Consider the following 263808-nt stretch of genomic DNA (forward strand, 5'->3'; position numbering starts at 1 on the left):
ATCATCAGATCATGCCTACATGGGCTTTATCATTCCGTTTGTAACACATCGATATCCCATCAAACAAAATGGAAGTACTTCTACAGGCCCAACTTTAAAAGCACTTCCAAAAATGACCTCCCAAAAATTTTATTTATTTTAACTACTAAGGAAGTTCTTTTAATTCAATTTTCTATACCTCGATTTTTTCATATTTTAAAACGGTAAGTTTAACTTTTTTTCAAATAGATTAAAAACAGAGTCGAACAAATGCTAAATTCATTCATTGCGATTTTTTGAAAATAATTGGGGTCAAGCGTTTCAGACAAGCGTTAAAATCACAAAAAACAATTTAAAATTATTTATTTGGCAAAATATCACAATATTTTTCAATTCACATCCAAAATACTGAAAGCGGAATACACCTGAAAAGTGATAGAAATTCAGTGCAACGGCTGTTGAAATAGTGGACATCCATCTTATGACAAGCTAATGTTAAATTCATCGCTTCTGCGCCAATTATACACCACTTCCGGATTCAAAAAGAACATTTTCACAACTTTTTTAATGACGCCTTTTGCTGGGATATTGGTCTAAGACTCCATAAAGTTTATATATATTCTTGGTTGTGGTGAAATTCAGAGTCGATCTAAGCTGTCAGTCTGAAATCACTCTGACTTCCGAACGTCACAAGCTATCGACTTGAAACTTGGCACAAGTAGTTGTTATTGATAGAGGTCGTATGGTATTGCAATTCGGCTATATCGTACTAGTTTTACGTATAGCCCCCATTTCTTTGGACCTCGATTTCAGTTTCGCAAATATAAAGTGTGTAGCATTTCTATGGTTTTCGTAAACATTTTGGTAACATAAAAAATGTATGTCATATAAATGCAATACAAAACAAGTAAGGAAAGTCTAAAGTCGGTCGGGGCCGACTATATTATACCCACTTTGTAGATCCATCATATCAAATCCGTCAAATGTGTTGGGTGCTATAACAGGTTGGCTGATAAGTCCCCGGTCTGACACATAGATGGCGTCGCTAGTATTAAATGCATATTATTTTTATATAGTACCAACCTTCAAATGATTCATGTCAAAATTTGACGTCTGTAAGTCAATTTGTTTGTGAAGCAACTTTTGTTATTGTGAAAAAAATTGAAAAAAAGGAATTTCGTGTACTGTTTTCTGAAGGGAAAAATACGGTGGAAAACTTGGCTTGATAATGAGTTTCCGGACTCTGCCCCAGAGAAATCAACAATAATTGATTGGTATGCAAAATTCAAGCGTGGTGAAATGAGCACGGTAACCACCTCTTTAGGCGTCCACTGCGTTCACCGTCGCAGTGGACGCCTAAAGAGGTGGTTACCGACGAAAACATCAAAAAAAATCCACAAAATGATTTTGAATGACCGTAAAATGAAGTTGATCGAGATAACAGAGGCCTTAAAGATATCAAAGGAACGTGTTGGTCATATCATTCACCAATATTGGATATGCGGAAGCTCTGTGCCAAATGGGTGCCGCGCGAGCTCACATTTGACCAAAAACAACAACGTGTTGATGATTCTGAGCGGTGTTTGCAGCTGTTAACTCGTAATACACCCGAGTTTTTCTGTCTATATGTGATAATGGATGAAACATGACTCCATCACTACACTCCTGAGTCCAATCGACAGTCGGCTGAGTGGACAGCGACCGGTGAACCGTCTCCGAAGTGTGGAAAGACTCAAAAGTCCGCTGACAAAGTAATGGCCTCTGTTTTTTGGGATGCGCATGGAATAATTTTTATCGATTATCTTTAGAAGGGAAAAACCATCAACAGTGACTATTATATGGCGTTATCGAAATCACGGCAAAACGGCCACAATTGAAGAAGAAAAAAGTGCTGTTCCACCAAGACAACGTACCGTGTCACAAGTCATTGAGAACAATGGCAAAAATTCATGAATTGGGCTTCGAATTGCTTCCCCACCCACCGTATTCTCCAGATCTGGCCCCAGCGACTTTTTCTTGTTCTCAGACCTCAAAAGCATGCTTGCGGGGAAGAAATTTGGCTGCAATGAAGAGGTGATCGCCGAAACTGAGGCCTATTTTGAGGCAAAACCGAAGGAGTACTACCAAAATGGTATCAAAAAATTGGAAAGTCGTTATAATCGTTGTATCGCTCTTGAAGAGAACTATGTTGAATAATAAAAACAAATTTTGACCAACCTGTTATAATACCCTGTTCCACAGTGTGGTGCAGAGTATAAACATTGCCTTAAGACTATCTACCCTAATCTGTGTATATTTTTAAATATATTCCCTTAAAAATAAAATATTCTTAGTCTTTTGTTATTTTGTTTACTTTTTGCAGTAATTGCTTTATTCAAAAAAGAATGACAAGAATGCGATCACATTATGACGGAGGAAATAGAAGTCATGGAGATGAAAGGAAGATAAATTAAATCTAAAATAATAGAAACAATTTGCAATATGGTGAAGGACAAATTGCATAATATTAAATAGTACCCTCAATAAAAATACAAAAAAAAACATTATATGTCAACTAATCCCATTTCTTTATCGATATGATCACAACAGTCTAATGAGTTCCGGGAGCAGGAGCCAAATTTACATTAGCCACTGAGTTTACATGGCCAGCCAAAGGGGCAGTGTGTACAGCACCACGAGTTTGGGCCACATAAGAGCCTTGAACAGCAGGAACAACTACGGGGGCTGGAGCGGCAACTGCTACAGGAGCATGAACTGCAACACTAGGTGCGGCAGCATGAACAGCTACAGCAGCATGAGGCCAGGCAGCCCAAGGTGAGGCTAGGACTGGAGAAGCAACGGCAGTGTATGATAGACCTCCACCGGCAACTTCTGTGAATACGGGCACCACCGAAGATTGTACTCCCAAAGCCAAGGCCAAAGTGGAAAAGATAGCAGTAAAGACCTAGAATTGCAAAGAACCAATAAAAGACGGAATAGCTTTAAACGATTTAAGGTAAAAAAACTCACTTTCATTTTATAAATGGTTGATGGGAGATCACAGAAAACTAAACTGTGTTGTTTATTCGAACGCAGATTCTATTCTGACCCATTAATAAGCCATTACCCTTGAATTTATAGGGAAGTTAGAATACTCTATTACATCATCCATTGGTATGTGAATCGAAATAGGACCATTTCATTCTTGTTTCTTCCACACACCAAGGAGTATGGAGTTGTAACATAAGTCTACCCCTCCACAAAATATAAAATAGGTTAAGTCGATTTATCTCTATACACAATTTCTAGTCATCTATGGTCTTAATTTCTGGTAATCAATCATTCCAGTCAAAACAAAGATGAATAGCAAAGTAAACAGATTAATAGAATTTGTATAAAAATTTGTTCACTTCTTATCATATGTTATCATAGAAGTTTTTTCCCCCAAACTCTTTTTTTATCGACTAAGTATTGTCTACGATCAACATGTCATACAACTTCTGGTCGGTAACTAATGAAAGTGCAAGTCTGCTGCTTGTGGCTATTTACTTGCGGTTTTTGTCATAAAGTTGTGTTTTGTATTGATCGTGAATGTCTGCAATATGATATAGAAAAACCATAGTGGTGTGGCCAAAGGCATTTCGGATAAGAAGCTTGTTTGCGCAAATAATAGATGACAGATAAACATAGTACAATCAATTCTGCTAACGTAAATCATACTCCAATCAAGAATTTGTTTTTCCAGAAGCAAGATCCGAACATACGATATTCTTAGTTAGCTACACACAAAAATTTTTTTTTCTGATTCAATCACGAAATTAATTGATCCAATTAATTTTTAATTGAAATGTCTTCAATTACAGAAATGATAGTATCAATTAAAAAATTAATTGAAGGTCAATTAAAAAGTTAATTGATCCAATTAAAAAATTAATTGATACTATTATTTTTGTGATTGATTTTTGTTTCAATTAAAAAATTTGTTGAATCAATTAAATTTTTAATTGAATATTTTTTAAAACTCAATTAAAATTTTAATTGGAAAAATTTTCGTGAAATTTTTTTGTGTGTACCAATGACGTGAATAGTCGTGAACTCTGCAATAGTTTAAGTTTTAAATGTAACTAGTGTAAAGTTATTCATAAAAAATACACTGCATATTTTTAGGAGCTACAGAAACAATGAATTTAATTCAGCTAAAATAACAGCATTAGAATAATATTATGGATTGCAAATATTTTAGTTCTACCAAAGGCGTACCTTCAAATTAGGAATTTAAACAGTCGATTTGTGGTTTGATACCACCCGGAAGGTGGATAGTATGAAAGAAGGACCAGTAAATTCTAAACCCCATTTTCATGAAGCTCCGTTAGTGCGACGTTAGCTAACGAACTTTTAAATGATAAAATATGAACATAACATTTATTCCTTCCACCATAGGATGGGGGGTATATTAATTTTGTCATTCCATTTGTAACACATCGAAATATTGTTCTAAGACCCCATAAAGTATATATGTTCTGGGTCGTGGTGAAATTCTGAGTCGATCTAACCATGTCAGTGCGTCCATCCGTCTGTTGAAATCACGCTAACTTCCGAACGAAACAAACTACTTGACTTGAAACTTCGCACAAGTAGTTATTATTGATGTAGGTCGGACGGTATTGCAAATGGGCCATATCGGTCCACTTTTACGCATAGTCCCATATAAACGGAACCCCAGATTTGGCTTGCGGATCATCTAAGAGAGGCAAATTTCATCCGATCGGGCTGAAATTTGGTATATGGTGTAATTATGTGGTCTCTAACAATCATGCAAAAAATGGTCCATATCGGTCTATATCTATATATCGCCCCCATATAAACCGATCCCCAGATTTGAGTTGCGGAGCCTCTAAGAGAAAAAATTTCATCCGATCCGGCTTGAATTTCGTACATGGTGGTGGAATATGGTCTCTAACAACCATGCAAAAATTGATCCGATCCCCAGATTTGAACTACGGAGCCTCGTGGAAGAGCAAAATTCAACCGATCCGGCTGAAATTTGGTACATAGTGTTAGTATATGGTATCTAACAACCATGCAAAAATTGGTCCATATCGGTCCATAACTATATATAGCCCACATATAAACCGATCCCCAGATTTGACCTCCGGAGCCTCGTGGAAGAGTAAAATTCGTCCGATTCGATTGAAACTTGGTACGTGGTGTTAGTATATGGTTTCTAACAACCATGCAGAAATTGATCCATATCGGTCCATAATTATATGTAGCCCCCATATAAACCGATCGCCAAATTTGATCTCCGGATCCTCTTAGAAGACCAAAATTCATCTGATTCAGTTGAAATTTGGTACGTGGTGTTAATATATAGCGTCAAACACCCATGCAAAAATAGGTCGAAATCGGTCTATAATTATATATAGCCCCCATATAAACCGGTCCCCAGATTTGACCTCCGGAGCCCCTTGGAAGAGCAAAATTCATCCGATTAGGTTGAAATTTGGTACGTGTTATTAGTATATGGTCTCTAACAATCATGCAGGAATTGGTCCATATCGGTCCATAATTATATATAGCCCCCACATAAACCGATCCCCAGATTTGACCTCCGGTGCCTTTTGGAGAAGCAAAATGCATCCAATCTGATTGAAATTTAGTACGTAGCTTTTGTATATGGTCTCTAACAACCATGCCAGAATTGGTCCATATCAGTCCATAATTATGGTGGTGGATGACAGTCTTTCGTAGAAGTTTCTAAGCAATCCATGGTGGAGGGTACATAAGATTCGGCCTGGCCGAACTTACGTCCGTATATACATGTTTTTTTTTTTATACCAACCACCATAGAATGGTGACGGGGGTATAATAAGTTTGTTATTCCGTTTGTAACACATAGAAATATCAATTTTCGACTATATAAAGTATATATATTCTTGATCAGGGAGAAATTCTAAGACGATATAACGATGTCCGTCTGTCTGTCTGTCTATTGTAATCACGCTACAGTCTTCAATAATGAAGCAATCGTGATGAAATTTTGCACAAACTCGTCTTTTGTCTGCAGGCAGGTCAAGTTCGAAGATGGGCTATATCGGTCCAGGTTTTGATATAGTCCCCATATAAACCGACCTCCCGATTTGGGGTCTTTGGCTTATAGAAATCGTAGTTTTTATTCAATTTACCTGAAATTTTAAATCTATAGGTACTTTAGATCCGTAAAGAGGTGTGCCAAAAATGGTGAGTATCGGTCCATGTTTTGGTATAGCCCCCATATAGACCGATCTCCCGAGTTTACTTCTTGGGCTTATAGAAACTGCAGTTTTTATTCAATTTACCTGAAATTTTAAATCTATAGGTACTTTAGAACCGTAAAGAGGTGTGCCAAAAATGGTGAGCATCGGTCCATGTTTTGGTATGGTCCCCATATAAACCGACCTCCCGATTTGGGGTCTTGGACTTATAGAAACCGTCGTTTTTATCCAATTTGCCTGAAATTGAAAATCTAGAGGTACTTGAGGACCGTCAAAAGGTGTGCCGAAAATGGTCCCTATCGTTCCATGTTTTGGTATAGCCCCCATATAAACCGATCTCCCGATTTTACATCTTAGGTTTATAGAATCTGTAGTTTATATACAATTTGCTGAAATTGGAAATTTATAGGTATTTTAGAACCATAATGAGATGTGCCACAAATGGTGAGTATCGGTCCATGTTTTGGTATAGCCCACATATAAACCGATATCCCGATTTTACTTCTTGGACTTCTAGAAGCCGAAGTTTTTATCCAATTTGGAAATCTAGAGGTATTTTCGGACCATAAAGAGGTGTGCCGAAAACGGTGAGTATCGGTCCATATTTTAGTATAGCCCCCATAAGAACGATCTACCGATTTAACTCCTTGGGTTTCTAGTAACCGTAGTTTTTATCCGATTTGCCTGAAATTGTAAATATTCTAGTATTTTAGGCTCACGAAAACGTGTATCGGATTAAGTTTTTATCTGTCCATTTGGAAATGCCTCCATATAGACCGATTTCACTTCTTGAGGGTATAGAAGTCGCACTGATCATGAAAATTGTTTGAAACTCAATGTAAAATTTCCAGATTTTACTTCTCGTTTGAAAATCTACAGATTTAAGATTTCAAATCAAGACGGTATTTTATAATTTTCTTGCACACTTACAAGATATGTTAATGATTCCTCTAAAATTCAAACAAAAATGGTTCTTATAAATCAAGAATCTGATATAGTCCTCATAGGTGAAATCTTTAAATTTATCTTCTCCTGAAATTTCAAAGGAAACCCTAATATTTGGTTCATGGTGGTGGGTATTTAAGATTCGGCCCGGCCGAACTTACAGCTGTATATACTAGTTTTTTTTTTTTTTTTTTTGAATTATTACAAATTTTTTACTAATTTGGATTTTTAAACTAGAATTTTTTTGAAAATGAAAATTCAAAAAATTAAATCTCTATCCTAAAAAATATCTTTATTTTAAAGAAGCCGCATTTTTGGCTCGGAATCAATACCACAATCCTTAAGGGATCTTTGGATCCAAGCAAACTTTGTTTTGGGTGCGACTATTGAATATTTGTTATTCCCGATATCTAAATCTGGAATACCTTGAATAATTAATTGGAATAATTTGGTGATGTTGAATCAAAGATAAAACAAATTTTCACAAAAGGTTTTCAGTCTAAAATGTTTGCATATGTAAAAAAAACATCCATTCATCGGTATATATGAAACTTTGGCAAATCTTCTATTTTTATACCCTCCACCATAGGATGGGGGTATATTAACTTTGTCATTCCGTTTGTAACACATCGAAATATTGCTCTAAGACCCCATAAAGTATATATATTATGGGTCGTGGTGAAATTCTGAGTCGATCTAAGCATGTCCGTCCGTCCGTCCGTCTGTCCGTCTGTCCGTCTGTCCGGCTGTCCGTCCGTCTGTGGAAATCACGCTAACTTCCGAACGAAACAAGCTATCGACTTGAAACTTGGCACACGTAGTTGTTATTGATGTAGGTCGGATGGTATTGAAAATCGGCCATATCGGACCACGTTTACGTATAGCCCCCATATAAACCGATCCCCAAATTTGGCTTGGGGAGCCTCCCGGAGCAGCAAAATTCATCCGATCCGGTTGAAATTTATTACCTGATGTTAGTATACGGCCTCTAACAACCATGCAAAAATTGGTCCATATCGGTCCATAATTATATATAGCTCCCATATAAACCGATCCCCAGATTTGACCTCCGGAGCCTCTTGGAGGAGCAAAATTCATCCGATCCGGTTGAAATTTAGTACGTGGTCTTAGTATACGGTCTCTAACACCCGTGCAAAAATTGGTCCATGTCGGTCCATAATTATATAGCCCCCATATAAACCGATCCCCAGATTTGACCTCCGGAGCCTCTTGGAGGGGAAAAATTCATCCGATCCGGTTGAAATGTGGTAACTGATGTTAGTATACGGTCTCTAACAACCATGCAAAAATTGGTCCATATCGGTCCATAATTATATATAGCCCCCATATAAACCGATCCCCAGATTTGACCTCCGGAGCCTCTTGGAGGGGCAAAATTCATCCGATCCTGTTGAAATTTGGTACCTGATGTTAGTATACGGCCTCTAACAACCATACAAAAATTGGTCCATATCGGTTCATAATTATATATAGCTCCCATATAAACCGATCCCCAGATTTGAACTCCGGAGCCTCTTGGAGGAGCAAAATTCATCCGATCCAATTGAAATTTAGTACTTGGTGTTAGTATATAGTCTCTAACAACCATTCAAAAATTGGTCCATATCGGTTCATAATTATATATCGCTCCCATATAAATCGATCCCCAGATTTGACCTCAGGAGCCTCTTGGAGGAGCGAAATTCATCCGATCCAGTTGAAATTTGGTACATGGTGTTAGTATATGGTATCTAACAACCCTGCAAAAATTGGTCCATATCGGTCCATAATTATATATAGCAAAAGTCATCCGATGCGGTTGAAATTTGGTACATTTTGTCAATATATGGCCTCTAACAGCCATGTAAAAATTGGTCAATATCGGTCTTTAGTTATATATAGCCGATGACTTATTACACAAAAATTGGTCCATATCGCCAAAAATAATCTACCAAAACTTTATTTCCATAGAAAATTTTGTCAAATTTTATTATTATAGAAAGTTGTGTCAAAATTTCGTTTCTATAGAAAGTTTTGTCAAACGTTTATTTCTATAGAAATGTTTGTCATAATTTTATTTCCATAGAAAGTTTTGTCAAAATTTTATTTTTATAGAAAATTTTGTAAAAAATTTATTTCTGTAGAAAATTTTGTCAACATTTTATTTCTATACAAAATTTTGTCAACATTTTACTTCCATAGAAAATTTTGTCAACATTTTATTTCTATAGAAAATTTTGTCAAGTTTTTATTTCTACAGAAAATTTTGTCAAAATTTTATTTATATAGAAAATTTTGTCAAGTTTTCATTTGTATAGAAAATTTTGTCAAACTATATTATATACGTATTTAATCGGCCTTTTTTTGTTTAATATATACCCCGTATGGGCTAACTTACAATTTAGAAGACAGTGTTAAAAAGTTTTACGATACCTTGCCATCGGCAAGTGTTATCGCAACCCAAGTAATTCGATTGTGGATGACCGCCTTTAGTAGAAGTTACTACGCAATCCATGGTGGAGGGTACATAAGATTCGGCCTGGCCGAACTTACGGCCGTATATACTTGTTTGCTTTAAAGTTTACCCGCAACCTCAATGATGAATCAAAAGTCAAACCTATTTATGTACAGATCACCCCGCAAAGACATTGACACCTTATATTATCAGCACTTACATTCTCAAAAAAAGAAAAATATTAAATAAATTAAATAAAAAACTAAAATTTTGTCAAAGCTTCCCTCGAAATCTGCCAGCGATTTTTAAAACATCATTAAAACTCACTTTAACTACGTCAGTTCAGATGTAAATTACGTTCAATGGACTTTGTTCGAATGGGCACAATGAATACACTTCTCATTGATAGAGCATTACGCTCACTCTCACTCTCTACATAGCTCACCGAGTAATTAAAATTCCCTGCCAATCGCAAAACGATCAAAATATAATTGACAAACACCAAATATGTCATTAAAAACTGATTATGGTAATAATAACAATGATAACGACTACATTGTGGTTTCCCATCGTCAGCGTCGCTGCTAACATTGTCATCTGTGAGACTGAGTACTACGAAACCAGATTTTCCACTTTGTAAGGGGATACGTGCACATTATCTTGATATAACTTCATTGGCAGCAGTTGCACATGCCCATAACTTGAATTCCATTTTCGTGGGTTCGCCGACGACGCAACGACAACGACAATCATTTGCCACTTAAACGACGTTGATGGCTACATTCGTCAGACATCATTTGTTTATGGTGAGCACGAACGACATGAGAAATTGTGCACAAACAAAGGCAAATGTAAAATAAAAATAATTGATAAATTTGTTGTTTGTATGAGAATGGGTTTGTTGTCTTCTGTTAACGCTCTGTTGGCAACAGACCATATCACTGTTAAGTAATCAATCATTCGATTACAATTCCCCAAGGGATATCTGCTCTCCCCACTTCATGTTAAAACTTGTTTATTAGCAAACGCTAGACATAGTTGACTTTGCCAAGTGTTGGCAAAAATATATTCAACTTCTAAATGGTACCAAAAAATGTACTCTATCTATTGCAGTTATTTATTAAAGATAATAATTTTTGTTCTGTTGTTTAAGAAAATTTCATATGTTGAAAGAAAAAAAAATGGATTTAAAAATTGTTAAAATGTCTTTAGCGCTTTACGAAGTTGAAAACAGGTACAATTTTAGTTAAATGTACGCATTTGAGATACCCATGAACTCAATTTTTTAGCGCCCCTTTTTTGAGTGCATAACCCGATTTTCCATTTTTTGAGGCATACAGAAAAAAAGTCGGGATCGATTTTTACATATCCCGGGATTCAGGATTTTAAAATATATAATCCCGGGTTTTTTCGCGATCCCGAAATTTTCGTACATTTGTGTTAATCCTTTTGTACTTCATGGTTTTAAGTAACTTCTTAAAAATATCAAGGCATCCAAATTTTTATCTGATCTGAACGCGATCTTGTCATATTGCCGACTGACTTTTTATCATTGCTTGAGAACCTTATCGTTTACTTCGATTTTTGATAAAATTGTGCTTTTTATAGTATAACCCATGTATTATAAATATTTACTCAAGGGGTACTATAAATGTTTATTAAATTAATTTGTCTAATGCTAAAAAGCCACAAATTTTAATAAGTTTTTCGGGATGCCGAAAAATCCCGGGAAATCCCGATTTTCGGGGCGGGATTTATCCCGTGTGACGGCCCTAATTCTCACACACTGAAAACAAAGATTTCCCGTCCTTAAAAAGACAAATACAAATTTTACCTATTCCGAAAAAATATTTACGTCATATTAAGGATTACGCATCCAAAATTTTAGGATGCACAATTAACACAGTATTAGGGACAAATTTCTTTAAAATAATGACATTTTAATTATAATAATTGCTTCAAAAAAGTTGTACCATTAAATTTAGGACATCCACTTTTGAAAACTTGCGTCTCTCTGTAAAAGTCGTATGTCTTTGAACTAAGACAAATTTAAAGTAAAACAAGTATATACGGCCGTAAGTTCGCCCAGGCCGAATCTTATGTGCCCTCCACCATGGATTGCGTAGAAACTTCTACGAAAGACTGTCATCCACAATCGAATTACTAGGGTTGTGGTATCTTAAAACTTCTTAACATCGCTTTCTAAATTGTGAGTTAGTCCATACGTGGTATATATTAGACAAAAAAGTTATGTATAGCTAAGTCTAATAATTATTACGAATGGAAATTGAAAAATGGGGGTCGCCTATATGGGGGCAATATAGAATTATGAATTTGATATGGACCAATTTTTGTGTGTTTGGGGATCGATTCATTTGAGGGCTATATATAACTATAGACCGATATGGACCTAATTAGGCGTGGTTGTTAACGGCCATATACACAATGTACCAAATTTCAACTGACTCGGATGAAATTTGCACCTCCAAGAGGCTCCAAAACCAAATCTCGGGATCGGTTTATATGGGGATATATATAAAGGGTGATTTGTTAAGAGCTTGATAACTTTAAAAAAAAAAAACGCATAAAATTTGCAAAATCTCATCGGTTCTTTATTTGAAACGTTAGATTGGTCCATGACATTTACTTTTTGAAGATAATTTCATTTAAATGTTGACCGCGGCTGCGTCTTAGGTGGTCCATTCGGAAAGTCCAATTTTGGGCAACTTTTTCGAGCATTTCGGCCGGAATAGCCCGAATTTCTTCGGAAATGTTGTCTTCCAAAGCTGGAATAGTTGCTGGCTTATTTCTGTAGACTTTAGACTTGACGTAGCCCCACAAAAAATAGTCTAAAGGCGTCAAATCGCATGATCTTGGTGGCCAACTTACCGGTCCATTTCTTGAGATGAATTGTTCTCCGAAGTTTTCCCTCAAAATGGCCATAGAATCGCGAGCTGTGTGGCATGTAGCGCCATCTTGTTGAAACCACATGTCAACCAAGTTCAGTTCTTCCATTTTTGGCAACAAAAAGTTTGTTAGCATCGAACGATAGCGATCGCCATTCACCGTAACGTTGCGTCCAACAGCATCTTTGAAAAAATACGGTCCAATGATTCCACCAGCGTACAAACCACACCAAACAGTGCATTTTTCGGGATGCATGGGCAGTTCTTGAACGGCTTCTGGTTGCTCTTCACTCCAAATGCGGCAATTTTGCTTATTTACGTAGCCATTCAACCAGAAATGAGCCTCATCGCTGAACAAAATTTGTCGATAAAAAAGCGGATTTTCTGCCACTGATTTTGGTAATAAAATTCAATGATTTGCAAGCGTTGCTCGTTAGTAAGTCTATTCATGATGAAATGTCAAAGCATACTGAGCATCTTTCTCTTTGACACCATGTCTGAAATCCCACGTGATCTGTCAAATACTAATGCATGAAAATCCTAACCTCAAAAGAATCACCCTTTATATATGATTATGGACTGATCTGGACCACTTTTGGCATGGTTGTTAAATATCATATACTACCACCACGTACAAAATTTCAACCAGATCGGATGCATTTTGCTTCTCCAAAAGGCACCGGAGGTCAAATCTGGGGATCGGTTTATATGGGGGCTATATATAATTATGGACTGATATGAATCAATTCCTGCATGGTTGGTGGATACCACATACTAACACCACGTATCAAATTTCAAGTGAATCAGCTGAATTTTGGCCTTCCAAGAGGCTCCGGAGGTCAAATCTGTTGATCGGTTTATATGGGGGCTATATATAATTATGGACCGATGTGGACCAATTTTTGCATGGTCATTAGAGACCATATACTTACACCATATACCAAATTTCAGCCGGATCGGATGAAATTTGCTTCCCTTAGAGGCTCCGCAAGCCAAATCGGAGGATCGGTTTATATGGGGGCGATATGGCCCATTTGCAATACCATCCGACCTACATCAATAGCAACTACTTGTGCCAAGTTTCAAGTCGATAGCTTGTTTCGTTCGGAAGTTAGCGTGACGGACGGACAGCCATGCTCAGATCGACTCAGAATTTCACCACGACCCAGAATATATATACTTTATGGGGTCTTAAAGCAATATTTCGATGTGTTACAAACGGAATGACAAAGTTAATATACCCCCATCCTATGGTGGAGGGTATAAAAACATATTTTTGATTTAAAGTAATCGTCCTTAAATTAACTGAAATATTGAATATTTAGATTTAAGATAAAAACGCTTCATATAGTATGAGACTTATTTTGAGGATTTGCCATCTTTGGTTTAAAGTTTTTTCTGGAAGTATGAAAACATTTTTTACTTTGAATTATCCGTTATAATTTGGATTTTTAAACTGGCATTTGTTTGTACGTGAATATCTTGGTTAATATATCGCGAAAAGAGAATGAAGATTCCAAATATGTATCCTAATTTATTTTATATTTTAGTGATCCTAGATTTAAGGCCAGGTAGCTTGATAAAAAATTAATTATTTTAAAGAAGCCGCATCTTTGGCTCGTAATCAATACCAAAGTCCTTAAGGGAAGGAAAACATTTTTGGATACATGTAAACTTTTTTTTAGAGTGTAGCATGGAAGACACATTCCATGGAATTTCCTTCTCCAAAAGTCGATCAACTTTTCATAAAGTCGTTTTGTCCTTGTAGTTACGTGATTCGTCATAAAAATAGGTATTTTAAGATTAAAGGAAATTTTGTTGAAGGTCTACATGGCTTTAATAATTATGAAAAATTCTTCAAAATGAGTGAAATCGTCTTTGAATTTGTTGACGTTTTGTATCTTTACTACAAAGCAAAAAGCGTTCAAAAATAGGAGACGTATTTCAAAACTTTATTGTATTTACTTGAAACATAGCATAATTTGTACTTGAATTCGGAATTTGTAAATTGAAGTGGTCATTGAGACGTTTTTGGAGTACTTTGATGGTACATAAAGAAAAAAACCAATAAATTCAAATTTGTTTCCCGCAAAACTTAAATTTAAACGAGAATTTCATCAACCACATTCAATCATCTACTAACGGAAATGTTTGAATTCTCATTATATTCACACTTCTCTTTGCAGAGTTCTTGGCTTGTCGATCAAAAGGCTCCAATTTAATTCAAGGATTTTTTTATCATTCCATGATAATAAGCTTTTGTCAACACTTTCTTGATAAGTCAAAAACTGTGGTAACATTCAAACTTGTTCAATCCCTTCAAGTTAGCAAATCAAATAAAGCTTGCTTCATTTCTACGTAGTCTTGATTTCTATGTAGTTTAAATTTTGCTTCAATTGCCAAATGTACCAACTACAATGTAATTTTCCATCTCTCTATTTAGTTCTCCTATGAGTAATCTAGACGTTCGTTAGTGTCAATGTAATTTCAAATGAAACCGAAATTGAATTTTCTTATTCGTTTTTGACGACATCCGATAAGAGAGAAAGGTGATGATGACGTCTTTATTAAGGTGACCAGTTGGCATAGTCATGAAAATTACCAGAGACAGAGTAGAACCAAGAAAATAATTTTAAATATCGAGTTAAATTTCAGGCGGAACTGTTCGTAATAATTGTATCTATGCTTCCTAGTGACGGGAACATGTGACAATGCTCAAAATCGTTTGCTTTTTGCTTCAAGCACCCAAATTATGATATACATGACAACTGCAATTGATTAAACTGAAAAATGGTCACCCAAAAGTTTAGCACATTTCTACAACCATTTTACATTGGGATAAATGTTATCGATGTGGTAACTTATGTTTTTGTTGTGATAATTGCACATACAATAAACCGCCTCCCACCTTCTGTTGTTTGCATTAGTGAGCGGAATCGTATTTTTCATTCGTTCTGTGAGGTTAATTTTTATATTTCATCTGATCCGGTATTTCAACCGGTACGTGATGTCAGTATATGCCTTCCAACAACCATGAAACAATTTGTTCACATCGGTCTATAATTATAGTCCCCAAATAAACCGATCTCCACCGATTTGGCATTGAAGCACGGTTTGCCACAGTAGGTAGAACTCTACCATAAATTGTAAATTTTTTACTGTTTGCTAGAATTCTTGATCTTTTGGTAGATTTTGGAAGTTATTCCTCTTCAACTTAACAAATTTTTATAGAAATAAAATTTTGACAAAATTTTCTTTAGAAATAAAATTTTGATAAAGTCTTGAGAAAATTATCTATAGATGAAATAATACGAAACAACTAAAAAATCAATCACAGTATTGTTTTGTGTGTATGTTTGTAGCGATTATGATTATAAAAATATAATTTTGACAAATTTTTCTATAGGTTAGGTTTAGGTTAGGTTAGGTGGCAGCCCGATATTTCAGGTTCACTTAGACTATTCAGTCCATTGTGATACCACATTGGTGAACTTCTCTCTTATCACTGAGCGCTGCCCGATTCCATGTTAAGCTCAATGACAAGGGACCTCCTTTTTATAGCCGAGTCCGAACGACGTTCCACATTGCAGTGAAACCACTTAGAGAAGCTTTGAAACCCTCAGAAATGTCACCAGCATTACTGAGGTGGGATAATCCACCGCTGAAAAACGTTTTGGTGTTCGGTCGAAGCCGGAATCGAACACACGACCTTGTGTATGTAAGGCGGGCATGCTAACCATTGCACCACGGTGGCTCCCAAAAAATTTTCTATAGAAATACAAATTTTGACAAAATTTTCTATAGAAATACAATTTTGAGAAAATTTTCTATACACTGAAAAAACGCATGCCCGGTTCCAAAGATTTTGTCTTTACTTTAAAAATTCTGGTATTGATTCCGAGCCAAAGAAGCGGAGAATACAAGTGAGGATACTTTTAAGACAAAATAGTCTTTTAAATTTGGGTTTTGTGTACTTGCTTTTAGGAAGCAAATCCCACTTTTTTGTTTTTTTTTTTCAGCTTTTCTTTCTTCATATGCTATCAAAGTCTTTTCATAACGAGTTAACGACAATTTTTTTTCCAAATTCAGACTCGACTTCCAGTAAAAATTATGCTATGTTTCCAGTAAAAAACGTCTTTAAAAAAGTAATGAAAAACATGTCCTATTTTTTAACAATTTTTGATTTGTAGTCAAGATGCAAATAGACAACAAATTTAAAGACAATTCCATTAATTAACCCATTTTTAAGTCAAATCACTTAATTATAAGGACAAAACAACTTCATTGAAAAGTTTATCGACTTTTGGACAAGGAAAAAACTTTATATTACAGAAATGTGTCTCTACGCTAAGCAAAATTTGCATTTGTATTTTAAAGACATAAAATCTTTGACCTCACGACGATATTTTTTTCAGTGTAGAAATAAAATTTTGACAAAATACGATTTTTTTTTTGTTTTTTTGGTAAAATTTTCTTCAAATTTAGTAGATTATTTTGGGCTCACATGGCAACCGCCCATCGGAGCCTCAAATTTCATATCGATGTCTCCATTCCAAGGTACGCTTAGTCTAAAAAGTGAATTTTACAGGAAACAAGTTCAAAGATTTTTTTGTGAATTTCTCGAAAACCGCATAAAATATAAATTAATTTTTTTCGGTCTTAAAGGGTGATACGGTCAAAATTTGGTCAATATAAACTTGACGTATTTCTTTCAATTTTGCATTTAAAAAACCTGAACACCCCTCATTTTGAAGGTGTGTGTGTGTGTAGAATGTTGTTCCTATTTTGATTTTGGAATTCACTCTTCAGTTGTCAAAATGCCGTCCAAGCAAGAAGAACAGCGTATCAAAATTTTGCTCGCGCATCGCGAAAATCCGAGCTACTCGCACGCAAAGCTGGCAAAATCGCTAAAAGTTGCCAAATCAATCATTACAAATGTAATTAAAGTGTTTGGAGAACGTTTGTCGACAGCCAAGAAGTCTGGATCGGGGGGAAATCGAAAACCGGAAGCCGCGGAAGCGAAACCCTAACCTCTCTCTCCGAGATGCCGCAAATAAGCTGGGTGTATCGTCTACAACCGTGCATCGAGCCAAAAAACGAGCCGGACTATCGACTTACAAGAAGGTAGTGACTCCAAATCGCGATGATAAACAAAATACGACGGCCAAAGCGCAATCCCGGAGGCTGTACACGACGATGCTGACGAAGTTTGACTGCGTGGTAATGGACGACGAAACCTACGTCAAAGCCGACTACAAGCAGCTTCCGGGACAGGAGTTTTATACGGCAAAAGGAAGGGGAAAGGTAGCAGATATTTTCAAGCACATAAAACTGTCAAAGTTCGCAAAGAAATATCTGGTTTGGCAAGCCATCTGTACCTGTGGCTTGAAAAGCAGCATTTTCATAGCTTCCGGGACTGTCAACCAAGAAGTTTACGTGAAAGAGTGTTTGAATAAACGCCTGCTGCCTTTCCTGAAGAAACACGGTTGTTCCGTACTGTTTTGGTCGGATTTGGCATCTTGCTATTACGGTAAAAAGGCCATGGAGTGGTACGCCGCCAACAACGTGCAGGTGGTTCCCAAGGACAAGAACCCTCCCAACACGCCAGAGCTCCGCCCAATTGAGAAATACTGGGCTATTGTCAAGCGGAACCTAAAGAAGACCAAAAAAACTTCTGAGGACGAGCAGCAGTTCAAGGCAAACTGGCTTCTGCGGCGAAGAAGCGTGAGGCCCGGCAATTCGGATGTGGAAAAGCGAAAACCTAACTGAATATTTTTCCTGAATTTGATTTTTTAAATAAACGATTTCACCGATTTACACGCGTTTTCCCCTGACCAAATTTTGACCGTATCCCCCTTTAAATTCATGTTTATTGTAGATTTTTTAGTATGTACGAATTCAAAATAGTGATAATAGAATATGGCTAAAATGACCTAGACCACATTAGACCGAACAAAGCTGTTTGCCCGTTTTGGATTGGAAATTTTTAAAACTTCAGTCACAGGCTGCGTACAATATTAACCATAACTTTTGATAGAAATGTCCAAAAAATTCGAACTTTTGAAAGGATGCAATTTACATCAATCCGAATAACAAACAACGAACTCCACCAAAATATGCTATGTCGACTTAGTGTACTCTGGAATAAGGAAACTTCTTAGCCTAGTACAAAAAGCGCGGTATAAACAGAAAAAAGTTAAGTGTTTTGGAAACTTCCATCTCTGCTATGAACACATGTTATATATTGTTTCGATCTGGCAACTCCTTCATATAGAAACAGATGTTCAAAAAAGACGCATCTGCAATTTTTTTACAATGGAAAAAATTAGAAATGCGTGATGTCATTAAATATTTGCATAAAAAAGGTTTATCGGGACAAGAAATTCATAATGATGTGGTCAATGTGCTAGGTGAAAGTGCTCATTCATATGCAACAGTAAAAAATTGGGTTGCTGAATTTAAACGTGGTCGTACAAGTATTGAAGATGAACCACGTAGTGGACGTCCAAAAACAGCAACAACAACAGAAATTGTAGCCAAAATGCATGATATGGTATTAAATGATCGGCGAATAAAAGTGCGTGAAATTGCTAATATCATGGGCATATAAAATGATCGAGTACATTTAATTTTGCATGAAGATGGGTGCCGCTTTTGTTAACAGTCGATCAAAAGCGCATAAGAATGAACATTTCTCAAGCTTGTTTGGAAGTTTTAAGCGAAATAAAATTGATTTTAAGCGTCGTTTCATAACTGTTGATGAGATATGGATCCCCCACTATACTCCAGAGACTAAAGAACAATCCAAACAATGGATTGAAGCTGGAGGAAGTGCTCCAAAGAAGGCAAAAACAATTCAATCGGCTGGTAAGATTGAGGCAACGGTTTTTTGGGACTTCAAAGGCAGTCCCTATGCAAAAGGGTAAAACAATAAATTCAGAGTACTATTGCAACCTTTTGGATCAATTAAATGTACACGGACGAAAAAGACTGGTTTTCATATGTTTGGTTGTAAAAATTATATGTTTGGAACCCAAATTTTTTAACACAATATTTTTAAGTGCAAGCATATAATGTTCATAAACTAGCATAACATGTTTGGGACATATATGTTAATATGTTAGAACATATTATGTTTGGCACATAAAATGTTTGTAAAAATAATATAAGTAGATGCAAACATATATTAATTTGGAAATAGCCTATTAACATATATGTGTTTACAAAGAGAGTCCTAGAGTAGGCTGCAAGTAAAATAATGGAAGTAACCAATAGGCGCCTTAAAAATATATCCACACAAAGAAACTTTCATTAACATTTTTTTCTACGAGTGTATGCCCTAAGGTGAAACATAATATGTTTGAATAATACAAACAATATTTTGTTTGCACCAATCCTGAAAATATATATGCTTGAAGAAAAATGTGTTTGGGGTATATGTTACAGAAGCGATTTTTTTTTTTTTGTTTGAGGGTGTACAAAGTCGAGAAAAACGTCCTGGCTTACAACACAAAAAAATAATTTTTCATCAAGACAACGCACCAGCGCACAAGAGCGTTTTAACAATGGCTAAAATCAACGAATTAAAGTACGAGTTGCTTGACCACCCACCTTATTCTCCTGATTTAGCTCCCAGTGACTTTTACTTGTTCCCAAATCTAAAAAAATTCCTTGCTGCCAAGCGTTTTACCTCAAATGAAGATGCAATTACAGTTGTAAACCACTATTTTGAAGACCTTGAGGAAAACTATTTTAATCAAGGGATTGCTAGAAAAGCGTTGGACTAAGTGTATTGAAGTTTCAGGAGATTATATTGAAAAATAAAAATATTTTTTAAAAACTAACTATTCTCTTTCATTGATAGGTTAAGAAGTTTCCGAACCGCCTCACAGTGGGTTAGAGTAGCATGTTTTCTTGGATCAAATCAGGGAAGCTATGTTAGGATAATTTTTCTTTATTTTTCAGTTAATACCATGCAAATAAGTTAAAAAAATGTTTTCTAAATATATTTGAGTATAATTTTATTAAGTAATCCCAAATATCAGTGTAGGTATATAGTGCAAGGAGTACAGTATGAGAACTTAAACATTGTATTTTATACATCTTAAAGTTAATCATCCACATCATCATCATTATCATCATCATTATCGTGATCATCATTATCATCATCCGCAGCATCAGCAACTTCAACATCACTGAAATAGTTCTTGTTCGGAGCTGCAGGTACAATTAAATCAATTGCCTCCTCTGGCAATCACTATTTGTCAAAACAAAGATTATTATTAAAATAAACAAAAACAAAATATTATTGTAATAAAGAATATTATTAAAAGAAACAAAAATAACAACATTAATATACGGAAAAGAAGAGCACAAATAAATAGAAAAAGTAACATGAAAAACAACAAAACACAACAACAGCACCAGTCGCGATATCAAGTGACTTTTAGATAATTTGACTCCTGCAACACTTGTATTAAACAATGCATGGCTTCTAAAAAGCACAAAAGGGCAGCGTAAAATTTTGCAATATAACACAGATTTATGTCCTCTTTAATATAAACTACAAATTATGACACGAATGTGGACGAATAATAACTATATATCCATTTAAAATATAAAAATATTTACTTTTTTGGCATTTTCAATATAAATAACTACATCTAAATCACTTCCACAAATAATTTGATACACAAATGTTAACGACGTATTTGCAAAATAACCTGAACTTGATGGTTCCATTGAAAAATGTTTAACTTTTACAATACCTTTTAAAATAAATAAAATTTTCAACGGGAACGTTTTCACTTTTTTCAGCCTTTTTTGCACACAAATGTCTATGAAGTTTGACTTTGAAGTTTCACTACAAAACACCAGACCACTTGTGATATTTATTTTAACGACAAGTGATGTAGAATTTTATATACTGTAACCGTGTGCAAACAATTTTAACGATACTTAATTTTTGTTTTTTTAATTAATCCAAGAAAACAGGCTATTCTATCCCTGTGTGTGCCCTCATAATTTCCGAAATTCTAATATAGTCATCATAACAAAAAGTTCCCATCGCATTGATGGCGTGTGTAATGTCAGCATATTTTGCGTGAGGCCATATAATATGTCTCTCGTTATTTATGTACACTCGTCAGATAATAGTTGAGTACACCACACTCGATGAGCAATTGTATGTATGCGTTGTTGTTGTTGTTGTTCTTGCTGCCACAAGCATACACACTTAAGTACATCGTAACTACAATGAGAAAAAAACAAGTATAAACGGCCGTAAGTTCGGCCAGGCCGAACCTTATGTACCCTCCACCATGGATTGCGTAGAAACTTCTACGAAAGACTGTCAGCCACAATCGAATTACTTGGGTTGTGATAGCTTAAATAGTTTCTAAATTGTGTGTTAGTCCATACGTGGTATACATTAGACAAAAAAAAGTATGTGTAGGTAAGTCTACAAATAATTACGAATCGATATGGACTTTTGCATGGTACGTAGGGAGCCAGAATTGAAATATCGGGGTCGCTTATATGGGGGCTATATACAAATATTGATATGGGCCAATTTTTGTGTGATTGGGGATCGATTTATCTGAGGGCTATATATAACTATAGACCGATATGGATCTAGTTAGGCATGGTTGTTAACGGCCATATACTAGCACAATGTACTAAATTTCAACTGACTCGGACGAAATTTGCTCCTCCAAGAGGCTCCAAAACCAAATCTCGGGATCGGTTTATATGGGGGCTATATATGATTATGGACTGATATGGACCACTTTTAACATGGTTGTTAAATATAATATACTAACCACGTACAAAATTTCAACCAGATCGGATGAATTTTGCTTCTCCAAAAGGCACCGGAGGTCAATTCTGGGGAACGGTTTATATGGGTGCTATATATAATTATGGACTGATATGAACCAATTCCTGCATGATTGTTGGATACCATATACTAACATCACGTACCAAATTTCAACCGAATCGGATGAATTTTGCTCTTCCAAGGGGCTCCGAAGGTCAAATCTGGGGATCGGTTTATATGGGGGCTATATATAACTATGGACCGATTTCGACCAATTTTTGCATGGGAGTTTGAGGCCATATATTAACACCACGTACCAAATTTCAACTGAATCAGATGAATTTTGGTCTTCCAAGAGGCTCCGGAGGTCAAATCTGGTGATCGGTTTATATGGGGGCTATATATAATTATGGACCGATGTGGACCAACTTTTGCATGGTTGTTAGAGACCATATACTAACACCATGTACCAAATTTCAGCCGGATCGGATGAAGTTTGCATCTCTTAGAGGCCTCGCAAGCCAAATCGGGGGATCGGTTTATATGGGGGCTATATATAATTATGGACCGATGTGGACCAATTTTTGCACGGTTCTTAGAAATCATATACTAACACCATGTACCAAATTTCAGCCGGATCGGATGAAATTTGCTTCTCTTAGAGGCTTCGCAAACCAAATCGTGGGATCGGTTTATATGGGGGCTATATATAATTATGGACCGATCTGGACCAATTGTTGCATGGTTGTTAGAGACCATATACTAACACCATGTACCAAATTTCAGCCGGATTGGATGAAATTTGCTTCTCTCAGAGGCCTTGCAAGCCAAATCGGGGGATCGGTTTATATGGGGGCTATATATAATTATGGACCAATGTGGACCAATTTTTGCATGGTTGTTAGAGACCATATACTAACACCATGTACCAAATTTCAGCCAGATCGGATGAAATTTGCTTCTCTTAGAGGCCTCGCAAGCCAAATTTGGGGGTCCGTTTATATGGGAGCTATACGTAAAAGTGGACCGATATGGCCCATTTGCAATACCATCCGACCTACATCAATAACAACTACTTGTGCCAAGTTTCAAGTCGATAGCTTGTTTCGTTCGGAAGTTAGCGTGATTTCAACAGACGGACGGACGGACGGACGGACATGCTCAGATCGACTCAGAATTTCACCACGACCCAGAATATATATACTTTATGGGGTCTTAGAGCAATATTTCGATGTGTTACAAACGGAATGACAAAGTTAATATACCCCCATCCTATGGTGGAGGGTATAACAAAACGAGCAAGAGCTTAACAAACGAAGATATCACGGAGCACCCCGACAAAGAAGAAACGAAAACAAAAAAAACAATTCAAATAACAACAAAACCCCCCAAATCAGTTTGCTGCTGTTATTGTGGCTGACTGTTTGCATTCAATGCAGCAATAACAACGACGTGCAACAAGTGAATTCTTTTCATTTTCAAACGTCAGGGAATAGTCGCAGAATACGCGTCGCGATACTTCAATACGCATGAAAAAAAGAACACATACAACGGCTGATCAATAGTCATAGTGAATGATTTTAACACACGGTGACATTGAATTCTAGTGCGATAAAAACAAAAACAGACCAGAACAAAGAAAAACAAAATTTCAGTAAGGATAGCAAACGAAAATTATTAAAATAGTTGGTTTGTTAACAAAGAAAAGTGCAGTATTGTAGTGAATCAAAAAGGAAATCCCCACAGTAATAATTAACTAAAAGTGGGCGGAAATTAAATTAATCCCATAAATTAATTAAAATCGAATAGTTAGTTTTATGGTTAGATAACCCGTAAAATAACTTCACTTCTTCATTGATAAGACAATTTTGGTGGTATCATATTCAAGTAACCGAAAAAATACCCACAGATAGCAATGAAACCCAAACAAAAACAAATGATATGGAAATTAAAACCAACAACAACTGGCTACCAAAACAAACCAGAAATGTAAACAAAGGCGTAAACAAAACCGCAAACCATTCTCATTTTGTGAGGTTGTAGGGTTGACTATGCAGAAACATGTTTTTTGTATTGACGGCTTGTTGTGAGAATATTCTGAACCGGTTGATTATCCCCGACTTCATTGCATGGATAAAGTTTAATTCAAATGCAACAACAACTACAATAAAACATTTTCGTCAGTTTATCAAATAATACGAAACAGCTAAAAATAATCGCTTACAGCATTGTTTTGTGTGAAAGTTTATGACGATTATGATTATATCAAAATGTTTTATACAATTTTTGGAATTTTGTGACGATTGCGTGAATGATTAGAGGAATATTCAGTAAATAATTGTATTTTATATGGTATACATGTACATATCTAGATTGCCATAAAATTTTACAACAAAGAAATATATATAATTTATTGGCCCCTTTATTAAGGTAGCTGCAAAAAAACACAACACTACCTCATTACATAGTTCTGATGCTATCTGAAACATTTGCCTTTGAGTTTATTTAAAAAGAAAGTTATTCTTATGGGGATTAGGCGTACTAGTGAGAATGCGTTGTTGGCTGGAAAACATAACTTCTTGCGAGCTTAACATTGGCCAAAAACTTGATTTTGACAAAAAAAACAAGTAAGTAAAGTAGAAAGTCGGGCGGGGCCGACTATATCATACCCTAAACCACCATTAAAGAATTAGTAATCATAAGCATTTGTGGGGTAACATATAGGACTGGGAGATAAACCGCAGTTGCATATATAAGAAAATTAAGATGTCTATGGGTGCTTTGTGTCAATCTGACTATAGCTCATAGTCAATGTTGCCAGGGAAAATGTTCGGTTTACCCTACAAGGACAAAAAAAGTTCCCTTCTTTCCTATATATTCCCAAACAATTTTCCCTACTATATTTTTCGTTAAATTTAAAAAATTTTACGGCTCAACTGCAGTTTATGGGCCCCTCACCGAATTGCTTAAAATTAATATATGTTGTGTCATTCGGTGAGCTGATTCCAACAAAGTGACCCATACCCGGGGGAAGTACCCGGGTCTTGAGATATAGCCCTCCAAAGGGTCAATAAAAACTTGATATATCTCTTTTGTTTTTTGCCCAATCTAGACAAACTTGGTATCATATGAAAGCTTATTCAATGCACTTTTATACGCAAGAAAATATCTTTTTAATATTTAATTTAGTTTGGGAGATATAAATAAAAAAAGAAAATTTTTACCCTATTTTTTTGTTATTTTCATTATATCTCAAAAAGTCTTCGATGATACCCTAATATTTTTTATACATAGCTTGAAAGCCTAGTTTCTGGCCATTTGATTGATGTACTACATGTCTTTATAGGTCCATTTTTAGCAAAGTTATTGAGCTTTTATTCTGAGTAGAAAAAAAATTGTTTTATTACTGAAATAATTTTTGTATGTTGTAAGTATTAACCCAAGGGGGAAAAGTGGCCGGCCGGACAGAGTCCAAAGTGGGCTAACGTGGACCCAAGGGGGGAGAGTAAATATGTTCTCCCCTTGTGTTTGCGTTAGCCCATTTTGGACTCTGTCCATAGGAGAAAGTCTTAAACCCCGGCCGAAGGCCGGCTACTCTCCCCCCTTGGGACCACGTTAGCCCACTTTGGACTCTGTCCGGCCGGCTACATTTCCCCCCCTTGGGCCTGCGTTAGCCCACTTTGGACTCTGTCCATAGGAGAAAGTCTTAAACCCCGGCCGAAGGCCGGCTACTTTCCCCCCTTGGGTCTGCGTTAGCCCACTTTGGACTCTGTCCATAGGAGAAAGCCTTAAACCCCGGCCGAAGGCCGGCTACTCTCCCCCCTTGGGTCCACGTTAGCCCACTTTGGACTCTGTCCATAGGAGAAAGTCGTAAACCCCGGCCGAAGGCCGGCTACTTTCCCCCCTTGGGTCTGCGTTAGCCCACTTTGGACTCTGTCCATAGGAGAAAGTCTTAAACCCCGGCCGAAGGCCGGCTACTCTCCCCCCTTGGGACCACGTTAGCCCACTTTGGACTCTGTCCGGCCGGCTACATTTCCCCCCCTTGGGCCTGCGTTAGCCCACTTTGGACTCTGTCCATAGGAGAAAGTCTTAAACCCCGGCCGAAGGCCGGCTACTTTCCCCCCTTGGGTCTGCGTTAGCCCACTTTGGACTCTGTCCATAGGAGAAAGCCTTAAACCCCGGCCGAAGGCCGGCTACTCTCCCCCCTTGGGTCCACGTTAGCCCACTTTGGACTCTGTCCATAGGAGAAAGTCTTAAACCCCGGCCGAAGGCCGGCTACTTTCCCCCCTTGGGTCTGCGTTAGCCCACTTTGGACTCTGTCCATAGGAGAAAGTCTTAAACCCCGGCCGAAGGCCGGCTACTCTCCCCCCTTGGGACCACGTTAGCCCACTTTGGACTCTGTCCGGCCGGCTACATTTCCCCCCCTTGGGCCTGCGTTAGCCCACTTTGGACTCTGTCCATAGGAGAAAGTCTTAAACCCCGGCCGAAGGCCGGCTACTTTTCCCCCTTGGGTCTGCGTTAGCCCACTTTGGACTCTGTCCATAGGAGAAAGTCTTAAACCCCGGCCGAAGGCCGGCTACTCTCCCCCCTTGGGTCCACGTTAGCCCACTTTGGACTCTGTCCGGCCGGCCACTTTTCCCCCTTGGGTTAATACTTACAACATACAAAAATTATTTCAGTAATAAAACAATTTTTTTTCTACTCAGAATAAAAGCTCAATAACTTTGCTAAAAATGGACCTATAAAGACATGTAGTACATCAATCAAAAGGCCAGAAACTAGGCTTTCAAGCTATGTATAAAAAATATTAGGGTATCATCGAAGACTTTTTGAGATATAATGAAAATAACAAAAAAATAGGGTAAAAATTTTCTTTTTTTATTTATATCTCCCAAACTAAATTAAATATTAAAAAGATATTTTCTTGCGTATAAAAGTGCATTGAATAAGCTTTCATATGATACCAAGTTTGTCTAGATTGGGCAAAAAACAAAAGAGATATATCAAGTTTTTATTGACCCTTTGGAGGGCTATATCTCAAGACCCGGGTACTTCCCCCGGGTATGGGTCACTTTGTTGGAATCAGCTCACCGAATGACACAACATATATTAATTTTAAGTAATTCGGTGAGGGGCCCATAAACTGCAGTTGCTCCTATAAATTTGTATTACGACCACGGTTGCCACAGTTGCTAGAATTCTACCCAAATTAGTAATCTTTTTTGTTAAATCTTTATAAAAATAAAATTTTGGAAAAAGTTTCTATAAACAAATTTTTGTGAGAAATTTTTCTATAGAAATAAAATGTTGACAATAAATTCTATAGAAATAAAACTTTGAGACAAAATTCCACAGAAATAAAATTTTGAGAAAAATTTTTATAGATATAATATTTTGAAAAAAATTTCTATAGAAATACAATTTGACAAAATGTTCTATAGAAATAAAATGTTGACAAAATTTTCTACAGGAATAAAGTTTACCACACATTGTTAAAGATCAAGACTTGCCGGCTTCTAATTTCTTCCTTTAGAGCCACCAAAATGTAAAAATTATTGCAAATTGTGTTGAGTGAAAATGTCCTACATTGTGGCCCTAGGGACGTTAAATATTAGAAAAATCCTACATATAGGGATTTTCCCCTACTTCTAGCAACACTGGCTGTGTTGATATTGCGCCTACGGAGATACTATGAAACTAATATTGAGCCCATTATTAAACAAGTATATACGGCCGTAAGTTCGGCCAGGCCGAAGCTTATGTACCCTCCATCATGGATTGCGTAGAATCTTCTTCTAAACACTGCCATCCACAATCGAATTACTTAAGTTGCGGTAACGCTTGCCGATGGCAAGGTATCTTGAAACCTCCTAACACCATCTTCTAAATTGTATGTAAGTCCATACGTGGTATATATTAAATCAAAAAAGATCGATCCAATACGTATATAATTAAGTTTGACAAAGTAGACATACAATTTTGACAAAATTTTCTACAGAAATAAAATTTTCTATAGAAATAAAATTTTCACAAAATTTTCTACAGAAATAAAATTTTAACAAAATTTTCTATAGAAATAAAATTTTCACAAAATTTTCTATAGAAATAAAAAATTTGACAAAATATTCTATAGAAAGAAAATTTTGACAAAAATTTCTAAAGAAATAAAATTTTAACAAAATTTTCTATAGAAATAAAATCTTGGTAGATTATTTGTGGCTCGAGTGGCAACCATGATTATGAACCGAATAAAACTTGAACAAAATTTTCTATAGAAATAAAATTTTGACAAAATTTTCTATAGAAATAAAATTTTGAAAATGATGAAAATTTTATTATGAACCGAATAAAATTTCAACAAAATTTTCTCTAGAAATAAAATTTTTACAGAATTTTCTATAGAAATAAAATTTTGACAAAATTTTCTATAGAAATAAAATTTTGGTAGATTATTTTTGGCTCTAGTGGCAACCATGATCATGAACCGATATGGACCAATTTTTATGTGATTGGACCAATTTTGGTATGGTTGTTAGCGACCATATACTAACACCACGTTCCTAATTTGAACCGGATTGGATGAATTTTGCTCCTCCAAGAGGCTCCGGAGGTCAAATCTGGAGAACGTTTTATATGGGGGCTATATATAATTATGGACCGATATGGACCAATTCTGGCACGGTTGTTAAAAATCATATACTAACACCATGTTCCAAATTACAACCTGCTTGGATGAAATTTGCTTCTCTTGGAGACTTCGCAAGCCAAATCTGGGGATCGGTTTATATGGGGGCTATATATAATTATGAACCGACGTAGACCAATTTTTGCATGGTTGTTAGAGACCATATACCAACATCATGTACCAAATTTCAGCCGGATCGGATGAAATATGCTTCTGTTAGAGGCTCCACAAGCCAAATCTGGGGATCTGTTTATATGGGGGTTATATATAATTATGGATCGATGTGGACCAATTTTTTCATGATTGTTAGAGACCATCTACCAACACCATGTACCAAATTTCAGCCGGATCGGATAAAATATGCTTCTCTTAGAGGCTCCACAAGCCAAATCTGGGGATCGGTTTATATGGGGGCTATATATAATTAAGGACCGATATGGACCAATTTTTGCATGGTTGTTAAAGACCATATACCAAAATCATGTACCAAATTTCAGCCGGATCGGATGAAATTTTCTTCTCTGTGAGGCTCCGCAAGCCAAATCTGGGGATCGGTTTATATGGGGGCTATATATAATTATGGACCGATGTGGACCAATTTTTGCGTGGTTGTTAGAGACCATATACCAACACCATGTACCAAATTTCAGCAGGATCGGATGAAATTTGCTTCTCTGTTAGGCTCCGCAAGCCAAATCTGGGGATCGGTTTATATGGGGGCTATATATAATTATAGACCGATGTGAACCAATTTTTGCATGGTTGTTAGGGACCATATACCAACACTACGTACCAAATTTCAGCAGGATCGGATGAAATTTGCTTCTCTTTTAGGCTCCGCAAGCCAAATCTGGGGATCGGTTTATATGGGGGCTATATATAATTATGGACCGATGTGGACCAATTTTTACATGGTTGTTAGAGACCATATACCAACACCATGGACCAAATTTCAGCCGGATCGGATGAAATATGCTTCTGTTAGAGGCTCCACAAGCCAAATCTGAGGGTCCCTTTATATGGGGGCTATACGTAAAAGTGGACCGATATGGCCCATTTTCAATACCGTCCGACCTACATCGATAACAACTACTTGTGCCAAGTTTCAAGTCGATAGCTTGTTTCGTTCGGAAGTTAGCGTGATTTCAACAGACGGACGGACGGACGGACATGCTTAGATCGACTCAGAATTTCACCACGACCCAGAATATATATACTTTATGGGGTCTTAGAGCAATATTTCGATGTGTTACAAACGGAATGACAAAGTTAATATACCCCCATCCTATGATGGAGGGTATAAAAAGAGAAAATCGTTAAATTAGTGTGGGTAATAAATACAAATTTGTAAAAATCGAGCAATATTGTTATGTAAGAGGTACAAATACGTATAAGTACGATCGGCTAGTACATCAAAATTTGGAATTTGAGTAACATTGGTTAATAAATAAGAGTACTATGGCCAAATTTGGGAAAATCGAGCGATGCATATATATGGAAGCTATATCTAAATCTGAACCAATTTGCATAATATTTTGCGGGTTTGATTAATACCACAAAAGGTTACCTTGTGCAAGATTTGAGTAAGATCAGTTAAGGAATGAGGCCTGTATGGTCAAACATAAGGTTAGTAGGGGCGAATTTTCAAAATCAGGTGATACATATATGGGAGCTATATCTACATCTGAACCGATTTCGATGAAATTTTGCACATATAGTTAGTACTATAGATGACTGGATCTAGCCAACTTTTAGTAAGATCGGTTAATAAATAAGGGCTCTATGGCCAAATTTGGGAAAATCGGGCTATACATATATATGGGAGATATATCTAAATCTGAACCGATTTCGATGATTTTTTGCACATATAGTTAGTGCTATAGAAGACTACATTTGGCCAAAGTTGAGTAGGATCGGTTGATAAATAAGGGTTTTATGGCCAAATTTAGAAAAATCGGGCGGTACATATATATGGGAGCTATAGCTAAATCTGAACCGATTTCGATGATTTTTTGCACATATAGTTAGTGCTATAGGAGACTACATTTAGCAAAATTTGAGTAAGATCGGTTCATAAATAAGGGTTTGATGGCCAAATTTAGAAAAATCGGGCGATACATATATATGAGAGCTATATCTAAATCTGAACCGATTTGGATGAAATTTTGCGGACTTGAAGGGCGATGGAAAAGATTACCTTTTGCCAAATTTGGTGACGATCCGTTTGAAAAAACGCGCAACGTGACCCCATTTGTCGAAATCGGGCGATACATATATATGGGAGCTATATCTAAATTTGATCCGATTTCTTCCAAATTCAATAGCGTTTGTCCTTGTGCCCAAAAAACTCCCTGTACCAAATTTCATCAAAATCGGTTAATAATTGCGACCGGAATCCTGTGAACAACAAATACATGGACAGACGGACACCAAGCGCTAGATCGACTCAGGAGGTGATTCTGAGTCGATCGGTATATATTTTAAGGGGTCTAAAATCAATATTTCTGGTAGGCACATTTTTTGGCCGATCAAACTTATACCCTGACCACTATGTGGTTTAGGGTATAAAAAACAAACAGAATTAATTAAAATGTATTCTTACTAATAGTTCAGGAGGCTAATCACGGCATTCGATATCGAATTCATAATCGTATCGAAAAAATTGTCGATACGATTAAAAGTTTGGATCACGGCCAGAGAATGAAGCCGACCCATTTTTGTCGGCGGCGGCTGACATTAAATTTTTGCATCCGGCGGCGGCGGCTTGACGGCTAAGCCGATATAAATAAGTCTCTTCGGCGGCGGACAATTATCCATTATAAAATCAATTTGAAGTTATTCGAATGGTAATGAGATTAGTTGTACAACCAATCTTACAATCAAATTTACATTTCATTCAAATTTTCTGAGGTAAATTTTTGCAAAATTATTATAACACTTTTAAATAGATTAATTGGAGTTGAAAGGCTCAAAATTTTGACTAAAATTACTACAATTATTAATAAAGTTTTTTGATTTAATTATTTTTGATTAATTGGCGGCTAAATTTGAGTCGAGATGAGCCGACATATTCGGCGGCGGCGTCGACTGGCAAAAAATGGCCGGCGGCGACTGAAATCGGCGGCGCGATTCGGCGACTTCATTCTCTGATCACGGCATTCGATCGAAATTTGATGACATTTCTCTAGCATTGCCAACAGCAAAAAACCAAGAAGAACAAAAAGAATTTGACAAAATTAATAGAAACAAAATAGAACGTAGAAAAACACATGTTTTTGAAGATTTCAAAGTAAAAAGTAAATTGTATTGCATTATATCTTATGGACCCATATCTCTTTTTACACTCCTCCGAATTCCTTCCTAATTGGAGGATGAGATAAATATAAAATAATTCGGCGACAAATAAGGAATAAAAGTGCACGTTGTTTTACATGGGTTTGAAATGGTGAGCACTGTTGGAAAGTCGTATTTTGCAGGCTCAATGGACGATTTCGGCTGACGAAGGAGGCATTCAAATGGAAAATAATTTTTGGTGGCATGTCAACGTCAATTCAATCGCTTTACAATTGTCTGCCTTAAAGGTTTTTGCCAGTGGAAGCCTTCATCATTCACTATTCTTACAAGGTAGTCCAGAAGCGTTATGTTGTCACGGAATGGTACGGTAATTGGTTGATCACAACCTCTTGGATATCGATCTAACATGTGCACTTTATATATGGTTCTTTGCCAAGCTAGGATGCTCGCAGCAGAACTCGACTATGACCAATTTTTGTTTAACTGGAGTTGCATTAGTCCTAAATATAAAAATATGTTCATTATATGTAAATTTACTACAAATTAGCAACAATTCGAACTAAAATTAATATATTTACTATTCTTATATGGCGAATACAATGTAAAAAATATTTTACAATTGCAATTTACCAATCGAAAAAATTGTCGATCAAAGAAACTCGATATCTACTCCCGTGATCCGAAAAATTTAGATTTCGATCAAAAGTTCTCGATATCGAATGCCGTGATTAGCTCCAGCTTTTATTATATCAAAGGTCATTCTATTGGTCTGACTGAATCATTAATGGACTGAATAGTCTAAGTGAGCCTGAATCTTAATCGGGCTGCCACTTTAACCTAACATTCTATTCCTATCTTTGGAATATAATAAATTATAAATTATTGGGATAGAAAACACAAATGAGATACACATCTAAAGATAGCTATTTTTTAAAATTATAATGGCACAGGAAAAAATATGTATCATATTAGTCCTTATAAATACAACTATAGTTTTGTTGGTAGTAAAATTATGCTCGATGTGTTTTTTAGAAATAGAAACTTCATTTACATATATAGCTAAAATAAATCAGAGACAAAAAAATTAACTTACAAAACACTTGACAAATCAAATATGACACAATTAAAAAACTTGACAATCAAGCCCGTCTGGCAGCCCTAGATATAGAGGAACGTTCTTTGTCTCGGCCAGGATAAAAAAAGGAAAATTTCTATCCAAGACCAAAACCTTTTTCACCAGAGTTTACATCAGTTACTAGTGTTTACACCAGCTACTGTTGTAATTATTTTGTACTTTAACATTGAATAACGTTTCTATAGAATTGTAACAATAATGCATAATATTAATCTTTTTGTTGTTGATAGATTGAGGTTAAGATATCATTTCCTATAATTATTTATTGGAGGCAATTAAAATAACATTTTGAAACATTTAGTGATTAGCAAAACTTATTGATTGTTTCAATAATATTGAAAGCAAATAATATATTTATTTTATTGGTGAATAACTTAAGTAGAAACACAGAACAATTACATAAAGATCTACTGGTTTCCTTTACTCTACTCTATACACAGAAAAAAAGTAAAGTGTTTTATAGCAAGAATGAACTACATCGAAAATTGAACGCAATTATAATACACATTTTGTGATATCCACAAAGCGTTATTAAAACCGAGCAAATTTAATTCCCTGGTTTATTTTTTACAATTTACAGTAATTGAACTTTATACTCACTTTAGTTCATAAAATGTTTCATTTGGGCTGTGGAAAATTTCAAAAAAATAATAAAATTAAACTACAAACAAATATTTTTTTTCAATATAAATATGTTAAATGTAGCGTTAGTTTAACTTCGGATTTTTCCAGTGTACATATTAATTTTTGTAGTAGGTTCAAGGTTTTGAGAGTATTGCAAATATATTTGATCAACGTATATGAACATTGAACTAAATATTTTTCAGGTTGCTCCGCTTTACCTATAATGATTTCTTTTATACTGCATAATTTTTTGGTACATTTTGATCCCAAATTACGTTGAGATCAGTTTTAAGCTTCGAATATTTAAACCGCATAATGTTGTTACTACTTTCCTGAAGTGCTAACAACATTATTACTCCTGAAGTCTAGCAGTGATTTTTGACGAAATGCATATAAAATTACTGTTAGGTTAGTTTAGATCTAAGTTTTAAAAGACACTTTATAAAAAATTTAATACAAGTTCATAATTCATATTTTTTATTTCGAATTTTTTTGCACTTTTTTTAAGGAGTGTGCTACCTTTTATTGCGTGTAAAAAATTATTTGCACTAGAACAATCCGCATTTTATTTTGAATTAAAATCCCAGAAAACGAGTTTAAATAAAAGTAGTTTAGATTCTCAATCTATGATCCGGAAGTAGTGCAAACTTGGATCATCTCTAATGAATTGTACGGAGATTTATCATAGGACGGAAATACTCCGTTTTTAAATCCTTTGCACTCCCAGCAAAAAAAGCGTTGCCAAAAAAGTAGTGAAAATGTTCTTTTTGGATCCGGAAGTGGTGCCAAATTGACGCAGAAGCGATGAATTTAATATGGGCTTGTCATAGAACGGATGTCCACCATTTCAACAGCCGCTGCACTGAATTTGCATCACTTCTTAAGGTGTGAGGCGAATTCAGTGTTTTGGATGTTAATTAAAAAATTTTGTGATATTTTGACAAACAAATAATTTTTAAAATTTTTTATGATTGTTAATACAAGAAGTTTCCGAACTGCCCTCATATAACGCTTGTCTGGAACTTTTGTGATCAAATATTTTCAAAACTTCGAAATTTTTCGACAAAGGATTTAGTATTTTTTCCTACTAAATTTAAATAATTTGTACCATTTTATTAATTCTTAATCTGTTTTTAACCTATTGGAACAAAAAAAAAAAAAATACATTTCCCATTAAAAATATGAAAAAAGCGAGTTATAAAGAAATTGACTCAAATGAACTTCCTGTACAGTTAAAATAAAGAACATCTTTGGGAGAACATATTCTGAAGTTTTTTTAAAGTTGTGCCCTGAGAAGAACTTCCAAATTTTTTGCTGGGCTGCTTTAGAAGTGGTGCCTTGAAAAAATTAAAAAAAAAATGTAAAAAACAAAAAATTTTCACAAATTTAACTTTTTATTCTTTCTTATAACACTTTTATTTTCTTATTATCTAATTTATATAATTTGAACAAGTAAGGAAAGTCTAAACTCGGGCGGGGCCGACAATATTATACCCTGCACCACTTTGTAGATCTAAATTTTCGATACTATATCACATCCGTCAAATGTGTTGGGTGCTATATATAAAGGTTTGTCCCAAATACATACATTTAAATATAACTCGATTTGGACAGAATTTTATAGACTTTTACAAAATCTATCGACTCAAAATTTAAGTCGGCTAATGCACTAGGGTGGAACACAATGTTAGTAAAAAAAATATGGGAAACATTTAAATCTGAAGAAATGTTAAGGAAACTTCGCAAAAGTTTATTTATGATTTATCGCTCGATGTATATGTATTAGAAGTTTAGGAAAATTAAAGTCATTTTTACAACTTTTCGACTAAGCAGTGGCGATTTTACAAGGAAAATTTTGGTATTTTGACCATTTTTGTCGAAATCAGAAAAACATATATATGGGAGATGTATCTAAATCTGAACCGATCTCAACCAAATTTGGCACGCATAGCTACAATGCTAATTCTACTCCCTGTGTAAAATTTCAACTAAATCGCACCAAAAAAATTGGCCTCTGTGGTCATATGAGTGTAAATCGGCCGAAAGCTATATATGGGAGCTATATCTAAATCTGAACCGATTTCAACCAAATTTAGCACGCATAGCTACAATGCTAATTCTACTCCCTGTGCAAAATTTCAACCAAATTGGGGTAAAACTCTGGCTTCTGGGACCGTATTACTCCTTCTCGGGCGAAAGATATATATGGGAGCTATATCTAAATCTGAACCGATTTCAACCAAATTTGGCACACTTGACTATAGTACTAATTGTTCTTCTTGTGCAAAATTTTAAGCAAATTACGGTAAAACTCTGGCTTCTGGGGCCATATAAGTCCGTATCAGGCGAAATATATATATGGGAGCTATATCTAAATCTGAACCGATTTCTTCCAAAATCAATAGGGAACTATTGTGAGCCAAAATACATACTTGTGCAAATTTGAAGTCGATTGGACTAAAACTGCGACCTCGACTTTGATTACAAAAATGTGTTCACGGACAGACGGACATCGCTATATCGACTCAAGAGCCCACCCTGAGCATTTTTGCCAAAGACACCATGTGTCTATCTCGTCTCCTTCTGGGTGTTGCAAACATATGCACTAACTTATAATACCCTGTTCCACAGTGTGGAGCAGGGTATAAAAACTTTCGCACCCACCAGGATTTGAACCTGTGCATCATAACAGAACGCTTTAATACACTCAGCCACAAATGCCATTGAAAACGAAGCGTCAAAATGTCAATTCAAATGACACCAAAGCATAGCATTTTAACTACTTCTCGATATGTTTTTTATTAGTATGAATAAAAAATAAAGAATGCAGGTTCAAATCACACCAGCGGTGAATTTTTTATACAATATTTTTCTAAGATATTATTTTTATTTAACATTATACATAATTTTTATTTTATTAGTTTAGGTAAATAAAATTCTCGTAATTTGCAAAACCTTATCAAAAGAACTTCCTTGGATGTGAAAAATTTTTACTTTAAAGGCTCAAATAAGGCATTTTCTAAAACTAATGCAAAATAACTTCATCGGAAGTGGGGAAAAAATTATGGAGGATCGCGGAAAGCTCTTAAAAAGAAATATTCGTGGAACAACTTCCTATTTAGCATAAAATATATATAACATATTTACGCACATTTTTATTTAATTTACAAAATTGATTCATTCGATCAATTTGTGTGACCAGTCTATAAATATAACATAATTTCCTATAATTATGACAGTGTCACCTCACCCATTTCCATTTTGGAATCCCTATTTACTGAGCAAAAAATATTGGTTACATTATTCTTGTAGTATCTATCACAGTTATATATCTATGGCGCCAGTATTTTTGTTATTGTCTAGTTTTTTACAGTTCTATCGAACATTTTTATTTGTACTTGGTGGTTGGTTGCTTGGACCATTCGTTCGTTCATATTGCAATCAAATGCTGCATTGTTTGACAATCTTCTGTGGTTGCCTTTGTTTATCGACCATTAGAGTTCAGTTGTTGGCCATGGGGCGCAGGGGAAGATAGAGGATTGTAGTCATAGACAGACGACGAGCAGACTCTATGCAAATACAATAAAGACCAACGCTATGCGGCAGCAGCAACAGCAGTATCAAAGTCGCCAACGCCTACACCTTGTTTGGGGGTCTTTGTTTTTTTGTGCAAAGACCCCCCAATCGATGATGACTGAAGCATAACAATGTGAAATATCGAGGAGGATCCTACTTAACACTCGATACAAAACATCATCCATATTGCCAGGTGTAACCATATGTGTGTGTGTTCGTGTGTTTAAAACGCCCCTTAATAGAATTGGAAAAACGCCCAAAATTTTATTATTATTTTTTTTAAGAATATACAAATTTGTCGCTGCGGAAGAGATAAGTGGAAAGAGGAAAACATTATAGGCAATAAATATGTGTGTGTCCATTATAAGAGATATTAAATGCTAAGTAGTTGCCACCAAATTCTTTTAATTCAAGTTCTGTCAGCCGGAGAAGAATACAGAGAATACACATTTTTTTCCTACATGAAATGTTAGGATGTAGAATGATATGGTTGGTAAATTGATATCAATATGCACTTATTTCATTTTTAAATCGTAAAAATTTTTCGGCATTTAAACATTTGTTTACGTATGTATTATTCATTGCATATTTATTATGGCAAATTATATAGTATTGCCAACGATTATTAATTTTTTAATCTCATCACTGGGCATCGTTTTGGATGTGATTCTTCAAATAAAACTAAATCAATAAACGTGAATGTACAAAGGAAAAAGTCCTTCGGTAAACTGAAATGAACTTAAATTGTTTATATTTAACCAACCGAAACGATGTTTTTCACATAATTCTCAAAAATAGTAAGAACTAACTATGGTCTGATTATTATGTGGCTACAATATTTTTTTATACCCTCCACTATAGGATGGGGGTATATTAACTTCGTCATTCCGTTTGCAACACATCGAAATATTGCTCTAAGACCCCATAAAGTATATATATTCTGGGTCGTGGTGAAATTCTGAGTCGATCTAGGCATTTCCGTCCGTCCGTCTGTTGAAATCACGCTAACTTCCGAGCTAAACAAGCTATCGACTTGAAACTTGGTACAAGTAGTTGTTATTGATGTAGGTCGGATGGTATTGCAAATGGGCCAAGAGAAGCAAATTTCATCCGATCCAGCTGAAAGTTGGTACATGGTGTTGGTATATGGTCTCTAACAACCATGCTTAAATTGGTCCACATCGGTCCATAATTATATATAGCCCCCATATAAACCCATCCCCAGATTTGACATGCGGAGCCTCTAAGAAAAGCAAATTTCATCCGATCCAGCTGAAATTTGGTACATGGTGTTGGTATATGATCTCTAACAACCATGCTAAAATTGGTCCACATCGGTGCATAATTATATACAGCCCCCATATAAACCGATCTCCCGATTTGGCTTGCGGAGCCTCTAAGAGAAGCAAACTTCATCCGATCCAGCTGAAATTTGGTACATGGTGTTGGTATATGGTCTCTAACAACCATGCTAAAATTGGTCCACATCGGTGCATAATTATATATAGCCCCCATATAAACCCATCCCCAGATTTGACATGCGGAGCCTCTAAGAAAAGCAAATTTCATCCGATCCGGCTGAAATTTGGTACATGGTGTTAGTATATGGTCTCTAACAACCGTGAAAAAATTGGTCCATATCGGTCTATAATTATATATAGCCCCCATATAAACCGATCACCAGATTTGAACTCCGGAGCCTCTTGGAAGACCAAAAATCATCTGATTCAGTTGAAATTTGGTACGTGGTGTTAATATATGGCCTCAAACACCCATTCACAAATTGGTCGAAAACGGTCCATAATTATATAGCCCCCATAAAAACCGATCCCCAGATTTGACCTCCGGAGCCCCTTGGAAGAGCAAAATTCATCCGAATCGGTTGAAATTTGGTACGTGATGTTAGTATATTGTATCCAACAACCATGCAGGAATTGGTTCATATCAGTCCATAATTATATATAGCCCCCAAATTAACCTCCGGTGCCTTTTGGAGAAGCAAAATTCATCCGAGTCAGTTGAAATATGGTACATTGTGCTAGTATATGGCCGTTAACAACCATGCCTAACTAGGTCCATATCGGTATATAGTTATAGTCAGATAAATCGATCCCCAATCACACAAAAATTGGTCCATATCAAATTCATAATTGTACATAGCCCTCATATAAGCGACCCCCATATTTCAATTCTGGCTCTCTACGTACCGTGCAAATTCCATATCTATTCGTAATTATTTGTAGACTTACCTATACATACTTTTTTTGTCTAATATATACCACGTATGGACTAACTCACAATTTAGAAAACGATGTTAAGAAGTTTTAAGATACCACAACCCAAGTAATTCGATTGTGGATGAACTTACGGCCGTATATACTTGTTCTTTTTATACCCTCCACCATAGAATGCGGGATATACTAACTTTGTCACTCCGTGTGTAACACATCGAAATATTGGTCCCAGACCCAATAAAGTATACATATTGTGGGTCGTGGTGAATTTTTGAACCGATCTAGCAATGACCGTCCGCCCGTCCGCTCGTCTGTTTAAATCACACTAACTTCCGAACAAAATAAGTTTTGGACGACAAGTAATTGCTATTGATGTAGGTCGGACGGTATTCCAAACAGGCCATAGCAGGTTTAGGTATAGCCCCCATAAAAAACCTCCTACTCCGGAACCTCTTGTACGAGCAAATATAATTCAATCCGGTTGAAATTTCGTACGTGGTGTTAGTATATGCCCCCTAATTAGGGTTTTTTCCCGGGAACGGAAAACGTAGTTTAAACAGTTCAAGAGTATAAATTTATGTTGTTTAATTTTCTTGCTTTTGTGTCGTTAACATTGAAAATTTAATCAGGTTACAAAAAAAAAAGTGGGACCATTTTGGTTTTACTAAGGTCAATTTGGCTTCAATAAATTTGAAAAAAAATCAAAATTAATGAAATCGTCTTTATCTTAACGCCAATGCTAAAAACATTCAAAAATAGGAGATGCTTTAAGCAATTTAGTTTAAAAACAATTTTTGCCTGAAACATAACTTAATTCCTACTAGAGGTGTGCACGTGACAAGAAATTTTCTTGACTCACGCGTGAGTCGTTTTATTATACGTGAGTCACGGTATTTTTCGTGACTCAGTTGCGTGAGTAAGATTTTTCCGTCGTGGATGTGCGTGAGTAAAATATTACGTGCACACCTCTAATTTCTACTTGAAGTTGAGTCAAAATTTTGACATTTAAGTGGTCACGTTAACACGTTTATAAAGGTCTTTGATAGCACATGAAGGAAACGACAGAAAAAAGAACAAATTCAAAAAATCCTTACTTCATTCATTTCTTTGGATCGCAACCAATACCAAAATCTTTAGTGTAAAGACAAAATCATTGGAACCGAGTGAGCATTTTTGTTCTCAGTGTATATAATATCTCTCATAAAAATCCCTTAAATTGAAAATGATGTAGGGTATTCAAAAATTTTGCAAGTTCATCTGATTGAAGTTTGTATGGGTCTAATGAACATTTAATTAAAATTTGTGAAAGTAGTTATTAGCCTTCTCAACATTCCCCACTGTGTAAATTAGTTTGCGTGATTTATAGGACAATAATATTCACTTTTATTAGCATTTTTATAGCTAATTATTTAGATATTTAGTTATTGTAAATATGAGTCAAAAGCCGCCACAGGTTTTTAAAACAACGAAAATTAAAACAATAAATTTTGTTTCCATTTCAAGCAAGAAAAACAAGCTATCGACAAGCAAAACACATAATTCTTTCCTCCCAAACAAAATTTTAGACAAGCAATATCGTTTCCCATTTGCTTTTCGCTATAAGGAAGTTTGTTTGCAAGAAAAGTATATACATAATTTTTGTGATAAATGTTGATAATTTTACAGGATATAAAACAATCTCATAACGACTAACTCAAAAATATTTTTTTTTAATTTTCTAGCTAATTGCATCTTCTGCCACATTTATCTCACTTGCAAATTTTTTTAGTTCCTACAAATTTGATTTTCTATTTTGTGTGTGTGTGTGTGTGTGTTTTTTTTTAATTTTACCTTTCTCCGACGGAAAATCGAACCGTGGACCATACAGTTTGTCAGCCAACAGTAAGCTGTTATAACATATTTATATAGCACAGTTTTGGGCGCCCACAAGTCGATGTAGAGAAACTTTATTTAACAGAAACATACCCTTTAGTTGGCCAATTCCTTAAAAATACAATATTCCGAAAGGACAATAATGTAATTTTACACGTATTCTAAACATGTAAGCTAGATTTAAAAAATATTTACGACATTACATACTACTATATTACATTTTTACTATGAAACTTCAACATGTGTATTATTATAGACTTCAAGTTAGTAAAGAACAGTGCTTGAAATAAACGAAATGGAGTGTGATTTTTAAATAAAAATTATTATTTTTTTAACAATTCTTTTTTTTTGTGGTGATAAAAGTTTGAAATTTTCGTAGAAATTAAAAAAAAAAACTGTAACAAAAAAAAACGTTCTCGATATACGTTTTCAAAAGGTTTTTGTGTTCTTTGCGTGTATCCCTGTATTTCTATCGCCACTACCGCGTGAGAGTTTAACATTCGAATTCCAATTATTTTGGGTTTGTACGTGAGTACATTTTTATTTGGACAGTTTTAATAAAATGGCATTGTTTCATTGGATTTTTTTTTTTTTTTTGATTGTGAGACATTGTGGCGATTCCGTTCATATCAGAATATCTGGTATAATGCCGACGAAATGGTTTTTCAAGGTAGATGCGTTTATTATACCCTCCACCATAGGATGAGGGTATATTAACTTTGTCATTTCGTTTGTAACACATCGAAATATTGCTCTAAGACCCCAGAAAGTGTATATATTCTGGATCGTAGTGAAATTCTGAGTCGATCTGAGCATGTCCGTCCGTTGAAATCACGCTAACTTCCGAACGAAACAAGCTATCGACTTGAAACTTGGCACAAGTAGTTGTTTTTGATGTAGGTCGGATGGTAATGCAAATGGGCCATATCGGTCCACTTTTACGTATAGCCCCCATATAAACGGACCCCCAAATTTGGCTTGCATACCCTCTATAAGAAGCAAATTTCATCCGATCCGGCAGAAATTTGGTACATGGTGTTAGTATATGGTCTCTAATGACCATGCATAATTATATATAGCCCCCATATAAACCGATCATCAGATTTGACGTCCAGAGCCTCTTGGAAGACCAAAATGCATCTGATTCAGTTGATATTTGGTACGTGATGTTAGTATATGGTATGCAACAACTATGCAGGAATTGGTTTATATCAGTCCATAAATATATATATAACCCCCATATAAACCGATCCCCAGATTTGACTTCCGGTGCCTCACACAAAAATTGGTCTATATCAAGTTCATAATTGTATATAGCCCCCATATAAGCGACCCCCATATTTCAATTCAGACTCCCTACGTACCGTGCAAAAGTCCATATTAATTCGTAATTATTTGTAGACTTACCTAGTCCACGTATGGACTAACTCACAATTTCGAAAACGATTTAAGATACCACAACCCAAGTAATTCGATTGTGGATGACAGTCTTTCGTAGAAGTTTCTACGCCATCCATGGTGGGGGGTTTATAAGATTTGGCCGAACTTACGGTCATATATACTTGTTTAAAATTATTCCCCAATCCATTTTGAGTTCATCTTGATTATCATTGTTCCATTTTTCTGACGTTAATCTCTTTAAATTATCACATTGACTGTCTATATATTTTGTGCATTTTGTGTTTTTATGACCGGCCAATGCCTCTTTGTTTGCAAAAAAATTTTCCATGGCCCACCACACCAAATATCACACCTCCAATTGGCACCCTCATACATTTTCCGCCATACGACATTGACTGCTTGAAATTTATTCAAAATGAGTTGTTTACATATTTTTTTTTTTTATTTTTTAAGTTGATATGCAATAAATTAAAATGCAAAAAATAAGAATAATAACAAAAATATAGATAATAATAAAGTGAGTGCAATAAATGCATACCCGCAATTACTTTTATAATACGTTATAGTTTTTGTTTTTATAATTTATCAATGGAAATCCTTCAGATATGACAAATAAATTACTCGTATATCACGGATGCAATTTTTATAATGATATGAATACAATTTATTGAAATGTTGTTTAGCCAGTGCTTTGGGCTACTAAATCAATATGAGAATTATTCCGGATAATAGCACAGTCGAAAAGTTACTTCGAAAAACTAGATCCAGAATCGGTGTGGTCGAAAAAGCAAGGCCACAGTGTGGTTCACAAGTGCCATATGCAATGGATTACACTCTGCGAAACCCTTTTTCAAAAAACAAGAGACCACAAGAGTGGTCCAAACGGACATCGCTAAATCGACTCACAATTTAATTCTAAGACGATCGGTATACTAAACGGTGGGTCTGGGACTGGTCCTTCTTGGCGTTAAATACAAATGTACAAATTTATTATACCCTGTAACACATAGTGGTGAAGGGTATACAAAATTAGGTACCCTATTCACTACATGAAAACCTTCTACGTTCTCTGAAATGTTGAAGTAAATCGGTTCAGCTGTTTCCGAACTTACCCGGAACATACAAGATATAAACAACATCAACATATACATTTCTGTTATTTCGATATGCGTATTTATTATCAGTGTAAAGGAAGTAATCGAGTATTGGGGAAGCTAGCAAGATCATTATAGTTGGAAATTTTGAGATTTCTATTTATTTCATTTCAATAGAATTGAAATAGCTGAAAATACCTACATAACATATACCCTTTGACTGAAATTATCTGATCTAAATAAATGAAATATTTTCGTGACATTTATTTCATTGTTCTATTTTACTAAGAAAAGAAAAAAAAGATGCCACCACATTTGAATAGAATTATTTTAATGTTCATAGATTTCGGTGCTTATCAACAGAACAATGCTTGTGTGCGCTACCCTTTAGATGAACTAATCACTTCTAAAGATTATGCGTACGTTAATTGTGTCCACAATGAAATTATCAGTCAACAATGAAATGCCTTCAGAAGCGGACAGAAGACCGAAGCCTATCTATCACATTTAGAAGGAAATACACTTATAATTGCTCGATGTGGTTATAAATTATGAAAGTGTTGACATTTTCTTATTACGTGCCAATGGCGGGGATTCAGTGGCACGCGGTGATTTTTTTAACAGTATTATACTAAGACAAGTAAATACGGCTGAAATTTCGGCCAGGCCGAATCTTACTCTCGTACTCTCCACCATGGAGTGCGTACAAAATGCTACCAAAGACTATCATCCACAATCGAACTTCTTAGTTTGTGGGCACACTTACCGATGTCAAGGTTTATTAAACCTTCTTAGCATTGTCGTCTATATTGTATGTTAGTCCATATGTACTCTATTTTAGATAAAAAAGGCAGAATAAATACCTTTAAATAACTCTTTAGTTATTGATCTTTTTATATAGAGGAAATATATAATTATGAACCGATATTTCCGCATGGTAATTAGAAAGACATATTTCAAACGGATCTGATGAAATGTTTTCCTTAATGAGGCTTCCTTAGTTAATTCTTATGGGATTGGTTTATATGTTATAGGAGCTATATAAAATTATGGACCGATATGGACACGGGGGCTCTATGTAGTTATAAGGGAGCCACCGTGGTGCAATGGTTAGCATGCCCGCCTCGCATACATAAGATCGTGGGTTCGATTCCTGCTTCGACCGAACACCAAAAAGTTTTTCAGCGGTGAATTACCCACCTCAGTAATGCTGGTGACATTTCTGAGGGTTTCAAAGCTTCTCTAAGTGGTTTCACTGCAATGTGGAAAGCCGTTCGGACTCGGCTATAAAAAGGAGGTCCCTTGTCATTGAGCTTAACATGGAATCGGGCAGCACTCAGTGATAAGAGAGAAGTTCACGACTGTGGTATCACAATGGACTGAATAGTCTAAGTGAGCCTGATACATCGGGCTGCCACCTAACCTAACCTAACCTAACATGTAGTTATAAAGAGATATGTACCACGGAATTACAAATTCAATATACTCTCATCCTATGGTGGAGCCAATCTTGTGATGTCCGTCCGTCTGTCCGTTGAAAATCACGACAAATTTCGAACGAAGCAATTATTAAGATGTTATTGAAGTAGGTTGGATGTTATTGCAAATGGGCCATTTTATAGCCCCCATATTAACCAACCCCAGGTTTGGTTTGCGTTTCCCCACTGGAGGAGCAAATTTCATCCGAATCCGATGTTAGTATATGCTCTATAACACCTATGCAAAAATTTTTCCATATCGGTTCACAGTTGTATATATAGATATAGACAATTTGGTAACTTTTTTTCTATAGGAAATTTTGTCAAAATTTTATTTATTTAGAAATTTTTGTCAAAATTTTATTTCCATTGAAAAATGTTGTCAAGATTTTATTCTCATTGAAAATGTTGTCAAACTTTTATTTCCCTACAAAAATTAGTCAAAATTTTATTTCAATACTCGTATATGCTTTATAACACGCATGTACAAATTTGTCCACATCGGTCCATAATTGTATATACAGATGTAGATAATTTGGTAAATTTTTGTTTCTATAGGAAATTTTGTCAACATTTTATTTCTTTAGAAAATTTTGTCAAAATTTGTTTCCCATTGAAAATTTTGTCATAATTTTTTCCACTGAAAATTTTGTCAAAATTTTATTTCAATATTTTATTTTATAGATATACCGGTATGAAGTGAGCGACAAGATAAAAGTGTTTCAATAACGAACATTTGTTGTGAAGAAGCCTTTATTTTTTTGTTTCGTATGACATCTATGAAAAATATTTACTATACAACAAACCATCGATCATATTTTTAAAAATGTCGAATTTTGTACCAGAAGTGATGAATTTTGTACCAGAAAGTGTTGATATGCGGAAAGCATACATTTTTATACCCCCCACCATAGGAAGGGGGGGGGGGGGGTATATTAACTTTGTCATTCCGTTTGTAACACATCGAAATACTGCTCTAAGACCCCATAAAGTATATATATTCTGGGTCGTGGTGAAATTCTGAGTCGATCTGAGCATGTCCGCCCGTCCTTCTGTTGAAATCACGCTAACTTCCGAACGAAACAAGCTATTGACTTGAAACTTGGCACAAGTCGTTGTTATTGATGTAGGTCGGATGGTATTGCCAATGGGCCATATCGGTCTCTAATGACTATGCAAAAATTGGCCAACATCGGTCCATAATTATATATAGGTCCCATATAAACCAATCTCTATATTTGACCTCCGGAGCCCCTTGGAAGAGCCACATTCATCCGATTCGGTTGAAATTTGGTACGTGATGTTAGTATATTGTATCCAACAACCATGCAGGAATTGATTCATATCAGTCCATAATTATATATAGCTCCCATATAAACCGATCCCCAGATTTGACCTCCGGTTAGAGGTGTGCGCGTGACACGAAATTATCGTGACACGCGTGATTCACGCGTGAATCACGTGAGTCGTGAATAAAATCTGAAGCAACTCTCGTGAATGTGCGTGAATGGGACTAAAACAAATATGTCGTGCGTGAGTGTGCGTGAGTAATAAAATCGGTTCGTGAATGTGCGTGAATAAAATTTCTGCAAAATCACGCTTACGAAAAAAAATCAAGATTTAATTCTTACTCGTATGTTAACTGAAATTGATTTAGTTGTCGAACTATATTTTATTTATGAATTGTATTACCCTTGCTCATTCCCGATGGGAAAATGCCATGAGTCTCGTGAATTTGTCGTGGATCACGTGAATTGTCGTGAATCGTGCGTGAGCGTGAGTCTGTAAAAGTACTTCGTGCGTGAACGTGCGTGATTACTGCTTTTCATTTCGTGAATGTGCGTGACTGGGAGTGGCTACGACATTTATCGTGCGTGAGCGTGCGTGAATAAATATTTGACTTCGTGAATGTGCGTGAGTGTGAGTGAAATTGCACTCACGCTCACGCTCACACCTCTACCTCCGGTGCCTTATGGAGAAGCAAAATTCATCCGATCTGGTTGAAATTTGGTACGTGGTGGTAGTATATGATATTTAACAACCATGCCAAAAGTGCTCCATATCAGTCCATAATCATATATCGGTCTATAGTTATATATAGCCCTCAGATAAATCGATCCCCAATCACACAAAAATTGGTCCATATCACGTTCATAGTTGTATATAGCCCCACATAAGCTACACCCATATTTCAATTCTGGCTCTCTACGTATCGTGCAAAAAGTCCATATCGATTCGTAATTATTTGTAGACTTACCTATACATTACTTTTTTGTCTAATTCCATTGTGGATGACATTCTTTCGTAGAAGTTTCTACGCAATCCATGGTGGAGGGTACATAAAATTCGGTCTGGCCGAATTTACGGCCGTATATACTTGTTTTGTTTGAATATGCCGAATGTCTTTGATATACCGATATTTTATTTCTATAGAAAATTATTCAAGTACATACCTCTTTTCAAAATCAACCAAAACATCAAGAATTCTACTAATCTACCAGTAAAGAAGCTACCATTTTTGGTAGAATTCCACAAACTATGGCATGCGTGATGTCAATCCGATCAAACCTCAGTTGGTCTTAGTTTGGTGTAAATTTTAAAATTTTAAAAATTTACAATTTTTTTATTTTTTGTGTTTGTTTATTCTTATCTCGTGATGAAAAACATTCCAATAAATTTAGTCTATGGCCCGCCAGTTTTGATTTGCAGCTAGGGCCAACTCTGTACTCAGATGCGATCCAAATAGTTACTGTACTTGGGAATTATCATCTATTTGTCATGATGTACTTCGTATGTCGTATTCTGTGGGCTATTATTGTTGTGTATTTGATATTCATTTTCACTTTTCCAGTATTTAATTAAATTGTCTCTTTCTCTATTATAAAGCAATGATCCCTTGTTTGTTTGTTTGTATGTAAATGCTAAATGATCTACATAGAGTATAGACAGAGACATGCCCCATACTCTTACGTATGTATGTCTTCATGTCTCTATGAATGGACACTTTTGTCATATAATAGCCAAACAATTTTGTTTATTCTACAGTTTTTTTTAATTTTAGTCTTAAACGCGATACTCACCGTGATAGTTCTTACTAAACGTACACCGATTTGTCCGTCATATTGCCCTCCAAACATTTCATTTTTTTTTTGTCGTGGTTGCATCTTCCATTTGTGTGTGAAAAAGTAATTTACGTGTAATTGTGACAAACTAATTTATAAATTAATTTAAAACAAATTGCATTTAAAAACTAAAGTGTTAACAAATATTGTGTGTCTACTTATATGGTTTATAGTTGTTGATTATGCTGGGTAGCTGAAACGAAATGTTATAAATTCTAATGACCATAGTTTTGGTGAAAATCTTTTTTATTGATTCGAATGACACAAATTTGTGGGAGTAAAATACGTTTCAGACTCCGTTAACATTTTCTTAATATTTTCATCTGTTGCCTTGACAATTGCTACACGAATTGTTTCTGTCAGTCGTGTACAATGCCTTCACAGAATAAAATATAAACAGTTTTGTGGGCAAAAGTAACTACATCGTGCGAAAATGTATCCATTTCCTCGATAGATTGTTAAAATAAGAAAAAATTACCTGCACTAATAGGAAAAAAATCGTTCACAAACCGTGAGCGGATGGTAAAGAAATGAAACAGAAGCGTTAACGAAAAATCAAAACGGAACATTAAACAAGTGAATACGGTCTTAAATTCGGACGGGTCGATTTGATAACAGATACCCTGCTAAGCAAACATATAACTTACATTGAAATCGGGAGATTTAATACATGGGGGTTACACCAAAACATGGACCGAGTGGGGAACATGGTGTGGATATTCCCCACTCTTAATTACGGATCTAAACTACCTTTAGATTTTGAATTTCAAGCAAATCGGAAAATAGGGCATTGTCTAGAAACCCTAGGAGTCAAAACGGGAGATTGGTCTTTATAGGAGATATATCAAAATATGTGTGGACCCAAACTACCTCTAGATTTTGAATTTCAGACAAATTGGATAAAAATTGGGATGTCTAGACGCTGATGTGGTGAAATCGGAAGATCGATCGTGTATCGGTACATGACAAAACATGTACCGATACACGTCGTCGCACGTTGAACCCCGTGTCAGGCACAGTATTTTTCCCTAAAAGTGTGTACTAAGTTCTGGTTTAGCCGTTAAAATTAACAAGTATATACGGCCGCAAGTTCGGCCAGGCCGAATCTTATGTACCCACCACCATGGATTGCGTAGAAACTTCTACGAAAGACTATCATCCACAATCGAATTACTTGGGTTGTGGTATCTTAAAACTTCTTAACATCGTTTTCTAAATTGTGATTTAGTCCATACATGGTATATATTAGACAAAAAAGTTATGTATATTTAAGTCTACAAATAATTACGAATCGATATGGACTTTTTGTACGTAGAGAGCCAGAATTGAAATATGGGGGTCGCTTATATGGGGGCTATATACAATTATGAACTTGATATGGACCAATTTTTGTGTGATTGGGGATCGATTTATCTGAGGGCCATATATAACTATAGGCCGATATGGACCTAGTTAGGCATGGTTGTTAACGACCATATACTAGCACAATGTACCAAATTTCAACTCACTCGGATGAAATTTGCTCCTCCAAGAGGTTCCAAAACGAAATCTCGGGATCGGTTTATATGGGGCTATGTACGATTATGGACTGATATGGACCACTTTTGGCATGGTTGTTAAATACCATATACTACCACCACGTACCAAATTTCAAGCAGATCGGATGAATTTTGCTTCTCCAAAAGGCACCGGAGGTCAAATCTGGGGTTCGGTTTATATGGGAGCTATATATAATTATGGACTGATAGGAACCAATTCCTGCATGGTTGGTGGATACCATATACTAACATTACGTACCAAATTCCAACCGAATGGGAAGAATTTTGCTCTTCCAAGGGGCTCTGGAGGTCAAATCTGGGGATCGGTTTATATGGGGCCTATATATAATTATGGACCGATATCGACCAATTTTTGCATGGGAGTTTGAGGCAATATATTAACACCACGTACCAAATTTCAACTGAATCAGATGAATTTTGGTCTTCCAAGAGGTTCCGGAGGTCAAATCTGGTGATCGGTTTATATGGGGGCTATATGTAATTATGGACCGATGTGGACCAATTTTTGCATGGTTGTTAGAGACCATATACCAACACCATGTACCAAATTTCAGCCGGATCGGATGAAATTTGCTTCTCTTAGAGGCCTCGCAAGCCAAATTTTGGGGTCCGTTTATATGGGGGCTATACGTAAAAGTGGACCGATATGGCCCATTTGCAATACCATCCGACCTACATCAATAACAACTACTTGTGCCAAGTTTCAAGTCGATAGCTTGTTTCGTTCGGAAGTTAGCGTGATTTCAACAGACGGACGGACGGACGGACGGACGGACGGACATGCTCAGATCGACTCAGAATTTCACCACGACCCAGAATATATATACTTTATGGGGTCTTAGAGCAATATTTCGATGTGTTACAAACGGAATGACAAAGTTAATATACCCCCCATCCTATGGTGGTGGGTATAAAAATGAATCAGTAAAAGCAGAGTAAACTTATATATTTGGGCGCATATAAGGGGGAATGATCCACAGTACACTCAAAACCAGTGAACCAATGAGAAAAGAGAATTTTGGTTAATTTTCGAAAATTTAGTTCAAAATTAAAAAAAATGTCATTAGTGCCACACGAACTTCAAGAAGCTCCCAGTTTTGGTAAAATTTACAAATTTTAAGAAATTCTGAACTATTTTGTCGAAGACACGAATTTAGTAAATCTTTATGATTCATTTGTGCATATTTTTTTTTCATTTATTTAGTTAATTTAACTAGCGTACGTAAAAAATATTTGTCAAACTTTTTAGAGTTTTTGAGTAAGGTCTAAAAGTGAACTCTCTATTTCACTAAAGCCAATTTTACTCTATTTTAGTTCATGGAATTATTATGTTTAGAGAAGGTTTCTTTTGCTCTATTAATTTTTGGTACGTTAGTTAAATGAACTAGTAAACGGGAAAACATTATACACAAATGAAACATAATGATTTACTAAATTCGTATTTTTCACAAAATAGTTCATTATTATTTTAAATTTGTAAATTTTACTGAAAAAGCGCCCATTTTGAACTTCGTATGACAATTTTGAACTCCAACCTTTTCCTTCAATCTATGAAATTTTCTTTAACAAGTGAAAAACTTAATTATGTCTTATACACTTTCTTGAATTTGTTGAAAAATATTTACTTATTTTTGTGATATTGGCGTGATGACAGCGTTTGTAATACTATTTTCTAAAAATAATCTAATTTTTCTAAAATTAACCAAAATTATGCTTCTTGGTGGGTTCACTGTTTTTTAGTGTATACAACCAAGGAAAAAAGAGTAAAATGCTATTTTTGGATGGGAAACATGCAACATCTTTGACGCAACCATGTTATTTTCTGGAAATCATGTATCTGATTTCGGAAACCAAAAAACATCATTTTTGCGTACAACAATAACATTTTGTTCATGAAACATGTTTCTTGTGATCATATTTCTTCTCTGTGTGTACAGTGTATATTAGTCCATTTATGTATGACCCTAATGAATACAACATTCAAATTTAATTTTTGATCATCTTGATTGGCCTGGTGCCCTTTAAGCTACATAGACATTTTGACAGTTCTCGACAGATAATATCGGGATTTTATTTCGACTCACAAACTTATCTATCTTGGATTTTACGATTTTTTATATAAAGGTAATAAATTTTACCGATAAATAGTCTGAGAGAGCTATAAATTTTCTGGGGGCTTAGCAATCCCCTAGCTATGTCAATGCACCCATCCTATGGTGGAGGGTATAATAATTATGTCTAATAATTTTTATACTCTAAACCACATGGTGGTCAGGTTATAATAGCTTTGATCTGCCAAAAAAAATGTACCTACCAGAAATATTAGACCCCATGGAATATATACCGATTGACTCAGAATCACCTCCTGAGTCGATCTAGCGCTTGGTGTCTGTCCGTCTGTCCATGTATTTGTTGTTCGCAGGATTCCGGTTGCAATTATTAACCGATTTTGATGAAATTTGGTACAGGGTGTTTTTTGGGTACAAGGACGAATGCTGTTGAATTTGGAAGAAATCGGATCAAATTTAGATATAGCTCCCATATATATGTATCGCCCGATTTCGACAAATGGGGTTACGTTGAGCTTTTTTACTAACCGATTATCGTCAAATTTAGCACAAAGTAATTTTTTTGCATTACCCTTCGAAATCGGTTCAGATTTAGATATAGCTCCCATATAAATGTATAGCCCGATTTTCGCAAATTTGGCCACAAAACCCTTATTTATTACCCGATCTCAAATTTAGCTAAAGGTAACCTTCTGTGGTATCAACCAAACCTGCCAAATATCATCTAAATCGGTACAGGTTTAGATATAGCTCCCATATATATGTATAGCCCGATTTTAACAAATTTGCCCTAAAACCCCAATTTTTTATCAAAATAGCCTTAATTACTACACGATCTTACTCAAATTTAGCACAAGGTAAACTTCTATGGTATCAATCAAACTTGCCAAATATTATCCAAATTGGTTCAGATTTAGATTCAGCTCCCATATATATACATCGCTCGATTTGCCATAATACTCTTATTTATTAACCAACGTTACTTAAATTTCAAATTTTGATGTATTAGACGATCTATTTAGCCATACATATAGCTTGTACATAAATATATTGACCGATTTACACAAATTTGGATTTATTACCCAAACTAATTGAGCGATTTCCTCTTTTGTTTTAATAATGGAAGCAATATTAGTGGCATATAAACTCTGTAGGTTCAGAATCAACTATAGCTCCTAATATCAGATATTTCTGGTGGGACTACATATATACCCCTTAATGTACAAATGTTTACTAATTCAGTAGGGGTGGTTTAGGGTATGATATAGTCGGCCCCGCCCGACTTTCTACTTTACTCACTTGTTTATTTTATACCCTCCACCATAGGATGGAGGTATATTAACTTTGTCATTCCGTTTGTAACACATCGAAATATTGCTCTAAGACCCCATAAATTATATATATTCTGGGTCGTGGTGAAATTCTGAGTCGATCTGAGCATGTCCGTCCGTCTGTTGAAATCACGCTAACTTCCAAACGAAACAAGCTATCGACTTGAAACTTGGCACAAGTAGTTGTTATTGATGTAGGTCGGATGGTATTGCAAATGGGCCATGTCGGTCCACTTTTACGTATAACCCCCATATAAACGGACCCCAGATTTGGCTTGCGAAGCCTCTAAGAGAAGCAAATTTCATCCGATCCGGCTGAAATTTGGTACATGGTGTAAGTATATGGTCTCTAACAACCATGCAAAAATTGGTCCATACCGGTCTTAATTATATATAGCCCCTATATAAACCGATCTATAGTTATACATAGCCGATCCCCAAAAAAATCTACCAAAATTTTATTTGTATAGAAAATTTTGTCAAAATTTTATTTCTATAGAAAATTTTGTCATGATTTTATTTCTATAGAAAATTTTGTCAAAATGTTATTTCTGTAGAAAATTTTGTCAAAATTTTATTTCAGCAGAAAATGTTGTCAAAATTTTATTTCTATAGAAAATGTTGTAAACATTTTATTTTAATTTTGTCAAACTTAATTATATACGTATTTAATCGGCCTTTTTATACCCTCCATCATAGGATGGGGGTATATTAACTTTGTCATTCCATTTGTAACACATCGAAATATTGCTCTAAGACCCCATAAAGTATATATATTCTGGGTCGTGGTGAAATTCTGAGTCGATCTAAGCATGTCCGTCCGTCTGTTGAAATCACGCTAACTTCCGAACGAAACAAGCTATCGACTTGAAACTTGGCACAAGTAGTTGTTATCGATGTAGGTCGGACGGTATTGAAAATGGGCCATATCGGTCCACTTTTACGTATAGCCCCCATATAAAGGGGCCCTCAGATTTGGCTTGCGGAGCCTAAAAGAGAAGCAAATTTCATCCAATCCGGCTGAAATTTGGTACATGGTGTTGGTATATGGTCTGTAACAACCATGCAAAAATTGGTCCATATCGGTCCATAATTATATATAGCTCCCATATAAACCGATCCCCAGATTTGGCTTGTGGAGCCTCTAAGAGAAGAAAATTTCATCCGATCCGGCTGAAATTTGGTACATGGTGTTGGTATATGGTCTCTAACAATCATGCAAAAATTGGTCCACATCGGTCAATAATTATATATAGACCCCATATAAACCGATCTTCAGATTTGGTTTGCGAAGCCTCAAAGAGAAGCAAATTGCATCCGATCCGGCTGAAATTTGGTACATGGTATTGGTATATGGTCTCTAACAACCGTGCAAAAATTGGTCCACATCGGTCCATAATTATATATAGCGCCCATATAAACCGATCCCCAGATTTGGGTTGCGGAGCTTCAAAGAGAAGCAAATTTCATCCAATCCGGTTGTAATTTGGAACATGGTGTTAGTATATGATCTTTAACAACCGTGCCAGAATTGGTCCATATCGGTCCATAATTATATATAGCCCCCATATAAAACGTTCTCCAGATTTGACCTCCGGAGCCTCTTGGAGGAGCAAAATTCATCCGATCCGGTTCAAATTATGAACGTGGTGTTAGTATATGGTCGCTAACAACCATACCAAAATTGGTCCAATCACACAAAAATTGGTCCATATCGGTTCATAATCATGGTTGCCACTAGAGCCAAAAATAATCTACCAAAATTTTATTTCTAGAGAAAATTTTGTTAAAATTTTATTCGTTTCATAATAAAATTTTCATCATTGTCAACATTTTATTTCTATAAAAAATTTTGTCAAATTTTTTTTTTTTGGAAAATTTTGTTCAAATTTTATTCGGTTCATAATCATGGTTGCCACTCGAGCCAAAAATAATCTACCAAGATTTTATTTCTATAGAAAATTTTGTCAAAAGTTTATTTCTATAGAAAATTTTGTTAAAATTTTATTTCTGTAGAAATTTTTGTCAAAATTTTATGTCTACATTGTCAAACTGAATTATATACGTATTGGATCGATCTTTTTTGATTTAATATATACCACGTATGGACTTACATACAATTTAGAAGATGGTGTTAGGAGGTTTTAAGATTCCTTGCCATCGGCAAGCGTTACCGCAACTTAAGTAATTCGATTCTGGATGACAGTGTTTAGAAGAAGTTTCTACGCAATCCATGATGGAGGGTACATAAGCTTCGGCCTGGCCGAACTTACGGCCGTATATACTTGTTTTGTTTAATATATACCCCGTATGGACTAACTTACAATTGAGAAGACGATGTTAAGAAGTTCTAAGATACCTTGCCATCGGCAAGTGTTACCGCAACCCAAGTATGTTAATTCGATTGTGGATGACAGTCTTTAGTACAAGTTTTTAGGCAATCCATGGTGGAGGGTACATAAGATTCGGCCTGGCCGAACATACGGCCGTATATAAATACTTCTTTTTGTTTTTTTAATTTGTCGATAAATATATGTGTGATATACACATTTAATCATTTGTCCGGATCCTGGGCCATCCAAATTCCAACCGGAACGCATGAACTCTGCTCCATCGGGATGATCCGAAAATTAACTCTGGGTTCTAATATGGATCAATAGGAGTAATTTGTGAATGATTGTTATCTGTGGTCGGTTTATATGGGAATTATATAAAATTATGTAATGATCCAATATTTGACAATTATTAGAGGGCACATACTGACATCACATACACAGAAAATTTTGTTTTAAAAAATTTTCCCCAAGCCAATGAATTTTTCTTTACCTCAAGTATATCTCAAAAATTTTACGAACTAAACGTTGTTATAGATTTCAATGACCTTAAAGAACATAATGAACTATCAATGAAAAATATAACGTATATGTAAGATACATTTTGACAAATATATTGAAATGAGTTTGGTAATACTTGGTGTCAGATACACTGTAAATAGCAATGTAAACATGATTAAAAATTTACTTACGCTCACTTCTAATCCCATATGTTCACGTGCGATATTTGTTTTATATAAAGTATCACTTGTCCTCAAGTGCTTTACCTACAATGTTATTGTCTTTATCATGTAATAAAAAGAAATTTTTATCATTAGAACATTTGTATGCGATCAAGTTAATTTTCGAATCAATTTTTCCATTCCAATTGAGCTATCTGCACAACATTGTATTGAAATACTTTAGAAAATTTTTGAGTTCTCAAATGGAGGGTTGCCAATAAAATGTCAAGAAAAATTGACACTGTTTGTACGCACCACCATAGGATGGGGGGTATATTAACTTTGTTATTCCGTATCGAAAAAAAAATTCAATTTCAATTTTTATTTTTACACTTTTATTTTCTTATTATCTAATTTATACAAATTGAAAAACATCTTCGCTTCCACCCGGGGATTGAACCTGGGTCTATTGGCACCATAACAGAACGCCTTAACACACCCAGCACACAACGACATTGAACACGATACATCAAAACGGATATTCAAAATGTTTGGGACATGAACCAAATTTGGCACCACAGGATGACATTCTAACTACTTCCTGAGATGTTCTTTATTATTATGAATGCAAAAATAAAGAAAGCTGGCTCAAATCTCACTAGCGGATATTTTTTATTAAATATTTTTCTAAAAAAAAAATATTTTTAATGTTATACATCGTTTTTTTTTTGTGCATATATTTTTGTTTAAATATATATTTTTTTCATTATACATTTTTCCATTAAAATTAAAAATGATCGTAATTTGCAAAACGTTCTCAAAAAAACTTCCATGGAAGTGAAAAACTCAAAGGACACAGGTTCAAATTCCAGCGGGGATGATTTTTTATTGTTCTTTTTTTTAGTTTTTTATTGATTTTCTATTCTTTTTTGCGAAATTTAATTGTCAAAAATTTTAATTTTCACTTAAAACGTCCTAATTCCGTACTTTGTAAGACTTGCCCAAAAGAACTGCATCGGAAGTGGAAAAATATCTATAAGGGATCCCGGGATAGGTTAGGTTAGGTTACGTTAGGTTAGGTGGCAGCCCGATGTATCAGGCTCACTTAGACTATTCAGTCCATTGTGATACCACATTGGTGAACTTCTCTCTTATCACTGAGTGCTGCCCGATTCCATGTTAAGGGACCTCCTTTTTATAACCGAGTCCGAAAGGCGTTCCACATTGCAGTGAAACGACTTAGAGAAGCTTTGAAACCCTCTGAAATGTCAGCAGCAGGGATCCCGGAATGCGCTTTAAAAAAAATGTTTGTGGACTTGTCCAAAAGCACTGCATCGGAAGTGGAAAAATTGATGGGGGATTCCGGGATGCGCTTTAAAAAAATGTTTGTGGAAACTTTTTCTGAGTATGAGAGTAAGTGCACTCCGAAAATTCCAAATTCGGCATTCCTCAAAGTGCATAAAGAGAGCGATCATATGTTATGGGCATGAACACAAACACAAATTTGAGAAATTTTTATCTGATTTGGCTAAAATTTGAAATTTTGACTTATTTTAGTTCCAACAATACATACATATGGTGAGAAGAAAAATAATCGAGAAGGTTCAGCGGTTAAAACTAGAAGTGTCCATATGTAATAGGTACTTTTAGTTAATGTGGTATCACAATGAACTGAATAGTCTAAGTGAGCCTGAATCTTAATCGGGCTGCGACTTTAACCTAACCTACATATGGTGAACTTGGTCTATGGTTTTCTGAATATTTCTTACATCCACACTGAAACAAAAGCTTGGTCCTGTTGCAAAGATATTATCTGTACACTAAAGATTATGGTATTGATTCCGATACAAAGAAGTGGAAAATTGAAGTAAATTCTCTTTTAAGACGCAAGTCTTAAATTCACTTAATTCTAAGTTCAAAGGTTAGGTTAGGTACAGTGGCAGCCCGATATTACAAGCTCACTTAGACTATTCAGTCCATTGTAATACCACAAAACAACTTCATTGCAAAGTTGATCCATTTTTGGACAAGGAAAAAACTTTATATCAAAGAAATACGTCTTCTATGCTAAGCAATCCTCGTATCTCAAAGACATGAAATCTTTTACCTCACGGCAATATTTCAGTACATAAATGGACATTTTAGCGATATAAGTCAATGTATGAAAAAGATATATTTCGAAATTATTTAATCCAATTAACTTTTGATTCATTAAATTGATTTGTTTACCCAGCAAAAAAGCGTCGCCAAAAAAGTAGTGATAATGTTCTTTTTGGATACGGAAGTGGTGCAGAATTGGCGCAGAAGCGATGTATTTAACATCGGCTTGTCATAGGACGGATGTCCACCATTTTAACAGCCGAGGCATTGAATTTGCATCACTTCTTAAGGTATGATGCGAATTCAGTGTTTTGGATGTGAATTAAGAAATTTTGTCATATTTTGACATACAAATAATTTTTAAAAATTTTTATGAGTTTTAATGCATTCTTACGCTTGTGTGGAACGTTTGACATCAAATATTTTCAAAAAATCTAAATTTTTCTAGAATGGATTTGGCATTTTTTTCGGCAAAATTTAAATAAATTTTACCATTTTATTAATTCTTAATCTATTTTGAACCTATTTGAAACAAAAAATTTAAAATTGTCCATTAAAAATACGACAAAAAACGAGTTATAAAAAATTGACTCAAATGAACTTCCTGTGCAGCTAAAATAAAGTACTTCTTTGGGAGGACATTTTTGGAAGTGCTTTTAAAGTTGTTCCTTTAGAAGTACTTCCATTTTTTTTTGCTGGCTATTTGAGGTATGATTGAATCTAATTCATTTACTTAATCGTTTAATAATTTTAATTGGAAAAAAAATATGGTAATACTTCTTCTGTGTAGGCCACATCAAATTATGTCTACACTTATAAAAATTCCAAGAATTTTCGATTGCGAGTGTAGAATTGATTTATCAACCAACTATGTTACAATGTTTCCAAATGAACAACCAATAGGCAACTTGTCTACAGACAATATAAATTCCATCATACTAGAAATGATTACTTTTGTAATTTGTAGCAAAGTGGGGATTTCAATTACACTTGAAGATTTAAATAACCAACAATAAAAAATTTTAAAATCAGACAATAACAACAATACCATCCAAAAATAAATTATATTCGATTGTATTTCTTGAAATTTCAACAGAATCTACTACAAAACCAATCACCAGAAGATTACAATAGGCAAGTTCCCGTCTACAAGTGCAACACTTAGACATATATTATCTGTGACAAATACAATATAAATTAAAGCTGAAAAGATCTTCTTGTGACTTCCTAATCAACAATAGTTTGCTGTAACCAACATTCCTCCTCAATGATCATCAGATAACAAAACATTCACGAAAAGGCAGGGTAGAGTGCAAATGCAATGAAATCTTTCTACACCGAAGCCAAGAATCATTTAAGCAACTGCACTCGCATCATTTCCAACGGCTCCTCGGCATCATCACCCGGATCCACTTCTCATTCACACAGCAAACATGAACTTGACGATGATGACTATGACGAGTACGAAGATGTCACATCTACAGAGGCGACAATGTCATCACCGTATGCGGAACACAATGAAAACGGCGGTCATGGTCTATCACACTCCTCCACACATTCTGCTCTAGGCCTCAATAATAATTTCATCACGTCGACATCAACGGCATATGACACTCACCAGCGACCTTTCAAATACGACAAATTGAGAGGTCGTTGGTCGACAGCAGCTGACTTCTATTTTGCCTGCATAAGCCATGCCTTTGGCTCGGTGGTCTTTTCGGAATTGGCTCTATATGTGTCCATGTGCGCGGGAGGTAAGTGAAATTTGTTAATATCATTGGCTAGTTAGGTACATTGCATTCATTACACTCTGAAGCTCATTGTATAAAGTGCATTTTAATAAATGCAGACAAATTGGCATAATAAAACTGTTAAGAATAGAGCTATACTGATTGCTTTAATTGAATCAAGTAAAAGGGAGGGATACTGGTATGAACATCCATAAATATTCAACAGTTAAATATATTAAGTGCTTTCTCTCTCCAAGACTTTGTTCTGTGTAAATAAATCAAGTCTGACTAATTGAGACTCGCTTTTAGAGGAAGTGGATTTATTTGTTGGCCTAGGTATTTTAATGGATCGGAAATTGAATTTTAATAGTTTCATTATTACATTGAAAGAATTGTCTTCGTTCCCATTACGAAATATTTTACATTAAATATTCTTCGTAAATTCTTCAAAACAACGGAATTTTCATTAATTTTCTTTTGAAATAAAATGTTGTATAAAAAAAAAAAAAAATCGACAAAAGTTTCTATAGAAATAAAATTTTGACAAAATTTTCTATAGAAATAAAATTTTGACAAAATTTTTTATAGAAATAAAATTTTGACAAAATTTTTTATAGAAATAAAGTTTTGACAACATTTTTTATAGAAATAAAATTTCGACAAAATTTTCTTTAGAAATAAAAATTCGACAAAATTTTCTATAGAAATAAAATTTTGACAAAATTTTCTATAGAAATAAAATTTTTACAAAATTTTCTATAGAAATAAAATTTTGACAAAATTTTTTATAGAAGTAAAATTTTGAAAAAATTTTCTATAGAAATAAAATTTTGAAAAAAAATTTCTATATAAATAAAACTTTTGGCAAAATTTTTTATAGAAATACAATTTTGACTAAATTTTCTATAGAAATAAAATTTTGACAAAATTTTTTATAGAAATAAAATTTTGACAAAATTTTCTATAGAAATAAAATTTTGAAAAAAAAAATTCTATAGAAATAAAACTTTTGGCAAAATTTTTTATAGAAATACAATTTTGACTAAATTTTCTATAGAAATAAAATTTTGACAAAATCTTTTATAGAAATAAAATTTTGACAAAATTTTCTATAGAAATAAAATGTTGACAATATTGATCTATAGAAATAAAATTTTACCAAAATTTTTTATAGAAATAAAATTTTGAAAAAAAACATCTACAGAAATAAAAATTTGATAAAATTTTCTATCGAAATAAAATTTTTACAAAATTTTCTATAGAAATAAAATTTTGAAAAAATTTCTATAGAAATAAAATTTTGAAAAAATTTTTATATAAATAACATTTTGAAAAAAAATTTTATATAGAAATAAAATGTTGACAAAATTTTCTATCGAAATAAAATGTTGATAAAATTCTCTATAGTGATTATTTTGTTAAAATTTTATTTCTATAGAAAATTTTGCAATTTAATTTTTAGTTTTTGGCGCTAACCGAAATATTGGATATAAGTATTAGAACAAATAAATAATTATTTATTTGTTTTAATATAAATAAATAATTATTTATTTGTTTTAATATTTATTATTATAATCGATTGAGCTCAAGCCGAACAAAATGAATAATCAGAACAATTTTATTTCTATAGAAAATTTATTTTACAGAAAACTTTGTCAGAATTCTTTCCTAGAGAAAACGTTGGCCATATTTTATGGTTTTCTAAAGAAAATTTTGTCAAAATTTTATTTCCATAGGTTAGGTTAGCTATAGTGGCTGCCCTATATTTAATGTTCACTTCGACCATTCCACTGTGATACCACAGTGGTGAACTTCTCTCTTATCACCGAGTGCTGCCCGATTCTATGTTAAGACCAATGACAAGGGATCTTTTTTTTTATAGCTGAGTCCGAACGGCGTTCCACATTGCAGTGAAATCTCTTAGAGAAGCTTTGAAACACTCAGAAATGTCACCACCATTATTGAAGTGGGATAATCCACCGCTGAAAAATCTTTTGGTGTTTGGTCGAAACTGGGTTTGAACCCACGACCCTGTGTATGCAAGCTAACCATTGCACCATTTTTATAGCAAATTTAAAAAATTTTCTCAAAAATTTATTTCTATAGAGATCTTTATCAAAACTTTATTTTTATAGAAAATTTTCTCAATATTTTATTTCTTTAGAAAATGTTGTCAAAATTTTATTTCAATAGAAAATTTTGTCAACATTTTATTTCCATAAAAAATTTTATTTTTATAAAAAATTTTCTTTAAATTTTATTTTTATAGAAAATTTTCTAAAAATGTTATTTCTGTAGAAAATTTTGTCAAAATTTTATATCTACAGAAAATTTTCTCAAAATTTTATATCTACAGAAAATTTTCTCAAAATTTTTTTCTATAGAAAAATTTCTCAAAATTTTATTTTTATAGAATTTTTTTTTCAAAATTTTATTGCTATAGAAAATTTTCTCAAAACTTTATTTCTTTAGAAAATTTTCTCAAATTTTTATAGAAAAACTTGCCAAAATTTAGAAAACATTGCCAAAATTTCATTTCTTCAGAAAATTGTGTCAAAATTTTATTTCTATAGAAAATAAAATCTCGGCTCAAATTTATTTTGAATTTAGCTCCCATATATATCCCACCCATTTTCCTATATTAAGACGCTATGGCGCCCTCAATTGTTTTTAATTTCCGCCTTCAACACTCAAAAAAAAGTGAACTCTCTATTTCACTAAAGCCATATTAACTTTATATTAGTTCATAGAATCATTATGTTTGGAAAAAGTTTATTTTAGTCAAATAATTTTTTGCGTATGTTAGTTAAATGAACTAAAAAACGGGAAAAAGTTATACACAAATAAAGCATAAAGATTTCCTAATTTCGTATTTCTTACAAAATAGTTCATTATTTCTTTAAATTTGCAAATTTTACCAAAAATGTGTCCATCATGAACTTCGTATGTCACTAAAGACATTCTTGCAATTTTGAACTCCAAGATTTCTCTTAAAACTACAAAATTTTCTACTGAAAAAATTTAGTTATGTCTAATAAATTTTCTTGAATTTGTCGAAAAATATTTACTTATTTTTGTCATATCGGAGTGATGCCAGCGCTTGTAATACCGTTTAGTTAAAATTTTCTAAAAAAGTTCCAAATTTTCTAAAATTAATCGAAAGTTATCTTTCCTGGTAGGTTCACTGTTTTTTCAGTGAAAACCCATCACTCATTAGAAATACGAATGTATAAAATCAAATTGACATAGTCCTAAAATTCTTTTTATAATGCCGACACTTTACACGCTTATTCATTTTTAAGTGCTAATCATATGGTAGTTTTGTCGACAGTGCCTTCTGCCCCTCTATCTGGTCTATGACGATGTAAATGGTAAACTGTTATTTCTACAGAAAATGTTATTTTGATAGAATTTTTTTTTTCAAAATTTTATTTCTTTTGGTGTTTGGTCGAAACTGGGTTTGAACTCACGACCCTGTGTATGCAAGCTAACCATTGCACCATTTCTATAGAAAATTAAAAAATGTTCTCAAAAATTTATTTTTATAGAGGATTTTATCAAAACTTTATTTTTATTGAAAATTTTCTCAATATTTTATTTCAATAGAACATTTTGTCAACATTTTATTTCCAAACAAAAATTTTCTTAAAATTTGTTTTGTTTTGTTATTGTTGGTTTTGTTCTTTAAGCATTGTTGTCGTTTTTTTATTTCAGCTTAAAACCATACATTGACTAAACTACAAGAGTAGCTTAACCAACAGAGGAAAAGAATGTTTGTCAAATTTATTTGGGCAAAGCCCTATAGACTGCAAGATGGTTGGATGGACGCACGTTTCGGAATTACCACATTCCTCATCAGCATCCTCTACTTGCAGCAAAACTATCAACCAATTATCAGAATAAATTCAGGCAGTTTATTAAACCCAACAAAAACCACACTTGAACCCTCCGAAAAAAGGTTTTACATTGATAGCCGGCTTATGCCAAATAAATTCGAAACAAACATATCTCTTTTCCTATGCCACTGTCAAATCATCGATTTGAATTCACATGGCTGGGTTTATTTTGAGCGTGCCTCCTCTTCTTTTTCTATTTGTTTTTATAGAAAATTTTATTTTTATAGAAAATTTTCTTTAAATTTTATTTTTATAGAAAATTTTCTCAAAATTTTATATCTACAGAAAATTTTCTCAAAATTTTATTTCTATAGAAAAATTTCTCAAAATTTTATTTCTATAGAAAAATTTCTCAAAATTTTATTTCTATAGAAAACTTTCTCCAAATTTTATTTCTACAGAAAATTTTCTCAAAATTTTATTTTTATAGAATTTTTTTTCAAAATTTTATTGCTATAGAAAATTTTCTCAAAATTTTATTTCTTTAGAAAATTTTCTCAAATTTTTATAGAAAAACTTGCCAAAATTTAGAAAACTGCCAAAATGTCATTTCTTCAGAAAATTGTATATCTACAGAAAATTTTCTCAAAATTTTATTTCTATAGAAAACTTTCTCAAAATTTTATTTCTACAGCAAATTTTCTCAAAATTTTATTTTTATAGATTTTTTTTTCAAAATTTTATTTCTATAGAAAATAAAATTTCGGCTCAAATTTATTTTGAATTTAGTTCCCATATATATCCCACCTATTTTCCTATATTAAGACGTTATGGCGCCCTCAATTGTTTTTAATTTCCGCCTTCAAAAGTTAAACCCATTACTCATTAGAAATACGAATGTATAAAATCAAATTGACATAGTCCTAAAATTCTTTTTATAATGCCGACACTTTACACGCTTATTCATTTTTAAGTGCTAAATCATATGGTAGTTTTGTCGACAGTGCCTTCTGCCCCTCTATCTGGTCTATGACGGTGTAAATGGCAAAGCGTTTGTATTTTATTAGACAAATCGTCGTCACTGCCGCTATTTTCAATTATGCCCATTTGATTACATAGCTCATTGAAATGTTATCACAAATTTAATTTATTGTAGATACTCTGATTATTTATTTGCCCTGCCATTGACCTTATTTATATAATTGTGAACGAGTTTTCTTTTGAGTAATTATTTATAATTATTTATATTGTTTATTTTTTTAAACAGCGTACGCCTTGGTGCCATATCTGTTCGGTGTACTTCTCTATGCCATACCCATATTTGGTATTCAAACTTTTCTGGGACAATTCTCATCATCGGGTACCATTTCGGTATTTCGTGTGGCACCTATATTCAAAGGTAAGAGTGAAAGGTGAAAAAAGTGTGTAATTTCGAAATGACAAAAAATTTTTGTATATAAATATTTTAAAAAAATTTCTTTAAAGACAAAAGTACTAAAAGTTTCGAAGAATATTTCTCTAAACACAAATTTTCGAAGAAATGATCTCTAAAGTGACAATTTCCAAGAAAAACAAAATTTACAAGAAATTCTCGTTACAAACAAAATTGCTACAAATTTTTCTTTAAAGATTTTTAAATTTCGAATGATTTTTCTGTAACGACGAAGTTTTCTATGAAATTTTCTCTTAAGTCAAAATTTCCTAAAAAATTTCTTTATAGCCAAATTTCTAAGAAATTTTCTCTAAACCAAAATTTCTAAGAAATTTTTTCTAATGTCAAAATTTTTAAGAAATTTTTTGTAAAGACAAACCTTCTAAGAATTTTTCTTTGGTGACAACATTTGTAAGAAATTTTCTCTAAAGAATTCTTTCTAACAACAACATTCCTACGAATTTTCTCTAAATTCAAAATTTCTTAGAAATTTCGCTTGACGACAAAATTTCCCCTAAAAGCAAAATTTTATTTCAAAATTTAAAGTTTTGTCTAAATTTTATTTCTATCGAAAATTTTGTCAACATTTGATTTTTATAGAAATTTTTCTCAAAATTTTATTCCTATAGAAAATTTCCTCAACATTTTATTTCTATAGAAAATTTCCTCAAAATTTTATTTCTATAGAAAATTTTCCCACTATTTTATTTCTATAGAAAATTTTCCTACTATTTTATTTCTATAGAAAGTTTCAAATTTTCTAAAAAATTTTCTTAAAGATAAAATTGTTAAGAATTTTTCTCTACATACAATGTTTTCAAGAAATTTCCTCTAAAGACAAAATTTCTAAGAATTTTTCACAAAAGTTTGAAAATAAAATTTATAAAAAATTTCCTCTAAAAACAAAATTCTTTTCTCTACAGACAAAATTTCAAAGAATTTTGCTCTATCAACATTTTTTCTGTGTAATTTTCTCTAAAGTCAAAATTTCTTAAACATTTTATTTATAGACAAAATTTCTTAGAAGTTTTCTATAAACGCAAAATTTCTATGAAATTTTTTGGAAAGACAAAATTTTTAAGAATTTTTTTTCAAAAGAAAAAATTTATAAGAAATTTTTCTAACGACAAAAAATTCTTTCTAACTACAAAATTTCTACGAATTTTCTCTAAAGTCAAAATTTCTAAAAAAATCCTCTAAAGACAAAATTTTATTTCTATGAAAATTTTATTTCTATAGAAAATTTTGTCTAAGTTCAATTCTATATAACATGTCGTCTAAGTTTTATTTCTATAGAAAATTTTCTCAAAATATTATTTCCATAGAAAATTTCCTCAAAATTTTATTTCGATATTTTCTCAAAATTTTATTTCTATAGAAAATGTTTCCAAAATTTTGTTTCTATAGACAATTTCCTCTTAAGACACCAAATAACAAAAATATTCTAAGGAATTTTCTTAAAAACATAACAATTTTTTTGAAGACAAACTTTTGTTTTGTTGCCTAATACATAAAATATTTTCAAGAAATTTCCTCTAAAGACAAAATTTTTAAGAAATTTTCGCTAAAGACAATGCTTCTAACAATTTAAAAATGTAAAACGAAATTTTCCAAGAAATTTTCTTAAAGATAAATCTGTTAAGAATTTTTTTCTACATACAATGTTTTCAAGAAATTTCCTCTAAAGATAAAATTTCTAAGAATTTTTCACAAAAGACTGAAAATAAAATTTATAAAAATTTCTCTAAGGACAAAATTCTTTCCTCTACAAACAAAATTTCAAAGAATTTTGCTCTATCAACATTTTTTTTTTTTTAATTTTCTCTATAGTCGAAATTTCTTAAACATTTTATTTATAGACAAAATTTCTTAGAAGTTTTCTATTAACGCAAAATTTCTATGAAATTTTTTCTAATGGCAAAATTTTTAAGAAAATGTTTGTAAAGACAACATTTTTAAGAATTTGTTCCAAAAGGAAAAATTTATATGAAATTTTTTTAACGACAATAAAAAAATTATTTCTAACTACAAAATTTCTACGAATTTTCTCTAAAGTCAAAATTTCTAAAAAATTTCCTATAGAGACAAAATTTTATTTCTATGAAAATTCTATTAAAATTTTATTTCAAAAAATTTTTTGTCAAAATTTTATTTCTTTTAATTTTGTCAAAATTTTATTTCTATAAAAATTTTTATCAAAATTTTATTTCTAAAGAAAATTTTGTCTAAATTTAATTTTATATAAAATGGCGTCTTAGTTTTATTTCTCAAAATATTATATCCATAGAAAATTTCCTCAATATCGTATTTCATAAAAAATTTTATTTCTATAGAAAAATTTTCCAATTTTTTTCTATAGAAAATTTCCTCTAAAGACACAAAATAAAAAAAAATATTCTAAGGAATTTTCTTAAAAAAATAAAATTTGTTTGTTGCCTAATATGAAAAATTTTGTTTTTTTTTTTGTTTGTTTGTTTTTTTTTTTTTGTCTTCATTACAGGTGTTGGTTATTCCATTTTACTGCACAATTTAGTTTCATTATCCTACTATGCAGTTATTGCTTCCGTTCCTCTAGTTTATGCTGCCAATTCTTTTAATTCTGTGATACCATGGATGAGTTGTAATAACTCATGGAATACTCCAAACTGTTCAACCCATAGCACTTACGATGATTATGATGTGAGTTATTGTTATAGCCAAAACAATTTTTTCATTTCGGTAAATTTTTCTAAACTAATTTTTCTTTAGGAAGAAGAAATACATCCTCATGCATCTGAAGAATATTTCCGGCAAGTATAATTTTCCTACAATTTCCTTAAAATTTTTTTAGAGCGATTTGAAAATATAAAATATTTCAATAGATCTTTCCCCAAGTACTTGGAATACCAATAAAATTATAAAGCATACTTTTAGGAGTGATATAAAATTGGTTGACTTAATAACAGGGTGACACAAGAATTTTCAGATGCTATCGTAACAGCTTTACTTTATATATCGATCTAAATTTTAACTCTTCGTTAAAGTGACGAAGTCCGAATAAATTTCCTTTTGGAGTCTAAGTAATATAAAAGGAAAGAGTAAATACTTATATAAACCACATTAGTTCTTTATATAGGTTTACATACAGGAGTCTATATTTAATTGTGTACCGATAAGAACAATGTTTTTGAATGGTTATTGATTCACATATCAAATTTCAGCTGGATCGGATGAAATGGACCGATATAACACATCTTTGGCTCTACCCATAGTACAATAGACAGACAGACGGACAGCTACCGATCAGCATCGCGTTTTTACTTGACCAAGAATATGATTTTTTTATATGATGAAAGGGAAAGGAAAATTTCGATGTGTTACAAACGGAAATGACATATGCGATCGATTGAACGTCTACCTCGCTAATCTTACCACTGCAAGAAATTTGAGGATATCTCCCACCAAATCCTCAGCCATACTATTCACTACATGGACGTCGGAAGTACGCAGGCAGTTGGATGTCAGAGTCGACGGCGAAATAATTCCGACCACAAATTACCCCAAGATTCTCAGGGTCACATTCGACAGCCTTTTTAAGTCGTCCGCCCATGCCACGGCAATTTGTAATAAGCTCCACGGTAGAAACAAGGTCCTCAAGTCGCTTGCCGGCAGCACTTTGGGTGCGGACAAAGAAACCTTGTTGATTACATATAAAGCAATTGGCCGGTCAGTGGTAAACTATGCAGCGCCAGTGTGGACACCACAAACAAGCGACACGCAGTGGAATAACATACAGACCTGTTAGAACGCTGCCCTCAGAACTGCAACAGGATGTCTCCGCAGTACACCCCTGGATCACCTTTATGCGGAGACCAAGATCATCCCTGTGCACATTGGCGTAGCTAGACAATTTTCCTAGGGGGGGCTATAGCCCCCCTAGATAAAAATCAATAGACTGAAGTTATAGGTTCAATTAATGTTTTATTTTATAAAAAATCAGAGCTTAACAAAACTAGACAATTAATTTATAATAAAGCAACTAAAAGTAGTACCACACTTTTTCCCAGAAAAAAATTGTTGCGTAGGTAGGCCTCCCCAGAGGCCTTCCTCCTCCTTCTATGATCTAAATAATTCCTAATTGGATATTTAATTAAAATTTTAATTAAATATTTTTAGTAATATTGATTATGGTTAAAACAAACAATTTTTTGAAACTATATTTTTTATACCCTCCACCATAGGGTGATGAAATTCTGAGTCGATCTAAGAACGTCCGTCCGTCTGTCCGTTCGTCTGTGGAAATCACGCTAACTTCCGAACGAAACAAGCTATCGACTTGAAACTTGGCACAAGTAGTTGTTATTGATGTAGGTCGGATGGTATTGCAAATGGGCCATATCGGACAACGTTTACGTATAGTACCCATCCGATCCGGTTAAAATTTGGTACGTGGTGTTAGTATATGACCTCTAACACCCATGAAAAAATTGGTCCATATCGATCCATAGTTATATATAGCCCCCATACAAACCGATCCCCAGATTTTGATTGCGGATCCTCTTGGAGGAGCAAATTTCATCCAACCCGGTTGAAATTTGGTACGTGGTGTTAGTATATGGTCTCTAACATTCATGCTAAAATTGGTTCCGGGGAGCCTCTTGGAAAAGCAAATTTCTTGGAGGCGCTAATTTCCTCCGATTCGGCTGAAATTTGGTACGTTGTGTTAGTATATGGTAGCTAACAATCATGTCCATATCGGTCCATAGTTATATATAGCCCCCAGATACACCGATCCCCAGATTTCACTTCTGACTTTTTTTACGGCGTAAAAATTCATACCGGTTAAGACCTGAAGTATGTAGGTTTCCAATTTGCCGTTTTATACCCTCCATCATAGGATGGGGGGTATATTAACTTTGTCATTCCGTTTGTAATACATCGAAATATTGCTCTAAGACCCCATAAAGTATATATTCTGGGTAGTGGTGAAATTCTGAGTCGATCTGAGCATGCCCGTCCGTCCGTCCGTCCGTCTGTTGAAATCACGCTAACTTCGGAACGAAACAAGCTATCGACTTGAAACTTGGCACAAGTAGTTGTTATTGATGTAGGTCGGATGGTATTGCAAATGGGCCATATCGGTCCACTTTTACGTATAGCCCCCATATAAACGGACCCCCAAATTTGCCTTGCGGCTCCTCTAAGAGAAGCAATTTTCATCCCATCCGGCTGAAATTTGGTACATGGTGTACGTATATGATCTCTAACAACCATGCAAAAATTGGTCCACATAGGTCTATAATTATATATAGCCCTCATATAAACCGATCCCCCGATTTAGTTTGCGGAGCCTCTAAGAGAAACAAATTTCATCCGATCTGGCTGAAATTCGGTACATGGTGTTAGTATATGGTCTCTAACAACCATGGAAAAAATGGTCCACATCGGTCCATAATTATATATAGCCCCCATATAAACCGATCACCAGATTTGAACTCCGGAACCTCTTGGAAGACCAAAATTCATCTGTTTCAGTTGAAATTTGGTACGTAGTGTTAATATATGGCCTCAAATACCCTTGCAAAAATTGGTCTTAATCGGTCCATAATTATATATAGGCCCCATATAAACCGATCCCCATATTTGACCTCCGGAGCCCCTTGCAAGAGCAAAATTCATCCGATTCGGTTGAAATGTTAGTATATGGTAACCAAAAACCATGCAGCAATTGGTTCATACACCCTCAAAAAAAATCGCCTCTCTAACATATGTTCCAAACATATTTTGCAGGAAGCACATATATTATTGGATACTGCCGAAACATTAATATGTTTGTTATATGAGAAAATATTATATGTTAGGAAGCATTTTGAGCCCAAAAATATTATATGCTTGGAAGAATTTTCCCCAAAGAAGATTGTGCTCATTCCACGAAATTTTTTAGTTCTTGGCACCTTTTTCTGTAATACAAATAATTTTGAAGAAATTATTCAATTTTATAATTTTTTTAAATTTTACCTTTCGCCTGGACGGAGAATCGAACCGAGGACCATACAGTTTGTAAGCCAACACACTACCACTGAGCTACGTAGCTGTTATAGTCACCAGAAGACAATTATCGTTATAAGTTACATTTATATAGCATAGTTTGCAGCGCCCACGAGCCCATGCAAACATAACATTATTTAACAGAAACATACATGTGTTGGCAACGTGGAGCAGTGGTTAGCATGTCTGCCGTACATGCAAAGGGTCGTGGGTTCAATCCCTGCTCCGACCAAACACCAATTGTTTTTTTTTTTTAATTTACATATTTATATTTATACTATAAATTTTTATAAAGAAACTTCGAAATGTGGGTTATTAAAGATTGAGCTTTTGGATAAAATATAATTTTTTTATTGCAAAAATAACAATTTTGTAATAAAAAACGGTTTTTGGTATAAAAGTTTGATATTTTGGAAGGAATTCAAAAACTCTAACAAAGGAAGAACGTGGGGTCGAGTATAAACATTCATAAATAATTTTATAATATACACAAATTAAATAATATTTAGACTTAAATTAAATAATATTTAGACTTAAGCGTATACAATGGCCTTATCATAAAGCAGTTTCCGAAACAACATATAAGCGGTTTCACAGAAATTGCTCTCTTTCGATTCTCTCGCTGTGTTAATTTGATATCTTTCGTCAACCCTCCCGGTTTTTATCTCTATTTCTTTCTCTATACTCTCTCTCTCTCTCTCTCTGTCGCTCTCTGAATAAAATATCACAACATATATATGTTTACTCGAAATTTGTAAATTTATATATGTTTACATTCACACATATAATTTTTATGAAACATGCATGCCCCAAACATAATATATTCTAACATATTAACATATGTGTTCCAAACATTTAGTGTTAGTTTGAGAACATTACATGTTTGCACTTAAATATATTGTGTTTAAAAATTGTGCCCGAAACACATTTTGTTTATATCGAAACATATGAAAAACATATTTTTCTAACAGTGTATCAGTCCATAATTATATATAGCTCCCATATAAACCGATCCCCAGATTTGACCTCCGGTGCCTTTTGGAGAAGCAAAATTCATCCGATCTGGTTGAAATTTGGTACGTGGTGGTAGTATATGATATTTAACAACCATGCCAAAAGTGGTCCATATCAGTTCATAATCATATATAGCACCCATATAAACCGATTCCGAGATTTGGTTTTGGAGCCTCTTGAAGGAGCAAATTTCATCCGAGTCAGTTGAAATTTGGTACATTGTGCTAGTAACATATATGGCCGTTAACAACCATGCCTAACTAGGTCCATATCGGTCTATAGTTATATATAGCCCTCAGATAAATCGATCCCCAATCACACAAAAATTTGTCAATATCAATAATTGTATATAGCCCCCATATAAGACCACGTATGGACTAACTCACAATTTAGAAAACGATTTAAGATACCACAACCCAAGTAATTCGATTGTGGATGACAGTCTTTCATAGAAGTTTCTACGCAATCCATGGTGGAGGGTACATAAGATTCGGCCTGGCCGAACTTACGGCCGTATATACTTGTTTCTGAATAACATATGTACCCCGTATGGACTAACTTCCAATTTAGAAGACAATGTTAAGGAGTTTTAAGATACAAGTATTACCACAATCCAAGTAATTCCATTGTAGATGACAGTCTTTAGTAGAAGTTTTCTACCAGGGCTGTGGAGTCGGAGCCGGAGTCGGAGCCGGAGTCGGAGTCTTGGAGTCGGAGTCTGAAGATTTTGCTGGAGTCGGAGTCGGAGCCGGAGTCGTATAAATTTTGCTCGACTCCGACTCCGGCGAAACAAAATTTGCAAAATACTTCATATCAATAAAATTGTAACAAAAGAAATATTTTGACAAATTAGATTCGATTGGTGTTTTTAATCGAACAACGAAAAACAAAGTACTGAATTTCAGGCCATTCAAATTGTATTTATACGGGAGAAATTTCACGGTGATTAATTTTTAACCCTATATATACTCTTGATAAAGGCACAATTTAAGGCAATTGTAGAACCTAACGTTCTGAATTTTTGGCAGGCATGTTGAGTTCAAAGATTGGTCATACTGAACAATTTTGTGATATAGCACCTACATAAAAACCCATCTCCGATTTGCTTTAAGAAATCTGATTAGCCCGACATTTTGATTTTTGTATATTTTTATACCCACCACCATAGAATGGTGACGGGGGTATAATAAGTTAGTCATTCCGTGTGTGACACATTGAAATATCGATTTCCGACTATATAAAGTATATATATTCTTGATCAGGGAGAAATTCTAAGACGATATAACCAAGTCCGTCTGTCTATTGTAATCACGCTACAGCCTTCTATAATGAAGCAATCGTGCTGAAATTTTGCATAAACTCGTCTTTTCTCTGCAGCCAGGTCAAGTCCGAAGATGGGATATATCGGTCCAGGTTTTGATATAGTCCCCATATAAACCGACCTCCCGATTTGGGGTCTTGGGCTTATAAAAACCGTAGCTTTTATCCAATTTGCCTGAAATTTGAAATTTAGAGGTATTTTAGAACCATAAAGAGGTGCGCCAAAAATGGTGAGTATCGGTCCATGTTTTCGTATAGCCCCCATATAGACCGATCTCTAGATTTTATTACATGGTCTTTAGAATCCGTAGTTTTTATCCAATTTGAAATCTAGAGGTATTTTAGGACCATAAAGAGGTATACCAAAAATGGTGAGTATCGGTTCATGTTTTGGTATGGCACCCATATAGACCGATCTCCCGGTTTCACTTCTCGGGCTTCTAGAATCCGTAGTTTTTATCCAATTTGCACTAAATTTGAAATCTAGAATTATTTTACGAAGAGGTGCGCCGAAAATGGAGAGTATCGGTCAATGTTTTAGTATAGGCCCATATAGACCGATCTCCCGATTTTACTTTTTGGACTTGTCCAATTTGCCTGAAATTTTATTTTGCCGTAGTTTTTATCCAATTGTCCTGAAATTTTAAATCTAAAAATGTTTTAGGACCGTAAATAGGTGTGCTAAAAATGGTAATTATCGGTCCATGTTTTAGTATAGCACCCTTAAGACCGATCTATCGATTTAACTCCGTGGGTTTCTAGAAACCGTAGTTTTTATCGGATTTGCCTGAAATTGTATTGTAGACTCACAAAAACGTGTATCGGATATAGTTTTTATCGGCCCGTATGGTAATACCTCCATATAGACCAATTTCACTTCTTGAGTGTATAAAAGGCGCACTGATCATGAAAATTGCTTGAAACTAAATGTAAAATTTCCAGATTTTACTTCTCGTAATCATTTAAATAATGGGGGTGAAAATCTATAGATTTTAGATCTCCAATCAAGACGTTATTTCATCATTTGCTTGCACACTTACAAGATATGTTAATGATTCCTCTAAAACTCAAACAAAAATGATTCTTATAAATCTAAAATCTGATATAGTCTTCAAAGGTAAAATCTTTAAATTTACTTTCGGGAAGTGTACTAATTGAACGGTTCTGCTTGGGAGAATATCTGTCATCAAACCCCCCTGAAATTTTAAAGGAAACTATAATATTTGATTCATGGTGGTGGGTATTTAAGATTCGGCCCGGCCGAACTTACTGCTGTAAATACTTGTTCTTTTTTATATAGATTTATTTTTTTATAAAATGCCTACATAGACCAATACCAAGATTTTTACTTCTTAAACATCTGGAAGCTTAAATATTTTTTTGAAATTTTGTGTTTTTATAAATTCATATTCTGCACTCAAAAAAAGTGAACTCTCTATTTCACTAAAGCCAATTTAACTTTGTTTTAGTTCATGGAATTATTATATATGGAGAAAGTTTCGTTTACAATAATAATTTTTTGCGTACGTTAGTTAAATGAACTAAAAAACGGAAAAAATTATACACAAATGAAGTAAAAAGTTTAACTAAATTCGAACTTCTCACCAAATAGTTCATTATTTCTTAAAATTTGTAAATTTTACTACAAATTCGTTCCTCATGAACTTCGTATGTCATTAACGACATTCTTGCAATTTTGAACTCCATTTTTTTTTTCAAACTACAAAATTTTCTTTAACAAGTGGAAAAAAATAATTATGTCTAATAAATTTTCTTGAATTTGTCGAAAAATATTGACTTATTTTTTTGATATCGGCGTGATGTCAGCGTTTGTAATACTGTTTAGTTAAAATTTTCTAAAAATATTAAAAAATTTCTAAAATTAACTAAACGTTTTCTTCCTGGTGGGTTCACTGTTTTTTTCAGTGTGGAGATTGTTGTTATCTACCCATACTTTGATGTGGTCTCTATATAGTCTTGTGTCGTATTTTAATTTATTGTCCTGAAATTAAAATTTAGAGTTCTTTACATTCCTAAAATGCTGAGATTTGTCGTCGAGTCATATCAAAAATTAAAATTAGAGTTCTTTTGGACATATAAACACATAGGGCAACATAGAATACTTATATTGGTCTATTTTTGGAACACTACACCTTAAAATTACAATACTGTTAAAATGATATTTAGGTACACCACCTGGAGTCGACTCCGGAGTCGGAGTCGGAGTCGAGGCTTATAAGAAATGCTGGAGTCGGAGTCGGAGCCGGAGTCGAGCAAAATTGACTCGACTCCACAGCCCTGTTTTCTACGCAATCCATGGTGGAGGGTAAATATGATTCGGTCTGGCCGAACTTACATCCGTATAGACTTGTTTTAGTGTATCAAAGTATTTTATTTGATACTTGCATAGAAAAATATCTCCCATTGTTAAAAAACTTGTTCTTAATATTCTCCCAAAAACTTTTATTTTTCGCAGATATATCATACGTTCAGATGACAGCTCCACAAATCCATTATCGATCTCATGGCCAATTCTAGGTGGCATCATTGGAGTATGGTTACTAACATTAGCAATAATTTTAAAACGAGTAACATTCGTAAGTTTCCTCTTTGGACTCTCAACAAAACGACAATCATACTCACCATTTTCCCATTCTCTCCCCTTTTAAGATAGGAAAATTTTTACGATGTACAAGTTTGCTATTGATGACACTCTTTGTTGCGATATTTGTGCATTTATTGCTGTACGTTCAGATTTCATGGGTAACAATGGTGGATTATATGGAGCCCATGTTACCAAATAGACATGAAGCCATTATGGCTGGTATTAAGGCAGCTGTTCTAATGCCAATCTGGCTATTGGGACCAGGATGTGGTAGTGTTCTAACATTGGCCAGTCATAATCGTTTTCGTCAGGATACCGAGAAACAAATGTACTGGGTTGCCATCACGTTCATGATTATAACACAAATGGGTTCGTTATGCACCCGCATAGCTTTGGATCATTTTGAAGGTAATTCTATATAACTATAGATGGTTATTTTTGTAACATTTTTTTTTTTCGTTTATTTTCAGATCATGTAGCTCTTCTACATGTAGATGTCGACGAGGAACACAATATGAGATTTATTTATATTTGTTTTGCCTATCTATTTAGCAGCTTTAATAGTCTACCAAATTTTTGGACATTTTTATTTTTCTTTATGCTCTTCTTAGCAGAGCTTTCAGCTGTGGTAAGTTATACAGAGCTTCCTATTCTATGTTTTGTTGAAACTATTTCAGTAATTTTTTCACTTTACAGATTGTTCAAATGATGACCGTGTTGCGAGCTCTTTTCGATGAGTTCGAATCTTTGCGCAGAATGAAGTCACGAGTTACAATTGCTCTCAGTATAATAATGTTGCTGCTGTCCGTATATTTCTGTACAAAGGTAAGATTATACATGATGAAAAAATTAACAAATATTTTTGAAAATTTAAAGAACAACTTTTGTAAAAATCAACTGTAAAAAATAGCAAGCAATGTACACGCAAAGAATTTTATTAGTAGAAACAACAGAAAAGTCTGCTAAAACAGTAAAAGGTTTGCTGAAAGAAGTCACTGTTGTCTGCCATTTTTTAACCCAGTTTTTTGCTAAAACCTGTAGTAGAACAACAAACAAATCAAACAAAATTTATTAAGAAAATGTTTTGTACTTGCTGAAAACTCAGAAGTTTTCTTAAATTAAGACATACACATCAAGAAGAGATTTATTTTCTGATGTATGAAATTTTAGAAAAAAAAAACGAAGTTTTCTTTAAAGGCAACTAAAATATATTAAAAATAATTCTACCAACGTTTGTCATAAATTCATTAAAGAAAATACTTTATAATATAGAAAATAGATTTCTTTGGTCATAATTTCGTTCCGGAGGAAAGTAGTTTTTCTTTGGGTGTAACAACAAAAGTATTTTCTTGGGATTTGGATGGAATTAAGCTTCTAATCGATCAACGACGCATAGTTTACACTGAAAGAAATATTGACCTAATATGGAAGAATATGCCATCTAAATTTCAGTACACGAAATCTAAGTACAAATAATCTTTGTTTGTTTTTTTTTATACCCTCCATCATAGGATGGGGGTATATTAACTTTGTCATTCCGTTTGTAACACATCGAAATATTGCTCTAAGACGCCATAAAGTATATATATTCTGGGTCGTGGTGAAATTCTGAGTCGATCTAAGCCTGTCCGTCCGTCCGTCTGTTGAAATCACGCTAACTTCCGAACGAAACAAGCTATCGACTTGAAACTTGGTACAAGTAGTTGTTATCGATGTAGGTCGGATGGTATTGAAAATGGGCCATATCGGTCCACCTTTACGTATAGCCCCCATATAAAGGGACCCTCAGATTTGGCTTGTGGAGCCTCTAACAGAAGCATATTTCATCCGATCCGGATGAAATTTGGTATATGATGTTTGTATATGGTCTCTAACAACCATGCAAAAATTGGTCCACATCGGTCCATAATTATATATAGCCCCCATATAAACCGATCCCCAGATTTGGCTTGCGGAGCCTAAAAGAGAAGCAAATTTCATCCGATCCGCCTGAAATTTGGTATATGGTGTTTGTATATGGTCTTTAACAACCATGCAAAAATTGGTCCACATCGGTATATAATTATATATAGACCCCATATAAACCGATCTCCAGATTTGGCTTGCGAAGCCTCAAAGAGAAGCAAATTGCATCCGATCTGGTTGTAATTTGGAACATGGTGTTAGTATATGATCTTTAACAACCGTGCCACAATTGTTCCATATCGGTCCATAATTATATATAGCCCCCATATAAAACGTTCTCCAGATTTGACCTCCGGAGCCTCTTGGAGGAGCAAAATTCATCCGATCCGGTTAAAATTAGGAACGTGGTGTTAGTATTTATATGGTTTATATGGGGTCTATACGGACCAATTTTTGCATGGCCATTAGAGATCATATACTAACATCATGCACCAAATTTCAGCCGGATCGGATGAAATTTGTTTCTCTTAGAGGCTCTGCAAGCCAAATCGGGGGATCGGTTTATATGGGGGCTATATATAATTATGGACCGATGTGGACCAATTTTTGCATGGTTGTTAGAAACCATATACTAAACCATGTACCAAATTTCAGCCGGATCGGATGAAATTTATTTCTCTTAGAGGCTCCCCAAGCCAAATCGGGGGATCGGTTTATATGGGGGCTATATATAATAATCAACCGATATGAACCAATTTTTGCATGGTTGTTAGAGACCATATACTAACACCATGTACCAAATTTTAGCCGGATCGGAAATTTGCTTCTCTTAGAGGCAACGCAAGCCAAATTTTGGGGTCCGTTTATATGGGGGCTATATGCAATACCATCCGACCTACATGAATAACAACTACTTGTTCCAAGTTTCAAGTCGAGAGCGGATTTCGTTCGGAAGTTAGCGTGATTTCAACAGACGGACGGACGGACATGCTCTGAATTTCACCACGACCCAGAATATACATATATATATATACTTTATGGGATCTTAGAGCAATATTTCGATGTGTTACATGACAAAGTTATTATACCTCCCATCCTATGGTGGAGGGTATAAAAATCTGTTAAAATCGTAGGTCTTCCATGTAAGGCAATTTTACTTTAAAGTGAAGAAAAACACATTTAAAGAAATCGTCTTCAAATCAATTAATTTATTGAATCTCTTGATTAAAGGTAAAAAAGCTTCAAATATAGGCTAAGACTTATTTGGAGGTTTTCCATCTTTGGTTTAAAGTGTTTTTGAAATCTAGAGAACGATTTGTTACTTTCATTGCTTTTCTTTACTAATATATTGCAAAAAGTGAATGAAAATTCGAAAAATATGATCTGTATCCTATTTTTAATTTTATTGCTCATAGATTTAAAGCTAGATAGATACCTAAAAAATATCGTTATTTTAAAGAAGCCGCATCGTTTGCTCGGAATTAATACAAAAATCCTTAAGGATGGTTAAAAAACTTTTGATACAAGTAAACTTTTTTGAGTTTATATAATGCGTACCAATTTTCAACCTGATCGGATAAAATTTGCTCCTCCAAGAGGCTTCGAAAATCAAAGCTATACGTAAAGTGGTGCGATATGGTCCATTTGCAATACCATCCGAACAAACAGACGGACATCGCTCGATCGACTCAGATTTTACCACGACCCAGAATATACATACTTTATGGGGTTCCGATGTGTTCGGAATGATAAAGTTAGTATACCCCCATCCTATGGTGAAATGCCTTATAAAAGGATCTATACTTGATTTTGGACCTATAGAGTTAGTATGACTTTAATATTGAGTCCATTACTAAACAAGTAAGTAAAGTAGAACGTCGAGCGGGGCCGACTATATCATACCCTAAATCACCCTTACTGAATTAGTAATCATAAGCATTTGTGGGGTAACATTGATATAGGTATGGGAAATAAACCGCAGTTGCATATTTAAGAAAATTAAGAGGTACATGTTTATGGGTGCTTTGTCTCAAACTGACTACACGCAAAAAAATAATTCTTTCCTCCCAAACGAAATTTTAGACAAACAAAGTTCGTTTCTCATTTGCTTTTCGTTGAAAGGAAGTGCATTTGGAAGAAAAGTATATACTTTTTGTGATAAACGTTTATTCTTTTCCAGGATGTAAAAACAATTTCATAAAGACTAACTCAAAAAAATTTTTTTCTGGCTAATTGCATTTTCCCTCACATCTTTCTTACTTCCACGAAGTTTTTTAGTTCTTAGCACCTTTTTCTGTAATACCAACAATGTAGAAGAAATTATACGATTTTATAAATTTTTAAAATTTTTTTACCTTTTGCCTGGACGGAGAATCGAACCGCGGACCATGCACTTTGTAAGCCAACACACTAATGTACCTGTTATGGTCATCAATAGATAAATATCCATATAAGTTATATTTATATAGCATAGCTTGCGGCGCCCACGAACCGAATAAACAAAGTTTATTTAACAGAAACAAACATTTAGTTTGGCACCGTGGAGCAATGGTTGCTACGTCCGACTTGCATGCCAAGGGTCGTGGGTTCGATCCCCGCTTCGACCAAAGTTTTTGTTTGTTTTTTTTTTTACATATATTCCAGATATGTTCGGAAGATTCCGAAAAAATGTTCAACATTACATTGTAGTATATTAAATTTTGAACTGTAAACTGTGTCTTATTAAAGACCTAAAGTCGGAAAAGAACAGTGTTTGATATAAACGAAATGGACTGTGTTGTTGTTTCAAAAATAACTTTTTTTATTGAAAAAATAAAAATTTTGTAACAAACAAATTTTTTTGGTGAAAAAAGTTTAAAATTTTCGAAGCAATTCAAAAAACTCTAACAAAACAAAAACGTTTTCGGTACACGTTTTCCAAACGTTTTTTTTTTCTTTGCGTGTATAGCTCATAGTCAGTGTTGCCAGGGAAAATGTTCGGTTTACTCTACAAGGAAAAAAAAAGTTCCCTACTTTCCCATACATTCCCAAACAATTTTTCCTACAATATTTTCGTTAAATTAAAAAAAAATAACAAAACTAAAATGGTTCTAAGTACTTTATTATCTTAAAACATGAAAATGCGACGTATAAAACCAAGAAAATAAATTTGTATTACCACCACGGTTGCCACGGTAGAATTCTACCAAAAATAGTATTTTTTGTTTTGTTAAATCTCTATAGAAATAAAATTTTGGAAAAAGTTTCTATAAAAAAATTTTTTTGAGAAATTTTTTTATAGAAATAAAATTTTGAGAAAAAATTCCATAGAAATAAAATTATGAGAAAATTTTTTATAGAAATAATATTTTGAAAAAAAAATTCTATAGAAATACAATTTGGACAAAAATTTCTATAGAAATAAAATGTTGACAAAATTTTATACAGGAATAAAGTTTTGACAACAATTTCTATAGAAATATTAGTTTGGTAGATTTGTAGCAATTTGAGGTAATCTTCAAATTTTGTTAGATTTTTTTTGGCACGAGTAGTAACTGTTGTTACCACACATTGTTAAAAATCAAGCCCTGCCGGCTTCTAATTTCCTCCTCTAGAGCCACAAAAATGTAAAAATTATTACAAATTGTGTTGAGTGAAAATTTCCTTACATTGTGGCCCTACGTCCCTACAAGCGCTAAATATTAGAAAACCCCTACATATAGGGAATTTCACCTACTTCTAGCAACACTGGCTGTAGTTGATATTGCACCTACGGGGTTAGTATGCCACTAATATTAAGCCCATTATTAAAAAAGAGAAAATCGCTCAATTAGTGTGGGTAATAATTCCAAATTTTTAAAAATCGAGCAATATTCTTATGGAAGAGCTACAAGTACGTATAAATACGATCAGCTAGTACATCAAAATTTTAAATTTGAGTAACATTGGTTAATAAATAAAAGTACTATGGCCAAATTTGGGAAAATCGAGCGATGCATATATATGGAAGCTATATGTAAATCTGAACCAATTTGCATAATATTTTGCGGGTTTGATTAATACCACAAAAGGTTACCTTGAGCAAAATTTGAGTAAAATCCTTTATGAAATGAGGCCTCTATGGTCAAACATAAGGTTATTAGGGTCAAATTTTTCAAAATCGGGCGTTACATATATGGGAGCTATATCTACATCTGAACCGATTTCGATGAAATGTTGCACATACCGTTAATACTATAGAGGACTGGATCGAGTCAACTTTGAGTAAGATCGGATAATAAATAAGGGTTCTATGGCCAAATCGGGCTATATATGGGAGCTATATCTCAATCTGAACCGATTTCGATGATTTTTTACACATATAGTTAGTGCTATAAAAGATTACATTTAGCCAACTTTGAGTAAGATCGGTTGATAAATAAGGGTTTTATGGCTAAATTAAGAAAATCGGGCGGTACATATATATATGTGAGCTATAGCTAAATCTGAACCGATTTCGATGATTTTTGCACATATAGTTAGTGCTATAGAAGATTACATTTAGCTAACTTTGAGTAAGATCGATTGATGTGAGCTATATCTAAAACTGAACCGATTTCGATGAAATTTTGCAGAATTGAACGATGGTGAAATAGATTACTTTCTGTCAAATTTGACGACGATTGTTTTGTAAAGAAGCGCAACCCAATTTGTCGTACTCGGGCCACATATACATATATACGTGAGTTATATCTCAAATTTATCCGTTTTTTTTCTAACTTCAATACTTAATCTAGTAATAATTGCGACCGGAATCTTGCGAACAACAAATACATGGACAGACGGACGGACACCAAGGGCTAGATCGACTCGAGAACACGGTTCACAAAGTTGGTAGATAATGGTAGATTTGTTACTGTTGGTAGACTGGTAGAATTCTTGATGTTTTGGTAGATTTTGCAAAATATTCCTCTCCAACTAAGAGGTACTTCACAAACTTTTATATAAAAAATTTTCTACATAAATAAAATTTTGACAAAAATGTCTATAGAAATAAAACTTTGACAAAATTTTCTATAGAAATTAAATTTTGACAAAATTTTCTATATAAATAACATTTTGATGAAAATTTTCCACAGAAATACAATTTTGACAATATTTTCTATAGAAATAAAATTTTTACCAAATTTTCTATAAAAATAATATTTTGAAAAAATTTTCTATAGAAATAAAGATTTCTTAGAAATATTATTTTAAAAAATATGTTTTTGGTAAAAATGTTCTATAGGAATACAATTAAAAAAAAAAAAACATTCTATGGAAATAAAACTTTGACAAAACTTTCTATAGAAATAAAATTTTGTATAAAAATAAATTTTTGATAAAATATTCTATAGAAATAAAATTTTGACAAAATTGTCTATAGAAATAATATTTTGACAAAATTTTCTATGGCAATAAAATTTTAACAAAATTGTTGTATAACAATAAAATTTTTGACAACATTTTCTATAAAAATAAATTTTTTACAACATTTTCTATAAAAATAAATTTTTTGCAACATCTTCTATAGATATAAAATATTTACAAAAATTTCTATATAAATAAACAAATGTTGACAAAATTTTTTATAAAAATAAAAGCCTGAGAAAAATTTATAGAAATAAAATTTTTCAAAATAAGATTTTTTTTATTTAGTAGTTTTTTAGTAAAATTTTCTACAAATTTTGGTAGATTAGAAATAAAATTTTCTATAGAAATAAATTTTTGATAAAATCTTCTTTAGAAATTAAATTTTGAGAAAACTGTATAAAAATAATATTTTGACAAAATTTTCTATAGAAATAAAGATTTCTTAGAAAGAAAAGTTTAACAAAATAATTTTTTGGTAAAAATGTTCTATAGGAATAAAATTAAAAAAAAATTCTTTGGAAATAAAATGTTGACAAAATTTTGTATAGAAATAAAATTTTGACAAAATTTTGTATAAAAATAAATTTTTAATAAAATCTTCTATAGAAATAATATTTTGACAAAATTTTCAATGAAAATAAAATTTTAACACAATTTTTGTGTAGAAACAAAATTTTGACAACATTTTCTATAAAAATAAAATTTTTGACATTTTCAAACAAAAAATTCTATAGAAATAAAAAAATTTTGACAAAATTTTTTATAGAAATAAAAGGTTGAAAAAAATGTATAGAAATAAAATTTTGCAAAATAATTTTTTTTTATTTAGTAGTTTTTTTGGTAAAATTTAGTAATAAAATTTTCTATAGAAATACATTTTTGATAAAATGTTCTTTAGAAATAAAATTTTGAGAAAACTGTCTATAAAAATAATATTTTGACAAAATTTTCTACAGAAATAAAAATTTCTTAGAAATAAAAGTTTTACAAAATATTTTTTTTGGTAAAAATGTTCTATAGGAATAAAATTAAAAAAAAATCTATGGAAATAAAATATTGACAAAACTTTCTATAGAAATAAAATTTTGTATAAAAATAAATTTTTGACAACATAATCTATAGAAATAAAATTTTGACCAAATTGTCTATAGAAATAATTTTTTGACAAAATTTTTGTATAAAAATAAAATATTGACAACATTTTCTATAGAAATAAAATTTTTGACAACATTTTCTATAAAAATAAATTTTTTACAACATCTTGTATAGGTATAAAATATTGAAAAATTTTATATAGAAATAAAATGTTGACAAAATTTTATATAAAAGTAAAATGTTTACAAAATTTTTCATATAAATAAAAGATTGAAAAAAATTTAAAGGAATAAAATTTTGCAAAATAATATTTTTTTATTTAGTAGTTTTTTTTTTTGGTAAAATTTTCTCCAAATTTTGGTAGATTAGAAATAAAATGTTCTATAGAAAAAAAGTTTTGATAAAATCTTCTTTAGAAATAAAATTTTGAGAACATAAAAATATATTTTGACAAAAAAATAATATTTTGACAAAATTTTCTATAGAAATAAAAATTTCTTAGAAATAAAAGATTTACAAAATATTTTTTTGGTAAAAATGGTCTATAGGTATAAAATTAAAAAAAGTCTATGGAAATAAAACTTTGACAAAACTTTCTATAGAAATAAAATTTTGTATAAATAAATTTTTGATAAAATCTTCTATAGAAATAAAATTTTTACAAAATTTTCTATAGAAATAATATTTTGACAAAATTTTCAATGAAAATAAAATTTTAACAAAATTTTTGTATAGAAATAAAATTTTGACAACATTTTCTATAAAAATAAAATTTTTGACATTTTCAAACAAAAATTTCTATAGAAATAAAAAAATGTTGACAAAATTTTTTATATAAATAAAAGGTTGACAAAAATTTATAGAAATAAAATTTAGCAAAATAATTTTTTTTTATTTAGTAGGTTTTTGATAAAATTTTCTCCAAATTTTGGTAGATTAGAAATAAAATTTTCTATAGAAATACATTATTGGAAAAATCTTCTTTAGAAATAAAAACTGTCTATAAAAATAATATTTTGACAAAATTTTCTACAGAAATAAAGATTTCTTAGAAATAAAAAAAAAATAAAAATGTTCTATAGGAATAAAATTTAAAAAAATCTATGGAAATAAAATTTTGACAGAACTTTCTATAGAAATAAAATTTTGACAAAATTTTGTATAAGAATAAATTTTTGATAAAATCTTCTATAGAAATGAAATTTTGACAAAATTTTCTATAGAAATAATATTTTGACAAAATCTTCAATGGAAATAAAATTTTAACAATATTTTTGTATAGAAATAAAATTTTGACAACATCTTCTATAAAAGAAAAATTTTTGACAAAATTTTCTATAAAAATAAATTTTTTGACAAAATTTTCTTTAAAAATAATTTTTTATAACATCTTCTATTGAAATAAAATATTGACAAAATTTTCTATGGAAATAAAATGTTGACAAAATTTTCTATAGAAATAAAATGTCGACAAAATTTTTTATAGAAATAAAAGGTTGATAAAAATTTCCACAGAAATAAAATTTTGCAAAATAAGATTTTTTTGTTTAGTAGTTTTTTTTTTGGTAAAATCTACTCCAAATTTTAGTAAATTATTTTTGGTTCAAGTGGCAACCGTGCTTAGGTGGTGATTCTGAGTCGATCGGTATATATTTTATATGGTCTAAAATCAATATATGGTCTAAAATCAATATAGAAAGTTTCATTTAATTTTATTACTTTAATATATATGTATTAAAGCATAATTCTGTACGAGTATTTATGTTGCGCTCAAAAATGTATCTGATTGTTCTTATAACCAGAATTTCACTTTCAATTTGAATATGAAAACATATTTTCACTGTTAACATCTGGCTTTCGACCTAATACAAAAAAAAATCTGGCATATTTTATTTTATGGCAATGAAATAAATTTTGAATAATGTTTTATCTTTTTTATTTTTTGCTTTTGTTTTTTTTTACAGCAAGGCTTTCAACATCTGCATGTATTGCCCGAGGTCGTCACGGTCACACATCTGACTATCTCAATATTGGTACTGTTCATTTGTACATGGATCTATGGGCGGGAACGTTTTCAATGTGATTTGCAATTTATGCTTGGCAAAACGATATCAAATTTTAAAATATTTCTATTGCGGTTTTTGACACCATTCTTTTTGGGATTCTGCATTGTAAGTGAACTTGCTTAGGATTTTTCCCCAGTGACTTAAACGCCTCCCAAATTTGTTGCTCTACATATTTCTAGCACTTAATTCTTATCATTTAATATTTTATCTTTAAACCAAAAACTAGGGTGAAGTCATCTATTCAACATTTACCACCGAGGACGGTGGCAATCCGCCCACTGTGCTGAATATGATAATCCAGAGTGTGGTGTTTGCTGCCATTCCCCTGTATATTGCCTACAAAATAAGTCAATCGACGGGTTCACTGCGGCAGCGTATCAAACAATGTTTTGCCCCACACGATTGGCATCCTGTAGATGCGGATAATCGCCGTTACTATGAAGAGATAATGGGCACCTCAGAAATGTTGGTCATTCTAAACAATGAACATGAAAATTGTTAATGTTCCTGATATGAAATTAGAAAACGAAAAAAATCTAAAATATTCAAAATAACAGCAATACTGTGACAAAAGACTTTGTGTTGGTTTAATTTTCTTTTTTTTTTTATTTTTATTAATTAAATGTAGACACACAAAACAGAAACAAACAACTTTTAAATATTGTATAATAGATAAAAAAAAAAAAAAAAACATTATCATGGTGGAATACTCTGTCAAAATTAAAATACAGCTGATCCAAACAAAATATTTCGTAATTTAGTTATTAAAATTAATTATGACAAATATACGTTGATGTCCATTTATATATGAGTATGGAATTATTCAAAGATAATTACGGTTATACAAATAGTTTAATTTTTTTATATATATGTATATTACTTATGTATGTAAATATATTCGTTAGTTATAATTTATTGAATATTAAAAGCTAAGATATATAATAGTATAAATAATATTAATAAAAAAAATGTTACAAATAAATTTCAAGAGACGAAGTTTGTATGTTTTTATTACACCCTAAGAATTTTTTTAGTAGACACAGCATAAAAGTCTGCCGGGCCAAACCTTCAATACCCACCACCATGATTCTTTCTGAAAATTTCATTTAAAATCCTTAAAATCGAACGAGTACGAAAAGTAAAATCTGGAAAAACAACACTAAAAGTTTTCCATAGAAATTTTGACAAAATTTTCAATAGGAAAAAAATTTTGAAATATTTTTTTAAAGAAATAATGTTTTGATACAATTTTCTATAGAAATAAAATTTTGACAAAATTTTCTATAAGAATAAAATTTTTACAAAATATTCTACATATGTTAAATTTTGACAAAATTTTCTACAGAAGTGAAATTTTGATATAATTTCCTATAGACATAAAGTTTTGACAAAATTTTCTATAGAAATAAAATTTTGATAAAATTTTTTATAGAAATAAAATTTTGACAAAATTTTCAATAGAAATAAAATGTTGTTAAAATTTTCGATAGAAATAAAATTTTGACAAAATTTTTTATAGAAATAAAATTTTGACAAAATTTTTTATAGAAATAAAATTTTGATAAAATTTTCTATAGATATAAAATTTTTTATATGAATAAAATTTTGACAAAATATTCTACATAAATTGACCAAATTTTGTATAGGAATAAACTTTTGACAAAAGTTTCTATAGAAATAAAATTTTGCCAAAATTTTCTACAGAAGTAAAATTTCCTATAGAAATAAAATTTTGACAAAATTTTCGACAGAAGAAAAATGTTCACAAAATTTTCTATAGAAATAAAATGTTGACAAAATTTTCTATAGAAATAAAAATAAACCAGTATATACGGCAGTAAGTTCGGCCAGGCCGAATCTTATGTACCCTCCACCATAGGTTTAAAGTTCAAAGTGGCAGCCCGATTAAATTTCAGGCTCACTTGGACTATTCAGTCCATTGTGACCCTCCACCATGGATTGCGTAGAAACTTCTACGAAAGACTGTCATCCACAATCGAATTACTTGGGTTGTGGCATCTTAAAACTTCTTAACATCGTTTTCTAAATTGTGAGTTAGCCCATACGTGACATATATTAGACAAAAAAATATGAATAGGTACGTCTACAGATATTTACGAATCGATATGGACTTTAGCACGGTACGTAGAGAACCAGAATTGAAATTATGAACTTGATATGAACAAATTTTTGTGTGATTGGGGATCGATTTATCTGAGGGCTATACATAACTATAAACCGATATGGACCTAGGTAGACATGGTTGTTAGCGGCCATATACTAGCACAATGTACCTAATTTCAACTGACTCGGATGAAATTTGCTCCTCCAAGAGGCTCCAAAACCAAACCTCGGGATCGGTTTATATGGGGTCTATATATGATTATGGACTGATATGGACCACTTTTGGCATGGTGGTTAAATATCATATACGACCACCACGTACCAAATTTCAACCAGATCGGATGAATTTTGCTTCTCCAAAAGGCACTGGATGTCAAATCAGGGATCGGTTTATATGGGCACTATATATAATTATGGATTGATATGAATCAATTCGTGCATGGTTGTTGGATATCATATACTAGCATCACGTACCGAATTTCAACCGAATCGGATGAATTCTGCTCTTCCAAGGGGCTCCGGAGGTCAAATCTGGGGATCGGTTTATATGGAGGTTATATATAATTATGGACCGATTTGACCAATTTTTGCATGGGTGTTTGAGGCCATATATTAACACCATGTACCAAATTTCAACTGAATCAGGTTAGGTTAGGTTAGGCATGGTGTAAGACTATATACTTACACCATGTACCAAATTTCACCCGGATCGGATGAAATTTGCTTCTCTTAGAGTCTCCGCAAGCCAAATCGGGGGATCGGTTTATATGGGGCTATATATAATTATTCACCGATGTGGACCAATTTTTGCATGGTTGTGAAAGACCATATACTAACACCTTGTACCAAATTTCAACGGGATCGGAAGAAATTTGCTTCTCTTAGAGGATCTGCAAGCTAAATATGGGAGCTATATCTATATCTAAACCGATTTCTTCCAATATCAATGGAATTCTATTCTGAACCAAAACACATACTTGTGCCAAATTTGTCGTCGATTGAACAATAATTGCGACCCACACGTTGATCACAAAAAAGTGGTCACAGATGGACGGACAGTCGGACATGGCTAGATCGACTCAGGGCCCGGTCCTGGGCAATATTGCCAAAGACACTATGTATCTATCTCGTCTCCTTCTGTGTGTTGCAAACATATGCACTAACTTATAATACCCTGCTCAACAGTGTGGCGCAAAATAATGATCACAGGTTTCAATCTGAAGCGATTTGCATCAAATTTGATTAGTTATAAATTGGCTCAGTGTAGTGGTGTGCACGTGAGTAATATTTTTCTCACACACACTCACGACGGAGCAATCTTATTCACGCACACTCACGCACGATATTTTTTGGTAGGACTCACGCTCACGAAAAGAAAATTTGAACTCACGAACACTCTTTGAAATGTCGTGAGTCACGAAAAATATCGTGACTCACGAATAATTTTATGAGTAATTACCTATAGATCCTGACTGAAAACATTAAAATCGAGAGCGTTTTATAAACTCTTAACATCTAGGATGCCATTAAAATTATAAATGAATTCAACTCGTAAGCATTTTATCTTCGTAAGCGGGATTATTTTCGTGAGCGTGTTTTTCCGAAATTCGTTACTCACGCACACTCACGAAGATATTATTTTCGTGACTCACGCACCACATTTGATTGGTTAATCGCGCTCACGCATACTTATGCCGTTGCCGTCACGAGTCACGAAAATTTCGTGTCACGTGCACACCTCTAGCTCAGTGTTAATTATAACTTCTATAGCCAAGCCACATTTGGGAAACATAGTAAGAAATCTAACATTTTACTGCAGTTTGTAATTTGACTCCGATTTCTCGACATTTTGCACCAAATGTAGAATTGATATTTTATCCTCATGTGCCGGCTTTTGTTCAAATTGGCTCAGACTTAAATAAAGCTCACAAATAAAAGTTTGCAAGCGTGTCTTTATATAATCCCTAAAACAAAGTGGAAAAAGAATTGTAAAATAATTATAATTATCGATCACTTTATAGTTATTTCAATATCTCAATACTTTTATTTTATATCGTGCTTAAGGTGCTGAATCAAACGTATGATGCTCGTAGGTCTATGTATCTCGTTGCTTAGAATATTGGCACAAATAAATGCTGACACAATATTTTCCTATATATATGAACTTATACGAACTCAGAGGACCATTTTCATAAAATTGGGTACATTTACTACACGTAAAAAAAAAAACTTTTACCGAAAAGTTTTTCTTTTGTTAGAGTTCCTTGAATTGCTTGGAAATTTTAACCTTTTATCACCAAAAAAATTCGTTTGTTACAAAATGTTTATTTACAAAAAAAAAAAAAAATGTTTTTGAACCAACAACACAGTCCATTTCGTTTATATCAAGCACTGTTCTTTTCTGACTTTAAGTTTTTAATAAGACTCATTTTACAGTTCATAGTAAAAATTTAATATAGTAGTATGAAATGTTGAACATATTTTTGGAATCTTCCGAACATATCTGGAATATATGTAAACAAACGAACAAGTATATACAGCAGTAAGTTCGGCCAGGCCGAATCTTAAATACCCACCACCATGAATAAAATATAATAGTTGCCTTTGAAAATTGCAGGGGGGTTTGATATTTTCCCAAGCAGATCAGTTCAACCAGTACGCTTCCCACAGATAAATGTAAAGATTTTACCTATGAAGACTAGATCAGATTCTGAATTTATAAAAACCATTTTTTGTTTGAGTTTTAGAGGAACAATAACCATCTCTTGTAAGTGGAAGAAAATGATGAAATAACGCCTTGTTTTGAAATCTAAAATCTATGTTTTTTAATCCCAATTATTTAAATGACTACGAAAAGTAAAATCTGGAAATTTTGCATTCTGTTTCAAGCAATTTTCATGATCAATAAATGAAATCGGTCTATATGGAGGCCCTACCAAGTGGACCGATAGAACTAAATCATATACACTTTGTTATGGGTCTAAAATGCCAGTATTTTTCAATTTGTGGCAAATCGGATAAAAACTACAATTTCTAGAAACCCTAGGAGTTAAATCGGGAGTTCGGTGTAATGGGGGCTATACCACAAAATGGAATGATACACACAGTATTCAGCACATTTAATTGTAGTTCTATAATCTAGACCCCCAAATCGGAGGGCCAGTTTATAAGGGGTCTATATCAACCCCTTTATGGTCCTAGAATACCTCTAGATTTCAAATTTCAGACAAATTGGACAAAAACTACGGATTCTAGAAGCCCAAGAAGTAAAATCGGGAGATCGGTGTATGTGGGGGCTATATCAAAACATGGACCCATACTCACCATTTTTGGCACACCTTTTTAAGGTTCTAGAATACCTCTAGATTTCCGATTTGAGGCAAATTGGGTAAAAATTACGGATTCTGGAAGACCAAGAAATAAAATCAGGAGATCGGTCTATATGGTGGCTATATCAAAACATGGACCGGTACTCACCATTTACGGTACACGTCTTTAGAGTTCTAGAGTACCTATAGATTTCAAATTTCAGGTAAATTGGATTAAAACTACGGATTATAGAAGACCAAGAAGTAAAATCGGGAGATCGGTCTTTGTAGGGGCTATATCAAAACATGGACCGATATTCACCATTTGCGGCACATCTCTTTATTTTCCTAGAATACCTCTAGATCTCAAATTTCAGGCAAATTGGACAAAAACTACGGATTCTAGAAGCCCAAGAAGTAAAATTGGGAGATCGGTCTATGTGGGGGCTATATCAAAACAGGGACCGATACTCACCATCTTCGACACACATCTTTATGGTCCTAGAATACCTCTAGATTTCAAATTTCAGGCAAATTGGACAAAAACTACGGATTCTAGAAGCCCAAAAAGTAAAATCGGGAGATCGGTCTATGTGGGGGCTATATCAAAACAGGGACCGATACTCACCATTTTCGCCACGCCTTTTCAAGGTTCTAAAATACCTCTAGATTTCCAATTTCTGGCAATTCGGATAGAAAATACACTTTCTAGACGTAAAAGAAACAAAATCGGGAAATCAGTCCATATGGGCGCTATACCAAAACATGGACCGATAGGCACCATTTTCGGTACACCATCAAACGTCCTAAAATTCCTCTAGATTTCCAATTTCAGGCAAATTGGATAAAAACTACAGTTTTTTAAGCCCAAGACCCCAAATCGGGAGGTCGGTTTATATGGAGACTATATCAAAACTTGGACCGATATAGCCCATCTGCGAACTTGACCTGCCTGCAAATAAAAGATGAATCTGTACCAAATTTCAGGACGATAGTGCCATTATTGAAGACTGTAGCGTGATTACAACAGACAGACAGATGGACAGATGGACAGACGGACATGGTTATATCGTCTTAGAATTTCTCCCTGATCAAGAATATACTTTATATAGTCGGAAATCGATATTTCGATGTGTTACAAACGGAATGACAAACTTATTATACCCCCGTCACCATTCTATGGTGGTGGGTATAAAAAAAAAAACTTTTTGGTGTTCGATCGATGCAGGGATCGAACCCAGGACCCCTGGCATGCAAGGCGGACGTAGCAACCACTGCTCTACGGTGTCCAAATAAATGCATATTTCTGTTAACCCTTTCGACCCTAAAGTGGCCTGTGGGCAACTTTTTGTGTTTTGAGACTCACTGTCAGCGTTGTTTTTGTTTTTGTTCATAAAACTGTAACGGTATCGAAAGCTACACGTGTTTTCTTCAAGTTGAATGAAAAATCAGCTAATTTGGTTGTCAATTAGCAAAAAATTTTTCATTAATACGTACGTACCTCAAGAAAAAAATATTTGCGAATTTAAAAAGAGGTTTTTATACATGTGACTTTTTTCAAAAATTACAACTAAAATGTTGAAAGTTTTTATTAAATCTATTGTAGTACATGTCAAATAAAATATTTCTGGAAGTCAAATCTTAGAATTGCAAAAAAACAACTGATGGGAAATTTTTAAAATTGAAAAGTTGCCTGTGGGCAACTTTGGGCAATTGTGGTAGTAAAATTACATATTTTTGAACATAAGACCTGGAGAAAAAAGGTTTGAAAAACAATGATTTTGAAAAAAATTTGAACTTCAATTGGGATGTCCCAGTGACGAGAAATGCGGCGATGATGTGGAAAACATATCTGCAGTGCAGTGGGGAATTTGGAAGGAATCGTAAAAAGGGAGGAAGCCACTTCTTGGCAACATACTAGTGGATTAGCACGAATATTGACGCTTTATAATACTTTGGTTTTTTACACCGCCAGTTAAATTGACATGGGTTAAGAACAAAAAAAAAACAAAACATTTTCGTGATTCACGCGAAGCCGTGAATGAAATTTAAACGAAACCTCGTGAATGTGCGTGAACGGGATTAAAGAAAAATGTGTGGCTCGTAAGCGTGAGTGAAAATCAAATTGTGTTCGTGATTGTGAGTGAGTAAACTTTCTCCGAAATCACGCTCCCGATAAAAATTTACTTTCACGATCCAACTCACGCTCAAGATAAAATTCACGTTAACAATAAAATTCATATTCACGATAAAATTCGCACTCACGGTAAAACAGACACAAAAAGTCACAATCACGAACAAATTCACGTTCACGATTAAATTCAAGCTCAACAATTTTAATCACCTTTACATATTTAATCACGCTTAAGATTTCAATAGCGTGAGTCACGAGAAATTTCGTTAATTACCAGAATTTTATTGAGCCACGAAAATTGTCGTGTTCCGAAAATATTCGTGACTTACGAGATTTGTCGTGAATTACGAAAATTGTCGTGAATCGTGCGAAAGCGTGAGACAAAAACATTGTTCATGTGTGAGCGTGTGCGAGTATGACTTTTCATTTCGTGACCGTGAATTCCTACCAGGGATCCGGAGCGGTCCATTTTTTTCGCTCCGCTCCGCTCCCGCTCCGGAGAAAAAAAAACCGCTCCGCTCCGAGAAAAAAAAATCGCTCCGCTCCGCTCCACGCTCCGCTCCGCTCCTCTTCGAGAAAATTATAGTATAAACATTGTATTATTTGTTCAATTGAGTTTTATTTCATTTAGAAAAATCGGGCGGTACATATATGGGAGCTATAGCTAAATCTGAACCGATTTCGATGATTTTTTTGCACATATTATATAGAAGATTACATTTCGCCAACTTTGAGTAAGATCGGTTGATAAATAAGGGTTTTATGACCTAATTTGACAAAATCGGGCGATACATATATATGGGACCTATATCTAAATCTGAACCGATTTCGATGAAATTTTCAGACTTAAAGGGTGATACAGAAGATTATTTTGTGCTAAATTTGACGACGATCGGTTAGTAAAAAAAGTGCAACGTGACCCCATTTGTCGAAATCGGGCAATACATATATATGGGAGCTATATCTAAATTTGATCCGATTTCTTCCAAATTCAGTAACGTTCGTCCCTGTGCCCAAAAAAACTCCCTGTACCAAATTTCATCAAAATCGGTTAATAATTGCGACCTAAATCCTGTGAACAACAAATACATGGACAGACGGACGGATGGACGGACGGACGCCAAGCGCTAGATCGACTCAGGAGGTGATTCTGAGTCGATCGGTATATATTTTATGGGGTCTAAAATAAATATTTCTTGTAGGCACATTTTTTGGCAGATCAAACTTATTATACCCTAACCACTATGTGGTTTAGGGTATAATGACTTTAAAACAATGTGTTGAAATATTTTATTAATTTTGAAGATTTTTTCAGAAATATTAAATCCATTTTGACTTCATTAAAACGAAATTTGCATTCATGTTAGGATACACATTTTTATGTCGAATCACTTAGCTATAAGGACAAACAGACTTCATTGAAAAGTTTATAGACTTTTAGACAAGGAAAAACTTTTTTTCAGAGAAATACGTCTTCTATTCTAAGCAAAATTCGTATTCGTATTTTAAGCATGTGAAATATTTGGCCTCCCGACAATATTCTTTGCGGTGCACCATCTACTATTTAATATGTGATAGAAACCAAATTTATGAAAATGGACCAAAATGGACCAAATTCTGTTCGGACCAAATTTAAAAATTAGAAATCTTTTGGACCAATTTTGGTCCGATCGGACCAAAAAGGCAACGCTGATTGGAATTGAAAGTGTATACACAGAGTAACTACTCTCCGAAAGTTTTTTTTTGTTTTGCAACAGACGTAGAGAAGAGGTTTTGTTATATTTGTAATGTGTGTGTATATGTTTATGTTTGCAACAACCTCCATCGACATCAGTCCGTGGTATACCTACGAATATTCTTACTCAGATCTAGTGTTACCTAATTTCGCTTTTTTCCCCTTTATTGTATAATAAATGTATATGCGCACATTTTCCAACCAAAATTGAAACTATCCATAATTTTAATTAAATTTTCGAGAACTAATATCAGAAATAAGAGAATGCTAGGATATAGTACAATAGTAAAGCAAATGTGAATGAAAAAAAGCATGCCCGGTTCCAAAGATTTTGTCTACTTTAACAGTTTGGGTATTAATTCCGAGCCAAAGAAGCGGAGAATATAAGTAAGGATACTTTAAAAACGTAATTCTCTTTTAAATTTGGGGGTTATGTACTTGCTTCTAGGAAGCAAATGTTAATTTTTAATTTTTTTAGATTTTTTTCGTCAGTTGTTATCAAAATCCTTTAAAAACGAGTTAACGAGTTATTTTTTTCCATATTAAGACTCGACTTCCAGTAGAAATTATGCTATGTTTCAAGTAAAAAGCGTCTTTAAAATAAAGTGTTGAAAAACATGTCTTATTTTTTAACGATTTTTTGCTTTGTAGGCAAGATGCAAAAAGGAAACAAATTTAAAGACAATTTTATTAATTTTAAAGAATTTTTCTTAATTATTAAAGTCACGTTGACCTTACCTCAAAAATTTTATCTTTCATGTTATGATACACATTTTTAAGTAAAATCACTTAATTATAAAGACATTACAACTTCATTCAAAAGTTTATTGCCTTTTGGGCAAGAAAAAAACTTTATTTTAGAGAAATGCGTCTTCCATGTTAAGCAAAATTTGCATTCTTATTCTAAGGACATGGAATCTTTGACTTCACGACAATATTTTTTTCAGTGTAGAAAACTAAAAAATTAAATATAAATAAGATCGTTTAATTTCATTTATTTGACGTTCATTACAAACATCTTTGTAGTAAATAATACGGGATGAAATTGATCGAAAGTACTGTTGATACTTTTACAACACATACTAGATATATATTTTGACATTTGCCGTTTTTGAAAACAATTACTAAAAAACACGTTGTGTTTTCCCCAATGTACGTAGGTACAAAAATACTTATCGTACATTTTAAACGTTTACTCACACTACGCTAAGTACTAGCTAAATTTGAAATTACCTACACAGTGTAATTTCAAAGTTACACATTTCATTCAAGTAATATTTTATTCGGAGCGGAGCGGTTTTTCATTTGGAAACCGCTCCGCTCCCGCTCCGCTCCGGATTTTAGAAATGCCGCTCCCGCTCCGGCAAAAAAAGGGCTTGCTCCGCTCCGCTCCACGCTCCGCTCCGCTCCGCTCCGGATCCCTGATTCCTACCTACATGGCATGCGTGAGTACAAATATTACTTCGTGAATGTGTTTCAGCGTGATTGAAATTCCACTCACGAGCGCATCTAAGTATATATTTACTGTAAAATAACAAAAAACTTAACAAAAATCCAATAAAACGTAATAGGTCTATCATTACAAAACAAAATAGTTTGTAGTCACAATTGCCCAAAGTTGCCCACAGGCAACATTCTCTACCGCCTAAACGAATGGGCATGGCGAAATTTTGGCTAGACGCTTTTTAAATGACTTCAACATGATTAAAAGTAAAAAAAAATTAGCGATACCTATAAAAATTCGGGGTCGAAAGGGTTAAATAAAATTTGTTTAATGGGCTCGTGGGCGCCGCAAGCTAAGCTATATGAATATAACTTATATGGATAATTGTCTATTGATGACAATAACAGCTACATAGCTCAGTTGATAGTGTGTGCGCTTGCAAATTGCATGGTCCGCGGTTCGATTCTCCGTCGTGGAATAATTTCTTCTACATTGTTTGTATCACAGCAAAAGGTGATAAAAACTAAAAAACCTCGTGGAAGTGAGAAAGATGTGAGGGAAAATGCAATTAGCCAGAAAAGATTGTTTTTATACCCTCCACCATAGGATATTAACTTTGTCATTCCGTTTGTAACACATCGAAATATTGCTCTAAGACCCCATAAAGTATATATATTCTGGGTCGTGGTGAAATTCTGAGTCGATCTAAGCATGTCCGTCCGTCCGTCCGTCTGTTGAAATCACGCTAACTTCCGAACGAAACAAGCTATCGACTTGAAATTTGGCACAAGTAGTTCTTATTGATGTATATTGGGTTGGTTGGGTTGGGTAGGTCGGATGGTATTGAAAATGGGCCATATCGGTCCACTTTTACGTATAGCCCCCATATAAACCGACGTTCAGATTTGCCTTGCATAGCCTTTTGGAGAAGCAAATTTCATCCGATCCGGCTGAAATTTGGTACATGGTGTTTGTACATGGTCTCTCACAACCATGCGAATATTGGTCCAAATCGGTCCATAATTATATATAGTTCCCATATAAACCGATTCCCAGATTTGGCTTGTGGAGCCTCTAAGAGAAGCAAATTTTATCTGATCCGGCTGAAATTTGGTACATGGTGTAGGTATAGGGTCTCTAACAAACATGCAAAAATTGGTCCACATCGGTCCACAATTATATATAGCCTCCATATAAACCGATCGCCAGATTTGTCCTCCGGAGCCTTTTGGAGGAGCAAAATTCATCCGATCCGGTTAAAATTTGGTACGTGGAGTTAGTATATCGCCGCTTATTTCTATAGAAAATTATGTCAAAATTATATTTCCATAGAAAATTTTGTCAAAATTTTATTTCTATAGAAAATTTTGTCAAAATTTTATTTCTATAGAAAATTTTTTCCAATTTTATTTCTATAGAAAATTTTGTCAAAATTTTATTTCTATAGAAAATTTTGTCAAAATTTTATTTCTGTAGAAAATTTTGTAAAAATTTTTTTCTATAGAAAATTTTGTCAAATCTTATTTCTATAGAAAATTTTGTCAAATTTTATTTCTATGAAAAATTTTGTCAACATTTTATTTATATAGAAAATGTTGTCCAAATTTTACTTCTATAGAAAATGTTGCAAAAATTTTAATTTGTCAAAATTTTATTTCTATAGAAACTTTTGTCAAAATTTTATTTCTATAAAAAAAAATTTGTCACACTTAATTATATACGTATTTAGTAGGCCACGTATGGACTACCTTGTACTTTAGAAGACGGTGTTAGGAAGTTTTAAGATACCTCGCCATCGGCAAGTGGTACACGCAAAAAAATAATTCTTTCCTCCCAAACGAAATTTTAGACAAACAAAGTTCGTTTCTCATTTGTTTTCGTTGAAAGGAAGTGTATTTGGAAGAAAAGTATATACTTTTTGTGATAAACGTTTATTCTTTCCAGGATGTAACAACAATTTCATAAAGACTAACTCAAAAAAAATTTTTTTCTGGCTAATTGCATTTTCCCTCCCATCTTTCTCACTTCCACGATTTTTTTAGTTCTTAGCACCTTTTTCTGTACTACAAACAATGTAGAAGAAATTATACAATTTTATAAATTTTTAAAATTTTTTTACCTTTCGCCTGGACGGAGAATCGAACCGCGGACCATGCAATTTGTAAGCCAACACACTAACCACTGAGCTATGTACCTGTTATGGTCATCAATAGATAAATATCCACATAAGTTATATTTATATAGCATACCTTGCGGCGCCCACGAACCGAATAAACAAAGTTTATTTAACAGAAACAAACATTTAGTTTGGCACCGTGGTGCAGTGGTTGCTACGTCCGACTTGCATGCCAAGGGTCGTGGGTTCGATCCCTGCTTCGACCAAAGTTTTTTTTTGTTTTTTTTTTTTTACATATATTCCCGATATGTTCGGAAGATTCCGAAAAAATGTTCAACATTACATTGTAGTATATTAAATTTTGAACTGTAAAATGTGTCTTATTAAAGACCTAAAGTCAGAAAAGAACAGTGTTTGATATAAACGAAATGGACTGCGTTGTTGTTTCAAAACTAACTTTTTTTATTGAAAAAATAAAAATTTTGTAACAAACGAATTTTTTTGGTGATAAAAGTTTGAAATTTTCGAAGCAATTCAAAAAACTCTAACAAAAGAAAAACGTTTTCGGTACACGTTTTCCAAACGTTTTTTTTCTTTGCGTGTAGGGTCTCTAACAAACATGCAAAAATTGGTCCACATCGGTCCACAATTATATATAGCCCCCATATAAACCGATCGCCAGATTTGTCCTCCGGAGCCTTTTGGAGGAGCAAAATTCATCCGATCCGGTTAAAATTTGGTACGTGGAGTTAGTATATGGCCGCTTATTTCTATAGAAAATTATGTCAAAATTTTATTTACATAGAAAATTTTGTCAAAATTTTATTTCTATAGAAAATTTTGTCAAAATTTTATTTCTATAGAAATTTTTTTCCAATTTTATTTCTATAGAAAATTTTGTCAAAATTTTATTTCTATAGAAAATTTTGTCAAAATTTTTTTCTATAGAAAATTTTGTCAAATTTTATTTCTATAGGAAATTTTGTCAAATTTTATTTCTATGAAAAATTTTGTCAACATTTTATTTATATAGAAAATGTTGTCCAAATTTTACTTCTATAGAAAATGTTGCAAAAATTTTAATTTGTCAAAATTTTATTTCTATAGAAACTTTTGTAAAAATTTTATTTCTATAAAAAAAATTTGTCAAACTTAATTATGGCCACGTATGGACTACCTTGTAATTTAGAAGACGGTGTTAGGAAGTTTTAAGATACCTCGCCATCGGCAAGTGGTACCGCAACCCAAGCAATTCGATTGTGGATGACAGTTTTGAGTAGAAGTTTCTACGCAATCCATGGTGGAGGGTACATAAGCTTCGGCATGGCCGAACTTACGGCCGTATATACTTGTTTGAGTTAGTCTTTATGAAATTGTTTTTACATCCTGGATAAGAATAAACATTTATCACAAAAATTATATACTTTTCTTCCAAATAAACTTCCTTACAGCTAAAATCAAATGAGAAACGATCTTTGTTTGTCTAAAATTTCGTTTGGGAGGAAAGAATTTGTTTTTTTGCGTGTAGCTATATGTGCTCAATTTTGCTGAAATATGCTCCGATATAGATATACCTTGTGGCAATTTGAACATTTTTGGATTGGGGCGAATGTGCTGGCGTACAATATTTTGAAGAGTACAATATCCTAGTCGCGGATGGAAAAGATTTATAGAGGATGCGGGGATACACTTAAAATTATATGATTGTGGAATAATTTCCATTTTTTGCTAACATAATTGCATGTTTTTTGTAGATTGCAAATCATCCCAATGTGCATAAGTTAAGGTTTTTTTTTTCATTAGATAAATCTTAAATTAGGTCAAGATCATATTAGGGTGGGTCGTATATGCCAATACAAATATTCACATATCAAGGTTCCCATTTGCAAGTTTCGCCCAATAACACAGAAAACTACGATAGTATTCAACTTTTGCTTGTCATGGGGGATTCATGCAAATGGAAGGTAACGCGACAAATATCAATTTCATTTTGTGGTTAATAATGTATGGTTCTGATGGATTTTATATATAACATAGTATGAGAACAAAAGTGAAGTACTATGTTAAAAATATGAAAAATATATTATTTTTTTTTAAATTCAAAACGACATACATTAATTATAAGAAAAATATATTTTTACAAGGCTCTCAAATTTTAATAATTATTGAATTAATTTTCTTATACTCTATATTTAAATCTTACTTTTGGAATTCTATTCTTTTATGTTATCAACATAAGCTCTTTTTGAAAATGACGATCTAGAATCAGAATTAAAATAACTGCATTCATTCACTTTCTTTCGTATTAATTCCTATAAAGAAAATTTCTTTCGTCATATCGTAGATGGATTTTGTTGAAATAACATCAAGAAACAACGTCGGCTTGTCGCGGTAGTCATTGTGAGAAGAAATTCGAAAATAATAAATTTAAGATAATGAATTATGAGTCATCGTATGAAACGGGCCATCGTCCGTTTGTAAGTGATCTGAAACGTGGATATTGGTCAAAGGCTAGTGATTTTATATATGCTGGATTAAGTTTTGGATTTCGTTTAGATGTTTTTGCATTATCATGGATTGCAAAGGTGGAATCTGGAGGTAAATTTGATTTCAAATAAGATGTTGTCTGCAAAAGTGTTGAAATCTTATCACCAATCATAAACTTTATGCATATTTTGGATCAATATTGCTTCGAGTTGAAATTATGTGAAAAGATCAAAAAACTCATTTTCTAAAGTTTACAAACATTTTGATGAAAAATAAGGAACTGATTGCTGATAAGAGAAAATAACAAAACATAAAGACATCGAAAATATATTAAATTTAAGTACACGGTCAAAAAATTATTCTTTCGTATATTTATATTTGAGTGTACACGTAAAAGAATACACGCAAAAAATACAACGTTTTCAAAATGGGTATCGTCGTTGTTGTTTTGTCATAGTTTAGTTTCTCTGGGAAAAGATCAAAAACATGATTTATTAAAACCAGTGATTAAATTTTTATACTAAAACCACTATCGATTTCGTTTAAATCAAGTATTGTTTACACGCCAGTAGCTAGTCATGTACGGGTTTTACGGAAGATTTATTTCATGTAGGGTATGTAGTATCGCTAATTCACGGTAGTGACACTTCATTGCCGCCATTTAGCGTGTATTTTATTTCTTTAGATTTTTTTGAAAGACTAGCGTAACCCGGCCCAATTCGCTGAACTAACCTAATCTTCGAGCTGAAAATAAATTCGAATAGAGGGTAGGGAGTGTGGCACAAAAACTGAGGTGTTTCCCATATTGTTATACCCTCCACCATAGGGGGGGGGGCTTATTAACTTTGTCATTCCGTTTGCAACACATCGAAATATTGCTCTAAGACCCCAAAAAGTATATATATTCTGGGTCGTGGTGAAATTCTGAGTCGATCTGAGCATGTCCGTCCATCTGTTGAAATCACGCTAACTTCCGAACGGAACAAGCTATCGACTTGAAACTTGGCACAAGTAGTTGTTATTGATGTAGATCGGAGAGTATTGCAAATGGGCCATATCGGTCCACTTTTACGTATAGCCCCCCGAATCCTCTACGAGAAACAAATTTCATCCGATCCGGCTGAAATTTGGTACATGGTGTTAGCATATGGTCTCTAACAACCATGCAAAAATTGGTCCACATCGGTCCATAATTATATATAGCCCCCATATAAACCGATCCCCAGATTTGGCTTGCGGAGCCTCTAAGAGAAGCAAATTTCATCCGATCCGGCTGAAATTTGGTACATAGTGTAAGTATATGGTCTCTAACAACCATGCAAAAATTGGTCCACATCGGTCCATAATTATATATAGCCCCCATATAAACCTATCCCCCGATTTGGCTTCTGGAGCCTCTAAGCGAAGCAAATTTCATCCGATCCGGCTGAAATTTGGTACATGGTGTAAGTATAAGGTCTGTAATGACCATGCAAAAATTGGTCAACATCGGGCCATAATTATATATAGCCGCCATATAAGCCGATCACCAGATTTGACCTCCGGAGCCTCTTGGAATGCCAAAATTTAATTTGGTACGTGGTGTTAATATATGGCCTCAAACACCCATGTAAAAATTGGTCGAAATCGGTCCATAATTATATATAGGCCCCATATAAACCGTTCCCCATATTTGACCTCCGGAGCCTCTTGGAGGAGCAAATTTCATCCGAGTCAGTTGAAATTTGGTACATTGTGCTAGTATATGGCCGTGCCTAACTAGGACCATATCGGTCTAAAGTTATATATAGCCCTCAGATAAATCGACCCCCAATCACACAAAAATTGGTCCATATCAAGTTCATAATTGTATATAGCCCCCACATATTACAATTCTGGTAGGAGTTTCTACGCAATCGATGGTGGAGGGTACATAAGATTCGGCCTGGCCGAACTTACGGCCGTATATACTTGTTTCCTATTGCCTTTTTGCACGAGTACAAAGCTGCCGTGGCTTTTCTCGCTCTTTCTTCAATATTTAGCGTAAAGTTCAGTTTCCTGTCCACAATAACGCCAAGTTATTTTGCACACTCACCAAAGGGAATTTCAATACCCCCTAAGGATATGGATATCGCAAATCTTTGCAGTACATGACTAATTCTGTCTTTGCAGAATTTACTCCAAGACCGTTCTCTTTCGCCCACTTCTCAGTCATCCGGAGGGCTCTCTGTATAACATCTCTGATTGTGGATGGGAATTTTCCCCTGACTGCTAGAGCCACATCGTCTGTGTATGCCACCACTTTTATTCCAAAGAAGAGGAAATAGAACTCCTCCTTGAGAAGTGCCTCTGTTCACACACCTTTGTATGTTTGCTTGTCCTAGTGTGGCCGAAATACGTCTCCTCATTAGCAGTTCGTCTAGCAGCCTAAGTATACCTGGATCAACATTCAGACTTGCCAGTCCATTTAATAGAGATCGGATTGACGTTATTGAATGCCCCCTCGATGTCTAGAAACGATACTACTAATTGTACTCCTCGTGCAAAATTTCAAGCAAATCAGGCTAAAACTCTGGCTTCTGGGGCCATATAAATCTATATCGGGCGAAAGATATGTATGGGGGTTATATCTAAATCTAAACCGATTCCAATCAAATTTAGCACACTTGACGATAATACTAATTGTACTGCTTGTGCAAAATTTCAAGCAAATCAGACTAAAACTTTGGCTTCTGGGGCCATATAAGTCCATATCGGGCGATCTGTAAGGGAGCTATATCTAAATCTGAACGGATTTCTTCCAAAATAGGAACTTGTGCTAAATTTGAAGTTGATTGGACTGAATCTGCGACTTACAAAAATGTGTTCACATCCAGACGCACGGACGGACGGACAGACGGACATATATCGACTCAGGGACGAATCCTGAGTATCGTAATATTGTCAAAGACACCCTGTGTCTATCTCGTCTCCTTCTTGGTGTGGCAAACATATTTGCTAACTTATAATCCCTGTTTCACAGTGTGGCACAGGGTTTAAAAATTATGTATCCCATAGTAATTTAATAACATCGCCGCATGTTCTCTGTAAATCTCAAGTATATCATAGAATTTTAATTTTTTACCTGTACTAAGTCGGGCGAAAGAGAGGTCCCCTCGCCAACGAAATACCAAAAAGTAAAGTAACGGATCTTTGTATAGACATCACCTCTAATCTTTTACCCATTAGCGTAGCTAGACAATATTCCTAGGGGGGGGGGGGCTAGCTAAAAATTTATAGACTGAATTTATAGGTTCAATTAATGTTTTATTTACAAAAATGAATAACAAATTAGACATCAAAATAACTCGACAATTAATTTATAATGAAGCACCTAAAAGTAGTTCCACACTTTTCCCAGCAAAAATATTGGGAGTTGTTTTAAAGGCTAAAGTTGTGCCTGTACATCCAAGCACATCCACGGAATTTTTTTTACTTCATTTTTTTTTTTTAATTGTTTTTAAATTTTTGTTTTCTTTTTTCAAATAGTTAAAAAAAAGAGTAAGAATAAATAAAATGGTATAAATTATTCAAATTTTGCCCCAAAAATGCTAAATCCATTATAGAGAAATCGATAATTTTGGAAAATATTCTAAGGAAAACGTTCCAAACAAGAGTTAGAATACATTAAAAATCATAAAAAATATATAAAAATTATTTATTTGGGAAAATATCACAAAATTTTGTAATTCACATTCAAAACACTGAATTCGGATAATTCGGAAGTGATTCAAATTCATTGCAACGGCTGTTGAAATGGTGAACATCCCTCCTATAACAAATTCATATTAATTTCATCGCTTTTCCACCAATTTTGCATCACTTCCGGACTCAAAAAGAACATTTTCACTTCTTTTTTGGCGACGCTTTTTTGCAGCATTATTAAGATATAAATTTATGAAAGAATAGTTTTAATTACTACTATTTTTAAATAAATTGAATAAACCAGACTAAACAAAATAATAAAGGAGCTTTAGTTATTAAAGTAAACATAAATTTAGGAACCTAAATCATAAGTTCAACCACAGCTTTATTTCATAAATATCAGATTTCAAACATTGCCATCGGCAACTGCTACCACAACCCAAGTAATTCGATTGTGCATGAAAGTCTTTAGCGGATATACTTGTTTAATTTTTATACAAATGGAAAATCGTAAATAGGTTTTCAAATTCTGGGGGGCTAAAAATTTTCTGGGGGTCTAAACCCCCTCCCCAGAGGCCTTCCTACGCTTATGCTTTTACCAAAATTTCACACAAATCGGAGAACTTTGGTTCTCCAATTTAAAAAAAGTCGGGTAAGGATGTGGTCCCTCCCCCACCAGATATAAAAACTAGGGTAACCTATTTTCACCACATGATCACCCTCTACGTTCTCCGAAAATTTAAAGCAAATCGTATTAGCCGTTTCCGAGCTTACCCGGAACATTCAAAGAAATATACAAATATACTTTGAATTTTATATATAAATGATGTTGAGACCTTTCTTTGAGTGTATAGCAACTTTTAATATGTGAATATTGTACATCTTTTCAATATCTTGTATTACATTAAAGTTTTTTTTTTTGTAATATTATTATTGAAATAAATTTAATTTCAGTGAGTGGTTTCCTACCAACCTATTTAATCAGTTTGGCATTCTATGTAGTTCCATTGCTGGTCGTAAAATCATTTATGGGTCAATTTTCCAGTAGTGGATTCATCTCGGCCATAAGACTTTGCCCTCTTTTCAAAGGTAAGCTATAGGAATTAATTTAAATGTGCATTAATTAATTAATTAACCGATTCGAATAATTTCCAGGTGTTGGATATATAACGCTATTCTTGAACATATGTGTGGTCATCTATTATAGTGTATTTGCTATGATACCCTTAATGTATTTCTTTGCTTCATTTAATCCCACATTGCCGTGGAGCTGTGATGGTATACGTGAGTGGACACAAGAGGATGTTCTTGTAAGTTGTGGTATGGATTGTATGACTATATCATATAGAATTTTATTTCTCAATATTATTTTCGCATTTAAATTTTTTTTAGCTATGCCCATCGGTGGATAATGAAACCTGTGAAGGACGTAAGTAGATTGGGAAAAACTACGTTAATTATAGACAAATGGCAAAAATGGGGAAAACACGTATCTTATTGCGCAATTTAAAGTATACAAGTTTAGACTTAAGGACATCTCATTTTTGGGAGAACCTCGTTAACGTATGCTAAAAAAATACGTGGTATTAAAGATTACGCAACCTAAGGATGCGATGTTAAGAACAAATTTCTTAAAAAAAAAACTGAAATTTGAATTAATTGGGAAGTTTATTATCAAATGTTGGAAATTTGCGTCCCTACGTTAAAGTCGGATTATTTGAACTGAGACAGATATTCTTCAAAGAAAAGAAAAACATTTTCATTAAATTAACTTAAATATTGAATGCAAGTTTGTTGTTTGACCTTTTTGTTTATTACCTTCTGTTTTCTTTTTGTAAATTCAAGCTCGAAGTCAGAGTTTTATTTTCTGTTTTATTATACCCTTCACTACTACTGTGTTACAGGGTATAATAAGTTTGTGCATTTGTATGTACCGCCAAGAAGGAAAAGTCTGAGACCCATCGTTTAGTATACCGATCGTCTTAGAATTAAATTCTGAGTCGATTTAGCGATGTCTGTATGTCTGTCTGTCTGTCCGTCCGTCTGTCCGTCCGTCCGTCTGTCTGTCCGTCTGTCTGTTCATGTATTTTTGTGCGCAAAGTACAGGTCGCAGTTTAAGTCCGATCGTCGTTTTGTGGAACAAAGACAATCGCTATTGATTTTGGAAAAAATCGGTTCAGATTTAGATATAGCTGTCATATATATTTATCCCCGATCTGGTCATAATTGGCGTGTTTATCAACCGATGTTCTTCAAATTCAGTACATCCGAATATTTTATGAGTCCCGAAAAACTTGCAAAATATCTGCTAAATCGGTTCAGATTTAGATATAGCTCCCATATATATCTCTCGTCCGATTTAGACTCATATGACAACAGAAGCCAAAGTTTACTACCGATTTACGTGAAATTTTGCATAAAGAGTAGAATTGACATTCTACCAATGCTTGGTAAATTTGATTGAAATCGGTTCAGATTTAGATATAGCTCCCTTATATATCTTTCGTCCGATAAAGCACTTATATGGTCTCAAAAGTCAGAGTTTTGCCGTGATTTAGTTCAAATTTTGCACAAGGAGTACGTTTAACAGTATCGGTAAGTGTGCCAAATTTGGTTGAAATCGGTTCAGATTAAGATATAGCTCCCATATATATCTTTCGTCCGATTTGAACTTATATGACCTCAAAAGCCAGAGTTTTGCCGTGATTTAGTTCAAATTTTCGTCACTGCTGAATAGCAAAACTTGTAAATGTTCCTCAAATTGTCCTATATCTCGAATACATAAGTATCGCCTGGTAAACCATAAATGCTCTTTCGTACAATTGCATTAAAATTTCTCTCGCTTCATATTTCCCATATTTTTATACCCTCCATCATAGGATGGGGGTATATTAACTTTGTCATTCCGTTTGTAACACATCGAAATATTGCTCTAAGACACCATAAAGTATATATATTCTGGGTCGTGGTGAAATTCTGAGTCGATCTAAGCATGTCCGTCCGTCTGTTGAAATCACGCTAACTTCCGAACGAAACAAGCTATCGACTTGAAACTTGGCACATGTAGTTGTTATCGATGTAGGTCGGATGGTATTGAAAATGGGCCATATCGGTCCACTTTTACGTCCCATATAAAGGGACCCTCAGATTTGGCTTGTGGAGCCTCTAAAAGAAGCATATTTCATCCGATCCGGCTGAAATTTGGTATATGGTGTTGGTATATGGTCTCTAACAACCATGCAAAAATTGGTCCACATCGGTCCATAATTATATATAGCCCCCATATAAACCGATCCCCAGATTTGGCTTGTGGAGCCTCTAACAGAAGCCTATTTCATCCGATCCGGCTGAAATTTGGTATATGGTGTTGGTATATGGTCTCTAAAAACCATACAAAAATTGGTTCACATCGGTCCATAATTATATATAGCCCCCATATAAACCGATCCCCAGATTTGGCTTGCGGAGCCTCAAAGAGAAGCAAATTTCATCCGATCCGGCTGAAATTTGGTACATGATGTTGGTATATGGTCTCTAACAACCATGCAAAAATTGGTTCCCATCGGTCCATAATTATATATAGCCCCCATATAAACCGATCCCCAGATTTGGCTAGTGGAGCCTCTAAGAGAAGCATATTTCATCCGATCCGGCAGAAATTTGGTACATGGTGTTGGTATATGGTCTCTAACAATCATGCAAAAATTGGTCCACATTGGTCCATAATTATATATAGCCCCCATATAAACCGATCCCCAGATTTTGGCTTGCGGAGCCTCAAAGAGAAGCAAATTTCATCCGATCCGGCTGAAATTTGGTACATGATGTTGGTATATGGTCTCTAACAGCCGTGCAAAAATTGGTCCACATCGGTCCGTAATTATATATAGCGCCCATATAAACCGATCCCCAGATTTGGGTTGCGGAGCCTCAAAGAGAAGCAAATTTTATCCGATCCGCCTGAAATTTGGTACATGATATTGGTATATGGTCTCTAACAACCGTGCAAAAAATGGTCCACATCGGTTCATAATTATATATAGCCCCCATATAAACCGATCCCCAGATTTGGCATTCGAAGTCTCCAAGAGAAGCAAATTTCATCCAATCCGGTTGTAATTTGGAACATGGTCGATATCGGTCCATAAATATAGAACAATTCATCTCAAGAAATGGACCGGTAAGTTGGCCACCAAGATCATGCGATTTGACGCCTTTAGACTATTTTTTATGGGGCTACGTCAAGTCTAAAGTATACAGAAATAAGCCAGCAACTATTCCAGCTTTGGAAGACAACATTTCCGAAGAAATTCGGGCTATTCCGGCCGAAATGCTCGAAAAAGTTGCCCAAAATTGGACTTTCCGAATGGACCACCTAAGACGCAGCCGCGGTCAACATTTAAATGAAATTATCTTCAAAAAGTAAATGTCATGGACCAATCTAACGTTTCAAATAAAGAACCGATGAGATTTTGCAAATTTTATGCGTTTTTTTTTTTAAAAAGTTATCAAGCTCTTAACAAATCACCCTTTATATAGCCCCCATACAAAATATTCTCCAGATTTGACCTCCGGAGCCTCTTGGAGGAGCAAAATTCATCCGATTCGGTTCAAAGTAGGAACGTGGTGTTAGTATATGGTCGCTAACAACCATACCAAAATTGGTCCAATCACACACAAATTGGTCCATATCGGTTCATAATCATGGTTGCCACTAGAGCCAAAAATAATCTATCAAATTTTATTTCTATAGAAAATGTTGTCAAAATTTTATTTCTAGAGAAAATTTTGTTAAAATTTTATTCAGTTCATAATAAAATTTTCATCATTGTCAAAATTTTATTTCTATAGAAAATTTTGTCAAAATTTTATTGCTATAGAAAATTTTGTTCAAATTTTATTAAGTTCATAATCATAGTTGCCACTCAAGCCAAAAATAATCGACCAAGATTTTATTTCTATAGAAAATTTTGTCAAAAGTTTATTTCTATAGAAAATTTTGTTAAAATTTTATTTCTGTAGAAATTTTTGTCAAAATTTTCTTTCTATAGAAAATGTTGTCAAAATTTTTATTTCTATAGAAAATTTTGTGAAAATTTTATTTCCATAGAAAATTTTTTAATATTTTCTTTCTGTAGAAAATTTTGTCAAAATTTTATGTCTACTTTGCCAAACTGAATTATATACGTATTGGATCGATCTTTTTTGATTTAATATATACCACGTATGGACATACCATTTAGAAGATGGTGTTAGGAGGTTTTAAGATACCTTGCTATCGGCAAGCGTTACCGCAACTTAAGTAATTCGATTATGGATGGCAGTGTTTAGAAGAAGTTTCTACGCAATCCATGATGGAGGGTACATAAGCTTCGGCCTGGCCGAACTTACGGCCGTATATACTTGTTAAGATATTAATTTATGAAAGAATAGTTTTAATATCAATTACTATTTTTATACCCTCCATCATAGGATGGGGGTATATTAACTTTGTCATTCCGTTTGTAACACATCGAAATATTGCTCTAAGACCCCATAAAGTATATATATTCTGGGTCGTGGTGAAATTCTGAGTCGATCTAAGCATGTCCGTCCGTCCGTCCGTCCGTCCGTCTGTTGAAATCACGCTAACTTCCGAACGAAACAAGCTATCGACTTGAAACTTGGCACAAGTAGTTGTTATCGATGTAGGTCGGATGGTATTGAAAATGGGCCATATCGGTCCACTTTTACGTATAGCCCCCATATAAAGGGACCCTCAGATTTGGCTTGTGGAGCCTCTAACGGAAGCATATTTCATCCGATCCGGCTGAAATTTGGTATATGGTGTTTGTATATGGTCTCTAACAATCGTGCAAAATTTGGTCCACATCGGTCCATAATTATATATAGCCCCCATATAAACCGACCCCCAGATTTGGCTTGCGGAGCCTCAAAGAGAAGCAAATTTCATCCGATCCATCTGAAATTTGGTACATGATGTTGGTATATGATCTCTAACAACCATGCAAAAATTGGTCCACATCGGTCCATAATTATATATAGACCCCATATAAACCGATCTCCAGATTTGGCTTGCGAAGCCTCAAAGAGAAGCAAACTGCATCCGATCCGGCTGAAATTTGGTACATGGTATTGGTATATAGTCTCTAACAACCGTGCAAAAATTTGTCCACATCGGTCCATAATTATATATAGCGCCCATATAAACCGATCCCCAGATTTGGGTTGCGGAGCCTCAAAGAGAAACAAATTTCATCCGATCCGCCTGAAATTTCGTACATGATGTTGGTATATGGTCTCTAACAACCATGCAAAAATTGGTCCACATCGGTTCATAATTATATATAGTCCTCATATAAACAGATCCCCAGATTTGGCTTGCAAAGTCTCCAAGAGAAGCAAATTTCATCCAATCCGGTTGTAATTTGGAACATGGTGTTAGTATATTTTCTTTAACAACCGTGCCAGAATTGGTCCATATCGGTCCATAATTATATATAGCCCCCATATAAAACGTTCTCCAGATTTGACCTCCGGAGCCTCTTGGAGGAGCAAAATTCATCCGATTCGGTTCAAAGTAGGAACGTGGTGTTAGTATATGGTCGCTAACAACCATACCAAAATTGGTCCAATCACACACAAATTGGTCCATATCGGTTCATAATCATGGTTGCCACTAGAGCCAAAAATAATCTATCAAATTTTATTTCTATAGAAAATGTTGTCAAAATTTTATTTCTAGAGAAAATTTTGTTAAAATTTTATTCAGTTCATAATAAAATTTTCATCATTGTCAAAATTTTATTTCTATAGAAAATTTTGTCAAAATTTTATTGCTATAGAAAATTTTGTTCAAATTTTATTAAGTTCATAATCATAGTTGCCACTCAAGCCAAAAATAATCGACCAAGATTTTATTTCTATAGAAAATTTTGTCAAAAGTTTATTTCTATAGAAAATTTTGTTAAAATTTTATTTCTGTAGAAATTTTTGTCAAAATTTTCTTTCTATAGAAAATGTTGTCAAAATTTTTATTTCTATAGAAAATTTTGTGAAAATTTTATTTCCATAGAAAATTTTTTAATATTTTCTTTCTGTAGAAAATTTTGTCAAAATTTTATGTCTACTTTGCCAAACTGAATTATATACGTATTGGATCGATCTTTTTTGATTTAATATATACCACGTATGGACATACCATTTAGAAGATGGTGTTAGGAGGTTTTAAGATACCTTGCTATCGGCAAGCGTTACCGCAACTTAAGTAATTCGATTATGGATGGCAGTGTTTAGAAGAAGTTTCTACGCAATCCATGATGGAGGGTACATAAGCTTCGGCCTGGCCGAACTTACGGCCGTATATACTTGTTTTATTATTATACCCTCCATCATAGGATGGGGGTATATTAACTTTGTCATTCCGTTTGTAACACATCGAAATATTGCTCTAAGACCCCATAAAGTATATATATTCTGGGTCGTGCTGAAATTCTGAGTCGATCTAAGCATGTCCGTCCGTTTATCTGTTGAAATCACGCTAACTTCCGAACGAAACAAGCTATCTACTTGAAACTTGGCACAAGTCGTTGTTATCGATGTAGGTTGGATGTTATTGAAAATGGGCCATATCGGTCCACTTTTACGTATAGCCCCCATATAAAGGGACCCTCAGATTTGGCTTGTGGAGCCTCTAACAGAAGCATATTTCATCCCATCCGGCTGAAATTTGGTACATTATGTTGGTATATGGTCTCTAACAACCATGCAAAAATTGGTCTACATCGGTCCATAATTATATATAGCCCCCATATAAACCTATCCCCAGATTTGGCTTGCGGAGCCTAAAAGAGAAGCAAATTTCATCCGATCCAGCTGAAATTTGGAACATGGTGTTAGTATATGGTCTCTAACAACCATGCAAAAATTGGTCCATATCGTTCCATAATTATATATAGCCCCCATATAAACCGATCCCAAGATTTGGCTTGCGGAGCCTCAAAGAGAAGAAAATTTCATCCGATCCGTCTGAAATTTTGTACATGATGTTGGTATATGGTCTCTAACAACCACGCAAAAATTGGTCCATATCGGACCTTAATTATATATAGCCCCCATATAAACCGATCCCCAGATTTGGCTTGTGGAGCCTCTAAGAGAAGCAAATTTCATCCAATCCGGTTGTAATTTGGAACATGGTGTTAGTATATGATCTTTAACAAGCGTTCCAGAATTGGTCAATATCGGTCCATAGTTATATATAGCCCCCATATAAAACGTTCTCCAGATTTGACCTCCGGAGCCTCTTGGAAGAGCAAAATTCATCCGATCCGGTTCAAATTAGGAACGTGGTGTTAGTATATGGTCGCTAACAACCATACCAAAATTGGTCCAATCACACAAAAATTGGTCCATATCGGTTCCTAATCATGGTTGCCACTAGAGCCAAAAATAGTCTACCAAAATTTTATTTCTATAGAAAATGTTATCAACATTTTATTTCTATAGAAAATTTTGTCAAAATTTTATTTCTAGAGAAAATTTTGTTAAAATTTTATTCGGTTCATAATAAAATTTTCATCATTGTCAAAATTTTATTTCTATAGAAAATTTTGTTCAAATTTTATTCGGTTCATAATCATGGTTGCCACTCGACCCAAAATAATCTACCAAGATTTTATTTCTATAGAAAATTTTGTCAAAAGTTTATTTCTATAGAAAATTTTGTGAAAATTTTATTTCTGTAGAAAATTTTGTCAAAATTTTATGTCTACTTTGTCAAACTGAATTATATACGTATTGGATCGATTTTTTTTTGATTTAATATATACCACGTATGGACTTACATACAATTTAGAAGATGGTGTTAGGAGGTTTTAAGATACCTTGCCATCGGCAAGCGTTACCGCAACTTAAGTAATTCGATTGTGGATGGCAGTGTTTAGAAGAAGTTTCTACGCACTCCATGATGGAGGGTACATAAGCTTCGGCCTGGCCGAACTTACGGCTGTATATACTTGTTTTTTATTAACATTGTGTTTCATTCCAGGGCGTTAGCCGATTTCAATTTTAATTCTAGAGATTTTGTAGAAGTACAAAAAATTGTCTCCATTATAAGTATTTGTATCTGGAAATGCAAACCTTTATGTAGCCCTCCCAGCAAATTTGAAGTAGTTGAGATGGTAACACAAATGTTGGTCTACATGGTGGTAAAGGGTATAATATAGTCGGCCCCGCCCGACTTTAGACTTTACTTACTTGTGTTTTTATATATATCGAATTATAAAAAAAATTAAAACAGAAAATAAAACTCTAACTTCGATCTTGAATTTACAAAAAGAAAACAGAAGGTATTAAATATTGAATCTTATGATTAAAAAAAACTCTTCCAAGAGAGAGAGAGTCTAGGCTAAGGCTTTTTTGAGGATTTTGTATATTTGGTTTAAGGTTTTTTATTTATTTTTTTTTTTAAGTAAGAAAAAATTTTTTACTTGGAAGTATCTTTCACAATTTGGATTTTTTAACGGGAATTAGTTTCCACGTGAATTTCTCTATTAAACATTATATATTTTTGATTACGAGGTCGGAAAACTTCGGAAACTTCTTAGCCTATCAATGAAAGAGAATAGTTAGTTTTTCAAAAATATTTATATTTTTCAATATAATCTCCTGAAACTTCAATACACTTAGTCCAACGCTTTTCTAGCAATCCCTTGATTAAAATAGTTTTCCTCAAGGTATTCAAAATAGTGGTTTACAACTTTAATTGCATCTTCATTTGAGGTAAAACGCTTGCCAGCAAGGATTTTTTTAGATTTGAGAACAAGTAAAAGTCACTGGGAGCTAAATCAGGAGAATAAGGTGGATGGTCAAGCAACTCGTACTTTAATTCGTTGATTTTAGCCATTGTTATAACACTCTTGTGCGCTGGTGCGTTGTCTTGATGAAAAATTATTTTTCTGTGTTGTAAGCCTGGACGGTTTTCTCGAATTTGTACATTTAATTGATCCAAAAGGTTGCAATAATACTCTGAATTTATTGTTTACCCTTTTGTTTTACCTTTGAAGTCTCAAAAAACCGTTGCCATAACCTTACCAGCCGATTCAATTGTTTTGCCTTCTTTGGGGCACTTCCTCCAGTTTCAGTCCAGTAATTTTTCCATTGTAAAAAATTGCGTATGCGTCTTTTTTGAACACCTGTTTCTACATGAAGGATTTGCCAGATCGAAACAACATTTAGCAGGTGTTCATAACAGAGATGGAAGTTTCCAAAACATTTAACTTTTTTCTGTTTATACCGCTCTTTTTGTGCTAGGCTAAGAAGTTTCCGTACTGCTTTCGTATCGCAAATGAAGAAATGAACATATCCTTGATGAGATATGTATCCTAATTTTGATTTTATTTATTCTGGATTTAAGACTACCAAGGTCCCTAAAAAGTCCTTATTTTAAAAAAGCCGCATCTTTGGCTCGGAATCCATCCCGAAATCCTTTAGGGAAAATCCATATCCTTGGATGCAAGTAAACTTTTTTTGAGTATACCTATTGCATTACCAACATAAATTTACTTATACACTGAAAAAATTATATTCGTGAGGCCATATATATCATGTCCTTAAAATGCGAATGCGAATTTTGCTTAGCATAGAAAACGCATTTAGCTGATCTAAAGTTTTTATACCCTCCACCATAGGATGGGGGGTATATTAACTTTGTCATTCCGTTTGTAACACATCGAAATATTGCTCTAAGACCCCATAAAGTATATATATTCTGGGTCGTGGTGAAATTCTGAGTCGATCTAAGCATGTCCGTCCGTCCGTCCGTCCGTCCGTCCGTCTGTTGAAATCACGCTAACTTCCGAACGAAACAAGCTATCGACTTGAAACTTGGCACAAGTAGTTGTTATTGATGTAGGTCAGATGGTATTGCAAATGGGCCATATCGGTCCACTTTTACGTATAGCCCCCATATAAACGGACCCCCAAATTTGGCTTGCGAGGCCTCTAAGAGAAGCAAATTTCATCCGATCCGGCTGAAATTTGGTACATGGTGTTAGTATATGGTCTCTAACAACCACACAAAAATTGGTCTACATCGGTCCATACTTATATATATCCCTCATATAAACCGATCCGCCGATTTGGATTGCAGAGCCTCTAAGAGAAACAATTTTCATCCGATCCGGCTGAAATTTGGTACATGGTGTTAGTATATGGTCTCTAACAACCATGCAAAAATTGGTCCATATCGGTCCATAATTATATATAGCCCCCATATAAACCGATCCCCCGATTTGGCTTGCGGAGCCTCTAAGAGAAGCAAATTTCCTCCGATCCGGCTGAAATTTGGTACATGGTGTTAGTATATGGTCTCTAACAACCATGCAAAAATTGGTCCATATCGGTCCATAATTTGACCTCCGGAGCCTCTTAGAAGACCAAAATTCATCTGATTCAGTTGAAATTTGGTACGTGATGTTAATATATGGCCTCAAACACCCATGCAAAAATTGGTTCATATCGGTCCATAATTATATATAGGCCCCATATAAACCGATCCCCAGATTTGACCTCCGGAGCACCTTGGAAGAGTATCCAACAACCATGCAGGAATTGGTTCCTATCAGTCCATAATAATATATAGCTCCCATATAAACCGATCCCCAGATTTGACCTCGGTGCCTTTTGGAGAAGCAAAATTCATTCGATCTGGTTGAAATTTGGTACGTGGTGGTAGCATATGATATTTAACAACCATGTGAGTTGAAATTTGTGGATGACAGTCTTTCGTAGAAGTTTCTACGCAATCCATGGTGGAGGGTACATAAGATTCGGCCTGGCCGAACTTACGGCCGTATATACTTGTTTCTTTGTCAGAAAATCGATAACCTTTTTAGTCGTTTTGTCCTTGTAGTTAAGTGATTTGGCTTAAAACATGGTATCAATAATTTTCAAAAATTCTTCATAATGAATGGTATTTCTAAATTAGTTTTTTGGTACATTTAGTACTTGTTGGGCATTGCTTTTTAGTTGATAACTGAATCAAACTGTCTAGACATTGAACGGACTCATTTTGTAGTATCTGTACCTATATTCCGCTGAACAACAAATACTTGGACAGACGGACGGACACCATGGGCTAAACTGACTAGGGAGGTGATGCTGAGTCGATCGGTATTAGTTTTATTGTGCTTAAAGTCGATATTTCTGGTAGGCACATTTTTTGTGTATACCCCGACCACTTTAACCATTTTAAGATCCTGTGCCAATACTTATGTGTGGCACTGAATATGTATATACAGACTTTCCCCAATTTGGCCATAGTACTCTTATTAATGAACCAATTCGAATTTACAAACTTTGTGTCCTAAATTTAATGAAAAAAATTTTTGAAGCAAAGATTATAAACTTTATTTTAATTAAAATTTCATTATTTTAAAGAAAGTTGTCCTTAATATTTTGTAAATTTCGCATCCTAAAATTTAAGGTGTGTAATCTTTAATATCACGTAAATATTTTTTTCAGTGTAGGTGTAAAATGAAGTATAGCTCCTAATATCAGGCATTTCTGTTCAGATAAAGCTTCTGTTCTGATTGAGATAAAGCTAAAAGTCAAGGCTCTATATGTTAAATTGCATCGTGACCAAAAATGATAAATAAAATTTAGTTTACTTCGTTAATCAGTTAATTATACCCTCCACCATAGGATAACTTTGCCATTCCGTTTGTAACACATCGAAATATTGGTCTAAGACCCCATAATCCTGAGTCGTTCTAGCTATGTTCGTCCGTCCGTCTGTGGATATCACAACAAGCTATCGACTTGAAACTTGGCACAAGTAGTTGTTATTGATGTAGGTCGGCTGGTATTGCAAATGGGCCATATCGGACTACGTCTACGTGTGGCCCTCATAAAAACCGATCCCCAGATTTGACTACCGAAGCCTCTTGGAGGAGCAAATTTCATCCGATCCGGTGGAAATTTGGTCCCATATGAACCGATCCCCAGATTTGATCTCCGGAGCCTATTGGAAGAGCAAAATTCATTCGATCCGGTTGAAATTTGGTATGTGGTGTTAGTATATGGTCACTAACAACCATGAAAAAATTGGTCTATATTGGTTAGTATATGGTCTCTAACAACCATGCAAAAATTGGTTTATATCGGTCCATAAATATATAGCCCCCATATAAGCCGATCAAAAGGTTTGACCTCCGGAGCCTCTTGGAGGAGTAAAATACATCCGACCCGGTTGAAATTTGGCACGTGTTGTTAGTATAAGATCTCTAACAACCATGCAAAAATTTTATCCATATCGGTCCTTAATTATATAGAGTCCCCATATAGTCGGATCCCCAGATTTGATCTACGCAGCCTCTTTTAGGAGCAAATTTTATCCGATCCGGTTGAAATTTGGTATGTGGTGTTAGTATATGGTCTCTAAAAACTATGAAAAAATTATTCCATATTCCATATTCCCCAATATAAACCAATCCCCAGATTTGACCTCCGGTGCCTTTTGGAGAAGCAAAATTCATCCGATCTGTTTGAAATTTAGTACGTGGTGGTAGTATATGGTATTTAACAGCCATGCCAAAAGTGGTCCATATCAGTCCATAATCAGAGAGTTAAGAAAATATCAGAGTTAAGAAAATATCTTTTGTATATACATTTAAAATTTTCCAAAATTTAATAAATAATATTTTACATTTTAATAAAATTACTCTTTTATTTTTCAGGTTGCTATGGAACGGTAGCATCTTCCCTGTACTTCTAGTAAGTGAATTAAATGAAAAAAAAAAAACAGGTATATACGGCCGTAAGTTCGGCCAGGCCGAATCTTATGTACCCTCCACCATGGATTGCGTAGAAACTTCTACGAAAGACTGTCATGGACAATCGAATTACATGGGTTGTGGTATCTTAAAACTTCTTAACATCGTTTTCTAAATTGTGAGTTATTCCATATGTGGTATATATTAGACAATACGTAGAGAGCCAGAATTGATATATGGGAGTCGCTTATATGGGAGCTATATACAATTATGAACTTGATATGGACCAATTTTTGTGTGATTGGGGATCGATTTATCTGAGGGCTATATATAACTATAGACCGATATGGACCTAGTTAGGCATGGTTGTTAACGGCCATATACTAACACAATGTACCAAATTTCAACTGACTCATATGAAATTTGCTCCTCCAAGAGGCTACAAAACCAAATCTCGGGATCGGCTTATATGGGGGCTATATATGATTATGGACTGATATGGACCACTTTTGGCATGGTTGTTAATTATGATATAAAAACATCACGTACCAAATTTCAACCGAATCGGATGAATTTTGCTCATCCAAGGGGCTCCGGAGGTCAAATCTGGGGATCGGTTTATATGGGAGCTATATATAATTATGGACTGATATGAACCAATTCCTGAATTGTTGTTGGATACCATATACTAACTTCAGGTACCAAATTTCAACCGAATCGGATGAATTTTGCTCTTCCAAGAGGCTCCGGAGGTCAAATCTGGGGATCGGTTTATATGGGGGCTATATAATTATGGACCGGTGTGGACCAATTTTTGCATGTTCATTAGAGACCATATGTTAACCCCATGTACCAAAATTCAGCCCGATCGGATGAAATTTGCTTCTCTTAGAGGCTCTGCAAGCCAAATCGGGGGATCGGTTTATATGGAGGCTATATATAATTATGGACCGATGTGGAACAATTTTTGCATGGTTTTTAGAGACCATATACTAACACCATGTACCAAATTTCAGCCGGATCGGATGAAATTTGCTTCTCTTAGAGGATTCGCATCCCAAATTTAGGGGTCCGTTTATATGGGGGCTATACGTAAAAGTGGACCCATGTGGACCAATTTTTGCGTGGTTGTTAGAGACCATATACTAATACCATGTACCAAATTTCAGCCGAATCGGATGAAATTTGCTTCTCTTAGAGGATTCGCAAGCCAAATTTGGGGTTCCGTTTATATGGGGGCTATACGTAAAAGTGGACCGATATGGCCCATTTGCAACACCGTCTGACCTACATCAATAACAACTACTTGTGCAAAGTTTCAAGTCGATAGCTTGTTTCTTTCGGAAGTTAGCGGGATTTCAATAGACGGACGGACGGACGGACATGCTCAGATCGACTCAGAATTTCACCACGACCCAGAATATATATACTTTATGGGGTCTTAGAGCAATATTTCGATGTGTTACAAACGGAATGACAAAGTTAATATACCCCCATCCTATGGTGGAGGGTATAAAAACTCATAAAATTTAATTGGTTTCAGAGTTTTCACAGACTCTTTGAATATCTTTTTTGAATAACTTTTTTCTTGAATACTCAATAGATTTTGGACCAATGTGAAAAAAAAACTTATTCAATTATTTTATTTTCCAGCAAACTCTTCCGAGTATACAACATTATGGGTTACTCATTTCACATCTCATGGCAATTGGTATTAAGCTCATTGGGGGTTTGGACCCTCTTAACTCTTGTCATATATAAACTATCAACAACTGAAAAGGTGAGGTGATTTTGTAATAAACTTAATTTGGTTAATGTCCAGGATAACATATTTTCTTTCCAGATTGGTCAATTAGTTCGATATATAATGCAATGTATCATGGTGTTGCTGATTGTATTTATTATTCGTTTTAGTCTTCTTCCCGGTACTATAAAGCATTATCAGCGTCTTTTTACTCCAAATTGGGATGATTTTATCGTTGAATTGTCTAAGCTACCGGCCTATGGCATATCTGCATTTGGTCCCGGATGGGGCCTCTTCATATCCTTGGCGAGTTTTAATCATTTCAAAACGAATATTTCACGAGCAAGTTGGCTAATTGGTATTGGTCAAATGTTTATAATATTCGGTTTGGATATGTTGGATGCCTTTATTAATCTTAATTTGCTTTGTAAGTATTCAATGTAGATATACCCCACAATGAAAACATATAAACTTCAACTATGGAATGATCAACTTCAAATTTGGAATGTTTCGAAGTTATCATATTCTTTCTCTGTGTGGGCACTACAAACCCTGATATGCTTCTCTGTGCCCATTGAAGCTGTTCCATTTTATTGCAGGGGGGTTTATAAGGCTCACAATTTTGTTTATTTTCAGCAAGAACTGATGATTATTACAATGAACAAAATACGCACTATGGAACATTCTTCCTTATTAGTGGTAGCTCAATAGCAACGATGGCAATGCCTAACTTTTGGTGTCTACTATTTTATGCAATGCTGTTTGCTTCGTCCTTAGTTATAATGGTATATTGAACCCTACAGCATTTCCTTTTTTATAAAATCCACATTTTCTCTTCATTTCAGATTCTTCAAATGCATTCCATACTTTCAAGTATTTTCGATGAATTTATTTCTTTAAGGGTAGATAAACTGCGCTATAGTTTATATCTGTTGGTATCTATGGCATTTGCTTCACTATATTTTGCATCATTGGTAAAATAGGAAGAATCTATGTTGGCATCGTAGTCATTTAGAAGTAATCGGCTTTTCTTTCAGAGTGGCTATGAGTCGAGTGTGACTTTAATGTGGGAAACTTTTATCAGTCAATCGCTTATCAATTTGCTATTGATCATCATTGTGACATGGATCTATGGACGTGAACGCTTCCAGCGAGATATGTTCTTTATGACCAATGAACGTTTTAGTACTTGGAAGGTTTATATTTTAAGATTTTTTGCACCATTGTGTATTTTGGCCGTACTGGTAAGTAAAAGTGAATATAAATAAGTGCTAGAATGGTATTTATTATACCCTAAACCACATAGTGGTATTGACCAATCCACCGTATCCTCTGAAATTGGCTACGCATATCTTTGTTTTGTTTCCGAATACAGAAAAAACAAGTACATACGGCCGCAAGTTCGGCCAGGCCGAATCTTATGTACCCACCACCATGGATTGCGTAGAAACTTGTACGAAAGACTATCATCCACAATCGAATTACTTGGGTTGTGGTATCTTAAAACTTCTTAACATCGTTTTCTAAATTGTGATTTAGTCCATACATGGTATATATTAGACAAAAAGTTATGTATAGTTAAGTCTACAAATAATTACGAATCGATATGGACTTTTTGTACGTAGAGAGCCAGAATTGAAATATGGGGGTCGCTTATATGGGGGCTATATACAATTATGAACTTGATATGGACCAATTTTTGTGTGATTGGGGATCGATTTATCTGAGTGCCATATATAACTATAGACCGATATGGACCTAGTTAAGCATGGTTGTTAACGACCATATAAAGGGTGATTCTTTTGAGGTTAGGATTTTCATGCATTAGTATTTGACAGATCACGTGGGATTTCAGACATGGTGTCAAAGAGAAAGATGCTCAGTATGCTTTGACATTTCATCATGAATAGCCGAACGATCTGCCACAACGTCGAATTTTCAGTGAATGGGCCCTAGAAAAGTTGGCAGAAAATCCGCTTTTTTATCGACAAATTTTGTTCAGCGATGAGGCTCATTTCTGGTTGAATGGCTACGTAAATAAGCAAAATTGCCGCATTTGGAGTGAAGAGCAACCAGAAGCCGTTCAAGAACTGCCCATGCATCCCGAAAAATGCACTGTTTGGTGTGGTTTGTACGCTGGTGGAATCATTGGACCGTATTTTTTCAAAGATGCTGTTGGACGCAACGTTACGGTGAATGGCGATCGCTATCGTTCGATGCTAACAAACTTTTTGTTGCCAAAAATGGAAGAACTGAACTTGGTTGACATGTGGTTTCAACAAGATGGCGCTACATGCCACACAGCTCGCGATTCTATGGCCATTTTGAGGGAAAACTTCGGAGAACAATTCATCTCAAGAAATGGACCGGTAAGTTGGCCACCAAGACCATGCGATTTGACGCCTTTAGACTATTTTTTGTGGGGCTACGTCAAGTCTAAAGTCTACAGAAATAAGCCAGCAACTATTCCAGCTTTGGAAGACAACATTTCCGAAGAAATTCGGGCTATTCCGGCCGAAATGCTCGAAAAAGTTGCCCAAAATTGGACTTTCCGAATGGACCACCTAAGACGCAGCCGCGGTCAACATTTAAATGAAATTATCTTAAAAAAGTAAATGTGATGGACCAATCTAACGTTTCAAATAAAGAACCGATGAGATTTTGCAAATTTTATGCGTTTTTTTTTAAAAAAAATTATCAAGCTCTTAACAAATCACCCTTTACTAGCACAATGTACCAAATTTCAACTCACTCGGATGAAATTTGCTCCTCCAAAAGGTTCCAAAACCAAATCTCGGGATCGGTTTATATGGGGCTATGTACGATTATGGACTGATATGGACCACTTTTGGTATGATTGTTAAATATCATATACTACCACCACGTACCAAATTTCAAGCAGATCGGATGAATTTTGCTTCTCCAAAAGGCACCGGAGGTCAAATCTGGGGATCGGTTTATATGGGAGCTATATATAATTATGGACTGATAGGAACCAATTCCTGAATGGTTGTTGGATACCATATACTAACATCACGTACCAAATTCCAACAGAATGGGAAGAATTTTGCTCTTCCAAGGGGCTCTGGAGGTCAAATCTGGGGATCGGTTTATATGGGGCCTATATATAATTATGGACCGATATCGACCAATTTGTGCATGGGAGTTTGAGGCCATATATTAACACCACTTACCAAATTTCAACTGAATCAGATGAATTTTGGTCTTCCAAGAGGTTCCGGAGGTCAAATCTGGTGATCGGTTTATATGGGGACTATATATAATTATGAACCGATGTAGACCAATTTTTGCTTGGTTGTCAGAGACCATATACTAACATCACGTACCAAATTTCAGCCGTATCGGATGAAATTTGCTTCTCTTAGAGGCCTCGCAAGCCAAATCGGGGGATCGGTTTATATGGGGGCTATATATAATTATGGACCGATGTGGACCAATTTTTGCATGGTTATTGGAGACCATATACTTACACCATGTACCAAATTTCAGCCGGATCGGATGAAATTTGCTTCTCTTAGAGGCCTCGCAAGCCAAATCGGGGGATCGGTTTATATGGGGGCTATATATAATTATGGACCGATGTCCACCAGTTTTTGCATGGTTGTTAGAGACTATATACTAGCACCATGTACCAAATTTCAGCCGGATCGGATGAAATTTGCTTCTCGTAGAGGACTCGCAAGCCAAATTTTGGGGCCCGTTTATATGGGGGCTACACGTAAAAGTGGACCGATATGGCCCATTTGCAATACCATCCGACCTACATCAATAACAACTACTTGTGCCAAGTTTCAAGTCGATAGCTTGTTTCGTTCGGAAGTTAGCGTGATTTCAACAGACGGACGGACGGACGGACGGACGGACATGCTCAGATCGACTAAGAATTTCACCACGACCCAGAATATATATACTTTATGGGGTCTTAGAGCAATACTTCGATGTGTTACAAACGGAATGACAAAGTTAATATACCCCCCATCCTATGGTGGTGGGTATAAAAATCACGAACATTTTTTCAATTAAAGTCTTAATTCAGTTTTAAACAAGTATATATGGTCGTAAGTTCGGCCAGGCCGAATCTTTTGTACCCTCCACCATGGATTGCGTAGAAACTTCTACGAAAGACCGTTATCCACAATTAAATTACTTGGGTTGCGGCCGATGGCAAGGCATCTTAAAACTTCTTAACGTCATCTTCTAAATTGTAAGTTAGTCCATGCGGGATATATAGTAGACAAAAGAAAGGTCGATTAAATACGTATATATTCAATTCTTGACCGGTATATATAGGGAAGAAATAATTACGAACCGATATGAAATTTTGTGCGGTAATTATATAACCAGAATTGAAATGTAGGGGTCGCTTTATATGGGGGCTATATACAATTATGAACATGAATCTACCAAAAATGGCAGATTTGTTACTGTTTGGTAGATTGCACTATGGGGCCAACGACCGGGGTTTGAGGCAAAATGACTACAAAAATTCACTTATCGGTTTAAAATTTGGAACACATGTTGTGCATAACATCAGAAGAGCTCATAGAAATTTTCAGATCGATCCGCCTACTGACACCCCCACTGAAACCTTTAATATTTATACCCTGCACTAGGGAGCCACCGTGGTGCAATGGTTAGCGTGCCCGCCTTGCATGCACAAGGTCGTGGGTTCGATTCCTGCTTCGACCGAACACCAAAAATTTTTCAGCAGTGGATTATCCCACCTCAGTAATGCTGATGATATTTCTGAGGGTTTCACAGCTTCTCTAAGTGGTTTCACTGCAATGTGGAACGCCGTTCGGACTCGGCTATAAAAAGGAGGTCCCTTGTCATTGAGCTTAACATGGAATCGGGCAGCACTCAGTGATAAGAGAGAAGTTCACCAATGTGGTATCACAAAGGACTGAATAGTCTAAGTGATCCTGATACATCGGGCTGCCACCTAACCTAACCTAACCTATACCCTGCACTAGACTGTGGTTTTGTATTCAATGTCTAGGTCGCAATTTTAGACCAATTGACTTTAAATTTTGCACACGTATGTGTATTGGGTCAGAATGGAGCCCTTTTGATTTTGGTGGAAATCGGTTAAGATTTAGATATAGCTCCCATATATATCTTACGCCCGATACGTAAATATAAGGCCCAAGAAGCCATAGTTTCACCCCGATTTTCTTCAAATTTTGCACAAAGGGTAAAATTAATAGTATTTCCAAGCTAAATTTGGTTGATATCAGTTCCGATTTAGATATAGCTCCCATATATATGCTTCGTTCGATTTGCACAAATGTGACCACAGAGACCAAAGTTTTACTCCGATTTGCGTGAAATTTTGCACAGGGAGCAGAATTATCATTCTAGCAATACATGCTAAATTTGTTCGTTCTAGCAATACATGCCAAATTTATTCGTCCCGGAGGCCAGAGTTTCCTTAATTAGCTTCAAATTACACACAAAGAAGGCTCTATTGCAAAGACCTCTTATTCTGTGAATCCTCGAGTCCTTCGTTGCATGATCAAGTCTTTATTATAACATTTATTTCTATTTAAAATAGTGAAGCATTTCCGGCAAACTGCCAATGAGACGAATCTGTTTTTTGTGTTTCTTCCATTTTTGTTTGGCTCGAGCGAAAATATTATATGTTTTCTTAATTATTGATGCCATGCTAGCTTATTTTGCATTCCTTGAAAATTTTGAACTAAAGGAATTCCGACCTTTTTGCAGTCAAAATGTTACGAGTTCAATTTTTTTTATTTTTAGAAACACTGAATTTTTTGAATTTTTAAAATTTTTTCATTATAAGCCGGACTCTGCCGGAAAAAACTTAGAACCACATGAGAGTACACACAATAACCTTTCTTCCCATACCAAAATGTCGGTGAATACACGTGAATACAGAATGTACCATTCCACGAAACACAAACATTACATAAAAATTATAAAACAAATGTCTGAAATAGAATGATGTTATCAGTTTTTCCTATTTAAGCTAACGAAAAACTGACTTTTTGCCGCAGAATCCGGTCATTTGCCCCATAGTGGATTGGTAGAATTCTTGATGTTTTAGAAGATTTTGCAAAATATTTCTCTCCAACTATGAAATGCTTCATAAATTTTCTACAGAAATAACACTTTGACAAAATCTTCTACAGAAATAAAATTCTGACAAAATTTTCTATAGAAAAAAAATGTTGACAAAATTTTCCATAGAAGTAAATTTTTGACAAAATTTTGTATAGAAATTACATTTTGACAAAATTTCCTAAAGATATAAAATGGTGGCAAAATTTTCTATAGAATTACAATTTTGACAAAATTTTCTATAGAAATAAAAAATTTTGACAACATTTTGTATGGCAATAATATTTTGGTAGATTATTTTTGGCTCTAGTGGCAATTGTGATTTTTCTGTGATTGGGGATCGGTTTATTTGGGGGCTATATATAATAAAGATCGATACGAAATGTACAAAATTTCAACCGTATCTGATGAATTTTAGAGTCTCTGCAAGCCAAATCTGGGGTTTATATGGGAGCTATATATAATTATGGACCGATTTCGGCCAATTTTTGCATGGTTGTTAGAGACTATATACCAACACCATGTTCCAAATTTCAGCCGGATCGGATGAAATTTGCTTGTCTTTGAGGCTCCGCAAGCCAAATCTGGGGATCGGTTTATATGGGGGCTATATATAATTATGCACCGATGTAGACCAATTTTTGAATGGCTGTTAGAGAATATATATCAACACCATGTTCCAAATTTAAGCCGGATCGGATGAAATTTGCTTCTCTTAGAGGCTCCGCAAGCCAAATCTGGGGATCGTTTATATGGGGGCTATATAGTTATGGACCGATGTGGACCAATTTTTGAATGGCTATTAGATACTATATATCAACACCATGTTCCAAATTTCAGCCGGATCAGATGAAATTTGCTTCTTTTTGAGGCTCCGCAAGCCAAATCTGGGGATCGTTTTATATGGGGGCTATATATAATTATGGACCGATGTGGACCAATTTGTACACGGTTGTTAGAGACCATATACCAACATCATGTTTATATGAGGGCTATATATAATCTTGGGGTCCGTTTATATGGGGGCTACACGTAAAAGTGAACCGATATGGCCCATTTGCAATACCATCTGACATACATCAATAACAACTACTTGTGCCAAGTTTCAAGTCGATAGCTTGTTTCGTTCGGAAGTTACCGTGACTTCAACAGACGGACGAACGATCATGCTTAGATCGACTCAGAATTTCACCACGACCAAGAATATATATACTTTATGGGGTCTTAGACCAATATATCGATGTGTTATCCTATGGTGGAGGGTATAATTAATTGGATCAATTAATTTCGTGATTGAAGATAAAAATATTTTTTGTGTGAATGTTCGCTGAGCCAAATATCAGTCGAAGGAGAAAATATTTCCTACTTTTCTAAACTATTTGTTTGTAAGCCTAGTACTTACCGAAACACTTTCGTCTTGTACAATATTAAGTGCTTAGAAATTGTTTACAAAAGTTTTGTAATTAAATCTTTATGCTTTGAAAATTGATAGTTTTCTGTAAAATTACAAAATTGTCTCTTTCATTTTTTTTGTTTTTCCCTAATTAAACTCACTCATTATCTTTCCAGATAGCGGCTACGATCATATCACTGTTCCATATGGCTTTTAGCGGTCAATCAATGAATGCTTTCGATTTCTTCATTAAGGCTCTGCCCTGGTGGTCCATTCCCGTTTATTGCATGTATTGCCTATACAGATCACAGGGTACACTAAAAGAACGATTTGTTAAATGTTGTCGTCCAACCGATTGGTATCCAGTTGAGGCCACAGAACGTCAACGTTATGAAGAAACATTGAATACCTCCAATATGACACATCCTTTGGCTGAATTGAGATGGGATGATGATGCATTTGATGTGGAAGTAACATAAAAGCAAATGGATAAGATAATTGTGGTGAAATGTTACTTAAAATAAACATTTTGTTATTGCTTAAAATAATTTTTGTAAAAAAGGTTTGAAAAGTAACAAACTCAGGATACAAATATATAAGTCAGCCAACAAAACCGAATAAAATATAACCTTAAAAATTTAAGTTTTGTTTTTTCTTATTATTTAAAAATTCTAAAGGGTGATACGGTCAAAATTTGGTCAATATAAACTTGACGTATTTCTTTAATTTCTTATTTAAAAAACCTGAACATCCCTCATTTTGAAGGTGTGTGTGTGTAGAATGTTGCTCCTATTTTTATTTTGGAATTCACTCTTCAGTTGTCAAAATGCCGTCCAAGCAAGGAGAGCAGCGTATCAAAATTTTGCTCGCGCATCGGGAAAATCCGAGATACTCGCACGCAAAGCTGACAAAATCGCTAAAAGTTGCCAAATCAATCGTTACAAATGTAATTAAAGTGTTTGGGGAACGTTTGTCGACAGCCAGGAAGTCTGGATCGGGGGGAAATCGAAAACCGGAAGCCGCTGAGACGACAAAGAGAATTGCCGGTAGTTTCAAGCGAAACCCTAACCTCTCTCTCCGAGATGCCGCAAATAACCTGGGTGTATCGTCTACAACCGTGCATCGAGCCAAAAAACGAGCCGTACTATCAACTTACAAGAAGGTAGTGACTCCAAATCCCGATGATAAACAAAATACGACGGCCAAAGCGCGATCCCGGAGGCTGTACACGACGATGCTGACGAAGTTTGACTGCGTGGTAATGGACGACGAAACCTACGTCAAAGCCGACTACAAGCAGCTTCCGGGACAGGAGTTTTATACGGCAAAAGGAAGGGGAAAGGTAGCAGATATTTTCAAGCACATAAAACTGTCAAAGTTCGCAAAGAAATATCTGGTTTAGCAAGCCATCTGTACCTGTGGCTTGAAAAGCAGCATTTTCATAGCTTCCGGGACTATCAACCAAGAAATTTACGTGAAAGAGTGTTTGAATCAACGCCTGCTGCCTTTCCTGAAGAAACACGGTTGTTCCGTACTGTTTTGGCCGGATTTGGCATCTTGCCATTACGGTAAAAAGGCCATGGAGTGGTACGCCGCCAACAACGTGCAGGTGGTTCCCAAGGACAAGAACCCACCCAACACGCCAGAGTTCCGCCCAATTGAGAAATACTGGGCTATTGTCAAGCGGAACCTAAAGAAGACCAAAAAAACTGCTAAGGACGAGCAGCAGTTCAAGGCAAACTGGCTTTCTGCGGCGAAGAAGGTGGACCAGGTGGCTGTACAAAATCTGATGGCAGGTGTCAAGCGTGAGGCCCTGCAATTCGGATTTGGAAAAGCGAAAGCCTAACTGTATATTTTTGTATATGTATATTTTTCCTGAATTTTATACTAATTGAACTTGAAAAAGAAATTTAATTTGATTTTTAAATAAATCACCCGTATCACCCTTTAATATTAATGAAAATTAATTCATTATTTTAATGTAAAAGTGTAAGCCTAACTGGGTGATCTGAGAAATCCACCACTACTCGTATGTGCTTCCTGCAAAATATGTTTGAAACATATGTTAGAGAAGCATTTGTTTAGGGTGCAGACTTTAGTAGAACATTCTACGTAATTCATGGTGGAGGGTACATAAGATTCGGCCTAGCTGAACTTACGGCCGTATATACTTGGTTTAGTGTAAAATTAGTTAGAACTTCGCCTTTCAGTATTGAAATTAATGTAACATTGGATCGATTAGCCAGTATCCCAAAAAGGTATATGGATATGATTACAAAACATTGGACTGTCCAAGAGCACTTTCTTCTTTGAAGAGTATAAAAGATTTTTTTTTATTATTTTTTATTTTTTGTTGCTTGCAAAAAATCGAATTTACTCTATATATTTTATAACATATAAGCCTGTTATCATCAAAATGCTCAATTCCCAGAAGACAATCGGTGACCGTCATTCTACGATATTCTCATCCCAATAATCAAAATGATAATTAAAGCCTTCATATGTTTACGATGATTTCCAGTATTAGAGAAAAATTCGTTGTCGTGTTTGATAATTGCTCCACAGTTTTTCAATTTAATTTGTCGACACTATGCGCTTAGAAAAATCTGTTCATTAGTCTCTTGCCATCACTTGAAAGTCATTTATCGCACGGAACTAACTTAATTTGTTATTATTTTTGTTTAGTCTGCGAACAAAACAAATGGAATCAATTAAATATATTACGAGCAATTAAATTATTTTTGAAATTCGTGAAGTGAAAACATTATGAAATATAATTAAAAAAAATTTTTTGAATATTGTTACACTTTAGAGTGAAATCAAAAGTGAATTTGCTTGCTGTTAACGCCAACGTCAATAAAAACCATTATGACTTACGAGTCATCATATGAAAATGGTCGAAGTCCTTATCTGCCCGATAGTAAAAGGGGCAGTTGGCTTAATCCAAATGATTTCGTCTATGCTTGCATTAGTTTAATGTTTCACATGGATTTACTATCAAGATCCTTTTTATCAGCTTTGGATTCAGGTGGTAAGTTACAATTTCTCAGATGGGAGAGTTGAATTTCTCAGATGGGAGACTTTGAATTATACATGGTGGGAAATAATTGATATTAAACATCCCAGCACAAAAGTTTTTCCAAAGGCACAACTTTAAAAGTACTTCCAAAAATGTCCTCCCAAAAAAGTTCTTTGTTTTAACTACACAGGAAGTTCTTTTAGTTCAAGTTTTAATAGCTCGCTTTTTCACATTTTTAATGCGTAATTTTAACTTTTTTGTCTCACATAGGTTAAAAATAGAGTAAGAATTAATAAAATGGTACAAACTATTACATTTTATAGAAAAAACAGCAAAATTGCGATATTTGATTGAATATTTGAGGTCAAACGTTTCAGACAAGCATTGGAATGTATTAAAAAACTATAAAAATTATTTATTTAATTACATCCAAAACACTGAATTCGAATTTTTGAAAATATTTGAGGTCAAACGTTTCAGACAAGCATTAGAATGCATTAAAAAATTATAAAAATAATTTATTTAATTACATCCAAAACACTGAATTCGAATGCAAATTCAGTGCAACCGCTATTGAAATGGTGGTCATCCGTCCTATGACAAGCCCATCTTAAATTCATCGCTTCTGCGGCAATTTTGAACCACTTCCGGATGCAAAAAGAACATTTTCGCTACTTTTTGTGGCGACACGTTTTTGCTAGGATATTGCTTTAAAGGTACACCTAAAAACCAAGAAGACACACACAAACATAGGCAAGAATACACTCAAAAACCAGTAAGGAAAGTCTAAAGTCGGGCGGGGCCGACTATATTATACCCTGCACCACTTTGTAGATCAAAATGTTCGATACCATATCACATCCGTCAAATGTGTTGGGAGCTATATATAAAGGTTTGTCCCAAATACATACATTTAAATATCACTCGATCTGGAGAGAATTTGAAAGACTTCTACAAAATCTATAGACTCAAAATTTAAGTCGGCTAATGCACTAGGGTGGAACACAATGTTAGTAAAAAAATATGGGAAACATTTAAATTTGAAGCAATTTTAAGGAAACTTCGCAAAAGTTTATTTATCATTTATCGCTCGATATATATGTATTAGAAGTTTAGGAAAATTAGAGTCATTTTTACAACTTTTCGACTAAGCAGTGGCGATTTAACAAGGAAAATGTTGGTATTTTGCCCATTTTTGTCGAAATCAGAAAAACATATATATGGGAGCTATATCTAAATCTGAACCGATTTCAACCAAATTTTGCGCGCATAGCTACAATGCTAATTCTGCTCCCTGTGCAAAATTTCAACTAAATCGGAGTAAAAAATTGACCTCTGTGCTCATGTGAGTGTAAATGGGAGATATATCTAAATTAGAGGTGTGCACGTGAGTAATAGTTTCCTCACGCTCACGCACACTCACGACAGAAAAATCATACTCACGCACACTCACGCACGATATTTTTTGGTAGGACTCACGCTCACGCACACTCACGAAAAGAAAATTTGTATTCACGCACACTCACGCACGAAAACGTCGTGACTCACAAAAAATACCGTGAATCACGAAAAATATCGTGACTCACGAATAATTTTATAATTAATTTACCTTACCGAAGTGTCTGAAAACATGAGCATTATTAAAATCGAGTGTTATTAAACTCTTAACATCTCAGATGTCACTAGAATTGTAATTGAATTTAAGTCTTAAGCGTTTTATGTTGGTGAGCAGGAATATTGTCGTGAGTGTAATTCGTTACTCACACACACTCACGAATATATTATTTTCGTGACTCACGCTCACGCACGACATTTTGGTTTGTTAATCACGCTCACGCACACTCACGCTGTTGTCATGAGCGTGACTCACGACTCACGCACGAATCACGAAAATTTTCGTGAGTCACGACAATTTCGTGTCACGTGCACACCTCTAATCTAAATCTGAACCGATTTGAACCAAATTAGGTACAGACAGTTGGAATGTTAATTCTACTTCATGTGCAAAATTTCAAGTAAATCGGAGTAAAAGATTGATCGAACGATATATACGGGAGCTATATCTAAATTTGAACCGATTTCAATAAAATTTGGCACACTTGACTATAGTACTAATTTTTCTTCTTGAGCAAAATTTTAAGCAAATCAGGGTAAAACTCTGACTTCTGGCGAAAGATATATATGGGAGCTATATCTAAATCTGAACCGATTTCTTCCAAAACCAATAGGGTTCTATTCTGAGCCAAAATACATACTTATGCCAAATTTGAAGTCGATTGGACTAAAACTGCGACCTAGACTTTGATTACAAAAATGTGTTCACAGACAGACGGACGGACATGGCTATTTCGACTCAAGAGCCCACCCTGAGCATTCTTGCCAAAGACACCATGTGTCTATCTAGTCTCCTTCTGGGTGTGGCGCAGGGTATAAAGATAACCAAAGATTAAATCAGGATACAGATTTCATTTACAGAATTTTCAATCTCTTTTTGCGATATATTAATAAAGCTATTTACTTACAAACAAATGCCAGTTTTAAAATTAAAATTATAACACACACTTCAAAGTAAAAAATGTTTTCTTATTTGCAAAAAACTTTACACTAAAGATACTATATTCTCAGAATAAGTATTAGCTTAGCTGATTCAATATTTCAGTTAATTTAAAACAGGCTTTTTGGGGCCCAAAAGCCAAATTTTTGCCTTTATTTGCTTCAAATGTTGGACAAAGAGAATAATTGAGTATGATTGATTGAGTATTCCAAATTTCGTTGAAATCGGTTCAGATTTAGATATAGCTCCTACATATTTTTCTATACCCTCCACCATAGAATGGGGGGTATATTAACTTTTTCATTCCGCTTGTAACACATCGAAATATTGCTCTAAGACCCCATAAAGTATATATATTCTGGGTCGTGTTGAAATTCTGAGTCGATCTAAGCATGTCCGTCCGTCTGTTGAAATCCCGCTAACTTCCGAACTAAACAAGCTATTGACTTGAAATTTTGCACAAGTAGTTGTTATTGATGTAGGTCGGCTGGTATTGCAAATGGGCCATATCGGTCCATATTTACGTATAGCCCCCATTTAAACGGACCCTCAGATTTGGTTTACGGAGCCTCTAAAAGAAGCAAATTTCATCCCATCCGGCTGAAATTTGGAACATGTTGTTGGTATATAGTCTCTAATAACCACGCAAAAATTGGTCGACATCGGTTCATAATTATATATAGTCCCCATCATAAGCGTAGGAAGGCCTATGGGGAGGGGGCTTAGACCCCCCCCCCCGAAAAATTTTAGCCCCCCCCAGAATTTGAAAACCTATTTACGATTTTCCATTTTTATAAAAAATAAACAAGCCCAGCCAAAAAAGTAATGAAAATGATCTTTTTGGATCCGGAAGTGGTGCAAAATTGGCGAAGAAGCGATGAATTTAACATGGGCTTGTCATAGGACGGAAGTCCTCCATTTCAGCAGCCGTTGCACTGAATTTGCATCACTTCTTTAGGTGTGATCCGAATTCAATATTTTGAATGTAAATTAAAAAATTCTGTTATATTTTGTCAAATAAATAATTTTTATAATTTTTAATGGATTCTCATGCTTGTCGGAAACGTTTGACCTCAAATATTTTCAAAAATTCACAAGTTTTTCAGATTATATTTAGAAGTTTTTCGACAAAATTCAAGTTATTTGTACCATTTTATGAATTCTTAATTCGTTTTTAAGGTATTTGAAACAAAAAAGTTAAAATTTCCCATTAAAAGTAAGAAAAAACCAAGTTATAAAAAATTGAATTTAAATAACTTCCTGAATAGTTAAAATAAAGAACATCATTGGGAGTACATCTTCTGGAAGTGCTTTTAAAGTTGTGTCTTTGGAAGAACTTCCAAATTTTTTTGCTGGGAAATGTGTGGAACTACTTTTACTTGCTTTATTATAAATTAATTTTCGAGTTATTTTGATGTCTAATTTTTTTTATTCATTTTTATGAAATAAAACATTAATTGAAATATAAATAAATGAAATATAAATTTTTAGCTAGGGGGGCTATAGCCCCCCCTAGGAAAATTGTCTAGCTACGCTAATGGTCCCCATATAAACCGATCCCCATATTTGGCTTGCGGAGCCTCAAAGAGAAGCAAATTTCATCCGATCTAACTGAAATGTTGTACATGATGTTGGTATATGGTCTCAAACATCCATGCAAAAATTGGTCCACATCAGTTCACAATTATATATAGCCCCCATATAAACCGATCCACAGATTTGACCTCCGGAGCCTCTTGGAGGAGCAAAATTCATCCGATCCGGTTCAAATTTGGAACGTGGTGTTAGTATATGGCCGCTAACAACCATACCAAAATTGGTCCATATCGGTCCATAGTTATATATAGCCGATCTCAAATCACACAAAAATTGGTCCATATCGGCTCATAATCATGGTTGCCACTCGAGCCAAAAATAATCTACCAAAATTTTATTTCTATAGAAACTTTTGTCAAAATTTTATTGCTATAGAAATTTTTGTAAAGATTTTATTTCTATAGAAAATTTTGTTAAAATTTCATTTCTATAGAAAATTTTTTGAAATTTTATTTCTATACGAAATTTTGTTAAAATTTTATTTCCATAGAAAATTTTGTCAAAATTTTATTTCTATAGAAAACTTTGTCTAACTGAATTATATACGTATTAAAACCGGTATTTTTTTTATTTAATATATACCACGTAGGGACTTACTTACAATTTAAAAGACGGTGTTATGAGGTTTTAAGATACCTTGCCATCGGCAAGCGTTACCGCAACTCAAGTAATTCGATTGTGTATACATACTTGTTTTGTCCTATATAGATTCATAGGGCCACCGGAGGCCAAAGTTTCATTTTTAATCAATTGAAATTTTGAACTGAGAGTAGAATTAACATTTTACCTCAGTAATGCTGGTGACATTTCTGAGTGTTTCTAAGCTTCTCTAAGAGGTTTTACTGCAACGTGCAACGCCATTCGGACTCAGCTTTAAAAAGATAGTCCCTTGTCATTGAACTTAACATATAATCGGGCAGCACTCAGTGATAAGAGAGAAGTTTGCCACTGTTGTATCACAATGAAATGAATAGTCTATGTGAGTCTGAAATATCGGGCTATCAGTATACCTAACCTAACCTACTCCAATTGATTTTAATTTACTCAGGGGAAAGATTATTTTTCTATCCAACTGAATTTGATAGAAAAATGACACGCCGTCAGCGATGATTTTCTTGGACTTTCCACAGGTTAAAATTTAGATAAGAGCCTGGTTTGTATTAATATCGCTCGATGTGGCCAAGCCCCACAATTTAACACATATTTTTCTGAGGATTTGGGCGATCCAATCGGAACGGCTACGTAACAAAATTGTAAAAATTTCGCAAATTTACCTATACCTCTAATACATCTGTATCGCCCGACAAATCATAAAAGGACTTTTGTGTAGCTGCGTGAAAATGGCTCTAGCTTTATATTTCTCATATTTTTTACATTACGAAACATTAAGTTTCGTCCCATGGTGTTACCAGATTTAAATTCTATGTCTAAAGATTTTGTAAAAGTATAACAAATATTCTCCAAATCACTTCGTATTTAAATATTTTCATAGGGAAATATAAACCTTTATATAGTTCCAAACAAATTTTAAGGAGTTAAGGTGGTATACAAAATTTTTGTATACATAGTCGACCCAGCCCGATTTTAAACTTTTCTTAATTGGTTTTTATTAATATTGTGCTCCGCCCCAGGTATTAGCCGATTCAAATTTGAAGTCTAAAGATTTTTTAAGAAGTCTTAAAAATTTTGTCAAAATCGGTTAAGATTTAAATAAATGTATATGGTAACATAGATCTTTATAAATAGAACCATGTAACGACATGTTTTCAATACTATTAGCCAGGATAGACTCAGCGGGATCCAGGTTCGTTACAAATCATTTATTTTTCTTAGACTTCCAGAGAGAGAAACACTGCGAAATTCTTTCTAACACAGACACGACTATTTATTTACAAACGGTTTATATCACACACTAATAACAAATATACAATCTCTTTACCAGTTGACACATGGAATCACTCTCCATAGGGCTGGGGATGGACGGCCGGAACTCAGGATATTTCAGGAACACAGGATATCGGAAACACAGGACGACTAAAGACGATTTCACATCACAAGAGAGGGGAATGGATTTCGTCTTACGAAGATTATACTTCGCATACGTGCAGGAATGAGTATGTTTCACGAAAATTATACTTCGCAGAGAGGAGTGTGTCAGACGAACACCAGAAGGGGGTGGAGCGGGATGACAGACGAAGATTATACTTCGCTGCACATGAAGGAGAAATAGGGGTGACAGACGAAGATTATACTCCGCTGCACAGGGAGGGGTGAAAGACGAAGATTATACTTCGCTGCAAAAAGGGGATGAGGAATGGGGTGACAGACGAAGATTATACTTCGCTGCACAAGAAGGGGAGGATAGGGGTGACAGACGAAGATTATACTCCGCTGCTCTTGGAGGGGGAGGAGAGGGGTGACAGACGAAGATTATACTTCGCTGCACAAGGAGGGGGAAAGGGTGGTCAGACGAAGATTATACTTCGCTGAGAAAGGGGTGAGGAGAGGGGTGGTCAGAAAATTATACTTCGCTGCCATAGCTGCGCTGGGTGGAAGATCCTCTTTTGAGGTTGGGATTAATTTTATTTGAAGCTGAGATTTACTCCGCAACAACTAAAATTAGTTCTTACCTCTTTGGCAATCGCCAACCAACTGCCTAGTTTCTTGTCTCGCTACTCCTTTTATAGGGAGCCACCGTGGTGCAATGGTTAGCATGCCCGCCTTGCATACACAAGGTTGTGGGTTCGATTCCTGCTTCGACCGAACGCCAAAAAGTTTTTCAGCGGTGGATTATCCCACCTCAGTAATGCTGGTGACATTTCTGAGGGTTTTGAAAGCTTCTCTAAGTGGTTTAACTGCAATGTGGAACGCCGTTCGGACTCGGCTATAAAAAGGAAGTCCCTTGTCATTGAGCATAACATGGAATCGGGCATCACTCAGCGATAAGAGAGAAGTTCACCAATGTGGTATCACAATGGACTGAATAGTCTAAGTGAGCCTAATACATCGGGCTGCCACCTAACCACTCCTTTTATAGCCGCAGTCGGTCGCCACGCACTCAACACACAGCTGTTGCCACAAACAGCTGACTACCTAAATGCTTGCTGCTTTCTAAATCCCACAGATGGCGATATCCTATCCTCTTTTCAAACATCTAACTTCAAAGAAAATGTTATTCTTTCTTTTAATTTAAATAAGAGAAAACAATAATTAAATAGGATAACATACATACATTATTCTTCACTTATATTATAAACAACAATATTAGAAAGACAATAATGACTTTTGTGGGTAAAAACGAACCAGCGACTTTTGCCCTTAAAACCAAACAAATTTGAAGGATTTGAGATAGTATCGGAAATGTAAATCTAAAAGTGGTGCAGGGTATAATATAGTCGGCCCCACCCGACTTTAGACTTTAGGTTAAAGGTTAAAGTGGCAGCCCGATTAAATTTCAGGCTCAGACTATTCAGTCCAGACTTTAGACTTTCCTTGCTTGTCAATTATGGACGGATATGTACCAGTTTTTGCGTGGGTGTTAGAATACGTATACTGGCATCACTTACCATTCTTCCAGAAAGCTCCAGAATCCAAAGCTGGCGGTTGGTTTATATGGAGGCTATAGCTAAACGTCCATTTGCATAACATCCGACGTACAACAACTTCATATACCAAGTCTCAAGTCGATAGTTTGTTTCGTTCAGAATTTAGCATAATTTTCTCAGACGGACGGGCGGAGATCGCTAAATCGACACACCACGACCCAGAAAATATGTACTGTATGGGGTCGAGACCAAGGGAGCCACCGTGGTGCAATGGTTAGCATTCCCGCCTTGCATACATAAGGTCGTGGGTTCGATTCCTGCTTCGACCGAACACCAAAAAGTTCTCAGCGGTGGATTATCCCACCTCAGTAATGCTGGTGACATTTCTGAGGGTTTCAAAGCTTCTCTAAAGTGGTTTCACTGCAATGTGGAACGCCGTTCGGACTCGGCTATAAAAAGGAGGTCCCTTGTCATTGATCTTAACATGGAATCTGTCAGCACTCAGTGATAAGAGAGAAGTTCACCAATGTGGTATCACAATGGACTGAATAGGCTAAGTGAGCCTGATACATCGGGCTGCCACATAACCTAACCTAACCTAATATTTCGATGTATTAAACACGGAATGACAAGGTTAGTATACCTCCATCCTATGATGTAAATGTTCCTTTTGGATCCGGAAGTGGTGCAAATTTGGCTCAGATTCAATGATATTGCTTTAGAAGTAGTTCTTCAAGTTTGATGATATTTAAGTATTTCGGATTTCATTAAAAAAAGTAAAATATTTAAAAACAAATATGTACGGCCGTAAGTTCGGCCAGGCCGAATCTTATGTACCCTCCACCATGGATTGCGTAGAAACTTCTACGAAAGACTGTCATCCACAATCGAATTAATAAGATTGTGGTATCTTAAAACTTCTTAACATCGTTTTCTAAATTGTTAGTTAGTCCATACGTGGTATATATTAGACAAAAAAGGTATGTATAGGTAAGTCTACAAATAATTACGAATTGATATGGACTTTTGCACGGTACGTAGAGAGCCAGAATTGAAATATGGTGGTCGCTTATATGGGGGCTATATACAATTATGAAGTTGATATGGACCAATTTTTGTGTGATTGGGGATCGATTTATCTGTGGGCTATACATAACTATAGACCGATATGGACCTAGTAAGGCATGGTTGTTGACGGCCATATACTAGCACAATGTACCAGATTTCAACTGACTCGGATGAAATTTGCTCTTCCAAGAGGCTCCAAAACCAAATCTCGGGATCGGTTTATATGGGGGCTATATATGATTATGGACTGATATGGGCCACTTTTGGCATGGTTGTTAAATATCATATACTACCACCACGTACTACCATAACAAGTATATACGGCCGTAAGTTCGGCCAGACCGAATCTTATGTACCCTCCACCATGGATTGCGTAGAAACTTCTACGAAAGACTGTCATCGACAATCGAATTACTTGGGTTGTGGTATCTTAAAACTTCTTAACATCGTTTTCTAAATTGTGAGTTAGTCCGTACGTGGTATGTATTAGACAATACGTAGAGAGCCAGAATTGAAATATGGGGGTCGCCTATATGGGGGCTATATACAATTATGAACTTGATATGGATGATTGGGGATCGATTTATCTGATGGCTATATATAACTATAGGCCGATATGGACCTAGTTAGGCATGGTTGTTAACGGCCATATACTAGCACAATGTACCAAATTTCAACTGACTCGTATGAAATTTGCTCCTCCAAGAGGCTCCAAAACTAAATCTCGGGATCGGTTTATATGGGGGCTATATATGATTATGGACTGATATGGACCACTTTTGGCATGGTTGTTAAATATCATATACTACCATCACGTACTAAATTTCAACCAGATCGGATGAATTTTGTTTCTCCAAAAGGCACCGGAGGTCAAATCTGGGGATCGGTTTATATGGACAGATATGAACCAATTCCTGCATGGTTGTTGGATACCATATACTAACATCACGTACCAAATTTCAACTGAATCAGATGAATTTTGCCGGATCGGATGAAATTTGCTTCTTTTAGAGGCTCCGTAAGCCAAATCGGGAGATCGATTTTTACGGGGGCTATATATAATAATGTACCGATGTGGACCAATTTTTGCATGGTTGTTAGAGACCATATACCAACACCATGTACCAAATTTCAGCCGGATCGGATGAAATATGCTTTTCTTTGCAAGTCTAGGGATCGGTTTATATGGGGGCTATACGTAAAAGTGGATCGATATGGCCCATTTGCAATACCATCCGACCTACATCAATAACAACTACTTGTGCCAAGTTTCAAGTCGATAACTTGTTTCGTTCGGATGTTAGCGTGATTTCAACAGACGGACGGACGGACATGCTCAGATCGACTCAGAATTTCACCACGACCCAGAATACTCGTATATATACTTTATGGGGTCTTAGAGCAATATTTCGATGTGTTACAAACGGAATGACAAAGTTAATATACCCCCATCCTATGGTGAAGGGTATAAAAAAATGTCCTAACATCCCTACGTGTATCTCTACGTAAAGGTGTTTCGAATAATACTAGCAAATATTTGATTGCGAATTCCACGTATGTCGAGAAATAGATCAGTACACTTTTCAGACTGAGTAAAACAAAGATTTTAGAAGAGCCTTTTTGGATGTACATTACAATGATGTATGATGGGAGAACTTAATTTTTTTTTTTTGTTGGGATGTAATTGCTTTAACTTCAAGCTCTTCTGTAATATGAACTGCTTTCCAGTATATACAATTTTTTATTCCAATTTTAGTTTTTATCTTCATTCCTGTATATCTTGTGAGTGCGGCAATATACATCGTTCCTTTGATGGTGCTCAAATCATACATGGGTCAATTTTCCAGCAGTGGTTTTATATCCGCATTTCGATTATCGCCCATGTTTAAAGGTAAGACATAGTCTCTTTTTACCATAGTTAAAAACTCGTAGAATTATTGATCCACTCAAAATAAAATAAAAACTACTTTAGGTATCGGATACATATCACTAATAACTAATATCTGTATTCTGGCTTATGAAAGTATATTTGCTATGGTTCCACTTCTCTATATGTTGGCTTCAATGAATCCAACATTACCTTGGAGTTGCGATGCATTTCAAACTTGGGCTCGTAACCTGACAAATGACGAAGAAACAAATGTAGGTATTCAATTCAATTCTAATGAAAAATCTAAAAGTCCTAATTGTAGTCGAACTTTCAAATATCTTTTAGCTCTGCAATGTAACATATAATGCAAGCATATATATCGAGTGGAAAGATGAGGAGTCAAATTCAACATATAACTATACGTCTTATTTAAGCCACCATGTACCATCCGTTTTATATTTTAAGTAAGTACTTGTAATTAAAATAGATTTTAGAAACTATGAAATCTAAATAACCAGGCGAGCGAAAATTTGCATATAAATTCCAAAATTTCGTAATATCTGAGAAAATTATGAAAATAAAATGAAACAAGTATATACGGCCGTAAGCTCGGCCAGGCCGAATCTTATGTACCCTCCACCATGGATTGCGTAGAAACTTCTACTAAAGACGGTCATACACAATTGAATTACTTGGGTTGCGGCCGAAGGCAAGGCATCTTAAAATTTCTCAACATTATATTTTAAATTGTGAGTTAGTCCATGCGGGATATATATTAGGCAAAACAAAGGCCGAATAAATACGTATATATTCAGTTCTTGACCGGTATATATAAGGAAGAAATTATTGCGAACCGATATGAACACTTGTGCGGTAATTATAAAGCCAGAATTGAAATATGGCGGTCGCTTTATATGGGGGCTATATACAATTATGAACACGATACTACCACAAATGACAGATTTTTTACTGATTGGTAGAATTCTTGATGTTTTGGATGATTTTGCAAAATATTCCTCTCTAACTAAGAGGTGCTTCATAAATTTTCTAAAGAAATAAATGTTGACAAAATTTTCCACAGAAATAAAATTAAAAAAAAATCTATAGAAATAAATTTTTAACAAAATTTTCTATAGAGTTTATGTTTTGACAAAAAATTCTAAAGAAATAAAATGTTGACAAAATTTCTATAGAAATAAAATTTTGATAAAATTTTCTATGGCAATAAAATTTTGGTAGAATATTTTTGGCTCTCAGAGGCTCCAAAAGCCAAATCTGGGGATCGGTTTATATATGGACCGATGTAGACCAATTTTTGCATGGTTGTTAGAGACCATATACTTACACCATGTACCAAATTTCAGCCGGATCGGATAAAATTTGCTTCTCTTAGAGGCTCCGCAATCCAAATCTGGGGATCGATTTATATAGGGGCTATATATAATTATGGACCGATGTAGACCAATTTTTGCATGGTTATTAACGACCATATACTAACACCATGTACCAAATTTCGTCCGGATCGGATGAAATTTTCTTCTCTTTGAGGCTCCGCAAGCCAAATCTGGGGATCGGTTTATATGGGGGCTATATATAATTATGCACCGATGTGGACCAATTTTTGCATGTCTGTTAGAAACCATATACTAACACCATGTACCAAATTTCAGCCGGATCGGATGAAATTTGCTTCTCTTAGAGTCTCCGCAAGCCAACTCTGGGGATCGGTTTATATGGGGGCTATATATAATTGTGGACCGATGTGGACCAATTTTTGCATGGTTGTTAGAGACCATATACTAACACCATGTACCAAATTTCAACCGGATCGGATGAATTTGGTTCCTCCAAGAGGCTCTGCAAGCCAAATCTGAGCGTCGGTTTATATGGGGGCCATACGTAAAAGTGGACCGATATGGTCCATTTGCAATACCATCCGACCTACATCAATAACAACTACTTGTGCCAAGTTTCAAGTGGATAGCTTGTTTCGTTCGGAAGTTAGCATGATTTCAATAGACGGACGGACGGACATGCTCTGATCGACTCAGAATTTCACCACGACCCAGAATATATATACTTTATGGGGTCTTAGAGCAATATTTCGATGTGTTAAAAACGGAATGGCAAAGTTAATATACACCCATTCTATGATGGAGGGTATAAAAAAACTATAAACTATAGCGAGGGTTGCTCCGAACATCAGTAGCAAGGTTTTGATTATCTATCATTAACTTCACGACCCATGACCGAAGTGTCTGGGATTCCCCAAGATCGAAATTTCCCTTTAACAGTTCGCTCACTCTCGTCCCGAGATAGCAGGACCATGGTTTTATTAGGTCTCATCTCTAAGCGTACCGATTTCTTTCACGCTACATCAATTGCGATTTGAACTCATCAAAACCTCCTTCTTCTGCAATTAATTCTGATTTGTTTTGCTTAGATGAAATCAGATATATAACGGGATAAACTCGCAGATAAATATAAATTAATATGTCTGATTTGAGCCTGGATATTTCTGATTTGAGCCTGGATAGCTTTAGAAGGTGTAACACTGCCACTTCATCCCTAAGCTCTGCATTTCCTGCAGTGCTCGGTTCTGAGCGTCACCTGGCTCTTTCGACGGTACCTCCAATGTGGAGATACGCCTTATTTCTATCTTTCTAAAAGACGATCGACATCTTAATAAACTCAGTCGGATTTCGTAAGTTAAGAAACTCATGTTTATGCTCGGCCATAGGAGAGATTAGGTTAGGTTAGGTTAGGTTAGTTCGATGTATCAGGTTCACTTAGACTATCCAGTCCATTGTCATACCACAGTGGTGAACATTTCTCTTATCACTGAGTGCTGTCCGATTCCATGTTAGGCTCAATGACAAGGGACCTCCTTTTTATAGCCTAGTACCAAAGGCATTCCACATTGCAGTGAAACCACTTAAAGAAGCTTGGAAACACTCAGAAATATCACCAGCATTACTGAGGTGGGATAAACCACCGCTGAAAAACTTTTTGGTGTTCGGACGAAGCAGGAATCGAACTCACGACCTTGTGTGTGCAAGGCGAGCATACTAACCATTGCACCAGTTGTGTCACAATGGACTAAATAGTCTAAGTGAGCCTGATACATCGGGCTGCCACCTAAACCTAACCTAACCATTGCACCACGGTGGCTCTCATAAGGACTTGATATGTCTTTGCATTTCCTACATATAGTGGTCGCCTCCGAAAATCTCCAGACTCCTTCAAACGCACCTCAATTGTGGAGATACAGCCTAGCTTCATGTTCGAAAAGAGAATTGCTCAGATTAAAGCAGAAAAATACCATCGATGTGTTGACAAACTCGGTTGGTTTAGTAAGGAAAAGCCCGATCAGCAGCCATCAGTTTCGGATTGGACAATATTTGTATACCCACCACCATAAAATGGTGACGGGGGTATAATAAGTTTGTCATTCCGTTTGTAACACATCGAAATATCGATTTCCGACTATATAAATTATATATATTCTTGATCAGGGAGAAATTCTAAGACGATATAAGCATGTCCGTCTGTCCGTCTGTCTGTCTGTCTGTTGTAATCACGCTACAGCCTTCAATAATGGCGCTATCGTCTCGAAATTTGGCACAGATTAGTTTTTTGTTTGCAGGCAGGTCAAGTTCGAAGATGGACTATATCGGTCTAAGTTTTGATATAGTCCCCATATAAACCGACCTCCCGATTTGGGGTCTAGGGCCTATAAAAACCGTAGTTTTTATCAGATTTGCCTGAAATTGGAAATCTAGAGGTATTGTGGGACTATAAAGAGGAATGCTGAAAATGATCCATATCGGTCCATGTTTTGGTATAGCCCCCATATAGACCGATCTCCCGATTTTGCTTCTTACGCGTCTAGAAACAGTATTTTCTATCCGATTTGTATGAAATTGAAAATCTAAAGGTATTTTGGGACCATAAAGAGGTGTGTCGAAAATGGTCCGCATCGGTCCATGTTTTGATATTGCCCCCATATAAACCAACCTCCCGATTTGGAGTCTTGGACCTATAAAAACCGTAGTTTTTATCCAATTTGCTTGAAATTGGAAATATAGAGGTATTTGAGGACCATAAAAAGGTGTGCCGAAAATGGTGCTCATCGGTCCATGTTTTGATATAGCCCCCATAGAGACTGATTTCCCGATTTTGCTTCTTGGGCTTCTAGAAACTATATTTACCATCCGCTTTGCCTGAAATTCTTGAGCTATAATAAACTGTATTTATTACATGATTTGCCTGAAATTCGAAATCTAGAGGTATTTTTAGATTACAAATAAGAGTGCCGAAATTGAGGTATATCGGTCCATATTTTGGTATAACCCCCATATAGACTGATCTCTCGATTTTTACTTCTTGGATGTCTAGAGACTATATTTTCTGGCCGATTTGTTTGAAATTGAAAATCTGGAGATATTTTAAGATCACAAATATGTGAGTAGCAAATGGTGCCTATCGGTCCATGTTTTGGTATAGCCCCCATATACACCGATCTCCCGGCTTTATTTCTTGGACTTCTAGAATCCGTAGTTTTTATCCGATTTGCTGGAAATTAGTAATCTATAATAAAATTTTAGACAAACGAAATTTCTTTTTCTTATTAAGTGTTTTCGTTTATTCAACGATTGTCTCTAAAATTTGTGTCAAAAGAAAACTTTGCTTGTCTAAAATTACGTTTCTTAAAAACGAATACACTTCTTTCAGGGTATAGCAGGCGCACTGATCATGAAAATTGCTTCAAACTGAAAGTAAAAGTTCCAGATTTTACTCATCGTATTTAAATAAATGCGCAAAAATCTACAGATTTAAGATTTTAAATCAAGGCGTAATTTCAACATATACACGATATGTTTATATTTTCTCTAAAACTCTAACAAAATTGGTTCTCATAAATCCAGAATCTTATCTGGTCTTCATAGGTAGAATCTTTAAAGTTTGTCTTCGGGAGCTGGCTCGTTTGGAGAAGACTTGTCATCAAACCCCCTACAATTCTATATATTATCAAGAAACCCACTACGACGAAGAGTTTTCATAGTAAACTATTATACTTGATTCAGGGTGGTGGGTATTTAAAATTCGGCCCGGCCGAATTTACTGCTGTATATACTTGTTTGTGCTTACTTGGACTACTATACATGCAATCAGTGTAATGAGTGATAACTGTCATGAGGAACTGTTCTGAAACTTAGACCATGACATGGTTTTTTAAGACACGGTGCCTGTGATTTCCACAGTGTTTCCCAAATAATGCGTCGTGGACCTGCTCTTTGATGAATTTATGGGATATTCAAAAATATCTGCATTTCCTATATACAGAGCTCGCTTCCGAATATCTCCAGACTCCTTCAAAGGCAACTCCAATGTGGAGATAGGGTCTGGCTCCGTCCAAAAACGGTTTGCTAAGATTAAAGTAGAAACTTACCATCGACCTGTCAACAAACTCGGTTGGTTTATTTAGTTAAGAAACGCAGGTTCCTGCTCGGGTGGCACTAAGCGATGGCCTTGCTTCCCAGAGCAAGTTATTTTGTGGTTACCAGACTATATCACGTTCGGATAAGATTTTTAAGCTCATGTAGATTATTACACATACAACCAGTATAATGAGAGATAACTGCCATGAAGAACTGTTCTGGAACTAAGACAGTGGTATGACTTCTTACCTGCACTTTAATGGAGTCCTGGAGAGAACATAGTCTCTTCGGTGGGGTGAGGCATAAACAATGGGCTTGATCTACGTAAAAAATGTGCTATCAAGATCTATCTGTGCAACAGTTAGATAAGGTTAGCTATACTGATAACCCGCTATTTTAGACTTACTTAGACTCTACAGTCTATTGTGATAGCACAATTGTTGAACTTTTCTCCTATCAATGAGGGCTGTCTCCTTCCTTGGTTAGCTCAATGAGAAGGTACCTCCTTTTTTGTACCCGTGTACGAACGGCGTTTACCATTGCGAACTATTAAAGAGAAACTTCGAAATACTCACAAATGTCACCAGCATTACTGAGAGGGTATAATCCATTGTTGAAATGTTTTTTGGTATTTGGTCGAAACTGGGATAGAACCCATAACCCTCATCTATATCTAAAAGATTGAGACATAGTTTTAGTAAGATGGTTTGATAACTTAGGATAGTAAATCAATTATTTTGTATTTTTTTTTTTTTAATTTCAGATATTTGTTTCACGATGCGCAATTATTCAAACACGGTGACATGGAATTCTCCATGTCGTGGCAACTGATTATCTGCGCCTTGTTGGTTTGGACCATTATGGCAGTGATTGTTTTCAAATTTTTCCAAATAGAGACGGTATATCTAATTATAATAATCATCCTTTTAACCTTTATAGAAATTACCAAATTCGTTTCGCGATAAAGAAGTTTGTTTAAAGCAATCATATATTATTTTTGTTGTTGTTGTAAAAGTTTTTTGTGATTTCATCCATTTTTTGTGGTATAGCTGATAGTCGAACTCCTAGAACTGGATTAACCTTGTAACATCTCACAGCTTCAGCTACAGTATCCTCATGAATCCTGTTCAGACCTGACTGCTATGCTGCCTGATCTAGAGGCTGTCTTTTGTAACAGTGGATCTCGCGATTTAGATGTTTAATCGATCGCATATGTCATCAACAATGGGACCGGATGCCAAGATTGTACAGTCGTTAAGAACTCAACATTTGGTCGATGCCGGTAGGGATATATTCTCGATTTCCTGGAATAAACTAGCATGGTTGGCTATATCGAATGCCTTTGATAGGTCAAGCGGCGGGAGGACCCTAGTATCACACGGTTTGAAATCGTGTGTAAAGCTGTTGCAGTTTTATGCACCTTACAGAATCCATGTTAATGGTTGGCAGCTGGAAAAATCTCGACAAAGCTCTTCTCTCAGCTTTGGTGTCTCGGCTACTGGTGAGAAAAGGGGGATCGGTGTGTACGAACCCCCTTGCTCGAGTCATTGCCTGGCTCCAGTAGTGGAATCACCCACTCATTTTCCAGACATCTGGTATAATGAGTTCAAATGGAAGAGTCTGGTCAAGCATTCAACTCAAAGTATTCCCTGATGCTTCAGCATTAAGATAGAAATTTCGCCTTGGATGGTTTTGCGCTATTGATGACATTGCTAACTTTGGCTGGGGTAAATTGTGGTGTGTTCCTGAGTCAGAGACCACGGATGGAACGAATGGCTCTCCTTTTCGCTATAACACACTCGGGATCCTCAATAAAATGTCGGTTAAAAATCTCGCGCATCTCTTTGGATAAGTCACCACCATGTTGCCAAAGCTCCAAAGCTGTCTGAGATCCTATCATCCTTGTAGCGGGGTTCGAGAGGGCTCTACTGTTGACCACAACTTACCTGTGCCTGTTGCTCTAACCGTATATTCCCCGTGTGCTCATTGAATATCTTATTAGTCTCTAGATTCGGTTTCCTGATTCTGGAATCAGCAGGTTTAGCACGAAATTTCGCCTTGGATGGTTTTGCGCTATTGATGACATTGCTAACTTCGGCTGGGGTAAATTGTGGCGTGTTCCTGCCTCAGAGACCACGGATGCAACGAATGGCTCTCCTTTTCGCTATAACACAATCGGGATCCTCAATAAAATGTCGGTTAAAAATCTCGCGCATCTCTTTGGATCAGTCACCACCATGTTGCCAAAGCTGTCTGAGATCCCATCATCCTTGTAGCGGGGTTCGAGAGGGCTCTACTATTGACCACAACTTACCTGTACCTGTATGTTCCCCGTGTGCTCATTGAATATCTTATTAGTCTCTAGATTCAGTTCCCTGATTCTGGAATCAGCAGGTTTAGCACGACGGCGTTGACTACGCCGTCTGCGCGATATTTTCGGACTTGGGCCTCAACTGGGCACTTCGACCAGTAGATGTCCCGGGCAACATGTACATGGAAGGGGGACGGGAGCTTACTGAAGCGGCGATCACTGAATTCTCTTAAACCGTCAAGCGTCTAGAGTTTATGAAATCGGACAGCCGGTCAATGTTGAGTTTTGTGGGGAGATGGTCTGATCTAAGTGAAACTACTGTTTTCCAAGACAAGTTATTTATTAATCCAAGCGACGCTAAGGAAATGTCCGGCGTAATAACCCACAATCCTAGTGGGGGTCTCTTCAATCACTATGGAAAATGTGGAATCATCCATTTGCATTGCCAAAACTATGCATATCTGGTTATTACCTACTACTCTCAATAACTCCATTACTAAACGTGCTGTTTAACAATGGCACTGCAAATCATGCAAGTTAAGTTGTATATGATCTTACGGTAGTGCTCACTTTGAAGAAGTACTGTGACTGTTTGTAGATGCATTGGCAGCTGTTGCAACGAGCAAAAATGAGCTTCGTAGCTGAACACATTTTTTCAATAAAAAGTAGATCTTTGGCCAACTTTCATTATTCATCAAAAATTCTGCGTTGTGGTAGGTCTTTCGTATGCAATTCTTGCACCATCTGTATTTTGAAAGGCTTCACGCTACATTTCGACGTTGTTGATTAACAAAGGCTCAATTGCTGCGAACAGCGACGTATCGATGATTGATGGTCATCATTAACATTGGCCCATATAGCTCCGATATTTTCTTCCGTTCACACTCTACCTAAGCGTGTTGGTGGTTTAAGATCCAACAATGTAAATTTAGAGCGAAATTTAATCACAATAGCCTTTTCAGTGAATCGATTAAACTGACCATAAAATGGAAGAAGATCGCGATTAACTTTCTTTACAGAGCACGTAATTTTGTTAGTTTGCAAGCGCTGTTCGTTTGTAAGACAACTCATGCTTAAATTGTAGGTGAAACTGAAGATGGTTGGTAGTGAAACCAAACACGAAACGTCCGTTAGGTGTTTAAACCAGTGTTGCCAAAAAGATGATATATAAACCTATAAAGACCTAAAGTGCATTATATAGGTTTTAAGATATCTGGCCATCGGCAACTATTACCACAACCCAAGTAATTCAATTAATGATGACAGTCTTGGCCGAACTTTCGGCTTAGTTATATACTTGTTTTCTTTAATATCCTGGCTAATTGCATATCGCTCATATCTCTCTCACTTTCACAAGGTTTATTTAGTAGTTACCACATTCTCTTCTCTAAAATAAAGATTTTGGAAGCAAATATCAGATTTCATAAATTAGTTTTAAATTTTCCATTTTGTTAGGACGGAGAATCGAACCTCGGACCATTCGTTTATAAGCCAACACTCTGTCCACAGAGTTTAAACTTCGTTTAAAGAAACCAAATAACTTTAGATGCAAAGGTCTGATTATATTTCCGATACAATTTCGGGTTGGAACAAAATCAGAAAATAATCTCTTTTTATACCCTCCACCATAGGATGGGGGGTATATTAACTTTGTCATTTCGTTTGTAACACATCGAAATATTGCTCTTAGACCCCATAAAGTATATATATTCTGGGTCGTGGTGAAATTCTCAGTCGATCTAAGCATGTCCGTCCGTCCGTCTGTTGAAATCACGCTAACTTCCGAACGAAACAAGCTATCAACTTGAAATTTGGCACAAGTAGTTGTTATTGATGTAGGTCGGATGGTATTGCAAATGGGCCATATCGGTCCACTTTTGCGTATAGCCCCCATATAAAGCGACGCTCAGATTTGGCTTGCAGAGCCTCTTGGAGGAGCAAAATTCATCCGATCCGGTTGAAATTTGATACATGGTGTCAGTATATGGTCTCTAATAACCATGCAAAAACTGGTCCATATCGGTCTATAATTATATATAGCCCCCATATAAACCGATCCCCAGATTTGGCTTGCGGAGCCTCTAAGAGAAGCAAATTTCATCCGATCCAGCTGAAATTTGGTACATGGTGTAGGTATATGTGCTCTAATGACCATGCAAAATTTGGTCCACATCGGTCCATAATTATATAAGCCCCCATATAAATGGATCACCAGATTTGACCTCCGGAGCCTCTTGGAAGACCAAAATTCATCTGACTCAGTTGAAATTTGGTACGTGGTGTTAGTATATGCGCTCTAACATCCATCCAAAAATTGGTTCACATCGGTCTATAATTATATAGCCCCCATATAAACCGATCCCCCGATTTGGATTGCGGGGCCTCTAAGAGAAGAAAATTTCATCCGATCCGGCTGAAAATTGGTACATAGTGTAAGTATATGATCTCTAACAACCATGCAGGAATTGGTCCATATCGGTCCATGACTATATGTAGCCCCCATATAAACCGATCCCTAGATTTGACCTCCGGAGCCCCTTGGAAGAGCAAAACTCACCCGATCTGTTTGAAATTTGGTACGTGGTGTTAGTATATGGTCTCTAACAACCATGCAATATTGGTCCATATCGGTCTTAATTATATATAACCCCCATTTAAACCGATCCCCAGATTTGACCTCCGGAGCTCTTGGAGGAGCAAAATTCATCCGATCCGGTTGAAATTTGGTACGTGGTAAAATTTAGTACATTGGGCTAGTACATGGCCGCTAACAACCATGCCAAAATTGGTCCGTATAGGTCTATAGTCATATATAACCGATCCCCAAAAATAATCTACAAAAATTTTATTTCTATAGAAAATTTTGTCAAAATGTTATTATTATAGAAAATTTTGTCAACATTTTATTACTAAACAAAATTTTGTCAACATTTTATTTCTATAGAAAATTTTGTCAAAATTTTATTGCTATAGAAAATTTTGTCAAAATTTTATTTCTATAGAAAATTTTGTCAAAATTTTTTTACTATACAAAATGTTGTCAAGATTTTATTTCTGTAGATTTAAAATTAAAATTAAATTTTATTACTATAGAAAGTTTTGTCAAAATTTTATTTCTATAGAAAAAGAAAGAAGTTTTAAGATACCTTGCCATCAGCAAGTGTTACCGCAACCCAATTTCTTCGATTGTGGATGACAGTCTTTAGTACAAGTTTCTATGCAATCCATGGTGGAGGGTACATAAGATTCGGCCTGGCCGAACTTACGGCCTTATATACTTGTTTTAATACATTCCAAAGTTTGTCATAAATGTAGGGCTTTAAATGAAACCATCCCATATGCTTACTTGTATTTCATTCCAGATTGGCCTTATCATACGGTACTCTCTTTGGATCGTTTTGGGTCTTATGTCACTTTTCATAGTTGCCTTTAGCTTTTTACCGGGCGCTGCTAATGTCTACAGCAATATGTTCCAGCTACCAAACCACCATGTTGTCAGTATGGTTGTAGCCATACCAATACTTGGTATATCGGCCCTTGGTCCAGGCTGGGGAATGGTTATATCGCTATCCAGCTTCAATAAATTCAATACAAACATCATCAAATCTAGTTGCTTAATTGTTTTGGGACAATTTGCCATAACATTTGGCTTGGATTTATTGGCAAAGCTATCAGAAGCATTTTTCTATGGTAAGTAATGAAAAATCTATTTAATAAACAGCCACAAATAATTCAAATTCAAATTTTGCAGAAAAGACAGATGGAGGCTATTTTGGAGATGAAGAAATTTTTTGGACTATCTATTTATCAAGCGCCAGTGTAATTGAGCATATGCCTTGGGCCAACCTATGGTCGATATTGTTTTATTTCATGTTATTCTTGTCCAGTATGATTGTGATGGTAAGAATCGTTATGAAGCATATAAATTTACAAATATTCATAGATCATCGCAAAAACATATAGAAATGTATAAAGTATTAACCTCCAGCTTAGAATGGGAGAATTCTCGGGATTTTACTATATTTTCGATCCCACTTACCAGGATTTTTTATACCCACCACCATAGAATGGTGACGGAGGTATAATAAGTTTGTCATTCCGTTTGTAACACATCGAAATATCTATTTTCGACTACATAAAGTATATATATTCTTGATCAGGGAGAAACTCTAAGACGATATAAGCTTGTCCGTCTGTCTGTTGTAATCACGCTACAGCCTTCAATAATGGCACTATCGTCCTGAAATTTGGCACAGAGTCGTCTTTTGTTTGCAGGCAGGTCAAGTTCGAAGATGGACTATATCGGTCCAAGTTTTGATATAGTCTCCCCATAAACCGACCTCCCGATTTGGGGTCTTGGGCTTAAAAAACTGTAGTTTTTATCCAATTTTCCTGAAATTGGAAATCTAGAGGTATTTTAGGACCATCAAAAAGTGTACCGAAAATGGTGCCTATCAGTCCATGTTTTGGTATAGCCCCCATATGGACCGATTTCCCAAATTTTGTTTCTTGGTCGTCTATCCGATTTGCCTGACACTTGAAATCTAGAGGTACTCTAGGACCCTAAAGACATGTGCCGAAAATGGTGAGTACCGGTCCTTGTTTTGATATAGCCACCATATAGACCGATCCCCGATTTTACTTCTTGGTCTTCTAAAATCCGTAATTTTTATCCAATTTGCCTCAAATCGGAAATCTAGGGGTACTCTAGGACCCTAAAGACATGTGCCGAAAAAGGTGAGTACCGGTCCATGTTTTGATATTGCCATCATACAGACCGATCTCCCGATTTTACTTCTTGGTCTTCTAGAATCCGTATTTTTTACCCAATTTGCCTCAAATCGGAAATCTAGAGGTATTCTAGGACCTTATAGAGATGTGGCGAAAATGGTGAGTATCGGTCCATGTTTTGATATAGCCCCCATATAGAACGATCTCCCGATTTTATTTCTTGGGCTTCTAGAATCCGTAGTTTTTACCCAATTTGCCTGAAATTTAAAATCTAGAGGTATTCTAAGAAAATAAAGAGATGTGCCGAAAATGGTGATTGTCGGACCATGTTTCGATATAGCCCCCATATGGACCGATCTCTCGATTTTTCATCTTGGGCTTCCAGAATCCGTAGTTTTTACCCAATTCGCCTGAAATTGGAAATCTAGAGGTATTCTAGGAAAATAGATGTGCCGAAAATGGTGAGTACCGGTCCATGTTTTGATATAGCCCCCATATAGACCGATCTCCAGATTTACTTCTTGGGCTTCTAGAATCCGTAGGTTTTATCCAATTTGCCTGATATTGGAAATCTAGAGGTATTCTAGGACCATAAAGAGGTGTGCCGAATATATTGAGTATCGGTACAGTTCTTTATATAGCCCCCTTATAAACCGGCCCTCCGTCCATGTTTTGGTATAAAGGGTGATACGGTCAAAATTTAGTCAATATAAACTTGAAGTATTTCTTTAAATTTTGCATTTAAAAAACCTGAACACCCCTTATTTTGAAGGTGTGTGTGTGTAGAATGTTGCTCCTATTTTGATTGTGGAATTCACTCTTCAGTTGTCAAAATGCTGTCCAAGCAAGAAGAGCAGCGTATCAAAATTTTGCTCGCGCATCGCGAAAATCCGAGCTATTCGCACGCAAAGCTGGCAAAATCGCTAAAAGTTGCCAAATCAACCGTTACAAATGTAATTAAAGTGTTTGGGAAACGTTCGTCGACAGCCAGGAAGTCTGGATCGGGAGGAAATCGAAAACCGGAAGCCGCTGAGACGACAAAGAGAGTTGCCGGTAGTTTCAAACGAAACCCTAACCTCTCTCTCCGAGATGCCGCAAATAAGCTGGGTGTATCGTCTACAACCGTGCATCGAGCCAAAAAACGAGCCGGACTATCGACTTACAAGAAGGTAGTGACTCCAAATCGCGATGATAAACAATATACGACGGCCAAAGCGCGATCCCGGAGGCTGTACACGACGATGCTGACGAAGTTTGACTGCGTGGTAATGGACGACGAAACCTACGCCAAAGCCGACTACAAGCAGCTTCCTGGACAGGGGAAAGGTAGCAGATATTTTCAAGCACATAAAACTGTCAAAGTTCGCAAAGAAATATCTGGTTTGGTAAGCCATCTGTACCTGTGGCTTGAAAAGCAGCATCTTCATAGCTTCCGGGACTGTCAACCAAGAAATTTATGTGAAAGAGTGTTTGAATAAACGTCTGCTGCCTTTCCTGAAGAAACACGATTTGGCATCTTTCCATTACGGTAAAAAGGCCATGGAGTGGTACACCGCCAACAACGTGCAGGTGGTTCCCAAGGACAAGAACCCTCCCAACACGCCAGAGCTCCGCCCAATTGAGAAATACTGGGCTATTGTCAAGCCGAACCTAAAGAAGACCAAAAAAACTGCTAAGGACGAGCAGCAGTTCAAGGCAAACTGGCTTTCTGCGGCGAAGAAGGTGGACAAGGTGGCTGTACAAAATCTGATGGCAGGTGTCAAGCGTGAGGCCCGGCAATTCGGATTTGGAAAAGCGAAAGCCTAACTGAATATTTTTCCTGAATTTTATACTAATTAGACTTGAAAAAGAAATTTAATTTGATTTTTTTAATAAATGATTTCACCGATTTACACGCGTTTCCCTTGACCAAATTTTGACCGTATCACCCTTTAGCCCCCATCACACCGAACTCCCGATTTAACTCCTAGGGTTTCTCGAAATTGTAGTTTTTATCCGATTTGCCACAAATTGAAATTTTAGACCCATAACAAAGTGTATACGAGTATGAATTAGTTTTATCAGTCCATTTGGTAAGGCCTCCATATAGACCGATTTCACTTATTGAGGGTATAGAAGGCGCACTGATCATGAAAATTGCTTGAAATTGAATGCAAAATTTACAGATTTTATTCTCGTAGTCATTTAAATAATTGGGATGAAAATGCACAGATTTTAGATTTCAAATCAAGGCGTTATTTCATAATTTTCTTGCACACTTACAAGAGATGTTTATGATTCCTCTAAAACTCAAACAAAAAATGGTTCTTATAGATTCAGAATCTGATCTAGTCTCATAGGTAAAATCTTTACATTTATCTGTGGGAAGCGTACTGGTTGAACTGATCTGCTTGGGAAAATATCTGTCATCAAACCCCCCTGAAATGTTCAAAGGAAAATATTAAATTTGATTCATGGTGGTGGGTATTTAAGATTCGGCCCGGCCGAACTTACTACTGTATATACTTGTTGTTTTTCACTTAACGACTAGGTTAGGTTATGTTAGGTGGCAGCGGTCGAAGTGGGAATCGAACCCACGACCTCGTGTATGCAAGGCGGGCATGCTAACCATTGCACCACGGTGGCTGTTATCATAATTTCTAAATTTTCATTTTCGTACAAGCATTTACTTATTTATGTATATATTTAATTATTTGTTATTTATTTTCAGGTTCTTCAACTTTTTTCGATTCTAACGTCCTTTTTCGATGAGTTTGCTATTTTTAGAGAGAAAAGAACAGATATCACAATTGGTCTTATGTTCTTTCTAACAGCCTTATCAATATTCTTCAGTTCAAATGTATTATTTCAAATTAGAATTAAGAGAATCTTAATTTAAATAACTTTTTGATTTCAGGATGGTTTGACATATTTCACTACAATTGCCATAGATACCGTAATAACACAATCCGCTTTATACCTAATTCTGATAGTGATAGTACTCTGGATTTATGGAAGGGAACGTTTCCAACGTGATTTTCACTTTATGACAGAATATCGCTTTTCCACATGGGGTATTAATATTTTGAGATTTGTAGCACCGATTGGCTTGTTTTTTTCCATCGTGAGTACTTTCTATTAAAATACGTATTATTCGGAAATAAACAAAATCACTTCAAATTTATTAAAATTTAATTTGTAAATTTCAGATTGCAGGATTCTTTGTATCATCCTATGAGCATGATGTTGTACCTGCTGCGTTCGATTTGTTGGCGATAGTTTTCATTGTCATTCCATGGCTGAGTATACCAGGTTTCGCAATTTATCAAATGTCTCAATCCATGGGTACTATGAAAACTAGATTCTTCAGATGCTGTCGTCCCACCGACTGGTTCCCCATAGAGGGCGAATATAAAGAAAAATATGAGGCAACAATTGGAAGTGTGGATACCACTCATACACTTAGTGAAGTCAAAGATGAAGCATAAACCCAAAATTATAGCTCACGAATCAATTAATAAATGTAAACATATGCAATTATTTGTTTCAATCTCGATTTTTCTTATATATTTGCGTTTAAGGGTCTCTAAACAGGGTACTATGAGTTAGTGCAGGGAGCCACCGTGGTGCAATGGTTAGCATGCCCACCTTGCATACACAAGGTCGTGGGTTCGATTCCTGCTACGACCGAATACCAAAAAGTTTTTCAGCGGTGGATTATCCCACCTCAGTAATGCTGGTGACATTTCTGAGGGTTTCAAAGCTTCTCTAAGTGGTTTCACTGCAATGTGGAACGCCGTTCGGACTCGGCTATAAAAAGGAGGTCCCTTGTCATTGAGCTTAACATGGAATCGGGCAGCACTCAGTGATAAGAGAGAAGTTCACCACTGTGGTATCACAATGGACTGAATAGTCTAAGTGAGCCTGATACATCGGGCTGCCACATAACCTAACCTAACCTAGTGCATATGTTATGTTTGCAACACCCAGAAGGAGACGATTTTGCCTACGAGTTTATCTTGGGTTTCGGTTTTAATTTTAGAATTGTACTAGAATTTCTACACAGCAAAACAAATTGGAAGTTTTTCCACAAATATTTCTTTTAAAGCGCATCCTGGAATCCCCCATTATAAAAAAGTAAAAACATAATTAAATAATATAAAAAATTTCATCCCCGCTGAGATTTGAACCTGTGGCGTTTGATTTTTTTTCATTTCCATGGAAGTTCCTTTGAGAAGGTTTTGCAAATTATGACAATTTTTAATTTTTTGTTGATTTTTAATGGAAAAATATAAAAATGTAATTATATTTATACAACAAGTAAGGAAAGTCTAAAGTCGGGCGGGGGCCGACTATATTATACCCTGCACCACTTTGTAGATACACATTTTCGATACCATATCAAATCCGTCAAATGTTTTGGGTGCTATATATAAATGTTTTTGTTCCCATATACGAGTACATACATCTGACTCGATCTGAACAAAATTTGTTCGACTTCTACCAAATCTATAGACTTAAAATTTAAGTCGGCTAATGCCCCGGGGTGGAAAACTATGTGAGTAAAAATATATAGGAAATATTTAAATCTGAAGCAATTTTTTTAGGCAACATGGCAAAATTGTTTTTATGATTTATCGTTCGATAGATATGTATTCGAAATATAGGAAAATTTAAGTCATTTTTATACACTCCACCATAGGATGGGGGTATATTAACTTTGTCATTCCGTTTGTAACACATCGAAATATTGCTCTAAGACCCCATAAAGTATATATATTCTGGGTCGTGGTGAAATTCTGAGTCGATATGAGCATGTCCGTCCGTCCGTCCGTCTGTTGAAATCACGCTAACTTCCGAACGAAACAAGCTATCGACTTGAAACTTGGCACAAGTAGTAATTGTTGATGTAGGTCGGATGGTATTGCAAATGGGCCATATCGCTCCACTTTTACGTATAGCCCCCATATAAACGGGCTTGCGATTGCTCTAAGCCACTGCTCTAAATTTGGCTTGCGATTGCTCTAAGAGAAGCAAATTTCATCCAATCCGGCTGAAATTTGGTACATGGTGTTAGTATATGGTCTCTAACAACCACGCAAAAATTGGTCACTATCGGTCCACTTTTACGTATAGCCCCCATATAAACGGACCTCCAAATTTGGCTTGCGAGGCCTCTAAGAGAAGCAAATTTCATCCGATCCGGCTGAAATTTGGTACACGGTGTTAGTATATGGTCTCTAACAACCATGCCCACATCGGTCCATAATTATATATAGCCCCCATATAAACCGATCCCACGATTTGGCTTGCGAGGCCTCTAAGAGAAGCAAATTTCATCCGATCCGGCTGAAATTTGGTACGTGGTGTTAGTATATGGTCTCTAACGACCATGCAAAAATTGCTCCATATCGGTCCATAATTATATATAGCCTCCATATAAACCGATCCCCCTATTTGGCTTCGGAGCCTCTAAGACAAGCAAATTTCATCCGATCCGGCTGAAATTTGGTACATGCACACAAAAAAATTTTTTTCTGAATCAATCACCAAATTAATTGATCCAATTAATTTTTTAATTGAAATGTCTTCAATCACGAAAATGATAGTATCAATCACAGTTTTAATTGGGCATAGAAAAAATTCTTGATTAAAAAATTAATTGATTTTTTAGCAAATTTCAATTAATTTTTTAATTGATTCAATTAAAAATTTAATTGATGTTGATTGCAAAACTCAATTAATTTATTTTAAAAAAGGTAACTATTTTTAATTACTTTCTGAAGTGGCTTAGAGTTTTTATTTGGATTAACAAATGTTTGTTTGAAATACATTTTTAATTAAAAAAAAAATCAGCACTTTTTAACTGAATTAGTCTTCCGAATTTGATTAAAAAGTTAATTGTATCAATTAATTTTTTAATTAAAATTTTTAAAATTTTCAATCATTGACTTAATTAACTTAATGTTTCTATCATGATTAAAAAGTTAATTGTATCAATTAATTTATTAATTAAAAAAATTTTCAACTTCAATTAACTTTTTAATTGGAAATATTTTGGTGATATTTTTTTCTGTGTGGTATATGTTCTCTAATGACCATGCAAAAATTGGTCCACATTGGCCCATAATTATTTATAGCCCCCATACAAACCGATCACCAGATTTGACCTCCGGAGCCTCTTAGAGGAGCAAAAGTCATCCGATCCGATTGAAATTTGGTACGTGGTGTTAGTATATTGTCTCTAACAACCACGCCAAAATTGGTCCATATCGGTCCATAATTATATAGCCCCATACAAGCCGATCCCCAGATTCGACCTCCGGAGCCTCTTAGAGGAGCAAAATTCATCCGATCCGGTTGAAATTTGGTACGTGGTGTTAGTATGTGGTATCCAACAACCATGCAGGAATTGGTCCATATCGGTCCATAATTATACATAGCCCCATATAAACCGATCCCCAGATTTGGCTTGCGGAGCCTCTAAGAGAAGCAAATTTCATCCGATCCGGCTGAAATTTGGTACATGGTGTAAGTATATGGTCTGTAATAACCATGCAGAAATTGGTCCATAGCGGTCCATATTTAAATACATATAGCCCCCATACAAACCGATCCCCCGATTGGCTTGCGGAGCCTCTAAGAAAACCAAATTTCATCCGATCCGGATGAAATTTGGTTCATGGTGTTATTATACGGTCTCTAACGACCATGCAAAAATTGCTCCACATCGGTCCATAATTATATATAGCCCCCATATAAATCGATCCCCAGATTTGACCTCCGGAGACTCTTAGAGGAGCAAAATTCATCCGATCCGGTTGAAATGTGGTGTCAGTATATGATATCGGTTCATAATCATGGTTGCCACTCGAGCCAAAAATAATCTACCAAAATTTTATTTTTATAGAAAACATTGTCAAAATGTTATTTCTATAGAAAATTTTGTCAAAATTTTATTTCTATAGAAACTTTTGTCAAAATTTTATTTCTATAGAAAACTTTGTCAAAATTGTATTTCTATAGAAAATTTTGTCAAAATTTTATTTCTATAGAAAATTTTTTCCAAATTTTATTACTATAGAATTTTTTTTTCTCCAAATTTTACTTCTATAGAAAATGTTGTCAAAATTTTATTTCTATAGAAACTTTAAACTTAATTATATACATATTTAATCGGCCTTTTTTAGTTTAATATATACCACGTATGGACTATGTGGTATATATTACGGTGTTAGGAAGTTTTAAGATACCTTGCAAGTAATTCGATTGTGGATGATAGTCTTCAGTAGAAGTTTCTACGCAATCCATGGTGGAGGGTACATAAGCTTCGGCCTGGCCGAACTTACGGCCGTATATACTTGTTAAAAGTATTCGACTTAGCAGTGGCGATTTTATTATATCCACCACCATAGAATGGTGACGGGGTTATAATAAGTTTGTCATTCCGTTTGTAACACATAGAAATATCGATTTCCGACGTACAAAGTATATATATTCTTGATCAAGGAGAAATTCTAAGACAATATAACCATGTCCGTCTGTCTGTTGTAATCACGCTATAGTCTTCAATAATGAAGCAATCGTGCTGAAATTTTGCACAAACTCGTCTTTTGTCTGCAGGCAGGTCAAGTTCGAATATGGGCTATATCGGTCCAGGTTTTGATATAGTCCCCATATAAACCGACCTCCCGATTTGGGGTATTGGACTTATAGAAACCGTACTTTTTATCCAATTCACCTGAAATTGGAAATCTGGAGATATTTTAGGACCATAAAGAGGTATGCACAAAATAGTGGGCATCGGTTCATGTTTTTGTATAGCTTCCATATAGACCGATCTGCCGATTTTACTTATTGGGCTTCTAGAATAAGTAGGTTTTGTCCAATCTAGAGATATTTTAGAACTATAAAGAGGTGTATCAAAAATGGTGAGTATCGGTCCATGGTTTGGTATAGCCCCCATATAGACCGATCTCCCGATTTTACTTCTTAGGCTTATAGAATCCGTAGTTTTTAAACAATTTGGCTGAAATTGGAAATTTAGAGGTATTGTAGGACCACAAATACATGTTATATATAACATCAAAAGAACTTCTTGTAAAAAGAAAATTAGGTCTATCTCTTGAAGAGCATTTTTGAAAGTACAGTAGAAGTATTGACTTAGGAAGAATTTCCAATTTTTTTTTTAGAATGGCAAATTCATCTCTTCACTTGAGACTTGTGATTATTTTTAGATCATTCAATAGCAGTTTTCGACTCGCCAGAGTTCTAATAAGAAATAAAAATTGTCCAAGAGCACTTTCTTCTTTAAAAAAAATTAAACTCTTCTATGTATGTGCAAAAATTAATACTTTGTAATCGTTTTAGGAATGTGCAGTAAATGGCTTGCAACAAAAATCCTTATTTGAATATTAAAATTAATTATTTGACACTTTGTTCACTCAATACATTTTGTAACATACAAATATATTATCGTCAAACGCTCAATCCCCAGAAGACAATTGGTGACCGTCACTACGATATTCTCATCCCAATAATCAAAAAAAAATGATAATAAAAAGCCTTCGTATGTTTACTATGATTTTCAGTATTAGAGAAAATTTTGTTGTCGTATTTGATAATTGTTCCACAGTTTTTCAATTTAATTTGTCGAGAAAAATCTGCTCATTAGTCTCTTGCCATCACTTGAATGTCATTTATCGCACGGAACTACTTTAATTTGTTATTATTTCTGTCAATAACACAATTGGAATCGATTAAATATATTACGAGCAATTAAACTATTTTTGAAAGATTGTGAAGTAAAAATATTGCAAACCATAATTCGAACAAAATTTTAATATTGTATTGTAATTTATGTTACACTTTAAAGTGAAAAGTGCATTCGCTTGCTGTTAAGGTCAACGTCAATAAAAACCATTATGACCTACGAGTCATCATATGAAAATGGTCGAAGTCCCTATCTGCCCGATAGTAAAAGGGGCAGTTGGCTTAATTCCAATGACTTCGTCTATGCTTGCATTGGTTTAATGTTTCACGTGGATTTACTAACAAGAACCTTTTTATCAGCTTTGGAATCGGGTGGTAAGTAACAATACTTGTGAGTAGAATTTCTCAGATGGAAGAAAGTGAATTATATGTTAAATGATAGTAAACCATATAGGCATACCCGAAGAATAGACAGCTCTAATATTACCAGGGCTCTGGAGCCGGAGTCTTGGTGTCGGAGTCTGAAGATTTTGCTGGAGTCGGAGTCGTAAAAATTTTGCTCGACACCGACTCCGGCTAAACCAAATTTTTTAAAACACTTCACATTTTTGTAACTAAGCAAGTTTTTACGCAAATTAGTTTCCATTGCGTTATTCATTCGATCAATGTGCAGCAAGATTGTAAATGAAAATCAACTTCCAATTATGTCTACCTTTTTATGTTTCCTAGAATGTTAGACTAGCAGATGAGCTGGATCGATCCATTTTAATGCCCATATCAATTTATTTGAAATATTTCGAACAATCGAAATTATTTTTTTATTTTATTTTAAGGCCATATGTGGAATATTGACAAAAAATTTATTCAAAGTTGTTTTTTATAGAAAATTTTATCAAAATGTCAAAATTTTATTTCTATAAAAATTTATTCAAAATTTTATTACTATAGAAATATTTTTGGTCAAAATTTTATTTCTATAGAAAATTGAGTCAAAATTTTGTTTCTATAGAATATTTTGCAACAATTGTATTTCTATAGAAAATTTTGCAAAATTTTGTTTGTTACACAAACATTTTTTTCAAAATTTTATTTCTAGTGATAATTTTATTTCTAAAAAATTTAAGTCAAAATTTTATTTCTATAGAAAATTTTGCCAAAATTTTATAGTAATAGATTTTTTTATTAGAAAATTTGGTCAAAATTTTATTTCCATAGAAAATTTTGTCAAAATTTTATTTCTATAGAAAATTTAGTCAAAATTTTGGTTTATGTAGAATTTATTATTATTATTAATTTATTTAAAATCATAATAAATTATGAAAATAAATACAAACAAGTAGTTAGGTTAGGTTAGGTTATGTGGCAGCCCGATGTATCAGGCTCACTTAGACTATTCAGTCCATTGTGATACCACAGTGGTGAACTTCTCTCTTACCACTGAGTGCTGCCCGATTCCATGTTAAGCTCAATGACAAACAAGTATATACGGCCGCAAGTTCGGCCAGGCCGAATCTTATGTACCCACCACCATGGATTGCGTAGAAACTTCTACGAAAGACTGTCATCCACAATCGAATTACTTGGGTTGTGGTATCTTAGAACTTCTTATTCCTGCATGGTTGTTGGATACCATATACTAACATTACGTACCAAATTTCAACCGAATGGGAAGAATTTTGCTCTTCCAAGGGGCTCTGGAGGTCAAATCTGGGGATCGGTTTATATGGGGCCTATATATAATTATGGACCGATATCGACCAATTTTTGCATGGGAGTTTGAGGCCATATATTAACACCACGTACCAAATTTCAACTGAATCAGATGAATTTTGGTCTTCCAAGAGGTTCCGGAGGTCAAATCTGGTGATCGGTTTATATGGGGGCTATATATAATTATGAACCGATGTGGACCAATTTTTGCATGGTTGTTAGAGACCATATACTAACATCACGTACCGATCCGGCTGAAATGCGCTTCTCTTAGAGGCCTCGCAAGCCAAGTCGGGGGATCGGTTTATATGGGGGCTATATATAATTATGGACAGATGTGGACCAATTTTTGCATGGTTGTTAGAGACCATATACTGACACCATGTACCAAATTTTAGCCGGATCGGATGAAATTTGCTTCTCTTATGGGCCTCGCAAGCCAAATCGGGGGATCGGTTTATATGGGGGCTATATATAATTATGGACCGATGTGGACCAATTTTTGCATGGTTACTAGAGACCATATACTAACACCATATACCAAATTTCAGCCGGATCGGATGAAATTTGCTTCTCTTAGAGGCCTCGCAAGCCAAATTTTGGGGTCCGTTTATATGGGGGCTATACGTAAAAGTGGACCGATATGGCCCATTTGCAATACCATCCGACCTACATCAATAACAACTACTTGTGCCAAGTTTCAAGTCGATAGCTTGTTTCGTTCGGAAGTTAGCGTGATTTCAACAGACGGACGGACGGACATGCTCAGATCGACTCAGAATTTCACCACGACCCAGAATATATATACTTTATGGGGTCTTAGAGCAATATTTCGATGTGTTACAAACGGAATGACAAAGTTAATATACCCCCCATCCTATGGTGGTGGGTATAAAAAATGAAGGTACTAACAACTAAGGTTTTCGACCTATTTATGTAGAATATTTTGCAGAATTTTATTTACTACACAAAATTTTTTCTAAAATTGTATTTGTATTGATAATTTTTCCAATTTTGCAAAATTTTGTTTGCTACACAATTTTTTTTTTTAATTGTATTTCTAATGATAATTTTTTCAAACTTTCATTTCTATAAAAAATTGTGCCAAATTTTATTTCTATAAAAATTTTATTCAAAATTTTATTTCTATATATTTCGTCAAAATTTTATTTCTATAGAAAATTTTGCCAAAATTTTATTTCTATAGAAAATTTACTCAAAATTTTGTTTCTGTAGAAAATTTTGCAAAATTTTATTTACTAGACACAAATTTTTCCAAAATTGTGTGCTCACTGATACTCACTGCTAAGTCGAAAACTTGTAGAAATGACTCAAATTTTCAAATTTTTTTCAATTGAATGAATCATAAATGCATTTTTGCGAAATTGTCTAAACAATTATAAATATTTCCCAAATATTGCTCGAGATTTTGTAGAAGTCTGATTTGAGATTTTATCAAAATGTAGATCTAAATACAAAGTTGTGCAGAGTGTATTATAATCGGCCCGCCCGACTTTAGACTTTCCTTGCATTTTTATTTTTTGTTAAAATTGTGGTACGTCCCATAACGTAAGATTTAAATATTAAGTACATAGATTTTGTAGAAGTATATACAATTTTGTCTAAATCGATTCAGATTCAAATTCATGCATATGGGAATATAAACCTTTATATAGCTCGCAACAAATTTAAAGGATTTGAGATAGTATCAATAATTTTGGTCCACAAATACATATACTGTTGGTATCTTCTCATATTGTGATGGGTATTTATATCATTATTTTATTTATTAAACATTGCCCTAAATTTGAAATATATAGTTCAATTGGCATATTATGTGCAATTAAGACCTTTTTTTGCACACATAAATAAATACGATTCTTTATAACGATCCACCTACGGTACCCCCACAATAGAACTACAAATTAGTGGTATTAAAATTAGATTTAGTTATATTACCCGGAGTTGACTCCGGAATCGGAGTCGAGCTGATGAAAAATGCTGGAGTCGGAGTCGAGCAAAATTGGCTCGACCCCACAGCCCTGAATACTACAACCAAAAAATAAATGCTTTCCTTCGGAATGAACTTTTAGACAAACGAAATACTCCTTCGTTACAAAGTATTGTCGAAATAAACCCGAATTCATGCCATGCATAGACACGATTGTCTCCAATTTTGAAAGAAAAAGATTGAAAATTGCAAAAATGTCCTTGGAATGGATCAACAGTTACGACGAATGGACTGCGAATTCCATCCAACTCATACCACAAATATCTCATTATGTTATGAGATGGAATTGATTTAGACAACGTTCGCCTTCAATAAGACGGTATTGAAACCAATGATCTTTTACGCGAAAAATTTCCACACAGAAAAAAAAGTGTCTCGTAAATTTAAGAAGATTTTTACAATAATTTATTACAAGAATTTTCCAGAATTTTAGTTCATTTTTCGTATCTTCAACGAAAATTAACTACTCGAAAGGAAATTTTACAAATTCTAAGTAGCAATCGTTTAGTTCATGGCCTACAAAATACGATGGAAATTTCCTTAAAAAATTTCTTAACTGGTAGTTAAAAATTCTTTCGTCATACTATAAAACTACTTATGAAATGTAAAATACTTTCTAAATAATAAGTGCAATTTACTATAATATTTTTTTGTATGAAAAAATATTTTTTTACGAAAAATGAACTTGAAAGTGGATAGCAATTTCTTACTGACAATTCCTATAGTTAATAATTGTTGGTAAAAAATTACCCAATGAAATATTTTTAGTTCACATGTAATTAAATTTATAGACATTTTCGTCAAAAATGGTAGATAACATTTCATGAAAATTTTGCAAATTTCAAGTTAAACGTTTCATCGTTCATAAACTGGTGTGCCTTTACGAATATTATTCTTAGAGTAAATTGTCAGCAGATGCTATGAACTAATGCATAGTACAGAGATCTTTATCGGCATAGTGGAATGTGATTAATGTAAAGATGATGTTACTTGAGTTTTGTTGTGTATACATGAGTGTGGGGTTGTTTTTATTTTTGTCCATATAGTGGTTTGTGTGTGTGTGTGTTTGTTATTCGCGGATGGTTTATTTGGCTGGATGAGGTGTTGTTTTCAATAAAGGCACATGTGTTTTTGTTGTTGTAGGAATGTTTTGGCTTTGCTTGGTTTTGTTTGGCATGCTTCAGTTGTATAGTTGGCGTTGGCGTGAGCTGTTGCATCTTTTTAGCTGGTGTGCAACAAGTGAATATAAAGACGTGGAATATTTTGGATTTTTGAGACATATATTTGTGTTTGATAATTAAACCTTTTAAATGAAAGTTATTAATATTTTATCAGTAGTTTAGAAAAAAGTTATTAAGAATATTTAGGAAAATATGTTGAAAGTGTATTGAAATTTTTATTATTCTATGTAAAAAAGTAATATTCAATTCCAGATGAATTTGGAAAATTTTTGTTATATCTCAGCGTATAGTTTATTCATAAATTGGTAAGTATTTTTTTAATATGACTTTCTTTTAAAAAGAATATTTTTATGTATATTATTATTTGTTAATTAATTTTTTTTGGAAATCAGTTTAATGTTTTTCTTTGTTGTAAAAACAATATTTAATTTCAGAGCAACTCCAGATGGATTCGAAAAAATTTAAAAAATAGAGAATTGGTAAGTTTTCTTTTAAAAATTGCCTTTTTTCGACTAGAATATTTACGTTTTTATGACCTTTTTATCATCAAAATTACAGGTTTTTAATACCTTATTTTAGTATTTCTTTAATAAAATTTTTTGGAAACCAATGTAATATTTTTAATGTAAAAACAAATATTTAATTTCAGAATAACCCCTTAAAAATTTGGACAAAGTTTTAGTACTCCTTTGCCTGTAATTTAATAGTGAATTGGTAAGGATTCTTTAACTTTCTTTTAACCCTGGACAGTCATCCTTATTTTTTGTACATTAACGTCATCCTTCGTCATTTTGACTACGGCTGATTTCAAGACGCTATAATTTTCATCGTGAGCGAAAAGTGAACCAAACTTGAATTTATTTTCTTACTAAATTTGGTTTTAAGTAGTATAAAACAAAAATTCATAAAACGGTCGAATTAGTATAACTTAAATTTACCATTTCCCAATAGACTAAAATGCATTTTAAATCGAAAATGAAATTACGTGTCGTCATTTTGATGAATGATGACTGTCTAGGGATATCAAGAATATTTGGTTTTTTATGCATATTATTATTTTTTCATTAGATTCTTTGGAAAACTATTTAATAATTTTAATTAATGTAAAAAATAAATATTTAATTTCAGAGTAACCCAAATAATTTTGGACAACTTTTTATATATCCCCTCAGCGTACAATTTAATAGAGAATTGGTAAGTTTTATATTAAAACTTTGTCTTTCTTTCAACTAGAATATATATTTTATTATATCCTTCACATCGATAACAACACAGTTTTATGAGTTTATATAGAATACTTCATTATCTCTCTAATTGTTTCAGGTACAAATTTTATGAGATACGTTTTCCAAAGAAAAGTTGAATTCCTTACACCATTTGATAAAATGCCCCAAATATTGTAAGTTACAAGCTAAAATGAAGAATTAAAAATTATATTTCAATACATGGTGTTAATTTTTAACAATTTTCATTATTGTTTCCATTTTTTTCCAGCAAGGTATGTGAAAAAATTACCTACGATGAATAAAAAAGGATAAGTCAAAATGTCCAAGCAGCGAGTTCAAATGAACTACTCTCTGTTCCACGTGGTCATAATTTTTATTCACAAAAAACATTGTATTAAGAACTTTCATCATAAGTTTTTATAATAAAGTACTTTTGCTTAAAGAAAGTTTAATTTTAATGTATGAAAATTTGCATAATAGTAAAACGGTTTGTTGTTCCTTTAATTATTTAATTTCTGTGTACTGTGGAATGATTGATTTAAAAATAGTTTAGTCGTCGACATTTTAAAGAGACTGTTAACCAATTTTTATTATCGGGTTTCTCACAAAATAAGCAAGTAAACCAAAATAATACTGAATTTTTAACTTGGTAGGGGTATATAAATCTTATGGTGTTGTAAAAATGAACTAAACTACAATGTTATAGATGAACTAAAATTCAAGAAAATTATAAACTAGACAAGTTGAAAAAAATCTTAAGGGCTAAATCATGGTCAATATTACTACAGTTTAGTTCATTTTGCAATGGAAAAGGGTTCACTGTTTTTTCAGTGCATATATTCAAGGATATTATCGGAATCGGCCATTTATTCAAATATCTCATTAAAAAATTTAATTTCATGTTTTTTGCTACTCAGAGAATATCTCCAAACAAAAATTTTGCAATTTGTGATAACGAATATGAGGGAAATTTTTCTTCTGTCTATCACTCATATGTGGGGAATGCCCACAATTTAGTAGATTTGTTTCAAGGTTTCATACATTTGTTCATGCCATATGAAATGTGTTTGCACCTAACTTTTCTATAATATGAACTTCTTATCAATATATACATTTTTTATTCCAATTTCAGTTTTTATTTTCATTCCTGTATATCTTGTTACTGCTGCAATATACATCATTCCTTTGATGTTGCTCAAATCATACATGGGCCAATTTTCCAGCAGTGGTTTTATATCTGCATTTCGATTATCGCCCATGTTTAAAGGTAAGACAAATCATAGGAAATATTCTTTCATTAAAACTAAAATAAAAACTACTTCAGGTATCGGATATATATCACTTTTAACTAATATCTGTGTTCTGGCTTATCAAAGTATATTTGCTATGGTTCCACTTCTCTACATGTTGGCTTCAATTAATCCAACATTACCCTGGAGTTGCGATGGATTTAAAACTTGGGCTCGTAATCTGACAGATAACGAAAGAACAACTGTAGGTGTGATCCAATTGGTTCAATTGGATAACAAATCTAAGAGGCTTAATTAAAGTTGAACTTTCAAATTTCTTTTAGATATGTAATTTTACCTATAATGCAAGCATAATCGAATGGAAAGACGAGGACACAAATGTAACCTTTACCTATATTTCTTATATAGGTCATCATATACCATCCGTTTTATATTTTAAGTAAGTACTTCCAATTGAAAAATGTTTTAGAAACTAAGATGTTTTCCTAGATTTGGTAATATCTAAGAAAAACTTCAGAATATGTAACATACCACTTTCGATCTTCAGAAAAGATTGAAAAACTAGTATATACGGTCGTGAGTTCAGTCAGGCCGAAAGGAGCCACTTAAATCGAACATTAACATTGACTTAGTCCATATAGAGACAGAATAAATACCTACATAAACCTGCTGACTTCTCGATCGGTTTATATAAAGCAGTCTATAAATAATTATAAAACAATTTTCGCACGGTAATTAGAGGGTCAATTTTCAAGCGGATCGGATGAAATTTGCACCTGCAGGAAGAACAGGGAATCAAATCTGTGGATTGGTTTAAACGGGGCTTATAATACGGACCGACGGACATAGCTAGATCGACCCCGAATTTTAAGTTTAACAGCTCACTGTTGCCAAAAAAATTAAACTTGGGGTTTCCTTCGCTTGAAAGTGGCCACTTTCGTGCAGCAAGTGATGGCTGTGTCGTAGAAGTGGAGAAACATCGATGTTTTCAAATCAAACATCGATGTTACATCGTTGTTTTTAAATTACCGATGTTACATCGTTGTTTCTGAAAAAAAGAAAGCATGTAAGCTGCAGGGGCAAATTACATAAACTACATTTGTAAACATTATAGTAATTTTAATAAATGAGATTATAATATAAAATAATAACAAGTATATAAAGCAGTATGTTCGGTCGGGCCGAATCTTAAATACCCATCTCCATGAATCAAATATTATAGTATCCGTTGAAATTTCTGGGGGGTTTGATTAGAGATATTCTCCAAAGCAGAGCAGCTCAACCAGTACACTTTCGGAAGATAAATTTAAAGATTTTACCTACACTCAAAAAAAGTTTACTTTACGAGCCAAAGATACGGCTACTCTAAAATAAAGAAATTTTTTAGCGACCTATCTGGCTTTAGGTCTAGGACCAATAAAATTAAAATTAGGATACAGATCTCATTTACCAAATTTTCATTCTCTTTTCTCTTATGTTAATATGTTAGAACATATTATGTTTGGGACATAAAATGTTTGTAAATATAATATGCTTGGATGCAAACATATATTAATTTAGAAATAGCCTATAAACATATATGTGTTTAGTAGCTTGGAGCGCTATTTAACAGGGAGCGATATTGAATTAAGTTGGTGGTTGTTGCTTGTTATTACAAAATTAACATTTTATTTTTCCTTGGGCAATTGATCAGCTACTTCTTTGATCCTTACAAACTGTGTGGTCCGCTGTTCGAATCCCCGTCCGGCAAAAGGTAAAATTAAAATAAAAAAATCATACAATTGAATAATTTCTTCTACAATGTTTGTATTACAGAAAAAGGTGCTAAGAACTAAGAAATCTCGTGGAAGTGAGAAAGATGTGGGGGAATATACAATTGGGCAGAAACAAAATTTTGAGCATTCAGGTCGAAAACCTATGTTGTTAGCACCTATATTACCTGTTTATTTTCATAATTCATTATGATTGTAAATATATAAATAAATAAAATTTTGAGCACAATATTGTTTGGGAGAATTTTTTTTAAGCATATAATATTTTTGGGTGCAAAATGCTCCCAAACATATTATATTATATGTTCACATAATAAAATTTTTTTTTTGGAAGACAACATTATTGAATTTGGATGCAAAAATACAAAATGTTTGGAACTTAGACTACCCAAACATATATTGTTTAGACCAATATGCTTTCAAACATATTATATATTGGAAGAGATCAAACATATAAATGTTTGGGCAATACCCAAAAATGTATATGCTTGAAGCAAAATATGTTTGGGAGTATATGTTACAGAAGCAATTTTTTGTGAGCGTGCAGGCCGAATCTTATGTACCCTCCACCATGGACTGCGTAGAAACTTCTACTGAAGACTGTCATCCACAATCGAATTATTTGGGTTGCGGTAACTTTTGCCGGTGACAAGGTATCTTTAAACTTCCTAATAACGTAATATATACCACGTAGTCCATACGTGGTATATATTAAACTTAAAATGGTCGATTAAATACGTATATAATTAAGTTTAACAAAATTTTCTATAGAAATAAAATTTTGACAAAATTTTCTATAGAAATAAAATTTTGACAAAACTTTCTATAGAAATAAAATTTTGACAAAATTTTCTATAGAAATAAAATTTTGACAAAATTTTCTATAGAAATAAATTTTTGACAAAATTTTCTATAGAAATAAAATTTTGACAAAATTTTCTATAGAAATAAATTTTTGACAAAATTTTCTATAGAAATAAAATTTTGCCAAAATTTTCTATAGGAATAAAATTTGACAAAATTTTCTATAGGAATATTGTATAATTAGGAATAAAATTTCGACAAAATTTTCTATAGAAATAAAATTTGGACAAAATTTTCTATAAAAATAAAATTTTGCTAGATTATTTTTGGCTAGAGTGCAAGCATGATTATGAACCGATATGGACCAATTTTTGTGTGATTGGGGATCGGCTATATATAACTATAGACCGATATGGACCAATTTTGGTATGGTTGTTAGCGGCCATGTACTAACACCACGTTCCAAATTTGAACCGGATCAGATGAATTTTGCTCCTCCAAGTGTTTCCTGAGGTCAAATCTGGGGATCGGTTTATATGGGGTCTATATATAGTTATGGACTGATATGGACCAATTTTTGAATGGCTCTTAGAGACTATATACTAATACCATGTACCAAATTTCAGCCGTATCGGATGAAATTTCCTTCTCTTAGAGGATCCGCAAACCAATTCTGGGAATCGGTTTATATGGGGGCTATATATAATTATGGACCGATATGGACCAATTTTTGCATGGTTATTAGCGGCCATATATTAACACCACGTTGCAAATTTCAATCGGATCGGATGAATTTTGCTCGTCCAAGTGGCTCCGGAGTTAAAATCTGTGGATCGGTTTATATAGGGGCTATATATAATTATGGACTGATATGGACAATTTTTGAATGGCTCTTAGAGACTATATACTAATACCATGTACCAAATTTCAGCCGGATCGGATGAAATTTACTTCTCTTAGAGGATCCGCAAACCAAATCTGGGAATCGGTTTATATGGGGGCTATATATCATTATGGAACGATATGGACCAATTTTTGCATGGTTGTTAGAGACCATATATTAACACCATGTACCAAATTTCAGCTGGATCGGATGAAATTTGCTTCTCTTAGAGGCTCCGCAAGCCAAATCGGGGGATCGGTTTATATGGGGGCTATATATAATTATGGACCGATGTGGACCAATTTTTTGGTTGTTAAAGATCATATGCTGACACCATGTACCAAATTTCAGCCGGATCGGATGAAATTTGCTTCTCTTAGAGGATCCGAAAGTCAAATTTGGGGGTCCGTTTATATGGGGGCTATACGGAAAAGTGGACCGATATGGCCCATTTGCAATACCATTCGACCTACATAAATAACAACTATTTGTGCCAAGTTTCAAGTCGATAGCTTGTTTCGTTCGGAAGTTAGCGTGATTTCAACAGACGGACGGATGGACGGACATGCTTAGATCGACTCAGAATTTCACCACGACCCAGAATATATATACTTTATGGGGTCTTAGAGCAATATTTCGATGTGTTACAAACGGAATGACAAAGTTAATATACCCCCATCCTATGGTGGAGGGTATAAAAATGTTTTCATAATGCCAAAAAAACTTTAAGCCAAAGACGCTAAATCCAGTTAATTTAAGGACAATTTCTTTAAATCAAAAATGTGTTTCTTTACCTTAAGGAAAATTAGCCTTAGTACAAAGACATGCGATTTTAACGGAGGGACGAAAATTTACAAAATTTGTATTCTAAATTTATTGAAAAAAAATTTGCAGCAAAGATTATAAACGTTTAAAGAAATTTGTTTTATTTTAAAGACATTTGTCCTTAATATTTTGAAAATTTCGCATCCTAAAATTTAGGTTGCGTAATCTTTAATATCACGTAAATATTTTTTTCAGTGTTTGAAGACTATACAAGATTCTTGATTTATAAGAACCATTTTTGTTTGAGTTTTCCAGAAATCATTAACATCTCTTGTAAGTGTGCAAGATAATGATGAAAATACGCCTTGACATGAAATCTAAAATCTATACATTTTCATCTCCATTATTTAAATGATTACGAGAAGCAAAATGTGGAAATTTTACATTCAGTTTCAAGCAATTTTCATGATCAGTGCGTGTTCTATACCCTTAAGAATTGAAATCGGCCTTACCAAATGGACCGATAAAAACTAAATTCGATATACGTTTTTTTTTAATTCTTAAATTCCAGTATATTTACAATTGCAGGCAAATCAGATAAAAACTACAGTTTCTATAAAACCAAAAGTATCGGGCTATACTAAAACATTGACCGATACTCACCATTTTCGGCGCGCCTCTTTATGGTCCTATAAAACCTCTAGATATCCAATTTCAGGTAAATTGGATAAAAGCTACCGTTTCTATAAGCCCAAGAAGTAAAATCTAGAAATCGGTCTATATGGGGGCTATATCAAAATATGGACCTATTCTCACCATTTTCGGCACATCTTTTTATGGTCAAAAAATACCCTTAGATTTTCAATTTGAAGTAAATTGGACAAAAAAAATAAGATTTTTATAAGACCAAGAAGTAAAATCGGGAGATCGGTCTATATGGGGGCTATACCAAAACATGGACCGATACTCATATTTTTTGGCACACCTCTTTGTAGTCATAAGATACCTCTAGATTTCCAATTTCAGCCAAATCGGATAGTAAATAAAGTTTCTAGAAACTCGCGAAAAATATGTGGTGACCTGTCTATATGGGTGCTATACCAAAACATGGACCGATTCTCACTATTTTTGGCACACCTCTTTAAGGATCTATATATATATATATATATATATATATATATATATATATATATATATATATATATATATATATATATATATATATATATATATATATATATATATATATATATATATATATATATATATATATATATATATATATATATATATATATATATATATATATATATATATATATATATATATATATATATATATATATATATATATATATATATATATATATATATATATATATATATATATATATATATATATATATATATACTTTATATGGAAGCAAAAATTCAATTTCTCTTGTCATTCCTCTAACATGCAAACTTCATCAAAAAAGACTACATCTTAAAACTCCACAAGGTCTCTTTGCCTTCACAACTATAAGTTGCCGTTTAATTGATAGATTTGCACACTACGAAACACGCACTGTTCCTCGGGTAGCAACTCTAATAGATCCTCGTTTTAAAGGATATGGTTTTTAATCAATTTTAAATGGTGATCAGGCAGTTAAAGCTTTGGAGCAAGAGATGTACACCGTTTTGTCGAAAACTCAACGGGAACAGCCAATGCCAACCACATCTTCCTAATAACCGAATTTTTCGTTTTTGCAAAACTAAATTAAAACGAAAGTAAAATCATCTGATCCGGCTGAAATTTGGTACATGGTGTTAATATATGGTCTCTAACAACCATGCGAAAATTGGTCTACATCGGTCCATAATTATATATAGCCCCCATAAAAACCGATCCCCCGATTTGGCTTGCGGAGCCTCTAAGAGAAGCAAATTTCATCCGATCCGGCTGAAATTTGGTACATGGTGTTGGTATATGTTCTCTAATGACCATGCAAAAATTGGTCCATATCGGTCCATAAGTATATATAGCCCCCATATAAACCGATCTCCCGATTTGGTTTGCGGAGCCTCTAAGAGAAGCAATATTCATTCGAGCAGGCTGAAATTTGGTACGTGGTGTTAGTATATGGTCTCTAACAACCATGCAAAAATTGGTCCATATCGGTCCATAATTACATATAGGCCCCATATGAACCGATCCCCCGATTTGGCTTGCGGAGCCTCTAAGAGAACCAAATTTCATCCGATCTGGCTGAAATTTGGTACATGGTGTTAGTATATGGCATCTAACAGCCATGCAAAAATCGCTCCACATCGGTCCATAATTATATATAGCCCCCATATAAATCGATCCCCAGATTTGTCCTCCGGAGCCTCTTGGAGGAGCAAAATTCATCCGATCCGGTTGAAATCTTAGTATAAGGCCGCTAATAACCATGCCAAAATTGGTCCATATCGGTCTATAGTTATATCTAGCCGATCCCCAATCACACAAAAATTGGTCCATATCGGTTCATAATCATGGTTGCCACTCGAGCCAAAAATAATCTACCAAAATTTTATTTTTATAGAAAACATTGTCAAAATGTTATATCTATAGAAAATTTTGTCAAAATTTTATTTTTATAGAAAATTTTGTCAAATTTTATTTCTATAGAAAATTTTGTCAAAATTTTATTTCTATAGAAAATTTTTTCCAAATTTTATATCTATAGAAAATGTTGTCAAAATTTTATTTTGCCAAAATTTTATTTCTATAGAAACTTTAAACTTAATTATATATGTATTTAATCGGCCTTTTTAGTTTAATATATACCACGTATGGACTATGTGGTATATATTACGGTGTTAGGAAGTTTTAAGATACCTTGCCATCGGCAAGTGTTACCGCAACCCAAGTAATTCGATTGTGGATGACAGTCTTCAGTAGAAGTTTCTACGCAATCCATGGTGGAGGGTACATAAGCTTCGGCCTGGCCGAACTTACGGCCTTATATACTTGTTATAATTAAATTTATTATTTATTTTTTTGTTAGTTCAAAATGTTATATGTTTTTTTTTTGTTTTAATAAATGAGTTGTAATTTTGTTTTTTATATCCTCAACCATATGATGGGGGTCTATTACCTTTGTCATTCCGTTTGTAACACATCTAAGACCCCATAAAGTATGTATATTCTGGGTCGTGGTGAAATTCTGAGTCGATCTGAGCATGTCCTTCCGTCCGTCCGTTTGTTGAAATCACGATAACTTCCGAACGAAACAAGCTATCGACTTGAAACTTGGCACAAGTAGTTGTTATTGATGTTATTGATGATGGTATTGCAATTGGTCCACATCGGTCCATAATTAAATATAGCCCCATATAAACAGATCCTCAGATTTGACTTGCGGAGCCTCTAAGAGAAGCAAATTTCATCCCATACGGCTGAAATTTGGAACATGGTGTTGGTATATAGTCTCTAATAACCACTCAAAAATTGGTCGACATCGGTTCATAGTTATATACAGCTCCCATAAAAACCGATCCCCAGATTTGGCTTGTGAAGCCTATAAGAGATACGGTTGAAATTTGGTACGTGGTGTTAGTATATCGTCTCTAACAACCATGCAGGAATTGGTTCATATCAGTCCATAATTATATATAGCCCCCATATAAACTGATCCCCAGATTTGACCTCCGGAGAAACAAAATTCATCCGACCTGGTTGAAATTTGGTACATGGTGGTAGTGTATGATATTTAACAGCCATACCAAAAGTGGTCCATATCAGTCCATAAGCATATATAGCACCCATATAAACCGATCCCGATATTTGGTCTTGGAGCCTCTTGGAGGAGCAAATTTCATCCGAGTCAGTTGAAATTTGGTACATTGTGCTATTATATGGCTGTTAAAAACCATGCCCAACTAGGTCCATATCGGTCTATAGTTATATATAGCCCTCAAATAAATCGATCCCCAATCACACAAAAATTGGTCCATATCAAGTTCATAATTGTATGTAGCCACCATATAAGCGACCCCCATATTTCAATTCTGGCTCTCTACCACGAATGAACTAAGTAACAATTTAGAAAATTATGTTAAGAAGTTTTAAGATACCACAACCCAAGTAATTCGATTGTGGATGACAGTCTTTCGTAGATGTTTTTACGCAATCCATGGTGGAGGGAACAGAAGATTCGTCCTGGCCAAACTTACGGCCGTATATACTTGTTTTTTTAGATCAATAAATTCAAATATTCACCATAGAATGATATATATATATATATATATATATATATATATATATATATATATATATATATATATATATATATATATATATATATATATATATATATATTTTATATATATATATATATATATATATATATATATATATATATATATATATATATATATATATATATATATATATATATATATATATACTTTATATGGTCGGAAATCGATATTTCGATGTTTTACAAACGGAATGACAAACTCATTATACCTCCGTCACCATTCTATGGTGAATATTTGAATTTATTGATTTAAAAAAACAAGTATATACGGCCGTAAGTTTGGCCAGGACGAATCTTCTGTTCCCTCCACCATGGATTGCGTAAAAACATCTACGAAAGACTGTCATCCACAATCGAATTACTTGGGTTGTGGTATCTTAAAACTTCTTAACATAATTTTCTAAATTGTTACTTAGTTCATTCGTGGTAGAGAGCCAGAATTGAAATATGGGGGTCGCTTATATGGTGGCTACATACAATTATGAACTTGATATGGACCAATTTTTGTGTGATTGGGGATCGATTTATTTGAGGGCTATATATAACTATAGACCGATATGGACCTAGTTGGGCATGGTTTTTAACAGCCATATAATAGCACAATGTACCAAATTTCAACTGACTCGGATGAAATTTGCTCCTCCAAGAGGCTCCAAAACCAAATATCGGGATCGGTTTATATGGGTGCTATATATGCTTATGGACTGATATGGACCACTTTTGGTATGGCTGTTAAATATCATACACTACCACCACGTACCAAATTTCAACCAGGTCGGATGAATTTTGTTTCTCCGGAGGTCAAATCTGGGGATCAGTTTATATGGGGGCTATATATAATTATGGACTGATATGAACCAATTCCTGCATGGTTGTTAGAGACGATATACTAACACCACGTACCAAATTTCAACCGTATCTCTTATAGGCTTCGCAAGCCAAATCTGGGGATCGGTTTTTATGGGAGCTGTATATAACTATGAACCGATGTCGACCAATTTTTGAGTGGTTATTAGAGACTATATACCAACACCATGTTCCAAATTTCAGCCGTATGGGATGAAATTTGCTTCTCTTAGAGGCTCCGCAAGTCAAATCTGAGGATCTGTTTATATGGGGCTATATTTAATTATGGACCGATGTGGACCAATTGCAATACCATCATCAATAACATCAATAACAACTACTTGTGCCAAGTTTCAAGTCGATAGCTTGTTTCGTTCGGAAGTTATCGTGATTTCAACAAACGGACGGACGGAAGGACATGCTCAGATCGACTCAGAATTTCACCACGACCCAGAATATACATACTTTATGGGGTCTTAGATGTGTTACAAACGGAATGACAAAGGTAATAGACCCCCATCATATGGTTGAGGATATAAAAAACAAAATTACAACTCATTTATTAAAACAAAAAAAAAACATATAACATTTTGAACTAACAAAAAAATAAATAATAAATTTAATTATAACAAGTATATAAGGCCGTAAGTTCGGCCAGGCCGAAGCTTATGTACCCTCCACCATGGATTGCGTAGAAACTTCTACTGAAGACTGTCATCCACAATCGAATTACTTGGGTTGCGGTAACACTTGCCGATGGCAAGGTATCTTAAAACTTCCTAACACCGTAATATATACCACATAGTCCATACGTGGTATATATTAAACTAAAAAGGCCGATTAAATACATATATAATTAAGTTTAAAGTTTCTATAGAAATAAAATTTTGGCAAAATAAAATTTTGACAACATTTTCTATAGATATAAAATTTGGACAAAATTTTCTATAGAAATAAAATTTTGACAAAATTTTCTATAGAAATAAAATTTGACAAAATTTTCTATAAAAACAAAATTTTGACAAAATTTTCTATAGATATAACATTTTGACAATGTTTTCTATAAAAATAAAATTTTGGTAGATTATTTTTGGCTCGAGTGGCAACCATGATTATGAACCGATATGGACCAATTTTTGTGTGATTGGGGATCGGCTAGATATAACTATAGACCGATATGGACCAATTTTGGCATGGTTATTAGCGGCCTTATACTAAGATTTCAACCGGATCGGATGAATTTTGCTCCTCCAAGAGGCTCCGGAGGACAAATCTGGGGATCGATTTATATGGGGGCTATATATAATTATGGACCGATGTGGAGCGATTTTTGCATGGCTGTTAGATGCCATATACTAACACCATGTACCAAATTTCAGCCAGATCGGATGAAATTTGGTTCTCTTAGAGGCTCCGCAAGCCAAATCGGGGGATCGGTTCATATGGGGCCTATATGTAATTATGGACCGATATGGACCAATTTTTGCATGGTTGTTAGAGACCATATACTAACACCACGTACTAAATTTCAGCCTGCTCGAATGAATATTGCTTCTCTTAGAGGCTCCGCAAACCAAATCGGGAGATCGGTTTATATGGGGGCTATATATACTTATGGACCGATATGGACCAATTTTTGCATGGTCATTAGAGAACATATACCAACACCATGTACCAAATTTCAGCCGGATCGGATGAAATTTGCTTCTCTTAGAGGCTCCGCAAGCCAAATCGGGGGATCGGTTTATATGGGGGCTATATATAATTATGGACCGATGTAGACCAATTTTCGCATGGTTGTTAGAGACCATATATTAACACCATGTACCAAATTTCAGCCGGATCAGATGATTTTACTTTCGTTTTAATTTAGTTTTGCAAAAACGAAAAATTCGGTTATTAGGAAGATGTGGTTGGCATTGGCTGTTCCCGTTGAGTTTTCGACAAAACGGTGTACATCTCTTGCTCCAAAGCTTTAACTGCCTGATCACCATTTAAAATTGATTAAAAACCATATCCTTTAAAACGAGGATCTATTAGAGTTGCTACCCGAGGAACAGTGCGTGTTTCGTAGTGTGCAAATCTATCAATTAAACGGCAACTTATAGTTGTGAAGGCAAAGAGACCTTGTGGAGTTTTAAGATTTAGTCTTTTTTGATGAAGTTTGCATGTTAGAGGAATGACAAGAGAAATTGAATTTTTGCTTCCGGAAATAGCCACAGTTGCATCTTGAAATGGAGCAAGAGTTCCTTTAGTTCCTCCAAAACATCGATTTCCTCTGTGTTCTCTTTCAACTTTTTAATTTTTTAGAGAGACAACGAAAACATCGATGGTCGTTATAAAAAATCAATGTTTACAAAAATGCCAAAACATCGATAGTAACATCAATGTTATCTCCACCTCTACTGTGTCGGCAATTTGAGAGCCATAATTCGTCCCAATTCGCACAAATCTAAACAGATTCTAAAATTATATGTTATTTCCGATATTTTATTATTATTCTTTTATATTTTTAATTTACTTATTTTTTAATTCCAGATATATGTTTCACGATGCAGAATTATTCACTTACGGGGACAATGAATTCTCCATGTCTTGGCAACTTATTATATGTGCCTTGTTGGTTTGGACCATAATGACAGTGATTGTTTTCAAATTTTTCCAAACAGAAACGGTACATCTAACTATATCAAATATCAAATATCATTTTATATTTTATAATTTAAAGCCGAAGGTGGTAAATTCGGAAAATTCGGCAATACATATACAGTGCTGTTCAAAACGTTTGCAACTAGGCCTACCATGAACCTAATCTAGGTATATCTCCCATAATAACTTTATTGTGTCGCTTTCACTTAAAAAATAATCTTTACGGAGTGTTATTTCCAAATTCTAATTGGGAAAATGAATGGGCTGTTATTAAAAATTGATATTTCACGAAAGGTAAAGAATCGTATGATTCTACCTGTTCAAAACATTTTCAACTACCTATCACCCTGTAATATTTTCTTCTTTAAAGGCATTATTTTTTGTATTTTTTACCAGTAATAGTTATAAGGACCTATAAGAAGATGGATTAAATGTAAAAAAATGGTATTGTAAGAATATCGTTAAGTTCATTGCTTAATTTGGCCATAAACTGTCGCCATAGGCCTTAATGCTCTATTTTTTTTAATAATTCGATAAAATTACCGGCAATAAGCATAATCAACATAAAAAACAAAATATCGATGATTTTAAAGTTGAGGTATCACAAAAATGAATTTCGGAAGAGTACAATATGCAACAAGTATATACGGCCGTAAGTTCGGCCATGCCGAATCTTATGTACTCTCCACCATGGATTGCGTAGAAACTTCTACGAAAGACTGTTATCCACAATTTCTAAATTTTTTATAAATTGTGAGTTAATCCATAGGTGGTATATATCAGACAAAAAAGTTATGTACAGATAAGTCTACAAATAATTTCGAATCGATATGAACTTTTTGCACGATACGTAGAGAGCCAGAATTGAAATATAATAATTATGAACTTGGTATGGACCAATTTTTGTGTGATTGGGGATCGATTTATCTGAGGGCTATATATAACTATAGACCGATATGGACCTAGTTCAAGAGGCTCCATCCAAAATCAAATCTCGGGATCGGTTTATATCGGGCTATATACACGCAAAAAAATAATTCCTTCCTCCCAAACGAAATTTTAGACAAACAAAGTTCGTTTCTCATTTGCTTTTCGCTGTAAGGAAGTGTATTTGGAAGAACAGTATATACTTTTTGTGATAAACGTTTATTCTTTTCCAGGATGTGAAAACAATTTCATAAAGACTATCTCAAAAAAAAACATTATTTTCTTGCTAATTGCATTGTCCCTCACATCTTTCTCACATCCACGAGGATTTTTAGTTCTTAACACCTTTTCCTGTAATACCAACAATGTAGAAGAAATTATACGATTTTATAAATTTTAAAATTTTTTTTACCTTTCGCCTGGACGGAGAATCGAACCGCGGACCATGCACATTGTAAGCCAACACACTAACCACTGAGCTATGTACCTGTTATGGTCATCAATAGATAAATATCCATATAAGTTATATTTATATAGCATAGCTTGCGGCGCCCACGAACCGAATAAACAAAGTTTATTTAACAGAAACAAACATTTAGTTTGGCACCGTGGAGCAGTGGTAGCTACGTCCGACTCTCATGCCAAGGGTCGTGGGTTCGATCCCTGCTTCGGCCAAAGTTTTTTTTTTGCTTTTTTTTTACATATATTCCAGATATATTCGGAAGATTCCGAAAAAATGTTCAACATTACATTGTACTATATTAAATTTTGAACTGTAAAATGTGTCTTATTAAAGACCTAAAGTCAGAAAAGAACAGTGTTTGATATAAACGAAATGGACTGTGTTGTTATTTCAAAAATAACTTTTTTTATTGAAACAATAAAAATTTTGAAACAAACGAATTTTTTTGGTGATAAAAGTTTAAAATTTTCGAAGCAATTCAAAAAACTCTAACAAAAGAAAAACGTTTTCGGTACACGTTTTCCAAACGTTTTTTTCTTTGCGTGTATGATTATGGACTGATATGGACCACTTTTGGCATGGTTGTTAAATATCATATACTGCCACATCGTACCAAATTTCAACCGAATCGGATGAATTTGGCTCTTCCAAGGGGCTCCGGAGTTCAAATATGGGGATCGGTTTATATGGGGTCTATATATAATTATGGACCGATTTCGACAAATTTTTTCATGGGTGTTTGAGGCCATATATTAACACCACGTACCAAATTTCAACTGAATCAGATGAATTTTGGTCTTCCAAGAGGCTCCGGAGGACAAATCTGGTGATCGGTTTATATGGCGGCTATACATATTAAGGACCGATGTTGACCAATTTTAGCATGGTCATTAGAGCTCATATACCTACACCATGTACCAAATTTCAGCCGGATCGGATGAAATTTGCTTCTCTTAGAGGCTCCCCAAGTCAAATAGGGAGATCGGTTTATATGGGGGCTATATAATTATAGACCGATGTGAACCAATTTTTGCATGGATGTTAGAGCGCATATACTAACACCACGTACCAAATTTCAACTGAGTCAGATGAATTTTGGTCTTCCAAGAGGCTCCGGAGGTCAAATCTGGTGATCCATTTATATGGGGGCTTATATAATTATGGACCGATGTGGACCAATTTTTGCATGGTCATTAGAGCACATATACCTACACCATGTACCAAATTTCAGCTGGATCGGATGAAATTTGCTTCTCTTAGAGGCTCCGCAAGCCAAATCGGGGGATCAGTTTATATGGGGGCTATATATAATTATGGACCGATGTGGACCAATTTTTGCGTGATTGTTACAGACCATATACTAACACCATGTACCAAATTTCAGCCGGATCGGATGAAATTTGCTGCTCTTAGAGGATCCGCAAGCCAAATTTGGGGGTACGTTTATATAGGGGCTATACGTAAAAGTGGACCGATATGGCCCATTTGCAATACCTTCCGACCTACATCAATAACAACTAATTGTGCCATGTTTCAAGTCAATAGCTTGTTTCGTTCGGAAGTTAGCGTGATTTCAAGAGACGGACGGACGGACGGACGGACGTGCGCGGATCGACTCAGAATTTCACCACGACCCAGAATATATATACTTTATGGGGTCTTAGAGCAATATTTCGATGTGTTACAAACGGAATGACAAAGTTAATATACCCCCCATCCTATGGTGGAGGGTATAAAAACCAACTGCGTCTCGAGTTATAAACAGTAGGGTAGCGCGCCTTCAATTTTCACAAAAGTACCTTAAATGGCCTCAGGAGCAGTAAATATGTGCTATATTTTCCGACGACTCAAAATTTAACTTGCCTGGATCGGATGGTAGAAATTTAGTACGAAGGCTGCCAAGAAAGCCTTAATCCAAGAAATGCAAAAAGTTACGTCAATCATGGTGGGACCAATATTATGGTCTGGGGATATTTTTCTGGACAAGTTATTGGCCCGATTTATAGAGTCGAGGGTATTATGCTGTCGGAAGTCTACAAAAACATTTTGTCTCATGTGATATTGCCGTAAGCATTCCGGAAAATGCCGTCCGCATCGATTATTCAGCGCGATCATGACCCCTAGTACACGTGTAACGGGGTAAAACAATGGATGAAAAATTACGGGTGCTTGACTAGCTTGTTCAGTCGCCTGAAGTAAAAAAGTCATAAAACAATCTTTGAAAAAATGTAAACCGAAATTTTTGGTACGAAATGCAAAAGGCTTACGAAATCTATTTGGACCTGAACCATAGGTTATCATTGACCATTTAATCCTAACCAATGGCAAAAAGTTGCGCAGAAGTAATCAAATGGCATGGCTTTAGTATCAAGTATTAACATTAAAAGTTACAAAACCATTATTTATATGTGACACTTAATATTAATTGCAACTGTTTTGAACAGGCGAAAACTCCAATTTTAAAATAAAATTCCGTTATTTCCTTGAATCTTTCAAATTGACATAGTAAGCAACAACATTGCATTAAAATTTTGGTTTTAATATTTTTATTTTCATTATAACTACGGTTTATTTTTAACAGTAAATATGGTTGCAAATGTTTTGAACAGCACTGTATATGGGAGCTATATCTAAAGGACGATGCAATTTTATTGATTACTTTGTGCCAAATTTGACGACGATCGGTTAAAAAAGAAGCGCAAGGTGACCCCATTTGTCGAAATAGGGCGATACATATATAACAGGTTGGCTGATAAGTCCCCGGTCTAACAAAGAAAAACACATTTTTTGTCAAAATTCGTTTTTATTATTCAACATAGTTCACTTCAAGAGCGATACAACGATTATAACGACCTTCCAATTTTTTGATACCATTTTGGTAGTACTCCTTCCGTTTTGCCTCAAAATAGGCCTCAGTTTCGGCGATCACCTCTTCATTGCAGCCAAATTTTTTCCCCTGCGAGCATCCTTTTGAGGTCTGATAACAAGAAAAAGTCGCTGGGGGCCAGATCTGGAGAATACGGTGGGTAGGGAAGCAATTCGAAGCCCAATTCATGAATTTTTGCCATCGTTCTCAATGACTTGTGGCACGGTGCGTTGTCTTGGTGGAACAACACTTTTTATACCCTTCACCACTACTGTGGTACAGGGTATAATAAGTTTGTGCATTTGTATGTAACGCCAAGAAGGAGTAATCATAGACCAACCTTTTAGTATACGGATCGGCTTAGAATTAAATTCTGAGTCGATTTAGCGATGTCCGTCTGTCTGTCTGTCCGTCTGTCTGTCTGTCTGTCTGTCTGTTGATGTATTTTTGTGTGCAAAGTACAGCTCGCAGTTTTGGTCCGATTGTCCTAAAATTTGGTATAGGGTCCTGTTTCGGCTAAAAGACGATCCCTATTGATTTTGGAAAAAATCGGTTCAGATTTAGATATAGCTGCCATATATATTTTTCACCGATCTGGTCATAATTGGCGTGTATATCAACCGATCTTCCTCAAATTCCGTACATCCGAATATTTTATGACTCTCGAAAAACTTGCAAAATATCAGCAAAATCGGTTCAGATTTAGATATAGCTCCCATATATAGCTTTCGCCCGATGTACACTCATTTGCCCACAGAGGCCAATTTTTTGCTCCGATTTAGTTGAAATTTTGCATAAGGAGTAGAATTAGCGTTGTAACTATGCGTGCTAAATTTGCTTGAAATCGGTTCAGATTTGGATATATCTCCCATATAAAGCTTTCGCCCGATTTACACTCATATGACCACAGAGGCCAATTTTTAACTCCGATTTAGTTGAAATTTTGCACAGGGAGTAGAATTAGCATTGTAGCTATGCGTGCCAAATTTGGTTGAAATCGGTTCAGATTTAGATATAGCTCCCATATATATGTTTTTCTGATTTCGACAAAAATGGTCAAAATACCAACATTTTCCTTGTAAAATCGCCACTGCTTAGTCGAAAAGTTGTAAAAATGACTCTAATTTTCCTAAACTTCTAATACATATATATCGAGCGATAAATCATAAATAAACTTTTTCGAAGTTTCCTTAAAATTGCTTCAGATTTAAACGTTTCCCATATTTTTTTTTTACTAACATTGTGTTCACCCTAGTGCATTAGCCGACTTAAATTTTGAGTCTATAGATTTTGTAGAAGTCTATCAAATTCTGTTCAGATCGAGTGATATTTAAATGTATGTATTTGGGACAAACCTTTATATATAGCCCCCAACACATTTGACGGATGTGATATGGTATCGAAAAGTTAGATCTACAAAGTGGTGCAGGGTATAATATAGTCGGCCCCGCCCGACTTTAGACTTTCCTTACTGGTTTCTTCTTCATATGGGGCCGTTTTGCCGTGATTTCGACCTTCAAACGCTCCAATAACGCCATATAATAGTCACTGTTGATGGTTTTTCCCTTCTCAAGATAATCGATAAAAATTATTCCATGCGCATCCCAAAAAATAGAGGTCATTACTTTGCCAGCGGACTTTTAAGTCTTTCCACGCTTCGGAGACGGTTCACCGGTCGCTGTCCACTCAGCCGACTGTCGATTGGACTCAGGAGTGTAGTGATGGAGCCATGTTTCATCCATTCTCACATATCGACGGAAAAACTCGGGTGTATTACGAGTTAACAACTCCAAACACCGCTCAGAATCATCAACACGTTGTTGTTTTCGGTCAAATGTGAGCTCGCGCGGCACCCATTTTGCACAGAGCTTCCGCATATCCAAATATTGATGAATGATATGACCAACACGTTCCCTTGATATCTTAAAGGCCTCTGCTATCTCGATCAACTTCATTTTATTGTCATTCAAAATCATTTTGTGGATTTTTTTTTGATGTTTTCGTCGGTAACCACCTCTTTCGGGTGTCCACTGCGTTCACAGTGGACCATTTCACCACGCTTGAATTTTGCATACCAATCAGTTATTGTTGATTTCCCTGGGGGCAGAGTCCGGAAACTCATAATCAAGCCAAGTTTTTGCTTCCACCGTATTTTATCAAAACACGAAATTCCTTTTTTTTCCATTTTATTCACAATAACAAAAGTTGCTTCACAAAAGACGCTCTATCTCACAAACTAATTGACTTACAGACGTCAAATTTTGACACGAATCATTTGAAGGTTGGCACTATATAAAAATAATATGCATTTAATACTAGCGACGCCATATATGTGTCAGACCGGGGACTTATCAGCCAACCTGTTATTTGGAGCTATGTGTAAAATTTAAACCAAATTCAATAGCGTTCGTCTTTGTGCCAAAAAAATTTCAACAAAATCGGTTAATAAATGCCACCGAAATCCTGCGAGCACCAAATACAAGGACGGACGGACACCAAAGGCTAAATCGACACAGGAGGTTATTCTGAATTGATCGATATTTATTTTACAGGATATAAAATCAATCTGGTAGGCACATTTTTTGGCAGATCAAAGTTATACCACCGAGACCACTATGTGGTCTAGGGTAAAAAAACAAGTATATACAGCAGTAAATTCGGCCGGGCCGAATTTTAAATTCCCACCACCATGAATCAAGTATAATAGTTTACTATGAAAACTCTTCGTCGTAGTGGGTTACTTGATAATATATAGAATTGTAGGGGGTTTGATGACAAGTCTTCTCCAAACGAGCCAGCTCCCGAAGACAAACTTTAAAGATTCTACCTATGAAGACCAGATAAGATTCTGGATTTATGAGAACCAATTTTGTTAGAGTTTTAGAGAAAATATAAACATATCGTGTATATGTTGAAATTACGCCTTGATTTAAAATCTTAAATCTGTAGATTTTTGCGCATTTATTTAAATACGATGAGTAAAATCTGGAACTTTTACTTTCAGTTTGAAGCAATTTTCATGATCAGTGCGCCTGCTATACCCTGAAAGAAGTGTATTCGTTTTTAAGAAACGTAATTTTAGACAAGCAAAGTTTTCTTTTGACACAAATTTTAGAGACAATCGTTGAATAAACGAAAACACTTAATAAGAAAAAGAAATTTCGTTTGTCTAAAATTTTATTATAGATTACTAATTTCCAGCAAATCGGATAAAAACTACGGATTCTAGAAGCCCAAGAAATAAAGCCGGGAGATCGGTATATATGGGGGCTATACCAAAACATGGACCGATAGGCACCATTTACTACTCACATATTTGTGATCTTAAAATATCTCCAGATTTTCAATTTCAAACAAATCGGCCAGAAAATATAGTCTCTAGACGTCCAAGAAGTAAAAATCGAGAGATCAGTCTATATGGGGGTTATACCAAAATATGGACCGATATACCTCAATTTCGGCACTCTTATTTGTAATCTAAAAATACCTCTAGATTTCAGGCAAATCATGTAATAAATACAGTTTATTATAGCTCAAGAATTTCAGGCAAAGCGGATGGTAAATATAGTTTCTAGAAGCCCAAGAAGCAAAATCGGGAAATCAGTCTCTATGGGGGCTATATCAAAACATGGACCGATGAGCACCATTTTCGGCACACCTTTTTATGGTCCTCAAATACCTCTATATTTCCAATTTCAGGCAAATTGGATAAAAACTACGGTTTTTATAGGTCCAAGACTCCAAATCGGGAGGTTGGTTTATATGGGGGCAATATCAAAACATGGACCGATATGGATCATTTTCGACACACCTCTTTATAGTCCCACAATACCTCGAGATTTCCAATTTCAGGCAAATCGGATGGTAAATATAGTTTCTAGACGCCCAAGAAGCAAAATCGGGAGATCGGTCTATATGGGGGCTATATCAAAACATGGACCGATACGAACGATTTTCGACACACCTCCTTATGGTCCTAAAATACCTCTAGATTTTCAATTTCAGACAAATCGGATAGAAAATACTGTTTCTAGACGCCTAAGAAGCAAAATCGGGAGATCGCTCTATATGGGGGCTATACTAAAACATAGACCGATACGGACCATTTTTGACACACCTAAAATACCTCTAGATTTCCAATTTCAGGCAAATCTGATAAAAACTACGGTTTTTATAGGCCCAAGACCCCAAATCGGGAGGTCGGTTTATATGGGGACTATATCAAAACTTAGACCGATATAGCCCATCTTCGAACTTGACCTGCCTGCAAACAAAAAACTAATCTGTGCCAAATTTCGGGACGATAGCGCCATTATTGAAGGCTGTAGCGTGATTACAACAGACAGACAGACAGACGGACATGCTTATATCGTCTTAGAATTTCTCCCTGATCAAGAATATATATATACTTTATATAGTCGGAAATCGATATTTCGATGTGTTACAAACGGAATGACAAACTTATTATACCCCCGTCACCATTTTATGGTGGTGGGTATAAAAACATATTTGCGGTAGAAAAAAGTTTTAAACTAAATTAAATTAAAATGTTCAAATAGAATTTGGATGAAACCACCACAATCGCTTACTCGTTTTTGTTTCCAGATTGGCCTTATCATACGATACTCTCTTTGGATCGTTTTGGGTCTTATGGCATTTTTCATACTTGCATTCAGCTTTTTACCGGGTGGTGCTAATGTATACAGCTATATGTTCCAGCTACCAAAAGAACATATAATCAATATGTTTGCAGCCATACCTGTACTTGGTCTATCGGCTCTTGGCCCGGGCTGGGGTATGATCATATCGCTATCCAGCTTCAATAAATTCAATACAAACATCATAAAATCTAGTTGCTTAATTGTTTTCGGACAATTCGCTGTAACATTTGGTTTGGACTTATTGGCAAAACTATCAGAAGCATTTTTCTATGGTAATTTATGAAAAATCTATAAAAAAAACTGACACAAATAATTCAAATTCAAATTTTTCAGAAAAGGCCGATGGAGACTATTTCATAGGTGCTGATAGCTTTTGGACTATTTATCTATCAAGTGCCAGTGTAATTGAGCATATGCCTTGGGCCAACCTATGGTCGATATTATTTTACTTCATGTTATTCTTGTCTAGTATGATTGTGATGGTAAGAAACATTATGAAACACATAAATTCACAAGTATCAGAGATCACCGCATAACATATATTAAAAGCGGGAGGACCAAATTTCAACCGGGTCGGATGAAATTTGTTCTTCCATGGGGCTTCAGAAGCGAGATCTTGGGGGGTCGGTTTATACAGAAGCAATATATAATTATGAACCGATATGGACTAATTTTTGTACGGTTAACCCTCTAATGCCCCATTTTTTTGCCAGCTGATTAAATATTCAATGTTAACGACACCAAAGTAAGAAAACTAAACAAGAAAAATTTATACGGTAAAACTCAGTATATGCTGCAAAGCCTCTTGAACAGTTTCAACTAAGTTTTCTTTTGGCGTTAGAGGGTTAATAGAGGGCATATGGTTCAGATTAAATTTACTCTTCCAAACGAACACCGTTCGGACTCGGCTATAGAAAGGAGATCCCTTGTCATTGAGCTTAACATGGAATCGCACAGCACTCAGTGATAAGAGAGAAGTTCACCACTGTGGTATCACAATGGACTGAATAGTCTAAGTGAGCCTGATACATCGGGCTGCCACATAACCTAACCTAACCTTCCAAAAGGCTCCGGATTTCAAATCTGCGAATTGGGTAATGTTGGCGGAAATATTTAATTATGGACCGATCGATTAATTTTTGCATGGTTTAATTCCGGTATGAAATTAAATTAATTATGAAATTAATATGGGGTACCTATTTGTTAATATTTGGGCCAGGGGTGTGTGGGGCTCGCCCGACTTTTTGGAAAGTTGGACCAAGGTTCTTCGGTTAGCTTGAACTTTTTTGTAGTTGACAAGTTGAAATGTATTTCTTTTTTAAGCAATAAAGTGTTATGTTATGTTATCCGTCCGTCCGTTCGATTTGAAACTTTGCACATATATTTGTTATCGGCGTAGAGCGGATGGTATTGAAAATATGCCACCGCACCTCTGGCTCGCTATTACATCTAAAATTCTTAAACGAAGGTGAAAATCTTTTGGTTCAAGTAAACTATTCCCAGCAAAAAAAATTGGAAGTTGTTCCACAAACATTTCTTTTAAAGCCCATCCCAGAATCCCCCATCGAGTTTTTCCAACTTCCGATGCAGTCCTTTTGGACAAGTCCACAAACATTTCTTCTAAAGAGCATCGCGGGATCCCCCAATGATTTTTTTCCACTTCCGATGCAGTCCTTTTGGACAAGTACACAAACATTTCTTCTAAAGCGCATCTTGGGATCCCTCAATGATTTTTTTCTACTTCCGATGCAGTCCTTGTGGACAAGTATTAGAAAGAACGCAATCAGGCTATTTTATATGCAAATTTTGGACAATTAAATTTTACAAAATAATAGAAAACTAATAAAAAAATTAAAAAAATAGAAAATAAATAAAAAAATAAAAAAAAATAATAATAATAAAAAATAAATTTCATCCCCGCTGGAATTTCAACCTGTGCCATTTGACTTTTTCGCTTCCATGGAAGTTCTTTTGAGAAGGTTTTGCAAATTACGAGAATTTTTAATTTTTGTTTGTTGATTTTTAATGGAAAAAATATATTTATAAGAAAATATATGCCGAAAATAAAAAATAAAAACGATGCATAACATAAAAAAATATTTTTTTAGAAAAATATTTGATAAAAAATTGCCGCTGGTGAGATTTGAACCTGCGTTTCTTATGTTTTTGTTCATACTAATAAAGAACATCTCGAGAAGCAATTAGAATGTTATTCCTTGGTGTCGTATTACGATCATATCACAACCATTTGAATTGACTTTTCGACGCTTTATGTTCACTGGCGTTTGTGGCTGAGAGTGCTAGTGTGTTCTGTTATGGTGCCAAATTGTAAAAATTAGATAATAGGGAAATAATAGTGTAATAAAATATATGGATGAAAAAAAGTGAAATTGGCTGAAAAAAAATTTTTTTTCGCTTTTTAAATTTCTTCATTCAAATTAACTTCCAGAGCACAACATCTAAAGCAATGCAAAGGATCCAAACAGGGAGTACTTCCGTCCTATGACAAGCCCATGTAAAATTCATTGGAGAAGATCCAAGTTTGCACTACTTCCGAATCACAGATTGGGGATCCGAACTACTTTTTGGGAAGCTCTTTTTTTGCTGGGATTTTTTAGTGTGTGTTATATTCTGCACTAGTTCTGAGCGACGGGCCGTAGATATTATTATATCCTCCACCATATGATGGGGGTATATTAACTTTGTCATTCCGTTTGTAACACCTCGAAATATTGCTCTTAGACCCCATAAATTATATATATTCTGGATGGTGGTGAAATTCTGAGTCGATCTGAACATGTCCGTCCGTCCGTTCGTCTGTTGAAATCACGCTAACTTCCGAACGAAACAAGCTATTGACTCGAAATTTGGCACAAGTAGTTGTTATTGATGTAGGTCGGATGGTATTGCAAACGGGCCATATCGGTCCACTTTTACGTATAGCCCCCATATAAACGGACCCCCAAATTTGGCTTGCGAGGCCTCTAAGAGAAGCAAATTTCATCCGATCTGGCTGAAATTTGGTACATTGTGTTAGTATATGGTCTCTAACAAACGTTCAAAAATTGGTCCACATCGGTCCATAATTATATATAGCCCCCATATAAACCGATCCCCCGATTTGGCTTGCGGAGCCTCTAAGATAAGCAAATTTCATCCGATCCGCCTGAAATTTGCTACATGGTGTTAGTATATGGTGTCTAATCACCATGCAAAAATTGGTCTACATCCGTCCATAATTATATATAGCCCCCATATAAACCGATCACCACACTTGACCTCCGGTGCCTTTTGGAGAAGCAAAATTCATCCGATCTGGTTGAAATTTGGTACGTGGTGGTAGTATATGATATTTAACCATATCAGTCCATAATCATATATAGCCCCCATATAAACCGATCCCTCAGATAAATCGATCTCAATCACACAAAAATTGGTCCATATCAAGTTCATAATTGTATATAGCCCCCATATAAGCGACCCCCATATTTCAATTCTGGCTCTCTACGTACCCAAGTCCATATCGATTCGTAATTATTTATATTCTTACCTATACATACCTTTTTTGTCTAATATATACCACGTATGGACTACCTCACAATTTAGAAAACGATGTTAAGAAGTTTTAAGATACCACAACCCAATTAATTCGATTGTGGAACTTACGAACTTACGGCCTTATATTCTTGTTTACATTAGGTTTACGACTTTTGCGACATACGTATTATATCGTCGTAAACGTATGTCACAAAAGTCACAGTTTGCGACAGGCCAACCCTGGTTTCAATTAGTATATCATAAAAAGAAAATGAATACTCGATACACGCTCACAAAAAATCGCTTCTGTAACATATACTCCCAAACATATTTTGCTTCAAGCATATACATTTTTGGGTATTGCCCAAACATTTATATGTTTGATCTCTTCCAATATATAATATGTTTGAAAGCATATTAGTCTAAACAATATATGTTTGGGTAGTCTAAGTTCCAAACATTTTGTATTTTTGCATCCAAATTCAATAATGTTGTCTTCCAAAAAACAATATGTTATTATGTGAACATATAATATGTTTGGAAGCATTTTGCACCCAAAAATATTATATGCTTAAAAAAATTCTCCCAAACAATATTGTGCTCAAAATTTTATTTATTTATTTATATATTTACAATCATAACGAATTATGAAAATAAACAGGTAATATAGGTGCTAACAACATAGGTTTTCGACCTGAATGCTCAAAATTTTGTTTCTGCCCAATTGTATATTCCCCCACATCTTTCTCACTTCCACGAGATTTTTTAGTTCTTAGCACCTTTTTCTGTAATACAAACATTGTAGAAGAAACTATTCAATTTTATGATTTTTTTTATTTTAATTTTACCTTTTGCCGGACGGGGATTCGAACAGCGGACCACACAGTTTGTAAGGATCAAAGAAGTAGCTGATCAATTGCCCAAGGAAAAATAAAATGTTAATTTTGTAATAACAAGCAACAACCACCAACTTAATTCAATATCGCTCCCTGTTAAATAGCGCTCCAAGCTACTAAACACATATATGTTTATAGGCTATTTCTAAATTAATATATGTTTGCATCCAAGCATATTATATTTACAAACATTTTATGTCCCAAACATAATATGTTCTAACATATTAACATATATGTCCCAAACATGTTATGCTAGTTTATGAACATTATATGGTTGCACTCAAAAATATTGTGTTTAAAAATTTGTGTTCCAAACATATAATGTTTATACCAAACATATGAAAAACAGCCTTTTTCATCCGTGTAATTGATAATTTTATCCGACTTTTAATTTTTAGAGAATACATTTAAAGGTTGGTAGCTTCCTAAAAAATTTTTAAGAAGCCGCACCTCTGGCTCGCTATCATATCTAAAATTCTTAAACGAAGGTGAAAATCTTTTGGTTCAAGTTAACTATTTTTTAGTGTGGGTTATATTCTGCACTAGTTCTGAGCGACGGGCCGTAGATATTATTTTTGTTTATATTCCATGTGTGAATCACAAATGCCTGACACAAAATAAAGTAAAATCTCCACTTATTCACCTATACGTTTATAGAATATGTTAGCATCTTTTCGTAATTCTCATCTTCAAGCAATCATTTATTTTATTTGTCTTATTTTCTTCTGTTTTTTTTTTTATTTTTCAGGTCCTTCAACTTTTTTCGATTCTAACCTCCTTTTTCGATGAGTTTGCTATTTTTAGAGAGAAAAGAACGGATATAACAGTTGGTCTCTTGTTCCTTCTAATAGCCTTATCAATATTCTTCAGCTCAAATGTATTATTTCTAATTAGATTTAAGAGGATCTAGAGTAAAATCACTCTCATTTCTTATTTCAGTACGGTTTAACCCATTTCAGTACAATTGCCATAGATACTCTAATAACACAATCCGCTATATATCTAATGCTGATAGTGATCGTACTCTGGATTTATGGAAGGGAGCGTTTCCAACGTGATTTTCAATTTATGACAGAATATCGCTTTTCCACATGGAGTATTAATATTTTGAGATTTGTAGCACCGATTGGCTTGATTTTAGCTATCGTAAGTACTTTATTTTTTCGAAAATAGATTTTTGAATACGAGATATCAGCTCAAGCTTATTATAATTTTATTTATTTATTTTTTTTTTTTTTTTAATTTCAGATTGAAGGTTTCATAATATCATTCTATGAGCACGAATCGGTACCTATTGCTTTCGATCTGCTGGCAATAGTATTCATTGTCATTCCATGGCTGAGTATACCAGGTTTCGCAATCTATCAAATGTCTCAATCCATGGGTACTATGAAAACTAGATTCTTCAGATGTTGTCGTCCCACCGACTGGTTCCCCATAGAGGGCGAATATAAAGAAAAATATGAGGCAGCAATTGGAAGTGTGGATATCACTCATACACTAAGTGAAGTAAAAGATGAAGCATAAACACAAAATTGTATCTCATGAATCAGTTAATAAATGTAAACATATACAATTTATTATTTAATTGTTTCAATCTCATTTTTATACCCACCACCATAAAATGGTGACGGGGGTATAATAAGTTTGTCACTCCGTTTGTAACACATCGAAATATCGATTTCCGGCTATATAAAGTATATATATTCTTGATCAGTGAGAAATTCTAAGACGATATAAGCATGGCCGTCTGTCCGTCTGTCTGTCTGTTGTAATCACGCTACAGCCTTCAATAATGGCGCTATCGTCCCGAAATTTGGCACAGATTAGTTCTTTGTTTGCAGGCAGGTCAAGTTCGAAGATGGGCTATATCGGTCTAAGTTTTGATATAGTCCCCATATAAACCGACCTCCCGATTTGGGGTCTTGGGCCTATAAAAACCGTAGTTTTTATCAGATTTGCCTGAAATTGGAAATCTAGAGGTATTTTGGGACCATAAAGAGGTGTGTCAAAAATGGTCCGTATCGGTCTATGTTTTAGTATAGCCCCCATATAGAGCGATCTCCCGATTTTGCTTCTTAGGCGTCTAGAAACAGTATTTTCTATCCGATTTGTCTGAAATTGAAAATCTAGAGATATTTTAGGACCATAAGGAGGTGTGTCGAAAATCGTTCGTATCGGTCCATGTTTTGATATAGCCCCCATATAGACCGATCTCCCGATTTTGCTTCTTGGGCGTCTAGAAACTATATTTACCATCCGATTTGCCTGAAATTGGAAATCTAGAGGTATTGTGGGACTATAAAGAGGTGTGTTGAAAATGGTCCATATCGGTCCATGTTTTGGTATAGCCCCTATATAGACAGATCTCCCGATTTTGCTTCTTACGCGTCTAGAAACAGTATTTTCTATCCGATTTGTATGAAATTGAAAATCTAAAGGTATTTTGGGACCATAAAGAGGTGTGTCGAAAATGGTCCGCATCGGTCCATGTTTTGATATAGCCCCCATATAAACCAACCTCCCGATTTGAAGTCTTGGGCCTATAAAAGCCGTAGTTTTTATCCAATTTGCCTGAAATTGAAAATATAGAGGTATTTGAGGACCATAAAAAGGTGTGCCGAAAATGGTTCTCATCGGTCCATGTTTTGGTATAGCTCCCATATAGACCGATATCCCGATTTTGCTTTTAGGGCTTCTAGAAACTATATTTACCATCCGATTTGCCTGAAATTGGAAATCTAGAGGTATTTGAGGACCATAAAAAGGTGTGCCGAAAATGGTGCTCATCGTCCATGTTTTGATATAGCCCCCATATAGACTGATCTCCCATTTTGCTTCTTGGGCTTCTAGAAACTATATTTACCATCCGCTTTGCCTGAAATTCTTGAGCTACAATAAACTGTATTTATTACATGATTTGCCTGAAATTCGAAATCTAGAGGGATTTTTAGACCACAAATAAGAGTGCCGAAATTGAGGTATATCGGTGCATTTTTTGGTATAACCCCCATATAGACCGATCTCTCGATTTTTACTTCTTGGACGTCTAGAGACTATATTTTCTGGCCGATTTGTTTGAAATTGAAACCCTGGAGGTATTTTAAAGATCACAAATATGTGAGCAGCAAATGGTGCCTATCGGTCCATGTTTTGGTATAGCCCCCATATACACCAATCTCCCGGATTTATTTCTTGGGCTTCTAGAATCCGTAGTTTTTATCCGATTTGCTGGAAATTAGTAATCTATAATAAAATTTTAGACAAACGAAATTTCTTTTTCTTATAAAGTGTTTTCGTTTATTCAACGATTGTCTCGAAAATTTGTGTCAAAAGAAAACTTTGCTTGTCTAAAATTACGTTTCTCAAAAAAGAAAACACTTCTTTCAGGGTACCCAGAAAATAATATTATAATTTTTGAGCTAACAATAAATTGTTGTTACAGAAAATTTTTAAGTTCAACAAAATTTTTGTTAATATAACAAAATGTTTGTTGATATAACAAAATTGGTTGCTAAAGTGACTAAAATCTTAATTGTATTTACAAATTACGTCGTTAGCTCAAATTTAAACATAATTTTAATTGTATTCACAATCAAATTAATTGATATTTTTTTGTGTGTATAGCAGGCGCACTGATCATGAAAATTGCTTCAAACTGAAAGTAAAAGTTCCAGATTTTACTCATCGTATTTAAATAAATGCGCAAAAATCTACAGATTTAAGATTTTAAATCAAGGCGTAATTTCAACATATACACGATATGTTTATATTTTCTCTAAAACTCTAACAAAATTGGTTCTCATAAATCCAGAATCTTATCTGGTCTTCATAGGTAGAATCTTTAAAATTTGTCATCGGGAGCTGGTTCGTTTGGGAGAAGATTTGTCATCAAACCCTCTACAATTATATATATTATCAAGTAACCCACTACGACGAAGAGTTTTCATAGTAAACTATTATACTTGATTCATGGTGGTGGGTATTTAAAATTCGGCCCGGCCGAATTTACTGCTGTATATACTTGTTTCTTGTATATTTGCGTTTAAAGGTCTCTAAACATAAAATTTTTGTAATTACATTGTTGACACTTTGGGATTCTTATCTGTGTGAGGCATTTATTCACTTCGCTTAATTACCTCAAAGAGGTAAATCAACATATACGCCCAGCAAAGAAATTTGGAAGTTCTTCCAAAGGCACAACTTTAAAAGCACTTCCAGAAGATACACACCCAACGATGTTCTTTATTTGAACTACCCAGGAAGTTATTTTAATTCAATTTTTTATAACTTGGTTTTTTCATACTTTTAATGGGTAATTTTTACTTTTTTTGTTTTAAATAGGTTAAAAACAGAGTAAGAATTAATAAAGTGGTACAAATTATTTAAATTTTGTCAAAAAAATGCTAAATCCAATCTGAAAAAATTGTGCATTTTTGAAAATATTTGAGGTTAAACGTTTCCGACAAGCGTTAGAATCCATTACAAATTATAAAAAATTATAAAAATTATTTATTTGACAAAATATCACAGAATTTTTTAATTTACATCCAAAACATTGAATTCGAATCACACCTAAAGAAGTGATGCAAATTAAGTGCAACAGCTGTTGAAATGGAGGACTTCCGTCCTATGACAAGCCCATGTTAAATTCATCGCTTCTGCGTCAATTTTGCACTACTTCCGGATCCAAAAAGAACATTTTCATTACTTTTTTGGCGACGCTTTTTTTGCTGGGCGTTTAATAATATTTCATTAAAAAAAAACAACAACAAGAACGATTGTGACAAATACGCATTTATTTTGTTGTTTCGTATATAAAAAACAAAACAAAATCCTAAAATGTTTGTTAAGGAGTAGTCGTAGTTGTTGCATGGTTGTTACAAGACATACGCTAAAGGGTGATACACACAAAAAAAATTTTCTGATTCAATCACCAAATTAATTGATCCAATTAATTTTTTAATTGAAATGTCTTCAATCACGAAAATGATAGTATCAATCACAGTTTTAATTGGGCATAGAAAAAATTCTTGATTAAAACATTTATTGATTTTTTCAGCAAATTTCAATTAATTTTTTAATTGATTCAATTAAAAATTTAATTGATGTTGATTGCAAAACTCAATTAATTTATCAATTAAAAAAGGTAACTATTTTTAATTACTTTCTGAATTGGCATAGAATTTTTATTTGGATTAACAAATGATTGTTTGAAATACATTTTTAATTAAAAATTTAAAAAAAAAATCAGCACTTTTTTAACCCTTTCACTACCGATGTCCGCTTTGAAGGACATTCGAAAAAGACACCAAATTCTATTTTTCCCCTTAGTTTTGATTTATTTCTCGATGTTATTTTAAAGTAATCTAAATAACCTATAAATATTTTCCATATTGGTGAGGTCCAAAATACATTTTTGTAAACTTCTTTAGAAATAAACGAAAAATACGTAAATTTGAGACAATTTTTCTACTGTATGTTTCTAGTAAATGGACATTCATACCAAAACTATAGTTGACACTTTTTCGGGTTCTTTTTTGTATTTTTGCTCACACTTTGAAGGACATTATAGGCCAAATAGCGCTTATAAGGCCACTTGGTCACAATTCAAGAATCAAATTTTCAAAACAAGCTCATATAGCTCTTGAAGTAGGTTTTCAAAATGGCAATTTTTGTTCTACATGCTGTTAGTTCAAGTAAAAACAGAAGAAAAATTAAAGTTTTTAACATTAGGTTTATTTCGGTAGTGAAAGGGAATTAGTCTTCCGAATTTGATTAAAAAGTTAATTGTATCAATTAATTTTTTTATTAAAAATTTAAAAATTTTCAATCATTGACTTAATTAACTTAATGTTTCTATCATGATTAAAAAGTTAATTGTATCAATTAATTTATTAATTGAAAAAATTTTCAACTTCAATTAACTTTTTAATTGGAAATATTTTGGTGATATTTTTTTCTGTGTAGGTCAAAATTTGGTCAATATAAACTTGACGTATTTCTTTCAATTTTGCATTTAAAAAACCTGAACACCCTTCATTTTGAAGGTGTGTGTTTGTAGAATGTTGCTCCTATTTTGATATTGGAATTCACTCTTCAGTTGTCAAAATGCCGTCCAAGCAAGAAGAGCAGCGTATCAAAATTTTGCTCGCGCATCGCGAAAATCCGAGCTACTCGCACGCAAAGCTGGCAAAATCGCTAAAAGTTGCCAAATCAACCGTTACAAATGTAATTAAAGTGTTTGGGGAACGTCTGTCGACAGCCAGGAAGTCTGGATCGGGGGGAAATCGAAAACCGGAAGCCGCTGAGACGACAAAGAGAGTTGCCGGTAGTTTCAAGCGAAACCCTAACCTCTCTCTCTCCGAGATGCCGCAAATAAGCTGGGTGTATCGTCTACAACCGTGTATCGAGCCAAAAAACGAGCCGAACTATCGACTTACAAGAAGGTAGTGACTCCAAATCGCGATGATAAACAAAATACGACGGCCAAAGCGCGATCCCGGAAGCTGTACACGACGATGCTGACGAAGATTCACTGCGTGGTAATGGACGACGAAACCTACGTCAAAGCCGACTACAAGCAGCTTCCGGGACAGGAGTTTTATACGGCAAAAGGAAGGGGAAAGGTAGCAGATATTTTCAAGCACATAAAACTGTCAAAGTTCGCAAAGAAATATCTGGTTTGGCAAGCCATCTGTACCTGTGGCTTGAAAAGCAGCATTTTCATAGCTTCCGGGACTGTTAACCAAGAAATTTACGTGAAAGAGTGTTTGAATAAACGTCTGCTGCCTTTCCTGAAGAAACACGGTTGTTCCGTACTTTTTTGGCCGGATTTGGCATCTTGCCATTACGGTAAAAAGGCCATGGAGTGGTACACCGCCAACATCGTGCAGGTGGTTCCCAAGGACAAGAACCCTCCCAACACGCCAGAGCTCCGTCCAATTGAGAAATACTGGGCTATTGTCAAGCGGAACCTAAAGAAGACCAAAAAACTGCTAAGGACGAGCAGCAGTTCAAGGCAAACTGGCTTTCTGCGGCGAAGAAGGTGGACAAGGTGGCTGTACAAAATCTGATGGCAGGTGTCAAGCGTGAGGCCCGGCAATTCGGATTTGGAAAAGCGAAAGCCTAACTGAATATTTTTTCTGAATTTTATACTAATTGAACTTGAAAAAGAAATTTAATTTGATTTTTTAAATAAACGATTTCACCGATTTACACGGGTTTTCCCTTGACCAAATTTTGACCGTATCACCCTTTAACATCGTTGTCGGCAACAAATTTGATTTCCTTTCTTTATCATAAAAACCATGCTCAGTGACATTGTTTTATTGTTTTTAAAGTGTGTTAGTAAATATTTCTAAATATTTTAATCTGCTGTTTAAATTTGATGCCATACGGAAAGGTCATTAATTAGTTAATAATTCTAAAAATATTCTGGTCAACTTTTTCTCTCTCTTCGCACAATGCAATGTCTTAGATGGAGATATTACACACATACATATATTTTTATGTTTGCTCATTTTTGCTTATGTTTACGTGGATGATGGTAGATGTTTTTTCGCACAAACAAGGTTATTATCAAACAAATTGAATGTATTCACATTCAACCATATGAAATAAAATTAAACAAATAAATTAATTGTATGATAAAATTAGAATAGAATAGTCGGGCGGAGCCGACTAAATCATACCCTAAACCACCCCTACCGTATTAGTAAATATAAGCAATTATGTAAAGTAGAAAGTCGGGCTGGACCGACTATATCATACCCTAAACCACCCTTACTGAATTAGTAATGATAAGCATTTATGGGGTAACATTGATATAGGTCTGGGAGATAAACCGCAGTTGCATATTTAACCCTGGACAGTCATCCTTCGTCAAAATGACGACGCGTAATTTCATTTTCGATTTAAAATGCATTTTGGTCGATTAGGAAATGATAAATTTAAGTTATACTAATTCAACCATTTTATGAATTTTTGTCTTATACTAATTAAACACAAATTGAATAAGGAAATAAACTCAATTTTGGTTCTTATTTTTGCTCTCGATCAGAGATGGTCTGTATACAACTTTTTAAAGTTTGCGACTGTCGCAAAGTTGTAAAAGTCACATACACGTCGTAAATGTAGAAAAAGTAGCAAACGTCGCAAACTCCAAATACTTCAGATAGGCAGCGAATGACAATCCAAGATGATGATACGTGCGAATAAGTTTCAATTCTCAGGAATGTTTGTAAAATTATTAACGAGCTTAAAAAACTTGAGAATATATTTATTTCAATTGGAAACTCGAAGCCAAAATTACTATAAACTACTCGATGGTGCAGTAAACGTGACGATCGGTACTCGCTCATGGTTAACCTTCCACAAATTACTGCAGAAACTGGAAGGAAGGAAAACATAAATACATTACATAAATGAATTGCTGTTAAGAGAGAATTTTATAATATCACTTTTTGGCTTATTAGCTTAGATGGACATTATGGACCACGAAAACCAAGAATAGTTTGAAGTTGTGAATGGGAGACGTAAATCTAGTAGAGTTTTGAATAAATACAATATAAAGCATTTTTATACCCTAAACCACATAGTGGTCAGGGTATAATAAGTTTGATCGGCCAAAAAATGTGCCTACCAGAAATATTGATTTTAGACCCCATAAAATATATACCGATCGACTCAGAATCATCTCCTGAGTCGATCTAGCGCTTGGTGTCCGTCCGTCCGTCTGTCCATGTATTTGTTGTTCACAGGATTCCGGTCGCAATTATTAACCGATTTTGATGAAATTTGGTACAGGGAGTTTCTTGGGCACAAGGACGAACGCTATTGAATTTGGAAGAAATCGGATCAAATTTAGATATAGCTCCCATATATATGTATCGCCCGATTTCTACAAATGAGGTCACGTTGCGCGTTTTTTCAAAGGGATCGTCACGACATTTGACAAAAGGTAATCTTTTCTATCGCCCTTCAAGTCTGCAAAATTTCATCCAAATCGGTTCAGATTTAGATATAGCTCTCATATATATGTATCGCCCGATTTTCCCAAATTTGGCCACAAAACCTTTATTTATCAACCGATCTTACTCAAACTTGGCTAAATATAATCTTCTATAGAACTAACTATATGTGCAAAAAATCATCCAAATCGGTTCAGATTTAGATATAGCTCTCATATATATGTATCGCCCGATTTTCCCTAACTTGGCCACAAAACCTTTATTTATCAACCGATCTTACCCAAATTTGGCTAAATGTAGTCTTCTATAGCACTAACTATATGTGCAAAAAATCATCGAAATCGGTTTAGATTTAGATATAGCTTCCATATATATGTATAGCCCGATTTTCCCAAATTTGGCCATAGAACCCTTATTTATTAACCGATCTTACTAAAACTTGGCTTGATCCAGTCCTCTATAGTACTAATTATATGTGCAAAACTTCATCGAAATCGGTTAAGATGTAGATATAGCTCCCATATATGTATCACCCGATTTTGAAAAATTCGCCCCTAATAACCTTATGTTTGACCATACAGGCCTCATTCCTTAACTGATCTTACTCAAATCTTGCACAAGGTAACCTTTTGTGGTATTAATCAAACCCGCAAAATATTATGCAAATTGGTTCAGATTTAGATGTAGCTTCCATATATATGCATCGCTCGATTTTCCCAAATTTGGCCATAGTACTCTTATTTATTAACCAATGTTACGCAAATTTCAAATTTTGATGTACTAGCCGATCGTACTTATACGTACTTGTACCTCTTACATAACAATATTGCTCGATTTTTACAAATTTGTATTTATTACCCACACTAATTTAACGATTTTCTCTTTTTTAATAATGGGCTCAATATTAGTTTCATAGTATCTCCGTAGGCGCAATATCAACACAGCCAATGTTGCTAGAAGTAGGGGAAAATCCCTATATGTAGGATTTTTCTAATATTTAGCGTCTTGTAGGGACGTAGGGCCACAATGTACGACATTTTCATTCAACACATTTTGTAATAATTTTTACATTTTGGTGGCTCTAGAGGAGGAAATTAGAAGCCGACAAGGCTTGATTTTTAACAATGTGTGGTAAACTTTATTCCTGTAGAGAATTTTGTCAACATTTTATTTCTATAGAACATTTTGTCAAAATTGTATTTCTATAGAAATTTTTTTCAAAATATTATTTCTATAAAAAATTTTCTCAAAATTTTATTTCTATAGAATTTATTGTCAAAATTTTATTTCTATAGAAAAATTTCTCACAAAAATTTGTTTATATCTAATTATACAATTATTATTCGAGCTTTATGGACAGATATAGATTAAGGAACATGGTTAATAGAGCCATTGAAAAGAAAACGCCAGATACAAATCTATACACGCCTGGACTGTACATGTTTCGGTTCGGGCGAATGAACCTTTCCACAGCCTTTAGTATAGATCTGGCTGGGAGAGATAACTCAATTTTGGGCCCTTTATGCTAACTCCTTATGGAGAAAACATTTGGGAAATTTCCTCTTACAAATTGAATCATCTTTTCTCCCACTGTACATCATCTTTTCATATAACTTACAAGTCCCTTAATCTTATTTTTATTTCGTTTTGTTACATAGTAATGCAACAACACGAAATTTATTTTTAGAAAGCTAATTTGTTAGAATTCACCTAAGTGGTGAACAGTCGAACAATGCTTATTGTTTCTACAGTCAACTACAACATATGACAATTAACAGATCGGTATCAGGCTAACATGTAATATAATAAAAATTTGTTTATAGAAACTTTTTTCCAAAATTTTATTTTTATAGAGATTTAACAAAAAAGATTACTAATTTGGGTAGAATTCTACCAACTGTGGCAACCGTGGTTGTAATACAAATTTATATTCTAAGTTATATACGTTGCATATTCATGTATTAAGATAATAAAGTACTTAGAACCATTTTTGTTTTGTATTTTTTTTTTTTTAATTTAATGAAAAATATAGTAGGGAAAATTGTTTGGGAATGTATGGGAAAGTAGGGAACTTTTTTTGTCCTTGTAGGGTAAACCGAACATTTTCCGTGGCAACATTGACTATGAGCTATAGTCAGATTGACACAAAGCACCCATAGACATGTACCCCTTAATTTTCTTAAATATGCAACTGCGGTTTATCTCCCAGACCTATATGTTACCCACAAATGCTTATGATTACTAATTCTGTAACGGTGGTTTAGGGTATGATATAGTCGGCCCCGCCCGACTTTCTACTTTACTTACTTGTTTTTGCATACCTTTTATCGGGGAGCTTAACTAAATTAAATTAAAAAATATTCACAATTTCTTTAATTTCAAATTAGGTTTTCTACACTAGGTTTACGACTTTTGCGACATACGTATTATACCGTCGTAAACGTATGTCGCAAAAGTCACTGTTTCCGACAGTCCAACCCTGCTCTCGATGCAAATTATAGCGTCGTGAAATAAGCCGTAGTCAAAATGACGAAGGATGACGTTAGTATACAACAAGTATATAAGGCCGTAAGTTCGGCCAGGCCGAATCTTATGTACCCTCCACCATGGATTGCGTAGAAACTTCAACGAAAGACTGTCATCCACAATCGAAATACTTGGATTGTGGTATCTTAAAAATTCTTAACATCGTTTTCTAAATTGTGAGTTAGTCCATACGTGGTATATATTAGACAAAAAAGTTATGTATAGGTAAGTCTACAAATAATTACGAATCGATATGGACTTTTTGCACGGTACGTAGAGAGCCAGAATTGAAATATGGGTGTTACTTATATGGAGGCTATATACAATTATGAACTTGATATGGACCAATTTTTGTGTGATTGGAAATCGATTTATCTGAGGGATATATATAACTATAGACCGATATGGACCTAGTTAGGCATGGTTGTTAACGGCCATATACTAGCACAATGTACCAAATTTCAACTGACTCGGAAGAAATTTGCTCCTCCAAGAGGCTCCAAAACCAAATCTCGGGATCAGTTTATATGGGGGCTATATATGATTATGGACTGATATGGACCACTTTTGGCATGGTTGTTAAATATCATATACGAACACCACGTACCACATTTCAAAAAGATCGGATGAATTTTGCTTCTCCACACGGATGAAAAAGACTGTTTTTCATATGTTTGGCTATAAATATTATATGTTTGGAACACAAATTTTTAAACACAATATTTTTGAGTGCAAGCATATAATGTTCATAAACTAGCATAACATGTTTGGGACATATATGTTAATATGTTAGAACATATTATGTTTGGGACATAAAATGTTTGTAAATATAATATGCTTGGATGCAAACATATATTAATTTAGAAATAGCCTATAAACATATATGTGTTTAGTAGCTTGGAGCGCTATTTAACAGGGAGCGATATTGAATTAAGTTGGTGGTTGTTGCTTGTTATTACAAAATTAACATTTTATTTTTCCTTGGGCAACTGATCAGCTACTTCTTTGATCCTTACAAACTGTGTGGTCCGCTGTTCGAATCCCCGTCCGGCAAAAGGTAAAATTAAAATAAAAAAATCATACAATTGAATAATTTCTTCTACAATGTTTGTATTACAGAAAAAGGTGCTAAGAACTAAAAAATCTCGTGGAAGTGAGAAAGATGTGGGGGAATATACAATTGGGCAGAAACAAAATTTTGAGCATTCAGGTCGAAAACCTATGTTGTTAGCACCTATATTATCTGTTTATTTTCATAATTCGTTATGATTGTAAATATATAAATAAATAAATAAAATTTTGAGCACAATATTGTTTGGGAGAATTTTTTTAAGCATATAATATTTTTGGGTGCAAAATGCTTCCAAACATATTATGTGTTCACATAATTACATATTGTTTTTTGGAAGACAACATTATTGAATTTGGATGCAAAAATACAAAATCTTTGGAACTTAGACTACCCAAACATATATTGTTTAGACCAATATGCTTTCAAACATATTATATATTGGAAGAGATCAAACATATAAATGTTTGGGCAATACCCAAAAATATATATGCTTGAAGCAAAATATGTTTGGGAGTATATGTTACAGAAGCGATTTTTTGTGAACATGCAAAAGGCATCGTAGGTCAAATCTGGGGATCGGTTTATATGGGAGCTATATATAATTATGGGCTGATAGGAACCAATTCCTGCATGGTTGTTGGATACCATATACTAACATCACATACCAAATTTAAACCGAATGGAAAGAATTTTGCTCTTCCAAGGGGCTCTGGAGGTCAAATCTGGGAATCTGTTTATATGGGGCCTATATATAATTATGGACCGATGTGGACCAATTATCGCATGGTTGTTAGAAACCATATACTAACACCATGTACCAAATTTCAGCCGGATCGGATAAAATTTGCTTCTCTTAGGGGCCTCGCAAGCCAAATCGGGGGATCGGTTTATATGGGGGCTATATATAATTATGGACCGATGTGGACCAATTTTTGCATGGTTGTTAGAGACCATATACCAACATCATGTACCAAATTTCAGGTGGATCGGATGAAATTTGCTTCTCTTAGGGGCCTCGCAAGCCAAATCGGGGGATCGGTTTATATGGGGGCTATATATAATTATGGACCGATGTGGACCAATTTTTGCATGGTTGTTAGAGACCATATACCAACATCATGTACCAAATTTCAGGTGGATCGGATGAAATTTGCTTCTCTGTGAGGCTCCGCAACCCAAAGATGGGGATTTGTTTATACGGGGGCTATATATAATTATGGACCGATGTGGACCGATCAGGTGGATCGGATGAAATTTGCTTCTCTTAGGGGCCTCGCAAGCCAAATCTGGGGATCGGTTTATATGGGGTCTATATATAATTATGGACCGATGTGGACCAATTTTTGCATGGTTGTTAGAGACCATATACCAACATCATGTACCAAATTTCAGGTGGATCGGATGAAATTTGCTTCTCTTTGAGGCTCCGCAACCCAAATCTGGGGATCTGTTTATATGGGGGCTATATATAATTATGGACCGATGTGGACCAATTTTTGTACGGTTGTTAGAGACCATATACCAACACCATGTACCAAACTTCTGTTAGAGGCTCCACAAGCCAAATCTGGGGATCGGTTTATATGCGGGCTATATGTAATTATGGACCGATGTGGACCAATATTTGTACGGTTGTTAGAGACCATATACCAACACCATGTACCAAACTTCAGCCGGATCGGATGAAATTTGCTTCTCTTTGAGGCTCCGCAAGCCAAATCTGGGGATCGGTTTATATGGGGTCTATATTTAATTATGGACCGATGTGAACCAATTTGCATGGTTGTTAGAGACCATATACCAACATCATGTACCAAATTTCAGACGGATCGGATGAAATTTGCTTCTCTTTGAGGCTCCGCAAGCCAAATCTGGGGATCTGTTTATATGGGGTCTATATATAATTATGGAGCGATGTAGACCAATTTTTGCATGGTTGCTAGAGACCATATACCAACACCATGTACAAAATTTCATCCGGATCGGATGAAATTTGCTTCTCTTTGAGGCTCCACAACCCAAATCTGGGGATCGGTTTATATGGTGGCTATATGTAATTATGGACCGATGTGGACCAATTTTTGCATGGTTGCTAGAGACCATATACCAACACCATGTACCAAATTTCAGCCGGATCGGATGAAATTTGCTTCCCTTTGAGGCTCCGCAACCCAAATCTGGGGATCGGTTTATATGGTGGCTATATGTAATTATGGACCAATGTGGACCAATTTTTGCATGGTTGCTAAAGACCATATACCAGTACGTAAAATTTTCAATACCATCCGACCTACATCAATAACAACTACTTGTGCCAAGTTTCACGTCGATAGCTTGTTTCGTTCGGAAGTTAGCGTGATTTCAACAGACGGACGGACATGCTCAGATCGACTCAGAATTTCACCACGGCCCAGAATATATATACTTTATGGGGTCTTAGAGCAATATTTCGATGTGTTACAAACGGAATAACAAAGTTAATATACCCCCCATCCTATGGTGGAGGGTATAAAAATAAGGATGACTTTCCAGGGTTATGAAAATTAAGGGGTACATGTTTATGGATACTTTGTCTCAATCTGACTAGAGCTCATAGTTAGTGTAGCCAAGGAAAATGTTCGGTTTACCCTACAAGGACAAAAAAAATTCCCTACTTCCCCATACATTCCCAAACAATTTTCCCTACAATATTTTTCGTTAAATTTAAACAAATCTTACAAAATAAAAATGGTTCTAAGTACTTTATTACCTTAAAACATGAAAATGCAACGTATATAACCTAGAAAATAAATTTGTATTACCACCACGTTTGCCAAAGTTGGTAGAATTCTACCAAAAATAGTATTTTTGTTTTTGTTAAATCTCTTTAGAAATAAAATTTTGGAAAAATTTTCTATAAACAAATATTTTTGAGAAATTTTTCTATACAAATAAAATTTTGATAATAAATTCTATAGAAATAAAATTTTGAGAATAAATTCCATAGAAATAAGATTTTGAAAATAATTTTTATAGAAATAATATTTTGAAAAAAATTTCTATACAAATACAATTTTGACAAAATTGCTAAAGCAATAACTTGTTGACAAAATTTTCTACAGGAAAAAAGTTTTGACAAAAATTTCTCTAGAAATATTTCTTTGGTAGATTTGTGGTAATTTGTGGTAATATTCAAATTTTGTTAGATTTTTTTGGCACGAGTGGTGACTGTTGTTACCACACATTGTTAAAGATCAAGCCTTGCCGGCTTCTCTTCTAGAGCCACCAAAATGTAAAAATTATTACAAATTGTGTTGAGTGAAAATGACCCTACAAGACGCTAAATATTAAAAAAAAACCCTACATATAGAGAATTTCCCCTACTTCTAGCAACATTAGCTGTGTTGATATTGCACCTACCGAGTTAGTATGCCACTAATATTGAGCCCATTATTAAAAAATCGAGCAATATTCTTATGTAAGAGCTACAAGTACGTATAAATACGATCGGTTAGTGCATCAAAATTTGAAATTTGAGTAACATTGGTTAATAAATAAGAGTATTATGGCCAAATTTGGGAAAATCGAGCAATGCATATATATATATATATATATATATATATATATATATATATATATATATATATATATATATATATATATATATATATATATATATATATATATATATATATATATATATATATATATATATATATATATATATATATATATATATATATATATATATATATATATATATATATATATATATATATATATATATAATTATGGACCGAGAGACCATATACCAACATCATGTACCAAATTTCAGGTGGATCGGATGAAATTTGCTTCTCTTAGGGGCCTCCCAAGCCAAATCGGGGGATCGGTTTATATGGGGGCTATATATAATTATGGACCGATGTGGACCAATTTTTGCATGGTTGTTAGAGACCATATACCAACATCATGTACCAAATTTCAGGTGGATCGGATGAAATTTGCTTCTCTGTGAGGCTCCGCAACCCAAATATGGGGATTTGTTTATACGGGGGCTATATATAATTATGGACCGATGTGGACCGATCAGGTGGATCGGATGAAATTTGCTTCTCTTAGGGGCCTCGCAAGCCAAATCGGGGGATCGGTTTATATGGGGGCTATATATAATTATGGACCGATGTGGACCAATTTTTGCATGGTTGTTAGAGACCATATACCAACATCATGTACCAAATTTCAGGTGGATCGGATGAAATTTGCTTCTCTGTGAGGCTCCGCAACCCAAAGATGGGGATTTGTTTATACGGGGGCTATATATAATTATGGACCGATGTGGACCGATCAGGTGGATCGGATGAAATTTGCTTCTCTTAGGGGCCTCGCAAGCCAAATCTGGGGATCGGTTTATATGGGGTCTATATATAATTATGGACCGATGTGGACCAATTTTTGCATGGTTGTTAGAGACCATATACCAACATCATGTACCAAATTTCAGGTGGATCGGATGAAATTTGCTTCTCTTTGAGGCTCCGCAACCCAAATCTGGGGATCTGTTTATATGGGGGCTATATATAATTATGGACCGATGTGGACCAATTTTTGTACGGTTGTTAGAGACCATATACCAACACCATGTACCAAACTTCTGTTAGAGGCTCCACAAGCCAAATCTGGGGATCGGTTTATATGCGGGCTATATGTAATTATGGACCGATGTGGACCAATATTTGTACGGTTGTTAGAGACCATATACCAACACCATGTACCAAACTTCAGCCGGATCGGATGAAATTTGCTTCTCTTTGAGGCTCCGCAAGCCAAATCTGGGGATCGGTTTATATGGGGTCTATATTTAATTATGGACCGATGTGAACCAATTTGCATGGTTGTTAGAGACCATATACCAACATCATGTACCAAATTTCAGACGGATCGGATGAAATTTGCTTCTCTTTGAGGCTCCGCAAGCCAAATCTGGGGATCTGTTTATATGGGGTCTATATATAATTATGGAGCGATGTAGACCAATTTTTGCATGGTTGCTAGAGACCATATACCAACACCATGTACCAAATTTCATCCGGATCGGATGAAATTTGCTTCTCTTTGAGGCTCCACAACCCAAATCTGGGGATCGGTTTATATGGTGGCTATATGTAATTATGGACCGATGTGGACCAATTTTTGCATGGTTGCTAGAGACCATATACCAACACCATGTACCAAATTTCAGCCGGATCGGATGAAATTTGCTTCCCTTTGAGGCTCCGCAACCCAAATCTGGGGATCGGTTTATATGGTGGCTATATGTAATTATGGACCAATGTGGACCAATTTTTGCATGGTTGCTAAAGACCATATACCAGTACGTAAAATTTTCAATACCATCCGACCTACATCAATAACAACTACTTGTGCCAAGTTTCACGTCGATAGCTTGTTTCGTTCGGAAGTTAGCGTGATTTCAACAGACGGACGGACATGCTCAGATCGACTCAGAATTTCACCACGGCCCAGAATATATATACTTTATGGGGTCTTAGAGCAATATTTCGATGTGTTACAAACGGAATAACAAAGTTAATATACCCCCCATCCTATGGTGGAGGGTATAAAAATAAGGATGACTTTCCAGGGTTATGAAAATTAAGGGGTACATGTTTATGGATACTTTGTCTCAATCTGACTAGAGCTCATAGTTAGTGTAGCCAAGGAAAATGTTCGGTTTACCCTACAAGTACAAAAAAAATTCCCTACTTCCCCATACATTCCCAAACAATTTTCCCTACAATATTTTTCGTTAAATTTAAACAAATCTTACAAAATAAAAATGGTTCTAAGTACTTTATTACCTTAAAACATGAAAATGCAACGTATATAACCTAGAAAATAAATTTGTATTACCACCACGTTTGCCAAAGTTGGTAGAATTCTACCAAAAATAGTATTTTTGTTTTTGTTAAATCTCTTTAGAAATAAAATTTTGGAAAAATTTTCTATAAACAAATATTTTTGAGAAATTTTTCTATACAAATAAAATTTTGATAATAAATTCTATAGAAATAAAATTTTGAGAATAAATTCCATAGAAATAAGATTTTGAAAATAATTTTTATAGAAATAATATTTTGAAAAAAATTTCTATACAAATACAATTTTGACAAAATTGCTAAAGCAATAACTTGTTGACAAAATTTTCTACAGGAAAAAAGTTTTGACAAAAATTTCTCTAGAAATATTTCTTTGGTAGATTTGTGGTAATTTGTGGTAATATTCAAATTTTGTTAGATTTTTTTTGGCACGAGTGGTGACTGTTGTTACCACACATTGTTAAAGATCAAGCCTTGCCGGCTTCTCTTCTAGAGCCACCAAAATGTAAAAATTATTACAAATTGTGTTGAGTGAAAATGACCCTACAAGACGCTAAATATTAAAAAAAAACCCTACATATAGAGAATTTCCCCTACTTCTAGCAACATTAGCTGTGTTGATATTGCACCTACCGAGTTAGTATGCCACTAATATTGAGCCCATTATTAAAAAATCGAGCAATATTCTTATGTAAGAGCTACAAGTACGTATAAATACGATCGGTTAGTGCATCAAAATTTGAAATTTGAGTAACATTGGTTAATAAATAAGAGTATTATGGCCAAATTTGGGAAAATCGAGCAATGCATATATATAATATATAAATATATATATATAATATATATATATATATATATATATATATATATATATATATATATATATATATATATATATATATATATATATATATATATATATATATATATATATATATATATATATATATATATATATATATATATATATATATATATATATATATATATATATATATATATATATATATATATATATATATATATATATATATATATATATATATATATATATATATATATATATATATATATATATATATATATATATATATAATTATGGACCGAGAGACCATATACCAACATCATGTACCAAATTTCAGGTGGATCGGATGAAATTTGCTTCTCTTAGGGGCCTCCCAAGCCAAATCGGGGGATCGGTTTATATGGGGGCTATATATAATTATGGACCGATGTGGACCAATTTTTGCATGGTTGTTAGAGACCATATACCAACATCATGTACCAAATTTCAGGTGGATCGGATGAAATTTGCTTCTCTGTGAGGCTCCGCAACCCAAATATGGGGATTTGTTTATACGGGGGCTATATATAATTATGGACCGATGTGGACCGATCAGGTGGATCGGATGAAATTTGCTTCTCTTAGGGGCCTCGCAAGCCAAATCTGGGGATCGGTTTATATGGGGTCTATATATAATTATGGACCGATGTGGACCAATTTTTACATGGTTGCTAGAGACCATGTACCAACATCATGTACCAAATTTCAGCCGGATCGGATGAAATTTGCTTCTCTTTGAGGCTCCGCAACCCAAATCAGGGGATCGGTTTATATGGGGGCTATATGTAATTATGGACCGATGTGGACCAATTTTTGCATGGTTGCTAGAGACCATATACCAACACCATGTACCAAATTTCAGCCGGATCGGATGAAATATGCTTCTGTTAGAGGCTCCACAAGCCAAATCTGGGGACCGGTTTATATGGGGGCTATATGTAATTATGGACCGATGTGGACCAATTTTTGTACGGTTGTTAGTACCAAATTTCAGGCGGATCGGATGAAATATGCTTCTGTTAGAGGCTCCACAAGCCAAATCTGCGGGTCCCTTTATATGGGGGCTATACGTAAAATGTTCAATACCATCCGACCTACATCAATAACAACTACTTGTGCCAAGTTTCACGTCGATAGCTTGTTTCGTTCGGAAGTTAGCGTGATTTCAACAGAAACTCAACTATATTGCCATAGTTGTCTAGCGACGAGTGATGAATTTCTAAACTTGATACACTAATAGAAAAAGTTTCGCTATATTAACGAAATGTGTCGTTAAATGTCAGCCAATAAAACAACTTTGTTAATAGAACGAATTTTTTCGTCAATATAACGAATTTTCTGCAAATCAACGTAAAGTTTCGTGCTATTAACGAATATTTTCATTGTATTAATGAAATTGTTTCGTTATATCAATGCAAATTTTTCGTTGGCTGACTTTTAATGAAATTTTCTTTGTGTGTAAAGATGTCAATCGTCGTTAGTATTAAATTCAACAAAACACTCATAATTGAAATAAGAAATAGACTTCTGGCAAATATTAATATTTCCAAATTTAATGTCGAAAAATTTATTATCTCATTTCAAAAAACGTTCATAATTGCGTAAAAATCAATCAATACCCAAAAGTTCTAAATATGTATTTTTGACGTTTTTTTTAGTAGTAGCTCATTGCATTTGGAGTAGTTTTTGTAGTGGGAACTGATAAGTTAGAATATATAATATATTTTTGGTGTTTTTTAGCCTTCGGGAGGTGGCATCACTGACTACGCGAATATCTGTCCGTCGGCTATACGGATGAAATCAACAGAATAAATTATGAACAAATAAATAATTATAAATTTGTGAAGAAGATTAATTGTACCCCTCAATATTATAATTAAAAATCAAGTTTTTAGATATAATAAAAATAAAAAAAATTGAAATTTGTGATTGACAAGACATCGTAATGGCCTACGAATCGTCGTATGAAACTAGCCATATGTTAGTTCGTTTTTGCCCGATTCTAAGCGAGGAAGTTGGCTTAATCAAAATGGCTGCATTAGTTTAATATTTCAGATGAACTTACATTTAAGGACAGGGGGATTAGAGGCAGGTGGTAAGTATCCATGTTATCTTAGGGGCTTGATAGTTTTTATACGAGTAATAATAACGTTTGTGTTATTTATACAACGTTCGCCTTTCGTTTATACAATGAAAAAGCTGGATTCATACTATGAATAAATTTCACTCATACAACGAATAATTTTCGTTAATACAATGAAAAGGCTACGTAAAAGCAACGTAATTATTCGTTAATACTACGAAATATATTCCATAAAGGGTTTCGTAAATATAACGTACAATTACGTGGTTATAACGAAATGCTACGTTGGCTGACTTTTAATGAAGAATTTCGTTAATACAACGTATTAACGAAACTTTTTCTACCAGTGTATAGTAAATTTTGTCAAAATTTTATTCCTTCAATAAATTTTGTCAAAATGTTATAGAACATTTTGTCAAATTTTTATTTATATAGACAATTTTTTCAACATTATATTTGTATGGCAAATTTTGTCAAAATTTTATATCTCTAGGAAATTTTGTCAAAATTCTGTTCCTATAGAAAATTTTGTCAAAATTTTATTACTATAGAAAATTTGGTCAACATTTTATTTCTATAGAAAATTTTGTCAAAATTTTATTTCTATAGGAAATTTTGACAAAATGTTGTTCCTATAGTAAATTTTGACAAAATTTTATTCCTACAATAATAAAATTTTGTCCAAATTTTATTGCTATAGGAAATGTTGTCAAAATTTTGAATTCTACCAATTCTACCAAAATTTGTATACCCTCCACTATAGGATGGGGGGTATATTAACTTTGTCATTCCGTTTGTAACACATCGAAATATTGCTCTAAGACCCCATAAAGTATATATTCTGGGTCGTGGTGAAATTCTAAGTCGATCAGAGCATGTCCGTCCGTCCGTCCGTCTGTTGAAATCACGCTAACTTCCGAACGAAACAAGCTATCGACTTGAAACTTGGCACAAGTAGTTGTTATTGATGTAGGTCAGATGGTATTGCAAATGGGCCATATCGGTCCACTTTTACGTGTAGCCCCCATATAAACGGACCCCCAAATTTGGTTTGCAAGGCAAATTTCATCCGATCCGGCTGAAATTTGGTACATGGTGTTAGTATATGGTCTCTAACAACCATGCAAAAATTGGTCCACATCGGTCCATAATTATATATAGCCCCCATATAAACCCATCTCCCGATTTGGCTTGCGAGGCCTCTAAGAGAAGCAAATTCATCCGATCCGGCTGAAATTTGGTACATCATGTTAGTATATGGTCTCTAACAACCATGCAAAAATTGGTCCACATCGGTCCATAATTATATATAGCCCCCATATAAACCCATCTCCCGATTTGGCTTGCGTGGCCTCTATGAGAAGCAAATTTCCTCCGATCCGGCTGAAACTTGGTACATGGTGTTAGTATATGGTCTCTAACAACCATGCAGAAATTGGTCCACATCGGTCAATAATTATATATAGCCCCCATATAAACCGATCACCAGATTTGACCTCCGGAGCCTCTTGGGAGACCAAAATTCGTCTGATTCAGTTGAAATTTGGTATGTGGTGTTAATATATGGCCTCAAACTCCCATGCAAAAATTGGTCGAAATCGGTCCATAATTATATATAGGCCCCATATAAACCGATCCCCAGATTTGACCTCCAGAGCCCCTTGGAAGAGCAAAATTCTTCCCATTCGGTTGAAATTTGGAACGTGATGTTAGTATATGGTATCCAACAACCATGCAGGAATTGGTTCCTATCAGCCCATAATTATATATAGCTCCCATATAAACCGATCCCCAGATTTGACATCCGGTGCCTTTTGGAGAATCAAAATTCATCCAATCTGCTTGAAATTTGGTACGTGGTGATCGTATATGATATTTAACAACCATGCCGATCCCAAGATTTGGTTTTGGAGCCTCTTGGAGTAGCAAATTTCATCCGAGTGAGTTGAAATTTGGTACATTGTGCTAGTATACGGTCGTTAACAACCAATGCCTAACTAGGTCCATATCGGTCTATAGTTATATGTATCCCTCAGATAAATAGGTTTCCAATCACACAAAAATTGGTCCATATCAAGTTCATAATTGCATATAGCCCCCATATAAGCGACCCCCCATATTTCAATTCTGGCTCTCTACGTACCTTGCAAAAAGTCCATATCGATTCGTAATTATTTGTAGACTTAACTATACATAACTTTTTTGTCTAATATATACCACGTATCGACTAACTTACAATTTAGAAAACGATGTTAAGAAGTTTTAAGATACCACAACCCAAGTATTTCGATTGTGGATGACAGCCTTTCGTAGAAGTTTCTACGCAATCCATGGTGGAGGGTACATAAGATTCGGCATGGCCGAACTTACGTCCTTATATACTTGTGTTTTTTATTTTATGTCAATATTTTATTGCTAGAGAAATTTTTGACAACATTTTATTGCTATAGAAAATTTTGTCAAAATGTTATTTCTATAGAAAATGTTGTCAAGATTTTATTTCTATAGAAAATTTAACTACTTCTTAGTTGGGAGGAATATTTTGTCTTAACGCATCTTCAGAAAAGAACAACGCTTGATCGTCGTCTGTGAGTTTAGATTAAAAAAGTTTTGTATTACCTTAAAAATTAAAATATTGTAATAAACAAATTTTTTTGGCAATAAAAACATTAACATTTCGGAAAGATAAAAAATTAACAAAAGAGAAACGTTTGCGCTACCCTTTCAAATTTAAAACTTTGTGTTACCGTTTTTAGGTATGCAGTACATTAATTTGATACTCATATCTCGCATATAAATGATTTGCCTGCCACAGTGGGAGATTAGCAAAGCAAAGATAACAAAAAAAATCTCAATATATCCCACAGATTACGGGTAGCATATACCCAATTCTCTATTTTCATATTTGTCTGACTGACTGACAGTCACACCAAGATCATTTCTCTCGAAGATGATTATCATGATTCTGACCGCAAGGCATTCGCCGTTGATAACGATGGTGATATGCCGGTACTCATCAAAATTATGGTTGGGGGGATTTCTCTGAGCTTTCAGTGGATTTTGAAAGCGTGTTCAGTTTAGTTGCTCGACAGAGCTTCGACTAATTACAACGCTTCCAATTTCTATTTTGCTTTCGATACATTTGAATATTAAAACCACACAAACAATAATAACAAACACGTAATTAAAACACAACGATAACAAAGATCCGCCAATGAGATATTAATGTGTGTGAGTGCATTTCTGTGTGATGGAAATTAAAATTAATTAAAAACTTTGGAATATAACAAAATAGCCATCACTAAATGAGTTAATCACAATAATTTGTCAAAACAAATAGAGCAAAGCCCCAGAAAATGAAAACAAATAATTTGATAATATCATACGAAAGTGTATCTAAACAATCTAAAATTTTTGTAATAAAAAGTGTTATACATTATATACATATGAGCTATTCAACGGCAATTCGGCAAATAGGTTCGATGTTGATATTTCAAAATTATTGAAATTTTTGTAACGGTAGACGAAATGTATTTTGTCCTAGAAATGAATGGAAAGAAAAACAAAGTATGCCTTTGTATTTCTATCCAATTGGTGAAAAGAGAATTCAGGATTCTCTGTCGCATGTAGGCTGATACACGAATCGGATTGAAACTTCGCATAACTAGTTGTAGTATCTATATAAACCGATCCCCAAATTTTACTTTCGGAACCTCTAGAAGAGCCAAGTTTCATCCGATTAAAATTTGATACGAGATGTCAGACTATGCTTTCTACTAATCACGCAAAAATGGATCCATATCGGTTCATAATTATGTAACAGGTTGGCTTATAAGTCCCCGGTCTGACACATAGATGGCGCCGCTAGTGTTAAGTGCATATAATTTTTATATAGTACCAACCTTCAAATGATTCGTGTCAAAATTTGACGTCTGTATGTCAATTAGTTTGTGAGATAGAGCGTCTTTTGTGAAGCAACTTTTGTTATTGTGAAAAAAAATGGTAAAAAAAGAATTTCGTATCTTGATTAAATACTGTTTTCTGAAGAGAAAAAATACCGTGGAAGCAAAGACTTGGCTTGATAATGAGTTTCCGGACTCTGCCCCAGGGAAATCAACAATATTTTATTGGTATGCAAAATTCAAGCGTGGTGAAATGAGCACGGAGGACGGTGAACGCCCGAAAGAGGTGGTTACCGACGAAAACATCAAAAAAATTCACAAAATGATTTTGAATTACCGTAAAATGAAGTTGATCGAGATAGCAGAGGCCTTAAAGATATCAAAGGAACGTGTTGGTCATGTCATTCATCAATATTTGGATATGCGGAAGCTCTGTGCAAAATGGGTGCCGCGCTAGCTCACATTTGACCAAAAACAACAACGTGTTGATGATTCTGAGCGGTGTTTGCAGCTGTTAACTCGTAATACACTCGAGTTTTTCCGTCGATATGTGACAATGGATAAAACATGGCTCCATCACTACACTCCTGAGTCCAATCGACAGTCGGCTGAGTGGACAGCGACCGGTGAGCCGTGTCCGAAGCGTGGAAATACTCAAAAGTCAGCTGGCAAAGTAATGGCCTCTGTTTTTTGGCATGCGCATGGAATAATTTTTATCGATTATATTGAGAAGGAAAACCCATCAACAGTCACTATTATATGGCGTTATTGGAGCGTTTGAAGGTCGAAGGGGGCCACCGTGGTGCAATGGTTTCGATTCCTGCTACGACCGAGCACCAAAAAGTTTTTCAGCGGTGGATTATCCCACCTCAGTAATGCTGGTGACATTTCTGAGGGTTTAAAAGCTTCTCTAAGTGGTTTCACTGGAATGTGTAACGCCGTTCGAACTCGGCTATAAAAAGGAGGTCCCTTGTCATTGAGCTTAACATGGAATCGGGCAGCACTCAGTGATAAGAGAGAAGTTCACCACTGTGGTATCACAATGGACTGAATAGACTAAGTGAGCCTGATACATCAGGGCTGTCACATAACCTAACCTAACCTAAGGTCGAAATCGCGGCAAAACGGCCCCATATGAAGAAGAGCAAAGTATTGTTCCACCAAGACAACGCACCGTGCCACAAGTCATTGAGAACGATGACAAAAAATCATGAATTGGGCTTCGAATTGCTTCCCCACCCACCGTATGCTGGCCCCCAGCGACTTTTTCTTGTTCACAGACCTCAAAAGGATGCTCGCAGAGAAGGTCGTTATAATCGTTGTATCGCTCTTGACGGGAACTATGTTGAATAGTAACAAGTATATACGGCCGTAAGTTCGGCCAGGCCGAAGCTTATGTACCCTCCACCATGGATTGCGTAGAAACTTCTACTGAAGACCGTCATCAACAATCGAATTACTTGGGTTGCGGTAACACTTGCCGATGCAAGGTATCTTAAAACTTCCTAACACCGTAATATATACCACATAGTCCATACGTGGTATATATATATATATATATATATATATATATATATATATATATATATATATATATATATATATATATATATATATATATATATATATATATATATATATATATATATATATATATATATATATATATATATATATATATATATATATATATATATATATATATATATATATATATATATATATATATATATATATATATATATATATATATATATATATATATATATATATATATATATATATATCAATCATATATATTATTAAAGCCGATTAAATACGTATATAATTAAGTTTAAAGTTTCTATAGAAACAAAATTTTGACAACATTTTCTATAGAAGTAAAATTTGGAAAAATGTTCTATAGAAATAAAATTTGGATAAAATTTTCTATAGAAATAAAATTCAGACAAAATTTTCTATAGAAATAAAATTTTGACAAAATTTTCTATAGAAATAAAATTTTGACAAAATATTCTATAGAAATAAAATTTTTACAAAATTTTCTATAGAAATAAAATTTTGACAAAATTTTCTATAGAAATAACATTTTGGTAGATTATTTTTGGCTCGAGTGGCAACCATGATTATGAACCTATAAGGACCAATTTTTGTGTGATTGGGGATCGCCTATATATAACTATAGACCGATATGGACAAATTTTGGCATGGTTATTAGCGGCCTTATACTAACACCACGTTTGCAAATTTCAACCGCATCGGATGAATTTTGCTCCTCTAAGAGGCTCCGGAGATCACATCTGGGGAACGGTTTATATGGGGGCTATATATAATTATGGACCGATATGGACCAATTCTTGCGTGTTTGTTGGAGACCACATTCTAACACCACGTTCCAAATTTCAACCGGATCGGATGCATTTTCTCATCCAAGAGGCTCCGGAGGACAAATCTGGGGATCGATTCATATGGGGGCTATATATAATTATGGACCGATATGGACCAATTCTTGCATGGTTGTTAGAGACCATATACTAACACCACGTACCCAATTTCAACCGGATCGGATGAATTTTGCTCCTCTAAGAGGCTCCGGAGGTCAAATCTGGGGATCGGCTTATATGGGGGCTATATATAATTATGCGCCGATGTGGACCAATTTTTGCATGATCATTAGGGAACATATACCAACACCATGTACCAAATTTCAGCCGGATCGGATGAAATTTGCTTCTCTTAGAGGCTCCGCAAGCCAAATCGGGGGATCGGTTTATATGGGGACTATATATAATTATGGACCGATGTGGACTAATTTTTGCATGGTTGTTAGAGACCATATACTAACACCACGTACCAAATTTCAGCCGGATCGGCGGAAATTTGGTTCTCTTAGAGGCTCCGCAAGCCAAATCGGGGGATCGGTTTATATGGGGCTATATGTAATTATGGACCGATATGGACCAATTTTTGCATGGTTGTTAGAGACCATATACTAACACTATGTACCAAATTTCAGCCGGATAGGATGAAATTTGCTTCTCTTAGAGCAATCGCAAGCCAAATTTGGGGGTCCGTTTATATGGGGGCTATGCGTAAAAGTGGAGCGATATGGCCAATTTTCAATACCGTCCGACCTACATCAATAACAACTACTTGTGCCAAGTTTCAAGTCGATAGCTTGTTTCGTTCGGAAGTTAGCGTGATTTCAACAGACGGACGGACGGACATGCTCAGATCGACCCAGAATTTCACCACGATCCAGAATATATATACTTTATGGGGTCTTAGAGCAATATTTCGATGTGTTACAAACGGAATGACAAAGTTAATATACCCCCATCCTATGGTGGAGGGTATAAAAACGAATTTTGACAAAAAAATTTGTTCTTCTTTGTTAGACCGGGGACTTATGAGCCAACCTGTTACGTGATGTCTGTATATGGCCTCTAACAGCCATACAAAATTTGGTCTATATCAATTCATTGTATTATATACCCCAAATTAACCGATCACCAGATTTTATTTCCGGAGCTACTTGGAGAAGTAAATTTCAACCAACCTATCAACCTATATGAACGTATAGAGAGCGACATTTCAACTGGATCGGATGCTCCAAGAGACTCCGCAAACCAAGTCTGGGGTTCGATTTATACGGGGGCTATATATAATTATGAACCAATTTTTGCATAGATATTAGAGGGCATATACTAACACCGCGCACTAAATTTCAACCGGATCGGATAAAATTTGCTCCTCCTAGAGAATCCGCAAACCCAATTTGGGGATCGATTTATATGGGAGTAATATGTAATTATGGACATATATGGACCAATTTTTTGTGGTTGTTAGTGGCCTAACACTGTGTACCAAGTTTCAATCGGTTCTGATGAAATGTTTTCTTTAAAGAGCCACCGCAATACAAATCTGGGGATCGGTTTATATGGATGCTATACCTAAGAGTGGCTCATTTGCCATATCGGCTTACATCAACAGCAACTACTTGCGTCCAGTTTCAGGTCGATAGCTTTATATGGATCCTATACCTAAAAGTGGCTCATTTGCCATATCGGCCTACATCAACAGCAACTACTTGTGCCCAGTTTCAGGTCGTTAGCTTGTTTCGGATGGACGGACATCTCTAGATTAACTCAGAATTTCACCTCGACCCAGAATATATATATATACTTTATGGGATTTGAGACTAATATTTAAATGTGTTACAAACAGAAGGACAAAGTTAATAAATAGGGCGTTAAAGTGGTTGGTTAAAGTGGCAGTCCGATTAAGTTTAAGACTCACTTAGACTATTCAGTCCATTGTGATATAACCTCCCATCCTATGGTGAAGGGTATAAAATTTCACCTAAAGCACATCTAGGTTCTTTTTAGATCCGGAGATACTAGCTGGTTAAAAAATATATATTTTGGTTGCACACAGCATCGCAGCCGATTTTAAACCACTTTCAAATAAAATTAAATATAATAATTTTTTTTTGCAAGTTCCACTTTTTACACCTACAATTAAATTCCTCAGAGAATATCAGGTTCTAGCAGAAATATCAGCAGACGTGTTGGCTACAATTTTAAACCGATTAATAAGTTCTTTTGGAGGAATTTTTAATTTATATCCCATTATGTAAAAAAGATTAAAAAAGTACACATTTTTTTCCTGATAACCTTAGGGTTTGATAATCTGATAAGGTTATAAATGCATACCTTACTTTGCGTTTTTAATTATGTACATTTAAAATAAATAAAGGTTCACAATAATCGGTTTTATGAACGATTATTTACCGACACTTTGGATTCGAATAATCTGCTATGCGGTTGAATCCACCAACCCCTTACTTGTTATATCGACATAAAATTTAGTTCTCTATCGATCAAAAAAAAAAAATTGGTCAAGCTGTATACCTACACACAATTTTTTTTTTCTGATTCAATCACCAAATTAATTGATCCAATTAATTTTTTAATTGAAATGTCTTCAATCACGAAAATGATAGTATCAATCACAGTTTTAATTGGGCATAGAAAAAATTCTTGATTAAAAAATTAATTGATGTTTTCAGCAAATTTCAATTAATTTTTTAATTGATTCAATTAAAAATTTAATTGATGTTGATTGCAAAACTCAATTAATTTATTAATTAAAAAAGGTAACTATTTTTAATTACTTTCTGAATTGGCTTAGAGTTTTTATTTGGATTAACAAATGATTGTTTGAAATACATTTTTAATTAAAAATTAAAAACAAGTACATACGGCCGCAAGTTCGGCCAGGCCGAATCTTATGTACCCACCACCATGGATTGCGTAGAAACTTCTACGAAAGACTGTGATTTAGTCCATACATGGTATATATTAGACAAAAAAGTTATGTATAGTTAAGTCTACAAATAATTACGAATCGATATGCACTTTTTGTTCGTAGAGAGCCAGAATTGAAATATGGGGGTCGCTTATATGGGGGCTATATACAATTATGAACTTGATATGGACCAATTTTTGTGTGATTGGGGATCGATTTATCTGAGGGCCATATATAACTATAGACCGATATGGACCTAGTTAGGCATGGTTGTTAACGACCATATACTAGCACAATGTACCAAATTTCAACTCACTCGGATGAAATTTGCTCCTCCAAGAGGTTCCAAAACCAAATCTCGGGATCGGTTTATATGGGGCTATGTACGATTATGGACTGATATGGACCACTTTTGGCATGGTTGTTAAATATCATATACTACCACCACGTACCAAATTTAAAGCAGATCGGATGAATTTTTCTTCTCCAAAAGGCACCGGAGGTCAAATCTGGGGATCGGTTTATATGGGAGCTATATATAATTATGGACTGATAGGAACCAATTCCTGCATGGTTGTTGGATACCATATACTAACATCACGTACCAAATTTCAACCGAATGGGAAGAATTTTGCTCTTCCAAGGGGCTCTGGAGGTCAAATCTGGGGATCGGTTTATATGGGGCCTATATATAATTATGGACCGATATCGACCAATTTTTGCATAGGAGTTTGAGGCCATATATTAACACCACATACCAAATTTCAACTGAATCAGATGAATTTTGGTCTTCCAAGAGGTTCCGGAGATCAAATCTGGTGATCGGTTTATATGGGGGCTATTTATAATTATGAACCGATGTGGACCAATTTTTGCATGGTTGTTATAGACCATATACTAACATCACGTACAAAATTTCAGCCGGATCGGATGAAATTTGCTTCTCTTAGCGGCCTCGCAAGCCAAATCGGGGGATCGGTTTATATGGGGGCTATATATAATTATGGACCGATGTCGACCAATTTTTGCATGGTTATTAGAGACCATATACTAACACCATGTACCAAATTTCAGCCGGATCGGATGAAACTTGCTTCTCTTAGAGGCCTCGCAAGCCAAATCGGGGGATCGGTTTATATGGGGGCTATATATAATTATGGACCGATACGGACCAATTTTTGCATGGTTGTTAGAGACCATATACTAACATCACGTACAAAATTTCAGCCGGATCGGATGAAATTTGCTTCTCTTAGCGGCCTCGCAAGCCAAATCGGGGGATCGGTTTATATGGGGGCTATATATAATTATGGACCTATTTTTGCATGGTTGTTAGAGACCGTATACTAACATCATGTACCAAATTTCAGCCGGATCGGATGAAATTTGCTTCTCTTAGAGGCCTCGCAAGCCAAATTTTGGGGTCCGTTTATATGGGGGCTATACGTAAAAGTGGACCGTTTGCAATACCATCCGACCTACATCAATAACAACTACTTGTGCCAAGTTTCAAGTCGATAGCTTGTTTCGTTCGGAAGTTAGCGTGATTTCAACAGACGGAGGGACGGACGGACGGACATGCTCAGATCGACTCAGAATTTCACCACGACCCAGAATATATATACTTTATGGGGTCGTAGAGCAATATTTCGATGTGTTACAAACGGAATGACAAAGTTAATATACCCCCCATCCTATGGTGGTGGGTATAAAAAATCAGCGCTTTTTTAAACTGAATTAGTCTTCCGAATTTGATTAAACTGTTAATTGTATCAATTAATTTTTTAATTAAAAATTTTAAAATTTTCAATCATTGACTTAATTAACTTAATGTTTCTATCATGATTAAAAAGGAAATTGTATCAATTAATTTATTAATTGAAAAAATTTTCAACTTCAATTAACTTTTTAATTGGAAATATTTTGGAGATATTTTTTTCTGTGTAAACTAGATTTACTCCGAATTGTGTGTGCTGGATATATATTTTTATATTTTGTTTCGTTTGTATGAAATCGCTCATATGTATACATATGTGAAAAATGTAAACAGTATTTGGAGAGAATTTTACAAAAACAAATAACATAATAATTTTCAATTTTCTACAATTTCAATGTCAAGAACAACGAACATATTGTCTCTTACAGGCAAATGCTAGCAATATAAAGACCCCCGCAAAACAATTACAACGAAGAACACTGCATCTCATTTGGTCTTCGGGCTCTACCGGCGACACGCTTCCTCAACGATGGTATATGAAACGTCATACGAAAGTGGACGGCAGCCATTTGTGCCGGATACAAAACGTGGTAATTGGGCAAATCCTCATGACTTCATCTATGCTGGCATGAGTTTAGCATTTCGCGTTGATGTCTTCTCTATATCATGGTTTGTGGCTATGGAATCTGGAGGTAAGTACTGTGTAAATTGATTAAATAGAAGATGATTGAATATATAGTTATTAGTGGGTTATAAGTTTAAATCGTTTTCCATTGTTAATCGATTTTAAGCAATAGAGATCGATTATTTTTATTCATTGCGTCGATGAATTTCGCATTCAAGGAGATACTTTTTTATTTAACAAATAGAAGTCACACAGAGTTCAATCAGGAAATACGGTGTACGGAGAATCTTTTCGTAGTAAATTTTACCTTGACAGGGAAGTAGGTGTGAACCAGTAGACTGTCATCGTAAAACAGAAATTTTATCTTCACCATATAGTGTCATTTTTCATCACTTCAGCATCCAAAGGTTCTTTAATTTCGATGTGCGATTCCATTGACAAATTATGTCCGTTTGTTCTATCCAATAATTATATCATTTAAAAAAAACGGAGCATCGGACGCTGGTTACACAACAAATGATCCGTACTTGGAATCTCCGTCCGCGATAAAACTCTAAACATTGTCTTCTATATTGAAAGTTAGTCCATATGGAGTATATGTTAAACAAAACAAGTATATACGGCCGCAAATTCGGCCGGGCCGTATCTTATGTACCCTGCACCATGAAGCAATCCATGAAACTTCTACTAAAGAATGTCATCCACAATCGAATTAATTGGGATTTGGTAATACTTACCGATGGCAAGGTATCTTAAAACTTGTTAACATCGTCTTCTGAATTGTAAGTTAGTCCATAGATGATGTATATTAGACAAAAAAAGGCAGATTAAATACTTACATAGGCTAGTCTACAAATAACTACGAACTTATATGAACTTTTGCGCGATAATTAGAGAACCAGAACTGAAATATGGGAAATATACAAATATGGACCAATTTTGTGTGATTGGGGATCGGTTTATCTGGGGGCTATATATAACTATAGACCGATATGGTCCATGTTTGGCATGGTTGTTCGCGGCCATATACTAGCACAATGTACCAAATTTCAACTGTATCGGATGAAATTTGCTCCTCCAAGAGGCTCCGGAGGTCAAATCCGGGGATCGTTTTATATTGGGGCTATATATAATTATGGACCGATGTGGAATAATTTTTGCACGGTTGTTAGATACCATATACTAACACCACGTACCAAATTTCAACCAGATCAGATGAATTTTTCTCCTCCAAGAGGCTCCGGAGGTCAAATCCGGTGATCGGTTTATAAGGGGGCTATATATAATTATGGACCGATGTAGACCAATTGTTGCATGGTTGTTAGAGAACATGTACTAACACTATGTACTAAATTTCAGCCGGATCGGATGAAATTTGCTTCTCTTAGAGGCTCGGCAAGCCAAATCGGGGGATCGGTTTATATAGGGGCTATATATAATTATGGACCGATGTGGACCAATTTTTTCGTAGTTGTTAGATACCATATACTAACACCATGTACCAAATTTCAACCGGATCGGATGAATTTTGCTCCTCCAAGTGGCTCCGGGGTACAAATCTGGGGATCGGTTTATATGAGGGCTATATATGTTTGTTAGAGGCCACATACTAAAACCATGCACCAAATTTCCACAACTCGGAAATCTTCCAAGAGGATCCCTAACCCAAATCTGGGTATCGGTATATATGGGAGCTTTATATAAATATGGCGCGATTTGGACTAATTTTTGCATGGTTGTTGGAATCCATAGACTAACACCAGGTACCAAATTTACTCCGGATCGGATGAAATTTGCTCCTTCAAGAGCCTCCGCAAGCCAAATCTGGCATAGGTAAGGTGACAGATATGTCCATATTACGGTTTGAAATTTCGTTAGCGAACGTAGCACTAACGGAACTTCATGAAAATGGGGATTAGTCGTTTATCTTTGGTAAATCAAAATTCAAGAATTTCTATATGTATAAATGAGTCTATGCACTGTTCTTTTTACGAAATTTTATGGATCTCTTCTTGTTAGTCAGCTTCCAATAAATAACACAATGCAACTTAAACATCAAAGGTTAATAAAAAACTGCGATAATTTTGCTAACAAATCAAAGCTATATATTCGAATGAAATAATCACCACAAAGTAATTGTTATCAATAAAAATGAAATGCCGGTACATGTGAAAGGTCAGGTTTTTAATGAAATCAATTTAAAACATACTAATTTCTATTTCCCCCAGCAAACAAAGCGTCGCCAAAAAAGTAATGAAAATGTTCTTTTTGATTCCGGAAGTGTTGCAAAATTGACTCAGAAGCGATGAATTTAACATGGGCTTGTCATAGGACGGAAATCCTCCATTTCAACAGCCGGTGCATGAATTTGCATCACTTCTTTAAGTGTGATCCGAATTCAATGTTTTGGATGTAAATTAAAAAATTCTGTGATATTTTGGCAAATAAATATTTTTTATAATTTTTTATAATTTTTAATGGATTTTAACTCTTGTCTTAAACGTTTGACCTCAAATATTTTCAAAAATTCACAATTTTTTCAGATTGGATTTAGCATTTTTTTTTTTCGACAAAATTTAAATAATTTGTACCATTTTATGACTTCTTACTCTGTTTGCAGCCTATTTGAAACAAAAAAAAATTTAAATTACCCATTAAAAGTTTGAAAAAAAAAACATGTTATAAAAAATTGAATGAAAAGAACTTCCTGTATAGTTAAAATAAAGAACATCATTGGGAGTACATCTTCTGGAAGTGCTTTTAAAGTTGTGCCTTTGGAAGAACTTCCAATTGCTGGGCCATTAAATATGTATGTTTGTACTTACAAGAATGAAAACAAAATAGATTTAAGGTAATTGCTACGATGTTTTACAAATTCAAACGAAATCTTTTTTTTTTTTTTAATATCTAGCTCTGAAGAAAGAGCGAACCTGAGAAATGATAACATAAGTAGACAATTAATTCGGAACAATCAGGTTGGTTCAACAACTGGAGATAATTGCGACGTCCGTGGGTAAAACGGTTATAGAGCCTGAAATAAATTACTGTCACTCTAACTTAATCTAACTTGACAAAGGACCTCCTTTTTATAGCCGAGTCCGTCGGGCCAGTTTTACTTAGAGGGGATAAACCACTGCTGAAATTTTTTTGGTGTTTGGTCGAAACTGGGATTGAATTTAGAACTCTTTGTATGCAAGACGGACATGCTAACACCGTTGTCCACCCCTTTGTAGGTGAAAATATTTATAACATCAGAAGGAGAAGGCGATGGCCTCCTGAAAATTTCTTAATTAACATAATTATTTGATTTACTCGGTGCTTGCAGTTGAACATGAAATGAGTATCTATAATGAATAAATGGTACATAATTTGTTGCTATCTAAACGGAGAGAACTTTTCCGTATATGTGGTTTTAGTGGATATAACTAGAATAGAAAAGACTGTTAGATTAGGCTGAAAATAGGATTTAGTCTCATGTCGGCGAATACTACCAGTATTTGGCTTGTTGTTCGCCCTAATTTCTTCTTTCCATCGTACCCTTCTTTTATTCCAGAAATCTGTGTTCTTAAAGAACTCCCTAACTTTTTTCCCATTCCCTGTTGCCAAGCTCGGCCAGGTTCCGAATCACCTCTCCACCGATATGGTTAACTCTTTCCTTGGTAAATGCAGGACAGTGACAAAGGTAGTGTTCCAAGGTCTCATCATTCTCAAAACACGTCCTACATGCACCATTCTCTGCTGCTCCTATTCAGCAAATTATTGTCACGGTCCTACTGACTGTCATTCTACTCTCCTTGAGTAGAGTATAGGGTGGTTAAATTGTAAGGGCCGATGTTGAATGTGAACCACACCTAAACGCCAAGTTTTTTCCGAATTTTATTTGACATTTCTCTATTTCAGACTCACTCAATTTGAACCATGGAGAGATACACAATCCAACAACGTGTTAAATGGTTCCAATAAATGGCAACAGTGGATGATCAATTTTCGAAGAAAATCATCTTCAGTGATGAGGCACATTTTCACCTCAGTGGATTCGTCAATAAACAGAATTGCCGCATTTGGGCAAATGAGAATCCAAGAGTGATTGTCGAAAAACCAATACAACCACAAAGAGTGACTGTTTGGTGCGGTTTATGGGCTGGCGGCATCATCGGGCCGTATTTTTTCCAAAATGAGGCCGGTCAGGCAGTTACTGTGAATGGTGTTCGCTATCGTGAGATGATAACGAACATTTTTGGAATATATGGATGTGGACGATATGTGGTTTCAGCAGGACGGTGCCACTTGCCACACAGCTAACGAAACAATGGCTCTTTTGTGCTACAAATTCAATGGCCGTGTTATCTCACGTAATGGCGATGTCAATTGGCCGCCAAGATCATGTGATTTGACACCGTTGGACTTTTTTCTTTGGAGTTATTTGAAAGAGAAGGTGTACGTCGATATGCCAGCAACAATTCATGAGCTAAAGGATGAAATAATTCGGCACATTAACGGCATAGAACCTCCATTATGCCTCAGCGTCATCGAAAATTTAAACCATCGGATGAAGGTGTGCCACCGAGGTCGCGGCGCCCATTTGGCCGATATTTTGTTCCATACATAATTGAGTAATACCAATATATCATAATAAAATAAAATTACAATAATTTCCTAAATAGTTTGTGTTTTATTCAAAATCAATATCGGCCCTTGAAATTTTAACCATCCTTTAGAATGACAGTCTTGTCTGGATCACCTTATAGGATTTTCGTCGACTGTTGGGTCCAAATCGCTTTATGTGGTGTTACATGGTCACCACCCAAAAATAACATTTTGCTCTTGAAACATGTTTGAGGTGATCATATTCCTTCTCTGGGTGTGGTCTCGTGTTATCTCTGAGCCATTTAACACATTCCATTATGTCAATTCTGCATGCAGGGTTGTGTTTTCGTCTGGTAGTCGGAATAGGATTTCACTGTCTGGGTCTTCCACATATACGCCTAGTCCCGTCCTCCACCCATCTCCATCTATCGGTGAGGCAGTTATTTCCTCCCAGAAGCTCTTACTGGCGTCAGAATGTCACACTGGCATCAGAATGTCACACTGGCCGTCTTTCAAGATTAGTTACAGAATGACACGACCGTTAGTGCAAACAATTTTTTTGGTAGACAAAATTAACAATGTGATTATTGTGAAGAAATACAGAAACCCACTACTGGTTAACGTGGCCTTCATTGTCCCACCCCCAGAGAAGGAATATGATCACCCCAAACACGTTTCAAGACCAAAATGTTATTTTTACTTTCACTCCATTGATGTCCTCCAGACTATGGACGCTGATGTCAGAATTGGCCTACGCGTCGATAGTCTGATGAACAGCAATGGAGAGGAAGAGCAACATAAAAACTATATAAGGGACCAAGGTTGTTGATGGTAGATAATTTTAATCGATATCTCCTTACCGATAACTGATCCATGTATCTATTCTTCATTTCAGTGGCTTCCTTTTTACCAACCCATCTCATCAGTTTGGCTGTCTATATTGTACCAATTATTGTAATACAATCGTTTATGGGACAATTCTCCAACAGTGGATATATATCAGCATTTCGATTATCACCATTATTCAAAGGTATTTGATAAGCATTCTCTACTGAAATTGAAATCCATATTCCTAATACCCATAAGTTCCCAAGGCATTGGTTATGTTACACTCGCTGTGAACATTTGTGTCCTGAGTTACTATAGCATATTTGCTGTTGTGCCATTGCTATATATGTTCGCTTCAATGAATCCCACTATACCTTGGAGTTGTGAAGCATTCAAGAAGTGGGCACAAAATCTAACTGAAGAACAGGAAATTAATGTAAGTTATTTCCTACAAATTATCGAGAGATGTTTGCTATTGAATCTTTAATTTCTTTCAGCTTTGTAACATGAAATTTGGAAATCTTACAGAGGCCTTTGAAGGCAGTGGCGGCGATGATAATAATATCACAACATATGATACTTTTATCAATCATCACATTCCATCGGTATTGTATTTTCAGTAAGTTTTCGGGGCATATGTTACCAATACTTAGGTCAGGTTAAGCTTCTCAAAAGTGGTTTCACTGGAATGTGGAACGCCTTTCGGACTCGGCTATAAAAAGGAGGTCCCTTGTCATTGAGCTTAACATGGAATCGGGCAGCACTCAGTGATAAGAGAGAAGTTCACCACTGTGGTATCACAATGGACTGAATAGTCTAAGTGAGCATGATACATCGGGCTGCCACATAACCTAACCTAACCTAGGTCAGGTTATGGTGTCTAGTGAATAAAATTTCTGCAAAATCACGCTCAGGAAAAAATCAAGATTTAATTCTTACTCGTATGTTAACTGAAATTAATTTAGCTACCGTACTATATTCTATTCATGAATTTTGCGTGAATAAAAATTTTGCTTCGTGAACGCGCGTGAGTGTGAGTGAAATTTCACACACACGCACACTTCTTAAGTGTAGGTCTACTGAGACCGTATTGCATCGACTAGTCAACTTTATTGAAAGCTCACTAAATGTCAATGAATAAATAATTTTGGCTTTTCTAGACATCTACAAGTCACAATTTGACAAGTGAAAGACTTTCCTTATAAGATGGCATGGTTTGATGAGTCCAGTTGTTCCGACGTAAACAAAACAGTAGAAATTGCTTTTGTACAGATTCAACACTATTGCAATGAATTTAATACTGTGGGTCCCAAATTACAAATCCATATTCAAAGATTGGACGCACAAGGGAAGTGTACAAATTCCTTGTTACAAATGGGTCAGTACAATTATGTCATACCCTAAAGGTAACTACCAAGTTAAATGTCGTATTGCTTTGGATGCTAGCTTTTTTAACACCACATTAAAAAAATTGTAAAAGTTAACTAATTAAAATATTCTAAATAATAGCAAGATATAAGATTGAATGGTTGAATGATCTTATTGCCTTTGAAATGCCAAAATTTACACAAAGTTACGTAGGCCCTAATATACCATATAACGTCCAATCTTGTTTAAATTTATTTTTCAACATCTTATATTATTTATTTTACAGCACTTTATACCATGATTTAAATCTCTTCAATTACGTTGACATAGAATTTTCCATGTCCTGGCAAATGATCATTTGTGCCCTCATAGTGTGGACTATAGTTGCAGTGGTAGTCTACAAACTATTCAAAACTGAATTGGTAAAAATAATCTTAAAAAAAAATCTTAAAAAATAATAATTTTTTCCTTTCTTACAGTTTGGTACAATGATTCGCTATTGCGTCTGGACTCTATTGGCTCTGTTGATATTTCTTCTGATCCGTCTTAGTTTCTTACCTGCAGCGAGTACTATTTACAAACAGTTATTTGTTATATCATGGCAGGATATTGTAAAGGATATTGTAGCCATACCCGTGTATGGTGTTTCAGCATTTGGTCCTGGTTGGGGCTTATTTATAAGTCTTTCCAGCTACAATAAATTCAACACTAATATTATGAAATCCAGTTGGCTAATAGGATTGGGACAAATACTTTTTATTATAGGATTGGATTTAATTATGAACTTTACAGAAATTTATTTTAGGCGTGAGTGGAATTTAGTAATTTTTCTGTATTTCATATTGTTGACTAGAATTTAATTAAATTAATTATAAATCAATTTTAACGTAACTAATTTTATTTGGTTAATTACATTTTACTTTCTTTCAGATATTACCGACAACAACTATTATGCCCAAGTTGAGTCGATTTGGACTTTATATCTTTCCAGTGGTAGTGTAATGGTCGATATGCCTTGGCCCAATTTGTGGTCTATACTCCTGTATCTTATGCTATTTTTAGGGGCTATGATATTGATCGTAAGATAATGCAATTCAATCAATATTATTTTTAGAACCTCTTTTCGTATTTAAACGAATGAATTTCTTTCATTTATATTCTTAGTTCATTCAATTGCATTCAATTCTGACTGCTTTATATGATGAATTTACATCGTTACGTGAGAAGAAATTGCAAGTAGCGATGACACTTGTCGGATTCTTGGCAGCAACTTCATTGTATTTTACCTCAAACGTAAGACAGAATACACACAGAGAAATAATATGATCACCACGAGCATAATGTTATTTTTGATAATAATGTATAAGAATATAATATGTTACATATTCTCCCGCCAAAAAACATTTTACTCTTGAAACATATTTGACATGATTATATTCCTTCTCTTGATGTAAATAAACACACATGACTAAGATTAAGATACTAATTATATTAATTAACTAATTGTATTAACTAATTAATTTCATCCAACAGCACGGCATAACATATTTCGGTGCTCTGGCAATCGATACTTATACCACCCAAACTGCTGTGAATTTACTTTTAATCTTAGTTGTCCTTTGGGTGTATGGTAGAGTTCGATTTCAACGTGATATAGAGTTTATGATAAATCAACGATTCTCAACTTGGAGCGTTAATATTTTACGATTTGTTGCACCCCTGGGAATGCTTTTAGCATTGGTGAGGATTAAATATACATTAAGCTATTAAACTTAAATTTAATGAAACTAAATTACATTAAACGGAGGAAGTGAAACTAAATTAAATTAAACAGAGTAAGTGGAAAATGCCGAAATGGAATTGTACATAGGAACTAGTAAACTAGGATTTACTAGTTCCTATGTACAATAGCTGCCTTATAGAAGATATCTTGCCTAATGTGTGTAGTTCTGATCAGCAAGAACAAGCGCTACCAAGAATCGCCATCGTCGTACAGACTGTGGAAACTATTCGAACGACTCATCAAACCAAGATTTTAAGGGGCTATCAGGACTGGGGTCTGTCCGCGTAAGAATACGAATGCAGAATGCAAGAAAATCGACACTAGGAACCTTTAAGGAGGAGCAACAGGGAAGCCAAGACCTATAATTCTACTGGCGACGAAAAATATTAGGAATGCTTTCAACCGCCTATGATGGGCCAACGTATTGTGCATCCTAGAGATGATATTTCACATACTGAAATAAATAACGAGAATATTGAAATACTATCTTAAAGGCCGAATTTTGATATATGACAAAATACATATCCCAAGAAGAATGAAAGTAACCTCAGGTGCCGCACAAGGTTCACTCTTCGGACCATATCTCTGGATTCAGGCCTGGAAAATTGACACTAAGAGCCTTTAAGGAGGCACATCAGGGAAACCAAGCTTCAAGACCTATCAATCTACTGGCGACGATATTAGAAATGCTTTCAACAGCTTAAATTCGACAGATGTAATATGCATCCTAGAGATGATATTTAACATACCGAAATACTTAATGAGAAAATTGAAAGACTATCTTAAAGACCGAATTTTGATAGTATGATAGTATAACAGGTTGGCTGATAAGTCTAACAAAGAAAAACACATTTTTTGTCAAAATTCGTTTTTATTATTCAACATAGTTCCCTTCAAGAGCGATACAACGATTATAACGACCTTCCAATTTTTTGATACCATTTTGGTAGTACTCCTTCGGTTTTGCCTCAAAATAGGCCTCAGTTTCGGATCACCTCTTCATTGCAGCGAAATTTTTTTCCCCACGAGCATCCTTTTGAGGTCTGAGAACTAGAAAAAGTCGCTGGGGCCAGATCTGGAGAATACGGTGGGTGGGGAAGCAATTCGAAGCCCAATTAATGAATTTTTTGCCATCGTTCTCAATGACTTGTGGCACGGTGCGTTGTCTTGGTGGAACAACACTTTTTTCTTCTTCATATGAGGCCGTTTTGCCGCGATTTCGACCTTCAAACGCTCCAATAACGCTATATAATAGTCACTGTTGATGGTTTTTCCCTTCCCAAGATAATCGATAAAAATTATTCCATGCGCATCCCAAAAAACAGAGGCCATTACTTTGCCAGCGGACTTTTGAGTCTTTCCACGCTTCGGAGACGGTTCACCGGTCGCAGTCCACTCAGCCGACTGTCGATTGGACTCAGGAGTGTAGTGATGGAGCCATGTTTCATCCATTGTCACATATCGACGGAAAAACTCGGGTGTATAACGAGTTAACAGCTGCAAACACCGCTCAGAATCACAAACACGTTGTTGTTTTTGGTCAAATGTGAGCTTGCGCGGAACCCATTTTGCACAGAACTTCCGCATATCCAAATATTGATGAATGATATGACCAACACGTTCTTTTGATATCTTTAAGGCCTCTGCTATCTCGATCAACTTCATTTTACCGTTATTCAAAATTTTGTAGATTTTTTTGATGTTTTTTTGTCGGTAACCACCTCCTTCGGGCGTCCACTGCGTTCACCGTCCTCCGTGCTCATTTCACCACGCTTGAATTTTGCATACCAATCAATTATTGTTGATTTCCCTGGGGCAGAGTCCGGAAACTCATTATCAAGCCAAAGTTTTGCTTCCACCGTATGTTTTCCCTTCAGAAAACAATGTTTTATCAAAACACGAAATTCCTTTTTTTTCCATTTTGTTCACAATAACAAAAGTTGCTTCACAAAAGACGCTCTATCTCACAAACTAATTGAGTTACAGACGTCAAATTTCGACACGAATCATTAGAAGGTTGGTACTATATAAAAATAATATGCATTTAATACTAGCGACACCATCTATGTGTCAGACCGGGGACAGCCAACCTGTTATATATCCCAAGAAGAGAGGAAGTAACTTCACTACGCTGATGACATAGCCGCTATGATTAAAGCGAGAAATACCGAAGAGAGTCAACGCAAATTTCGTCAACTCATGACAATTATGGCTTACAATTATCCATGCAAAAGATCGATTTGGTACTACTAACAACACGGCATCTGCCTCAAGAAATAGAGATGCCCATAGACGACATGGTAATCCAAACAAGGCAGTGAAACAAATATTTGGGACTAGGTTAGGTTAAATTGGCAGCCCGATTTAGTTCCAAACTCACTTAGACTGTTCAGTCCATTGTGATAGCACATTAACTAAAAGTACCTATTACACATAGGTTCTTCTAGTTTTAACAGCTGAACCTCGATTGTTTTCTTATTTAGGAATAAGGCTGGACTCAAAACTAAAATACTCCAAAAAGATACACGCACCTTGCTTTCAGTACAGAGAGATAGAAGCTATGAGAATCACTTCAGCATAACGCACAGTATCAGTAGAAGCCGCATTATTAATACCAGGAACGATCCCAGTAGACTTCAACGCGATTGACATCGAACGTTGGATGTTCAATAGCAACAAACTCGATATGAAACATTCAACAAGAGGCCAGGGAGAAATGGCAGGAACGATGGAGGTACGAGACAAAGGTTAGATGGACACACCGACTTATAACCAACGTTCAATTATGGCGAAAGAGAAAATATGGAGAAGTGATGTATTCCATGAGTCAGATGTTCTCTAATCAAGGCTACTTTCGACAGTACCGTATGGGGAAATGTACCTCAGGAAACTGAATTTACGAAGAAAAAAAGATAGGCTGAACGGTGCAATGGTTAGCATGCCCGCCTTGCATACACAAGGTTGTGGGTTCGATTCCTGCTACGACCGAACACCAAAAAGTTTTTCAGCGGTGGATTATCCCACCTCAGTAATGCTGGTGACATTTTAAGCTTCTCTAAGTGGTTTCACTGGAATGTGGAACGCCGTTCGGACTCGGCTGTAAAAAGGAGGTCCCTTGTCATTGAGCTTAACATGGAATCGGGCAGAGAGAGAAGTTCACCACTGTGGTATCACAATGGACTGAATAGTCTAAGTGAGCCTGATACATCGGGCTGCCACATAACTTAACCAAACCTAGGCAGAACGGCGGTGAGTGCTTGAAGATGAAATTGGACATGTCTCTCCGAGAAATGTAATCCGCAAAGGTTCCCGGGGCCAAACAACAAGTCGCAACAAACTTGAAATCGAACATCCAACAAGAGACCTGGGGGAAATGACAGGAGCGAGACAAAGATCTGATGGACACACCCACTTATAACAAACGTACAATTATGGCAAAAGAGAAGTGAAGTATTACATGAGTCAGATGTTCTCTGGTCACAGCTACTTTCGACAGTACCCTATGGGGGAAAGTAACTTAGGAAACTTCATTTGCGAATAGAAGAGGTCACGGATGATGCCGAGCATACATTCTTTCGAAGTAACCGGTGGGCAGAACGGCGGCGAGTGGTTGAAGATGAAATTCGGCATGTCTCTCCGAGAAATGTAGTCCACAATATGATACAAAGTGAGAGGAACTGGAAGGCTATGAGGCGTGTAGAGGAACAGGTTCTTCGAAAGAAAAAGGTTGACATCGACACAACGGCGTGAGAAATGTGCGAATAGAAGAGGTCACGGATGATGTCGAGCATACATTCTTTCGAAGTAACCGGTGGGCAGAACGACGGCAAGTGCTTGAAGATGAAATTCGGCATGTCTCTCCGAAAAATGTAGTCCACAATATGATACAAAGTGAGAGGAACTGGAAGGCTATGAGGCGTGTGGGGAAACAGGTTCTTCGCAAGAAAAAGGTTGACATGGACACGACGGCATGAGAAATGTACATTTTGGTCAGAACACATACTAGACGTAGACGGTCACGGATTACAAGTAATCTGAAAGGGGTTCCGAGGTGGTAATCATGCCGCGAGGGAAGAGGGATGGGTTTTAGCCGGTATCGTCGATTTGGATAGAATCCGGCATTTTCCAACCCTTACCCACAAAAAATAAATTAAATTACAATAATTTGAAATTGAATTATTAATTTTTTTTAAATTCAACTAAATTCAATTTATTTTTTACTTTTATTTAATTTGGATGTTTCATTAATTTCCCAACAATATTTTTCTTTTTCAACAGCTTTTGGGTATTTTCTTGGCATTCTATGAGCATTTGACGTCAAATCTTCTTATGGCCATATTGGCTATCATATTCATAGTCCTTCCATGGCTCTGTATTCCTGGCTATGCGATATATGTAATGGCACAAGGTATTGGAACTTTTCGGGACCGTTTTCGACGTTGTTGTCATCCGAATGATTGGTATCCCACCCAAACCGAGGATAGACAACGGTATGAGGAAGCTATGGGTAATGTGGAATTTACACATCAATTAAATGAAATCACCGAAGAGACCTTATGAAAAATCTTACACTGAGATTTAAAGATGGACCAGGATAGACGTTGTGATGAGAAATCTTTTATTTGACATTAATGTACATAAAACTACCTCGAAACCATAGTATCTTGTTTCGCAAAAAACTATTTGGATATGGAATACTATGTTCTTAAGGTACATAGTTTTAGAAAAAATGTGTAAATACAGTGAAAACTCTGAAAGGTGGACACCCACGGTCGCCTAAATTTTGTCCACATTTGTGAGGTGTCCAATTATGAGAGGTTTATTTTAATGTGTTAATATAGCAAACGTCCCCAGACAACCGTCCACATTTGGGAGGTGTCCGGTTTTCAGAGTGTCCAAGTTTGAGAGGTTTCGCTGTATAACATTGTTATGTATTTAATATTTCAATAAAACAATATAAGTTGTTTATGAATTGTATTGAAACGTAAAAAGGTGAGTATGGAGTCCCAGCAAAAAAATTGTTCTAAAGGCACAATATTAAAAGCACTTCCAAAAACGTTGTTCCAATAATGTTCTTAATTTTAACTGTTAAATTTTAGTTTTCTATTCACGAAGGGTAAGTGAGGTGGGTAAGACACTATAAATTAGAGGTGTGCACGTGACACGAAATTGTCGTGACTCACGAAAATTTTCGTGACTCACGCGTGAGTCGTGAGTCACGCTCGTGGCAACGGCGTGAGTGTGCGTGAGCGTGATGAACAAACCAAAATGTCGTGCGTGAGCGTGAGTCACGAAAATATTATCTTCGTGAGTGTGCGTGAGTAAAGATTTACGCTCACGAAAATAATCCTGCTCACCAACATAAAACGCTTAAAAGTTAAATTCATTTACAATTTTAGTGACACCTGGGATGTTAAGAGTGTAATAACGCTCTCGATTTTAATAATGCTCATATTTGCAGACACGTCGCTAAGGTAACTTACTCAAAAAATTGTTCGTGAGTCGCGACATTTTTCGTGAGTCACGATATTTTTCGTGAGTCACGGTATTTTTCGTGAGTCACGACATTTTCTTGCGTGAGTGTGCGTGAATACAAATTTTCTTTTCGTGAGTGTGCGTGAGCGTGAGTCCTACCAAACAATATCGTGCGTGAGTGTGCGTGAGTACGATTTTTCCGTCGTGAGTGTGCGTGAGCGTGAGTAAAATATTACTCACGTGCACATCTCTACTATAAATATGTCTACACCTTATAATAGGTATGGATGTCTTGGGCTGATTACCTTAAAATTTTTATTTGAGCTAACGAAGCCATACTATTTCTCGTGAAAAGAATTTTTAATTTTACACCCATGTTCGGATATCCACTATTCACGTCAAATCCGCGAACGTGAAAAATCGGTGTCCCTAAATCCACGTTTTTTTTTCAACTTTTCTGTAACCAGCTATAAATCACCCAAAAATTCACTAAGGCGGAAATCAAAATAAGAGGAATCAGTAGACTTATTTTAATTTACTATTTTTATACCCTTCACCACTACTGTGGTACAGGGTATAATAAGTTTGTGCATTTGTATGTAACGCGAAGAAGGAAAAGTCTGAGACCCATCGTTAAGTATACCGATCGTCTTAGAATTAAATTCTGAGTCGATTTAGCGATGTCCGTCTGTCTGTCTGTCTGTCTGTCTGTCTGTCTGTCTGTCTGTCTGTCTGTCTGTCCGTCTGTCTGTCTGTTGATGTATTTTTGTGTGCAAAGTACAGCTCGCAGTTTTAGTCCGATCGTCCTAAAATTTGGTATAGGGTCCTGTTTCGGCTCAAAGACTATCCCTATTGATTTTGGAAAAAATCGGTTCAGATTTAGATATAGCTGCCATATATATTTTTCACCGATCTGGTCATAATTGGCGTGTATATCAACCTATCTTCCTCAAATTCCGTACATCCGAATATTTTATGAGTCTCGAAAAACTTGCAAAATACCAGCCAAATCGGTTCATATTTAGATATAGCTCCCATATATAGCTTTCGCCCGATTTACACTCATTTGCCCACAGAGGCCAATTTTTTGCTCCGATTTAGTTGAAATTTTGCACAGGGAGTAGCTTTCGCCCGATTTACACTCATATGACCATAGAGGCCAATTTTTAACTCCGATTTAGTTGAAATTTTGCACAAGGGGTTGAATTAGCATTGTTGCTATGCGTGCCAAATTTGGTTGAAATCGGTTCAGATTTAGATATAGCTCCCATATATATGTTTTTCTGATTTCGACAAAAATGGTCAAAATACCAACATTTTCCATGTAAAATCGCCACTGTTTAGTCGAAAAGTTGTAAAAATGACTCTATTCTTCCTTAACTTCTAATGCATATATATCGAGCGATAAATCATAAATAAACTTTTGCGAAGTTTTCTTAAAATTGCTCCAGATTTAAATGTTTCCCATATTTTTTTACTAACATTGTGTTCCACCCTAGTGCATTAGCCGACTTAAATTTTGAGTCTATAGATTTTGTAGAAGTCTATCAAATTCTGTCCAGATCGAGTGATATTTAAATGTATGTATTTGGGACAAACCTTTATATATAGCCCCAACACATTTGACGGATGTGATATGGTATCCAAAATTTAGATCTACAAAGTGGTGCAGGGTATAATATAGTCGGCCCCGCCCGACTTTAGACTTTCCTTACTTGTTTTTAACTAAAAATGACATATTTTTAATAAAACTCGTGCATTAAATACAAAACATTTCAAATTTTTTGCGCGAGTACTTTTTATACCCTTCACCACTACTGTGGTACAGGGTATAATAAGTTTGTGCATTTGTATGTAACGCCAAGAAGGAAAAGTCTGAGACCCATCGTTTAGTATACCGATCGTCTTAGAATTAAATTCTGAGTCGATTTAGCGATGTCCGTCTGTCTGTCTGTCTGTCTGTCTGTCTGTCTGTCTGTCTGTCTGTCCGTCTGTCTGTCTGTCTGTTGATGTATTTTTGTGTGCAAAGTACAGCTCGCAGTTTTAGTCCGATCGTCCTAAAATTTGGTATAGGGTCCTGTTTCGGCTCAAAGACGATCCCTATTGATTTTGGAAAAAATCGGTTCAGATTTAGATATAGCTGCCATATATATTTTTCACCGATATGGTCATAATTGGCGTGTATATCAACTGATCTTCCTCAAATTCCGTACATTCGAATATTTTATGAATCTCGAAAAACTTGCAAAATATCAGCCAAATCGATTCAGATTCAGATATAGCTCCCATATATAGCTTTCGCCCGATTTACACTCATTTGCCCACAGAGGGCAATTTTTTGCTCCGATTTAGTTGAAATTTTGCACAAGGAGTAGAATTAGCATTATAGCTATGCGTGTCAGATTTGGTTGAAATCGGTTCATATTTAGATATAGCTCCCATATATAGCTTTCGCCCGATTTACACTCAAATGACCACAGAGGCCAATTTTTTGCTCCGATTTAGTTGAAATTTTGCACAGGGTGTAGAATTAGCATTGTAGCTATACGTGCCAAATTTGGTTGAAATCGGTTCAGATTTAGATATATCTCCCATGTATAGCTTTCGCCCGATTTACACTCATATGACCACAGAGGCCAATTTTTAACTCCGATTTAGTTAAAATTTTGCACAGGGACTAGAATTAGTATTGTAGCTATGTGTGCCAAATTTGGTTGCAATCGGTTCAGATTTAGATATAGCTCCCATATATAGCTTTCGCCCGATTTTCACTCATATGACCATAGAGGCCAATTTTTAACTCCGATTTAGTTGAAATTTTGCACAAGGGGTTGAATTAGCATTGTTGCTATGCGTGCCAAATTTGGTTGAAATCGGTTCAGATTTAGATATAGCTCCCATATATATGTTTTTCTGATATCGACAAAAATGGTCAAAATACCAACATTTTCCATGTAAAATCGCCACTGTTTAGTCGAAAAGTTGTAAAAATTACTCTATTTTTCCTTAACTTCTAATGCATATATATCGAGCGATAAATCATAAATAAACTTTTGCGAAGTTTTCTTAAAATTGCTCCAGATTTAAATGTTTCCCATATTTATACCCTTCACCACTACTGTGGTACAGGGTATAATAAGTTTGTGCATTTGTATGTAACGCCAAGAAGGAAAAGTCTGAGACCCATCGTTTAGTATACCGATCGTCTTAGAATTAAATTCTGAGTCGATTTAGCGATGTCCGTCTGTCTGTCTGTCTGTCTGTCTGTCTGTCTGTCCGTCTGTCTGTCTGTCTGTTGATGTATTTTTGTGTGCAAAGTACAGCTCGCAGTTTTAGTCCGATCGTCCTAAAATTTGGTATAGGGTCCTGTTTCGGCTCAAAGACGATCCCTATTGATTTTGGAAAAAATCGGTTCAGATTTAGATATAGCTGCCATATATATTTTTCACCGATCTGGTCATAATTGGCGTGTATATCAACCGATCTTCCTCAAATTCCGTACATCCGAATATTTTATGAGTCTCGAAAAACTTGCACAATACCAGCCAAATCGGTTCAGATTTAGATATAGCTCCCATATATAGCTTTCGCCCGATTTACACTCATTTGCCCACAGAGGCCAATTTTTTGCTCCGATTTAGTTGAAATTTTGCACAGGGAGTAAAATTAGCATTGTAGCTATGCGTGCCAAATTTGGTTGAAATCGGTTCAGATTTAGATATAGCTCCCATATATAGCTTTCGCCCGATTTACACTCATATGACCACAGAGGCCAATTTTTTGCTCCGATTTAGTTGAAATTTTGCACAGGGAGTAGAATTAGCATTGTAGCTATGCGTGCCAAATTTGGTTGAAATCGGTTCAGATTTAGATATAGCTCCCATATATAGCTTTCGCCCGATTTACACTCATATGACCACAGAGGCCAATTTTTTGCTCCGATTTAGTTGAAATTTTGCACAGGGAGTAGAATTAGCATTGTAGCTATGCGTGCGAAATTTGGTTGAAATCGGTTCAGATTTAGATATAGCTCCCATATATAGCTTTCGCCCGATTTACACTCATATGACCATAGAGGCCAATTTTTAACTCCGATTTAGTTGAAATTTTGCACAAGGGGTTGAATTAGCATTGTTGCTATGCGTGCCAAATTTGGTTGAAATCGGTTCAGATTTAGATATAGCTCCCATATATATGTTTTTCTGATATCGACAAAAATGGTCAAAATACCAACATTTTCCATGTAAAATCGCCACTGTTTAGTCGAAAAGTTGTAAAAATTACTCTATTTTTCCTTAACTTCTAATGCATATATATCGAGCGATAAATCATAAATAAACTTTTGCGAAGTTTTCTTAAAATTGCTCCAGATTTAAATGTTTCCCATATTTATACCCTTCACCACTACTGTGGTACGGGGTATAATAAGTTTGTGCATTTGTATGTAACGCCAAGAAGGAAAAGTCTGAGACCCATCGTTTAGTATACCGATCGTCTTAGAATTAAATTCTGAGTCGATTTAGCGATGTCCGTCTGTCTGTCTGTCTGTCCGTCTGTCTGTCTGTCTGTTGATGTATTTTTGTGTGCAAAGTACAGCTCGCAGTTTTAGTCCGATCGTCCTAAAATTTGGTATAGGGTCCTGTTTCGGCTCAAAGACGATCCCTATTGATTTTGGAAAAAATCGGTTCAGATTTAGATATAGCTGCCATATATATTTTTCACCGATCTGGTCATAATTGGCGTGTATATCAACTGATCTTCCTCAAATTCCGTACATCCGAATATTTTATGAGTCTCGAAAAACTTGCACAATACCAGCCAAATCGGTTCAGATTTAGATATAGCTCCCATATATAGCTTTCGCCCGATTTACACTCATTTGCCCACAGAGGCCAATTTTTTGCTCCGATTTAGTTGAAATTTTGCACAGGGAGTAAAATTAGCATTGTAGCTATGCGTGCCAAATTTGGTTGAAATCGGTTCAGATTTAGATATAGCTCCCATATATAGCTTTCGCCCGATTTACACTCATATGACCACAGAGGCCAATTTTTTGCTCCGATTTAGTTGAAATTTTGCACAGGGAGTAGAATTAGCATTGTAGCTATGCGTGCCAAATTTGGTTGAAATCGGTTCAGATTTAGATATAGCTCCCATATATAGCTTTCGCCCGATTTACACTCATATGACCACAGAGTCCAATTTTTTGCTCCGATTTAGTTGAAATTTTGCACAGGGAGTAGAATTAGCATTGTAGCTATGCGTGCGAAATTTGGTTGAAATCGGTTCATATATAGCTTTCGCCCGATTTAGAGGCCAATTTTTAACTCCGATTTAGTTGAAATTTTGCACAAGGGGTTGAATTAGCATTGTTGCTATGCGTGCCAAATTTGGTTGAAATCGGTTCAGATTTAGATATAGCTCCCATATATATGTTTTTCTGATATCGACAAAAATGGTCAAAATACCAACATTTTCCATGTAAAATCGCCACTGTTTAGTCGAAAAGTTGTAAAAATTACTCTATTTTTCCTTAACTTCTAATGCATATATATCGAGCGATAAATCATAAATAAACTTTTGCGAAGTTTTCTTAAAATTGCTCCAGATTTAAATGTTTCCCATATTTATACCCTTCACCACTACTGTGGTACAGGGTATAATAAGTTTGTGCATTTGTATGTAACGCCAAGAAGGAAAAGTCTGAGACCCATCGTTTAGTATACCGATCGTCTTAGAATTAAATTCTGAGTCGATTTAGCGATGTCCGTCTGTCTGTCTGTCTGTCTGTCTGTCTGTCTGTCTGTCTGTCTGTCCGTCTGTCTGTCTGTCTGTTGATGTATTTTTGTGTGCAAAGTACAGCTCGCAGTTTTAGTCCGATCGTCCTAAAATTTGGTATAGGGTCCTGTTTCGGCTCAAAGACGATCCCTATTGATTTTGGAAAAAATCGGTTCAGATTTAGATATAGCTGCCATATATATTTTTCACCGATCTGGTCATAATTGGCGTGTATATCAACCGATCTTCCTCAAATTCCGTACATCCGAATATTTTATGAGTCTCGAAAAACTTGCACAATACCAGCCAAATCGGTTCAGATTTAGATATAGCTCCCATATATAGCTTTCGCCCGATTTACACTCATATGACCACAGAGGCCAATTTTTTGCTCCGATTTAGTTGAAATTTTGCACAGGGAGTAGAATTAGCATTGTAGCTATGCGTGCGAAATTTGGTTGAAATCGGTTCAGATTTAGATATAGCTCCCATATATAGCTTTCGCCCGATTTACACTCATATGACCATAGAGGCCAATTTTTAACTCCGATTTAGTTGAAATTTTGCACAAGGGGTTGAATTAGCATTGTTGCTATGCGTGCCAAATTTGGTTGAAATCGGTTCAGATTTAGATATAGCTCCCATATATATGTTTTTCTGATATCGACAAAAATGTTCAAAATACCAACATTTTCCATGTAAAATCGCCACTGTTTAGTCGAAAAGTTGTAAAAATTACTCTATTTTTCCTTAACTTCTAATGCATATATATCGAGCGATAAATCATAAATAAACTTTTGCGAAGTTTTCTTAAAATTGCTCCAGATTTAAATGTTTCCCATATTTTTTTACTAACATTGTGTTCCACCCTAGTGCATTAGCCGACTTAACTTTTGAGTCTATAGATTTTGTAGAAGTCTATCAAATTCTGTCCAGATCGAGTGATATTTACATGTATGTATTTGGGACAAACCTTTATATATAGCCCCAAACACATTTGGCGGATGTGATATGGTATCGAAAATTTAGATCTACAAAGTGGTGCAGGGTATAATATAGTCGGCCCCGCCCGACTTTAGACTTTCCTTACTGGTTTTTTAATTAAAAATTTTAAAATTTTCAATCATTGACTTAATTAACTTTATGATCTATCTTGATTAAAAAGTTAATTGTATCAATTAATTTATTAATTGAAAAAATATTCAACTTCAATTAACTTTTTAATTGGAAATATTTTGGAGATACTTTTTTCTGTGTACTTTCGAATATTTTATTCAGAGTTGGCAACATCTATTACATGAAATGTCAAAACAATTAAAATAAAAAGTAAATAATATTTGTGCGTTACAAAAATGGATTCGGTTGCCCTTTGGACGGCGGTTTCTTTCAATTTCTAGCATATCTCTCATTAATTCGAGCTTTGCTAGTTTTAGTTTTTGGTTTTCCACACTCAATTTCATTTCGTGCTCGAATTTTCTTTTTTTAAGTTTATAATTTTTATACCCTTCACCACTACTGTGGTACAGGGTATAATAAGTTTGTGCATTTGTATGTAACGCCAAGAAGGAAAAGTCTGAGACCCATCGTTTAGTATACCGATCGTCTTAGAATTAAATTCTGAGTCGATTTAGCGATGTCCGTCTGTCTGTCTGTCTGTCTGTCTGTCTGTCTGTCTGTCTGTCTGTCCGTCTGTCTGTTGATGTATTTTTGTGTGCAAAGTACAGCTCGCAGTTTTAGTCCGATCGTCCTAAAATTTGGTATAGGGTCCTGTTTCGGCTCAAAGACGATCCCTATTGATTTTGGAAAAAATCGGTTCAGATTTAGATATAGCTGCCATATATATTTTTCACCGATCTGGTCATAATTGGCGTGTATATCAACCGATCTTCCTCAAATTCCGTACATCCGAATATTTTATGAGTCTCGAAAAACTTGCACAATACCAGCCAAATCGGTTCAGATTTAGATATAGCTCCCATATATAGCTTTCGCCCGATTTACACTCATTTGCCCACAGAGGCCAATTTTTTGCTCCGATTTAGTTGAAATTTTGCACAGGGAGTAAAATTAGCATTGTAGCTATGCGTGCCAAATTTGGTTGAAATCGGTTCAGATTTAGATATAGCTCCCATATATAGCTTTCGCCCGATTTACACTCATATGACCACAGAGGCCAATTTTTTGCTCCGATTTAGTTGAAATTTTGCACAGGGAGTAGAATTAGCATTGTAGCTATGCGTGCCAAATTTGGTTGAAATCGGTTCAGATTTAGATATAGCTCCCATATATAGCTTTCGCCCGATTTACACTCATATGACCACAGAGGCCAATTTTTTGCTCCGATTTAGTTGAAATTTTGCACAGGGAGTAGAATTAGCATTGTAGCTATGCGTGCGAAATTTGGTTGAAATCGGTTCAGATTTAGATATAGCTCCCATATATAGCTTTCGCCCGATTTACACTCATATGACCATAGAGGCCAATTTTTAACTCCGATTTAGTTGAAATTTTGCACAAGGGGTTGAATTAGCATTGTTGCTATGCGTGCCAAATTTGGTTGAAATCGGTTCAGATTTAGATATAGCTCCCATATATATGTTTTTCTGATATCGACAAAAATGGTCAAAATACCAACATTTTCCATGTAAAATCGCCACTGTTTAGTCGAAAAGTTGTAAAAATTACTCTATTTTTCCTTAACTTCTAATGCATATATATCGAGCGATAAATCATAAATAAACTTTTGCGAAGTTTTCTTAAAATTGCTCCAGATTTAAATGTTTCCCATATTTATACCCTTCACCACTACTGTGGTACAGGGTATAATAAGTTTGTGCATTTGTATGTAACGCCAAGAAGGAAAAGTCTGAGACCCATCGTTTAGTATACCGATCGTCTTAGAATTAAATTCTGAGTCGATTTAGCGATGTCCGTCTGTCTGTCTGTCTGTCTGTCTGTCCGTCTGTCTGTCTGTCTGTTGATGTATTTTTGTGTGCAAAGTACAGCTCGCAGTTTTAGTCCGATCGTCCTAAAATTTGGTATAGGGTCCTGTTTCGGCTCAAAGACGATCCCTATTGATTTTGGAAAAAATCGGTTCAGATTTAGATATAGCTGCCATATATATTTTTCACCGATCTGGTCATAATTGGCGTGTATATTAACCGATCTTCCTCAAATTCCGTACATCCGAATATTTTATGAGTCTCGAAAAACTTGCACAATACCAGCCAAATCGGTTCAGATTTAGATATAGCTCCCATATATAGCTTTCGCCCGATTTACACTCATTTGCCCACAGAGGCCAATTTTTTGCTCCGATTTAGTTGAAATTTTGCACAGGGAGTAAAATTAGCATTGTAGCTATGCGTGCCAAATTTGGTTGAAATCGGTTCAGATTTAGATATAGCTCCCATATATAGCTTTCGCCCGATTTACACTCATATGACCACAGAGGCCAATTTTTTGCTCCGATTTAGTTGAAATTTTGCACAGGGAGTAGAATTAGCATTGTAGCTATGCGTGCCAAATTTGGTTGAAATCGGTTCAGATTTAGATATAGCTCCCATATATAGCTTTCGCCCGATTTACACTCATATGACCACAGAGGCCAATTTTTTGCTCCGATTTAGTTGAAATTTTGCACAGGGAGTAGAATTAGCATTGTAGCTATGCGTGCGAAATTTGGTTGAAATCGGTTCAGATTTAGATATAGCTCCCATATATAGCTTTCGCCCGATTTACACTCATATGACCATAGAGGCCAATTTTTAACTCCGATTTAGTTGAAATTTTGCACAAGGGGTTGAATTAGCATTGTTGCTATGCGTGCCAAATTTGGTTGAAATCGGTTCAGATTTAGATATAGCTCCCATATATATGTTTTTCTGATATCGACAAAAATGGTCAAAATACCAACATTTTCCATGTAAAATCGCCACTGTTTAGTCGAAAAGTTGTAAAAATTACTCTATTTTTCCTTAACTTCTAATGCATATATATCGAGCGATAAATCATAAATAAACTTTTGCGAAGTTTTCTTAAAATTGCTCCAGATTTAAATGTTTCCCATATTTATACCCTTCACCACTACTGTGGTACAGGGTATAATAAGTTTGTGCATTTGTATGTAACGCCAAGAAGGAAAAGTCTGAGACCCATCGTTTAGTATACCGATCGTCTTAGAATTAAATTCTGAGTCGATTTAGCGATGTCCGTCTGTCTGTCTGTCTGTCTGTCTGTCTGTCTGTCCGTCTGTCTGTCTGTCTGTTGATGTATTTTTGTGTGCAAAGTACAGCTCGCAGTTTTAGTCCGATCGTCCTAAAATTTGGTATAGGGTCCTGTTTCGGCTCAAAGACGATCCCTATTGATTTTGGAAAAAATCGGTTCAGATTTAGATATAGCTGCCATATATATTTTTCACCGATCTGGTCATAATTGGCGTGTATATCAACCGATCTTCCTCAAATTCCGTACATCCGAATATTTTATGAGTCTCGAAAAACTTGCACAATACCAGCCAAATCGGTTCAGATTTAGATATAGCTCCCATATATAGCTTTCGCCCGATTTACACTCATTTGCCCACAGAGGCCAATTTTTTGCTCCGATTTAGTTGAAATTTTGCACAGGGAGTAAAATTAGCATTGTAGCTATGCGTGCCAAATTTGGTTGAAATCGGTTCAGATTTAGATATAGCTCCCATATATAGCTTTCGCCCGATTTACACTCATATGACCACAGAGGCCAATTTTTTGCTCCGATTTAGTTGAAATTTTGCACAGGGAGTAGAATTAGCATTGTAGCTATGCGTGCCAAATTTGGTTGAAATCGGTTCAGATTTAGATATAGCTCCCATATATAGCTTTCGCCCGATTTACACTCATATGACCACAGAGGCCAATTTTTTGCTCCGATTTAGTTGAAATTTTGCACAGGGAGTAGAATTAGCATTGTAGCTATGCGTGCGAAATTTGGTTGAAATCGGTTCAGATTTAGATATAGCTCCCATATATAGCTTTCGCCCGATTTACACTCATATGACCATAGAGGCCAATTTTTAACTCCGATTTAGTTGAAATTTTGCACAAGGGGTTGAATTAGCATTGTTGCTATGCGTGCCAAATTTGGTTGAAATCGGTTCAGATTTAGATATAGCTCCCATATATATGTTTTTCTGATATCGACAAAAATGGTCAAAATACCAACATTTTCCATGTAAAATCGCCACTGTTTAGTCGAAAAGTTGTAAAAATTACTCTATTTTTCCTTAACTTCTAATGCATATATATCGAGCGATAAATCATAAATAAACTTTTGCGAAGTTTTCTTAAAATTGCTCCAGATTTAAATGTTTCCCATATTTATACCCTTCACCACTACTGTGGTACAGGGTATAATAAGTTTGTGCATTTGTATGTAACGCCAAGAAGGAAAAGTCTGAGACCCATCGTTTAGTATACCGATCGTCTTAGAATTAAATTCTGAGTCGATTTAGCGATGTCTGTCTGTCTGTCTGTCTGTCTGTCTGTCTGTCTGTCTGTCTGTCTGTCCGTCTGTCTGTCTGTCTGTTGATGTATTTTTGTGTGCAAAGTACAGCTCGCAGTTTTAGTCCGATCGTCCTAAAATTTGGTATAGGGTCCTGTTTCGGCTCAAAGACGATCCCTATTGATTTTGGAAAAAATCGGTTCAGATTTAGATATAGCTGCCATATATATTTTTCACCGATCTGGTCATAATTGGCGTGTATATCAACCGATCTTCCTCAAATTCCGTACATCCGAATATTTTATGAGTCTCGAAAAACTTGCACAATACCAGCCAAATCGGTTCAGATTTAGATATAGCTCCCATATATAGCTTTCGCCCGATTTACACTCATTTGCCCACAGAGGCCAATTTTTTGCTCCGATTTAGTTGAAATTTTGCACAGGGAGTAAAATTAGCATTGTAGCTATGCGTGCCAAATTTGGTTGAAATCGGTTCAGATTTAGATATAGCTCCCATATATAGCTTTCGCCCGATTTACACTCATATGACCACAGAGGCCAATTTTTTGCTCCGATTTAGTTGAAATTTTGCACAGGGAGTAGAATTAGCATTGTAGCTATGCGTGCCAAATTTGGTTGAAATCGGTTCAGATTTAGATATAGCTCCCATATATAGCTTTCGCCCGATTTACACTCATATGACCACAGAGGCCAATTTTTTGCTCCGATTTAGTTGAAATTTTGCACAGGGAGTAGAATTAGCATTGTAGCTATGCGTGCGAAATTTGGTTGAAATCGGTTCAGATTTAGATATAGCTCCCATATATAGCTTTCGCCCGATTTAGAGGCCAATTTTTAACTCCGATTTAGTTGAAATTTTGCACAAGGGGTTGAATTAGCATTGTTGCTATGCGTGCCAAATTTGGTTGAAATCGGTTCAGATTTAGATATAGCTCCCATATATATGTTTTTCTGATATCGACAAAAATGGTCAAAATACCAACATTTTCCATGTAAAATCGCCACTGTTTAGTCGAAAAGTTGTAAAAATTACTCTATTTTTCCTTAACTTCTAATGCATATATATCGAGCGATAAATCATAAATAAACTTTTGCGAAGTTTTCTTAAAATTGCTCCAGATTTAAATGTTTCCCATATTTATACCCTTCACCACTACTGTGGTACAGGGTATAATAAGTTTGTGCATTTGTATGTAACGCCAAGAAGGAAAAGTCTGAGACCCATCGTTTAGTATACCGATCGTCTTAGAATTAAATTCTGAGTCGATTTAGCGATGTCCGTCTGTCTGTCTGTCTGTCTGTCTGTCTGTCTGTCTGTCTGTCCGTCTGTCTGTCTGTCTGTTGATGTATTTTTGTGTGCAAAGTACAGCTCGCAGTTTTAGTCCGATCGTCCTAAAATTTGGTATAGGGTCCTGTTTCGGCTCAAAGACGATCCCTATTGATTTTGGAAAAAATCGGTTCAGATTTAGATATAGCTGCCATATATATTTTTCACCGATCTGGTCATAATTGGCGTGTATATCAACCGATCTTCCTCAAATTCCGTACATCCGAATATTTTATGAGTCTCGAAAAACTTGCACAATACCAGCCAAATCGGTTCAGATTTAGATATAGCTCCCATATATAGCTTTCGCCCGATTTACACTCATTTGCCCACAGAGGCCAATTTTTTGCTCCGATTTAGTTGAAATTTTGCACAGGGAGTAAAATTAGCATTGTAGCTATGCGTGCCAAATTTGGTTGAAATCGGTTCAGATTTAGATATAGCTCCCATATATAGCTTTCGCCCGATTTACACTCATATGACCACAGAGGCCAATTTTTTGCTCCGATTTAGTTGAAATTTTGCACAGGGAGTAGAATTAGCATTGTAGCTATGCGTGCCAAATTTGGTTGAAATCGGTTCAGATTTAGATATAGCTCCCATATATAGCTTTCGCCCGATTTACACTCATATGACCACAGAGGCCAATTTTTTGCTCCGATTTAGTTGAAATTTTGCACAGGGAGTAGAATTAGCATTGTAGCTATGCGTGCGAAATTTGGTTGAAATCGGTTCAGATTTAGATATAGCTCCCATATATAGCTTTCGCCCGATTTACACTCATATGACCATAGAGGCCAATTTTTAACTCCGATTTAGTTGAAATTTTGCACAAGGGGTTGAATTAGCATTGTTGCTATGCGTGCCAAATTTGGTTGAAATCGGTTCAGATTTAGATATAGCTCCCATATATATGTTTTTCTGATATCGACAAAAATGTTCAAAATACCAACATTTTCCATGTAAAATCGCCACTGTTTAGTCGAAAAGTTGTAAAAATTACTCTATTTTTCCTTAACTTCTAATGCATATATATCGAGCGATAAATCATAAATAAACTTTTGCGAAGTTTTCTTAAAATTGCTCCAGATTTAAATGTTTCCCATATTTATACCCTTCACCACTACTGTGGTACAGGGTATAATAAGTTTGTGCATTTGTATGTAACGCCAAGAAGGAAAAGTCTGAGACCCATCGTTTAGTATACCGATCGTCTTAGAATTAAATTCTGAGTCGATTTAGCGATGTCTGTCTGTCTGTCTGTCTGTCTGTCTGTCTGTCTGTCTGTCTGTCTGTCTGTCTGTCCGTCTGTCTGTCTGTCTGTTGATGTATTTTTGTGTGCAAAGTACAGCTCGCAGTTTTAGTCCGATCGTCCTAAAATTTGGTATAGGGTCCTGTTTCGGCTCAAAGACGATCCCTATTGATTTTGGAAAAAATCGGTTCAGATTTAGATATAGCTGCCATATATATTTTTCACCGATCTGGTCATAATTGGCGTGTATATCAACCGATCTTCCTCAAATTCCGTACATCCGAATATTTTATGAGTCTCGAAAAACTTGCACAATACCAGCCAAATCGGTTCAGATTTAGATATAGCTCCCATATATAGCTTTCGCCCGATTTACACTCATTTGCCCACAGAGGCCAATTTTTTGCTCCGATTTAGTTGAAATTTTGCACAGGGAGTAAAATTAGCATTGTAGCTATGCGTGCCAAATTTGGTTGAAATCGGTTCAGATTTAGATATAGCTCCCATATATAGCTTTCGCCCGATTTACACTCATATGACCACAGAGGCCAATTTTTTGCTCCGATTTAGTTGAAATTTTGCACAGGGAGTAGAATTAGCATTGTAGCTATGCGTGCCAAATTTGGTTGAAATCGGTTCAGATTTAGATATAGCTCCCATATATAGCTTTCGCCCGATTTACACTCATATGACCACAGAGGCCAATTTTTTGCTCCGATTTAGTTGAAATTTTGCACAGGGAGTAGAATTAGCATTGTAGCTATGCGTGCGAAATTTGGTTGAAATCGGTTCAGATTTAGATATAGCTCCCATATATAGCTTTCGCCCGATTTAGAGGCCAATTTTTAACTCCGATTTAGTTGAAATTTTGCACAAGGGGTTGAATTAGCATTGTTGCTATGCGTGCCAAATTTGGTTGAAATCGGTTCAGATTTAGATATAGCTCCCATATATATGTTTTTCTGATATCGACAAAAATGGTCAAAATACCAACATTTTCCATGTAAAATCGCCACTGTTTAGTCGAAAAGTTGTAAAAATTACTCTATTTTTCCTTAACTTCTAATGCATATATATCGAGCGATAAATCATAAATAAACTTTTGCGAAGTTTTCTTAAAATTGCTCCAGATTTAAATGTTTCCCATATTTATACCCTTCACCACTACTGTGGTACAGGGTATAATAAGTTTGTGCATTTGTATGTAACGCCAAGAAGGAAAAGTCTGAGACCCATCGTTTAGTATACCGATCGTCTTAGAATTAAATTCTGAGTCGATTTAGCGATGTCCGTCTGTCTGTCTGTCTGTCTGTCTGTCTGTCTGTCTGTCTGTCTGTCCGTCTGTCTGTCTGTCTGTTGATGTATTTTTGTGTGCAAAGTACAGCTCGCAGTTTTAGTCCGATCGTCCTAAAATTTGGTATAGGGTCCTGTTTCGGCTCAAAGACGATCCCTATTGATTTTGGAAAAAATCGGTTCAGATTTAGATATAGCTGCCATATATATTTTTCACCGATCTGGTCATAATTGGCGTGTATATCAACCGATCTTCCTCAAATTCCGTACATCCGAATATTTTATGAGTCTCGAAAAACTTGCACAATACCAGCCAAATCGGTTCAGATTTAGATATAGCTCCCATATATAGCTTTCGCCCGATTTACACTCATTTGCCCACAGAGGCCAATTTTTTGCTCCGATTTAGTTGAAATTTTGCACAGGGAGTAAAATTAGCATTGTAGCTATGCGTGCCAAATTTGGTTGAAATCGGTTCAGATTTAGATATAGCTCCCATATATAGCTTTCGCCCGATTTACACTCATATGACCACAGAGGCCAATTTTTTGCTCCGATTTAGTTGAAATTTTGCACAGGGAGTAGAATTAGCATTGTAGCTATGCGTGCCAAATTTGGTTGAAATCGGTTCAGATTTAGATATAGCTCCCATATATAGCTTTCGCCCGATTTACACTCATATGACCACAGAGGCCAATTTTTTGCTCCGATTTAGTTGAAATTTTGCACAGGGAGTAGAATTAGCATTGTAGCTATGCGTGCGAAATTTGGTTGAAATCGGTTCAGATTTAGATATAGCTCCCATATATAGCTTTCGCCCGATTTACACTCATATGACCATAGAGGCCAATTTTTAACTCCGATTTAGTTGAAATTTTGCACAAGGGGTTGAATTAGCATTGTTGCTATGCGTGCCAAATTTGGTTGAAATCGGTTCAGATTTAGATATAGCTCCCATATATATGTTTTTCTGATATCGACAAAAATGTTCAAAATACCAACATTTTCCATGTAAAATCGCCACTGTTTAGTCGAAAAGTTGTAAAAATTACTCTATTTTTCCTTAACTTCTAATGCATATATATCGAGCGATAAATCATAAATAAACTTTTGCGAAGTTTTCTTAAAATTGCTCCAGATTTAAATGTTTCCCATATTTTTTTACTAACATTGTGTTCCACCCTAGTGCATTAGCCGACTTAACTTTTGAGTCTATAGATTTTGTAGAAGTCTATCAAATTCTGTCCAGATCGAGTGATATTTACATGTATGTATTTGGGACAAACCTTTATATATAGCCCCAAACACATTTGGCGGATGTGATATGGTATCGAAAATTTAGATCTACAAAGTGGTGCAGGGTATAATATAGTCGGCCCCGCCCGACTTTAGACTTTCCTTACTGGTTTTTTACTAACATTGTGTTCCACCCTAGTGCATTAGCCGACTTAACTTTTGAGTCTATAGATTTTGTAGAAGTCTATCAAATTCTGTCCAGATCGAGTGATATTTACATGTATGTATTTGGGACAAACCTTTATATATAGCCCCAAACACATTTGGCGGATGTGATATGGTATCGAAAATTTAGATCTACAAAGTGGTGCAGGGTATAATATAGTCGGCCCCGCCCGACTTTAGACTTTCCTTACTGGTTTTCTTCTACGTCCACTTGTCTTTTTTTGTATGTAACTAAAGACTTTAAATTACTATTTACTTCTTCTAGAAGTTATATGGAGCGCTTGTGGTAATCCATTTGTCCGTTCACCTGCTTTTCTAGAAATGCCTGTTTTTTTGGAGGAGCACGATTCAAAGAAAATTGTGGTGTGGTGGCTGTACGAGATGGTGAACAACGCGGTGGGGACGGCGGTGCAGACACTAAAGCATCCGTCTCACTCGGATTATTTATGATGGAGTTGAGCACATTTGCGACGACTTCCTCGGTGTCCTTACTGCTTGTGGCCGTACTAGTGTCGTCGCTTGTTGGGGGGGTACTATTATTAATCCCAAATTTTCGGACTCCACTCATACCGTCCACCACCTTCTGCATATCCAGCAACTCTATGACACCTTCTTCTAGCGCCGTGAACAAACATAACTTTGCTGGTTCTCCGCCTGTGCCGCAGTTTGGCATTAAGATGGGTCTTGTAATCTGCCCAAACCTAAAAAGAAATAATTAATTTCCATTTATGGGCAAACTATCAATTGCATACCTTTTTCCAACCGACCACTTCCCGCATTGATGGACCGGCTGCATTTAGTTCTTCTGTCAATGGAGACCATAAATTATTGGTGGCTTGTTTGGCTTCCGGACCTTTGATGTAACCCTTAGCCAACTGCGGATGCTCCTTCATAAATTTTAGCATGATCTCAAACTGTCTTTGGTGTTTACATTTTTTGTTGGATTTTCCCTATTAAAAAACATTTTTATAAATATTAATCTACTGATATATATAAATTTAACAAATACTTACATTTTTATGCGTTTGGTGTCAACAATTTAATATTTTAATTTTTTCCGTTAACATAATATCAAACGAGTAGAAATGTTTACTTTCGAGCGACTTTGACATCTAAATTCGAAGTACATCCGATAATCGGATGTGGCAACTCGAAAGTAGCAAATGTATTCGCGAATTCGAGTTAGTTGGTAGGAAAAATCCGTTTTCGTAATATTTAACTTTCGAATCGAGTTACATAGTAACCCCCCTGCTCTTAAATTAGAGTGGTTTTGACTTTCATTTTCGAGTCAGCTGTTGAAAAAATTATTTCTTCAGAAGTGTTATTAAAAATGCCGTCTGGATTTTTATTATCGGTTTTGGTGTTAAAGAAACGCAGCAGTTTTATGTTTTCCCCAGCGATATGAGAAATTGTTAATAGTTTTATTGCAACATATTTATTTACTTACATTTTACAAACTTTGTTTCCCGCATCATTGGCTGTAAATATTTTGTTTTTTTATACCATATGATGGGGGTATATTAACTTTGTCATTCCGTTTGTAACACATCGAAATATTGCTCTAAGACCCCATAAAGTATATATATTCTGGGTCGTGGTGAAATTCTGAGTCGATCTAAGCATGTCCGTCCGTCCGTCCGTCCGTCCGTCTGTTGAAATCACGCTAACTTCCGAACGAAACAAGCTATCGACTTGAAACTTGGCACAAGTAGTTGTTATCGATGTAGGTCGGATGGTATTGAAAATGGGCCATATCGGTCCACTTTTACGTATAGCCCCCATATAAAGGGACCCTCAGATTTGGCTTGTGGAGCCTATAACAGAAGCATATTTCATCCAATCCGGCTGAAATTTGGTACATGGTGTTGGTATATGGTCTCTAACAACCATGCAAAAATTGGTTCACATCGGTCCATAATTATATATAGCCCCCAAATAAACCGATCCCCAGATTTGGCTTACGGAGCCTAAAAGAGAAGCAAATGTCATCCGATCCGGCTGAAATATGGTACATGATGTTGGTATATTGTCTCTTACAATCATGCAAAAATTGGTCCACATCGGTCCATAATTATATATAGCCCCCATATAAACCGATCCCCAGATTTGGCTTGCGAATCCTCATAGAGAAGCAAATTGCATCCGATCCGTCTGAAATTTGGTACATGGTGTTGGTATATGGTCTCTAACAACCGTGCAAAAATTGGTCCACATCGGTCCATAATTATATATAGCGCCCATATAAACCGATCCCCAGATTTGGGTTGCGAAATCTTCAAGAGAAGAAAATTTCATCCAATCCGGTTGTAATTTGGAATATGGTGTTAATATATGATCTTTAACAAGCGTGCCAGAATTGGTCCATATCGGTCCATAATTATATATAGCCCCCATATAAAACGTTCTCCAGATTTGACCTCCGGAGCCTCTTGGAGGAGCATAATTCATCCGATCCGGTTCAAATTAGGAACGTGGTGTTAGTATATGGTCACTAACAACCATACCAAAATTGGTCCAATCACACAAAAATTGATCCATATCGGTTCATAATCATGGTTGCCACTAGAGCCAAAAATAGTCTACCAAAATTTTATTTCTATAGAAAATTTTGTTCAAATTTTATTCGGTTCATAATCATGGTTGCCACTCGAGCCAAAAATAATCTACCAAGATTTTATTTCTATAGAAAATTTTGTCAAAAGTTTTTTTCTATACAAAATTTTGTTAAAATTTTATTTCTGTAGACATTTTTTTTCTAAGAAAATTTTGTCAACATTTTTATTTCTATAGAAAATTTTGTGAAAATTTTATTTCTATAGAAAATTTTGTTAAAATTTTATTTCTGTAGAAAATTTTGTCAAAATTTTATGTCTACTTTGTCAAACTGAATTATATACGTATTGTATCGATCTTTTTTGATTTAATATATACCACGTATGGACTTACATACAATTTAGAAGATGGTGTTAGGAGGTTTTAAGATACCTTGCCATCGGCAAGCGTTACCACAACTTAAGTAATTCGATTGCGGATGGCAGTGTTTAGAAGAAGTTTCTACGCAATCCATGATGGAGGGTACATAAGCTTCGGCCTGGCCGAACTTACGGCCGTATATACTTGTTTTTGTCATATGTTTTTATCATTCGGGGTTACCAAATTATATTTTTCTGGTTGCAATGGTTTTTACATACAGTCAGCAGTGCACACGAAACACTAAGGCAACTCTAAAAAGAGACCTATTTGTTTTTAACAATTTCTTGTATGTAATGTTATCTGACAACATATTTAATGTAAGAAATAGCCAGAAAACATATTCTACTTTATAAATACACGCTTTTATTGTCATTCTAATT

At 34.9% G+C, this 263808-nt stretch overlaps 6 protein-coding genes and 1 long non-coding RNA gene across 13 annotated transcripts; 6 read left to right on the forward strand and 1 right to left on the reverse strand.

Moving 5' to 3' along the window:
• Positions 1 to 2314: 2314 nt before the first annotated feature.
• LOC142226568 (adult cuticle protein 1-like) lies at positions 2315 to 3138 on the reverse strand. The gene is made up of 2 exons (XM_075296648.1): positions 2989 to 3138; positions 2315 to 2923 (listed from the first exon to the last, which is right to left on the reverse strand). Exons 1-2 carry the CDS (start codon positions 2992 to 2994, stop codon positions 2570 to 2572), a joined length of 360 nt encoding a protein of 119 aa, XP_075152763.1. The 5' UTR covers positions 2995 to 3138; the 3' UTR covers positions 2315 to 2569.
• A 20605-nt stretch (positions 3139 to 23743) lies between these two features.
• On the forward strand, positions 23744 to 88300 carry LOC142226561 (sodium- and chloride-dependent glycine transporter 1). 6 transcript variants are annotated; one of them, XM_075296639.1, is made up of 11 exons: positions 23744 to 24024; positions 60001 to 60658; positions 65738 to 65869; positions 68403 to 68581; positions 68651 to 68691; positions 76740 to 76860; positions 76934 to 77276; positions 77339 to 77496; positions 77565 to 77693; positions 87203 to 87409; positions 87531 to 88300. In XM_075296639.1, exons 2-11 carry the CDS (start codon positions 60226 to 60228, stop codon positions 87804 to 87806), a joined length of 2019 nt encoding a protein of 672 aa, XP_075152754.1. In that variant the 5' UTR covers positions 23744 to 24024; positions 60001 to 60225; the 3' UTR covers positions 87807 to 88300. The 6 variants fall into 6 exon arrangements, with proteins under 6 accessions (XP_075152754.1, XP_075152750.1, XP_075152753.1 ...); XM_075296635.1 differs by having other exon boundaries at positions 23744 to 23989; XM_075296638.1 differs by having other exon boundaries at positions 24024 to 24143.
• A 14219-nt stretch (positions 88301 to 102519) lies between these two features.
• On the forward strand, positions 102520 to 129971 carry LOC142226566 (sodium-dependent serotonin transporter-like). Its single transcript, XM_075296646.1, has 11 exons — positions 102520 to 102763; positions 107270 to 107404; positions 107471 to 107625; positions 107708 to 107744; positions 120055 to 120091; positions 121744 to 121870; positions 121934 to 122261; positions 122471 to 122619; positions 122680 to 122808; positions 122872 to 123078; positions 129506 to 129971. Exons 1-11 carry the CDS (start codon positions 102601 to 102603, stop codon positions 129806 to 129808), a joined length of 1770 nt encoding a protein of 589 aa, XP_075152761.1. The 5' UTR covers positions 102520 to 102600; the 3' UTR covers positions 129809 to 129971.
• A 1963-nt stretch (positions 129972 to 131934) lies between these two features.
• LOC142226564 (sodium-dependent proline transporter-like) lies at positions 131935 to 158993 on the forward strand. The gene is made up of 10 exons (XM_075296644.1): positions 131935 to 132360; positions 142868 to 143002; positions 143084 to 143253; positions 143327 to 143445; positions 149186 to 149321; positions 154096 to 154423; positions 154485 to 154633; positions 158175 to 158303; positions 158361 to 158567; positions 158653 to 158993. Exons 1-10 carry the CDS (start codon positions 132198 to 132200, stop codon positions 158929 to 158931), a joined length of 1815 nt encoding a protein of 604 aa, XP_075152759.1. The 5' UTR covers positions 131935 to 132197; the 3' UTR covers positions 158932 to 158993.
• Positions 158994 to 164054: 5061 nt separating this feature from the next.
• Positions 164055 to 198475, forward strand: LOC142226565 (sodium- and chloride-dependent neutral and basic amino acid transporter B(0+)-like). Its single transcript, XM_075296645.1, has 11 exons — positions 164055 to 164247; positions 164319 to 164530; positions 171416 to 171550; positions 171608 to 171777; positions 171857 to 171972; positions 183427 to 183562; positions 192399 to 192726; positions 192788 to 192936; positions 197636 to 197764; positions 197827 to 198033; positions 198136 to 198475. The coding sequence occupies exons 2-11, from the start codon at positions 164368 to 164370 to the stop codon at positions 198412 to 198414; spliced, it is 1812 nt and encodes a 603-aa protein (XP_075152760.1). The 5' UTR covers positions 164055 to 164247; positions 164319 to 164367; the 3' UTR covers positions 198415 to 198475.
• On the forward strand, positions 173219 to 173534 carry LOC142226569 (uncharacterized). The gene is made up of 2 exons (XR_012719694.1): positions 173219 to 173286; positions 173349 to 173534. It is a non-coding gene; the product is annotated as an uncharacterized LOC142226569 (long non-coding RNA).
• Positions 198476 to 221312: 22837 nt separating the features above from the next.
• On the forward strand, positions 221313 to 243328 carry LOC142226563 (sodium- and chloride-dependent neutral and basic amino acid transporter B(0+)-like). Of its 2 annotated transcripts, XM_075296642.1 has the most exons (11): positions 221313 to 221473; positions 229600 to 229863; positions 235279 to 235413; positions 235478 to 235647; positions 235709 to 235830; positions 236866 to 237001; positions 237059 to 237386; positions 237510 to 237658; positions 237744 to 237872; positions 238113 to 238319; positions 242641 to 243328. In XM_075296642.1, exons 2-11 carry the CDS (start codon positions 229701 to 229703, stop codon positions 242920 to 242922), a joined length of 1821 nt encoding a protein of 606 aa, XP_075152757.1. In that variant the 5' UTR covers positions 221313 to 221473; positions 229600 to 229700; the 3' UTR covers positions 242923 to 243328. The 2 variants fall into 2 exon arrangements, with proteins under 2 accessions (XP_075152757.1, XP_075152758.1); XM_075296643.1 differs by lacking the exon at positions 221313 to 221473 and having other exon boundaries at positions 229609 to 229863; positions 235470 to 235647.
• The last annotated feature ends 20480 nt before the right edge of the window (positions 243329 to 263808 follow it).

Source organism: Haematobia irritans, chromosome 2 (genome assembly GCF_050003625.1).
Source record: "Haematobia irritans isolate KBUSLIRL chromosome 2, ASM5000362v1, whole genome shotgun sequence".
Classification (NCBI taxonomy): Eukaryota; Metazoa; Arthropoda; class Insecta; order Diptera; family Muscidae; genus Haematobia; species Haematobia irritans.

What these genes read in the sequence shown, in the direction of transcription:
- LOC142226561 (XM_075296639.1), top strand. Translation starts at nt 60,226, where the DNA reads ATGAAATCTTTCTACACCGAAGCCAAGAATCATTTAAGCAACTGCACT. An exon ending in GCACTTACGATGATTATGAT is followed by an intron (nt 68,582 to 68,650) that starts GTGAGTTATTGT and finishes ATTTTTCTTTAG; the next exon opens with GAAGAAGAAATACATCCTCA. An exon ending in TCTTTTTGGGATTCTGCATT is followed by an intron (nt 87,410 to 87,530) that starts GTAAGTGAACTT and finishes ACCAAAAACTAG; the next exon opens with GGTGAAGTCATCTATTCAAC.
- LOC142226566 (XM_075296646.1), top strand. Translation starts at nt 102,601, where the DNA reads ATGAATTATGAGTCATCGTATGAAACGGGCCATCGTCCGTTTGTAAGT. An exon ending in ACTTTGCCCTCTTTTCAAAG is followed by an intron (nt 107,405 to 107,470) that starts GTAAGCTATAGG and finishes AATAATTTCCAG; the next exon opens with GTGTTGGATATATAACGCTA. An exon ending in CACTATATTTTGCATCATTG is followed by an intron (nt 122,809 to 122,871) that starts GTAAAATAGGAA and finishes CTTTTCTTTCAG; the next exon opens with AGTGGCTATGAGTCGAGTGT.
- LOC142226564 (XM_075296644.1), top strand. Translation starts at nt 132,198, where the DNA reads ATGACTTACGAGTCATCATATGAAAATGGTCGAAGTCCTTATCTGCCC. An exon ending in ATCAGAAGCATTTTTCTATG is followed by an intron (nt 154,424 to 154,484) that starts GTAAGTAATGAA and finishes CAAATTTTGCAG; the next exon opens with AAAAGACAGATGGAGGCTAT. An exon ending in CAATATTCTTCAGTTCAAAT is followed by an intron (nt 158,304 to 158,360) that starts GTATTATTTCAA and finishes TTTTGATTTCAG; the next exon opens with GATGGTTTGACATATTTCAC.
- LOC142226565 (XM_075296645.1), top strand. Translation starts at nt 164,368, where the DNA reads ATGACCTACGAGTCATCATATGAAAATGGTCGAAGTCCCTATCTGCCC. An exon ending in ATTATCGCCCATGTTTAAAG is followed by an intron (nt 171,551 to 171,607) that starts GTAAGACAAATC and finishes AAACTACTTCAG; the next exon opens with GTATCGGATATATATCACTT. An exon ending in TTGGCTTGATTTTAGCTATC is followed by an intron (nt 198,034 to 198,135) that starts GTAAGTACTTTA and finishes TTTTAATTTCAG; the next exon opens with ATTGAAGGTTTCATAATATC.
- LOC142226563 (XM_075296642.1), top strand. Translation starts at nt 229,701, where the DNA reads ATGGTATATGAAACGTCATACGAAAGTGGACGGCAGCCATTTGTGCCG. An exon ending in CCATCGGTATTGTATTTTCA is followed by an intron (nt 235,831 to 236,865) that starts GTAAGTTTTCGG and finishes TTTATTTTACAG; the next exon opens with CACTTTATACCATGATTTAA. An exon ending in TACAGAAATTTATTTTAGGC is followed by an intron (nt 237,387 to 237,509) that starts GTGAGTGGAATT and finishes ACTTTCTTTCAG; the next exon opens with ATATTACCGACAACAACTAT.